At 49.4% G+C, this 214,873-nt stretch overlaps 10 protein-coding genes across 33 annotated transcripts; 5 read left to right on the top strand and 5 right to left on the bottom strand.

Annotated features, from left to right (window-relative positions):
- The first annotated feature begins 4,172 nt into the window (after positions 1 to 4,172).
- On the top strand, positions 4,173 to 16,064 carry LMAN1L (lectin, mannose binding 1 like). Of its 4 annotated transcripts, none has more exons than XM_059879335.1 (14): positions 4,179 to 4,479; positions 7,028 to 7,182; positions 7,296 to 7,403; positions 7,495 to 7,553; positions 8,987 to 9,086; positions 9,457 to 9,577; positions 10,365 to 10,420; positions 11,020 to 11,152; positions 11,427 to 11,578; positions 11,810 to 11,918; positions 12,866 to 12,933; positions 13,799 to 13,922; positions 14,580 to 14,707; positions 15,763 to 16,064. In XM_059879335.1, the coding sequence occupies exons 1-14, from the start codon at positions 4,302 to 4,304 to the stop codon at positions 15,841 to 15,843; spliced, it is 1,572 nt and encodes a 523-aa protein (XP_059735318.1). In that variant the 5' UTR covers positions 4,179 to 4,301; the 3' UTR covers positions 15,844 to 16,064. The 4 variants fall into 4 exon arrangements, with proteins under 4 accessions (XP_059735319.1, XP_059735318.1, XP_059735317.1 ...); XM_059879334.1 differs by having other exon boundaries at positions 12,843 to 12,933; XM_005222016.5 differs by lacking the exon at positions 11,810 to 11,918 and having other exon boundaries at positions 4,185 to 4,479.
- An 811-nt stretch (positions 16,065 to 16,875) lies between these two features.
- CPLX3 (complexin 3) lies at positions 16,876 to 21,676 on the top strand. Its single transcript, NM_001077889.1, has 3 exons — positions 16,876 to 17,138; positions 18,277 to 18,364; positions 20,057 to 21,676. The coding sequence occupies exons 1-3, from the start codon at positions 16,975 to 16,977 to the stop codon at positions 20,279 to 20,281; spliced, it is 477 nt and encodes a 158-aa protein (NP_001071357.1). The 5' UTR covers positions 16,876 to 16,974; the 3' UTR covers positions 20,282 to 21,676.
- A 3,876-nt stretch (positions 21,677 to 25,552) lies between these two features.
- Positions 25,553 to 32,572, bottom strand: ULK3 (unc-51 like kinase 3). Of its 2 annotated transcripts, NM_001045934.3 has the most exons (16): positions 32,430 to 32,572; positions 31,641 to 31,781; positions 31,437 to 31,557; positions 30,640 to 30,744; positions 29,835 to 29,978; positions 29,557 to 29,639; positions 28,789 to 28,944; positions 28,509 to 28,614; positions 28,263 to 28,303; positions 27,928 to 28,030; positions 27,726 to 27,790; positions 27,562 to 27,640; positions 27,446 to 27,486; positions 27,020 to 27,067; positions 26,803 to 26,869; positions 25,553 to 26,683 (listed from the first exon to the last, which is right to left on the bottom strand). In NM_001045934.3, the coding sequence occupies exons 1-16, from the start codon at positions 32,529 to 32,531 to the stop codon at positions 26,667 to 26,669; spliced, it is 1,419 nt and encodes a 472-aa protein (NP_001039399.2). In that variant the 5' UTR covers positions 32,532 to 32,572; the 3' UTR covers positions 25,553 to 26,666. The 2 variants fall into 2 exon arrangements, with proteins under 2 accessions (NP_001039399.2, XP_059734957.1); XM_059878974.1 differs by lacking the exon at positions 29,835 to 29,978 and having other exon boundaries at positions 25,557 to 26,683; positions 32,430 to 32,565.
- Positions 32,573 to 33,203: 631 nt separating this feature from the next.
- SCAMP2 (secretory carrier membrane protein 2) lies at positions 33,204 to 58,680 on the bottom strand. Of its 2 annotated transcripts, XM_024981875.2 has the most exons (10): positions 58,512 to 58,680; positions 45,530 to 45,598; positions 45,000 to 45,098; positions 44,338 to 44,466; positions 42,788 to 42,905; positions 42,145 to 42,273; positions 41,338 to 41,497; positions 40,085 to 40,186; positions 35,001 to 35,118; positions 33,204 to 34,738 (listed from the first exon to the last, which is right to left on the bottom strand). In XM_024981875.2, exons 1-10 carry the CDS (start codon positions 58,566 to 58,568, stop codon positions 34,604 to 34,606), a joined length of 1,116 nt encoding a protein of 371 aa, XP_024837643.1. In that variant the 5' UTR covers positions 58,569 to 58,680; the 3' UTR covers positions 33,204 to 34,603.
- A 78-nt stretch (positions 58,681 to 58,758) lies between these two features.
- MPI (mannose phosphate isomerase) lies at positions 58,759 to 75,179 on the top strand. 4 transcript variants are annotated; one of them, XM_059879035.1, is made up of 9 exons: positions 58,759 to 59,006; positions 60,142 to 60,239; positions 68,424 to 68,551; positions 69,907 to 70,107; positions 70,839 to 70,980; positions 71,610 to 71,792; positions 73,128 to 73,301; positions 73,991 to 74,199; positions 74,499 to 75,179. In XM_059879035.1, exons 3-9 carry the CDS (start codon positions 68,468 to 68,470, stop codon positions 74,715 to 74,717), a joined length of 1,212 nt encoding a protein of 403 aa, XP_059735018.1. In that variant the 5' UTR covers positions 58,759 to 59,006; positions 60,142 to 60,239; positions 68,424 to 68,467; the 3' UTR covers positions 74,718 to 75,179. The 4 variants fall into 4 exon arrangements, with proteins under 4 accessions (XP_059735018.1, NP_001030361.1, XP_059735019.1 ...); NM_001035284.1 differs by lacking the exons at positions 58,759 to 59,006; positions 60,142 to 60,239 and adding an exon at positions 67,887 to 67,928 and having other exon boundaries at positions 74,499 to 75,175; XM_059879036.1 differs by lacking the exons at positions 58,759 to 59,006; positions 60,142 to 60,239; positions 68,424 to 68,551 and adding an exon at positions 67,887 to 67,928.
- Positions 75,180 to 76,940: 1,761 nt separating this feature from the next.
- FAM219B (family with sequence similarity 219 member B) lies at positions 76,941 to 82,868 on the bottom strand. 5 transcript variants are annotated; one of them, XR_239134.5, is made up of 6 exons: positions 82,654 to 82,868; positions 82,358 to 82,445; positions 81,599 to 81,676; positions 81,279 to 81,488; positions 81,114 to 81,162; positions 79,268 to 79,306 (listed from the first exon to the last, which is right to left on the bottom strand). XR_239134.5 is itself a non-coding variant. In XM_005221991.3 (5 exons), the coding sequence occupies exons 1-5, from the start codon at positions 82,847 to 82,849 to the stop codon at positions 79,142 to 79,144; spliced, it is 573 nt and encodes a 190-aa protein (XP_005222048.1). In that variant the 5' UTR covers positions 82,850 to 82,868; the 3' UTR covers positions 76,941 to 79,141. The 5 variants fall into 5 exon arrangements, 3 of the variants coding, with proteins under 3 accessions (XP_005222048.1, NP_001193196.1, XP_059735161.1); XR_009492059.1 differs by having other exon boundaries at positions 79,287 to 79,303; XM_005221991.3 differs by lacking the exon at positions 81,279 to 81,488 and having other exon boundaries at positions 76,941 to 79,303.
- Positions 82,869 to 96,818: 13,950 nt separating this feature from the next.
- COX5A (cytochrome c oxidase subunit 5A) lies at positions 96,819 to 107,798 on the bottom strand. 2 transcript variants are annotated; one of them, NR_198895.1, is made up of 5 exons: positions 107,607 to 107,798; positions 102,600 to 102,716; positions 100,312 to 100,433; positions 98,893 to 99,057; positions 96,819 to 96,982 (listed from the first exon to the last, which is right to left on the bottom strand). NR_198895.1 is itself a non-coding variant. In NM_001435109.1 (5 exons), the coding sequence occupies exons 1-4, from the start codon at positions 107,710 to 107,712 to the stop codon at positions 98,944 to 98,946; spliced, it is 459 nt and encodes a 152-aa protein (NP_001422038.1). In that variant the 5' UTR covers positions 107,713 to 107,798; the 3' UTR covers positions 96,819 to 96,982; positions 98,935 to 98,943. The 2 variants fall into 2 exon arrangements, 1 of the variants encoding a protein (NP_001422038.1); NM_001435109.1 differs by having other exon boundaries at positions 98,935 to 99,057.
- A 6,332-nt stretch (positions 107,799 to 114,130) lies between these two features.
- RPP25 (ribonuclease P and MRP subunit p25) lies at positions 114,131 to 121,822 on the bottom strand. Its single transcript, XM_005222015.5, has 2 exons — positions 117,168 to 121,822; positions 114,131 to 114,380 (listed from the first exon to the last, which is right to left on the bottom strand). The coding sequence occupies exon 1, from the start codon at positions 119,793 to 119,795 to the stop codon at positions 119,163 to 119,165; it is 633 nt and encodes a 210-aa protein (XP_005222072.1). The 5' UTR covers positions 119,796 to 121,822; the 3' UTR covers positions 114,131 to 114,380; positions 117,168 to 119,162.
- A 32,659-nt stretch (positions 121,823 to 154,481) lies between these two features.
- Positions 154,482 to 175,659, top strand: SCAMP5 (secretory carrier membrane protein 5). 2 transcript variants are annotated; one of them, NM_001166565.1, is made up of 7 exons: positions 154,482 to 154,609; positions 167,209 to 167,263; positions 168,016 to 168,144; positions 170,593 to 170,749; positions 171,810 to 171,911; positions 172,335 to 172,452; positions 172,710 to 175,659. In NM_001166565.1, exons 2-7 carry the CDS (start codon positions 167,257 to 167,259, stop codon positions 172,902 to 172,904), a joined length of 708 nt encoding a protein of 235 aa, NP_001160037.1. In that variant the 5' UTR covers positions 154,482 to 154,609; positions 167,209 to 167,256; the 3' UTR covers positions 172,905 to 175,659. The 2 variants fall into 2 exon arrangements, with proteins under 2 accessions (NP_001160037.1, XP_059734969.1); XM_059878986.1 differs by lacking the exon at positions 154,482 to 154,609 and adding an exon at positions 155,453 to 155,473 and having other exon boundaries at positions 172,710 to 175,658.
- Positions 175,660 to 176,274: 615 nt separating this feature from the next.
- PPCDC (phosphopantothenoylcysteine decarboxylase) lies at positions 176,275 to 200,625 on the top strand. Of its 10 annotated transcripts, none has more exons than XM_024981933.2 (7): positions 176,275 to 176,312; positions 178,208 to 178,364; positions 180,887 to 181,092; positions 194,760 to 194,855; positions 195,746 to 195,874; positions 199,462 to 199,630; positions 199,999 to 200,616. In XM_024981933.2, the coding sequence occupies exons 3-7, from the start codon at positions 180,910 to 180,912 to the stop codon at positions 200,112 to 200,114; spliced, it is 693 nt and encodes a 230-aa protein (XP_024837701.1). In that variant the 5' UTR covers positions 176,275 to 176,312; positions 178,208 to 178,364; positions 180,887 to 180,909; the 3' UTR covers positions 200,115 to 200,616.
- The last annotated feature ends 14,248 nt before the right edge of the window (positions 200,626 to 214,873 follow it).

The raw sequence follows: 214,873 nt of genomic DNA, 5'->3' as shown, positions 1-214,873 counted from the left end.
CAGATGGAGAAGGCAGACTGGCCCTGGGTTCCGCAGGGTCAGTGCAGAGCCTCTGAGGGTTCACGTCATTCACTGAGACAGGCAGCTCGTAGAGTGTCCCCTTGTCCTTGGGGCTCTGACCTGTCCTCTCCCAGCCTGCAGGACCTGAAATCCAGGCCGTTCTGACTGTACAGGACGCCTCGGGGCTGCTCCTCAGCCCACTGTGGTCGGGCCCCATCACCTCCCGCAGCTCAGTGCTGCTGCCTCACCTCCCCCAGTTTGTTTTCTCTGCACACAGCCAGATGCATTTTTTAAAAAGCCAGACCATTCACTCAACAACACACACTTGGATCCCTGCAGTGTGGTGGGACTAGGGTTCAGCAGTGAGCAAAACGGACCCTGTGGAGTTGACAGTTGGGAAGACGATCACATAGACAAACTGAGAGGTGCTGTGGAAGAAACGAGTAGCGTGGGAATCAGACCTTATGTGTAGGTCAGGGAGGGCTTCCCGGAAGAGGCAGCATGTAAGCTGAGATGGGAAGGATGAGTGAGAGGGTGGGTAGCAGCATTTCAAGAGGGAGGAGCCAGCAGGTTCCCTGCTTCTCAGAGGACACAGGAGAGGAAAACAGTCTGCTGTTGGGGTTAGCTGCAAGGAGGTCACTGGGGACTTTGGCAAGACTCAAGTTTGGTGGGGGTGGAGTCCGGATCACCATCACAGTGGCTAGAGGAGGTGCAAGGACTGCAGGAAGGTAGACAGTCTGTGAAGGAATCCAGCTGTAATGAAGAAAGGATTTTTAAGGCAGTAGAGGCTTAAGCAAATATGACTGCCAAAGGGAAGGACGTTTACCTCGGGATCGTGTCCACATACTGAGAGGGAGGTGGACAGTAGAGAGGGGAGGGCACAGTAGTGATTTCAAGTGGGAGCTTGCCAAGGGCGAGGTTGGCAGCTGGAATCCAGAGCATGAGGGGCAGTGGGTCTGCAATGGGAGAGGGACCGTCCTGGTGAGTTGCCGAGGAGAGGCTACCACACAGTGGCACACTGGTAGACGACTGTCACTCAGGCCTAGGGCCGGGGTCGGGGGTGGGGGCTCTGATCTAAAGTGTGCTGGCATCCACTGTGCCCAATACCAGAGTGGACTTCACGCTCCCAACCTGACTTTGCTGAAAGCGGGGATCTGGGTGCCTTTTGATGATCAGCTCTCACTGACTGGTCCAGAAACCAGCTCAGGTTCAGAAAGCTCCAAAGATGCCCGTGGCCATGGGGTCACAAGAGGGGCCAAGCAGATGACATAACGGAGAATTGTGCCAAGTGTGACAAGCAAGAGTGAAGGGACGAGGTCCGGCTGATGGGGCCCTGTGGGAGTGCGGGCGCAGGGGCCAGAGATTCCACCTGGTGGGTGAGCCCCCTCCTGCCCCCAGTCCTTCATTACTTCTCCACCCCTTCACAGTTCAATTCCCCCCCTTTCTTCTCTCTCACCCTTCGCTGTGCTCTCCTGGCCGCTGGCACATCATAGACGAGTGAGAGGGTTTCTCCCCCAAGGCGCTCATGGACCTGGGGGAACCTGCTCAGAACTCAGTTCAGTACCCAGAAATCTGGTGGGCGTCACACTGCCACCCAGGCCAGGGAGGCAGAGGACAGAGGGAGCTTCTCAGACAGTGGGGGACCGTCGGGGACAGAGAGGGAGGGTGATCCTGCCAAAGGAAGGGCACTGCCTGGACAAAGGGAGTGAGCTGAGAGGAAGTTGAGAGGCTTAAGTGTGGCCGGGGCTAAGGGGCCAAGGGATGCAGTTTGGGAGCAAGTGAGGCTAAAGAAAGCGGGGCCTAGACCCCAGCTGGCTTTGCAGGCCCCGTGAGAAGTTTAACTCTATGCAAAGATGACCAATAACAACAGGATTGGAGGCAGAGTTTGGCCAGCTCTGCATTTTAGAGAGATGATTCTGGCTGCAGTCTGGCTAGAGTGAATGGGGACAGGGAGATGGTGGGAAGGCTGACAGGCCAGGCGGGAGGTGACTGATGGAGGCCTGGGCTGGGGGACCTGGTAGGAGGTGGAGAGGAAGATGAACGCAGGTGGTGTTTACTGAGCTGAGTTCTGCCCCTCTTTGTTCTAATGGATGCATTATCTCATGTAACCCTCCAAACAACCCTTGGAGAGAGACACTATTATTATCTCCAGTTTACAGATAAGGTATGTGAGGCTTGGAGAGATTAAAGCGTCAGGTAACAGTTTGAGGCTGGTGGGAGCAATTGAAGAGCTTACCAACTGCTGAGGAGCAGAAGGGGCCGTGGAAGGGTTCTGGGGACACTCCAGTCTCTGGCTTGGTAAGGTGGGTGGTGCCACCCATGACACCCCAGCCCTGGAGGAGGATGTGCTGGGGGTTGCAGAAGAGTTTGGTTTGGATTTGTGGCCTGGGAGCCTTTGTGACATCCAAGCAGAAAGGTCCCCTCCAGAGTTAAATGTTTATTTGGGCCTGTGACTCCAGGAGAAGCTGGGCTGAAAGCAGAGATTTGGGGATCGTGGGCACAGAGAAGGTGTCATGGTGTGGACGAGCTTGGCCAGGTAGCATGTGGAGCCTCTGGAGAGATGGGAGGGACCAGGAAGGGACAAGAGTGACCAAGAAGCAATTCCTGGGCTGGCTGGGGGCAGCAGAGAGGCAGGTGAGCGCTGGGGTGGGGGTTCTCAGAGCAGGGGGAAGGGAGGGGTGTCCACAGCGTTTCACGTTGCGGAGGCTGTTTGAGAAGTGTCCACTGGGCGCAGAGAGTGGGCATCGTCAGGCCTTGCTGGAACAGTTTTCATGGGGCACCGGGGTGGGGCGTGCAGGAGCTGGGAGCACTTAGGGGGCGGCAAGGAAGCAGGGCTGGAGGGGAGCCCACATTTCCACAGCTCGGCTGCGAAAAGGAAGGGGGAGAAGCGAGTGGAGGTGGTTGAGGGCTCAGTGTAGAGAAATGAAGTTCTTGTTTTAGCATGTCCTAAAATTTTCCATTTGCAGCCGTGGTTTTAATTAACTTGTAGAGCTTCAGTATCTTAATTCTACTGGGGGTTTACAAAGTACAGTAAAACTTAAGCTGTCCAGAATTCTTGGAGCCACTCTGGAAAACCAAAATTTATTTGGATGAAAATATTTGAGATACAGGATTTTTTTTAGCTTAAAAAAAAAAAAAAATCATTTGGCTGCTTCAGGGCTTAGTTGCACCACGTGGAATCTCTTGTTGCAAGATGCAGGCTTCTCTAGTTGTGGCACGTGGGCTTAGCTGCTCTGCAGCCTGTGGGATCTTAGTTCTCCGACCAGAGATCGAACCCACGTCCCCCGCATTGCTAGGCAGATTCTTAACCACTGGACCACCAAGGGGAGTCCCAGGATTTCTAATTTTTTACAAACTTCTTTCATTATGGAAATTATCAAACATATAAAAGTAGAGATTAGAATACAAGGAACCCTCACGTCCCTACTACCCAACTTTAAGAGTTATCAACTCAAGGCCAATTCTTGGCCATGCACACCCTGTTCCCCTCCTCCCACCCAAGTTCTAGGAGATTTGGGAGCAAATCCTAATGTTATATCAATTCATCCATAAAGCTTTAGTATATTTCTCCAGAAGACATAAGACTTTAAAAAGACATTCTACCACAACCCCATTATTATTCCTAAAAATTCTAATAAGAATCCCTTAATCAAATATCCATTGATCAAATTTCCCCATCTCATTTTTCCCATTACAAGGTCCATGCATTGCATTTATTTGCTCTGTCTCTTAAGGCTCCCTTTCTATTTTCACATAATTCCTTTCTTTTTTTTTATTTATTTTCACATAATTTCTTTGTTGAGGAAACCTGGTTGCTCAGAGGCATGAGCGTTTGGAATATGGGAGAGAGCTGAGAATCACGACAGTGAGAGCAGGACAGGGAAGGATGGGGGACGGTGATGGCCAGACAGCAGGGACAGCCATCTGTGGGAAGGAGCCAGGACGCCGGGGCCCATCCCAGGCAGGGAGGAAAGTCAGAGCTGCTGGGGGTGGCTCGTCCCAGTGATCCCCCTGAGGCCCTGCAGCCACAGGGACAGAAGGAAGGAGGAAGGATGGCCAGAGCTCAGGTTGGCAGGAGGTCAGGCTGCCTCATCGGGCTGGAGGTAAAGGGTGGGGCGGGGCCTGAGATCAGGCCTGGAAGGAACAGGATGTCTGTGCTGGGGAGGGAGGGAGAGGACAGTGCCAAAACCCCAGGTTCTGGGTCATCCTGGCTCCTCCCCACCTGGCCCTAGCCCAGGAGCCCCTCCCTATCCTCCCAGCTGCAAATCTACCCTGGGGCTCCGATACTAGATCCCTTCGCCATGAGGGTGGTCCGTGGCCTGGATCCCTTGCTCTGCCTTCTCCTCCTTGTACTCCTGGACCCCCACAGCCCCGAGATGGGCCATCTGCCTCAGCGAAGATTTGAGTACAAGCTCAGCTTCAAAGGACCGAGGCTGGCATTGCCTGGGGTTGGAATACCCTTCTGGAGCCATCACGGAGGTAAAATGTCGGGTGAGGACCAGCCATTCCCAGTGTTCCTCAGAACACTGGAGAGGCTGACAGGCTCTGGGTGGCCGTGACTGGGTGGGGAGTGGGCCTGCCAGTACAGCCACTGCCCAAGACGGGGCCAGGCCTGGGGCAGACAGTGCCAGGGGCCCCAGGACCCCCCAACCCCGACCTGTCTCCTGCTCCACCTCCACAGCCCCACCCCTACCTGTCCGCCTCAGCTTCTCCTCTCTGCCTCTCCCCTTCTCTGCCCTGGGACTTCTCTCTCTCCTTCTCTTCTTACCTCTCCTTGGAGAAGCCTTCACCACCCTGCCTCATGGACCTGTGCACATACACACACATGCTAATAGGCTGAGTCTCGGACTCACAGACGCAATGCAGCTTGGATCTGCACAGCCGATCCTCTGGCACTACACTGTCAGGTTGGGGCTGTCCAGGAGACCTGGGGCAGCCTGGAGGGAGGCAGCCACGTGGCCAGCTGTTTCACCAGAGAGGGCCCCAGCCCTGCCCTGTGTGTGTGTTGGGCGGAAGCAAGCATGAGAGCATCTTAGCCCATACGTTGTATTCAAGGCCTTCCAAACCCAGACCTACAAAGAATCTGTCTTTTACTCCGTCTTGTTCTAAAAAGATTTTTGAGGACTTATATGGACCTATGCAACTGAGAGGAATTTAAATTAGGAGTGAGCCAGAAGAATGAGACATAGTGTTAGGACTGAGGCATGAAATGAGTCCAGGAACATGGCTTGCTGCCAAAAGATATGCTGTTAAGCCTGCCCACTCTTCAGAGTTGAGCCATGAAACTGGTTTAGAGCCTCCTAGCAGCCAAACCAAAGAGAGAAAGCAGATCCATTGTGTATTTTTGTGTCTATGAGATGTAATGTCTGAAAAACAGCATCATTCCTGAGACTAGAGCAAATATCCCTTTAAGAAGACAGGCCTTCTTAGCAGGTTTAGGCCTGGTTCTCCCTCACAAAGCCCCAGGAGGTAAACAAAGGAGGAGGCTGTTCCCCATAGCTCGGAGCAGGCCCTGCCTCAGGCCCAGGATGGCAGGACCACACTCATTGTTCTGGGCCATGCCAAGTCTGGGGTGTTCCAGGACATATGGGGGAGCAGAGGCACATTCTTCAAGGTCACTCAGAGATATGCTCACTGTCCATTCACTCATTCATCCTTTTATCTGACTCACCCCCATGTCCTCTGTGCCCCGCCCAGAGACACAGGGCTGAGTCAATTTCGAGGATCCTGCAGTCTGCAGTGAGGTCCCCTGAACAATCCACCGGAGGCCCAGTGCAGAAGTGGGGCAGACATGGGCAACCTCTGCCTCCTGCATGCTACTTCAGAGGCGGTGGTGGCTCCCAAGGGCTCCAGCCCTCCTGGCCTTGAAGCCTCTGAGCCTCCCTACCCCCAGCTCTGGCCGCTGCTGAGCAAACAGGCTGGATTAGCAGTCTCCAGGACATGCTGGCAGGGTCTGGGCCCTGGGCCAGGTTCCAGGCTGGCAGGCCGCAGGGGAGTGGAGGCAGCTGGGGCAGGGCCTCTGGTCTCCCTTCTCCATTTCCTGCCAAACCTGCCTCAGTTTCTCACTCCTTCCTTCCCTCTCCCCCCATCCCACTCACATCAGTGGTAATTCTCACACTCACTCCATCCCTCACGGCCAGTTCCCACCTCTGCTTTCGTGCTTTCCCCACCTTGGGATGCCCCCTAGGTGCCCCCACCAGGAAGGCCCACCTCTGTCTGGACATACCCGTGTATCCACAGCCTGGAGTCCTGGCCCTCCGCCTGGTTATTCTCTCAGGGTGCTGCTCCCCTGTGTTCGTGGTCTCCGGCCTGTCCTTCCCCTCATAGGCCTCTCTTTCCTCCTCTGAGAAACACAACGCTCCCATGCTCACTTGCTCAGTCATGTCTGACTCTGCAACCCCGTGGACTGTAGCCCGCCAGGCTCTTCTCTCCAGGGGACTCTCCAGGCAGGAATACTGGAGTGGGTTGACATTCCCTTTGGACACAAATCTCTCTCATGGTGGAAATGACTTGTACTTTGGAGTCAGAGGGAGCTGGGTTCCCATTCATTTAGTTCCTTAATTTTTCTGAGCCTCAGCTTCCTCATCTATAAAATGGGGCCTTGGGACTTCCCTGGTGGTCCCATGGTTAAGACTCTAAGCTTCCACTGCTGGGGTCATGGGTTCGATCCCTGGTTGGGGAACTAAGATCCCCCGTGCCATATGGCCAAAAATAGTATAATAAATAATTAAAAGATAAAATGGGGCCCTATAAAAGCAAGCTGCACAGACTTGCAATGAGGCTTATGTGAGAATGCAGGTAAAGAGCCCCATGTATGTCTGGAGACTTCATTCACCTTCCCTCCCCCTGGCAGAGACCCAATCCCCACTTCTTCGGTGGATTCCACTGTCTGACCAGCCAGCTTATGACCTATTGGCTGTGATGTTCCCTCCTTCCTCCTTCTGGAGCCCAGTCTAGACCAGTGAGAGAGAGTGATGGGGGAGCAGGGGCTGGTGGGGCCCAGGCCCTGAGCTGCCCTGGCCCGCAGATGCCATCCCGGGCCTGGAGGAAGTACGGCTGGCCCCATCCATGCGGAACCGGAGTGGCGCCGTGTGGAGTACAAACCCCGTCCTCTTCCCTGCCTGGGAGGTGGAGATACAGATGAGGGTGACCGGGCCGGGGCGCTGGGGAGCCCAGGGCATGGTAAGTGGTCCCCACGAAGGTCCGGCAGAAGGGTGGGTCAGAGGAGCTGGTGGTGAGCCCGGGGTTCCAGGGTCCTGCAGCGACCCCTGAGCTGAGCAGCTGCGGACCCACAGGCCGTGTGGTACACCCGGGGCAGGGGCCAGGTAGGCCCTGTACTGGGGGAGCCAGACTTGGGGGACGGCATTGGGATCCTCTTCGACTCCTCAGCCCAAGATCCCCAGGTGAGTGGTGGTCTCCTGCCCGTCGTCCCGCCCACACCCTCACCCTCCGCCCTGTGCCCGGGTCTCAGGCTGCTTGTCCCCTCCCACACAGAACAGCCCTGCCATCTATGTGCTGGCCAGAGACAGGCACACTCTCTACGAGCCGCTTGGGTAAGGGCCCGCCTGGCTTGACCCCTACCTCATTCCTGGGCTGCGAGGAGCTCGGTGGTCCACACACAGAGAGCCCCCCTCCTAGGGCAGTGCCTCCTTGCTGCCCTCACATCTGAGCTGATGACACTGCCCAGGGCCCCCCTCTCACTAGGTCCCAGCCAAGCCTCCTCCAGGGCCTGGGACCAGGGTTGGCTTGCTCTTCTTGGGAATTACTCCACGGAGTCCTCAATTCACTGAACCCAACAGCCCCAGGGCAGCGGGGGTAGTGAAATGACGCAGAGTGAGGCCCGTGGTCAGTGTTTTCACTCCCATCATCTCCTCTTGACACTCTTGAGAAGTGGGGATTGTTAGGCCCCAATTACAGGTGAAGACGTTGAGCCCAGAGAGGAGAAGTGATTTGCCCCAGGTCACACAGCTGTGCCCGGAGCTGAGGTTTGAGGCCAGACTTGCCGGTCGAGGGTCCACGCCCTTTCCCGCACCAGCTGCCTGCCTGCCTGCCAGCACTGTCCCTTTCTCTCCGATGACGTGGCTCCCCATCCCTCTGTAGCCAGCATGCCTCCTCAGTAGCTGGGCCAGTTCATCAGTGTCTCTTAGCAAACATCCCTCTTAGCTCATAACAATTAGAATAATTGCTAACATTTACGACCTGAGCTTACTGTACGCCAGGCACTGCGCCAAGCACTTCACGCTCATGGCTTGGTTAACCCTCATAACAAGGTTATGAGGTAGTTCCAATTATTATTCTCATTTTAAAGATGGAGGAACTCGGATTTGGAAAGGTGAGGCAACTTGCCCAAGGTACAGGGGCTCAGAGGGCAAACACACGCCCCCGGGGCCCCGTCCCCTGCTCGGTGCTGCCCCCTCTTGGCCGAAGGCTGTGGTGACGGGCTCGCTGCCATCAGAGCCTCTGTGTGTCCATGAGCCCAGACACACTCAGGATGTCTCAGCACTCCTAACTCTCTGGACCAGCTGCTTCACCCCCGCGGGGAGGCTGGCTGGTCATCTTGTCCTTGGCTGCTAGGGTGGGTCTCGTGCTGTCTGTCCTGCTATGGGCCAAGAGTGGCAGAAAGGAGAAGAAAGAGAAGCCGTACCCAGAGGGAAGCCAGTGGGAGACCGTGGAGGCGGTGGTGGGCCTGGGGAATTGTGGGTAGAAATCCCACTGTTGGCCCAGGCTGAGCCCTAGGGAAGCGTCTCAGGGCGGGCCTCGGCCTCTTCTGTGGATTCCAAGTCCCAGCGTTCTGCCAGGCAAGGCTCGCTTTCCCGCTCCTCTCTCTTCTGCTGCGAGAGCAGAATACAGCAATGGAGGCTGGAGCTAGACCAGTACCATTGGGGGCGGGTGGCACTGCAGGCCTGGGCAGCACGGCCTCTGGGACCACCCCTACTGGTTAGGCCTTGGGTCCTGTGTGGCCTGGCTGGATTCCAAGTGCCCACAGGGATGGAGGCAGCCTGCTGCTGGGCTCCTGCCGCCAGGACTTCCGGAACCGGCCGTACCCCTTCAGAGCACGGATCACCTACTGGGGGCAGAGGCTGCGTGTGAGTCGTCCCTCCTGCCTTTGTGGGTCTACTGGGCAGGAAGTGCGGGTTACAGGGCTCAGAGTTCTGTGGATTCCCACGATCCCACAGACACACCTGTAACAGCACACGTGGTCCCTGGCACATGCAGGCAACACCCATAGGGATCCCTGCTCTCTACACAGACTCCTAACTTGCCCCCAGCACATTCCTGGGAGAGCTGGCACAAGCCCAGGTGTGCGAGCCCCTCCACATCACTCTGATTCCAAGCTTCCCGCCCGCCTTCCGGGTCAGGGAGCCAGTGAGTCAGGTGGGGACACTGCCTCTGCTGGGGCTGGGAGAGAGACGTGGGCTCCCCCTGTGAGGGACTCATGCCCTTTGTGTCCCTCAGGTGTCCTTGAACAGCGGCCTCACTCCCAGTGGCCCAGATGAGGTCTGTGTCGATGTGGGGCCCTTGCTTTTGGCCCCTGGAGGTTTCTTTGGGGTCTCGGCGGCCACGAGTATCCTGGCAGGTGAGGGCCTTCTGGGCAGAGGAGTGGTGCCCACTGAACACCCCTTCTAAGAAGCACTAGGGTGGGGCCAGCCAGTTCCTCACTGTGGGACACAGGAAAGCCACAAACTCTCTCTGGACCTCTGTTACCATCTGGGGAAGGTCGTGTCTGCCTTGCAGAGTTGATGAAAGTCTCAAATGGAGTAAAACACAAGTCACTTCCATTTCACTGTTGGCTCCACAAGGGTCCCTAGCTGGGATCTGTGGGGCAAGAGGAAGAGGGACAGCCATGGGGGACATCTAGGAAATGGAGCAAAAGGATGTGATGTAACAGACAGCCTGTGGAGGAGGCTGCAATCAGAGAGCAGGGTGCAATCAGAGGTGGCGTCCTGGAACGCCAGGACTTCGGTGTTTAGACTCCAGGCGCTGGGGAGCCATGGCAGGTTTCTAAGGAGGAGAGTGACGTGGTCAGAGTCATGAGGAGGAGGAGGAGGCCCCTGTGTGGTTCTGCCAGTAGCAGCCAGGCTCTGGGCCTGAGTGTATTGCTTTGCCTGTGGCCATGGCTCTAGGTCAGGAACATCCAGTTTTCCCATTCACTGGGGGTCCCCCTCTACCTCTCTGTTGGAGTCAACCCTCACAGCCCACCCGTCTGCTCATCTGATCCTCACACCTTTCCTATGAAGAGACGCAAGATGAGGGTCAGAGCTGCTCAAAGTCACCCAGATCTCTTGCCTGCCTGGAACATAATGGAGGCCGGGGGTGAGGGCTGAGGGAGTGAGTTCCCTTCCCTTCGCTACCCTGCTTTCTAGATGACCATGATGTCCTGTCCTTCCTGACCTTCAGTCTGTGGGAACCGGGTCCAGAGGTAACGCCGAACCTGGGCCTTCCCTGGGGGGAGGGCTGGGGGAGAAGCAGCCCAGTGATCCCTCCCCTTCCCGGATGCTCTGCTCACGTCCAGCTGTCAGACCTGTCATTCCAACGCTTATCTCTACCTGCTTGCAGAGCTCTACTCAGGCCAAGCCTTGTGCAGGGAAGTGCTAGGGGCCAGAGGTGACCCAGAGCCAGGCCCTGTCCTCAAAGAGCTGTGGGAGCACTGAGGGGTCCTAACCAGCCAGGGGAGCATGGCAAAGATGAGCTTGAAGGAACAGAGGGAGTAGCATAGACACAGGCCTGAGGGAGCTGCTGGGGTCTGGGCCACAGTGGGAGAGAAGGGTGTAAAGACTGGCAGTGCAGCAGGGCTGGGAGGACTGGGCCAGGTGGCTGAGCTGAGGGAGAACTAGGTGTGTGTGTGAGTATGTGTGTGTGTGTGTGTGTGCGCGAGTGTGGCGGAGGTACGGCAGGGCTGGGAGGACTGGGTCTATGCCAGGGTGGCTGTTTGGTCAGGGAGGGGGACAGGGCTTGAGGGAGGCCCTGTGGGAAGACTCCTCTGGGTTTGGGGCCTGAGTTTGTGTCTTCTTTCTCCAGCCTCCCTCACAGCCCTTCCTGGAGACGGAGCAGCTCCGCCTGGCAAAGCAGCTGGAAGGGCTGCAGGCAAGGCTGGGCCTGGGCACCAAGGAAGACATGACTCCAGAGCTGAACTATGGAGTCTGGGAAGAGGGTAGGGACCCAGAGAACAGGCAGGTGGGCCAGGGACTCGACTGAGGGTCACAGTATCCTCTTCCGTTCAAACCAAGAGCCCTTTAACCAGCGGGAAGGGGGCGCCTGAGGAGGCTGTATCTAAGCAGGCTCTGCCCCATCACCCAGACACATCTTTCCAGGGGAGTCCTGGAGGCAGAAGCCACACGTTTCTGCCCCTCCAAGGTGGCTTCAAAAGACAGGCTCTGTTGCCCACCCCAGCGGCCTGCCTGCCCCCACTCTGCCTTGATCCCCAGGGGAACAAAGCTTCGGCCTGGAGGAGACACTGCACAGACACAGCCAGATCCTTCAGGCCCTCCAGGGCCTCTCCAAGCACTTGATGCAGGCTGAGCGGCAATGGAAGCAGCAGCTGGGGTCCCCAGGCCACATCAGGCCTGAAGGAGGCTGGGTGAGTGGTCCTTCGAGCACCCAAGGGTCTGCCTACAGGCCCTGAGAAGCCGAGCTCCATAGGCACCAGATCTGATGGCACCAGTGAGCTCTCTCTGTCCAGAAAGAGGGGCAAGCACTACCCGGGAACTCATCTCCCCCAAGGTCTGGAGAGATAGGAGTGCGTGCATGCGTGCCTAGTCACTTCAGTCGTGTCTGACTCTTTGTGGCCCCATGGACTGTATCCCACCAGGCTCCTCTGTCCATGGGGCAAGAATACTGGAGTGGGATGCCATGCCCTTCTCTAGATCTTCCCAACCCAGGGATCGAACTCGCGTCTCTTGTGTCTTTTGCATTGGCAGGTGTGTTCTTCACCACTAGTGCCACCTGGGAAGCCCTGGAGGGAAAGGAGGGCAGGGGTGAAATGCTGCAACTGGCAGGGTGGCATGGATCTGCGAGGCAGGGGAGTGAGGTGGGGGCTGGGGGGCTTGGCACAAGCAAAGGCCCACAGAGCCCATGGCTGGGGCTGGGGAAAGGAGTTGCCAGGTATTTAGACGCGGATCTCTAGACAAGTGACAAAAATAGACTGGGTGCTTATTTGCATGTAGCTCCACATGTGATCTGATTCACATACGCTTGCTTAATGCTCAGATGCACCAGAAGCCTCGTTTCCCCTCCACTGCCATCCTGGCTTCTCCCCCCCGGGAATCACGTCCCGTGGCAGACCCAGCCTGGGGCCTGAGAGCTGAGCTCAGTCAAGATGTTAGACGCCCGGCAGAAGAGGCCAGTGGCTCCTGTGAGCTGGGCTCTGGCAGCTCGAGGTTTGAATCGTGTCCTCAGGACACAGCAGCTGAGGACAGAGCAGCCCAGAGCAGCCGAGCCTGGGCTGCTGGAATAGGGCAGAAGGGAGGCACCAGGTCCTCCAAGGCCACGTCTCCCTGATCCTACTGCCAGGCCCAGGACTCCCCCTGCCAGGCTCCACCCACCCCTGAGAGAGGTGGCTCCCTCTCCAGGTCACTGGGCAAGATGCCAGCCCAAGCACTGGGAGTTGACTGGCTGGGACCCGGGTAGGGGGTGGGGATGGGGAGGGAGGGGGAAAGGGGACTTCTCAGGGAGAAGGGTTTGGGAGGAGGGGAAAATCAGAAGCCCAGATGCAAAGGGTCAGATAAACCTAGTGTATCCCAAATGAGGGCCCAGGTAATGGAGTGAGGCCTCTAGAAGGAAGAGGGCTGCAAATCCCCAGGGAAGGTGAACCCTTCTCAGAGGGGCTGTGCCCTGGGCCCTAGAGAAGAGGCTGGTACCCCTGCAGGACTCAGCCAAGGTCAGCGCCCTACTCCTTGGACAGCGGACTCTGCTGCAAGACCTGCAAGAGATGAGGTAAGGGCACCCAGAGAGGAGGGTCCTGGGGGAGAGGGAAGAGGAGTCCCCACCCACCAACTTGCTTCTCTGCCGGAAGACCCCCCCATCAGTCCTTTAATGCTTTCATCATCTCCTGAGCAGCAAGCACAAAGCCTGGAAAACAGGGAGGGGTGTGGGGCAGAGTTAGGTTTGTTGAACTGAGCTGAATTTAACTGAATCAAGTTTAAAGTTTTGAAACTCCTGGTTTAAACACAACTCCCTGAGACATTCCCACCCCAGGGAGGGTTAGTAAAATCGAGCCTTCCTTCAGTGATAGCTTCTGGAAGGAGGGGACATTTTGAGGAGGTTCTTGGAGGGAACACAACCAGAAGCAGGCCCAGTTGGGGGATGGGCAGTCCCTGACTTCATTTTACCCCCCTCTGGCCCCTTAGCATCTCACTCTAGGCCCAGGCCTCTGGAGTTACCCATGGAGCCATAGGGGCAGGGGGTCACCTTGATGCCATGGGAGGAGAGGGGCTTCAGGCCATATGCTGTGGCTGCACCCCAACCCCAGCCCTCCTCTCTACATCTAGATTCCCTGGGGCTGGGAACATGAGGAGGAAGAGAATCTAAATCCCTGGGGGCCAGGGACGGAAGGCATAGCCCAGGGAGCCTGGGGTTGGGATGGACAGCTTAAGGGAGATGCTTCTCTGAGCTAAAGTGTCTCAAGGAGAAGCTCTGGGTTGGGGGGAGGACCACCAGTCCCCAAAAGGGGCCTTATGGGTGGTGCCTGTTCCTCACCCAGGTGCTGCCTTTGAGGATTATGGGAAATCCATAATTAGGTACTTTGGGTGCAATCAGAAGGGATAATGGGTTCTCTCCCTCGGTTTCCACTCTGTATCAGGGATGCAGCTGCTCACATGGCCTCAAGAGCCCAGGTCTTCTACCTGCCTGTGGGCACCAAGCATCATTTCTCAGAGCTGGCCCAGATCCTGAGCCTCCTGCAGAAGGACCTGCGGGGCCCAGCGGTGAGAGGGACAGGAGCGAGGACCACGGGGCTCAGCCTCCTTCTAGCACTTCCACAGCCCCAGGCCCCTCCTGCCTTTGCCCTTCCCCCCTGGGACTCCTGTCAGGCACACCTGTGTCCGTGTCTGTGTGTGCATGCACACGGGCATGCAGGCACAAGGATTGCATCTTCTCTCTGCCTTCTCTGCTCTCTGGAGAGTCCCACAGACTGTCAGTACCAGCAGGGCCCTGGAGATCACTTGGTCCAACTCCCACAATGACCAGAAGATAAATGGGAATAGGCTGTGCCCAAGATCATTCAAAGCTTAGTGGTGAAATCCGCTCTTTCCTGTGCCCTACTCCATCTTGCTCTTTTCCTTGCCCTCTCCATCACCTTGTCTTTTGCTCTGTATTTCTCTCTCTCACTTATCTCTAGAGCCTTCGGTCCCCTGAAGATCCCAGGTCCCAGGCCCTCCTGGCTGTTCCCACAAATAGGGACATAAGACCTGGGGTGGGGAAGCAGCTTTGTACCCTGCCCCCTCTGCGAGTTCCCTGGATGAGAGCCAGGGTACCCCAACACTGAGAGAGGGAAACAAAACCCCACAGTGGTCCAGATTCCAGGTCCCCTCCCTCCTTCTGAGTAAGAAGCTGATCTAAGATCTTAGAACATCTCTTTTCAGAGAGCAGCAGCCAAGGACCCTCGCTCACCTGGCAGGTCCCCAAGGGTTTCCTCGTGCCTGCAGCCTGGCATCTTCCTGTTCTTCCTCTTCATCCAGACTGTAGGCTTCTTCTGCTATGTACACTTCAGGTGGGCATTCCCATGCGCAGGACTTCCCACACCTACCTGGCATCTCTTGGGTCTGGACCACAGAGATTCAGTTTGAGAGAGGGGATACTAAGATTCCAGTGGGGAGATCCACATGACTTACCAGCTGGCAAGGAGCACTGCCCAAGTTAGGGCCCATTTTTTCCATAGAGATGTGGACTACCTGCTCAGCTGCTGGTCCCATCTGAGTCCTCTCTTCACAGAATTCACTCTCTAATGTGAGAAACTGACAAGTAACTAACAGTCACATCCTTTGTGATCAGGGCCATGATAGCAGGAAGCTCAGGGGCTTAAAAAGTGCTTGAAAAAGCACTAGAGCCAGCTTGGGGAGATCAGGTAATCACATGGAAGGGATATTTCATATGGATCATCAAGGCAACTAGGAATGTTTCAAGCCCAACAAGATAAGTAAAAGCATTGATGTAGAGGAAACATCATGAGAAAAGACGTGGAAGCATGAAAAAAAATATATATTTTGGAGAAAAAGTGGCAAGTTCGGTACTGCTAGAGCTAAATGTTTGTGAAACTGGGCAAAGAGAATTTAAAAGTTTGGGGGCATGTCACAGTTTATGCTTGATGAATGTTTGTAAACGAGTAAGACATTTAGAGATGTAAGATGTGCTAAGGAGCTCAGAAATGGGGCAGTCCTTGTCGGTGGTTTTTCAAGACAAGGAATCAGTGCAGGCTGTGATGGTCCTGGAGGAGGAGTGGAGTATGCTGAATTTCAAAAGCAGAATGGGAGAGGAGATGGCCTGCAGCTGTGCAGAACAGCAAAGGTATGAGGGTGGAAATGATGACAGGCTTATGTTACACAGGAGTGTGATGGTAGTCATAAGGCTGGAGCCACTTGGACAGAATTTGAATACCAGGAAGAAAGTGTGGTACTGATGGAGCAGACCAAGGTGTCATAGAAGTTCTCAGAGCAGGGGGTGCTGTGGTCCAGGGAGTGTAGGGTGGTGAGTGCAGTAAATATAAAGATCCTGGTCTCAAGAACCCAGAAGGGAGAAGCCCAAGTGACTGTCTTCTCTCCCTGGCAGCAAGCAGAAGCTGGACAAGGGCCTTCAGGACTATTTGTCCACATGCAGCCTTCCTCTGAGTTCTACACCACAAATCCCTAGGGTCTTGGGGGCTCTTCGGAGGCAGCCCTTCTCCCCCAGCATACAGGCGTGACCTCCTTCAAAGCCCTGATGAAATGTCCACTTCTCATCACTAGGAAGTCAACATGTACCTGGGGGTAGAGGGTTTGGCTGGTGTCTTCTGCCTCTGGGTACCTAGCTCCTACCCACACCTTAGCTTTTGGGGACATCCACCCTTATTAAAGGCAATTTCTCGCTTCCCATGCTTTGATGTGCTCATTTACCTTCCAGTATCACCTTAATCTCTGAAGACTTCAACTTCTTCCAGATGGTCACTGGGAGTGGGCTCCAAGCAGGCAAGGAGGCCCAGGGCTGGCTTGACTGCCAAAAAACCAGATACCCCATAGGCCTGAACTCAGGACTATGGTGGGAGATGGCATCACTAATGTGTATAATTCTGTCCCCAAATTCACCCAAAACAAGGAAGGGTGCCTCCAAGTGCCCTTCCTGGTCCAGCCCAGCCAGCATCACCAATGAACAACTCTCTCCCTTCTCCCTGGAGCTCCAGGGGTCAGCAGGGCAGGCGCGTGACCGAGAACTCTGAGAGGCAACCAATGGAGCCATAATTGGGATTCCCCACTCTCTGGTCTCCCTCCCTTTCTCAGCATCAAGCTCTTTGGGCAGCTGCTAGGGCGGCAGGTTGGAAAGAAGGTTGGGGCAGAGCCCAGGGCTACTCACACCTCCCAGCTGAAATCCTGGTTATCAGCCATCCGGGGGAGAAGGAAGTAGGGATAGCAGGGTTCTGGGGCGCATAAAAGCACAAGTCATTCCCCTGGGGAGCGACCCCCCCCCCCCTTTAACGGCAGCCCCAATCCGTTGTCAGCAGTGCCCAGCGGAGCTTGGCATGGAAGGAGGCACGTTGGGGAGGCGGGAGTGAGGCGCGGACACGTGGTCCAGTCTGCTCAGCCCCGTGCATGCCCCCCGCCCCCTGTGAGGAGGGGTTTGGGGCTATGGAGGCGGGCCCGGGCAGGGGCGGGCGGTGGGCGGTGCAGAGCGTGGGGCGCCTGCCTGCGGCGGGAGCTGTCCCTGAGACCTAGTGCTGAAGTAGGAGCGGACGTGCCTGGGTGCCCGCCGCGTGGTAACCGGCGCCCGGTGCCCGGGTCAGCGAAGACCATGGCGTTCATGGTGAAGACCATGGTGGGCGGCCAGCTGAAGAACCTCACTGGGAGCCTGGGGGGCGGCGAGGACAAGGGGGACGGGGACAAGTCGGCCGCCGAAGCGCAGGGCATGAGCCGAGAGGAGTATGAGGAGTATCAGAAGCAACTGGTGGAAGAGAAGTGAGTGGCATCCCTTCCTGGCTCCAATGGCCCTCCCCATCCCCCAAGAGGCCCCCGGCCCACCCTTAGGGCAGTCTCAGACCCCGAGCCCCTCCCCTACTTTTCCAGACTAGGTAAGGGCCGGGCCCTCTAGCCTGTCCCCAGAGCCACCCCATGTCTAACCTAGAACCCCGCTCCACTTTTACATTTGGGCCCAGAGGGAGTGGGGGCAGGGGCGACAGGGGCCTGAGACGATGTGGGGGCACGTGCATTTCTGACGAAACAAGTAATCCCTTAATCCGATCTGGTCTCAGCCGTCTGTGTCTTCCAACTGGAGCTCCTCTCAGCCTGAGGCTCAGAGAAAAGCGCTGCAGCTGAGGGAGAATCAGTCATGGAGACAGATCCTGAGATGAGGGCACTCTTGTGTGCGGACAATGCTGGGACAGAGATGTACCTGGAGTGGAGTTAGGGGCTCAGCTCCACACTAGGCTGCTTGGGTCAGATCCTGGCTTCGCTTCTTTTTTGCTGGGTGACCCTAGGCAAGTTCCTTAACCTTTCTGTGCCTCAGTTTCTTCTTCTGTAAAATGTGGGTGGTGATAAAACATGCCGTATATGTTTATGAGGGTTAATACTTAATGCACATAAACCCCTTAGCAAGACACCTGGCACATGGCAAACCATTAAATGTTAGCTATTATTTCACTTAATCATGATAACAGTTTTGTGAGCTGCAAAATCTTATCCTCATTTTACAAAACGGGAAAATAAATGATTTACTCAAAGACAAAAAGTGGTAGCTGAGCCAGGATGCGAACCCGTGTCTGTCCCAAATACTTTTCCCCACACTGACACAACCTGTCAGAAAAAGAAAAGACAGACCGAGTCAGATGCCACCTATGTTAGGGTCCGGAAAGCCAGACAGACGTGCCCTGATAGCTGCATCGGGCGACGTGTGTGGAGGCAATAAAGGGCACTGTGATACCAGGGAGAGACAGTGAAGATTGATCTTGGCTGGTCAGAGCACCCAACATACCGGCCGGCGCGGGTGGGAGCCAAGTAAACTTCGGCTAGGACATAGAGACCCTTCCCGCCGCCTTCCTCGCAGGCCCCGCCCATTTTCTCAGCCCCGGCGGTGATTCCGCCCCCGGTGCCCCCACAGGATGGAGCGGGACGCGCAGTTCACGCAGAGGAAGGCAGAGCGGGCCACGCTGCGGAGCCACTTCCGAGACAAATATCGGCTGCCCAAGGTAAGCTTAGGACCCTGGGCTGCAAGACACATCCGGGACCCCGAGCTGTGGGCTCCGGACCCCTTTGCCGTACTCCTGGCACTGCAACGCTCAAGGAGTGTTTGATTAAATTAACGATTCTCTCACTCCTTCACTCATTCACGGTTAATTAGTGCCTGCCAAGGGCCAGGGCTTGATGCTGACAGGTAGCCCAGTCCAGATGGGTTTGTGTTTCTGGAGTCAATCCAGGCCCCTTCTCTCCTCCAACCCCCACTCACCCAACCCAGAGTCAGGCCTAGGCAGATGAAGAGTTGGAAGGCAGTAGATTCTACCTCAGGGGTAAAATCTCTTGGCACTTCTAAACACCCAGGGAGGGAGGTGGACAGAGAGAAGGCAGCACCTTCTGTGTGCTTGATCTTCATGCCCTTACCTAACCCTTCAGTAACTCTGCCAGGTAGCTACTACCCACATCTACAGATAAGGAAACTGAGGCTCAGAGAGATTAAGGGACTTGGCTATGGTCATACACAGCCAGAGAGTGATGGGAGTGGGAAAAGAGATCAAGCCCGTACATGCTGAGCCTGCACTTGCTCCCAGACCCCTGGTTCCTTCCAAAGTATGAAGTCTGTCTGCAGATAGTAAAGTACCCCCTTGATTGCCCAAGTAGCTAGGAGGATGTCTCCTCTAGGCTCTGCAGCATCAGATGATCATGTAAGAGTTCTGTTCCTGTTGCCTAAGGAGGGAACTGAGGCACAGGCCACTCCCCCTGCCCAGAAGCTAGACTCTGAGGAGAAAAGGAAGCACAGGCTACACCTGAACTTGATCTTCCACTTGAATTGGAGGATTAGATATGTGAACGTCATATTCACTCATTCAGTACATGTTTACTGAGCCCCTGGCTGCCTCTGATTTCCCACAGGGCACTAGTCTTTTGAAAATCTCTCAAAGGAAGACTCAAACTCAGCTAGGAATGGATCATTCCTCAAATGCTTGCACTAAGGGTATAAGAGAAACAACTCTGCCATCAGAGAACTCTGAGTCCCCTAGGAGAGAGAAGACTTGGCTGTAACTGAGTAGGACATAAAGTGGAAAGCCAAAGAGCCCCCAAAGGGACAGGGAAGTGCAATGAACATCAGTAGGTAGGTGCTGTGCAAAGAGGACACAGACGTTGGAATGAGGGATACAGGTTTACATTTAGCTCCCCCACTTCCTAGTGCTGTGACTTTGGGCAAATTACTAAAGTTATCTGAGCCTCAATTTCCTTATTTGTAAAATGGAGAAAATAACACCTACCTCACAGTGGTGTTGTGAGCATTAAAAGCACTCAGCTCAGTGTCAGCCATGTGATAGGTGTTGGATGAATGGAATCCATCACTGTGATGGGTAACATTCTTCAGTGTAGTTAATGACAGTCAACACACAACTTAGCTGACTCAGTCTGACTCCGAAGTATTTTTATGTTGTCATTACTCACTGCGCTAGTGTCTCACCTTCAGTATCTCAGGGTGAAGTCAGGCCGTGTGAAAGGGCAAGGTCTCCATATCCAAGCGTCAAAAGCTTGATTCTGGTATGGAGAAGGGGGGCTGAGTTCACTGGAACCTGGAGTTCCAGAATCCTGGGGCCTGGAACACAGTCCAGGCTCCTCCTTGCCCCTCAACTCTGAGTCCCCACAGACCTGCAACCCCATCGCACCCCTTTCCCTCTTCCCTTCAGAACGAGACAGACGAGAGCCAGATCCAGATGGCAGGTGGAGATGTGGAGCTGCCCCGGGAGCTGGCCAAGATGATTGAGGAGGACACAGAGGAGGAGGAGGAGAGGGCCTCGGTCCTTGGGCAGCTGGCCAGCCTCCCTGGCTTGGACCTCGGCTCACTCAAGGACAAGGCCCACAGCACATTGGGGGACCTCAAGCAATCAGCTGAGAAGTGCCACATCATGTGACTACTTCCCCTGGGGTTACCCACGGGGGTGACCAGAGGGCTGGGCCCACACAAGCGCTGAGAGCATGTCTCAGCTTCCAGGGACCCATATCCCATCTTGGCTTTGTCTCCCTGCCCCAGGCCAGCCCCAGGACCCTTCTCATCCAGGGCTCCAGTCTGCCTTCTGCTCTCACCCTCTCCACTGGGAGCAAAGTTCCCATTCCTCACCCTACCCCTCAGGACCCACCATCCCTACTCAGCCTGGGAAGGTCTCCCAGGATTGTAGGAATAGACCTGACCCTCTCTGACCATGGCCCCAGTTCCTGCACACAGGAGAACCCATAGAGGGACACACAGAGGGACACAGAGATCCTGGTGTGCTCAGAGGGGTATGTCACAGATGCATCCTGGCACACAGAGACACAAACACGGGCCAGCTCCCCTGGGTGCCTAGCTCCTCTAGACACCAACACTCAGATATGCTCAGGGGAGCTTTAAGCAGACACTCACAACAGACAGGAGGCCTGAGTTCAAGTCTCCACATTTACTCTCCTTAAAACCCACCACCCTTTCTGGGCCTCAAGTCATTGTCTATACAACTGGAATGGACTGGGTGATTTCTAAGACTTCCTAGCTTGGCCTCCCTGACCCTTGAGAGTCAGTCCCACACCCCTCCTTGGGTAGAGCAGCAGCTGCAGCCATAGTCTCAAGCGGCTGCCACTGTGGGCTCTGGCTCTTGGAAGCTGAGTGATGCTATGTGAGGGGCTTAGTGCCAAGGATGAAGCTGGCACTGAACAGTAGCCCAGGAGGCTCCAGGCCGTCTCTGGGCCCAGGGCCCAGCCAATTTCTTTTCTGTTCCTGTAGAACTCTCCCTGGATTCCATAGCTGGATTTCCTCTCTTAGTTCAGTGAAAAATAAAAATTCCAAATGACTTGCCTATTTCACTTCTTACTGACCTCCAGGAGTCTCAGGTTTCACAGGCCCCTAACCTTGGCCTTGGAGGGGTATTCTCTACCTCCTCATCCACAGCTTCATAGGAGTGCCAGCTCCTATAAGATACTCAAGCAGTCACCTAGATGGGCTGCACCAGGGAAGGCAGGGCCTCTGGGGCATTACCTGAGCCTGCAGGAGGGGCTGACTCAACCACAGCTGTCTCTGGCACCTGTGCCGATCCCCTTCCACATCTTGGCCATCGAAGGTGTAACAAAACGAAGGCAGGGCAACTGCCTTCCAGCCCAGGCACTACTGTGTGACTTTGAGCAGGTCCCTTTCCCTCTCTGAGCCTGTTTCCTCCCTCGCTGTGATATTAAGAGCCCCACTCAATAATAATAACACCTGTTTCACAGGGTGGCCATTTGTAAAGCCCTTGGCACATGGACCATATCAATAAATGGTAACTTGTTCTTAAAAAAAAAAAGTGTAGAGTCCAAATCTCATCCTGCTCACCTATGTGTGTGTCCCGAGGGTGGGGGTTATCCAGGAGACCAACCAGGAGGCTCTGCAAGCAGGCCATCTCAGAGGCCTGCGAGGAGCAAGGTGCTACAGGCAGATCCTGGTGCCCCTGTTTCACACAGGACTGTAGAGAAGCCAGCCAAGATTTATAGGCAGAAGAGCCATCTTGGGGTTTGGTTTCAAGGGCAAAGCTTCCATTAGGTTCCTTTGTAAAATAAGAACAAGAAACATAAAACCTGTGCAGTAGGTAATGTGGGGAGGGAGAGGTGGGAGAGAAAGAGAGGACGATGAGTTAGGATGGGAGAAGACCCTATAGAGCTTTAACTAACCAGCCCAAAGAGAACAAATCAAACCACCAAGGAATAACAACAATCTCCATGAGCTGGCAGTTTCGGTTGTGGGGGCAGGGAGGGACGCAGGCCCCGGATCTGGGCAGTGATGCTCAGCTGTCACGCTGGGTCTTCTCTCTTGAACACCCCAGGGAAAGGGGCCTGGGCTGCCCCCAAGGAGGGTCATGGGACAAAAACCCCTCCTGACCTTCCTGGAGCTAGAGGAGACCAAGTTCTGGCCCCAGGTTGTGGGGGGTGGGGCATGGGCCACCTCGGCAGCATCAGCAGCAAGGCCCACGTCAGCACTCCGCCCTCCAGGGGCCTTCTGCCTAATGGGACTGGACAGACCCTTTCCCCTCAGTGGTTTGCAGGACCAAAGCGAAAGAGCAGGGATGCGGGCCGTGGGGAGGCCGGGGAGTGAACACTCACTGAACCCTCACAAAATGGGCTGGCTGGGGCCTGGGGTTAGGGAGTGGGAGGGGGCCGAGCCCCCATTCTGGCTCCTTGCTCACAGCCTGAGAACCCTGAGGGGCCCTGACCTGTCTGCCTGTCCCTGGAATCGAGGTGGAGAGGGCAGTGAAGGCTCTGGGGCTCAGGCAGAGATGGGCAAGGAGGGTGGGCTGAGGGGTGCACAGGCTCTGCTCGCCTCCCCACCTCGCTCTTCCTTCCCCTGCTCTCTGAACTTCCCTGTCAGCCCACGGCCCTCTCATCTCCAACCCTCAGTCTCCTTCCTGGCTCTCACCCACCCAACACCTATGCCCTCAACGTGAGGCTGACCTGGCCAAGCTGGAGTGCCCCCTGCATCTGCCGCACGCTCAGCCCTCAGCCCCTCAGTCCTCCCATCCTGCTTCTACTCCCACTTAGACCATCACTTTCTTGATGACTAGTCCATCCTCCGGGTGTGATGTGACAGCCACAAAGCCACTCACCACCAAAACTTTCCAGACCAATGCAAGTCCCACCATTAGGGCACCATAGTTTAGGGAAGGTATCATTCTTCTCCCGGCCCCTCCCTCCTGTTCTCTCCTTTCTTCCTTCTCACCCCGCAGGCAGTCTGAGGATACAGGACATGCTGACAGGTGATAAGACAGCCCCTCCAACCCCCTCACTCTTTCAGGAGAAAGACAACAGAGCTGGCTGGCCTGCTCCCTCTCACCCCCACCCTCAGGCTCTCTGGCTCCAGAAACAGGGGACTTCAGGGAGATAAGTGGCGACCCCTGGCCCCTGCCAGGCTCAAGCCCCCTTCTGCCTTCACCCCTGCAGACAGCCCAGGCCTGGTTCCCAGAGGGAGGAGGGGTACAGAGAGAAATGACTTTCTGGAGGCCAGTCGATCTCCAGGGAGGAGCTGGAGAGGGTGGTGATGGGTTTGGAGTTGAGAGGCTCTTCCCTTCCCCCAGTGGCCATATGGTCCCTCCTCCAACACTGGAGGCCCCGGCAGGGGCAGGCAATGGGACATCTGGGGGATGTCCATTTGCTGAGCCCGAGCTGCTGGCAGTGCCTACTGACCCAGCTGACTCCTGAGGCTGGGCTGGGGGTGGGGAGCCGCACATGAGGGGAGTACGAGGGAACCATGGAGCCTGCTGCCCCGCCTCCCACCCGGTGCCTGCCAGAAATCGCTGTTCCCAGAATCCGTGTGAGGCTTGGAGCAAGGGAGCCAGGCTGGGCTAGGTCTGGGGAAGCAGCAACGCTGAGGCTGCCTTGTCTCTAACCAACAAGAACCGTGCCTGTGTCTGTTTGATCATGACTGCAAGTCTGTGTGGGGTCTGCATGGGTATGTGAGTGTTTTTGTAGATGTCTGTGGCCTGTGGCCTGTTAGTATCTGTGTATGTGTGGCGGGGGTGGGTGTGAGTTGCTCTGGGGAAAGTGCCCCCTTCTTTCACACCCCAGCCTCGGGGTCAGGCCACCTCCCTCTTAGGGAGGGCCTGGATGGTAGCTGGCCTCTGAGGACAGCAGACCTTCTAGACGGCGTCCCTCAGGAGCCGAGGTTCTGTGTCCTCCTCACCCTAGCTGGTCAGGCAGGCCAGACGCCTGGGTCCCTCAACCTGCTCCAGAGGCCCATCTGCTTCTCCCAGGGCTGGCCCCTTGGGTGACAGAGGGCCCAGTGCTGGCTGGGCTGGGGGACTTAGTGGAGGTGAGGGCACGGCAGGGTGAGCACCCAGAGGCTGGGAGGGAGAGGTGGCCTGCCCTGTCTTGGGCACTCTCAGAGTGTTAAAGGTGAGAGATGGAAACTCTTGCTCCTAGGGAAAAAAACTTATTAAAAAAGATTAGCATATTTCCCACAGGCCTGTCATTTAAAGAAAGTCCTGGGGAGCCCCACCTCCTCTGGCTGGGCCGCCTCCCCCCTTGGCAGGTGGCTTAGACACCTTACCCAGGGCCTCCTCCGCCAGCCTCTGGCTTCAGGTCTTTCTTATACCCAGTGCCCCCATGGGGGCCCACTCCCCTCCACAATCACATGTAGAATAGTATCAGACCCCTGTCCTCAGATCGCCAATGCAGACATCACAAATAGAAACTGGGGCCTCCAGGGCCAAGCTTTTACCCCATTATCCTTCTATTCGATTAGTCTTTCACAAACCCCATCCTTCCTCATTCCCACTCTCCCTCCCATCCATTTCTCTCAATTTATCCCCACAACTGGATCCATTCATTCTCCTCCCTCCTTCTCATTTTACTCAGAGGGTTTTCTGTCCAGCCCACTCCCAAAAATAATCTGAATGCATTCCTCTGAAAATAACATTTTTTGAATTCTGTGTGCCAGGCTCATTTAATCCTCGCAGGTTCCCACGGGGCATTTACCTTCATCCTCATTTTACTGAGAAACAGGCTACTCAATGGGTCCCAAGCTTCAGAGCCACAGATCAAGGCCAGGAGTTTAGCTCTGCTTCCTGCCTTCCAGGTCACTGCTCCACACTGCCACCCAACGGTCAGGCTTCTGGAGAAGTTAGCCCTTTAAGGGAACTCGGGCCTTGGTGGCTGCCCAAGGGGGCGAGCTCCATCTCCCTAAGTTCCCAAAGATGCTCCTCCCACCCGAGGGTCGGGGGAGGGCTGCTGGAAACTACCCCAACTTGGGGGGCCCTGGGAGCTGAGCATGAGCACAACACACCCTAGAGGATGCCCTTTCCCTAATCTGGCTCTCTGGCCCAGGGTGAGAAGGGGCGGAGACACCGGGTCCTGTCTGGGACGAGCAGTGTGCAGCACAGACATTCAGCAGAATCACTGTGGTCACTGGGCCCTTCTCCCTGTGCAGACAGGAAGGGCCTTCCCTGGGCTCTGAGGCCTGCGCTTGCGGCTCCCCACTGCTCTCCTGGACGGTGGGAGGCCTGGTAGTAGGTCAGCCTGGCTCTCCCGGAAACCCTGGGGCTGAGGGCAGGGGGCAGATGTGGCTTTCACTCCCCCCAGCCTATGACCTCCCCCAGCCTCCCGCTCCACCCAGCTTTTCCTGGAGCCCCTCTAGCCCCAGCCTGTGAGCTGGGGCTCTCTCTGCTGTTTTTCTCAAGGCAAGAAGAGAAGAAGAAATTCAGAAAATAATTTAATAGAAAAACAATGAATTATATTCTTTACACCCAGTCTCCTATAGGGAAGGCAGACAACTCTTGCCCCAAGGAGGCATTTAAGGACAGAAGGATTAGAAATCACTAACACCCTCTCTGATTGTTTAGAAAAGAAAAGGCTAAATAACTCCAGGTAGACATATTCTTTCCAGGTTAAAGACACTTTGTTCTCCTGGAAGCCCACGCAGGGGCTTGAGGAGAGAGCGACAGTGCCACTGGAGAGATGGGGAGAACCCAGGCCGGGAAAGGGGAGGAGCTTGCCTGGGGTCACACACTGGTGGAGCAGCCGTGTCAGACCCAGGGCCAGGTCCCTGGATCACTGGTTCCCCTGGGGCCCGCATGCCTCCCCGTCCCAGGCCTGGACCAGCTCTGCGGTCAGTACCAGCATTCCTCAGAGGGATGAAGGTGGGAGGGATGAGGACTGAGGACCCCTCCCCTTGTGCCCTCCAGACCAGGGCAAGAACAAGGCATGGGTTTCTCAAATTTGCCCCATCTCTACCAAAGATATTGTTTTCATGCATGAAGGATAATCTTAAAATATCGAGAGGGTAGGCCGGGGTCAGCTCCCGGAAGACTGGTTGAGCTCTGCAGGGCTGAGTGCATATGGTGGGATGGATGGTCCCTGAGGGGTCTTGGAAGCCCTGTTCCAGTGCACAGAGGGAGGTGAGGCTCCCAGGAAAGACAGGGGTGGGTACAGCTGCCTGCTGGCAGGGAGTGAAAAAAGCAGGAGTGCCCTGCAGAGGGCCCTGGCCCTCATCTCAGAGCAAAACCAGAAATCAACAGGCTCAGCGCCCAGCAACCACCAAACAAAAGTCACGTGACAGAAACACACTTCTCCCAGAGTTCTCCCCACCCCAGGCCAAGGCCCCATGCTCCCGGCACACACCATGGGCTCTTAGACTCTCTAGGGAGTTAGAAGTCGCCCAGGGGTGCTGGGGATCCTGTGGTATGCGGGGGTCCCAGAATTGCCCATCCAGGAAGCCTGCTCCTTAGTGTTGCTGAAGGCCACAGAATTCTGGGGGCCAGCTGGGGTGTGTCCCCAGTTCCCAGTGATCTGTCCGATCATCCTTCAGGGTCACTGCAGAGTACAAGCTGCGGAGGGGAAGTGGGGAGCGTCAGTCTCGGGTCTCCGGCAAGAGAGGCAGAATCTAGGGCTGCCCCAGTCTTCATCCCTCCTCAGGTGAAGGGTCAGACCCCAGGGCAGGACTCACAGCTACGAACAGACTCCGACAGCCCCTCTTTGTCCAGGGTCTCGGCTTCCCAGTGAGACTCTTTCATCTGCAGAACATAAAGGACAGACTGTGAGAAGAGGCCTTCAGACAGTAACGAGAGGGAGTCACAGCACAGGGAGCAGGGGACAGACAGCCATGGGCAGAGAGGAACAGAACGCACAAAGCTTCGCCCCAGTGTGGGTCCCCACATGCCCACCTTGACCTGCTCCTTCAGGTACTCAGCCCGAGCCATGAGATTCTGAACCTGCCAAGGGAAGACATGCCCAGGGACGCGGGGTGAGGAGAGGCCTTCAAGTCAAGCTCCTTCTCACTCCTAATGCTCCCTGGGATCCTCTGCCTCATCAGAACAACTTGCCTGAGTCCTTCTCTGCCCCTTCCTCCAGAAGCCTCCTGACTGCTGCTCAGTTCCCAGACCCTGCCTGTCCCTCTGCCCTGACCCAAGCACCTGAGCCCTGATGACGTGCACGGGAGTCACCAACTTAGCAAGTCTGTGAGGTTTGACTCCCAGACCTGGGGCACCTTGAGGGAACCCAAGGAGGTCCCCACACATGGAAGCAGGGCAAATGGGGAAGAGGAACCCCACCCCCCCATCCCCACCGACCCTCCCAACCCCAGTGGGCACCTCAGTGTGAAGCAGCTCCCGCCTCCGGCCTGAGGGCTCCGCTGCAGAGAGAGGGAGGGTGCGTGGTGAGGGCGGGGTGGCCAGGGGCCGTTGGGGAGGTGGGGCTGGGGCCTTACCTGCCAGCAGCAGCAGCAGCTCCCCCAGACTGTGCTGGTACAGGGCCAGTGCGTCCTGCTCCCCGCCAGCCTCTTCCTCCTGCAGCCACATGGACACTAGGTTGTCTAGGGGGACGACCTGGACTCCTCCTGCCCCGCCCAGACCCCTCCCAGCAGCTCCAAACCTTGGCCATGGCAGCCGAAGCCACTTCCAGGGCAGCCAGGAGGCGCGGCTTGTCCCGGGCCATCTCTGGGATGAGGGGCAAAGATGCACTGTGACAGGGGCCGTCTGCTTTCTCACCTCAGGACACCTACCTCCACCTCCCTCCCCCTTGGGCTGGAGGGAAGTGGCCGGGGAACTGGTGGTCAGTGGGGGTCAGGGCCTACCTCTGAGCAGGTCTCGGGCAGAGGTCCCTTGCCTCAGCAGGGCCCGATTGGAGGAGGAGACGATGGCCTTGAGCTCCTCAGCCCGGGACACATACTGCCCTACCTGCTGGAGGGCAAGGGGCTGAGGAAGGGCTGTCCCCCACTGCCTCCCTCGCCAGCACCCAGCTCCAGGTTCTCCCTTTGGGTCCTCAGTGATTGCCCCAAACTGCAACATCAGTTGCAGGGGCCAACTGAGGCCAGCCTGAACCCCTTCCTGGGGAGGGAGGTTCCTCTAGGAGAGCCAACCCCCAGAGGCCCTGGGACCCGTCCCCATGTCCTCAGGGGACTCTGATCACCTTTGCCTTAATTGCCTCCTTCCGCTGGGCGTCCACTTCATCTGCAGAAAATGGGGGTTTAAATGAGGCCTCTGAAGCGAGGAGACCCCTGCCTCACACCAACCCCTCTGGAATCCCCCAAAGAAATGAGTTCCAGATTTCTCCACTGTCTTGTCTCCCACAAAATTCTGGAAGAGGAGCTGCTTCTGGTACCCAGCCACTGTGGCTGTGGCTGACCCTGTCCTGCCACACCCGCCTGGCACTCACAGTGCAGGGCGGGGACGAAGAAGTCCAGGGCCTTGCAGTAGAGAGACAAGGCGGCCGCAGCGTCCCCCTCCTGGTCCTTCTTCACAGCCTGCACCACCAGGGCGGTCTGCGGGAGGGCAGATCGGGAGTCATGCCCACTCCCCACACTCACCGCAAGGGGTCATCCATACCCTGAGCCCACCCTCTGCCTCCTGCTGGGCAGGTCACCTGGTAACCACTGAAAGGGGTCGATGAAACCCCCCACCTGCCCTCAGCCCACCCGTCTCCACTGGCTGCTCACTGCTCGTCCCAGGCTCTCCCCACTGGGCATGTGCTCCAGGTCTACCCAAGGGTGGGCGAAGAAGTCCTGGAAGGAGATGCGGCGGCTGGGGTCCCGCTCCAGGAGCCGCTGCAGCAGATCTCGGCAGTCGTGGGAGAGTTGGGGCCGCAGGGGGAGCTGCGGGGGTAGGGGTGGAACAGATCACACTCAGCTCTGGCACCCTGGCCCCCAGCCCCCAAGGCCTGTCAGGACCACCCTGCCCTGGGGGGCCCCCAAGACACACACTGACAGATGGAGAATATGAGGCAAGGAGGAAGAGTGACAGGTCAGAATGTGACAGCCAGTGAGAGCCAAGCCTCCTCCCCAGGCTCCTGTCTTTGTGGTCCTATGGACTGTAGCCTGCTAGGCTCCTCTGTCCATGGGATTCTCCAGGCAGGAATACTGGAGTGGGTTGCCATTTCCTCTCCAGGGGATCTTCCCAACACAGGGATGAACACGCATCTCCTGTGTCTCCTGCATTGGCAGGCAGATTATCACTGAGCCACCTGGGAAGCCCTTCTCCCTGTGGGGAACCTGAAACAGGCTGTAGGGCAGGCCTTTTGCTCCCCACTATGGTTGATCTGGGTCACCGGGACTGCATGGAGCCAACTGTCAGGCTAGAGCGTGCCCAGCTCCACAGTGGTGGCCTGGAGCCCACACCCCAGTCTGTGCAGGTGGCAGTGAGCTCTGCCACCTCAGGGCCCTGACTCCCGCTGCGCCTCACAGTTTCGAAGGCCCTGCTAGACCTACCTCAATAACCCGGTTGCTCCGGATCTTCTCTTCCAGCTCTGAGAACGACCTGGAGGCAAAGGGGGGCTGCCCGAAGAGGGCTTCTGTGGAAGGGAGGCAGAGGGCAGGCTGGGAGGGGATAGGGTCAAGCTGGGCCTGGCCCACTCCTGGAGAAGGGCCCCAGACCAGGCAAGTCAGTGTTTTCATTAAAACCCTTCAGGAGTGGCCCAGTGATGCTCTGACTGAGGATGCTCTGACAGTGCAGGCCTCCACGTGGGGGCAGGGGACAGAGCTCTCACCATACAGGATGACCCCCACAGACCAGAGGTCTACACGGGCATCGTACTGCCGCTGACACACCATCTCGGGAGCCATATAGAGTGGGGAGCCACGAAGCACGTGCTTCTCATCCCGGGGGGACATGTGCTGTGCAAAGCCAAAGTCTGCAGGCAAGAGGCCAGGCAGCAGGCTCAGTTTCTGCTCCTGCTTTACAGACTACCCGTGGGTTCCTGGGCGGGATTCCTCCCACCCTCTAGACTCACCAGGATTAACCCCACTTCCCTAATTTGCTCATGTCGTTTCTCTCACTACAAACCCTTCTACCTCCTTGAGGGCATATACTCTACCCATCCTGCACAGCCCCCTGCACACCTTTTCCCAGGAAGCCCACACCAATGAGGATAAGGGCTCACTAGGGGTTGACCTCTCCCTCACTGTCCTACTCAGCTCAGTGGACCTCTCTGGCCTCCAGCTTCAAGTCAGTTCTCCAAATTTTATCAGGGGCCACAACTACCCCTTTTCCCACTCCACACTTTCCAACACTGCCCCAGACTGAGTCATAGTCGGTGATGGATAAAGGACTAAGTCTGGTCACACTTTGAACCCTGACCCCACCCAGGATATCACATTGCTGGAGTCAAGCATCGGTAGCCTGAGAAAGGCCCTACCTTTTGGTGACGGGGCCCGTCCCTGGACATCCCAGCCTGTCGCTGTCTGATGACTCGAGGGCTCCATGAGAACCAGGGCTGCTGAGCGAGCCCAGGCAGAAGGAGCCCTCTGCACACCACCCTCCAAACCTCCACACCTTCCGTTCCAGACTCATACCTGCCAGTTTAAGGTGGGGCTTCTCCAGGGAGCTCAGCAGAATGTTCTGTGGCTTCAGGTCCAGGTGAGAGATGTTCCGTTCATGTAAGAACTGCAGGGCGCTGGCTAGGCAGTAGGAACCGTGCAGAGTGACAGGTCAGAGAAGCCTCTCTCCCATCCCCTCTCTTACCTGCCTGCCCAACCCCAGTTCTGGCCTGGTCTACCAAATGCTTTTTTTTTTTTTTTTTGCCTGTGCTACATCTCAGCTGTAGCATGTGGGATCTAGTTCTCTGACCAGGGATTGAATCTGGGCCCCCTGCGTTGGGAACGCAGAGTCTGATCTAACCACTGAACCACCAGCAAAGTCCCTACACCAAATGCTTTACATACAAGCACCAGGCTCCCCCCCACTGCTAAGACTTTGCCTCACGCCCACCTCGAGTGACCTCCTTCCTCCCTTGTGCTCCTTCACAAGTCTCCCCTCCTCCTAGAAGCCTCCCTAGATGTCCCAGCCCTTTAGGCCCTTGCTCTTCTCCTTGGCAAAACACTTGGGTCTTCGGAATGCTCCATGAGGTCTTTATGTTACTGAAGATGTTTCACGTGTGGAAGCTGGTACTCCCCACGGATGGGACTCCTCTCCATCTCTCTCACAGCATCCTTAAGCCAGGGATGGGCAAAACGAAGGGTGGGCCCTACAAATCCAAGCTGGGATAGCAGGCAACTGCTAAGAGTGTCACAACTCTAAGCCTGGGGCAGGGGTGGGGTGGGAGAGCAGAGATCATGGGAAGGGGCATCAGGCTGGGGTCAGAGGCTTTTACCCAACTGCTGCATGAAGACCCTAGCCACCTTCTCAGGCAGAATCCTGCGGGTGTGGATGAAGCGAGACAGGTCACCTCCTGCGCAGAACTCCATGATGAGGTAGATGTTGTCACTGTCCCACTGGGGTTAGAGGCAGAGAGGAGGCTTGAAGAGAGTGGCCCTTCTCAGCCCCCTTCGGTGGTCACCCCATCCCAAGCCCACACCTGGAAGTCTTTCAGCTGTACAATGTGGGGGTGTCGAATGCCCTTGAGGATCTCAATTTCTGTCAGGAGGTTTTCCACGGATGCCTTGTTCAGACTCTTCTTGGCCACACACTTTATGGCTACCACCTCCCGAGTATCCTTCTGTGGGGACAGGAGATTCAAGGGCTCTGCCTTGAGAGGACCAAGAACCATGCATGGCCAGAAGGCTCTGGTCCCCTCTGCCCTGCTCCTCCTCTCTCGGCCTACCCACTCACACCAGCATCCAGGTTGCCCAGCTGCCCTCTCTCAGGCCAGTAAGGCACCCAGATTCTGGAATCCTGGCTTCCCCACTAGCCTCTCTGCTTCACAATCCCTTTCATTGTATTCTAGAGTGCCCCTGCTAAGGCATGTTATTCACTGTTCTAAACTGCCCACTCTGCTTCCTAAGTGGGTCCAGCCTTCTAGAACCCTGCCCCAGACTCCTAGCCCACAGGTATCCTCCCTGTTTGGAGCCTAGTCTTCAGCCACTAACGCCGAGGCTCCATCGAGGTCTTCACTCGTCTCTCCGCACAACAGCGGTGTTTATTTGCTTTGAAGACCTATCTGCGGCGGTCACCGCACACCTCCTCCACAGAAGGTCAACCTGGCACAGGCCAAGCCGTGCACCCTTAGCTCACGCCGTCTCAACCTCTCCCCGTTTCCCGGCCCGGGCTTGCTTAGCGTCTGGCGGGCACCAGGGCCAGAACCTCAGAAGTTCTCGAGCCCCCAATTGCTGCCTCGCACAGAAGCCCCAAGGCGCCCCGCACCCACCTTGGCGTAGGCCTTGTACACCGTGGCATACGTGCCACTGCCCAGGCGCTCAGTGAGAATGAAGCCGTCCAGTCGCGGGGGGCCCCAGCCGGACCCCGCCATCCCGACAGCCCGCGCCCGCGGCCGGGCGCTTCCTGGTTCCCGGAGCCGGGGTTCCGGCCAGGAGCCGAGAGGGGAGCGCGCGCGCCGCGGTAGGACCGGACTCCACACTGCCCCGAGCGGCGCCCGCCGGAAGTGCAGCGAGGCAGGCGGGGCGGGGCGCCGGCGCCCGACCGCCCCGGCGCCCCTCCCCTCCAGGTGCGGCTCCTGGGAGCCTCCGCCTTCACCTGCACAGGAAATCAGATGACTCGCCAGTACCCGCAAGATCCATTTGGAGATACGCAGGTCCTCGCGGGCCTAACGGGAGTTAGCAGAGGTCACCCGGGAAATCCCATGCAGGCTAGACAGCATCTTATTAGATCGCCCATGTGAATGGGATAGGAGAGAAGCTCCATCTAAGACGTGGATAGGGTGTGTTCAAAGAGGCCCCTCTCCTCCAAGACCAGCAACTGTGAATGTGGAAGTACTGGAACAAGAAAGTACCATGGAAGAGGACAAGCAATCTCAGTAAGGGGCTCACACCCAGGGGTGAGGGACTGAGCCTGCCCAGACTGGCCAGGGAGCAGAGTGACCAGACACAGCATCTTCATCTTCTCACCTACGGCTGGCCTGCCTCAGTCCCTACCCTACGGGGCACTCCCAACTTTCCAAATACAGCAGACATCAGGACCAGTATTGTCTGAAAATGTCTTTTGTTTTTATTTAAGGACAAAATTGAGACATAACATATACATTTGTACACGGAGAAAAAAAATACCAGAAAGGAGTTTACAAAACCTTGGTCACTGCCATCATCATTCAGTGGCTCTGGGGCTGTGTCAGCTGGCAGCTTCGGGGCTGCCTCTGGTTAGGCCCCAGATGCCCTGGGTTGGACAGCTTTTTGAGAAGTCCCCTCAGTCTACCCACCCACTCCTACCATCTCTGGAGCACAGGATACAGGTTTTAACCTTGAACTCCTAAGCACCCATTAGAGTGACACAACTCCTGGGGAATCCCCAGGACTAGTGGAAGGTGATCTAGACTCTACTTGGGGAATACGGGAGAACCCTGGGGGATTAGTCTGGAACCCTTAAAAAGGTGGCCTGAAGAATGAAGTTCTGAATTCATTCCCCTTGCCCTCCCTAAGAGTCATACAAGCTAGATACTACTGATGGTGGGGGGCAGGGATAGGCAAGAATATGAGGCCAAGCTAAAGGGCAGCTGTCCCTCAGAAAGAGGAAATCAAAACGAATAGGGCCAAACCACACCAGGACAATCAGACCCACCCTAATACAAGATTGCCAAAAGCTGGGCAAGACAACTTCGGGTCAGTGTCCTCTATCCCTCTCCATCCCCAAATCCTAACCAACCCCATTGCACATTCAGTAAGTCTAAAGAGGGAAGGGCTTAAGAAGGGCCCCAGAGGGCACCACGTACTGCCCACATCGGGAGGATGCAGGGGCCCTAGAGGGCTACGAAACAAACATGGCCTGTTTGTTAGAAACATAAGGCAGGACAGAGGCTGGAAGCCCAGAGTTCACCCTAGAGTGATCTGAGGAAGAGCCCAGACTGCAGTTCATCTAAAGGGGAGCCCTTAGGAGGCTCCCAGAGTCTGAGCAGGAGGGAAGGGCAGGACTGTGGAAGTGACAGGCTGGGTCCATGAAGCCAGATTCCCGTCAGGCCTGCTGGGGAGGAGTGGAATCTCAGGACTCAAGGTGGTTGGGCCCAGTACAGCCAGTGATCCCAAGTGCGTGTGTTTGTGTTTGTATGTGTGTGAGTATATGTGTGTATCTGTGAAGAAGAGAACTTCAGTCCCATTGCTTCCAAAGATACAAAAAAATCCTATCAAACCACCACCAGAGAAGAAAAGACAGCTTTTTTTTTTTTCCTCTTGTGTAGAAAAAAGTCCCTGTCCCTCCCTCCCCTTTCCTCAGGTGGAAGGGAGAGATGGTTGCTGAGGGAGGAAGAAGAGCCATGGGCAAGACCCTCCCCAGGTCTGTGCTGGGCATACCCAATGCTTAAGGCACCCGTGGAAAGTGCAGCTCAGAAGGCAGGTGAGAGAGAGAAGGCCAGGGCAGAGGGAGGAGTCAGGAGGACTAATTCCCCTGGAACGCTCCTTGGGCAGCAGATGAGGCGGCACTGCGGAAGGTCCTGCTACTGAAGATGCCCTGGGAAAACTCCTCCTGGGCCTGCTGGAAGCTGGCCCCTGTCCTGCGGTACAGGGAGTGCACCTGCAGAAAGAGGCTGTGGTGAGAAAAGTCCACCCGCCTGGGGGCCACCAGCTCATGGGCCCAAGGCAGCCACCACGGACCCCAGCCTGTCTGACCTCCCACCCAGAGCCTTGGAGGAAGCTGCTGGAGCTCTGAGGACCCAGGAGACACAACTGCTGTAGTGATGAACATCCCCCATGAAGAAAGCAGGAGAGAGGTGCCTACCCCAGGGGCTGGGGCTTCCTTGGGTTTGCAGTTGGCCCAGCACCCACCACTCACTCACCCGCTTCAGGAGGAAGAGTGAGAGCACGGCACAGAGGGTGAAGAAGCCAGCCACCACCATCATGATAACCGACACAGCCAAGTTGTGCTTCATCGTAGACAGGGCTGCAATCCAACCACTGCAAAGGCGGAGGAGGCCGGGGAGAGCACAGTGGGATTGGGCCCCAGAGCTCCCTGTGAGGGGCTCTTCTCCAAATGGCCACTGTGTGCTGAACACCACCCGGGCATCTCTGGGCAGCACAGAGCCCTATGGGCCAAAAGCCTGGCCTGTGAGGCCAGGCCTCTGTAAAGGCCACCAGGCCCCATAATGCCCATAGGGAATCTATGGGCCATGTGAGGCCTGGAAGGGAGGATGTGGCTGCTGCTTTCACTGTTAAGAGTGACGGTGGGTAGAGCCCTTTAGGGGACATGGAAAGCCTAGGGCTGCTCACTGCAGAGGGCCGTCCCTCTGGGAAGGAGGATCATTAGCCAACCCACTTCATTCATCCTCTCACCTCAGCTCCCCACCCTGCAGCCCAGGAACAGCCCTGCTGCCTCCAGCCAGTCACCTCTCCTTCCTGAGCCAGTGTTCTCATCTACCAAGGGGACAGCCTCACATTTTGATTTTAAAAATTAATACAAAGCTATAGCTATCGAAACAGTATGGTACTGGCATCAGGATAGACATATATTATAGATCAATGGAATAGAACTGAGAGTCCAGAAACAAATCTATATATTTATCATCAACTGATTTTAGACAAGTGTGCCAAAACCACTGAATGTTGAAGAATGGCCTCTTCAACAAATGGTGCAGGACGGCTAGATATCCACATACAAAATAATGAAGGTGACCAACACAATAGTGTAAAGCAATTATCCTCCAATTAAAATTACATTAAAAAAATTAAAAGGAAAAAAAAAAACACAATGAAGGTGCACCCTATTTCCACCATATAGAAAAGCTAACTCAAACCTAACAATAAGAACGAAAACTATTAGATCTCATTACAATTAAGAACCTTTGTTCATCAAATGATATTATCAGAAGTGAGAAACAACACACAGAAAGGAGAAACTTTATACATTATATACCTGACAAGTAGCTATGCAGCATCCTGAATATATGAAGAATTCAACAGACAATCCAAATACTAAATTAGAAAACAATTTGAATAGACATTTCTCCAAAGAAAATATGCAAGCACATAAAAGATGGCCAACATCATAATCGTTCAGGAAAGAGCAATCAAAATCACGAGTTACCACACTTCTAGATTGGCTATAAAAGAAAAAAGGAAAAAAACAAGAAAGGAAAATAGTAAGTGTTAGGGAGGATATGGAGGAACTGGAATCCTCATACACTGCTATTGAGAATGTAAAATAGTTTGGCCTGCACTTCCCTGGTGGTCCAGTGGTTAAGAATCCACCTGCCAACCCAGAGGACACAGGTTCAATCCCTGGTCCAGGAAGATTTCACATGCTGTGGGGTAACAAAGCCTATGCGCCACAACTACTGAAGCCCGAGCGCCCTAGAGCCCAGGCTGCACAACAAACAGCCACTGCAATGAGACGTCCACACACCATAACTAGAGAGCAGCCCCAACAGGCCCAACTAGAGAATGCCTGCAGCAACAAAGACCCAGCACAGCCAAAAAGAAAGAAATACAATGGTTCAGCCACTGCAGGACAGTGTGGCAGTTCCTTAATAAATTATACATAGAATCACCATACAACCCAGCAATTCCACCCTCGGATACATACCCTAAAGAACTGAAAGCAGGTACTCAAAAACCTATACACAAATGTTCACAGCAGCACTATCCACAACAGCAAAAAGGTGGAAACCCAAATGTCTATCAGCTGATGAGTGGATAAACAACATGCAGTATCTCCAAGAACTATGGAATATTATTTAGTCATAAAATGTAATGAAGTACTAACATGAACCTTGAAAATATGCTATGTGAAAGAATGTGAAGTCAAGTGGGCCTTAGAAAGCATCACTATGAACAAAGCTAGTGGAGGTGATGGAATTCCAGTTGAACTATTTCAAATCCTGAAAGATGATGCTGTGAAAGTGCTGCACTCAATATGCCAGCAAATTTGGAAAACTCAGCAGTGGCCACACAACTGGAAAAGGTCAGTTTTCATTCCAATCCCAAAGAAAGGCAATGCCAAAGAATGCTCAAACTACCGTCACAGTTGCACTCATCTCACACGCTAGTAAAGTAATGCTCAAAATTCTCCAAGCCAGGCTTCAGCAATACGTGAACCGTGAACTTCCTGATGTTCAAGCTGGTTTTAGAAAAGGCAGAGGAACCAGAGATCAAATTGCCAACATCTGCTGGATCATCGAAAAAGCAAGAGAGTTCCAGAAAAACATCTATTTCTGCTTTATTGACTATGCCAAAGCCTTTGACTGTGTGGATCACAAGAAACTGTGGAAAATTCTGAAAGAGATGGGAATACCAGACCACCTGATCTGCCTCTTGAGAAATGTGTATGCAGGTCAGGAAGCAACACTTAGAACTGGACATGGAACAACAGACTGGTTCCAAATAGGAAAAGGAGTTCGTCAAGGCTGTATATTGTCACCCTGTTTATTTAACTTCTATGCAGAGTACATCATGAGAAACGCTGGATTGGAAGAAACACAAGCTGGAATCAAGATTGCCGGGAGAAATATCAATAACCTCAGATATGCAGATGACACCACTCTTATGGCAGAAAGTAAAGAGGAACTCAAAAGCCTCTTGATGAAAGTTAAAGTGGAGAGTGAAAAAGTTGGCTTAAAGCTCAACATTCAGAAAACAAAGATCATAGCATCCGCTCCCACCACTTTATGGGAAACAGATGGGGAAACAGTGGAGACAGCGTCAGACTTTATTTTTCTGGGCTCCAAAATCACTACAGATGGGGACTGCAGCCATGAAATTAAAAGACGCTTACTCCTTGGAAGGAAAGTTATGACCAACCTAGATAGCATATTCAAAAGCAGAGACATTACTTTGCCAACAAAGGTCCGTCTAGTCAAGGCTATGGTTTTTCCTGTGGTCATGTATGGATGTGAGAGTTGGACTGTGAAGAAGGCTGAGTGCCAAAGAATTGATGCTTTTGAACTGTGGTGTTGGAGAAGACTCTTGAGAGTCCCTTGGACTGCAAGGAGATCCAACCAGTCCATTCTGAAGGAGATCAGCCCTGGGATTTCTTTGGAAGGACTGATGCTAAAGCTGAAACTTCAGTACTTTGGCCACCTCATGTGAAGAGTTGACTCATTGGAAAAGACTCTGATGCTGGGAGGGATTGGGGGCAGGAGGAGAAGGGGACGACAGAGGATGAGATGGCTGGATGGCATCGCTGACTCTATGGACGTGAGTCTGAGTGAACTCCGGGAGTTGGTGATGGACAGGGAGGCCTGGCGTGCTGTGATTCATGGGGTGGCAAAGAGTCGGACACGACTGAGAGACTGATCTGATCTGAAAGAAGCCAGGCACCAAAAGCCAAATGTTAGGCTCAGTGGTAAAGAATCTGCCTGCCAATGCAGGGGACGCAGGTTCAATCCCTGGTCCAAGAAGATTCCATACGCTAAGGAGCAACTAAGCCCGTGTGCGCCACAACTACTGAGCCTGTGTTCTAGAGTCCAGGTGCCACATCTACTGAAGCCTGTGTGTCTAGCCCATGCTCTGCAGCAAGAGAAGCCACTGCAACGAGAAGCCCACACACGCTGCAACTAGAGAAAAGCCCATGCAGCAATGAAGACCCAGCACAGTCAAAAATAAATAAATAAATAAATTTTTTTGTTTAAAGCCACATATGATTTCATTAAAATGAAATGTCCAGAATAGGCAAATCCAGAGATGCATAAACAGTTTAATGGTTGCTATGGGCTCAGTGAATGAGGGAATGAAGAGTGACTGCTTAATGGGCATGGAGTTTCCTTACAATGTGATACAAATGTCACAGTGTGATACAGAATTAGACAGTGCTGATGTCTGCAAGACACTGTGAATGAACTAAATGCCACTCAATTATACAAAGTGGTTTAAGTGGTAAACAAAATGACAGATTTTATGTTATGTGTATTTTATAATCAGTAACAAAAAAGGGAGGCGGGAGGACTTCCACCCAATCGTGGGTGTTCTGAGGTGAGATGAGAAAGTCACCGGGAGGCTGGAGGCCTCGGAGCTCAACCAGGCAGACCCAGGCAGGGCAGTGAGGGGCGGAGCAGGACCAGAACTCAAGCCTTCTGGCTCCCAGTCCAGGGTGTAAACAGCAATTGTTAATCACAGTCTTCTACCAGGATCTCACTGAGGGTAATGAGTAATGAAACTGGGTCACCAGTCAAACAGAAAAGGGGCCAGGTTAGAAATAGCAAGGCAAGAAGGCAGAGGAGAGGAGGAAGGCAGCATGCACTGAGTGTGAGGTGAGTCACCCCTCCTCGCCACTCTGGACTTGCCAGCTCCACTGGAGGGCGGGGACCAAAATAGTGCAGCCCTTCCAGGCTCAGGCTTTCAGCCAAGTGCCAGCCTGACCTTTCTGTAATGTTCCCTGTGCACTGGAGCAGAAAGGAAAACATCAGCCATCAGCTTTGCTCTTTGAGACTAATTCTGAGCTGAGAATTGCAGCAGCCGGGACTCTCAAGCCAACTGGATGCTCAAGGAGAGCAGCCTGAAGGAGCAGATCCTCCAGGGGTGAGGGCTCCACCTCCTGAGGTTACAGGGCCTCCAGAAAAAGTCACAGCTCACAGTTTGTAAAGGCCAAGACATCCATCGGCAGCCGCCCAAGCCTTGGGGCTCGTCCGGGGCCTGTGGGAGCAGCCGCAGGCTCTAGGAGGGCCCGGCAGGAGAAAAGGACAAGGGCGCCCTGCAGTGCAGGACACAGCCCTGAGAGCCTAAGGATTCAGGCCAACTCCACCCACAGCACTCTGGAAAGGGGTGAGCAAGGCGAAACAGTGAGTGGCTACCGGGGAAGAAGCGGAAGAAGGCAGACCCCCGCTGACCCATCACCCCTCTCCCAGCCATGGTGGAAGACGGGTCATCGGTGGGGTCTTTCTGGGAGCAGGGGAACAGGGCCTAGTCCCCTCTGTGCTGCCCCACGTCTCACCTGTCCCCAAGGCTAGGGATGCCGATCAACTGGATGATGTAGATCCCTATTTGACAGAAAAATACAAAGAAGAACACGAAGAAGCTGAAAGAGTTGTCAGACCTGTGGAGAGAGGGGGAAATGAGAAGTCACACAAGGGCTTTGGGCTCAGACCTCAGCCTTTTCACTTGCCAGGATACCTTCCTCGCTAAGAGACAGGAGGAAGGTGCCAGAGCAGACAGAGCTCCAGGGGTCAGCCACACTGTCCATGAGGACAGGGACACACAGACACCCCCGTAATCAAAAAGGTCTTGCCTTCCGCTGCCTTCCAATTTAAGGGGTCAATGCTTGAGTGCTTACAGAACTTGTAAATAAAGTTGCTCACCCCACGGACAATGTAACAAACTTAACAGTCCATTTCCTGAAGTTATCTCCATTTCATAACAGGTAAGAAAATCTAAGACTGTTATAAAGATAATAAAACTTTAAGAATCAATCTGTAGGCCTGGGCGGAAGAAAAGACACCTAGGGAGTAGGGAACACCAGATAAAACTGGTGTTTGAGAACTTCCATCACGCCCTGGAGGGCTAGAATACAGTGAGGGTACAGGTTTTGCCTGCTGAGTACATGGGAGGGTTTGGCCACTGCTCTGCCCCCTCTTTCCCAGGACCTGCTGGGCTCCCTGTCTCTCCTCCCTTCTCTCTTCACTCCCTGCTGGGCTCAACTAGGAGTTGAGCATCAACTCCTCGTCTCAATTCCAAAAGTCCTAGGGGTCTGTGAGGTGGATTCATTCATGTCCACAGTACTGACTCTAGGGCCACCGGTCAAATACTGGCACTCATCGAGGCTCAAGGGTTACTGGGGAGGTAGGGGGAGGGGCAGACATGAGCATGGAGGGGTAAAGCTATTGAGAGCTTATCTCACTCTTATCAGACTCTGTCTGGCTATCACAGACACACAGCCTCTCCCCGGAACTAAAATCCCAATGAACCAGACAGACTGGGAGCAGGGGGAAGGCAAGGAAGGCTCTTGATTTCCTCTCTGGGTCTCCCGAGCCTGGTCCAAGGACAGGGCCCAGAGCAGACCTCTGGTACAACAGAGGAGAAAACAGCTGCTGATCCCTGCCTGTTCTCACTAAGGGTGGGGATCGGAAAGTGAATTTCCCCACCATTCCATTCCGCTCTAAGACTGGGAGGGGGCCCCAGGGCTGATGGGCTTTGGCCTGCTACCTGATGCCAGCCATATACTACTCACCCCTGCCCAGCCCCACTCACCTGAAAGCCTTATAGATGGGTCGATACCAACAAAGGAAGGCACAGGGGGTGAAGATCACAAACCACAGGATGGAGAGGCCGAAGTCTACTCCCCTGGAGGTGTCGACTAAGAACCAGGCCAGGCAGGCAAGCAGGTTCAGAAACAGAGTCACTGAATGCACTGGGGAAGGGGAGGTGGGGAGAGAGAGGCTTGTGCCAAGGGGACCGAAGGCCTCCCCACTGAGGCAAACCATCCCCTGAAGAGGAAATGAGGTCCACGCTGTGAGAGCAGCTGCAGAAATACTAGAGGACCTTGGTGTATACACAGGCAGGGTGTTCTGAGACCTTAAAACCAGGGAATCTTAAAACTCAGGTATCTGAGGAGTGGCAGTGGAGGGGCGGATACAGATACAAGGGCTGAGCTTTGGGGAATGAAGTCTTTCAGCAGGCTTTCCCCTGGTTGTGGACAGCCCCCAGTGGAGCTACAAGAAGTCTTCTCTCCTTGCTCCTCATTCCTAGGAACCGAGAGGACCATGGGGAGGAGAGGCCTTCCCCTAAGGAGGGCTGTTCAGTGCAGAGAGCTCTGTAGGAACTCTGAAGCCTCCGGCTAGTCCCACCCTACCTGATATGGGGTCTGGACAGGCCCTTGTGGGGAGGTTCCCAGGACAGGCAGCAGACTGTGGGGAGCCAGTTATGTGGGCAGAGACACCCCTCAGCCCAGCCCAGAGAGAGGCTGCAGCCTGCCAAGAGGAGCAACCAGAGCATAGCCAGCACGCTCGAGTCACAGCCCACTTCACCCTGAGCTTGAAGGGGCAGAGCAAGACTCACACATCCAGAGATAGTAGAGCATCTTGCATATCCGCTGGTAGTCGGCAGGGATCTCTGTGGAGAAGTCCTGATAGAAGCAGGGCTTGACAGGGCACCACACGGGCAGGGGCGGCCAGTTGTTCTCTCTCACTGCATGGGAAGAGGTGAGGAGGTGAGCCCGGCCTTAGCAGCAGCGTGGCGGGGTGCACATGCGGGCCCAGTCCCTGGGCCAAAGCAGGGCTCCCGGGGGGTGCCAGCAGACGGGGCTCAGGGTGTATGGATATGGAGTGGGATGGGGAAAGAGGACCGGACACAAACACCCCTGAGCTCACTCCAATACAATGGACCCCAGATGCACTGGGAAACACAGAGCTCGACGGCCTAAGTGATTACTTTTATTAACCACCAGACCGTAAGCACAAGGGGGCATCATCATGGGTAAGGAATCCTGGGACCAAGGCTCCCACTCGAAGTAAATTCCAGAGTGGGGAAGGAGTGAAGAAATAACCTACATCCATTAGGACCAAATGGCAAGTCTCCTGACCTTCACCTTACTTGGCGTTCCCCAGGACAATGCCGTGACAGAGCTCAGCAAAGCTCTGAGGCTGCCCTGGAACAAGCGGGCTCAGGGAAGTCCTAAGCCAGGCAGCACGGCCTCCCCTACCATGTAAGTTGGCCACCGTGTTCTGAAGCTCCCGCTCCTTCCGTTCCAGCTCGGCCGCTTTCCTGTCCAGTTCTTCCTGCTGCCGGAGCAGGCTTGCCTGGGCTGCAGAGGCCACAGCCTGGAGGGTGCAGAGGAGGTGGAGGGCAGCCAGACACAGAAGACAGTGAGACAGTGTCGGTCTGAGCTGAAGCCAGAGAGGCCGTGCCCCACGCAGGGAGGGCTCAGGGGCAGTCCCAGGCCCAGGTGTCATGGGTACCCAAGACCACCATGGAGAGGCCGAGGTGACCTGCCCCCCACCACCTCCACACCACCTCTGGCCCCTTAGCCATCACCAGGGTTCTCCTCTCCCTTGTATCCCTCAGCTTGAAAGAGATGGGAACTATCCCCATATTGGAGTCAGGCAAAGTTCAAAGTGACTTTTGAGGTAAAAGCAAAGGGAAAAAGACTTCAGAAGAGACCAACCTATAGCTGGAAAGCCAGAGACTCAAGCCTCATTTGAAGAACATGGAATGTGCGTGCATAGGTGTGTGTGTCTGTGTGTGTGAAGGGGAAACAGTGCAGACCCGCCAGCAGTGAGAGAGGAAGGGAGATACTTGAGGGCAGCCTTGTGCGCCCAGAGCCTCGGGATCTATATATTTAAGGACTGTCCTCCCACCCAGGAGCTGCCCAGAGGCACAACTGAACTGTGTGCCCCAGTACAACCCAGCAGCCCTTTAGGCTTGGCTGTGCTTGGCCTTGCTTGCACAATGTGCAGAGTTCAAGCTTTATCCCTCTCCAGGCAGAGCAGGGAAGGCGCTAGGAGACTACACATAAGGCTGAACAGAGCTGGGCTTGGGCACGGTGTTCCAGCCTAGGGCCCTGCTCCCCTTGTTGGGACCTGGTTCCTCCTGAAGTCTACAGTCCTCCTTAGGGAACAGGTATCAAACTGGTCATCTCATGGAATAATAAGGCAGGCATTCCTGCGCATGCGTGTGTGAGCACATGCAACACACACACACACCTCTCCCTCTTTAAAAGGAATTCTCCAAAGGGCCACGGCTGCCTTCAAGAGGTAAATTTTTTGTTTGTTTGTTTTGGCGGCGGGGGGGGGGGGCGGGGGGCGGTGCGGGGGGAGTCTTGGCTCCCTGGCCAGGGACTGAACCCATGCCTCCTACAGTGGAAGTGTGGAGTCCTAACCACTGGACCGCCAGGCAAGTCCCAGGAGGTAAATTTCAGGCAGTGGGGGCAGAAGCAGGACCAGAAGTGGCCACACTAGACCACACTGGGGTCTCAGCCTCCTCTCCCCAAGTCTGCAACTTCAGCTGAGTAGGCCCAGGTCCCTATAGCCCACCACCCAGCTGGACAGAAGTCACTCTTGCCTCTGAGTCTCGCCTCACCTCCACAGAGCTCTAGGGCCAGGGGTGGGGCCCAGGGGCCTGGGCAGGGGCCGCACGTTCAGAGAAGTCCAGTCAGACGACAGGAGCAGCCTGGGGCCCACTGGCGCCCACAGCCCAGCTTGGCTGGGCTCTGGGCACCTTGCCCTCCCTCGTGCTCATCTACTCTTCGCATACCTTTGGCAGGTTTCGCAGGTAGCTGTCTCTGAGAATACTATCTCCTCCTAGCAGCATCTGCCTCTCTGAGAGCTCACTCACTGCCAGGAATCTGGTGGGCAGGAACCTGCTGGCCTGTCTAAGCAGGAGCTGCAACACACAGCTCCACTGTGGGCCACGCTCACCAGGGGCCACGAGGAGCGGGCGGTGGGGCTGGGAGGCACGGAGGGGAGAGTCGGGCCCAGAGCACACAAGGCTCAGAGTACTGGTGGAGGGACAGAGGAGCGCAGGAAGGCAGGCGGGAATAAATGAGGTTTAAAAAAAAAAAGGGAGAGCGAGGGGAAGAAAGATTCTGGGCCCTGGGGAAGAGAGAACGAACCAAAGGCCGGAGGAGGTTCTGGAAGGACACAATAGGGGTAAATGCTCTTCCTGCCACCAAGGAGCCTGGCCTGGTGAGTACAGCTTATTTTGGGTGGTGGTCATGGGGTTGGGGGAGAGGATATAGTTGGTAGAGCAGACCCTCCACCTGCAAGTGACCAGCTCCCAGGAGATGACCCAGAGGGCCCTGGAAGGGGAGCCCGGGAGGAAAGCCCTCTGCCCCTCCTCAATCTCGGGGCTCAGCCACCAGTCTGGGTGTGTCCCTTTCTGGAAAGGAGAGGCCAAAGGGATCTTGTCAACGGTACCTGGGGGGTTGGCTGGGTGGGCTCCACTGAGGGTTGGAGAACTGCCGGCTGCGAGGCCCCGGGCATCTGTGAGACAGGAACCGTCGTCGCTGCATTTGTCTGCGTGGGGCAGAGTGGAAGAAGGAGGTGAGTGGGCCTCCCCCAGTTGGCCACGTGGGGACAGACTCACAGCCGGGAGAGTGATGTGCCCTTGCCTGTGAGGGGCACTCCCTCTGGGCCTGCCCTGCGCCTGCCTTTGTAGCTTCGTGGCCAACAAGCCTCAGGTTCTGGGCAATGTGAGGCCTAACCCAGGACCCTGGATCCAGACCTTCCCAACACTGCCCGGCCCTCCTCTTCGGGGAGCGCCCCAGCTCATGGATCCTGAAGGGACAATGGATGGGTTCCTCTTCCGTACCCCACCCCCCTGAGTTCACATTAGGACTGTCTCTTTGAGGAACAGAACTTCTCTGTCTCTGCCAAGTCACCTTACCCAGAGATGCCAGCACCACCCAGAGAACCCAGAGACTCAAAAAGAGGGCATGCCCACCAACCTCTGAGAAAGGGTTGAATTCAGCCAGGCCTCCCTGTGGGGCATTGGTCAGCTGGGTCACAGAGGGATCCTGAGAAGGTGAGAAAAGAGTCATCAGATGCTGGGGAAAAAGGAGAGTCTTGGTGATGGGGAGGGAGACCACCGTCTCTAGGCCCCTCCCAGGGCTACCTGGCTGAAGTAAGGCTGTTGATGGCCCTTCCTAGAGTCCTGGAGAGCCTCTCCTGAAGGCTCCTGTACCCAGCCCCTGCCATACCACACCTGCAGTCATTTCTCCCTTGCTGGAAAAGGAGGGCTGCAGCCCAGGTGACTTGCCAGAAGAGACCCAGAGCAAGGTTTACATTCTGAGGCCCAGGAAAAGACAACACAGGTGTTCCCTTTGGAGCCCTTGAGAAATTCAAAATGTTTAGGGAATTCCCTGGTGGGCCAAAGGCTGGGACTAGGTTCAATCCCTGGTTGAGGAACTAAGATTCCCTAAGCCATGCAGTATGGCCCCCCCTCAAAAAAGAAAGGAGATTTAAGATGGTTTAGCCTGAAAACTAGTCCAAGCAGTATTCAGGCTGAAGTAAAGCAAAGTGAAACGATGTGTTAGCACGTGGGGAAGTCTACTAGCTTACAGTCCGCTTCTGAATGGACCTGACTGCTCTGCGGGACCCAAGGGAGCCAGCAGGGTCTTTTTGGTTTTTGGGGGAAAAAAAAAAAGAAAACTGTACCCACACAGCATGTAGAATCTTAGATCCCTGACCAGGGATTGAACTCTGGCCCCTTGGCAGTGAGAGCACTGCGTCCTAACTACTGAACCATCAGGGAATTCTGGCACCTGTAGGTTTGACTCCAGAGGGGGGTTGAATATAAATGTCCCCACCACTTTATGGCTGCTCTTTACTGGTACTGGCCACTTGCCAGATTCGGCTCCCTCAGATCACTGTTTCCTGGAAAGGGGAGTCATCTGGGACCCACCAGCCTGCAGGGAATGGATCTGGTGTGCCTTGCGCACGCAGGCACACACACACACACACACACACTGACTGCTTAGAATGAGTTCCTCTAGGATTGTCTTGATTGTCTTTTTTCCTCTAAATTATTTTTCTTTAAATTTAATTTTCAGTTTTGAGTCACTTGGTTGACTGATGAATCAAATGATACTATGGTTTTACAGGTGGTCTTCCAGAGATGCCAGATGGGATCAGCACAGCTTAGGTACCAGTTGCTAACACCTATAAAATAACCCCCACCTCCTAGAGGAGACTCACTTAAGAGTTCTTTGGATTTCACCCTCAAAATAGCCAAAGAATTCAAATGATAGGTTATCCCAGAAAACCTTGTGCAGTTAGTGAAACTGAGGGTGTAACTAAGAACACTCAGAATACCGCACGCAGTTTACGTGGGGTGGACCAGCGTGATTATAAAATGACAGTGATTAACGTGTACACGCTCTGTTAGGGAAGACTAAGGGGAAACAGGTATTCAGCCTAGAAACACATTTCTCAGTGGATTTCCTATGAAGTCAATGTGTCTTGAGTTTAACTTTGAAACAAAGTTAAAAATGTTTTTAAAAAATAAAGTAAAATAAACTGGTTTAAAGTATTTACCTTCCGGGAGGGTTTGTTTTTTTGGTGGGGGAAGTGGGTGGGGGAGGGTGGGTAAATAAGGTGGTATGAATGGATACTTTTCACTTTATAACCTTTCTATACTGTTTAGTTATTTTTATTATTTTACAGAAAGCATTTATTCCTCTCATTTTCTAAAGGACAATTTAAAGTTCTGGAACAAAAACATGCTGCTGGCTGCCAGTGCTGATTTTATTAAACCATGCACACTTGCAAGGAATACAGATATGAAGGACTCAGCTGAAACGCCAAGAAAATGATGTTTTGGGATTTCCCCCCCCCCCATTCTTTTAAAAAAATCCAAAAATGTCCTCAGAACACAGCCTTTCTCCAAGTTTTCATCCTTACGTTTCCCAGAGGCCAACCCTTCAGGCTGAGGGCCTCACACAGGGCTCCCTGCCATTCTCTCTGCCAGTGCTGGCCTGGGGCCGGGCTGGGCACCTAACGCAGCTCCTGCACACTCGCACTCCCTTCCCTTCCCCACACAGAACAGGTATGGGGCTCAGGTCCAGCCCAACAGCGATGCCTCTGGGAGAAACAGCTGCCCCCAGACTCTGCCAAGGCCCCGTTACAAGGCCTCAGCGAGGCTCCCCTGTCGGCACACCTCACCCGTAGTCTCTCACGGCTCATCCAGATGCTCCTGGCCTTCTTGCCCAGCTTCCCTTCCAGCAGCAAGCCTCCACAGATTGGATTCTTAAACATATATTCATGGTAGACAGACTCTCAGAGAGCCAGTCCTCAATTTTCAAACATAGAAATGGATATTCGCCACCCTGCAGGTCTGGCTCCCTTATCTGAACATTTATACAGCCAAGGGTCAGCGCTAAACATGCCTCTCTCTCTTTTTTTAATATCTATTTATTTGGCTGTGCCGGATCTCAGTTGTGGCACACAGGATCTTTGGTGTGGCAAGTGGGATCTAGTTCCCTGACCAGGGATGGAATCCAGGCTCTCTGCACTGGGAGTTCAGTCTCAGCCACTGGACCACCTGGGAAGTCCCAGAACGTGCCTCTTTCACACATTCTGCCATCTTCGCACTGAGGCCATCAGGCCCTAGAGGGCAAGCCTGTGTCTGCAGGGCCCCAGGGCCTGGCCCAGAGCTGGACACACAGCCTCAACCCACTTCCTGTCTCCCTCGCGTCCTTTCTGCTGGACACCATCCTTGCCAGGTGGCTCCTGCAATTTGGACAAAGTGACAAGGTGAGGCTCGAGAGGCCAGTTGGAGGAACTGGCCTTGAGGTTTTTTTGTTGGCTGAACGACTAGCAGATTTCTCCCAGAATTACTGGGCTGGCTTCCTGCAAGAAGGATCTAGGGCTCAGTATCTGTTCCCTTTTCAAACTCCGCAGACATCAAGTCACAGCCCAGTAAGTGAGCTGAAGTCACTGAAATCAGATCCACCATCCAAGGGATGAGTTACTCGAGTCTGTCACTACAGGACAAGGGCAGAGGGGCGGCCGTGGTAGCAGTGTCAGGAGCCAGCATACCCGCTTGGCTGAGGTGTACGCCTTAAATAGGCAGCCTCCATACCTGTGAAGAGATGTCATTTTCTTACCAAGGTTAGCCAGAAGAGGATTCCGGAGGGTGGGTGGACTGATCACCCTGTCCAAACTGACCCCTCTTCTTTCTCAACAATCTGAAGGACTTGGCCCTGGACCCCTGATCAGGCTCACCACAAACAAATCCTGTCTCCTCTAGCAGGCTGTAAACTGCAGTCAGGTGCCTCTGTGTCTAGTTCATACTTCTGGCTCCTAGTGCTTGGTGGAGGGCCTGACGCAAGAAGAAGCTCAGGTAATGTCTGGAATAAGGACTGCAGGCGGACAGCCCTTCTCTGCTTTCTCTACGAGGTGCTACCCAAGTGCCAAGGCACAGAGAAGGGGAGGGCCGCCTGCATCAGAGCGGCAGCCCCAGGGCCTAGGAGGACTCTGCTTGGGGAAAGGAGCCTGGAACACTGGGAGACATGGGTGCTTTCCATCTGAGGAGACTAGGCACTTTCTGACAGATGTGTGTGGTTTCAAGAGAAGCTGAGGCCCACTGAGAGAGCAAGGGAGGAGGAGGGACGGACACGGGAGCCGACACGCAGAGTGTCTACCACGCACAGGTTCATCACGCAATGATACTGCTGCTAGTCATCCCAGAACCAGCCACTGTGTCACACCACCAGAAAAGAAGGCTCTACCAGCCTTTCTCAACTTGGTTCCTCGAGAGAGTCAAGCCCCACTGCCCCAGGCCATCCACTGTCTGCAACGACCTGCCTTCTTTCCTGTGTATCAGAACAGTCCTGGTGATGTTCCATCCTTGGGAAAATGGAGAAAACAGTAGTTCCAATCAGCTTCTGTGTTCTGCGGCTCAGCTGAGAGGCCCTGGCTGAGAAAAGCTACAGCCTACCTCCTCATTCAACCTTACAACCATCCTGTGAAGGAGGAGTATGAGGATGAAGAAAGGCCCAGCTCAGAGAGAGGAAGTAATTCCTCCAAGACCTCAGGGACTGTAGTGGTTGAGCCCAATTTTGAATCCAAATCTGTCTTTCTCCAAAAACACAAGTGGTAAACCTGCGTGGGCAGAGTCTCCCCAAAGCCTAGCTCAGGGGCTGACCGATGGAAGATGCTCGGTCAACATGGGGTTGAGGGGTCAACCAGGACAACTGGGTCTGCTCGGCTATTTGTTCCTGAACTTCAAAGCAGTCCTTCTGGGTGAACACCCTTGGAAGGACACTGGCAGAGAATCTTGTGAGTAAGGACCACACTGACTGGCCTGAATGAGGACCCTCAGCTTTCCCCTCGAGTCACAAATAAGCCAACAGCAGGAATCTTCCTTCCCACTCACCAAGCCTCAGCCAGCTCGTAAGTGGGTCAAGCATTTAAAAGCATGTGAAAGCTAAGTCTCACCTACCAAGAAGTAAGCTGACACCCCCTCAGTGCCCAAAGGACTCAACCGGCTCATGCCCTTGCCTGAATTTATAACAAGAAGAACGCGCCTGGTCTCAGTTCCTTTCATGCAGTGAGCAGCCACACACAGGGTGAGGGACACACCAAGAGGAACAGAGTGCAGCTCCTACCCTTCAGGAGACCACAGTCTGGGAGCTGAGACAAGCACACAGCACGAGTGACCATGGGAGGGGAGAGGAGGCTGGGCGGGCTCGGAGGAAGGCGAGCACAGGCCTGGTCAGGCAAGCTCAGGCCATACAGCTCCAGGAAAGGGGGCACTGGGTGGAGCTGGGCTGTGAGGGGCTGAGAAAATGAGGCGGTACAGCTGGGCTGGAGTTCTGCTGCGGCGGCGGGGGGAGGGCCTTGAAAAACATACTTGTTTTCACTGGTTTGGCAACCCCTCTCCATGCATCTCCCAGGTCTCGGCTGTGCTTGAGTTTACTGCGACTTTTCCTTGCTTTCCCACCCTCCACTCCGCCCAGGCTCTCAATGTGAGGTTTATTTCAGGCTTCAAACAAACACATTAAATAAATACCTCATAGACTAAAAAACAAAAACAAAACTTGGCCACTCCCTCTGAGAGGCCAAGAGTCACCACTACTTTGGATCGTCTGTGAAGTCCTGTTTGCTTTAGTGACAAGGCTGCGTGTCACAGCACAAGAAGGAGCGGTCACCCCCACGTTGGCCGGCTCGGTCCCAGGCAAACGAGGCGCCACGGTTAACCTTGGTTTCTCTGAGACAGCCTGAGAAGCCATCCAAAGGAAACATGACAAAAACATGTGAAAATCTGCATCTGCGAAAGTATCCACTGCGCTGGTATTTACAACAGGGGGGAGAAAAGCAGGGGACAACTTAAATACCCAGCGACAGTGAGCTCCAGTGCATTTTGGTACACATCCCCTCAATGGCCGAAACAGTCACTAAAAATCACAGTTATGAACACAGGGCAGCAATACGGAAACAGCTCGGTTATACGAGTATCAAATGACGATTCTGTCAGAAGTACTCGTAACACAACACACATCAAAACAATGGCTGCAAAACACTAGTAGAAACAGGGATGGTTTATTTTGTCTTTCAAATTTTCTATAATGTGATTATGTTATGTTTATAATAAACAATGTCACGAACCTCATTCCATAGTTCATCAGGCACTCTATCTATCAGATCTAGGCCCTTAAATCTATTTCTCACTTCCACTGTATAGGGCAGAAAGTGAAGAGGAACTCAAAAGCCTCTTGATGAAAGTGAAAGTGGAGAGTGAAAAAGTTGGCTTAAAGCTCAACATTCAGAAAACAAAGATCATGGCATCCGGTCCCACCACTTCATGGGAAATAGATGGGGAAACAGTGGAGACAGTGTCAGACTTTATTTTTCTGGGCTCCAAAATCACTACAGATGGGGACTGCAGCCATGAAATTAAAAGACGCTTACTCCTTGGAAGGAAAGTTATGACCAACCTAGATAGCATATTCAAAAGCAGAGACATTACTTTGCCAACAAAGGTTCGTCTAGTCAAGGCTATGGTTTTTCCTGTGGTCATGTATGGATGTGAGAGTTGAACTGTGAAGAAGGCTGAGTGCCGAAGAATTGATGCTTTTGAGCTGTCGTGTTGGAGAAGACTCTTGAGAGTCCCTTGGACTGCAAGGAGATCCAACCAGTCCATTCTGAAGGAGATCAGCCCTGGGATTTCTTTGGAAGGAATGATGCTGAAGCCGAAACTCCAGTACTTTGGCCACCTCATGCGAAGAGTTGATTCATTAGAAAAGACTCTGATGCTAGGAGGGATTGGGGGCAGGAGGAGAAGGGGACAACAGAGGATGAGATGGCTGGATGGCATCACTGACTCGATGGACGTGAGTCTGAGTGAACTCCGGGAGTTGGTGATGGACAGGGAGGCCTGGCGTGCTGCGATTCATGGGGTCGAAAAGAGTCGGACACGACTGAGCGACTGAGCGACTGATCTGATCTGATGTTAAACAAATACATACACACTTCTTTTTTAAGAAGAGAGCCTGAGAAGCCATCAAATGAGCAAGGTGCACCCTGGGGCCTCCCTCCCTGCCACAGCAGTGATGTACAGAGGCTCCCAGGAAAGAGAGGCCAAGTCCCTGGCCTGGCGTTGAGGCGCTCCATGGCCTGGCACCAGCTTTCCTCCAGGTGCAGCCTGTTCCCCATCAAATGGAGCCCTCTGCCCTCTCCTTCCACCGCGGTCTATCTACTCCCTACACAAACCATTCCAACCAGTGCAGGGTGAGGGCACCAAGAAAAGGCCTTGGTTCCTGCCCTCAAGAAGCAAATAGGACAGAGAACACAACAGAAGCCAGGGCAAGAAGTGACAGCATGTGACCAGTGCTGAACAAGGGCATGGGCAAAGGGCTCACAGAGGAGGGAGCGAAGAGGCTGTCGGAGACTCAGGGAAGGCTTCTCTGAGGTGGCATCTGAGCTGGATCTCGAGAGAGGAAAGAAATTAAGCAAGCACTCAAGAGGGAGAGGAGAACAGCATTTGCAAAGACATGGGGTCTTTAAAAAGACCTTGCATACATTCAGTGAGAAGGATCAGGAGACTACAGAGCAAAGTGTTATATACAAAGAGAGAAGCACCAGGGACCCAGCCTGAAGATGGCTGGGCCAGACTGCAGGCTGTGGCAATGGGGGCAACAAGAGATTGTGCAAAGCCTGTGTGCTTAGTCATATCCAACTCTTTGTGACCCTGTGGACTGTAGCCCACCAGGCTTCTCTGTCCCTGTGCGTTGCTATTTCCTTCTCTGGGGGATCTACCCGACCCTGGGATTGAACCTGTATCTCTTGCGTTTCCTAAACTGGCAGGTGGATTTTTACCACCACTCCACCTGGGAAGCCCTCAGAGATTGTGAGCAGTGATCATCTCCGCCAGCAGTGAGGAGACTGCAGTGCTCATGGAAGGAGGATGGCAGGAAGACTGCCTGGGACACAGAGTCCACATGGGTGATAGTGAGGCTTGAGCTAAGGGATGACACAGAGGATGGAGAAGAGGGAACGGGCTCCGGAGACCCTCCTCAGGTAGACGCTACGGGCTTGACCACTCCACAGGATGGTCGGGGTATAGAGTTACTGCAAGACAAGGACACAGGGGAGGGGAAGGGAAGGGAAGGGAAGGGGTGGAGTGACTGAGGCTGCCAGCTCGGGGGACCAGCAAACAGTGCCACCACTGAGCAAGACAGGCAGTCATGGGAGAAGAGAAACAGGATTTTCAGGAGCAGGGGTGTGGGAGCAGGGAGAGGATCTGGGAAGGTATTGATTCGCATCAGAGAGATTGATAAAATGCATCTGGGTGGAATGGGTGGAAATGTCCAGGTAAGAGCTGGAAATACTGGTTTGGAGCTCAGAAGATGAGGGCTAGAGCTCTGGATCTGAGCCCACTGGAATGTGGATGCTACTCTGAGGCCATGGAAGTGGGAGGACTTACTCGGAGAGGTACACTGAGAACAAAGCCAAGGACAGAACTCTAGGACACCCTGAAATGCAGGAGACAAGAAGAGAAAACAGGCAGAAGGAGGTGAGAGTTATTAGTATAAAGAGGCCAAGGACAGAGAGAACTTCCAGGAGACTGGTCAGAAAAGCTGGTGCACCACAAGCAGCGGACCCACAGATCCCAGAGAGTCCACAGTGAGGTGGCGCCTGGGGGCGTGGAGCTGAGAGTGTGCGGAAGTGACTTAAGTTGGTGCTCCTTCACCTGGAATACCTTCTCGTGCCATAGGCTTTCTGCTCCCAGGACCTCCTACCATAGGACTCTGCCCCGTTCTCCCTCAGATCCCTCACAGGTCCTTTTGGCAAATTTTGACTGCCCTTATCATGCCAGGGCATGCTGTCATGATCAGTGAGCGTTTCTTAGCTCTCCTGTCAGATTAGAAGCTCTAGCAGGCCATGTGCCCATTTATCCTGGTCTCCTGCACAGGCCCTCAGAGCAGCAGTGGCTCAGTGATGTGCATGAACGTGTCAGCATCTCATAAGAGCACTGCTGGATGGGTCACACCTTTCGAATTAATGTGCACAGCACTCTTCTCTGGACCAGCAGCAAGTACCCCTTGTTTGTCCTGGTTAAATATTACCGTTTCTCTGAACCCAGGATTGTCCTACTCCAAGTGGCTCCAAAGAAAACTTAATAGACAAGTAGGGTCAAAGTTCAGCTGTATCACTGGCCAAGGGCTTTCTAACACCCAGACTACCTCCAGGTGCCAACCATTAAGGCAAAAATCCCTCCCCACCCCAACCTGGGCAGCTGCCTGGACTCAGTTAAACTGTATGAACCTTGCCATTTTCAAGTTTCTTGAGACAATGCTCCTGTTCCCCAGGAAAGTTCTACCAGGTCCAACTGGGGGTTCTGAGAATTCCCAAAGCTGCAGTCAAACTGAAGTCCACCCTATCAGGGGAAGTGACACAGCCCTCAGTGTCTCTGCAGGGAACTTCATGTGACTGTTCATGCCCAAATCACATTTCTGCCATCACTTTCTCCTCCCACAGGAGAGAAATGTCTTAAATCCTTGGGAAGCAGCCATACCACCAAGATTATCTTTTAAGTGCAAGGAGACAATGTGTGAAAGTGATATGGTGTGATTTGGCGACTCACGAATGCTGAAAGGTTTTCTCTGTTTGGAACCACCAGCTAGTCCACTCCCAGATCAATGTCGACTGCCTGGGGTAACCTAACAGAAACACCAAGCGGCAAAGCAGCCCAGGCACTTGCTGGGGTCCGCTGATTTTCAGTGGACTGCTGAAAGAGAAAATGGGGAGGACAACACCCATCTGGAGCCCTCAACCTCTTCATCATCCAACAAGACTTTCTGAGAAACTTTTGGGAACAGACATACTGGAATTAGTAGAAAGCAGAATACCCAGATGGTACACAGCAGATGCACCATAATGCACAGAGGGATTAGGGAGTGCCAGGGGAGGTTGGGAAACCAGCCACTCTCGGCTTGCACTTTCCTGCTTCCTCCTAGGAGTTTGGTAAAAAACCTCTGCTGCACTCTTGTGACAACTTTCCACTTACAGTCCGACTCTGCAGGAAGTTTTCTAATAATCCCACTATAACTGTACACAAGGAGGAAGTCATAAAAGCCCACAGCCACAGTTCAGGTGGGGATGGAACAGAGTGAAGATAAAAAATATGTATAAGGAAGTTAACCTAAAAGCACACCAGGAGCTTCAGGGGATATTGCAAGAATTAGAAGAAGGATTCCATGGTTGCAAAACTCTGAGAAAGGCTGGATCAAACAAAGTGGAGCAAATATCTTTACTGCAGGATTTCTCGGAGCCTTTAACAAATGAACAAGCCTGGTCAACCTTCAGGAAAATGATTCCTGACTTTATTTGACCACAGAACCCTGAGCACCTTTCAGGACTGGCATTACTCAGAAAACATGCTATGTTAAAATATCATCTAATGCAATACAGGAGATTTCCTGGTGGCTCAATGGAGGAGAGCCCACCTGCCCGTGCAGAGGACAAGGATTCAATCCCTGGATCTGGAAGATACCACATGCCATGAGGCAACCAGGCCCACGTGTCAAGCAACTATTGAGTCTGCGCTCTAGAATCCATGCTCCTCAACAAGAGAAGCCACCACAATGAAAAGCCCAAGCACCACCACAAAGAGTAGCCAACACACAGCAATAAAGACCAGAGCAACCAAAAATAAATACATCTTAACGAAAAAAAAGCAAAATACAATCCATATTATTCCACCCCCACACACTGAAAAATAACAAAAAAGCTCACCTAATTTGTTACTTTCACCCTTACCAGTACTCTCATTTTAAGAATGGTAACAGTGGTGATGATGTTACATTCTTTCCTTAGCTGGCCTAAGTAACTGCCAAGGCAGTTAAAAATCTTAAGAACAGCACTATCCAGAGAAGGCCCAGATCTGAGTCCCTTCCTGCTTCAATTAGCTAGTGACTCTGGCCATGTCCCATCCTCACTGCATTCTTGGTTTCTCATCTCTAAACCGAAAGGGTTAGAAGAGATTTCTGAGGATGTTCCCAGCTCTAAAAATCCACCATGGAACTCCAAACACTAAGTATATTTTCATAAACCACCATGGAGAGAAGGGGGAAAAAAAAGACTTCTGAAGGCCAGTTAGGTGTGACAGTTTCTGAGTCTATAGCCTCTCCACATTCTCTCTTCTGAGCTCTGTGCCAACACCCTAAGTAAATGAAGCTGGGCTCACACCCAGCCCCGCAAGGGCTGTGCCTTCCCAGTGTCCCAACCCTGGCAGTCAGAAAAGCAGAAACCACCATCACAAGGAGAGGGAGGGCAGCTCTCCAGGAAAAGAAGTTTGGGGGCCTCACACCCAAGGCTCCTTCTCCCTCCACAGCTGTGTGCCAAGAGGAAAAACCCAGCCCAGAATCAGGAGGAGCAGAATTGCAGCCAACCGGCTCTCGCCTTCCCCCACAGGCTTCCCCACCAGATGTTACTCTTTACAGGACCACAGCTGCTTCCTGTCCTGCCATATCCTGGGGCTGCCTGATGTACAGACTGTCTTGCTTCAATGTAGAAGTTACTTCTTCCACAGTTTGCACAATCATTTCTGGGGTTGGAGATGTGGTTTAAGACTTTCAAGCTGCTACTAATATAGGGCAAAATTTAGGCCAATTATCTAGCCCACTGCTAGCACTGAGGACAAGCTCTCGGCATCTCTGGATATCTGACTGCCTCTTTCAGATAGCAGCAGATATTTGATTTCTGATTCTGAGAGTACAAAAAACAGAAAGAAAAAGGCACATGATTACACAGCACACATACCAAAATGCTTCTGAAAGTGAAGTCGCTCAGTCGTGTCCTTGACTCTTTGCGACCCCAGGGACTGTAGCCTACCAGGCTTCTCCGTCCATGGGATTTTCCATGCAAGAATACTGGAGTGGGTTACCATTTCCTTCTCCAGGAGATCTTCCTGACTCAGGGATTGAACCCAGGTCTCCCACATTGTAGGCAGACGCTTTACCGTCCGAGCCACCCGAACTCCAGTATCATGCAGCATTTTTATAACTAAAGCAAAACAGTTATCTGAAGACAATGGCACAGGAAAAGAAAAAAAAAATGCAAATGTTCTTTCTTTACTCAAATAGAGATTACTGCCTTACATAAAAGATAAGGTCCTCCAAACAGTTCTGTCAAGAAGCATGAAGCTACTAGAGGAATGTTAGGAATTCCCTGATGTTACCAAGCTATCAAAATTTGCCTCAAGGGCTCCCACTGGCTAAGTCACCTTAAACCAAGAAAGAGAAGTAAACCGACATTCATTCTAGTCTCCTTTGTGTTTATTCTGACCCTTGAAAGAAAGGATTCAAGGTGGAAAAGCTCATGCTGTGTCTTGCAGGAAGGACCCCCTCCAAGGACTTCCCCTACACCTGCAGGAAACTTTAAAGTTGCCAATGACCAAAATAAAGAACAAGCAGGAAGAGTTCACATGCCTGGTGACATCCTGACAAAGCAGAAAGCTCGAGACTCATAAATCACTAGTCAGCACAAGCAAGCTTCCCTAGAACTGGTTTTGAGCATACACAAAACAAGAGGCACCGGAGCTTTGGAGTTAAAGGAGTCCCAACCCTCCATCATGGAAAAGAATACCCCTATGCTCTTTGCTCAAAGGCGGGAAGGTTTCGGCTTTTAAAAGGAAGTCTCTTTTTCCTTGGGCAATTGTTAAAAGGTCTGGCCAGCTCATAGATCAGTGCATCTCATCTACCCTGTCACCACACACAGGTCCATCAGACCAACATTCCTTGCACTTCAAGCCCCTCAGAGGCTCCTCATTTCTCCCCCGTCTCTACCCTGGGCTCTCTCATCTAGCCAGAGCCCAGTCCAAACTAGATCCATGGCCAAGGTGTGAAATTGTTATCAAGGCCATAATTCAACTTGGGTTACCAGCCTTCCCTTTCTGACAAATCTCAGGGGCTCTCCTATATCTTATAGACTAGTTGGCTGTGTGTGTGTTGCGGGGGATGGTCTTTGGATTTTCTGACATTTCTCCATCCCTCTAGAGGCTTCCACCTCATTACGTTGCTGTCACCCTCTCTCCTAAAGTGACTCAAGGCTAGCGTCTCCTCAAGACTGCGGGATGTGGTAGTCACACTTTCCCCTCAGGTGAAGCCGCTTATCTCCCTGAAGCTGGGGGCTTCCCTGATCCTGTCTGCGCCAGTCCCCTTCCCCAGCGGTATCCAGTTAGAAGGGCTACGTTCCCGGGAGCTAGACAGTCCCACCCTTTTCCCAGAGTACAGCGCCCCGCCCCCTCCGCTGTTCCACCTGCTGCTAGTCCCGCCCCCCAGGCGCTACGATAGGACACCCCTAGAAGCCCGCTCTCCCATTGGGCAGAGAGCCCGTCCCTCCTACGCCACGTCTCCCGGCTCTGGCGAAAGAGGCCCGGGCGGCGGCCTTTGGGCACTGGACAGAGCTGTAAGATGAGGGCTCTACCTGGAAGGGGTTTACGTCCACTGGGTCCGCGAAGGGGTTGGTGTCAAAGGACGACATGGCGGTCGGGGGCCGACGAGCGAGCTCCGAGAGCGCTTCTGCCTCCGGGCACCCAGACCCAGCGGCGCTCTCCGTGCAGGCCCTCCACTTCCGGGAGCTAGGCAGCCGTTCTGGCGCAGGCGCAACGTCCTCCCAGAGGGGCGTGGTCGTATGACATCACAGAAGTCCGCTCCGCCCTCCTGCCCAACCCACTGTGGAGCCTGGTGGGCATTCGCTTCCGTCCGCTTATTCCTTGTGTCTGTGCTCCAGTGGTCGGCGAGTCACCGAGGAAGTTGGGAGACGGAAGAGTGGCTGGAGCCGTTCCCAGCTGCCTCTCGTTCAGATAGGTTACAACATTGTGTTAGAAACTCCTCAAAGTAAACTCCCAAAAGTGGGGATGGAAACTTAACCCCTTCAGCTTTCTTGGAGGTCAAATTTGGGAAATACGCTCTGGTTCAGGTAGGGGACAGGAGTTCCAGCCAACGGGGGGAGTGGGGAGTGGAATTCCCGACCCAGAGGACTTCACCAAGCTAGGAAAGGGTTCTGTTGGTAGGGGCCGAGCAGAGAGGATCTTTTCGAAAGAATGGACTGTGCAGCTGTCCCCCATACTAGCTGAGCCCTGCCTCTCTTAGGCCTTGACCCCCGATGTCAAATTTTATCGCCTTAGGCTTGAGGATCCCTGAGCTCAGACAGGTTTAGGGCCTGAGCTGGGATTAACCTGGGCATCCAGCATTTATTAAATGAATGAGGGAGTTCAGCAATAGAGCCATCAGTATATGGGAAATGGCTGACTCATTCCCCACAAACTCAAGTTATTTATTCATGTCTTTGTACATTTCTGCTGTAACTGAGTCCAGCCACTCCTCCATACCTTCCCCTGGACGAGTACAGGGCTGCTAATTGGTCTTTTGTTGTTCATATTGTAATCAGAGATCCATTCAAATGGGGCAAAATCCCTACGGAACTTTGTTTAAAATCTTTCAGTTATTTTCCATAAAGATCCACATTCTTAGTTTGACCTCTAAGACTTGTAATATCTGCCCTTCACCTATCAATCCTTCCCATTCCTTCTTGTGCCTTCCCCTCCACTACACCCCACCCCTGAGCATCCCAGCCCTCCTAGTGGCTTTTCAGGTCCTCAAAATTATTTGTTCCTTTGCCTGTCTCAGGACCTTTGTACTGGACTCTCCCTCTGCTTGGTATGCTCGTAGCCCATGCCCTCATCATCCCCTAGTTAACTCCTACTTATTCTTCAAATCCAGGTTTATGGATCTCTTCCTCAGGAGTAGCCACTCTTCAGTATAGATTATACCAGCCCCTCCCCCACAACAGAAACCCTGTGCCTTTCCTTCATAATACCTATAGCAGATTGTAATTACATATGTGTAAAGATGGTTATTTATGTCTGTTTCTCCCACTAGACTGTAATCTCCACAAGGGCAGGAATAGCATCTGTTTTGCTCACTGTTGTATTTCTGGCACTAACATAGTACCAAGCAGATACCAAGCAGATATTTCATAATTATGAAATATTTACTATTTACCTCATCCACTTTTCTGAGGGTCCAGCTCAACTTTTTTTTTTTTTTTCCAGGAAACATCCTCAAGTGGAAGAACAGGAGGGATTTATGTTTGTGTACCCTTAGAAACTTCTTACCCCTAACCCCCCATGGCTACCTCTCCAATCACAGTGTAAGCACACTTGTGTTTCATCTTTACTAGTGACACAAAACAGTTCTGTGATCAGACATACAGGGGTTTTTTTTCCCCACACTAATCAATTTTCTGACACCAGTTGGATGTCATTCAATTCAGTTCTGACACTATCTACCTGGATTTTGCATCAGATCCCACAGCTTAAGTACACACTCAGTCCCACAAGACTGCCCCCACTCCAGAGACCAATTGCAAATCCCAGGCTGTCATCACTTGTACTTCTGTAAATCAAGGTCCCCATCACCCCCCTCCTTAGTTTTAATAATTTGCTAGAATGGCTTCTAGAACTCAGAGAAACACATTTACTGGCTTAGCATTAGGTTGGTGCAAAAGTAATTGCCGTTTTGCATTGTTGAACTTTGCCGTTTGATACTGGAATACATTCTTAAATAAATGTGCTTATGTTACATCATTTTAATGTGCTTTTCTCGCTTAATGTTTGTATGTGTGTGTGTTGGTATTTTTTTTTTTTTTTTGCTAATGACATTACTTGCTGCTGCTGCTAAATCACTTCGGTCGTGTCCGACTCTGTGCGACCCCATAGACGGCAGCCCACCAGGCTCCCCCGTCCCTGGGATTCTCCAGGCAAGAACACTGAGTGGGTTGCCATTTCCTTCTCCAGTGCATGAAAGTGAAAATTGGAAGTGAACTCGCTCAGTCGTGTCCAACTCTTAGTGACCCCATGGACTGCAGCCCACCAGGCTCCTCTGTCCATGGGAGTCTCCAGGCAAGAGTACTGGAGTGGGGTGCCATTGCCTTCTCCGCATTACTTGCTATGTATTATTATTTTAGACTAGGGAAATGCTGTTAGAGGAAAAGCAAATTTAAGTGATTTTCTGACTTGAGTTCAAAATGGGTTGTAAAGTAGCAGTTAAAACTCGCAACATCAACCGTGCATCTGGCCCAGAAACTGCTAAAGAATGTACAGTGCAGTGGTGTTTCAAGAAGTCTTGCATAGGAGACAAGAGCCTTGAAGATGAGGAAAATAATGGGAGGCCATTGGAAGTTGACAACAACCAATTGAAAGCAATTATCAAAGCTCATCCAACTACATGAGAAGTTGCTAAAGAACTCAGTGTTGACCATTCTCCAGTCATTTGGCATTTGAAGCAAATTGGAATGGTGAAAAACCTCAATAACTGGGTGCCTCATGAGCTGACCACAAATCAAAAAAATCATCATTTTGAAATGTTGTCTTCTCTTATTCAACAACAGCAAACCATTTCTTGACTGTATTCTGACATGACGAAAAGTGGATTTTATAGAACAATTGACAACGACCAACTCAGTGGTTGGGCCGAGAAGCTCCAAAGCATTTCCCAAAGCCAAATTTGCACCAAAAACAGGTTATGGTCACTGATTAGTGGTCTGCTGCCAATCTGATCCACTACAACTTTCTGAATCCTGGTAAAAACGTTACATCTGAGAAGCATGCTCAGCAAATCAATGAGATGCACCAAAAGCTGCAATGCCTGCAGCTGGCATTGGTCAACAGAAAAGGGCCAATTCTTCTACAGGACAAGACTCAACTGCATGTCCCACAACCAATGCTTCAAAAGTTGAACAAATTGGGCTAGAAGTTTTGCCTCATCTGGCATATTCACCTGACCTCTTGCCAATCGACTACCACTTCAAGCATCTCGACAAGTTTTTGTAGGGGAAAATGCTTCCACAAACAGCAGGAGGCAGAAAATGCTTTCCAAGAGTTCATCGAATCCCAAGGCATGGACTTTTACGCTGCAGTAAACTGGCTCCAAATTGGGAAAGGAGTACGTCAAGGCTGTATATTGTCACCTTGTTTATTTAACTTACATGCAGAGTACATCATGCAAAATGCCAGGCTGGATGAAGCACAAGCTGGAATCAAGATTACTGAGAGAAATATCAATAATCTCAGATATGAAGATGACACCACCCTTATGGCAGAAAGTGAAGAGGAACTAAAGAGTCTCTTGCTGAAAATTAAAGAGAAGAGTGAAAAAGCTGGCTTAAAACTCAACATTCAAAAAATGAAGATCATGGCATCCAGTCCCATCATCCCATGGCAAATAGATGGAGAAACAATGAAAACAGTAACAGACTTTATTTTCTTGGGCTCCAAAGTCACTGCAGATGATGACTGCAGCCATGAAATTAAGACACTTGCTCCTTGGAAGAAAGCTATTGCCAACCTAGACAGCATATTAAAAAGCAGAGACATTACTTTGCTGACAAAGGTCCGTCTAGTCAAAGCTATGGTTTTTCCAGTAGTCATGTATGGATGTGAGAGTTGAACTATAAAGAAAGCTGAGCACCAAAGAATTGACGCTTTTGAACTGTGGTGTTGGAGAAGATTCTTGAGAGTTGCTTGGACTGCAAGGAGATCCAACCAGTCCATCCTAAAGGAAATCAATCCTGAATATTCATTGGAAGGACTGATGCTGAAGCTGAAACTCTAATACTTTGGCCACCTGATGTGAAGAACTGACTCATTGGCAAAGATGCTGATGCTGGGAAAGATTGAAGGCAGGAGGAGAAGGGGACGACAGAGGATGAGATAGTTGGATGCCATCACCAACTTGATGGACATGAGTTTGAGCAAACTCCAGGAGTTGGTGATGGACAGGGAAGTCTGGCATGCTGCAGTCCATGGGATTGCAAAGAGTCAGACATGACTTAGTGACTGAACAACAATGTGACTTAGAGTTCACAATCTGAAACAAATTATATTTGCATCAGCCTAATATATAGTAAAGAAGGTGATACAGGATACAGATGAATGCCTAGTTGAAGAGATACATAAGACAAGGTCTGGGTTCTGAGTGCAGGAGCTTCTGTTCTTGTAAAGCTGGGGTTTGTCACCCTTCTGATAAGGCGATGTATTCACCAATACTGAAGCTCTCTAAACCAGCAGTTCAGGATTATTTTTTTAAATAATATGACTTAAATTATTTATTTATTTATTTTGGCCGCACTGATTCTTTGTTGCTGCAGTCGGGCTTTCTCTAGTGGCAAGTGGGGACTACTCTTCTTTGTGGTGTGCAGGCTTCTCTGGCTTCTCTTGTTGCAGAGCATGGGCTTAGCTGTGCCGCAGCATGTGGAATCCTTCCGGATGAGGGATCGAACCCTTGTCCCCTACAGTGGCAGGCAGATTCTTTACCCTGGATCACTAGGGAAGTTCAGTTCAGGGACTTTCAGTTCAGGGAGGTGTCATCATGCAGGCATGATCAACCCTTAATTCAATCTCTCCTCTCACTATAAGATAGGAGATGTGGCTGAAGATTCAAAGCTTCTAATTGTGGCTTCATCTTTCTGGTGACCAGCCCCCATCTCAGTGCTATCCAGAAGCCCCCCAACAGTTGCCTCATTAGGACAAAAGATGCTCCCATCACCCAGGAAATTCCAAGGGATTTAGGGGTTCTGTGTCAGGAACCAGGGTGAAAGACCAAATATTAGAACAAAAGATGTTCCGAGTAGTCTCACTGCTTAGGATATTACAAGATTTTAGGAGCTCTGGCCAGGAGGCAATGATTCTATGACAGTGTGACAGGCAGCATGCAGCGATCTTTGCCGTCTGCAGCCTGAGAGGAGAGCAGTCCATACAACACGGGGCTGTCCTGCCACCACCTTGTCTGCCCAGCCTAGGACATTGCTGGACCAGGAAGAACGAATGGAATTCTATTCAATGTATCCCCAATGTGAACCTTGTCCACCCATTTATCTCTGAAGACCGCTGGGTTCTGTATGCTTCCCTGTGGAAGAGACATCAAGCATTTATTCACCCGTTAACTTATTTGACAAGGGAGGAGGTATAGCAGATTGGAACTCTGTGCTCTTGAACCTGTTACCTTTTGGACATCCATTCTTCTTATCTCAAAAAATGGGGCTAATGACAGTACTTATCTCATAGCGTTGCTTCCCATGTGGCTCAGCTGGTGAAGAATCTGCCTGCAATGCGGGAGACCTGGGTTGGATCCCTGGGTTGGGAAGATCCCCTGGAGAAGGGAAAGGCTACCCACTTCAGTATTCTGGCCAGGAGAATTCCATAGACTGTATAGTCCATGGGGTCGCAAAGAGTCAGACACGACTGAGCGACTTTCACTATCTCATAGGGTTATCTTGAGAATTCTTGCAAAGGGTTAGCTTAGTATTTGTGCATGTGTGCTAAGTTGCTTCAGTTGTGTCTGACTCTTTGCGACCCTACAGACTGTAACCTGCCAGGCTCCTCTGTCCATGGGATTTTCCAGGCAAGAATACTGGAGTGGGTTGTCATGCCCTCCTCCAGGGGATCTTAACCCAAGGATAGTCTCAACCCACATCTCTTACATCTCCTGCATTGGCAGGCAGGTTCTTTACCAGTAGCACCACCTGGGAAGCCCTTTGTATTTAGTATATAACAAACAAATGTTATCTGCTATTACTGCTTGAATGTCAGCTGAGCACTGGCAGAAATGTGAAGCTGAATTAGACATATAGTCTAGAAGAAAGCAGATTATCACTAGATAATAATATGTGATCAGTTCTATTAGATCTAGACAAGCAAGAGTTAAGGGTGAAAGGTTCTAGGTTCTCCAGACACCCTAGTTTCCCTTCTAGATATATTTTTCTGTATGTGGGGAGGGTGGGGTGAGGTGGGTGCTCTGTCCCAACAATCTAAGTTCTCTCTTCCCTGTGAAAAATACTGTGAGGAAAGAACTCTAACGTTACTTCAGTGGTGGTGGTGGTAGGAGATGCCCCAAGAAGCCCCTGTGCCCAGACTAATCCCTCATTCTTCCCCGAGAAGGTCCATTTGGCTGGGCGAGTGGGAATGAGAGGAAGAGAGGTATTCAAAGTCAGGAGGTAGGTGAGATGTGCTGCTTGTATGGTTCGTTTTATTATTCCTTAGTGTGTGGTGACGCTTTCTTTGAAATGCAGGCAGATTTATCTGAGCCAGGGGACTCTTGCTGCTGCTGCTGCTAAGTCACTTCAGTTGTGTCCAACTCTATGCGACCCCATAGACGGCAGCCCACCAGGCTCCCCCATCCCTGGGATTCTTCAGGCAAGAACACTGGAGTGGGTTGCCATTTCTTTCTCCAATGCGTGAAAGTGAAGTCGCTCAGTCATGTCCGACTCTTAGCAACCCCATGGACCGCAGCCTACCAGGCTCCTCTGTCCATGGGATTTTCCAGGCAAGAGTACTGGAGTGGGGTGCCATTGCCTTCTCCAAGGGGACTCTTAGGGAGGTCGTTATCAATAGCTAGGCAGAACATTGCAGAGAAAACAGTGGCCTCTCTTTCCCCTGGACATGTATGGTAGAGGCATGGGAATCAGTCGGGTTGGGTGGCAGGTGGAAGAGAAAGCAGAGTCAGGATTACAGGCCCTCACTCCAGGTCCCCTGGTGCTTTAGCTGCTATGTTCCTGGGATGCCCTCTTCCTGGGCTGTTGACTGACGAGGCCTGCATGTTAGAGCCTTTGTCTACAGGATACAGCAAGATTATTCCATAGCCAAGATCCAGCCCAGCCTTTGCCATGTAGGGCTCCTGGTGACTTCCCTTGACTTCTGTGTATGTGGCTTGTGAGCAACTCAACCTGGAGGAGGAGCTAGGGTTCTAAGTCCTGCAGTGGAGTCCTTAGGGTGGAGAGAATCAGAACAGCACTAAGCACTGACTGCCTTCTGGAATCACATCATCCCATCCAACCCTCCAACAAGGCTTTCAGTCCAGCATTATTATTCCCACTTTACACACGAAGAAACTGAAGCTCAGACAGATTAAGGGCCTTGCATGTGACATTTACCATCATCACCAAGCATCAGTGAGTTCCTGCTTAGATCATAGCAGTGCTTTGCTCAAATCTGCTAATGAAAACCTGACATCCTCATAATAGTCTACAAAGAACTGCCCACTGTCTTTCCTCTCTCACCACCACACTTCCACCTTTCCTGCTCACTCTGCTCCAGCCAGTCTGGCCTCTTTGCTATTTACTCTGAAAATGGCAGGCACATTTCCACGTTCCCACCTTAGGGCCTTTGCTATAGCTGTATCTTCTGCTCAGAGCATTCTCTCCTCCTCACTTCCAAGTCCACAGTCAATTCTCACCTCAGTGAGGCTTATCTAGGCAAACTTTTAAATTCTACTGGCTGCCTTCCGCCTCCACCCACACCCCTTACTTTTTGTAGCACTGACTTTTCAACTTGCTATGTGATTTACTTGTTTATCATACTTGTTTGCTGTCTTCCCTTCACCAGAATGTAAGCTCTGCAAAGACAAAATAGTTCTTATCTTGCTCTTCCATGTGTCTCTAGCCCTCAGAACAGTCTGTGGCATTTATCAGGTTCTCAATAAATATGCTATTATCTAGGCCTGGCAAGCCCGAAAGCCCCGAGCAGGGCACCCAGTACTTCACAGCCTCCTGCCCCGCAGGCTAGGAACTGGTCACTACTTTGTTCCTGCCTTTGTCTCCACCATGATTTCTGCGAAGCCACTCCAAGTGTCCATCAGCTACTTCTGCTAAGTCGATTCAGTCATGTCCGACTCTGTGCGACCCCATAGACGGCAGCCCACCAGGCTCCCCCGTCCCTGGGATACTCCAGGCAAGAACACTGGAGTGGGTTGCCATTTCCTTCTCCAATGCATGAAAGTAAAAACTGAAGGTGAAGTCGCTCAGTCGAGTCTGACTCTTCGCGACCCCATGGACTGCAGCCCACCAGGCTCCTCCATCCATGGGATTTTCCAGGCAAGAGTACTGGAGTGGGGTGCCATTGTCTTCTCCGAAGTGTCCATCACTTCATGGCAAATTGATGGGGGAAAAATGGAAACAGTGGCAGATTTTATTTTCTTGGGCTCCAAAATCACTGCAGATGGTGACTGCAGCCATGAAGTTAAAAGACACTTGCTCCTTGGAAGAAAAGCAATGACAAACCTAGACAGCATTTTAAAAAGCAGAGCATCACTTTGCTGACAAAGGTCCCTATGGTCAAAGCTCTGCTTTTTCTGGTAGTCATGTATAACATGTGAGAGTTGGACCATAAAGAAGGCTGAGCACTGAAGAATTGATGCTTTTGAACTCTGGTTTTGGGGAAAACTCTTGAGAGTCCGTGGGACAGCAAGGAGATCAAATCAGTTAATCCTAAAGGAAATCAACCCCAAATATTCATTGAAAGGACTGATGCTGAAGGTGAAATTCCAATACTTTGGCCAACTGATGCCAAGAGCTGACTCACTTGAAAGACCGTGATGCTGGGAAAGATTGAGGGCAGAAGAGGAGGGCGACAGAAGATGAGATTGTTGGATGGCATCACTGACTCAATGGACTTGAGTTTGAGTAAGCTCAGGGAGTTGTGATGAACAAGGAGGCCTGGAGTCCTGCAGTTCACGCGGTCGCAAACAGTCTGACAGAACGTAAGAGACTGAAAAAGAACAACAATAAATATGTGTCCGGTGAAGGAACGAGCAAAAAAAATGCTGAGCCCTCAGAATGCCGGCTGGAAGGCTCTGTACTGGTGGGGGTTCCTTCCGAGAGCGGGAGTGTGGGAGAGGGATTCAGCCTGCCAGCAGTGGCCACACCTGGCATTCAGACGTCCGAGAAGGAGAGGGAAGAACTACATTTCCCATGAAGCTCTGGGCGCAGGGAGGCCGAGGGTGCTGCCGGGAAAGATATACGTGCGAGAAGACCTGTCGGAGGCCTTAAGGATGGCCGCTCAGCGAGGTGGGCAGTTGACTGGGGTGCCAGCGAGAGTGGGGATGGATTGCGCCCGACCCTTCCTGACCTAATACGGCAGGTCGAACTCCGCCCCAGCCCCTTGGGGCTCTGCGGAAAGATGAATGGGCGCTGGAAAGAGGAGGGGGCACCCGCGATGGGGATCGAGCCCTTATTCCAGCCCTCGAAAGGGGGTTTTGAGGGGAGACGATTCCGCATGGGTTACTTCTAGACTGGGTGCGGTGGAATAGGTTCCTCCCACGACCTCCGCGTCACCGTCACGCAGTTATCTGCCTCAGGTCAGCAGGAGATCCTTACTACCCGTCTTACAGACGGGAACATCGAGGCATGCAGAAGAGAAGGGTCTCAACTCACAACATACAAACCTCTTATTTTACTCTATCCCTCAGATAAAACCCTCAGCTAAGGTCTGGTTCCCCCGGGACAGGAGGGTCAGGCCTCAGGAGTGGAGTGGAAACTAACGCTCTGTCTGTACCCCCCCAGTATTCCCACTTTCCTGTGTAGTGCAGCAATATGCCTGGGGAAAGATGGGTTCCAACAGTGAAGTGGCCCGGCTGCTGGCCAGCAGTGACCCACTGGCCCAGATCTCAGAGGACAGACCATATGCAGAGGTGAGACCCCGGCTGTATTTCAGCCTACTCGACCAGCAGGTGGGAGGAAGGGACTCCTCTATCAAAGGGGCTGAGGCAAGTCTTGTGAATCTGAGGGGAAGGGGAGACAGCAAAGGGAGAGGAGGCCTTCTTAGGGCTTCAGATCTGTGCAGGTTGATGAACCCAGATGGCAGCACAAAAAGAAGTGAGGTTTTGTCATAATAGACAGGAATTTCCAGTACCCTCCTTCCTTCCCCAAGGAACTCTCAGCACTTACTGAATTTTATTTTCTTGAAGTATAGTTGATTTACAATGTTGTGTTCATTTCTTCTGTACAACAGAGTGACTCAGTTGTGTGTGAATGTGTGTGTGTGTGTGAAGTCACTTCAGTCGTGTCTGACTCTGCAACCCTATGAACTGTAGCCTGCTAGGCTCCTCTGTCTGTGGGATTCTCCAGGCAAGAATACTGGAGTGGGTTGCCATTTCCTTCTCTAGGGGATCTTCCTGACCCATATTCTTTTCCATTATGATTTGTCACAGAATATTAAATATAGTTTCCTGTGCTATACAGAGGGGCTTCCCAGATGGTGCCAGTGGTAAACAGCCTTCCTGCCAGTGCAGGAGACATAAGAGATGTGGGTTCAATCCCTGGGTTGGTAAGATCCCCTGGAGGAGGGCATGGCAACCCACTCCAGTGTTCTTGCCTGGAGAATCACATGGACAGAGGAGCCTGGTGGACTATAGTCCATAGGGTCACAAAGAGTCTGACAGGACTGAAGCGATTTAGCACACACACACGTGCTATACAGTATGACCTTGCTGCTTCTTATTTTATTTTCTATTTTTAGCACTTACTGAATTTTAATTCAGCCCTCCTTGACAATTATAATTTTTACTTTGACTAACTGACTTTTTTAATAACCTAAAATACATAGTTATCCTGCCCATTTAGTAAAGGAAAAGCCAAAACACAGGAAAGCATTAGCTTCTACTTCTGAGATTGGAATAAATGAATGTTAACCCCTCACAGAGCCATTTGAGAGAGCTTTTCAGTGATCTTGACAGTGTAGGTTTCGTTCTCCTCACTGGACAGATGAGAAAACTGAGACCCAGAGACAAGAAATTGAAACTAGCCCAAGCTTCCGCAGCTGGTTGGAGGCAGAGCCTCAACTAGAGCTTGAGTCTCCTGACTCCTGGTATTCTGTGGTCTGCTGCACTGGGTATGTCTGTGATGGTATGAACATTTATACCCAGTCCCAAGAGGCCTGTCTCAGGACTTGGCTGCCTTATGGGGAGCACAGGATAACGGAGCAGGGCAGGCCAATGGGTGGTGCCAGGTTCTGCCTTTGTCCCTCTTAAGTTTCCTGTTTTTACAGCTGTGGATGGGGACGCACCCCCGGGGAGATGCCAAGATCCTTGACAACCGCATCTCGCAGAAGACCCTAGGCCAGTGGATTGCTGATAATCAGGACAGCTTGGGTTCGAAGGTCAAGGACACCTTTAACGGCAAACTGCCCTTCCTCTTCAAAGTGCTTTCAGTTGAAACGGCCCTGTCCATCCAGGCACACCCGAACAAGGTACAGCATCAGAGTAGGGCACGGAGGTCAGGTTAGAGAAGAGCTTAAGAGTGCAGACTCTTGTACAGCTTTTACTTCTGCTTTTACCCTGCCCATGCCAGGCTCCAGCCCAGAATTAAATCCGAGCCTGACAACTCCCAGTTTAGCTCTGCAAGGCCTATTGCCAGTGACACATGTGGCAACGAAGTTCTAAGCGGACAGCTGACCAGCCTGTGCCACGGCAGCTTCTCCAGGCTTGTTCCTCGCTCCCCTCAGCAAACCCCAACCCAGCCAATTCATATCTGCCCTATTTCCACCTGACTGTCTCAGAGTTCACCTTCCAAGGCACAGCCTAGTCACGGCCTTAATTCCATCCCTGTGGTCTTTCTACACAAGCCTGTGTGTGAGTCTTAGCTTAAGCATTTGTCCAAACGTCATGAGCAAAGAAGACCTAGAGAAGAGAGAGACTTACCCAAAGTTACACAGCTTGTTAGTGTCAGAGCTTGGCTTGGTATTTGGGTCTTCTGGTTCATAGTCCTCTTAAAGTCTGCCCCAGCTCTACCCCAGAGTTGATCCATGTGCCTGCCTTGGGTTGGCTGAACCCTGAGTTTCTGAATTATGCCTTGACTGAGCTCAGTGCCAGAGGCAGGAAGCTGACTGGGGAGGGTCAAGAACAAGGGCTGGTAGGAACTGGTGTCTTGCTGGGTGACGGCTGCACCTAAACATCCTCCTCTCCCTTGCCCATCCCACAGGAGCTGGCAGAGAAGCTGCACCTCCAGGCTCCACAGCACTACCCCGATGCCAACCATAAGCCAGAGATGGCAATTGCCCTCACCCCCTTCCAGGGCTTATGTGGCTTCCGGCCAGTTGAAGAAATTGTGACCTTTCTAACAAGTAAGATTGGGCAAAATGCTAAGAGCCTGCATACTGGACCTAGGATGCAAGGGCAACCCAGGGCAGAGCTGGAGGCTGAGAACAGAGGCTGAGTGTCCCAGGAACTGAAGGGCTGGTTGGCCTCATGAATTTTTAAAAAATGATTTATATATGTATTTGGTTACATCAGGTCTTTATTGTGGCAGGCGGGATCGTCACTGCATCAAGCGGAACCTTTCATTATGTTGCACGGATGCTCTAGTTTGTGGCATACAGGCTCCAGGTTGCTCAGGCTCAGTAGTTGCAGTGCTCAGGCTTAGTTGCTCTGCCGTATGTGGGATCTTGGTTCCCCAACCAGGTATTGAACCTGCATCCCCTGCATTGCAAGGCAGATTCTTAACCACTGGACCACCAGGGAAGTCCCATGGCCTCATGAATTCCTGATGTTCATGGGGGAGGCTCATGAGACCAGGCTCAGGTGTGGTTGCTGAAGGCTGGTCATGAGCAGTAAATTTTCACTGCGAAACTTACATAGCTTTGCCTGGCTCCTTGGTTAGGAATGAGACGGGGAGGCCTCCTCCAGCTTTCCACCGTTTGCGGGTTCCATCTTAACCATTCCTGATGCGGGTCCTGGCCTGACCTTCCTGCAGAGGTGCCGGAATTCCAGTTTCTAATTGGAGACAACGCAGCAGCGCAGCTGAAGCAGAGCCTGAGCCAGGACTCCGAGGCTGTGACTTCTGCTCTGCGGAGCTGTTTCTCCCACCTGATGAAGAGCGAGAAGAAGGTGGTGGTGGAGCAGCTGAACCTGTTGGTGAAGCGGATCTCGCAGCAAGGTGGGTGTCTTAGGCCTGAACGCAGTGCCCCTTCCTGGGCCCCTGGTACAGTTACTAGGCTGTAGGAATAGGGTTCTCAAGCCCTTTGCTTAAGTAGAACACCAAAACGGTCTGACTTAGATGGCCTGTTAGCAACTTAGCATTTCTTTCCCAGCCTTTATGGAACAGGGCCCTGCTGCTTCCTACCTGGTAATCTCCTTTAGATGAGTGGAGACAGGCTGGTCTGGAAAAGTACTAGGCTGTCTCTCACCTGGGCATTCTGAGATTTCTCAGCCCTAGATCTGCTGTCCAAAGGGTTTTATACTTTGGAGCTGGAGAACAGGAAGGAGATAAAAGGATCCAAAAACCTGAATTCCTGAGTTCTCAATCAGTAGATCTTTTCTTAAATACTTGCTCTGGGCCCAACCTTGTGCTAATAAGGAGAGTTCAGGAAATGACTTTGATGGGTGTGGTTGTGTCAACTTTGGGTTTGAGAGTTAATACAAGCAGTAAAGAGCAAGGCAGAAGACTCTGCTAGGAGCTTATATGGCACACATGATGAGCTCCAGCTCATTCTCCACTCTGCTTTTAGAGACACCCCCACCACACACACAGTTAAGGAAACCCAGCTCACCGCCCTCCCCTCCTTCCCGCAGTTCCCAAGCATTCCCTCACCACTCTAGCCCAGGCTGAGCTCCTTCTCCCCTGGTCAGCCTGGGACACATTTCGACCCTTGCATCCTGCCTCATGCTCTCTGGGGTGATCAACCATCACTCTTTGCCTGGGACTGAGAGATTGTAGTGTTAAACGGAAAGGCCTGGGCTAAGTGGGACAGTTGGTCACCCCACGGAGAACCCTTGGGTTCTCTCCTAACTAGATTTTAAGCTCCTAGAGCAGTCTCAACCAGGGGACACTGGAAGTGTGGAGGTATCTTTGGTTGTCAAACCCGGGCTTGGGGTGCTAGTGGTGTTTTGTAGGTGGGGGCCAGGGATGCTACTAGACATCCTATAGTACATAGGACGGCCCCCACAACAGTTACCTGGCCTCAAATGTCAGTAATGCTGAGGCTGAGAAGCGCTGTATAAAGGACTACACTCTAGCCCTTTTAGTGCCCGGTAGAGTGGTGGGCATATCAATAGTCAAAATGGGGAAATGGCATCTGTGTAGGCTGGAGTAGCAAGGAAGGCTGGCCCCACAGGGTGGGGGATGTGACTAGAACATGCCCACCCGTTCCTGGATTCCTGGACCAGGGTCTTCTCTAGGACTCTCTCGGGGGGGGGGGTGGGGGGGCGGGGGGGGAGACGTGAATACCCTCAAGGGTTGCTGAGTAGCCTTGGGGTGCTCTGTGCCCCTCAGTGGCTGCTGGAAACAACATGGAGGACATCTGTGGGGAGCTCCTGCTGCAGCTGCACCAGCAGTACCCGGGTGATATCGGATGCTTTGCCATCTACTTCCTGAATCTGCTTACCCTGAAGCCGGGGGAGGCCATGTTTCTGGAGGCTAACGTGCCCCATGCCTACCTGAAAGGAGGTGAGCCGCATTTCAGCAGTGAGCCCCACGGCCCACCCCCTCAGGCCTTGTTTCTCCATCTGGACAGAACAGGAGGTGGTAGTTGAGGAGACTGCCTTTAAAGTCCCATCCAGCTCTGAGCTCCCAGGGCTCCTGGGATCAGCAGGGAAGTGACCAGTCGGGATGATGAATGCCAGCTCAGTGCTGGACACTGGTTGGATCCTCACACCATCCCTGTGAGCTCAGGACACCCTCATGTTAAGCCCTGTCAATATGTGTGCCAACCGCAACTTGAATCCAAGCCTATATTGGATCAAGGCCATTGTTCTCTCCCCCGCATCATAGTGCCTTCACACGTCTATCGCATCTATGCAGAGATTTTGTTAAAAAACACATTGCTGCAAAGGGGTGTCACACTTTTATAGTTGGCTGCTTATCCACTTGTAGACAAGGTTCTTTAGTAAAAGGGGAGAATACAATGTCTCCAGAGGGTTGGAGCTCCCCCAGGGGTTAACATGACTCCCCTTGAGAGTGGTGGGTGACATCACCTGTTTTGGGTATCTGTTATCTTAGCCCATTCTCATAGAAGATGCTGTTCATACAGTTTCATCTAATGCTGCTGGGAGCTCATGGCACTCAGGTTAGAAAGCCCAGCCCTGGAGAGCCAAACTCCAAGGCACCCTTAGCACATGCCCACTGTCTGTCCCCAGACTGCGTGGAGTGCATGGCATGTTCAGACAACACAGTGCGTGCTGGCCTGACACCCAAGTTCATCGATGTGCCAACTCTGTGTGAAATGCTCAGCTACACCCCCAGCCCCAGCCAGGACAGGCTCTTCCCTCCAGCACGGAGCCCGGAAGACCCCTACCTCTCTATCTATGATCCCCCTGTGCCAGACTTCACCGTTATGAAGGTGGAGGTGAGTGAGGGCTGTGGTGTTTCTTGTGTGGCATGTAGAACCCTGGCAAGGCCACCGTGTGGGGTATACCTGGGGCTGGGCTTCCTTTCTGCCAAGCTCAGGTGGTGGGCAACTGCCGCAGGGCCTGCCTGTGCCTCTCTGTACAGGGACCAGACTGGCCTTCGTGCTGGTGAAAGCCTGAGCAGCGGGGCAGGAGGCAGCAGAGCTCTCCCTCTCACTACCCTTGGGGTGGTCCTGGGGGCCCTGGCAGCTCACAGCAGCTCAGACCCTGCTCCGTCGTGTCGTTTCTTCCTGCCCAGGTACCTGGCTCTGTCACTGAATACAAGGTCTTGGCCCTGGACTCTGCCAGCATCCTCCTGGTGGTGCAGGGGACAGTGACAGCCAGCAGCCCCACAGCCCAGGCAGCAATCCCCCTGAAACGTGGTGGGGTGCTCTTCATTGGGGCCAACGAGAGTGTCTCACTGAAGCTCACTGTGCCTAAGGACCTGCTGATGTTCCGTGCCTGCTGCCTGCTGTAGAGGCCACAGCCTTCCTGGCTCTCCTCTGCTAGTAATCCTACATCCTGGCCAGCCTCACCGCTGCAGACCCAGCCCAGATCCCTTCCCTGCTCTGGGCTCTGTGGGTACACCCCGAAAGACTGGGGGAGAAGACCTTAAAGGTGGTGACTCCCGAGCAGGCCGAGGCTGAACTGTCTTCTTCCTGGTAGGAGGGGCCCATGTGAGGACTGAGAGCTGATACTCCCCTTGGATCTCGCCACACTGGAGCCAGGCTCTCCTCAGAGCTCAAGGAGAGCAGCAGCCCTGTCCCAGCCTATGGCATTAGGCAGACTGGTGAGATATAGGATTAGCTCAGCAGCAGTCACAGCAAGATAGGTAATTAATCTGTAAGAACATAGGGTTCCAGAGTGCAGAGGGAAAAGCGTAGCCCCTGTGGCCTGATGCCGCTCTGTTAAAGCAATTAAAGATCACTTGTTTGAGGTCTGTGGGCTAAAGAGCACTCAGCCTTTGCCATTCCAGTCCCTGAAGTGGGCTGAAGGAGCCCTCCCTGGATGTTGTCTAGTTTTTGCTGTATTCCAGTTTCAGCTTCCTGAGGTAGGCAGAGGCGTCTACGGGACAGGCAGCCCGCTGTAGCCTCAGCGGCAGCTTGCAGGCAGGCCTCAGGCCCTCTAGCCCTGCAGACAGTGGAAGGTGTGTCTAAAGAAAGGAACTGTCAGTGCAGGATTCTTCTCCAATGTTTTAGTTGGCTTTAGGGCGGGGATCAGGCTCTGGGAGTTGGTGATGGACAGGGAACCCTGGTGTGCTGCAGTCCATGGGGTCGCAGAGTCAGACACGACTGAGCGACTGAACTGAACTGAGGGCAGGGGCTGGGCTTCCCTGGTAGCTCAGCTGGTAAAGAATCTACCTATAATGCAGGGGACCTCAGTTCGATTCCTGGATTGGGAAGATCCCCTGAAGAAGGGATAGGCTACCCACTCCAGTATTCTTGGGCTTCCCTAGTGGCTCAGACAGTAAAAACTCCGCCTGCAATGTTCAATCCCTGGGTTGGGAATATCTCTTGGAGGAGGGCATGACAACCCACTCCAGTATTGCCTGGAGAATCCCCATGGATAGAGGAATCTGGCTGCAGTCCATGGGGTCCCAAAGTCAGACATGAGTGAGTGACTAAGCATAGCATAGAGCAGGGATCATCCACTAAGATCAGCAGGCTGGATCTGGCCACGCCCTTTCTTTGCATACCATTCAGCTGCTTTCAGGCTACAGTGGCAAAGCTGAGTCGGTGCACCAGACTGTATGGCCTGCAAAGCCAAAAGTACTCACTGGTCCTTCACAGAGAAAGGTTGTCAACCACTTCTTTAGAGCACAGTCAGTCACTGTAGAAGTGGGGACTGAAGGACAGGACAATCCAACTTGTGTTGTGAAGAGAAACCTAGTTCCTTTTTTCCTACGATGGCAGGAAGAACCTACACGGGCATCTACTCTCCCTGTGCTTACCCTCTAGAGGTGGGACACCCTCTGCAGGGGGTTGTATAGCTCTGTGTTTTGTCACTGCGGTTTCTGACTGGCAGTCTTAGCTCCTGTCATCCCAGACTAAGCAGACACCCAGGCTAGTGGCTCCTTCCTGTTGGTAAGGGATTAGTCTCACACAAAAGGATCTTTCTGGGCCATTGCCCACATTAGACCTGTACAATGGAATTCCAGGAAACTACCTACAAAAAATTTTAGCCAATCTGTTTTGGGGGTTTTTTGCCTCCAATAAGTTTTCTTCAGCTGAAAAAAATCAAGCAAACAATACTTCCCATAAACCGAAAACAAAAAAACCTGAGAAGGGTCTGCCAAAGGGAACTCATAAAGAGAAGTGATAAGGTAGCTCAGTGATAAAGAATGCACCTGCCACTGCAGGAGACATGGGTTCGATCCCTGGGTTGGGAAGATCCCCTGGAGAAGGAAATGGCAAATCACTCCAGTGTTCTTGCCTGGGAAATTCCATGGACAGAGCAGCCTGGTGGGCTACAGTCCATGGGGTCACAAAACAGACATGACTTAGCGACTAAACGATTCCATCCGTGGTCTCCAATGAGGACTGAAAATGGCACCCCCTGGGAACAGGAGAAAGGAGGGGTGGCCCTTGGCAGAATGGTCGCAGTTAGAACTGTTAGGCTACTTCTTCATTTCAGAATTCAGAAGGGGCAACGGCCATGGTCTAGGCTTTTCTTAAAAATCCTGTTGCAACACAGAGACAGCTCAACAGAATGACGGTATTTATTTCTACAAACTTACAAAGCTGTAGAAGCCTAAGCCAAGAGTTCTGTAAAGGCCACGCAGTACCGCTCCTCTGCATGAGGTAAGCCATCTCCCGAGTGCCATCACCTGCACGCCACCCCAGCACTCTTTTATTAAGGCAGTTTGGTTCTAGACACCTTGGTGCTTTTATTGGTGACTTTCTAGCCCATGGCTTCTTAGCCCCAAGCAATTGACCATTTCTACCCTGCCTTGCTCTATGACGTTTCTGCAACTTTTTCTACAAAGGTAATGCCTCCCCCTCAGGGTCAACCAGCCCTGAAACATTCCAGGGAGAGGTGTAGCCAATACACCAGTGTGGCTTTATAACAACAGCCATTGGAGGGTCTTGGTATTGGGGGCCCACTGCCATCCTCACCCCCAGCAGCTGTCAAATACTCTGTCCCAGTGAAATGAAGCAAGAGGCCGGGCAAGTTCCCAAGTCAGGACCACACCTCAATCCTCACTACCCTACCCCTGTCCACTCCCATTCAGCTCCATCTGGTTCTAGGTAAGGCAAAAAAAAAAAAAAGGAACCACTGAAAAATTTCAGAGGCCTGGTACAGCAAGAGATGCAATCTAGTAGGGGTCACGGGAGATTATGCCTGTCCTTGCTATGTTCAAACTGGGGGCTGACTGTAAAGCCCAATCTTGAGTATCCACTGTGGTCAGAGGAATCTGGATGCAACAGAATGGCTCTCACTAGGGTGGAGGGAGGCCCTCTGCAATGGCAAGATTATCTCCTTAGGTTGGGTTGGGAGGGATAGCTGGGGAGCTTCCACAGGTCCCTCCTCCTTATCCTGTCAGCCTATGTCAGGGCCCACACAGCTGTGCAGTATACATCTCACCATTGCTGCTTCTCAAGTGTAAAATGTTAAACAAATGAGGGAATTCCCTGGTAGTCCAGTGGTTAGGATTCTGAACTTCCACTTCAGGGGCCTGAGTTCCACCCCTCCCTGGTTGGGGCACTGCTGCTGCTGCTGCTAAGTCGCTTCAGTCGTGTCCGACTCTGTGCGACTCCATAGACGGCAGCCCACCAGGCTCCCCCGTCCCTGGGATTCTCCAGGCAAGAACACTGGAGTGGGTTGCCATTTCCTTCTCCAATGCATGAAAGGGAAAAGTGAAAGTGAAGTCGCTCAGTCCTGTCCGACTCTTCTCGACCCCATGGTCTGCAGCCTACCAGGCTCCTCTGTCCATAGGATTTTCCAGGCAAGAGTACTGGAGTGGGGTGCCATTGCCTTCTCCAAGATCTCACAAAACAACAAAAAATCCAAATGGGAAGGCACTTAACTGCTCCTGCAGCTCCCTCTGCTGGTAACCAAAAAGTGCAGGCTTCTGTGGCCAGCTCCAGAACCTTCATTCAACCTTAGATCAAAGACTGGTGAAGATATTAGCTAAGACCAAGGTGAAGAATGGCAACCAAGGAAAGAAATTTTGTCTACCCGGTGGAGTAGAGTTAGTTTTCTCTAACTAGGGTTGGACTAAACAAGTTACTAAGCTCACACAGACACATGGACCAGTTGGGAATGCTCAGCTTCCAAGGATTCTGGAAGCCTTGATCAGGCTGTGCCATCAAGCAACTTGTCGTACTCTCTGCCACAGTCATACAGGAACAACTGGCAAACATGTAACCCATCTTGGAGCTTGGAAGAGAAGAGAATATGGAATTTCCTGAACTGAACTGGCCCCAAATAGTTAAATTCTTTTTCCACAGACTCCCAGCTGCAAGCCATAAAGTGCTATTTTCTGCCTCCATGCAACACCAGCCAGCACAGCCTGGGCACAAAAGCTCCCTTTTTCCCTCCACAGGGCATCATGACAAATACCAATCAAGAAGTCTGCAAGTTTCTCTTCACCAATTTTGTCACTCAGCATAAGAAACAGAATTCCTGTGTTCCTGCCCTTATTAAAGCAGTTTCTCCAAATGCTACTCCAACAGCAGAGAACTGCAGAATTCCACCTGTCACCCTATGACCCAGATGGGGGCCTCTGGCCTGAGAAGCACCAGGTTTGGGGTAACTGCAGTCACTGCCTTTCCCAGAGGGTCAGTGTCTCCAGTGATCCTGGGGTTGACAGCAGTAGGTTCCCACTGCACTCTGTGACCAATGCAGGGTCAAGAGGACTCTGCAGGCATGGTGAGCAAGACCTGTCCTAGAGGGTTATGTCTACTGGAGAGTACAGGATGAAGAGGCCCCAAGACAGCACCAGCAGCAGGAGCATGTTGAGGTCATGGGCTTGGGAGGAATTAGGTCCAAGTCCTCATCATCTGGAATCTCATCCAAGTGATACCCGTCCTGGAGCAGCTGCCGGCTCACATCCTGGTTCACCTGCTAAGAACATGAGAAGAGAGAACTATAAGCCAGGCCACAAGGCAGAAATAACTGCTGCCCCCAAAGCAGACCCACATCTCACTGGAGCTTACTGTCCATTTCCTCCTGTCCGTGCTCCACCCTCAGGCCAGGCCTGCACATCCCTGGACTACAGGAAGAAGTGCTAACCTTTTCCTACCTGTCTCACCCAGCAGGGGCTGGGGGACATCCAGGGACCTGAGCCAGGACTGTCCAGGCTGCACTGTTACATGCCCCCAAGGAAGCTGCCCTCACTCAAGAATCCCAAAGCAGGTGATATGAGATTCGAGATTATGTCTGAAAGTCAAGCCCTGACCATTACCACTGTGAACCCAGATTGGTTCCTATGAAGGTGAAGATTATGGAACAATTGGTACCAGTACAATGGGGTAGACGGGTGGAGGAAAATGGGTTAGAGCAGAATAGGGTGGGGAACAGCTGCTTCTGCACTGCCAGTGTTTCTCTTTGATGCCAACAGAGCTCATTCCTTGCAAAGTAGAACCTGTCAGCCTGCCTTCACCAGTTCCACCAGTTCCAAGTGAGACTGGGGAGTGTAGGACTTCTCTGGCTCTTGGCTTATTTTTCTTTCCTTTGTTCTAACAATCTTAGGCACCTAGATATTCAAGGAGGATACAATTTGCAAACTGTATTCTCTGGCAGAAACTCGGGGTGGCCAAGGGTTTCCAGGAACATGAGGAAGAAATACCAGTGGTATATAGTCAGGTCCCCAGCACTTCACCTCTGTCAAAAGCAGTAAGCCACAGATGCCAGAACCTTCGGTCTCTGTTTTAGTCTGGGACAGTCACTTGTCCAAAAGGCCAGCCCAGGAGTATCTATCTCAGTCACAGTTCCCACAGATGGAACAAAGGAGGAACAGAATTTGTCTGGCCTGGAAGTAAGCAAGCTTGAGGATGGAAAGGGGAGGGACAGGAATGCTGATCTCAGGTAAAAGATGATCAAAAGAAGGCAGAGTAAAATTACTCTGTCACTGGAGACAGGACTAAGACCACTAAGTCCAAGCTGCAGGAGACTTTTCCAATTAACAAGGAAGACGTCTCTATGAGCTACCTGAATTGTGTGTGTTGCAGGGGAAGACAGGCAGCAAGGTTTCTTGGAGGTAGTACCCAATTACAAGAAGCATTCAAATAAGCATTTAGCTGGGATTTATCAAGAGGATTCCTTTTCTAAGTGGTGGCCTGGTTTAGACTTGTGAGGTCATTTCCAGCCCTAAGAGTCTCTGGGGATTTCCCTGGTGGTCAGTCCAATGGTTAAGACTCTACACTTCCAATGCAGGGGGTGTGAGTTTGATCCCTAGTTGGGGAATGAAAATCCTATATGCCAAAAAAAAAAGTTCTGTAGTCTCCTGCGGGCCTCCTCGGTGACACTAGTGGTAAAGAACCTGCCTGCCAATGCAGGAGACATAAGAGACTCTGGTTCACTCCCTGGGTCGGGAAGATCCACTGGAGGAGGGCATGGCAACCCACTGCAGTATTCTTGCCTGGAGAATCCCACGGACAGACGAGCCCGGTGGGCTATAATCCATAGGGTCGCAAAGAGTCAGACACAAAGAGACTTAGCATGCAGCACACACATAGTCTCCTGGACTTTCAACAGTCCTCTTCAGACACCTAAACTTCTGCTAGGGGAACAGGGTAGAGTAGAAGACTGGAGAACACATGGGAAGTCTGGTACAGTGCCATGCATATAGCAGGAACCAGACAAGCGTTTCGCAGTGGCTATGACACTGCCTGCAGCCTGGCCCCGCCACAGAAAGGTGCTCTGGACTTGCCTCTGCAGAGGAATACCCGGAGGAGTATCTGGATTCCAGCTCTCCATCACTAGGACAAGAGGAAGACAGTCAGTTCAGGGAGATGCCTGCGGAGCACAGCTGCAAGCGGCAAGGTGCACAACATGTAAGGGGGTCTGGAGGACTTGTGAAGCAAAGACCACACACCACAGAACTCAAACCCATAATCTGCCATGAGTATCAATGGCTCCTTCTTGGCTCCAGCAGGGAGAGTCACTGTCACTAATAATGCAGACATAATAGGACAGGATGACTCCCCCAGACAAGGTTGGTGCTTCACATCCAAGAGCAGCAAGGTCACCTATGAGTCCTCTAAGCAAGCCATCCCGGAAGAGACAGTGCTCTGAAGCAGCAGCCCTGGAACATGCACAAAAGGTCTTGGAAGAGACAGGGAAAAAGCAAAGCAAGTTGTCTGCAATTTTTATCCAAGGCACTCCCCAAGGGGTATTTCCAAGGACAGCACTTACCTGTCAGAGTCGAGGGACACCAGGTTTTCATCTGGACTCTGACTAAGAGCAGTGTAGCCCTTGTTAAACTTCACTGACCTGAGGGGAGATGGGGGAGAGACCAAGCATAGATGCAGTGCCAGCATTTCAGAAGGAAAGCCAGCGTCCTCACCCTTATGGGGAAAACAAAAAAACTGACTGCACTACTCCTGACTATCTTCTACCTGGACAGCCACCACTGCCTGCCATGTATCCATGCACTTCCCCACACCGCTCTCCCTGCTGCTTCTGAGGATAAGCACACCTCCTCTTCTAAGAATCAGGAAAAGCCCGATCTCCCCACCTTTTTAACCTGAGGACAGAAAAATCAAAGTCCTTAGGCAAATTCCTTCACCTGCTTTAGCTCAAGCCCTGGTGAAGGTCCGATCCAGCCCTCAGTGCTTACCGTTCTATTAAGGAAAAATCACAGTCCTAGCTGTTCCCACACTGCTCTCCATCCTCACTCCTGGGGACCCCAGCCACTACGCTCCTCCCTAATATAGACAGTGATTGACCCTACGAACTGACAAAACTCATAGCAAGGCTCTTTCCTCGACACCATCACATCCTGGAAAGCAAAGAAAAGGTCGTTCCTCTTTCCATTTTTAAACAGTGAATCCGACAGGCCGGCGTCAGGGGAATGACTGGCTCGGCTTTAAACGTGGGTACTCGGTCTCCCAGCCTGAGCACTAGGGCCTACTGTGAAAACGCTTGCACAGAGGAGGTGGCGCCTGCTGAGACCTTTTCCCTGAAGAGTCGGGGCGGTTCGGCGCGGCCCCCAGCATGCCTTTTCTCCGCAGAACCGCCTTGGCCAGGTCCCGGTGCTTCTCTGGAAGTCAAAGGGCCCAGATCAGCGGGCTCATCCCTATTCCGCCGTGTCTCCCAAACGCCAGGAGCCCGCTCTCCGAACAGATTTTCTGGTGCGGGAGCGGGCTGCAGTTGCCCCTCCGGGGTCGCCCCAGCGGCGCTCCGGAGCCAGCCCGGGAACGCGGCAGCCCGCCCAAGCAGAGACCCCTCCCTCATCGGGCCGCACTCACTCAGCTTGGCCTGAATGGAAGGCGCACGCGCCACCATGTACGGGCCCCGCTTCTCCACAGCCGCCGGGATCCGCTCTCCCAACCGGGGGGCTCCAATGCCGCTTCGCCCGGAGGGCAGCCCCGCAGCTCCCGTCCCGCTGGGCCGGGGTCCCGGGATAGAGGGCGCAGCATGCCCATCGGGATCCGCGGTCGCCATCGCCTGGCCACGCCCCGCCGAGTCGCGAAGCCCCGCCTTCTGGCTAACCAGCCGCCAGACGGGAGGGAGGCGGTCCCTCCTGGAGCAAGATGGCGGCGCGCAGGCGTGGGCCGTGCCCACCCGAGCTTTCTGGCCCCTCCTGCTGTGTGATTGGCTCAACTGTTCCGCCTTTCCGGGGGTTGGGTTGTTTCAGTTCCTCCGTTCTGGCACTGGCTCGCCTCTCGCAGTCGGCCTGAAACTGGTGATGTCAAGCCAAGTTCTGTCTCTGGTCGAAAGTAAATATCAGTATTTCCGGGGAGCTGCGGGTGTGCGCCCGCACACTCAAAGCCCTGATGCCTGCGCTCTCACCGCAGTGTCTCCGCAGTGGTCCTCTCGCCACAGCCGGAGCACCCCAAGGGCGGGCGAGAGAGAGGCTGGATTGAATCGGAAAGCGAGCGGTAGGAGAAAGGGAGTTAATAACGCCCTTCTCCAGAAGATGAAACAGGTCGGAAAGGTTCAAGGACCTTGTGGAGGTTACACAACTAGAGGCAGTTCCTTGGCTGATAGATATAACACCAAACCCTCGTTATTGCCAGCACTGCGCAATGCCCGAGACCTTGGATGAGGCCTGACCCTAAGCCTCAGTTTCCACGTTTCAAAATGCAACCAACATCAGTACCTGTCTTATAGCGATAAACAAGGACAAAACAGGACTTGGGAAGAAAACCGAAAGTGCGCTGAGTTTGTGTCGGGGCACAGGACTGTCATGGCTCTTGACGTCTCTGGTCCCCAAGGGCTTTTGGCTGGCTGGAAAGTAGCTCTAGATCCTTGTAGTAATTGCCAAATCTCATGAGGCTGTCCCAAGGCTAATTTACTAGCTTTCACAGGGTAAGTCAACAGTGTGCAACTTACGAATCCCCAGGGCCACCCAAAGAGTGGAGCGGGAGAGTGCCCTAGATGGGCTAGGAGAAGCACAAAGGAAAGTTAACTATTTTGGTAGATTCCACCGCTGTTTTTAACCTCCAGAAACAATCATTTCATATGGTTTGACTTAATATTTAATCCTCCTGACCTCCCAGTGAAGCACTGTTACTCCCATTAAGCAAATGAGAATTAGATTTGGTCAAGTTCACCAGTAAAGCGGTAAACCTAGAATTTGAACCCAGCTCTCTGTGGACTCTGAAGAGATGGTTTTTCTCATAGTTGTCTTGTTAAGTTGATGGAGACCTACCAAGGGGCCAAAGAAAATGTGATCAAAACCCTCTTGATGTCACAAAATCTCTAGGAACTTGTAGGGAAAGAGTCTGAGTGCTCTCATCCATGACACTCCTGGGTCTCCTATCCTGGCAATCCAGCTAATTGCCATGTGGTTGAATATGGGCCCTGAATACAGATAACTTGCTCTGCCATTTATTGGTAAGTTAGTTAACTCTTTACGTCTCAGTTTTTTTAACTGAGGAATGGGATAATAATAGTACCTATCTAATAGAATTATGAGGTTATATTGTAAAGTGCTTGGGACGGTATTAGCATATAGTAAGTGCTCAAGAAATGTTACCTCATGAAGCTTACACAGTGTTTTAAGGATTTAGGGTTTTATTTTCTCAGTTGGCTTTACATGCTTCCAGACAGACCACCTTAATGATATTTTTATCCCTTGTTTTCAGCACAAAGTCATAGTACTACATATTTGTTGAATGAATGTCCTATTTCCCTTCTTAACTTTTAGTCAATTTAATCATAGAACTTTGGGGCTGGCAGGAATCTTGGAGATTATATAGTCTAAATTCATTTTATTATGAAGAAATTGTGATTACCCAACTGCCTTGATCTGGGTGTGGCAGTTCACTTTTTCCGCTTAAGATATTGTATTCACTAGGAACCTAAGAAAAATGAATAACTTCCCATTGCCCAAAGCGAATAGCAAAGATTAAAACCTAGGTTGTAAGGGGGTAAGTCTCCAGGGCAAGAACGGCTGCAGCACACAGGGCACAAAGCCTGTCTTCCTCACCCCAGCTGCTCAGACTCTAACCTACAATGTCTATGCTGGCTTCCCTGCAGGACTGGAGATCTGTAATTCTTCCGTCAGCAAAGCTTTATTCATCTATATGTCAGGTGCTATGAAGATCTAATGATGAACAGGACAAAAAAAGTACCTCTTAGTCTCTGATTCTCAGTCTTCTTTCTTTTATTCTTTGTTGTGGGTTGGGGGAGATTCCTGGCTACTCAGAGTTAAGACTCCTACCCTCATTCATGCCCCCATGGAGCAGTCACATTTACGTTTGTTTGTTTTTTTTTTAATATTTATAGAAGTTTTAATTGTGAAGCAAAGAGATGGTCTTAGATGGAGTCCACAGGGGGCTCTGGAGTATGAACAGTACCACTAAGTTAAGCCCAAGTCACATTCTTTATTTTTGACTCCAAATCATGGGAATCCTACCCATCGCCCAAGTTTTCTGGTCCTGGAACAGATGAATCTTTATGATCAGTTGAGAATACTAGTTCTGCTGTCCAGTAAAATTTAATTCCCTCATCTAGACAAGAATCTGGGATTAGGTATAGAAAAGAATGGGAGACAGTGGTGAATTTATTTTTTATTGAGGTATAATTGACCTCTAACACTGTGTTGATTTCAGGTGTACAAAATAATGACTTTTAAATTGCCAATATCTGCTGGATCATTGAAAAAGCAAGAGAGTTCCAGAAAAGCAAAGCATCTATTTCTGCTTTATTGACTATGCCAAAGCCTTTGACTGTGTGCATCACAATAAACTGTGGAAAATTCTTCAAGAGATGGGAATACCAGACCACCTGATCTGCCTCTTGAGAAATTTGTATGCAGGTCAAGAAGCAAGAGTTAGAACTGGACATGGAACAACAGACTGGTTCCAAATAGGAAAAGGAGTTTGTCAAGGCTGTATATTGTCACTTGTTTATTTAACTTATATGTAGAGTACATCATGAGAAACGCTGGACTGGAAGAAACACAAGCTGGAATCAAGATTGCCGGGAGAAATATCAATAACCTCAGGTATGCAGATGACACCACCCTTATGGCAGAAAGTGTAGAGGAACTCAAAAGCCTCTTGATGAAAGTGGAGAGTGAAAAAGTTGGCTTAAAGCTCAACATTCAGAAAACGAAGATCATGGCATCTGGTCCCATCACTTCATGGGAAATAGATGGGGAAACAGTGGAAACAGGGTCAGACTTTATTTTTCTGGGCTCCAAAATCACCGCAGATGGGGACTGCAGCCATGAAATTAAAAGACGCTTACTCCTTGGAAGGAAAGTTATGACCAACCTAGACAGCATATTCAAAAGCAGAGACATTACTTTGTCAACAAAGGTCCGTCTAGTCAAGGCTATGGTTTTTCCAGTGGTCATGTATGGATGTGAGAGTTGGACTGTGAAGAAGGCTAAGCGCTGAAGAATTGATGCTTTTGAACTGTGGTGTTGGAGAAGATTCTTGAGAGTCCCTTGAACTGCAAGGAGATCCAACCAGTCCATTCTGAAGGAGATCAGCCCTGGGATTTCTTTGGAAGGAATGATGCTGAAGCTGAAACTCCAGTACTTTGGCCACTTCATGTGAAGAGTTGACTCACTGGAAAAGACTCTGATACTGGGAGGGATTGGGGGCAGGAGGAGAAGGGGACGACAGAGGATGAGACGGCTGGATGGCATCACTGACTCGATGGATGTGAGTCTGAGTGAACTCCGGGAGTTGGTGATGGACAGGGAGGCCTGGCGTGCTGCGATTCATGGGGTCGCAAGGAGTCCAACCGACTGAGCGACTGATCTGATCTGAATCTGTACACATTGTGAATGTATACAATGTGTATACATTGTATACATTGTGATAACCACAATTAGTCTAGCTATATTTTGTCTCTTTTTTCTTATGATTAAGACTTCTAAGATCTATTATTTTAGCATCTTCAGTTCAGTTCAGTTCAGTCGCTCAGTCGTGTCCGACTCTTTGTGACCCCGTGAATCGCAGCACGCCAGGCCTCCCTGTCCATCACCAACTCCCGGAGTTCACTCAGACTCACATCCATTGAGTCAGTGATGCCATCCAGCCATCTCATCCTCTGTCGTCCCCTTCTCCTCCTGCCCCCAATCCCTCCTAGCATCAGAGTCTTTTCTAATGAATCAACTCTTCGCATGAGGTGGCCAAAGTACTGGAGTTTCAGCTTCAGCATCATTCCCTCCAAAGAAATCCCAGGGCTGATCTCCTTCAGAATGGACTGGTTGGATCTCCTTGCAGTCCATGGGACTCTCAAGAGTATTCTCCAACACCACAGTTCAAAAGCATCAATTCTTCGGCACTCAGCCTTCTTCACAGTTCAACTCTCACATCCATACATGACCACTGGAAAAACCATAGCCTTGACTAGATGAACCTTTGTTGGCAAAGTAATGTCTCTGCTTTTGAATATGCTGTCTAGGTTGGTCATAACTTTCCTTCCAAGGAGTAAGCGTCTTTTAATTTCATGGCTGCAGTCCCCATCTGCGGTGATTTTGGAGCCCAGAAAAATAAAGTCTGACCCTGTTTCCACTGTTTCCCCATCTATTTCCCATGAAGTGATGGGACCAGATGCCATGATCTTCGTTTTCTGAATGTTGAGCTTTAAGCCAACTTTTTCACTCTCCACTTCCACTTTCATCAAGAGGCTTTTGAGTTCCTCTACACTTTCTGCCATAAGGGTGGTGTCATCTGCATATCTGAGGTTATTGATATTTCTCTCCCAGCAATCTTGATTCCAGCTTGTGTTTCTTCCAGTCCAGCATTTCTCATGATGTACTCTGCATAGAAGTTAAATAAGCAGGGTGATAATATATAGCCTTGACGTACTCCTTTTCCTATTTGGAACCAGTCTGTTGTTCCATGTCCAGTTCTAACTGTTGCTTCCTGACCTGCATACAGATTTCTCAAGAGGCAGATCAGGTGGTCTGGTATTCCCATCTCTTGAAGAATTTTCCACAGTTTATTGTGATGCACACAGTCAAAGGCTTTGGCATAGTCAATAAAGCAGAAATAGATGTTTTTCTGGAACTCTCTTGCTTTTTCGATGATGCAGCGGATGTTGGCAATTTGATCTCTGGTTCCTCTGCCTTTTCTAAAACCAGCTTGAACATCTAGAAGTTCACAGTTCACATATTTCTGAAGCCTGGCTTGGAGAATTTTGAGCATTACTTTACTAGTGTGTGAGATGAGTACAAATGTGCGGTAGTTTGAGCATTCTTTGGCATTGCCCTTCTTTGGGATTGGAATGAAAACTGACCTTTTCCAGTCCTGTGGCCACTGCTGAGTTTTCCAAATTTGCTGGCAAATTGAGTGTAGCACTTTCACAGCATCATCTTTCAGGATTTGAAATAGCTCAACTGGAATTCCATCACCTCCACTAGCTTTGTTTGTGTGATGCTTCCTAAGGCCCACTTGATTTCACATTCCAGGATATCTGGCTCTAGGTGAGTGATCACACCATCATGATTATCTGGGTCATGAAGATCTTTTCATTCAGTAGGTTGCCTTTTAATTTTGTTGGTTTCTGTTGCTATGTAGAAGCTTTTAGTTTGATGTAATCCCACTTGTTTATATTGGTTTTTGTTGCCTTTGTTTTTGGTATTAAATAAAAAAATCATCACCAAAGTGAATGTCAAGGCGCTTACCACCTATGATTTCTCCTAGGAGTTTTATGGTTTCAGGTCTTACATTTAACTCTTTGATCAAATTTTAGTTAATTTTTGTGTATAATGGAAGATAGTCACGTTTTATTTTTCTGGGTGTGGTTGTTCAGTTTTCTCAAAACCGTTTACTGAAGAGATTTTCCTTTCTCCATTGCATATTCTTGCCTTCTTTGTTGTAAATTAGTTGACCATACATGTGTGGGTTTGTTTCTGGGCTCTGTATTCTGTCCCATTGATCTGTGTCTGGTTGGTTTACCAATACCATTCTGTTTTGATTATTATAGCCTTGTAATATGGAAAAGGAAATGGCAACCCACTCCAGTGTTCTTGCCTGGAGAATCCCAGGGATGGTGGAGCCTGGTGGGCTGCCACCTATGGGGTCGCACAGAGTCAGACACAACTGAAGCGACTTAGCAGCGGTAGCAGCAGCAGCCTTGTAATATAGTTGAAATCAAGGCACATGACGTCTCCAGCTTTGTTCTTCTTTCTCAAGATTGCTTTTGCTGTTTGGCGTCTTTTGTGGTTCCACACAAATTTTAGAACTCTTTGTTCTTTTCTGTGAAAAATGCCATTGTAATTTTGATAGGGATAGAATTGAATCTGTAGATTGCTTTGGGTATTATGACATTTTACAATATTAATTCTTTCAATCCATGAACATGGAATATATTTCCATTTATTTTTGTCTTATTCAAATTCTTTAATCAACATCTTTGTTTTCAGTGTACAGGTCTTTTACCTCCTTGATTGAATTTATTTCTAGGATTTTATTCTCTTTGATGCAGTTGTACATGAGATTGTTTTCTTAATTTCTCTGATAGTTGGTTGTTGTTTTTTTTTGTATTTTGTATACAAAAGTTTTTTTCTCGTGCAGATGATATCACCCTTATGGCAGAAAGCGAAGAGGAACTAAGAGCCTCTTGATGAAAGTGAAAGAGGAAAGTGAAAAAGCTGGCTTAAAACTCAACATTCAGAAAATGAAAATCATGGCATTCGGTCCCATCACTACATGGCAAACAGATGGGGAAACAATGGAAACAGTGACAGACTTTATTTTCTTGGGTTCCAGAATCACTGCAGATGGTGACTGCAGCCATGAAATTAAAAGATACTTGCTCCTTGGAAGAAAAGCTATGACCAACCTAGATGGCACATTAAAAAGCAGAGACATTACTTTGGTTACAAAGGTCTGTCTACTCAAAGCTATGTTTTTTCCAGTAGTTATGTATGGATGTGAGAGTTAGACCATAAAGAAGGCTGAGTGCCGAAGTAATGCTTTTGAACTGTGATATTGGAGAAGACTCTTGAGAGTCCCTTGGACTTCAAGGAGATCAAACCAGTAAATCCTAAAGGAAATCAATCCTGAATATTCTTTGGAGGGACTGATTCGGGACCTGAAGCTCCAGTATTTTGGCCACCTGATGCGAAGAACTGACTCATTTGAAAAGACCCTGATGCTGGGAAAGATTGAAGGCAGGAGAAGGGGATGACAGAGGATGAGATGGTTGGATGGCATCACTGACTTGATGGACATGAGTTTGAATAAACTCGGGGAGATAGTGAAGGACAGGGAAGCACTGTGTGCTCCAGTCCATGGGGTCACAAAGAGTCAGACATGACTGAGCAACTGAACTGAACTGATACAAGATTTTGTATATTGATTTTGTATCCTGCTACTTTTTTACCTTTCTTCATTGTCTTGTTCCTGATATTAGAAGAAAGCTTTTAGCTTTCATTATTGGATATGATATTAACTGTGAACTTATCATACATGGCCTTTATTACATTTGAGGTACATTTCTTCTATACCCACTTAGTTATTTTTGTTTTTTAATCATAGGTGTATGTTGAAATTTTCGGGGGGGGGATGTTGAATTTTGTCCTATGATTTTTCTGCATCTATACATGATCATGCAGTTTTCATCCTTTATTATGTTAATGTGATGTACAATAAGTCCCCTATATGTGAACAAATTCTGTTCTGAGAATGCTTTTGTAAGTCCAATCTGTTCTTAAGTTCAACAAAGTTAGCCTAGGTCCCCACCTAGCACAATTAGCTATATAATACTGTACTGTAATACAGGGGTCTCCAATCTCCAGGATCTAATGCTTGATGATCTGAGGTGGAGCTGATGTAATAACGGAAATAAAGTACACAATAAATGTAATGCACCTGAATCATTCCCAAACCACCCCTCCACTCCCAGTTCATGAAAAAATTATCTTCCATAAAACTGGTCCCTGGTGTCCAAAAGGTTGTGGACTGCTACCTAGGTTTATAATACTTTTCACACAAATAATACATAAGAACACACACACAAAGCATTTTAAATCTTACAGTACAGTACCTTAAAAAGTATGCCAGACACATGAAGTAATTTACTGATTGGACATGCGACTGCATGTTCACATCTTTGAAAGTGTGCAACTTCAATGTTCATATGTGGGGAATTTACTGTATCATGTTCATTGATTTGTGGATATTGAACCATCTTTGTATTCCTGAAATAAATCCCACTTGATAATGTTGTATGATCTTTTCAATATATTGTTGAATTGTTTCCTACTATTTCGTTGAGGATTTTTGCATCTGTATTCATCAGGGGTGATCTTTTTATCCTGCTACTTCTTTCTGAGGCTTTTTTCTTATCTCAGCAGGTTTCAGACTTTAACCTTCGATAAAGGTTAAATAGTAGACCTTTGATAAAAGGCCTACTATTGGTGGAGCACAGGTAAGTGACGGATGGAGCCTATGAATCTGCAGGTCTTTCTGGGTTTTCAGGTCACCAGCCTCACCTTAATCCCCACATTAATGCATGTCATCTCCCTCTAGGGAAGGTATTTGCCAATCCTCATAGCATCCTCATATGGTACCGCCATACCTACTTCACATATGTATAAGGAGTGAGGCTGCAGGGACTGACTGACTTGAACAGGCCACAAAGTTTATAGGTAAGAATTGAATCCTTATCTGTCTCAAAAGCCTGACCTCTTTTTATATCGGTCAGATGTATGTCTTTAATGTTATGGACTGAATTGTGCCCCCACCCACCCAAATTTGTATGTTGAAGCCCTAAACCCTAGGGTGCCTTTATTTTGGAGCTACAGCTTAAAAGGGGGGTGATTAAGGTTAAGTGAGGTCCTATGGGTTGAGCTGTAGTCCTGATGTCATTATAAGAAATATAATGGGAATATAACAGGGAATTCGCTAGCAGTCTAGTGGTTAGGACTCTGTTTCCATTGAAGGGAGTATGGGTTCAATCCCTAGTCGGAGAACGAAGATCTTGCATGCTGCACAGCATGGTTAAAAAAGACAGACACCAATGTATACACACAAAGAAAAAGGGCTTTTGAGGACCCTGAGAGAAGGCAGCTATCTGCAAGCCAGGCAGATGGAACTCATCAGAAACCAATACTAATGGCACCTTGATCTTGGAATTCCAGCCTCCAGAACTGTGAGAAAATATATTTTGTTTTTGTTTTTCAGCCACGCAGCTTATGGGATCTGTTTCCCAACCAGGGACTGAACCTGGGTCACAGCAGTGAAAGTGCTGAATCTCAACCACTAGACCACCAGGAACTCCCAAACTTCTGTTGCTGCTAAGTCACTTCAGTTGTGTCCAACTCTGTGCAACCCCATAGATGGCAGCCCACCAGGCTCCCCCGTCCCTGGGATTCTCCAGGCAAGAACACTGGAGTGGGTTGCCATTTCCTTCTCCAATGCATGAAAGTGAAAGTGAAGTTGGTCAGTCGTGTCTGACCCTCAGTGACCCCCATGGATTGCAGCCTTCCAGGCTCCTCCATCCATGGGATTTTCCAGGCAAGAGTACTGGAGTGGTGTGCCATTGCCTTCTCCCAAACTTCTGTTAAGCCTGTGATATTGATTTGGCAGCCCTAGCACACTGATACAAATAACATTCTCCAAATTTTTAGAATCTACTTCCAGAGCTTAATACTTGCTCTAACATACTTTTTTTTTTTTTGGCTGCACTGGGTCTTCGTTGCTGTGTGCAGGTTTTCTCTATTTGCAGAGATCAGAGGCTACCCTCTAGCTGTAGCACATGGGCTTATTGTGGTGGCTTCTCTTGCAGTAGAGCACAGGCTCTAGGGCACATGGTCTTCAGTAGTTGCAGCACAAGGGCTCAGCAGCTGCAGCCTGTGGGCTCCAGAGCGTGGGGCTCAATAGCTGTGGCACACAGGCCCAGCTGCCCCACAGCACGTGGGGTCCTTCTGGACCTGAGATTGAACTTGTGTCCCCTGGGTTGCAAGACGGATTCTTAAAACTAGCGGATGACCAGGGACACTGCTTGTTTTCTTAAAAACATTTATTGATTTATTTGGCTGCACTGGTTCTTAGTTGCAGCACACAGGATCTTTAATATTCGTTGTGGCATGCTGGATCTTTAGTTGCAGTGTGCAAACTGTTAGTTGCATATGGGGTCTAGTTCCCTGACCAGGGATCAAACCCGGACCCCCTGAATTGGGAGCTCAGAAGCTTAGCTACCAGACTACCAGGGAAGTTCCACTAACATGATACTTTCAGAATTAAAATGCTGGGCAGAAAGCTAGTCATAAATAAAAGCATGAGCACCACTGTGGAGAGCCAAGGCTGGCACAGAATCGTCATCACTTCTGTTCTGAACAAACTTTCCAAACGTAGGAAAATGATGTGCAATTGGGCCAAATGAACTTGCCTTTTCAAAACACAAAGATGGACTCCACTTGCTGCTAAGGACAAGCGCTCTGGCATCTGAGAAACAGGAGAAACTGCAGTGGTAGCTAGCAAAACTAAGGGATGGCTAGGCTTAAACCATTTACCGAAGTACTATGATTATAAAAATGACTGTAATAAGACCTAATCTTACTAAACTTCCCTTATAAGCCTGCAAAGTTGCTCCCATTTTCAGATCATAAAACAGAAGCACAGGAAGGTGCTTATCCGTAACTTATCCATAGTCATATAACTGCTATACAGTAGAATCAGATTTGAACATTAAGTCTGAATACAAACCCACCCTATTGCTACATTGTGTTACCTTCCATCAGCTGATGGGTAAATGTAATTAAAAAAAAAAAACCGCTAGGACATACATAATATCCTTGAGGGGATACAATTGGAATTCCACATCATCTATATAGTACTCCCTTATCCATGGGTGGATTCATTCCAGGACCCCTAGTGGATGCCTGAAACTGCAGATAGTACCAAACCCTGTAAAAACTGTTTCTTCCTATACATACCTATGATAAACTTTAATTTATAAATTAGCCATAGTAACAATGACAATATACTATAAGTTATGTGAACATGGTCTCCATCTCCCTTAAAATATTTTATTGTACTAATTTAATGCCTTTTCCATTTTAACTAAGCACTAATTTCTCACTGTGGCTTAAACTTTCGCAGTTTGAGGTTCAACAGCAAAACTAGCACACAATTTTTTTCTTTCTTCACAGTATCACGGATTGAAGAGTTCTTTGTCTAGCTCTTAGCTACCTCAGCACAGGACGTTTTTTTCTTTCCTTAAAAGGAAGCACTTTATAGGTTCTCTTTGACATATGCAAATTGGCAGTATTACTACTCTTGCACTTTGGTGATATTATTATAAGTAAAATTTCTTGAACACAGGTACCATGATACCATGACCATCAATCTGACAACTAAGACAGCTTCTAAGTGACTAATGGGATGGAGAGGGAAGGTGAGAGATTTCATCACACTACTCAGAGCAGAGTTCAATTTAAAACTTATGTTATTTATGAAATGTTCCATTTAATATTTTCAGGCTGTGGTTGATGAGTAACAAACTGCAGAAAGCAAAACTGCATAGAAAGGGTGGGGTGGGGGATACTACTGTATTCTTGTCAAAAATGTTTAACTGGATTTAAAAAATAAAAATATTTAATTGGCTGCATCGGGTCTTAGTAGCAGCACGTGGGATCTTTTGCTGTCATGCGGGATCTTTCGCTGTGGCCCAGGAGTCCATGGGGCTCAGCTTAGTTTAGTTGCTCCATGTCGTGCTGGATCTTTACTCCCCAACCAGGTATTGAACCCACGTCCCTTGCACTGATTACAAGGTGGATTCTTAACCACTGGACCACTAGGGAAGTTTAACTAGATTTTAATGAACACCCAGTAAGATGCAGATGCAGGACATTATTCTACTCCAACTGGCCTGGACTCTTCAGAAAAATGAATTGTATGTATTTTATGCCAAAGTTCTTGAAGCATATTAATGGTACTGTGGTTACTTAGGAGAAATCTTTCAGTTCAGTTGCTCAGTCGTGTCCGACTCTTTGCAACCCCATGAATCGCAGCACGCCAGGCCTCCCTGTCCATCACCAACTCCCGGAGTTCATTCAGACTCAACGTCCATCGAGTCAGTGATGCCATCCAGCCATCTCATCCTCTGTCGTCCCCTTCTCCTTCTGCCCCCAATCCCTCCCAGCATCAGAGTCTTTTCAAATGAGTCAACTCTTCGCATGAGGTGGCCAAAGTACTGGAGTTTCAGCTTTAGCATCGTTCCTTCCAAAGAAATCCCAGGGCTGAGCTCCTTCAGAGAAATTTCTCTTAGATGTTGCTTAAGTATTCAGGGTTAAAGTGTCATGTCTGCAACTCACTTTTAAATGACTGAGGGAAAAGTGTACATAAACTAGAACAAAACAAATGTAGCAAACCATTAACTGCTTTGAAAATTCTCAAAACAGAAAGTAGGGAAAGAAAAAGCTAAAGATCCCATTCTGTTAGGATAGAAGCCCTACCTGTCATCAAGTTGTCTCTCTCCTATTCTAGCACCATCTAAAAGAAGACAACCATAAATAGTTAATTTATTTCACATCTCTACTTCTTAAAAAAAGGGGGAAAGAAGGATCTTTCTTGTAGGGAATCAGCCTTTCATAAAAGGTCATTTGTATTAAACCTTATCAAAACTGATTTTACTTTTTTCCTTCTTTTCGGCTGCACTGCACAGCATGCAGGATCTTAGTTCCTTGACTGAGGAGACCAGAGATTGAATCTGTGCCCCCTGCAGTGGAAGCACAGAGTCTTAACCGCTAGACCACGAGGGAAGTTCCCCAAAACTGATTTTACTAACACTTCCTTACATGGCTTTAGGAGAGAAGACATCAAAAAAAAAAAAAAAGAGAGAGAGAAGACATCAAAATTTCAACCTAATATTAATCCAGTTCACCTGATGAAGCAGTCAAACTGGCTGTACTAGAACTCACTCAAACCTAGAACCTCTTTACCCAGCAGCTGGCTTCCAGTATTATGGCATCTAAAGTAAGACAAAGCTTCCCTGGTGGCTCAGTGGTAAAGAATCTGCCTGCCAATGCAGGACACTCAGGTTTGACCCCTGGGTCAGGAAGATACCTGGAGAAGGAAATGGCAACCCACTCCAGTATTCTGGCCTAGGAAATCCCATGGACAGAGGAGCCTGGCGAACCACAGTCCATGGTGGCACAAGAAAGTCGGACACAACTGAGTGACTAAACAACAACAACAAAGTAAGACAGGATTGTGTATTTTATTCTCTCAAGAAGGAAAACCATTTACTCAGTTCTTTAAGCAGAAAGCCTCCAAATCTACCACAGCAAATTCTTTGATGTCCAAGGCTAATACTATACTGCTAGGGAAGAAAAGGTAGGGAAGATGAGAAGCACTAAGGGGCTGGCTTCTACAGAGCACATCCTAAAGATTATCTCAATGACTACTTTAAAAACTTTATTTCACCCATTTTTGGGAAGGTACACAATTTGACCTGTACCCACAGACAACTAACCCTCTAAGCCCAGAGTACTTGCTGGCCCTGTCAACTAGAAAATTCTACACTGGACTTCCCCAGTGGTTCAGTGGTTAAGAATCTCCCTGCCAGGGCAGGGGACACAGGTTCGATCCCTGGTCTGGGACCATCCTACATGCCGTGGAGCAACTAAGCCCATGCACCACAACTACTGAGCCAGCATGCTGCAACTGCTAAAGCCTGTGCTCCACAACAAGAGAAAAGCCTCTGCTTGCTGCAACTAGAGAAATCCTGCACGCAGCAATGAAGACCTTACACACCCAAATAAATAATTTTTTAAAAAGAAAATTCTATATGAAATTATTTTTTAAAAAAATTTTAGCTAATTTACCAGCAAGTGCATCCAAATATGTTAATGTAGCTGACTCATGTTGGATGGTTTCCAGAAAACTGAAGCAGTTCTCTCAGCATATAATGTGGCAACCAAACAGTGAAATCAATGACACTATAATAATTTTTTTTTCCCCTGCCTTTCAATGCAAACACATGAAATACCTAATTTCAGTTCAAACTCATTTCCCTTTTATTAAAGTCCAAGTTACATTACACGGTTTGGTACTCAACAAAGGAAAACTTGTTCGAATAAGGTAATATGTTATCATCAGTATTTCCAGGTGACTTTATAATCAAGTAGCATTATCAATAAGTCCTTGGGAAGTCCATCTGTAAGAGAAAACATGAAAAATTAGCTGGGAAATAAAGAAAAGATAGAAATCTTACTAAAAATAACCTCTAGAGCAACAGCCCAAGGAAATCGCTGCCTCTGTGTAGTCTCTTCTGCCCTTTCTTAATCCTGCCTAAAACCAACACACCAGCTACTAGCTCTTTGGCTTTTTTGTTGTTATCCACCTGGTAATTATTGAGGTAGTATTCTTTTCTAATCAGAAAAGTATTGGGGAGCTGCCCTCTTAAAAATTTTTAAGTGAAAGAAATACAATGTTACTGCAGCTAGAAAATATCCTATATAACAAAGATCTTCTGGACTCCTTCAAATAATACTCGATAAATGAAAGCCTTTTCACATTTCACAAAGATGTGCTATCTGGCTTCAGGGAGGAGGAAAAGACAGTGGTGATACAGAGATGGACAAAGATAAAATTAAGACTCTTCTTTCAAAGCAAGCTGTAAAAAGAGATCTCAAAATTGAATTCAAAACCTCAGGCATTTTCTGCTCAGTCTGTGGTAGGAAGATTGAATGTAGGTATTCTTTAAGATTTTTAGAGTGTAGAATTAGGTGTTCACTAATGGTACCCTAACCATGCTCACGGTTTCTTTATCTTGTGAGGATCTGATACTAGCTTTTAAAATAATTTTGGGTCCACTTTTACTGAAACTAAGATAGCTTAGTTCCACCTTTTAAAAATAAACTTCTTACTCTTAGGAAGCAAATCTTCTATTTAAGCCTCATTATTTACATCTGAGAAATAAGACAATGGCCTTAGTAAATGCTTTAGTATTGCAATGCCTACAAAGGATGTGTGGCATAGTAAAAACAATGGACTCTGGAGCCAGACTGCTGCTGCTGCTGCTAAGTCGCATCAGTCGTGTCCAACTCTGCGTGACCCCACGGACAGCAGCCCAACAGGCTCCCCCGTCCCTGGCATTCTCCAGGCAAGAACACTGGAGTGGGTTGCCATTTCCTTCTCCAATGCATGAAAGTGAAAAGTGAAAGTGAAGTCGCTCAGTTGTGTCCGACTCTTAGCGACCCCATGCTGCCTTGGTTTAAATGTGGGTTCCTCTACTACTTATACGACTTTGGACAAGGTGCCTCATTTTCCTCATTAGTAAAATAGTAAAATGGGAATAAGTGTAATAATAGTAAGTACTTCACAGGACTGTTCATGAGGATTAAATGAGTTTATAAAGCACATAAAACAGTACCTCATACATAATAAGAGTTATACAGACTATACGTGTTTGTTAAATAAAATCAATATAAGCGTTATTACTTATGTATTTTTTTCTGTTTTACAAAGGATTTTCTGCGTACTGCTCACTACCCGGCAATCTTGTGACTGGTTTTATTACCTAGTCTGTATTTTCCACAAGGTATCAAGTTTGTATTATCAATGAATATTACCTATTATATTTCAACTTGGGCACACAATAACAGAAGCATCAAATTAATAAAACCCTGATATTAAAAATAAAGATGTATAAAAGCATGCATGATGAATACCTGGTATGTAGTGGATTACCTTAATTGAGGAGAGGTTAAAGAGCTGGAATTAGGAAAAAGGTACAGAGAGGGCTTTAACTCTATGTGAAACCTCTCATTTCTTGGGGGAGAGGGAGAAACTAAAGCAAATATGGCAAAAATAGTATCTCAAAATTTGGGTATGGTTACATTTATTCCCTATGCTATTCTTTACCTTTGAAATATTTTATATTATATAGATTTTAAAGTAGGTTCTTTAACTTGCCTTTACACCAATAAAAGAACAATTATAACAACCAGAAACAACAATTCTAATTCTTTAAATTAATCATCACAGGTACTCTCTAAGCTCACAGCCTCTATCAAAGCCATGAAAACGTCTTTCTCTGAGAATACTGTAATGCCACTCACTCACCCCTCCCTGGATCCTTTCTTGCCTTATTCAGGTATACCTTACCCATGGGGTTTACACTTTGTCAAGGCCCAGTTCCTCTGGAGTGGAGATTCCCAGTTCATTCAAAGTTGGTCTAAGTTCCTGGATGACATAGGGGTAGATTTCCTTATGAGGTCCTGCTTTGTCCTGATGGCAAAGAAAATATTCACATTTAGCTCCGAAAAGCTGTCTCTATTAACAAAATGAAGCTGAAAATGCTTTCAGTCATATGCAGAGGCTAGCAGCAGAGAATATAAGTCACCTACTTTTAAGTTAACATATTCGTTCAAAAGAGAGAGCAACTTACATAGGCGCTATTCAAGGTAGACTGTTAAGACACCTGGAGACTAAGACTACTAAATCCAGGGGGAAAGAAACATTTTAAAGCCTTGAGTTACTGGAAAAGAAGGTGGTGATGACAGAATTTTGTGATGGCAATTAAATGTGCCCAGCAGGCAACAGGAATAATTAAGTTAACACGAAAAAAGTTTCTTAATTTGCCTCAATTTGAGACCCTAACTGAATTAACTACTGGTGCTGAATGGCTTGATAGCCTACAGAACCCTTAATTATCTTACCCATTTTAGATAAAGTATTGTCATACTTTCCCTCTTACAGACCTTGCATTTCTTTCCTATAGAATATACAAGTCTTTTCATGGAGAGCTACACGTACAGAATACTTATTTCTAAGGCAAGAGAGCTTTGAGGAATACTTACCATAATATACAATTAGACCTCTACTGTCACAACATTCTTCAGAGACAAATATTAGAAGGTCAAATAGACTAAGACAGTGTCAAGTTATTATATTATTCTTCTGTCTAACAAATTCTAGGTCTCCTTAAGTGTGTTTTTTAAATTATAAAATTCTTATTTAAAGTTGGTCTAAGTTTTAATAGAAAAATTAAAAACTATAATCAAATAAGAGAGAAGAAAGTATATATCCTTACATTTTGATCATTGTCTCTATACTTTTTAATAAAAAGGGGATACACCACAAAAAATTATTTCATAATTTCCTTCAATTAACATGAATATCTTAAATGTTAAATACACTTCTACAGCATTAATAATAACCTCCTCTGGGAAGTCCCATTTTAAGAAGCCACTGGCAACACTTAATTTCATATCACAAGCAGCACAAAGATAAACTGCAATTCTTAATTATTTCCTTAAGATAAATTCTCAAATGGGATTGCTGAAATTCTAAGAAAATAACTTCCTGAATAAATTCTCCCAAATACTCTCCAAAGAGAATATAACCACAATGTACATTCCCTCTAACTATGTAAAAACTAATTCCAGGTATTTTAACAAATTCAAAAATACAGAATACGCTAATACCTAATCAATAGTCCACCTACTTCCAGAACAACCTTAGCATTGTTATTTCACTGACCTTAACAACTTCTAGGATGCGAACTGCACTAGCAAAATCATTTAAACGTCTGCATGCCCGCAAAGCAGCATCAATGATTTTGGGCTCTGGAACCAGGTCATAGCCAACAAGTGTGTTCATCCCTGTCAAATTAAAAAGAGGGGTCATATCAATCTGGAATATCGTCACTTAAACTACAATTTAGTTACCCATACTCTTTTATTGAACCATAGACATGTGATCTTATCTGTTTGATCTGCTAGTTTTTTTTTGCTCTACCATATGGCATGCAGAACTTCCCTTCCATGGATCAAAACCTATGCTTCTTTCAATGGAAGCGTGGAGTCTTAACCATTGGACCACCAAGTAAGTCCCTGGGCCTCTATTATCTCTGCTGCTGCTGCTGCTGCTGCTAAGTCGCTTCAGTCTTGTCCGACTCTGTGCGATCCCAGAGACGGCAGCTCACCAGGCTCCCCCATCCCTGGGATTCTCCAGCCAAGAACACTGGAGTGGGTTGCCATTCGCTTTAGTCGTGTCCCACTCTGTGCCACCCCATAGACGACAGCCCACCAGACTCCTCTGTCCCTGGGATTCTCCAGGCAAGAATACTGGAGTGGGTTGCCATTTCCTTCCCCAATGCATGCAGGGATGCTAAGTTGCTTCAGTCGTGTCCGGCTCTGTGCAACCCCATGAATAGCAGCCCACAAGGCTCCTCTGTCCACGGGATTCTCTAGGCAAGAATACTGGAGTGGGTTGCCATTGCCTTCTATTATCTCTAAAATAAGATAACTGGGAATTCCCTGGTGGTCCAATGGTTAGAACTTGGCATTTCCACTGCCCGGGGCCTAGGTTTGATCCTTGATTGGAGAACAAAGATCCTACAAACCACGTAGTACAACCAAAAAATAAGCTTGAGAGTGATTTTAAATGCAAACACTATCTTCAAAATTAGCTGGTTTCTTTTCAAACAAGACGGTCATTTTCAACTCATATCTTTACCTCTTAGTACAGTGTATGTACTTTGACTGCTTTAAAATAGATCTGACTGAAAAATAATCTAAAAACAACCAGGGAAATACTTAAGGAGAAACTAATGAAGCCCAAATGAGGACTTTAAGGCGATATAGAGAACCATTAGTGCAGAGTCATAAACATTCAACCAGAAAATACTGGGCATGATTACTTTTGGCTCTGCACAAAATGACACATCATAAAATTTAAGATTCTCTTAATGGGAATGCAGAACAGTTCTTTTCATTACTTCTACTCAAGATTATCCAATAAGAATTTCCCTAGTTGCAGCAAAATGGAGTCATTACATGCCTGTGGAGAAGTATGAAACACTTAGGTTTCTGGCTTTTATTAATTTTAAAATATTAAAACAAAGGACACCAGTGACTGCGATGCTACAATATAGTCATAGAATGAATTCTTCATCTGATATAAACTGCCTACACTTAAAATTATCTATCAGTCTACTAGCTTGGTTATTATTAATGCTACTTACTCATGTTAAATGCACATTTACAAATTTAGGATAAACAAGTTCTAGCTTACTCTGATAGGACACTTACTCAGGGCAAGACAGATAAATCACAACCGAGAATAAAAATAACAAAAATCCCAAACTATTACCAAGAAGGGAAGAAAACCAAATGACTACTTAAATAAATTATCTATTTATTCAAAGTTACACAACTGCTAAATCTTGCTCACCTTGGCCTATCTCTATAGCAGTGATGATTTTGTCCCTTAGGAGACATTTTTGGTTGTCACAACTGGGGGTTTGTAGGGGTGTTAGCATCTAGTGGGTAGAAACCAAGGATGCTGCTAAACATCCTACAATGCAAAGGACAGCCCCTGCAACAAAGAACTGTCTGGCCCAAAACATCAACTGTGCCTCCTTCAAAACCCTGCTTTACAGGAAACACGTACTCTGGAAACTATAAACTTTCCTAATTGCAAGATGCATGACAATACCTAGTCTACATGATACATGTTTTTTTCAAAATACAGCTGACCCTTGAACATGGGTTTGAACTCTACGGGTCCACTTACACAGAGATTTTTTTCATAAATACTACATGATCTGAATCCATATACGGAGAACCTTGGACTCAGAACTGTGGGTCAGAAGGGCCAACTGTAAAGTTGTATATGGATTTTCTATGTGCAAGTGGGTGTCAATGTCCCTAACCCCCACGTTTTTCAAGGGTTAACTGCAGTTACTTTTAACAAAGTAGTGGAAGACTGCACAGCAGTTCATAATTCTGTATTAAAATAGACACATATGCCTGTGTTCCAATTACCTTTACGCAACTCCCAAGCATCAATATCTGGCTTATTGAAGTATGTCACCCAGCGAGCATCAAACTCCTCGTCTGTCTCATGTGACCCATGGGAGTAGCAGCGAAGTGACTGGACAGCTACAGGGGAGGAAGAACAGTAACTTCAATGTACAGAAGTAGGACTTGACTGGTTTTTTCCTTTTTTGGGTGTGTCTTAAAATACACACAAAGTCTACTATCTTAACCATTTCTAAATGTACAGTTCAGTGGTATTACATTCATTCAATGCCTTAGGTTTTGAATCAGCTATGCATGTCATGGTAAAAAAATTATTCACCAGGTCAAATGAAATAAATCTTACATACTGATTTGAAAAAAACATCTTAAAAAACTAAGCACAGAGGGACTTCCCTGGTGGTCCAGTGGTTAAGGCTCTGAGCTCCCAGTGCAGGGGGCCTGGGTTCGATCTGTGGTCAGGGAACTAGATCCCACATGCCACAACTAAGAACCCGAGTGCTGCAATGAAGATCCTGCATACTGCAACTAAGACCCATTACAGCAAAAAAAAAAAAAAAAATTAAGCACTGAAAAGTAAAACAAAAAGTACTACAGATGTATGTTTATGCTCTTCTCACTTATGTGTAATGCTGGTGTGTAACTGTTAACAGTGGTTATCTCTGGAAAGAAAAATTTTCTTTATACACTTATTTTTATGATAAACAGTATTAATTCCTAATTTAAAATAATGTTCATTCTTGGGAATGCCCTGGTGGTCCAATGCTTATGACTTTGTGCTTCAACTGCCCAGGGCCTGGGTTCAAGCCCTAACTGGGAAACTAAGATCCCTTAAGTTGCACAGCCAAGAAGTAAGTAAAATGATATCCATTCTATGTTTTTTTTGGCTGTGCCATGTGGCATGTGGGATCTTAGTTTCCAGATCAGGGAGGAACCTGTGCCCCCTTCAGTGGAATCACAGAGCCCTAACCACTGGACTGCCAGGGAATTACCTCCATTCTAGTTATGAAGCAAATTTCTAACATATATTTTCTTAATTTAAAAAGTCACAATGAGAAGCACATGGACCACAAGTGAAGAGTAGCTCCCACTCACACAACTAGAAAAAGACCGCTAGAAGCAATGAAGACCCAGCGCAGCTAACAATTAAAAAAAAAGTTCACTTACACTCAAAGAAAAAAGTTTTATTAGATTTCTAAGGAGTGAGATTTTTAAATATAACACTATCAAGAAAACAGGACACCCTTAGCACTCTGCTCCCAATCAATATACCCTTTTCCAGCACCATATGAAAAGCCTTTCATTTTCAGTTTCTGCTTGTAACTGGACAGTGAATTGGGAGTTAAGAAATCTAAATTCCTTCTGAATAGCCTCTGAATGGAAAATCCCATGGATGGAGGAGCCTGGTAGGCTGCAGTCCATGGGGTCGCTAGGAGTCGGACACGACTGAGTGACTTCACTTTCACTTTTCACTTTCATGCATTGGAGAAGGAAATGGCAACCCACTCCAGTGTTCTTGCCTGGAGAATCCCAGGGACAGGGGAGCCCAGTGGGCTGCCATCTCTGGGGTCGCATAGAGTCAGACACGACTGAAGCGACTTAGCAGCAGCAGCAGCAGCCTCTGAATGGGGCAGGAGGTGGGAGAAGGAATTTTTACCTTTGGGTTTTAGGAGGCAGCAGAGCCTAGTGGTCAGATACTTCTAGGCTCTTAACTCTCTTGTTAATTAACTCAGGTTTTATATTCCTTATCTGTAAAATGCAGATACCACTACCGTAGCAGCTGCTAAGTCGCTTCAGTCGTGTCCAACTCTGTGCGACCCCATAGACGGCAGCCCACCAGTCTCCCCCGTCCCTGGGATTCTCCAGGCAAGAACACTGGAATGGGTTGCCATTTCCTTCTCCAATGCATGAAAGTGAAAAGTGAAAGTGAAGTCGCTCAGTTGTGTCTGACCCTCAGCAACCCCATGGACTGCAGCCTACCAGGCTCCTCCGTCCATGGGATTTTCCAGGCAAGAGTACTGGAGTGGGGTGCCATCGCCTTCTCCCTATCTTAGCAGAGTATGATGATTAAACATGAAAGCCAGGTTAACGTTTTGCCTAGGGCTTAGTAACCTTGTAGGTATGTACTCAGTATAGCTTTAAATTAATCCTTATCTAGAAGTGTCTTAATTGATCTATTTATAGAAATCGTAATTCCTAAAAATAAAACATTCTTCAAGTTGCATCTCTTATTATATGAATTTTAAGAGCTTGGTATAATTTCTAGTTATTTTTAAAGGCTTAAAATATCAAAAACAACCTTTCAGCCCACCATCACCCAAAATTTGTAAACCATCTTTCAAAAACTAAAGTTATCCTTAACTGAAAAAAGTGCAAGTATATAATTGAAGTATAAACTGTTAAGCAGTTCCTTATCAAGTTAAATATACACCTACCAAACACAGTAATTCCACTTCTAAGTATTTACTCAAGAAAAATGAAGTATATAATTATCTCCCTAGAGGCAACTATTAAGTGTACCTTCCCAATCATCCAGTAAATTGTTTCATGATAACGAATTTCTTTTGCTCACTGCTGGGCACGGATTTCAACTAGATGACTGTGGTTTTGTTTTCTAAATGTGAAAAAGATGACCAACAAATGCAAATCCTAGTCAGGGAGATCAATGGATCACCTTCAGTGATTTGTTCACCTTCCTTCTGAGAGTCCCAAATTACAAACTGATTGTATTAAAAAACAAAGACAGTGCATGAGACAGCTATTTAGAAAACCAAGCAAGCACTGGGAACACACACAGATTCCAGGTTGAGGAAAACTCACTTTCCCAATGGTTTACATTATATTCCTTATTCCAGTCATAAGTAAAGCAGAATCTATTCTTCTAGTTATGGACATGCTTAACATTCTGATTTTTAGGTAAATTATATCCCTCACACCACCCCCTATGTACAGCATTTCCACCTAGTTTTGAGGCTTGTATGGTAAACTATTTTGAAAAACAGTTACTTGGTGTTTTTATATAAAGGTTCCAGAGTAGAAAAAGAGAAGCATCTGTTAAAAAACTGGGACATTTCTAGGGCTACAATCTAAAAATCTATTTCTAACACTGCTTTTTGGCATTCCGTTAAGCAAGTTTTTTTTTTTTTTTTTTTAAGCAAACATATTTAGAAAAATTAAGTGGCTCATAATTCCCTTCAGTAACTAAACAGCTCAGACAAAGCTCAAAGAACAGGCATTTTGGTGGTGGTGATTCTAAGGCATAATGGAAAGAACGGACTAATGTAAAGGGTACATAAACAAGCTCAAAGACAGCTATACAGAAGTACAAGGTTTAGGGGCCCAAAAGCTGGAAATCTATAAATGTGGGAGTGGTGCAGAAAAGGCTGGAAGGTAATTAAAAATGCTACTTAAATTTAGCCCTCCACCAAGAAAGAGAAAGCAGAAACTCCTCCCACCTTTTCAGAGCCTATCAGGGTAAGGAATAGGGGTGAGGACTGTGTAACTCTTAAGGGTTGGCTGGAGACTCTAGCAATTATTCAAAATATTTAATTATCTAATTCAGTAGTTATAGGAAAACAATTCTGTTACCAGGTGGAGGCTGAAGTGGGACAAAATATTAAGTTTGGGTTGCTACTTATTTACAGCAAACTTGAAGCTCCCCAGGTTAACCCCTCCAGAGGCTATCCAAGAATCTTAAGCCTTTCTGACTTTTAATTGCATGAAATTTCTTCAGTCTCATGATAATAAACCTCACCTATAATATGCAAAAATGAAAGGCACTATAAAAATAAAGCAAATATGTTTCAAGCATTTGTGCCAGGAAAGGTGTTGAAAGTTAACATTATCTCATTTAAACCTCACAACTATTAAATAGTATCCCAATTTTAGACTTAGGCAACTGAGTCTTAGGGTTTAACTAACATGTCCAAGGTCACACAGCTAGAAAGTAGTTGACATGAATGTAACCATGACTGCCTCCTTGTGGCAAATATTTAGGTTTATGGGACAATTATGCTTAAGAGGGCGGCTAGAGATAAATCAGTTTGTCTAACCTTAGCAAGAGTTTGAGTTCATACGTTTAAATATGCATGCTTAGGGGCCAAATTTCTTAATGTAGCATATACTACCATCATGGGCCGAAATCAAAGTGCAGTTAAAATAATTAAAAGTGCTAGACACAAAGTCTCCAGGAACAGACATAACAGGAAGGCAGAACAAGAAACAGGAATCAGCAGAACATCTTATACTCCGCAATCAGGCTTCTAACCGGAAGCAAAAACATAAAGCTTCCCCATATAGGCAGAACCCCCTATTTCTGGGTCTGTGATATCCAATTTCTGAAATAAGAGCCTTAAAAGATCTATCAAGTCAGTCCCTCTTCCAGGTCTCAGGAAATAACTACACACGTCGATATATCGTAAAAGTTTAAGAATTAGAAAGTGGCACGGCAGTCTCTAAAAATACCAGAATGGTCTGGTTAAGTGACGGACAAAACGCTAACCGAGACACGTCTGATAACTGTCGTACACGGAAGTATAACGTGTTCTCGGAAGACGCTGGGGGCAGCGGTGCCGGGGACCCCGGAGGGATCACCCCCGCCCCTACCCTGAGCTCAATGTCACCTTCGCCGAAGCGCTGCAGGCCGGCGGTGGCCACTCCTAGTCAGGTGGCCGCAGGGTCAGCGCCGGGGCACGGTCACGGCCTGGGGACCGAAGGGGTCCGGTGGGCACGGGAGGTGCGCTGCGCCCCCTCCTTGGCGCCCACAGCAGGTCCACATTTGATCGGTCCGCGGTGCCCGCACCAGGAAGTCGCGCCGAGGGGGGCCCCGGGGTCGCGACCTCGAGTCCTCCACAACTCGAGGCGGCGGCGAGAACGGCAAGCGGTCACCAGGTTCGGCCGCCGGCCCGCAAGGCAGGAGCTAGGCCTCTGGGAGAGCCTGCCATCGCATGGCGGCGGGGGCCCAGGTCACCGCAAGGACACGCGGGCGCGGACAGCGGCAGGCGGGAGCCTTACCGGCGGCTTGGCCGGGGGCCGGAGTGGGGTGCAGGAGGCCTCGAGGGCTGGCCCGGGCGACTGCGGCTGCAGCTACAGAGCAGCGGCGGACAGCGGCGCCTAGCATGACGGCGATGGCGGCGCACAGGTTAAGGCTGAAGAGAAGCCGGGTGTGAGCCCACGACCGCTCGGGAGCTCGTGGGGGCCGTACTCACGCACCGACGCACGGTGGGCGGAGCATAAGGGTCCGCCCACTGCGGCGCTCGCGCCTCGGCGGAAAGAAGGCGTCACGCGGCCACCGGCGGGCTACGGCGGCGCGCTGAGGACAAACTATTTCGGCGCCGCTTCCCCACGGCTCTCTGGTCCCTTGGAAGGCAGCGGCCGTTGTGGAGCGAGGAATAGAAGGCAGGGAAAGAGCCGTCAGTAGACAGTAGCGCGGTTCAGATCCGGCTCGGGAGATGACTCCTGCACCTCAACATGCGAAAATAACACTACAAATTATAATTTAAAAATACCTTCTTTGCTCTTTCTTTCCCAGGTTTGAGCCTAAAATAAGAGAGTGGGACAGAACGACTGCCTTCGTATAAAGGACTTTATTGGTAACTTTTCTTATATCAGAGACCCGCAAGCATTCAGAGTCCAATCACTTAACAAATGGGCTCTGAAATTAGATTGCTTGCCGGCAATCGAGGCTCTTTTCACCCAATTCCCAGTTCCAGCACTCACCTGGATATTTCTGGTGACATACCCTCCTCCAGTCTCTACAGGAGGGGGGTTGATTAAGTTGCAAGATTTTTTTTTTTGCGGGGGGGTGTGCTTCTCGTCTTAGTTGTGACACGTGGGGTCTTCCGTTTCCTCATGCAGGATCTTTTGTTGGCCGGGGAGAGGACGTTCTAGTGGCACTCCCGTCTCTAGGGTTCGTGGGCTCAGTAGTTGTGGCCGCTGGGGACTTACTTGCTCTGCAGCATGTGGTATCTTAGCTCCGCAACCAAGGATTGAACCCTCATCCTCTGCAAGGCGGATTCTTAACCACTGGGCCATCAGGGAATTCCCCAGTGCCGACTTTTAACATCTAATTTGGCCTCATTAACTGCATTCTGACCTTGAGTTCCTCAGCAGAGGGATCACTTTCCCCAGGCCTGAATTACCTAGCTGCCATGCAGTGTTAATGAGACAAGTCTGTTGTCTTGTTATCCCTCATTCTCTATCCCTGGAACTACTGAGGAAAGAAAAGATGGGGATTCAGGCTTTGCTTGCTGACTCGAGGCCCTGTCTCTAGGGTTTCAGCAGATAACCCTTTTCTGCTTCCTCCCTAGCAGTATGGCTTTAAGGGATATGAACCTGGCTGGGAAAATGATAAAAAAGCTTTTTAGAAAGCACTGTCCTCATTTTCTCCCACCAAAATATTGAAAAGACACCTGGGGAAATATGACCTCTTTGATTTCAAATAGTATTCATTCAATTGCCAAGCACTGGATGCCCAGGAGACGGCAGGGCTCTCATGATTGAGAAAGCACTAGAAGGGACTTCCCTCGTGGTCCAGTGGTTAAGAATCTGCCTGCCAATTCAGAGGACATGGGTTCGATCCCTCCTTTGGGAAGATCCCACATGCTGAGGAGCAGCTAAGCCTGTGGGCCACAACTACTGGGACCCCAGTGCCTAGAGCCAGTGCTCTGCAACAAGAGAAGCCACTGCAATGAGAAGCTCAAGCACCACGAGGAAGAGTAGCCCCCCCCCATTTGCCTCAACTAGAGAAAGCTGGTGGGTGACAGTGAAGACCCAGTGCAGGCAAAAATATAAATAATATGTTTTAAAAATAAAAAGGACTGGAAAAAGAATCTAGAAAGAGGTGGATATATGTATATGTGTAACTGAATCACTTTGCTGTGCAGCAGAAGTTAACATTGTAAATCAACTATACTCCAATTAAAAAAAAAAAAGATAAAAACTTGAGAAAGAAAGCAATGAGTTGGGAGTTCCCTGGCAGTCCAGTGGTTAAGATTCAGTGCTTTCACTGCTGTGGTCTTGGTTCAGCCCCTGGTGAGGGAATTAAGATCCCTCAAGCCTTGCTCGGCGAAAAAGAAAAAGAAAAAGCGCTGGCTACATGGCACTTGAATCCCAATCCCAAATTGTAAGGTGCTGTACTTGTGTTTGCCTGCAGTACCTTAGATTGGCTACTGTAATATTGTATGTTTTCGTTGTTTTCAAAAACAATTATGATCATAATTAATTTTGTGCCACTGCAAGCTACAAACTATTTATTATCCCATCTAAGCCTCATAACAGTGTTGTGAGGTGAGTATTTACCCCTATTTTATGGATGAAGGAATAGATTCAAAGGACACTTCCCCAAGAATCACATAACTGATAAATATGAAGAATAGTGCTTAGATTTGAGCCCAGGTTTGTCTGACTGCAGAAATTTTCTTTCCCCACTACCCACAAAGGTAGACTTTGCTGGCTTCACAGCAAATTCTGAACCCCCTGCTACCTTGAGGGCAGTTCTAAGTCCTTATGACCTGTATTAGTTGTTGTTTTGGTTATGCTGGATCTTCATTGCTGTGTGTGGGCTTTCTCTAGTTGTGGTGAGCAGGGCCTATTCTGCGTTGTGGTGCACAGGTTTCTCATTGTGGTGGGTTCTCTTGTGGGGCGCAGGCTCTAGGGCACATGGGCTTCAGAAGTTGTGGCACCAGGGCTCAATGGGCTTTAGTTACCCAAGGTATGTGGAATCTTCCCAGACCAGGGATCGAACCTTTGTCCCCTGCACTGGCAGGCCGATTCCCATCCACTGTGTCACCAGGAAGTCCCTGTATTAGCTTTATTATTGCTGAATGATAATTTACCACAAACTAACTTTAAAACAATACCCATTTATTATTTCTCATTTCTGTAGGTCAGTTATGCCTTCATAGCATAACTGATTTTTCTTCTCAGGGTCTTACAAGACTGAAATCAAGATGTCAGCCAGGTCTGCGGTCTCACTTGAAGCTCAGAGTCCTTTTCCAGGCTTGTTTAGGTTGTTGGCAGAATTCAGTTCCTTGCAGTTGTAGGACTAAGTCCCCATTTTTTTCTTGCTGTCAGCCAAGGATCACCCTCAGCTCCTAGAGGCCACCCTCAGGCCCTTACCACATGGATCCTCTGTAGGTCCCCTCACAGTACCACTGTTTATTTCTTCAAACCAACAGGAAAGTATCTCTGACACTTCACCTTCCTTTAAAGGAGGCCTCATCTGATTAGGCTTCAGGCACATCCAGCATAATCTCTCTTTTGATTAACTCAAAGTAAATGGATTAGTACTAATCTTGAGAATGATATATCCCATCACTTTCACAAATTCAGCCCTGTTTATACAAGGCATGTACACTAGGGGACATGAACCCTGGGGGCCATCTTTGAATTCAGCCTATTACCTCACTTAAGTCGGGAAGCCTCTGCTTATTCCCAAGTTCTTCTCCAGTTGTGCCCCTGCAGCCCATTCTGTCTACTTCCTCCAGGATAGGTTTAGACCAGATATCTTGGTTCCTGCCCAAGGCTGTCAGGGTCTTTTGACTCTATCATCTTCAGCCCGAAATCCTTTGCTATCCCAATGGAGAAGCAGCAGCTGGACTTTGATATCTCAGGGATGTCATCATCATCAGTTGATCAGCCTATCAGCTTCCTGCTGCAGCAGAGTCTTCCTCCTGAAAGAGTTGTGATGAGGCATTTCCTCTGATGTGTGCAGAGGGGAGGAATTATTGAGGAGCTTGTACAGATACAGACATTGTTCCATCATGTGACTTTCTAGTAAAGTGAAGTTCACATGCAAGAAAAGTTCTTATCTTCTCTGGTGGGAATTAAGCATGCTTTGGGGGAAAAAAATGAATCCTGTCATTTCAAGGCTGGAAGTAGCTTATGGCTCTTAGTCTGACTGATCCTATGTTGCTTCCATTTCCCAAGTCCCCACTTGGGCACTTCTAGTGATGGGAATCCCAACACTAGCCTGCTTCAGAAAAGGAGATGAATGTGAGAGGGCACCCGAGGGAATGACATTCTTGCTACTGTTAAATTACAGCTCTGCTGCAGGGCCTTAGGCAAGGTATTCCAATTTCCTGAACCACAGTTAATTCATCTATATAATGATAATAATGATGGAACCTACTAATTTGTTATTGAGAAAATTATATAACATAGTGCGTGTAAAATACTATGTCCTGCCTGGACATACCTCAATAAATAGAACTCAATAAATGGTGAGTGTTGCATTTTTCTGTTGTAAATTGTAGAAAGTTCTTTTCCCAGGGCATGGCAGGTTGTGAGACTAGGGACAAGGCATGGAGGTGGAGTGGATAAACACACCACATGGATCACCTGGGAATCAGGGAGAAAAGGTGGCAGGAGGAGGTAGCCTTCAAAGGTGATCCTGCTCGGAGATCCAGTACAGGTGCATGCATGCGTGCTCAGTCACTTCAGTAGTGTCCAACTCTTTGCAACCCCATGGACTGCAGCCCGTCAGGCTCCTCTGTCCAAGGGATTCTCTGGAAGAGAACACTGGAGTGGATTGCCATTCCCTCCTCCAGAGGTAGCCTCCCAATCCAGGGATCGAACCCATGTCTCTTATGTCTCCTGCATTGGCAGGTGGGTTCTTTACCACTAGTGCCACCTAGGAAGCCCATTGAATATAGATAGGAGAGCTCTAATAGTACTTTTTCATAATTAATTAATACTTATTATGTAATTTCCTAAGTTATTACTTTTATGATAACATCATTAAAGGATATAATTTTTGATTGATATATAATTCACAATCCAGAAAATTCATCCTTTTAAAGTCTATAATTCAGTGGCCTTTTATTTGCTATGTTGTATAAGCATTATCATTATCTAGTTCCAGAACATTTTTACCATCCCAAAGAGAAACTCCATACCCAATGGCAGTCACTCCTCATTCCCTGAACCCCACCAGCCCTAGGCAACTACAGAATCTACTTTCTGTATTTATGGATTTGCTTCACTAGAAATTTCACATAAATATGAATGTCCTTTGGGGTCTGGTTTCTTTCACAGGGCTTCCCTCGTAGCTCAGCTGGTGAAGAATCCAACTGCAATGCAGGAGACCCTGGTTCAATTCCTGGATTGGGAAGATGCACTGGAGAAGGGATAGGGTACCCACTCCAGTATTCTAGGGCTTTGCTGGTGGCTCAGATGGTAGAGAACCTGCCTGCAATGCAGGAGACCTGGATTTGATCTCTGGACTGAGAAGATCCCCTGAGATGGGAACGGCTACCCACTCCAGTATTCTTGCCTGGAGAATCACATGAACAGAGAAGCCTGGAGGGCTACAGTCCATGGGGTTGCAAAGAGTCAGGCACAACTGAGCAACTTTCTTGCACTTCATATAAAGTTTACAAGATTCATCCATGTTGTAATAAGTTCTTCATTTCTTTTTGTGGCAGAGTTATACTCCATTATATGGATATTCCACATTTTGTTTACTCATTCATCAGTTAATGGACATTTGAGTTTTTTCCACTTTTTGCCTATAATGAACAAGGCTTCTGTGAACATTTGTGGGCATATTTTCATGTGGACACATGTGTTCCATTATTTCCATTATTATATCTAGCAACAATATATGGGTCATAAGGTAAGTCTATGTTTAACTTTTTGAGGAACTGCCAAGCTGTTCCGAGGTAGCCTGCATCAACATTCCCATCAGCAATGTATGCAGGCTCCATGTTTTCTGCATCCTTATAATTTTTTTTAAACAAAGAAAGCTGAGTTTTTGTAGTTGTCTGAACTGGACCTCACACCCTCAGTTTTCTGTCAGGACAAAGGGCCCAGGGCTGGGATGCTTTGTGTTCTGAGTCCACTAGCTGCTCTCTTAAAGGTTTTTTCCTGTGATGGGGATTTAACTTTGGGTCTTGCTTAAGAATGAGTGTGCCACTCCTTCTAAAAATTATCTCACCGACTAGTCAACCTTGATTAACCATCAAAATCACTCAAGGATCTTATTGAAATACCCATTTCCAGGTCCTTTCTGGGAGATTCTGACGCTGTTGCTTTGAAGTTCAACCCCAGCAATCTGTATTTTTTAAAAATTGTGGGATAATTAACATATAACATGTAATCTACACATTTTTTTCAGTTGTAATGCAAGGTCTATTTTATTTAGAAATCAATCAGTTTATACCAATTAATTTATAACAGCAATCTATATTTTTGACAAGTGCCCTAGGTGATTCCAATGAGTAAAGATTGGGAAGGCTGGTATTATCCCCACAGCAATCTGGCCCATTTTGCAGATGAGAGAGCTGAGGCTCAGAGAAGAATAACTTGCTCTAAATCAGAATCAGCCTCATTTCCTGCAAAGCCTATCATCTATTCAATATGACACTGTTCAATATGATCTGTTCACATTTGCTAGCAGAACTCTGAAAAGAGCCTTTCACCATGCACGACTAGACCTTAGCAAACACCCCATATTCCTTTTCCCTATTCCCACTGAAGGTGGTGAGAATATTGTATTAGTTTCTTATGGCTGCTTTCATAAAGTACCCCAGGCTGGATGATTTAAAAGAGCAGAAATTTATTTTCTCACAGTTCTGGAAGCTAGATATCCAAAATCAGGATGTCTGCAGGACCATGCTGTCTCTGATGGCTCCAGGGAGGACTACATTCTATACCTTTCTCTTAGCTTCTGTTGTTCACTGGCAGTCTTTGGCATTACTTGGCTTGCAGCTGCATAACTCCAGTCTTTGCCTCCATCTTCACATGCTGTTCTTCTCTCTATGTGTCAGTCTGTATCTTCTCCTCTTCCTATAAGGACATATTGGATTAAGGACTCTTCCTATTTCAGTATGACCTCATCTTACATATTAATTACACCTGCAAAGATCCTGTTTCCAAATAAGGTTACGTTTACAGGTACCAGGGGTTAAGGCTTCAAAATACCTTTTGGAGGGACACAATTCAACTCACAACGTCTATGATAATCAACAGGAGTCAAAAACAACACCAGAATCCTCCAGTTAGGCCTAAACATGGTGACCCTTAGCTTTTTCAAAAAGAAGATAGAACCCAAAGGTCCATATGGTGGGGATGGGGGACTTTGGCCACTTTCTGGGGATGGACAGTTAAGGGCTTTGATGTGGTGTCAGAACAGTTCAGAAATCTCATTCACCCAGTCCTTATTCACTCAATCAACAGCTCTCTGTGGGATTCCTGCATTCCAAGAGCTAGGTAGGGAGCAAGGCAGGCAGGATCCATTTAATCACGGCTTCTGGTTTACTGGGGTAACTGACAACCAGAGGTTCACACTAATGAGGGCACAACTACAAACTAAGGTAAGCTCCGACAGGAAGAAACCCAATGTCACCAAGGAGACCTTCCTGTGACTGTATTTCGTCCTTCCCTTTCTTCAATTACCCTTTTCCCTGGGAAACCTGTAGGTATTTCATCTCAGTGAAAGAGGGGACTAGAGCGTCCCTAGTGGCCAATATGGGCATAGCAGTGACCCAAACTGTAGAACAAATCGAGTGGGGGCTGGGAGATGAAGGGAGCCAGTCGGGGAGATGCACTGGCCAGGCGGGAGTGTGTCTCACCCAGGACTTCCTTTAACTGTGCAGTGAACATGTTCTAGGAGATTCATGGCCAGTGGACAAGAGCTTTAAAGCTTTTACCAATTTGAAGCTGCGGACCCCTCTAACTCACCCCTCTTCCCTACCAAAATCCATCTATTGTTTGGTCCATCCTGTGATGCCAGGAAGGCAGGCTAAGTTCTGGCCAAGCTAGGGTTAAGCCACAAAGAGCAACCCTCCTCTATGCTGGCTGTAATGGCAATGAAATCCTACCTAGCCTGGGTAGCTCTCAAATCTGACTCCATCTCTGGTCCCACTACCAGAGCTCCGTCTCCTACCTCCCTGCAGTATAGCAAATGCAGTCAGGCCCCTTCCAATTCACCTTCCACCTACACTGGTGCCAGAAGCATCCTTCTCAAACATCAATCAGACTAAGGTGAGACTTCCTTGGTGGTCCAGTGGCTAAGACTTCCACTCCCAATCAGGGGCCCCAAGCTCCAGCCCTGGTCAGGGAACTAGATCCTAAACACCACAACTAAAGATCTCGCTCAAGTCCTGCAACTAAGACCCAGTGCAGCCTAAATAAGTAAATGCTTTGTGCTGTGCTAAGTCGATTCAGTCGTGTCTGACTCTGCAACCCCATGGACTGTACCCCATCAGGTTCCTCTGTCTATGGGATTCTCCAGGCAAGAATACTGGAGTGGGTTGATGTGCCCTCCTCCAGGGGATCGTCCCAACCCAGGGACCAAACCAGAGTCTCTTATGCCTCCTGCATTGGCAGGCATGTTCTTTACCACTAGTGCCACCTCAGAAGCCAAATATTTAATAAGTAAATATTAAGAATAATAAGAAGTAAATAAATATTTTTAAAAATAACAATGGAATATAACGAAAAGAAAAAAGACCAATACCAAAAAAAAACCAATGGAATATAATGAAAAGAAAAAAGACCATTGCCTCCCTCCCTTTCTTCAGGGAGGCTCCTTGTGACCTGGCTCCCAGCTCCCACCTGGTATTCCAGTCCCACCTGCTTTGGCCGAGCTTTGTTCAGACACTTGTAGCTGCCTCAACACCAGATGCAGCATCACCTCTCTGCCTGGAATTCCTTGTCTAGTCCTGTCCAGCTGTCTAACTCTGTCTGGTCACTGCTGAGCCAGCTCCATCAGTACCTCTGAGTGAATTAAGTGCCTCTTCTCAGAACTCCCTTCTCCTACTATTACTGCATTGTGCCATGACTTTCTTTTCCCTCTCCCCTAGACTGGGATATCCTGCAGCAGAAACTGTGTCTGATTACACTGTGATTCTCCCCCCGACTCCCCCCCCTACCCTGTGCTTAGATTGGGACCTGGCACAACAATGAAGTCCCTCACGGTCCAGCTGGTGGCCCACTGCCCATCTAACCACATGCTCTGGCCTTAGATTATATATATTTATGCTCCCAAGTGGATTCTGATTGTGTGACCAGATAGTTTGGGGGTGTGAGTCTTCACTGCCACCCCTAGCTGGAAGTGTCCCCAAAGGAGGGCCCAGAAAGCTCTTGGATAGAGGTCCTACTGGAAAGATGGTGTCTCACAGTGGGGCAGGGCACTCCCCACTCCCTCCCATTCTGCCACGAGTCAGTTCTTGAAGTGAGCTGTCTCTGAGGTGCTCCCGTGGCCACCCCCTGCTTTATTCCAGTACTTCTCAGGTTCCCACCTCAGCCTTGGAGTTGGGGGTGGATAGGGGTATCTGTCACCTCTTGGGTCAGCAGGGCCAGAGGATCTAGTAAAGCAGGGGTGGGGAGCTCATTCATAGATGCTGGGTTCCATTGCCACTCGTGAGCACATATCAAAATCCTGGGAACTGAAGCTGCTGGGATGGAGTAAAGGTGCAAAAAAGACAGCCAGTTTTATAACCCACTTTCTAGCATGGGAGGCAGAAACGCAGTCCACCATGTGAGCAGGGTAACACTCTGAAGGTGGGGAAACAACATGCCCCTCTCCTCTCCACACCACAGGGTGAGTTTCTAGGCTGGAAGGTGACTCACCTGACCCAAGACATCTTCAATGAGAAAGTCTCTGCTTGCATTGTCCTGGTGACCCAGCAATCAGGACTTTAGACGCTAGTGATCTTGGAAAGTTGACCCTCTTCCAGAACCAAGAGCAGTCTCTCCTAAGACTCTACCATGCAGGACCTCTTCTGCGTTGTATCATTTAAATTCAGATGCGGACGCCCAGTGCCAGCCCAGGGCAACCTTGTTGTTAGGACAGTTTACATTCTCTCCACACTTCCTGGGCTGCTCCTGAGAGAGTCAGACTCACACACCCCAATCCCTTGGCTCTCTCCAGGGACTCATCAAGAACAAGACATTAGGGAGAGCAGCCCGTGCCAGTCTCTTTGACAGGGCCCACCTATCCAAAGCACAAGCAGAGCTGGGGGGTGAGGGTGAACTCCCTGAAGAGCCCCTTCTATCAACTGCAGAAACCTACCTCTTGTTACCAGCAGAAGGATTTATTTCAGCTTTTTGCCTACAAAGTGACTTACATATTTCCCCATCTCTTCCTTTCCATGGATGCTGTTAAGTTGCAAGGGGACAGGGTCTGCTTCTATGATCTTGGAGCTATATGCCCCTCCCCCTCATATTTGCTAGAGTGCTTCCAGTACACAGCACTCCTTCCACCCTCCCACCTGACTTGGAGTTGGGCAGAAAGGCTTATAAGGCTGTTATCTCTCAACAGACAGCTGTGCAGGGCCAGAGGCAGCAGCTTATCAGGGAGCCTGCAGTGATTCACAGCCCAAGTCCCAGCTTCTCTGCTGAATAGTAATTTCCAGCAGTGGATTTGTGCTCAGTCTCTCCTCCCCCTCTCCCAAGGGTGTGCTGTCCTTTCTCAGAGAGAGAGAGAGAGAGAGAGAGAGAGAGAGAGAGAGCAGTGAAGGGTAGATTCTATCCATGGGTCTGGGGGGCTCTGTGCCAGCCGTCTGGTAGGGCTGTTTATTGGCAGGAGGCTGCAGGCTTAGGGAGCCCAGTTGGGTCTACCACCCTTGGCAGTGACCCCAGGATAGTTCACTGATGCTCACTTTCCTCCCCCTTCCAGAAAAGCAGTATGCTGCTCCCTTTCCCTTAGTGGTAACACATAAGGTGACAAAGGTCCCCTTCTGGCCACAAGCCCTGAAGCTACTGGAGCTAGCCAGGAAGGGCTGAGAAAGAGGGAGGAACCAGCCACTGGGTAAGGTGCTCCCGGCACCATTTCAAAGCTGTCCAGTTTCTGTGCCTGACCCTTAAGACTCCAAAAGCTAAGGATTCCAGGCTGGAGGGGACTGAGACACAAGGGGGCAGACCAGAGCAGTCTCTACACAGGCAAGTGGTTAGGAAAAAACCCAGGGACAGAACCATTTTTGTGTTTGTGTTATTGGAAGCAAGACTCCAGCTGTGGGGCTCAGGGGAGGTGGCATGGAGAGTTCTGTCCTGGGTCTCTCCCTCTGGGCCAGCATGGGGAAAGTGGGATGTTAAAAGAGCCTATGGAGACGTCCCTGCCACCATGATCTCAGGATGCTCCTTAAAAGCAGGGAAAGGAAAACTAGAAACTGTCCTGGGGTGAGGGGCAGAATAGCCCCTTACCCCTTGCCACTCAAAATCGCCCGCCCTCAAGCAGTGGCTTCCAACCCCCTTTGCCCTCTGCTGACAATGGTGGGGTGATTCCAAGAGCTTTCCTCAGCTTCCACCTTCCTACCCCACTTCAAGAATCCTACAGGAACCTTTAACCCTTGGGGTTAAAGGCTCAAGAGTCCCATTGCCCACCATTCCCTCCCTGAAGAAGGTCCCCGTATGGTTCAGAAAAGCTGAAGGTGTCGTCAGGCAACACAGGTGGAGGAGCAACCCCACGACGAAGCTTCCCTGGGGTTCCCCTCTTGTCGCCTTGGGGTCTATACTGCCATATTGTAGGTTCCAGAGTACCAAGGCATGAAAGGCTAGAGATGCGTCTCAAGGTCGAAGCTCGGGGGTAGGATCCAGCCCGTCCAGGTGGCCCAGAGGCCGGAGTTCTCAGGCGGTCTGTTCCTCTTCAGCAGCACCTGGCTCGGGTTGTGACCTCTTCGCGGAGCTCTCTCCAGCAGCAGGTTCCCCTAGACTCCTCTTGGACGTCGGAGCAGTTGGCTGGGACGAGGGGCCGGGATGGGGGTTCGGCGGCTGGTAGCCGGGTTGGCGCGGATCCAGGGCATCCTTGGAAAGTAGGATGGCGAGGCTGGGCACGTTCTTAAGTACACTGAGACTGGCGGCTGGCTCGCCAGGCTTCTGCCCCGGCGTGGGCTCCGGAGGGAGGCTCTGCCACAGCTCGCGCACGCTCTGGTAGCGCAGCCGCGTGACCTGATGCAGACCCGCCAGGCGGCGCTTAAGGATCTCGGCACACGTGACGGTTTTGGTGGTGGCTCGACCGCAGCCGCTGAAGACGATGGCGCGCGTGGCTGGCTGCGCCATGCTGGCAGTGGCGAAGGCCAGCAGGTTCCGGATCTTGCTGCCCTCCTTGACCCGCATATGCACGGCGCCCGGCGCCAGGTCGGCGAAGGGGCCTGAGCCCGGGCCGCCCTCCTCATCCCCGCTCCCCACCGGCGCCTCCTCGGAGCGCACCTTACGGAAGTTCTCCATGCGCCGTCGTTGCGGGGACGTGGGCTTCGCCATTGGCCGCCTCAGCCCCGGGGATGCATGTCGGTGGGTCGCGTCCGGCAAGGGCCGGCAGGGGTAAGGGTGCGGGAGCGGCGTGGACGCTGGCTGGCGGATTGGGACGGTGCGATCCTAGCCTTCCTCTTCTCTCCACTGGGCGCTGCTCTACTCGGCGATCTCGGCGCCCTGTGCTACGCGCCTTTAGCTGTGCCCCGCCTCAGAGCCTGGGAACCCCGCCCCTGCCGCCGGGCCCCGCCCCTTACCCAGCCCTGCCGGCTCGCGCCCCAGCCGCCCCAGCCTCCCCAGCCTTTCGCCTGCATCCACTGTGGTCCTCGGATACCCGGGTTTGGGAGGTGCGCGCACCGCGGGGTGCCATGGCAGTGCCAGGGGTGACCTGCCAGCTGAAGTTTCCCTGTAATCACCATCAGCCCTACCTGAGCCTACCTTCATAAACCTACAACCTAAATAAAAACTGCGTTTGCTGGGCAAACGCCGCTTCAAGCCGGGTCCCCGAGCCCTTTCGCGGTTTAGCTGAAGTCCACCCACCCCTTGCCCGCTCCCAATGAGAGATTTCAAAGCGGCCTTCTGGGGACTGGGACCTCTTTCTCCCACTCCTAGAGGAACGACACCCCCACCCCGACCCCGTCCCTTCGCTCCCGAGCCTCTCTTCTCGCCTGAATGACAGCCTGCGCGCTGTCAGCTGAGTGTAGTAGGCGCTGGCTCCGTCTCCGCTCCGCGCCTGCCCTCGACGACTATGTCTCGGCATGGTCCTCGCAGGGCAGCCTGAGAACTGAGGTCTCAGCCTCGCCGCGCCTGACCGGAGCTGAAGGTTCCCAGACACCCCCGCACACCCGCTGGGGTGTGCGAACTGAGGCTCTGGGCCAGGCTGTCCCCTGGAATGAATGGGACGAGAACGATGAGACCCGCCTCTCAAGAGGAGTTAAGCTCCCTCCGTCCATGCCTGAAAGTCAAGTATTAGAGCTGCATGCCCTACAGTAAGCCAGACATTGTCCTCAGCTCGCGTGGATCCCCCTTCTTCTCAGGTGGAATTTGCTGTTAGTCAATCGGGCCCCCTGGGACACAGTGGGGTCCTTTTTCAGAAAAGAGACTGGGTAAAAGCAGGTTTTGAGGGAGAAGGGAGGTAGCTGGGAAACGGATCTCTGGGACCTTATGGTGTTACTGGGTGCCCTTCCCCGGGAACTCCGCAAGACCGAGGGAGTGGCCCGGGATCTCTTTCCAGGAGAGATGAACAGTGAAGGGAGAGACGAGATTGGGCTTTAAAGGATTGCTGATGAGAGAGGGGTTTGTGAAGGAGCTGTATTCTTCCTAGAATTGCCCTAGGGCCTCGTCCTTCATCCTTCCACCCCTCGCGCTCACAAAGAACTGAAGGCGGGCCAGACCTGATCCGGGTAGGGCTGACTACGACGGGGCGTGGCGGGGTGGAGCCCTGATAGCTGCGGCGGACAGGAAGCCGTTGAAGTGCTGGGGTCACCCCAGTGCCCGGGCAAGCTGGTGCTCAGTCTCGAGACGGGGCTGCTGGGGTCCCTCTCCTCTCCTCCAGGCTACTTTCGCCTTCTCAGTATCTCGTATCTCCTAGCGCTCGGCCCTGCTATTTGGGACCCAGGACTGACTCCAATACGGCCCTTTGGGAGTGACTGGAGAGCAGGTGGACTTTTGAGCCCCAGTACATGAATGACCATCCTCTTCTCGGATCTCCTGCTCGCACGCTGGGGAGAGAGGCTCTAGAGGACGCTGTCGGCTCGGAACCTGTGTTTCTGGCCAGTCCCAGCTCCCGCGGCCCCACCCCCGCCCCGAGGAACAGCCGTAGGAGTCGAAGGGCAGCAGTCTGGTGAAGGCAAAAGAGTTTGCAGCCCTTGACGAGGCTCAGGGGTACTCAGGTTCTTTAAAACTGGGGCAGTTGTGGGCCTTAACGGGCATCAGTTTCGTTGCTGCTGCTGCTGCTAAGTCGCTTCAGTCGTGTCCGACTCTGTGCGACCCCGTAGACGGCAGCCCACCAGGCTCCCCCGTCCCTCCAGGCTTGCCGTTGCCTTCTCCAATGCATGAAAGGAAAAGTGAAAGGGAAGTCGCTCAGTCGTGTCCAACTCTTAGCGACCCCATGGACTGCAGCCCACCAGGCTCCTCCGTCCATGGGATTTTCCAGGCGAGAGTATTGGAGTGGGGTGCCATTGCCTTCTCCTAAGAAAAAGTCCCCAAACCGCTGAAATCTAAGTCCGAACCGGTTGGTTACGGAAGAAGAGAGCTCTCCATCCACGGGGGTATGTAAGCCTAGGCTGAACGTTCACTTGGAGGGGATTAATCAGGGGTCTGCAGTTTGGAGGAAGGGGCCTGGGAGCTCCGAGTTCACGTCTGTTGAGGATGAGGCAGTTCTGCATTCGCCCGGGTTGGCCCTGGAAAGCCTCGCACCGCCATCCCCCTCCGCTGCCGCCAGCTGGAGAAGACTCGGTTCACTTCGCTCCCCAGTCAGTGAAGGGAGGCTGCGGAAAAGGCCCGCGTCCCCTCCCGTCTCTCTCCTCCTCTTCTCCAGCTCCCTCTGCAGCACTTAAAATGTAAATGTACATCATGATTAGCCGCCGGGTCGCTAATTACCGCTGAAGCCATTCATTACCCTGTCAGCGCGCGTCGCAGCCCGCCGGCTGTGAGCTCCTGCCGGGCCGCGGAGTGGCAGGGCTTAGCGGGGAACGAGGACGGGGAGGGGAGCGGAAAGATTTAAAGCGGGGCGGGGCACTGTGAATGAGGGTAGCGAGGTTGGCAGAGGGCAACCGAGGGCGGGAGAGGGGCCTGTGCGCTGGATGGCCAAGCGCTGGGGTGGGGCAGGGAGAGGCAGAAATGCATTAGACAGTTAGCAAGAGAGACGAAGGAGAAGGAGCAAGGATAGCAGAGGAGAGACGCGCTGTGAGAGAGGAAACGGGGTGAGAAGCGAGGCCCAGGAAGGACACGCCGGGGGAGGCAGGGAGGAACGGGGGAGGGGGACAGGGGGACCCGGCAGACGCAGCTGGGAGGAGAGTAGAGGGCTCAACTCTTGGGAAGGTGCCTAAGTTGAGCATCTGTGGCGCACACTCCACGACAGAAACGTGGAAAGAGAGTCAAGACTTTCTGTCAAAAAAACCTCACAATAGGACCACAAGTTTTTTTTTTAAGTGTGTGCATGTTTATAGATATAAATGCATTTAAAAATTATTTTTATTTTTTTGTAGTGTGTGCTGTTTTCTAGTACACACTCTCTGAAGCCTCAATTTGTGCCTTCAGAATACAAAGTTTAAGCCTGGAGGTTTGGAACAGACTGTGTAATGAAGTCCTGACCTTGAAGTCTGAGCTTCATTAGCTTCTTTTTGCCTCTGTGTGACCTTGGGCCATTAGCCCCTGTGCCTTGGTTTTCTCAGCTGTAAAATGGGGTAAATACAGGAACCTGCCTCATAAAGCAGTTGTGAGACACCTAACAGTCTTAGAACCTTGGCTGGTAAGTTCTCAGGAAATGTTGGCTGATGTTATTTTTCACATATTATTTGTGATTAAAATAAAAATTAAAAATTTATAAAGGGAGAGGGGAGGAAGAAAGGGAAAGAAATGGGCAAAGCCTTGGAAATAGCGTTTTTCCTTATATGTAGAGGATTAGTGAGTGGCAAAGTAGATTCTTTTCACCTTCCAAGGAGTTGGAGGGGTGACCAGGCTGGAGCCTAAGCCTTGCCAGTGCAGCTCCAGTCCCTCATCTGCAAGGGGACCTTTGTAGCAGTACATCTGCCTCTCATGGACAAGTTACTTCTTACCCAATAGTGGGAGGAAGAAAACCCTTGTTCAGGGCAGATCTCTTCCTCCTCTGTCTCCAGTGGCAGAAAGAGGATGTGGGGCCCCTAAAATCCCTGGTCCTAGTCCCAGTGTGTTCAGGCAGGGGATTGGGAGACAGGAACTAGAAAGCCAGAGCCAGAGGGAGGTCACATTTATCAGGCACCCACCAAGTGCCCAGTACTGGGCCAGGCACTCTCACATCTATTCCCTGATTTAATCTTTAAAATCTTCCTTTTTATCATTGTTTGACAGATGTGGAAACTGAGGCACAGAGAGATTAAGTAACCAGCCCAATATATTTAATACCAGCTAGAAAGCAGCAACCACAGGTATTTCAACACAGGTGTTCTATCTCATCTGTGTGCTGTGAGCATTAGTCCCTCAGTCTTGTCTAACTCTTTGTGACCCCATGGACTGTAGTCTGCCACATTTCTGTGTCCATGGGATTCTCCAGGCAAGAATACTGGAGTGGGTAGCCATTGCCTTCTCCAGAGGATTTTCCCACCCAGGGATCAAACCCACGTCTCCTGCATTGCAGGCAGATTCTTTACAGTTTGAGCCAACTTCACCTGAGTATAAGAGAAAAGGAAACTTCCCAATGATTTGAGCTCTCCAGTAAAGGTGTGAGTTGGTGTGGGGAAGAAAGGCAATTCCTACAATGGGGAAGAGGTGCTGGTTATCTATTGCTGCATAAAAAATCACCCCAAAACTCAGTAACTTGAAAACATTCATTATCTTACCCAGTTTCTTAGGGTTAGAAATCCAAGAGCAGCTTATAGGGGTGGTTCAATTTCTTGAAGTGAGTAGTATCAAAGAATGCATAGGCATTTCAAAACCATAGCAGAAGGGGTGTGTTTGGGAGGCAAATGCAAGAGAACAGGACTCAATATATTGAAGACATAGGTTGAAAGACTTTGGATCAGAAGAGCTGGATTTATTTGTTTGTTGTTAAGTTGATGCATCATCCTAAAAGATGATACTGTGAAAGTGCTCCACTCAATATGCCAGCAAATTTGGAAAACTCAGCAGTGGCCACAGGACTGGAAAAGGTCAGTTTTCATTCCAATCCCAAAGAAAGGCAATGACAAAGAATGCTCAAACTACCGCACAGTTGCACTCATCTCACACGCTAGCAAAGTAGTGTCAAAATTCTCAAAGCCAGGTTTCAACAGTATGTGAACCGAGAACTTCCAGATGTTCAAGCTGGATTTAGAAAAGGCAGAGGAACCAAAGATCAAATTGCCAACATCTGACGGATCATAGAGAAAGCAAGAGAGTTCCAGAAAAACATCTACTTCTGCTTCATTGACTACACCAAAGCCTTTGACTGTGTGGATCACAACAAACTGTGGAAAATTCTTCAAGAGATGGGAATACCAGACCACCTTACCTGCCTCCGAGAAATCTGTATGCAGGTCAAGAAGCAACAGTTAGAACCACACATGTAACAACAGACTGGTTCCAAATTGGGAAAGGAGTATGTCAAGGCTGTATATTGTCACCCAGCTTATTTAACTTATATGCAGAGTACATCATGAGAAATGCCAGGCTGGATGAAGCACAAGCTGGAATCAAGAGTGCCAGGAGAAATATCAATAACCTCAGATGACACCACCCTTATGGCAGAAAGCTAAGAAGAACCTCTTGATGAAATTGAAAGAGGACTGACGGGGCGGGGCCCCGTGGGAGGAGGGTCTGGTGGGCGGGGCCTCGCCGGGAGGCGGGCCTGATGGGGCGAGGAAAAAAAAAAGAAATTGAAAGAGGAGAGTGAAAAAGTTGCCTTAAAACTCAACATTCAGAAAACTAAGATCATGGCATCTGGTCCCATCAGTTCAGTTCAGTTCAGTTTAGTCACTCAGTCATGTTCAACTCTCCGCAACCCCATGAACTTCAGCACGTCAGGCCTCCCTGTCCATTACCAGCTCCCAGAGTTCACCTAAACTCATGTCCATCGAGTCGATGATGCCATCCAGCCATCTCATCCTCTGTCATCCCCTTCTCCTCCTGCCCCCAATCCCTCCCAGCATCAGAGTCTTTTCCAATGAGTCAACTCTTCACATGAGGTGGCCAAAGTACTGGAGTTTCAGCTTTAGCATCATTCCTTCCAAAGAAATCCCAGGGCTGATCTCCTTCAGAATGGACTGGATGGATCTCCTTGCAGTCCAAGGGACTCTCAAGAGTCTTCTCCAACACCACAGTTCAAAACCATAAATTCTTTGGCGCTCAGCTTTCTTCACAGTCCAACTCTCACATCCATACATGACCACGGGAAAAACCATAGCCTTGACTAGACGGACCTTTGTTGGCAAAGTAATATCTCTGCTTTTTAATACGCTATCTAGGTTGGTCATAACTTTCCTTCCAAGGAGTAAGCGTCTTTTAATTTCATGGCTGCAATCACCATCTGCAGTGATTTTGGAGCCCCCCAAAATAAAGTCTGACACTGTTTCCCCATCTATTTTCCATGAAGTGATGGGACCAGATGTCCTGATCTTCTTTTTCTGAATGTTGAGCTTTAAGCCAACTTTTTCACTCTCCACTTTCACTTTCATCAAGAGGCTTTTCAGTTCCTCTTCACTTTCTGCCATAAGGGTGTGTCATCTGCATATCTGAGGTTATTGATATTTCTCCCGGCAATCTTGATTCCAGCTTGTGCCCAGCGTTTCTCATGATATACTCTGCATATAAGTTAAATAAGCAGGGTGACAATATACAGTCTTGACATACTCCTTTTCCTATTTGGAACCAGTCTGTTTTTCCATGTCCAGTTCTGTTGCTTCCTGGCCTGCATATAGGTTTCTCAAGAGGCAGGTCAGGTGGTCTGGTATTCCCATCTCTTGAAGAATTTTCCACAGTTTATTGTGATCCACACAGTCAAATGCTTTGGCATAGTCAATAAAGCAGAAATAGATGTTTTTCTGGAACTCTCTTGCTTTTTCCATGATCCAGCAGATGTTGGCAATTTGATCTCTGGTTCCTCTGCCTTTTCTAAAACCAGCTTGAACATCAGGAAGTTCACGGTTCACGTATTACTGAAGCCTGGCTTGGAGAATTTTGAGCACTACTTTACTAGCGTGTGAGATGAGTGCAACTGTGAGGTAGTTTGAGCATTCTTTGTCATTGCCTTTCTTTGGGATTGGAATGAAAACTGACCTTTTCCAGTCCTGTGGCCACTGCTGAGTTTTCCACATTTGCTGGCATATTGAGTGCAGCACTTTCACAGCATCATCTTCCAGGATTTGAAATAGCTCAACTGGTCCCATCACTTCATGGGAAATAGATGGGGAAACAGACTATCTGTAAATATTTTTTTTATTTTCTTGGGCTACAAAATCACTGCAGATGGTGACTGCAGCCATGAAATTAAAAGACACTTGCTCCTTGAAAGAAAAGGTGACCAACCTAGACAGTATATTAAAAAGCAGAGACATTACTTTGCCAACAAAGGTCCATCTAGTCAAGGCTATGGTTTTTCCAGTAGTCATGTGTGGATGTGAGAGTTGGACTATAAAGAAAGCTGAGCACCAAAGAATTGATGCTTTTGAACTGTGGTGTTGGAGAAGACTCTTGAGAGTCCCTTGGTCTGCAAGGAGATCCAACCAGACCTTCCTAAAGGAAATCAGTCCTGAATTATTCATTGGAGGGACTGATGCTGAAGCTGAAACTCTAATACTTTGGCCACCTGATGTGAAGAACTGACTCATTGGAAAAGACTCTGATGCTGGGAAAGATTGAAGGCAGAAGGAGATGGGGACAACAGAGGATGAGATGGTTAGATGGCATCATGACTTGATGGACATGAGTTTGAGCAAGCTCCAGGAGTTGGTGATGGACAGGGAGGTCTGCCGTGCTGCAGTCCATGGGGTTGCAAAGAGTCAGACATGACTGAGCAACTGAACTGAACTGAAATGGATGTAAGAGGGGCAACTTTTCTAAGGCTGTTTTCAAGTCTTTGGTCATGGGTATAAGAGCAGTCACCACTTTACAGGGCTCTCCTGGAGGCTCTGTAAGATTATGGCTGTCAGAGCTCTTTGTAAATTTAACACTGCTAGGCAATGATGCCTGGAGGTGAATGTAGTCTGGGAGAGAGCTCTGCTATATCAGAGTCCCTACCCAGGCCAGGTGCCCTTCCCTTAGACTGCGTCCTGGGGCCTGGGGCAGTGGTCTGATTCTAGCTCCCTGTCTCTCTTTCCACCCTAGTCCAGCCTCCTTACCATGTTTCACCTTCATCATTGCTTTTTCCCTTGGGCCAACCAGGATAGGACCCAGGAGTCCCAACACTGCAAAGTGTCCGCCTGCAGCCCACTCCTGCTGTGTTGGCTCTGATCCCATGGATAGGGAATAAAGAGTTTGCCTTGCCGATCCAGTGAGGGATTCCCTTGGAGACAAGAGCCATTAACCTTGCATGCAATTCAATTGCTTTTCTAGCCAACAGGCCAAGTCACCTAAGTCCTGGAAGGGAGAGGCGAAAGGGGATATGTGGGACTTAGAATTGTTAAAACCACTGGAGTTTCTTCTTTCTCTCTCCAGGAGTGGGTGCCACCACTAAGTCGGTCCTCCATCTTTGTTCCAGATTCTGTATAGTAAAAGGCACCTACCTGGGCAAAGTTAGGTTCCCAGGAGTTCTTGTCCCCAAACGTCTTCCCAAGACCCTGCTGGGATGCCTGAAACCGCTCCCCCCACCCCCATTATTGCTTCCACCTTTAGATCAGTTTTGCCTTCTGAAAATAAGGTTATACTCCTAATTTCAAAGTGGGGATTGATTAAAAAAAATAAGAGTCAGGATATTTGAGAACCTTGGCATAGGAGGAAGGTATAGAGCTGATAAGGCTTGGAAATAGTTATCAATTATAGCTAATGTTTACTTAGCCACTTACTAGGTGCCAGACACATGTATCAACAGTGAAGCCACTACCCATTTCATAAGTGAGGTAGAGCCAGATCGATAGTCAGTCTGGCTCCAGAGTCTGTTTTTTCTTTTTTTAATTATTTAATTGATTAATTTTGGTTGTGCTCGGTCTTCACTGCAGCATGGGCTTTTCTCTAGTTGTGGCGAGTGAGGACTCCTCTCTAGATGCAGTGTGAGGGCTTCTCATCACGGTGGCATCTCTTGTTTCAGAGCACAGGCTCTAGGGCATGTAGTCTTAAGTAGTTGCAGTTCCCAGGCTCCAGAGCACAGACTCAATAGTTGTGACACGTGGTCTTAGATGCTCCACAGCATGCGGGATCTTCCTGGATCAGGGATCAAACCTGTGTCTCCTGCATTGGCAGGTGGTTTCTTTCCTACTGAGCCACCAGGAAAGCCCCCAGAGTCTCTTCTTAATCATGGCACTAGACCATCTATAGGAGGAAGAGGAAGCAGGATGGAAAGCCATCAGCTCTAGGCCTCCTCAAGTACCACAGTGAAGGTTCTGAAACTCCAGGGTAGAATTCTGCTATGTCAGGTGCTTGCCTGGGATGGGGGTGAGGGTTCGGGCACCGGGGCCAGTCTTCCTCCTCCCACTCAGACCTGGGGCACAGCTAGGGTGCTTGGTTTATGCTTTCCCAGAATTTTAACTATACTTCAGGGATGCGCTGAGTTTCTCTATAGCTTACAAAATGCTTTTCTATCTAATAGCCAGGCGCAGCTAGTGGAGTGGTTAAGAGCATGGACTCTGGAGCCCAACTGCCTGGGTTTGAGTCTCAGCTCTGAGACTTGTGAGCTGTGCCCTTGGTCAAGCTATGGGAATCTCTTTGTGCCTCAGTTTCCTCTATTATAAAATGGAATCTATGAGGATGGTAATAGGACTTCTTGGAATTGTCTCATCTTATCTCCCCAAGTACTTCCATGGAATCATCATCTCTCACTTTGCAGATATAGGCTAACTCTCTTGCCTAGAAACTCAGCTACTGAGCATTGAGGCTTGTAGGCAAACCTGGAGGGTGGGGTTTATAAAAAAAAAAAAGAGAGAGAGAAAAAAAAAAGAGAGAGAGAGAGAGAGAGGAAGGGCAGGATCAGCCCTCATGGGGCAGCCAGAGCTGCTGGGCCCCAGCTGTTTGTTGACAAGCGGGAATGCAGAGCCAGTGGTTTTGTTTTGCTTGTGTGTGATTGAACATTTTCTGCTTCATTTCAATGAGGAGTGGCTGTATCAGCTTCTCTGAATGTTGCATACATAGATCCCTTCCTCCATCACATCCTGTCAGAGTCAGGCTTATAATAAACAGTGTAATTTTGTTGCTGTAGAGGCCCCTAGGATTGGAACACTGGGGAGAAGCCAGAAAATAGTTTCTTCTTCCCTGGACTCTCTTCCTGGCAATTGTTCCTTTCCCACCTCCCCTTGGTGGAGAGAGTAGAAATAGCTTTTTCATATAATGCCCCTGTCCCCCCCACCCCCAGCCTACTGGTCCAGAACAGAGCCGCAAATCAGGCTGGGTGAATTGGGGTTCATCCCAGTGCAAGAAACTGCTTGGTCAAATCCTGTTTATGTCCTGTTTATGACATAAGGGTCTCCTGTCACCACCAGGTAATTAATTGTCTTCCTTTCCCTTGAGCAAAAGATGCAATTAGCCAAGTGTGCTTGCCCTCTATTGTTCTGAAGTAAATCACAGGGCGCCCTGTGCATACTGTCCCAGAAGATAAATTTTATATAATTCAACAAGGGTTAAGAGTATATTTTGTTTGCTGAATTCCTGGGAGAACTGTCTCTCTGCTCAGAAATCACGCATGCTGCTGCTACTGCTGCTAAGTGGCTTCAGTCGTGTCCGACTGTGTGTGACCCCATAGATGGCAGCCCACCAGGCTCTCCCGTCCCTGGGATTCTCCAGGCAAGAACACTGGAGTGGGTTGCATACTTGCTTATTAATGACCTGACCAGTGTACCTGCCTGGGGAAAGATAATAGTTGTGATTGGGTGTCACTAGCTCCCATCATTTCTGCCTCCAGGGAAGCCATGGTAACAGGCAGAGCTCCTCTCCTCCCTGAAGCAGTTGTCCTGTTGTACACACAGATCTTCACTCTGAAATATGGGCAACCCTTTCAGATTCTGCCCTAAAGTTCAAGTGAGCAACACAGGTCCAGTGTTTTCCAAAAACAGGCCCCAAATTTCATATTTCTGTATGATAATATATATTTATTTATTTTCAATTTTTAAAAATTCTCTGGCTGTGCCATGTGGCATGTGGTCTCTTAGTTCCCTGACCAGGGATTGAATGTGTGTCTCCTGTTTTGGAGGTGCAGAGTCTTAACCACTAGACCACCAGGGAAGGCCAGTTTAGGTTTTTAAATGTTGCCAAATGTTTCAGTTAACAGCTCACTTCAGTTGCTCAGTCCTGTCAGACTCTTTGTGACCCCATGGACTGCAGGCAGCATGCCAGGCTTCCCTGTCTATCACCAACTCCTGGAGCTTGCTCAAACTCGTGTCCATCAAGTCAGTGATGCCATCCAACCATCTCATCCTCTGTTGTCCCTTCTCCTTCTGCCTTCAGTTTTTCCCAGCATCAGGCTGTTTTCCAATGAGTCAGTTCTTCACATCAGGTGGCCAAAGTATTGGAGTTTCAGCTTCAGCATCAGTCCTTCCAATGAATATTCAGGACTGATTTCCTTTAGGAAGGACTGGTTGGATCTCCTTGCAGACCAAGGGACTCTCAAGAGTCTTCTCCAACACCACAGTTCAAAAGCGTCAATTCTTTGGTGCTCAGCTTTCTTTATAGTCCAACTCTCACATCCATACATGACTGCTGGAAAAACCATAGCCTTGACTAGACGGACCTTTGTTGGCAAAGTGATGTCTCTGTCTAGGTTGGTCATAGCTTTTCTTTCAAGGAGCAAGTGTCTTTTAATTTCATGGCTGCAGTCACCATCTGCGGTGATTTTGAAGCCCAAGAAAATAATGTCTGTCACTGTTTCCATTGTTTCCCCATCTATTTGCCATGAAGTAATGGGACCGGATGCCATCTTTAATTTTCTGAATGTTGAGTTTTAAGGCAACTTTTTCACTCTCCTCTTTCAATTTCATCAAAAGGTTCTTCTTCACTTTCTGGCATAAGGGTGGTGTCATCTGCATTTCTGAGGTTATTGATATTTCTCCCCGCAATCTTGATTCCAGCTTGTGCTTCATCCAGCCTGGCATTTCTCATGATGTACTCTGCATATAAGTTAAATAAGCCAGGTGACAATACACAGCCTTGACATACTCCTTTCCCAATTTGGAACCAGTCCGTTGTTACATGCCTGGTTCTAACTGTTGCTTCTTGATCTGCGTACAGATTTCTCGGAGGCAGGTAAGGTGGTCTGGTATTCCCATCTCTTGAAGAATTTTCCACAGTTTGTTGTGATCCACACAGTCAAAGGCTTTGGTGTAGTCAATGAAGCAGAAGTAGATGTTTTTCTGGAACTCTCTTGCTTTCTCTATGATCCGTCAGATGTTGGCAATTTGATCTTTGGTTCCTCTGCCTTTTCTAAATCCAGCTTGAACATCTGGAAGTTCTCGGTTCACATACTGTTGAAACCTGGCTTTGAGAATTTTGAGCACTACTTTGCTAGCGTGTGAGATGAGTGCAACTGTGTGGTAGTTTGAGCATTCTTTGTCATTGCCTTTCTTTGGGATTGGAATGAAAACTGACCTTTTCCAGTCCTGTGGCCACTGCTGAGTTTTCCAAATTTGCTGGCATATTGAGTGGAGCACTTTCACAGTATCATCTTTTAGGATTTGAAATAGCTCAACTGGAATTAACAGTTAATAGTTGCTTGCTAACAAATCACCTTGAAGTTTAGTGGTTAAAAATAGCAGTTATTTATTGTTTCTCTTGCTTCTGTGTTTTGGCTGGGTGCAGCTGGGCAGTTCTGCTCCATATGGTGTCAGCTGGGGTCACTCACTCGAAGGCATTCAGCGGGGCTGGATGCTTTTGCTCGCATGTCTGGTGCCTCAGATGGAATGGCTGGAATGGGTGGTGATGCTGGCTGAGTCTCTCTCCACATTGTCTCTACCCTAAGCTTATTTTTAGAGTGGCTTGATCCTAAAAAGGTGAAAATGGGGTCTTCAAAGACTCTTAGGGTCTAGGCCCAGAAATTACACATTATTACTTCTTTTGAATTCTACTGGTCAAACCAAGATGCATATCTAGCCCAGATTCAAGGTGCAGGAAAGAAACTGGTGGAAGGTCTAACGTGTATACAGGCATGGGAGCTATCTCTCTGGACAGTCTACCACAGCAACTAACTCATGTCATTAAAACACACATACCTGTATGTGTCCATATAACTGATTCACTTTACAGCAGAAACCAACACAGCATTGTAAGTTAACTATACTCCAATAAAAATTAATTTCACACACACATATCTGCAGGCCATAGTGGCCCACAGATGTAACTTCTACTTGAAACTTTTAAGAAATTCACCTGGAAATCCTTCATGACCATGGGTCTTTTTATACTTGCTGCTCCCAGCAAGGAGTGTAGCAAGAGAAGGAGACTCTTGGGCTTTTTCTGGTGTTCCTGAGACCTTTTTTCATTGGAGGAAAAGAAGTCAGAAGCTTAGGCACTGCCCATGTCTATTATTACTTCTTTCTTATTAACCTCCTTTAGGACTACTTCCATCCATGAGCCTGAATCCCAAAGCTGCCCATTTATAACCTGGAGGGAAGAAGACCAAATGATTGATGAGATTTCTTTTAATACCCTAGTGGGTGCATCAGCTTTAGCCTAAGAAATCACTGTTGGGTTTTAATCAGGCCTGTTTTGATTAGGTTGGGGGTTCCCAGGTGGCGCTAGTGGTAAAGAACCTGTCTGCCAATGCAGGAGATGTAAGAGGCATGGGTTCGATCCCTGGGTGGGGAAGAGCGCCTGAAGGAGGGCATGGCGACCCACTTCAGTATTCTGGCCTGGAGAATCCAATGAACAGAGGAGCCTGGTGGACTACAGTCCATGGTGTCACAGAGTTGGACATGACTGAAGCGACTTAATCATGCTTAAGTCAGATAATCATGATGGTGTGATCACTGACCTAGAGCCAGACATCCTGGAATGTGAGGTCAAGTGGGCCTTAGAAAGCATCACTACGAACAAAGCTAGTGGAGGTGATGGAATTCCAGTTGAGCTGTTCCAGGTCTCCACGCAATATGCCAGCAAATTTGGAAAACTCAGCAGTGGCCACAGGACTGGAAAAGGTCTGTTTTCATTCCAATCCCAAAGAAAGGCAATGCCAAAGAATGCTCAAACTACTGCACGATTGCACTCATCTCACACGCTAGTAAGGTAATGCTTAAAATTCTCCAAGCCAGGCTTCAGCAATATGTGAACCGTGAACTTCCTGATGTTCAAGCTGGTTTTAGAAAAGGCAGAGGAACCAGAGATCAAATTGCCAACATCTGCTGGATCATGGAAAAAGCAAGAGAGTTCCAGAAAAACATCTATTTCTGCTTTATTGACTATGCCAAAGCCTTTGACTGTGTGGATCACAATAAACTGTGGAAAATTCTGAAAGAGATGGGAATATGAGACCACCTGATCTGTCGCTTGAGAAATTTGTTTTCAGGTCAGGAAGCAACAGTTAGAACTGGACATGGAACAACAGACTGGTTCCAAATTGGGAAAAGAGTATGTCAAGGCTGTATATTGTCACCCTGTTTATTTAACTTATATGCAGAGTACATCATGAGAAACGCTGGGCTGGAAGAAACACAAGCTGGAATCAAGATTGCCGGAAGAAATATCAATAACCTCATATATGCAGATGACACCACCCTTATGGCAGAAAGTGAAGAGGAACTCAAAAGCCTCTTGATGAAGGTGAAAGTGGAGAGTGAAAAAGTTGGGTTAAAGCTCAACATTCAGAAAACGAAGATCATGGCATCCGGTCCCACCACTTCATGGGAAATAGATGGGGAAATAGTGGAAACAGTGTCAGACTTTATTTTTTGGGGCTCCAAAATCACTGCAGATGGTGATTGCAGCCATGAAATTAAAAGACACTTACTCCTTGGAAGGCAAGTTATGACCAACCTACATAGCATATTCAAAAGCAGAGACATTACTTTGCCAACAAAGGTTCATCTAGTCAAGGCTATGGTTTTTCCAGTGGTCATGTATGGATGTGAGAGTTGGACTGTGAAGAAAGCTGAGCCCCGAAGAATTGATGCTTTTGAACTGTGGTGTTGGAGAAGACTCTTGAGAGTCCCTTGGACTGCAAGGAGATCCAACCAGTCCATTCTGAAGGAGATCAGCCCTGGGATTTCTTTGGAAGGAATGATGCTAAAGCTGAAACTCCAGTACTTTGGTCACCTCATGCAAAGAGTTGACTCATTGGAAAAGACTCTGATGCTGGAAGGGATTAGGAGCAGGAGGAGAAGGGGAGGACAGAGGATGAGATGGCTGGATGGCATCACTGACTCAATGGATGTGAGTCTGAGTGAACTCCGGGAGTTGGTGATGGACAGGGAGGCCTGGCGTGCTGCGATTCATGGGGTTGCAAAGAGTCGGACATGACTGAGCGACTGAACTGAACTGATTGCATAACATAATTATATTTTTATAATTGTCTATTACCTGTCTCCTCCCACTAGAATGCAGGCTCTGAGAGGACAGGGACATTGTTTTATTCTCGTCTGCATCTCTAGTACCCAGAACAGTGTTTGATATTCAGATGGTGGTCAGTATTTGTAGAGTGATAGGGTTCTTTGGACATGAAAAAAGCAGCAGCTCACTCCCAGGATGTGGTCTAAAACAGTGGTTCCTAAACTGTGAGCCAGGCATCTTTGGAGGTCCTTGGATCTTGGTGGGAGATTGCCGGCGGCAGGGAGGATCTGTGAAGTGAAACATGTTTTTAACACTCAGTTCAGTTCAGTTGCTCAGTCGTGTCCGATTCTCTTTATGACAACATGAATTGCAGCATGCCAGGCCTCCCTGTCCATCACCAACTCCCGGAGTTCACTCAGACTCAGGTCCATAGAGTCAGTGATGCCATCCAGCCATCTCACTACTGAGACATTATTTGCCTTTTTCATTCTTATTCTCTCATGAATATACAGTGGAATTTTCCAAAGATTGAATGGCGTGATATTGCTGCAATTAAATGCAGAAGCAGACATGGGACTCCAGCTGCCTTCTATTTAGCCAGACACGAAAGACGTCTGCAGAATTGCCAGACAATGCCCTCTGCTCTTCACTGAGTGGGGACACAGTGAGAAAGCAGCTGTCTACAATCTAGGAAGTGGGTCCTCACCAGAACGTGACTGTGCTGGCACCCTGATCTCAGACTTTCCAGTCTCCAGAACTGTGAGAAATAAATCTGTTGTTTAAGCCAAAACAAAACAAGTAATAACACAATGCCACCCTTCTCACTACTTTTTTAATGTGTCTTTGGAAAATATAATTAACTTAAATAAAATTGTGTTTTTTATGTTAACATGCAATTTATTTTCATTATGTTGAATGGATGAACACATAAGTATTTTTAAATGTTTAAGTTATAACAGTGCTGCTGCTGCTAAGTCACTTCAGTCGTGTCCGACTCTGTGCGACCCCACAGACGGCAGCCCACCAGGCTCCCCCATCCCTGGGATTCTCCAGGCAAGAACACTGGAGTGGGTTGCCATTTCCTTCTCCAATGCATGAAAGTGAAAAGTGAAAGTGAAGTCGCTCAGTCGTGTCCGACCCTCAGCAACCCCATGGACTGCAGCCTACCAGGCTCTTCCATCAATGGGATTTTCCAGGCAAGAGTACTGGAGTGGGGTGCCACTGCCTTCCCCAAAGTTATAACAGTAAATATTGGTAAATGATAGACATTTTCAAAGTTCTATGAGATTAATAATTTTTAAGAACGTAAAGTGGTTCTGAGACTAAAATATTCAAGAGGGTAGGAAGCAGAGAAGCTAAATTGTTTTCCGTATTGCAGAACTAGAGATTGTGGAGCCCATCAGCAGCAGTTCTACAGAGACAGGAGGGTTGGGAGGAGGCAAGGGGTTTGGATTCAGGCAAAAGTTAATGTATGCAAAAGAGTTGAACATCACAGTGACCCATGCACCCACGGAGTCTGAACAAGGCCAGGGCAACAGGGTCTGAGTTCAGGAATGACCAAAAGTATTCTGTGTGCTGTGTGCTTAGCAGTGTCCAACTCTTGCGACCCCATAGACTGTAGCCTGCCAGGCTCCTCTGTCCATGGGATTCTCCAGGCACGAATACTGGAGTGAGTTGCCATTTCCTTCTCCAAAAGTATTCTAGGGATAGTCATGTATGATATTGACTGTTTATTATTGGTCCAAAAGGTTTAATTTGTTTGGAGAAATACACATAAAATATTTTTGTTTTCATAGTCATTTACCTATATAACAAAAGAATAAAGCAGCCAGATCTTTGAAATCAAAGAGTAAAATACTGATTCAAATTAGCTTCCGTTTCTAAAATTAAAAACCAAGCAAGGAAAGTAATAATATATGTCTTATTATATAATGAGCAGCCATAAAATGATCAATTCATGAAAGGAAGGCTGACTTGATAACAGACTAGCTCACAAGAGACAGATGAATAAATCAGACACAAATTGTCAAGGATCTGGCAGTCACATCCTCTAATAATCACACTCATTGAAAATGCCCACGGGAGGCTGGGTAATGACCACTGTTATAGTTGATGGGTCTTGAGTCGGAGAAAGGAGCTTGTCTTATGACTTATCTGATACCTTTCCAATGAATACCTCTTCTGCTTACATTAGCCAGAGTTGGCTTCTTCGGTTGACAGCCAAGAGGCCTTGGTTGTCTTGTAATCTTCAAGATTGATCAAGGAATCAATGTCGACTGTTTGATCAAGGAATCTTCAACATGCAGGAGATTATTTACTGCCTTGGGAGTGGCTGAAATCACCCAGGGATATGAGTTAAACAATAGTTTAAGTGGACTATAGACAGAGGAATAACAGTTTTGCTTTTTCTTTAGGGAGATGTTTGAAGGATAAATACAAGAAAGGAGTTGAAAGCACTGAAGAAAGAGGACTATTGATGGATTAAAATCTCTGAGGAGGGACTTCCCTGGTGGTCCAGTGGTTTACGACTCCAAGCTTCTACTGCAGGGGGCACCAGTTCGATTCTTGGTTGGGGAAAAGATCCTGAAAGCTGTGTACAGTGGGAAAAAAAAAATCCCTGAGGCGATAAAAAGGGTGGAAATCAGAGTAAAGTTGGGGACGGGGAGTTGGCCTTAGCCTGGAGAGGATGGGGAGACAGTCCCTTAGTTTCGTATAACAAAATACCACAGACTCAGCAGCTTATAAACAACAAAAATTTATTTCTCATTTTTCTGGAAGCTGGAGGTCCAAGGTCACACACAGTTGGGTGTGTGGGGGGGTCTTCTTCTGGGATGCAGACGTTTATTGTACCCTTACAATGGTGGAAGGGGCTAGGGAGCTCTTTGGGGGTCTCTTTCATAAGATCTACAAGGGCTACGGTCCACGGGTTGCAGAGTCGGACACTACTGAGCGACTTCACTTTCACTTTCATAAGATCACTAATCCCTGGTTTCTTCCCCCAAACCTCACCTCCTAATTATATCACATCATGGGTTAGGATTCAACATATCAGTTTGAAGGGGCCCCAATATTCAGCCTATAGCAGCATCTCTTCCTCTGGGAACAAGCAGGAATGAGAAAAGGATAGAGGGGCATCTTAGTTAACTTTTCCCCCTGAAAGAGTAGAGGTTAACCGCTGGGACTAAATAGAGTGGGCACTATTGGGAGGAATTATCCCCAGTAGTGGAGGAGGGCATGGCAACCCACTCGAGTATTCTTGCCTGGAGAATCCCCATGGACTGAGATTGGCTACTGGCAGGCTACAGTCCATAGGGATGCAAAGAGTCGGATGCCACTTAGCACTTAGCGACTTAGCATACACATCCCCAATGGGCTTTTGCAGGTTCCACTTTCGAGGATATCAGCTGATAGGAGTTTATTGAGAAGAGACCTAGGAAAGAAAGCAACACTATTATTGATCATTCATTAATTCCAAATATGTTTGGAGTTTCTGCTATGTGACAGACACTGAAGTGGGTGCTGGGTATATGGCAATGAACAACACAAGAACTGTCCTGGCTCAGTGGAGCTGGCATTCTAGTGAAATAAAAATAGCCCAATAAATGTGCTCATCACCACCTCCATGGCAATGAGTCAGCGAATGAGCCAAACCCCATTGCCTCAGCACACAGAATGAAGCGCATGGCCCCCTGAAGGTGCCTAGTTGGTAGCAGGCCACTCTCTAGTGTGGCAGACAGTGCTGGAACCCTCCTTAGTATCCGTTCTCCCAGTCTTCCTTACTAATACAACCTTGGTTTTACTGGAAGATACAAGGTGACCAGTTAAAAAACTAAAATGTGTCACACGGTCACTTCTGTGCCACATAGGAGTAATTATGTGACAGTTTAGGACAAAGAGAGATAAATGGAAATTGTTGGGTAGGGCTTTCTGGAAAGCTCATTAAATGGGCGTGCAGACTCGGCTGGCGTGCCCTTTGCTCCGTGCCCTTCTACCTTTCAGATGTCTGCAATGCAACCATGATGGCTGAGGCTGGGGAGACATTGCAAAAGTCTGAGGAAATGGCCAAGAGATTTGCAGAGATTTCTACCCTGAATCTTTTTATTTTTTTTTTCCAAATTGAAGTATAGTTGATTTACAATATTGTGTTAATTTCTGCTGTACAATCAAGTGACTCAGTTATACATATATGGGGCTTCCCTGTTGGCTCAGGTGGTAAAGAATCCACCTGCAATGCAGAAAACCTGGGTTTGATCCCTGGGTTGGGAAGATCCCCTGAAGATGGGAATGGCTACCTAATCCAGTATACTTTGCTGGAGAATTCCATGGGCAGAGGATCCTGGTGGCTATAATCCACAGGGTTGCAAAAAATCAGACATGGCTGAACAACTAACACTTACTTATACACATATACTTTCTTTTTTTTTTTCTGGCCTTGCCACGAGGTTTGTCGGATCTCAGTTACCTGATCAAAGATTGAACCTGGACCATGGCAGTGAAAGCCTAGAATCCTAGCCACTAGGCAACAGGGGAACTCCCTACACATTCTTTTTCATATTCTTTTTCAAATGGCTTGTTGTAGGCTATTAAATATAGTTCCCTGTACTGTACAGTAGGACCTTGTTATTTATCCATTCTATATATACTGGTTTGCAGCTGCTCATTCGAATTCCTAATCCATCCCTCATTCACCCCCTTGGCAACCACATGTCTGTTTCTTTGTTCGTTGAATCTGTTTCCGTTTCACAGATAAGTTCATTAGCGTCATATTTTGGATTCCACATAGAAGTGATATCACATGACATTTGTCTTTCTTTTCCTTTTCTCTATTTGGCTGTGCCCTGCGGTATGTGGGATCTTTGTTCCCTGACCAGGGATGGAGCCCATTCCCCCTGCAGTGAAAGCATGGAGTTTTAACCACTGGACCACCAGGGAAGTCTCTGTCTTTCTCTTTCTGACTTACTTCACTTAGTATGATAATCTCTAGGTCTATCCATGTTGCTGCAAATAGTATTCTTTTGTTCCTTTTTATGGCTGAGTAGTATTGTGGCACCCCACTCCAATACTCTTGCCTAAAAAATCCCATGGACGGAGGAGCCTGGTAGGCTGCAGTCCATGGGGTCGCGAAAAGTCAGACACGACTGAGCAACTTCACTTTCACTTTTCACTTTCATGCATTGGAGAAGGAAATGGCAACCCACTCCGGTGTTCTTGCCTGGAGAATCCCAGGGACGGGAGAGCCTGGTGGGCTGCCGTTTCTCGGGTCGCACAGAGTCGGACACGACTGAGGCGACTTGGCAGCAGGAGCAGTACTCCATTATGTATATGCACCACATCTTCTTTATCCATTCATCTGTCAATGGACATTTTAGGTGGTTTTCATGTTTTGGCTATCGTGAATAGTGCTGCTATGAACACAGGAGAGCGTGCATCTCTTTGAATTACAGTTTATTCTGGATATGTCCCCAGGAGTGGGATTGCTGGATCATATGGCAACTCTATTTTTACTTTTTTGAGGAACCTCCATACTGTTTTCCATAATGGCTGCACCAACTTACATTCCTACCAAGAGTGTGGGAGGATTCTCTTTTCTCCACACCTTCTCTAGCATTTGTTATTTGTAGACTTCTTTTTTTAAATTTTTAATGCTTTTAATATAAATTTATTTATTTTAATTGGAGGCTAATTACTTTACAATATTGTATTGGTTTTGCCATACATCAACATGAATCCGCCACGGGTGTACACATGTTCCCCATCCTGAACCCCCCTCCCCGTACCATCCCTCTGGGTCATCCCAGTGCACCAGCCCCAAGCATCCTGTATCATGCATTGAACCTTGACTGGTGATTCGTTTCATATATGATATTATACATGTTTCAGTGCCATTGTAGACTTCTTAATGATGGTCATTCTGATCAGTGTGAAGTGGTATCTCATTGTAGTTTTTATTTGCATTTCTCTAATAATTAATGATGTTGAGCATCTTTTCATTTGCCTATTGACCATCTGTACATCTTTGAAGAAATGTCTGTGTAAGTCTTCTGCCCATTTTTTGATTGGGTTATTTGTTTTCATTGTTGTTGAGCCTTATGAGCTCTTTGCATGTTTTGGAAATTAGTCCCTTGTCAGCCACTTTGTTGCAAATATTTTCTCCTATTCTATAGGTTGTTTTTCCTTTTTGTTTATGGTTTCCTTTGCTGTACAAAAGCTAAGTTAGATTAGGTCCCATTTATTTATTTATTTTTGCTTTTATTTCTATTGCCTTGGAGGACTGTTCTAAGAAAACATTGGTATGATTTATGTCAGAGAATGCTTTGTCTGTGTTCTCTTCTAGGAATTTTATGGTGTCATGTCTTATATTTAAGTCTTTAAGCCATTTTCAGTTTATTTTTATGTATGGTATGAAGGTGTATTCTAACTTCATTGATTTACATGCAGCTGTCCAACTTTCCCAACACCACTTGCTAAAGAGACTGTCTTTCCCCCAATGTATGTTCTTGTCTCTTTTATCTAAGATTAATTGACCATGGGGATGTGGGTTTATTTCTGGGTTCTCTATTCTGTTCCATTGATCCATATGTCTGTTTTTGTGCCAGTACCATACAATTTCGATTATTTTAGCTTTGTAGTATTGTCTGAAGTCTGGGAGGGTTATGCCTCCTACTTCATTTTTTTCACCCTTAAGATTGCTTTGGCAATTTGGGGTCTTTTATGGTTGGCTATAAATTTCAGTATTTTTTGTCCTATTTCTGTGAAGAATATCATGGGTAATTTGATAGGGATCACATTAAATCTGTATATTGCTTTGAGTAGTATGGCCGTTTTTAACAATATTAACTGTTCCAATCCAAGAGCAATTAATTTCCTTTATTAATGTTTTGTAGTTCTCAGCCAAAAAGTTTTTTTTACTTCCTTGGTCAGGTCTATTCCTAAGCATTTTTTTTTTTTTTTCTGAGAGGGGTGGGTGGGATGTGATTTTAAAAGGGATTGTCTTTTTGTATTCCTTTTCTGATATTTCATTATTAGTATAAAGAAATGCAGCTGATTTCTATATGTTGAGCTTGAATCCTGCTACCTTGCTACATTCGTTTATCAGTTCTAGTAGTTTTCCTGTGGAGTCTTTAGGGTTTTCTATATATATCATCATGTCATCTGCATATAAGGACAATTTTGCCTCTTATCTTCCAATTTGGAATCACTTTATTTCTTTTTCTTGTCTGATAGCTATGACTAGACTCCCAATACTATGTTGAATAGAAGTGATGAGAGTAGGTATCCTTGTCTTATTCTGGATTTTAGTAGGAAGGCTTCTAGCTTTTCACCACTGAGTATTACATTGGTTACGGTTTTGTCATAAATAGCTTTTATTATGTTGAAATATGTTCCCTCTATACCCACTTTGTCTACCCTGAATCTTCAAGTCGCTGAGCCAACTCAATTATTCCTAGACTTCTCATTATGTAAGGAAAAGACCTGTCTTGTTGAACTCACTGTTATTTGAGTTTTCTGTTACATGTAGCCAAGCTAAATGTACACATGATACACCAAGAATCATGTGCTTGTGACCTGTGGTGGCCATGAGAATGACTTCTTACATCTTTGATGACAGGGAGCACAATTGACCAAGGGACCCAGCTGCTGCGTACTGAAACCCATCACTGCTTTCGTGCCAGGGCCAAATTTCCCATGGGCTGTTCCTGGCTAATGAATGAGCACAGATGGGATAATAAGGCAGGCCCATTCCTTGGAGATAGAAGGATAATGGGTGGCTTTGGCTGGAAAACTCCCCAATAGTGTTGCTGAACTTTCCTTAAAACTGTACTGAAGTCTAGGATGCTTCCACCAAATTTCCTTCTTCCCTCTTTCCTTCACTCAGGCTCAGACTTGTAGCGTGGTCTGATGTTTCTCCTAGGCTCACCTGGCTCCCTCTTCATTTTCTCTAACAAATCACTCTGAAAGGTTGTTATGTTGTAGCCACATGTTCCAGGAAACAAACTCACTCAGAAGGACAATGCAGATAGTGGAATGCAGTTTATTACATTGGCAGGCCCAAGGCAGAGTCTCCTCTTAGCCAAGGACCCCAACCAGTTTTTGTGAAAACCTTATATACCCTAAGTGTATGTGCCCAAACTCACCTCACCGAATTCCCTGAAGCTAGTCTGAACAAAGGAAAAGAAAGATACAATCGAAGTTAACCTGTGATTCATATGCCTTAAGCCTAGGTAGTTAACAGTGGACAATTATCAATGGTCTGTGGTCATACTCCAATAAGCATAATAGAATTTATGATTCTATTCAGTTACACAGATAATTAGGGTATTCTTTTGGGCGATGGAGAGTCTAGGTATGAGCCCTGGGGCTCTTCCATCTGGGGGTCTGGTTTTCCAGTTGGTATGTTGTTTCCATAGATACTGAGCATATAGCTCAAAGTCCACAGTCCGGCTCCAGATGGAGTCCTGCTTTCAAGATGGAGCCTGTTCTGTCTGTTTCCTCCTTCAGTTGCTGAACCATGAAAGACGCCAGGATTCTTGGCCTCCGGAGGAGAAGAATTCAATCCGGGGTCAGAGATGAGGTTCGATCGCTCAGAGCTTTTGTGTAATAAAGTTTTATTAAAGTATAAAAGAGATAGAGAAAGCCTCTGACAGAGACCTCAGAAGGGGGAAGAAAGAGTACTCCCCTGCTAGTCTTTAGCTGGATATTATAAAGCTACTAGCAGTCTGCTAACTGGAGAAAGGAAATGTCTCAAAACTCAGAGAATAGCACCAGGCCCCTCACCCAAAACATGCATTGAGATAACATTGGCACCAGGTGAGTCATCCCAGGCCATAAAACGATTGACATGAATCTTGATGAAAAGCATTTTATCTTACGTGTTTTTTTTTTAAACCACAATGAAAAATAAAATTTTAAAAAAGCTTTCTATTTTGGCTCGGGGAAACCACTGTGAAAGATTTGGGAAACTATAAAAACTTGAGTCTTCACTCACATTACTTTGCAAGTATCCTAAAGCTCTTATCTGTGTTATAGACGTGGAAGTCTAGACAATTTGTTATAGGTATGTTCTACAAGAAACGTGGAATTCCATTCAGCAGACCCATACTCAAAGAAAAAGCCTCAGCATTACATCAGAGGATTTTTTTAGTGAACAACTTGACAAAATGATTGAGTGGGGCCTCCCAAGTGGCGCTAGTGGTAAAGAACCTGCCTGCCAGTGAAGGAGACATAAGAGACACAGGTTCGATCCCTGGGTCAGGAAGATCTCCTGGAGAAGGGCACAGCAACCCATTCCAGTATTCTTGCCTGGAGAATCCCATGGACAGAGGAACCTGGCGGGCTACAGTCCATAGGGTCAGACACGACTGAAGCAACTTAGCTTGCATTATATCAAAAGATTGGCAAGTTTAAGTTTTAACTTAAAACACATTTATATGTTTTAAGTTAAAACATGCATAAATACAAACCATTTTTTATGATACTTCTTTTAAACTGACTTTCTTTGTTGTTCAACTGAGAAAGTCCTGGTTTCAGTTGCATCAGATAAGAGGGCTTCTACTGAAATAATGATAGTATATGTGAATTGCTTTATTGCACAATAATTATATGCCCAGTGTAAATGGCTTGAGTATAGCTTCAGCAGAATTATGAGCAGAGAGGAGGGATATTTCAGGCATTATGAAGAGGCTGGTAAACAGAGCTCTGGGAATAATGTCCTTCAAGATTGAAGGACCTGTTTGGCAGTGCTGAGAGGACTGGAAGAAGAGAAGGCTGTAGTCCAAGAGGCAAGAGGGGAGAATGGGATTCTTGAGCAAAACTGTTCTTGGTGATGGATGAAAAGTCCCATGGTGAGGCCATGGGAACAGGGTGGTGGCTGAAGGAGAGACAAAGGTCACTGGAGTGAGGAGGTCAGCTATAGAGGCAAGGCCAGGGTAGGTGGGTCATCCAACGAACTAGAAGGTCTTCTACACTGGCCGCAAGATTGGGCCTGGAGGAGAAATTAGGGGCCAGTGATGTGCTGGAAGCAGCTTGTACTGGCTCATGAGAGCCAAATGTTAAATTTTCAGTTTTATGATCTGGTTGTTAAACACAGCCATTATTAAAAATTTAATTATATTGCCTATAATGAAGTCAACTATATTAAAACAAAGATAGTAAATATTTAAAACTAATCACTTTTTAATACCTTTATGACATTTTACTGCTCATGTTCTTAAAATTACTTATGTTTCTTATCTCTGTGTGGTGGAAATACTATACAATGGTGTGCTATGGTACATCTTTGCTCAACTGTCTCCAGTGACATAATGTTGATAACTCAAAATCAGCCATGATGGAAATATTTACATCACAGGAATTTGAAATTCTACAATTGCAGAGCTTGATTTATTGTTTTGTTGTTTATCTGCACTCACTCATCAATTGCAGCTGTAGGTTGGCTGTAGATACAAGAGTTAAAAACCAATGAAAGCATTCTGTGGGAATCAATTGGCTATATGAATTTTACAATGAGTACTGTATGTTTTATTATGTGTTGTTTATGTCATATACATATCAGTAAAACAATAAATATATGTGTATATTCATGAATATATTTCTCATAAAGAGCCAGTTGTTAAACATTTAGGAAATGTACCTCTGAACTAAGGTCTCATCTCCCTGAGCCTGGCACTGAGGTGATGGTGAGCAATTCATATGGGGCTCTGCTCCTTCCCCACAGCCCCAGAACTCACAGGCTCATGAGGAGTCAAGACATCTAGGTAACAACACAGCACTGAGTGGCAGAGAGAGAAGCAGCAAGACGAGGTATCTAGTCTCGGCAGCCACCCTGAGGCGTGAGACTCATGTGGGCACTCAAAGGACGAGTAGGAATCAGCCAGTCAGACGGACCACACGAGCTAAACCCAGCTGTTGACAGAAACAATGAAGGACAGAAGGCAGGAAGTCTCGGGACACAGGGCATGGTGTGTCTGCCAGAGAGAAACCAGCAGGCTCTGGGGGGCTCCACCTGGCCTCGTGGTACTCAGAGGGTGGAGTCAGGGCAGCTTCTACTAGCAAGGGTCCTCTGGACCCCAGTTCTTAAGAGTAGAATTTCCGGGCAAAGCGGTGGGGTGGGAGTCAGATGAGGGGGAGAGAGGATGGAACAGCATGTGCAAAGGCAAAGAGGTAAAGGGAATCTGAATTCTTAGAGCTGCAGGCAGTGCTGGGTGACAGCCGCAATAGAGAGAGCCTCAGGAGGGTTCTCAGCAGGAGAGTGGTGAGGCTGAGATCCCTGCGACTGCTTGGAGGAGAATGGTTTGAGAGAGTGTCAGGTGGGGAAGCAGTAAAGAATGCAATGTCTTTGAGGAGACTATCGCAGAGGTGATGGAAGAGGGTAGTGGGTATGGGAAAGCAGAATTGATGGGACTTAATTTTCAGGGTCTGGCTTGGGTAACTGAGGTCTGACATAATCATTTTTTAAAGAGTACCCACCAATTATTGTGTAGAATATTCTTCAAATTGGGTTTGTCTGATGTTTTCCTTGTGATTAAATTGAGGCTATGCATTTTGGAGGTAAGAATATCGCAGTCAGTGAAGCATATCAGAAGGTGTACAATGTCAGTGTGTCTTATCACTGATGATAGAGCCAATTTTGGAGGCAGGATCACAGGAGGAGGCACAAATAGGGTGGAAAATATCTGGGGTTCCAGCTTGGGATAGGACTGGAATGCAGAAGAGAATTCAGGCCAGAGACAGAGCTCTGGGAGCCTAGGTTACTGAAGAGGTAGCAGAAGACTTTGCAGGGGGCAAGGTTGCCAGGGAATAAGGTATCAGGCTGAGGAGGGGGAAGGGAGACCATGGAGGTAAAAGCCAGACTGGCTTTGCAATATATTAATATATAACTTTTCAGGCAGATGAAGACTGGAACGTGACCTGTGGATTTGGGATCTAGGGACTTAGCCAGTGACCACAGCCGGCGCTTACCAGGCCAGGCCCAGGCTGGGGTTTGTGAAGAGTACTTTCTCTCTGGACAGTTGGCTGAAGCACGCTGGGAGGGGCACTCCTGTTCTAATTCGATGAGTGTGAGCAGTGGATGTTGCATATTCAGAGCTGCTGGCAAGGCTGCAAGGGGTGGTGGTGATGAAAATGAGCTGTGTATAGGCCAGCAGGCTGCCCAACACCCAGCACTTTTAGCTGCCAGCAAAGCAACCTAGCTGATGGAGCATTAGCCCTAGAAGTGTTAGTGGATGCCAAGCGCAAGTGCAGCCGTGGCCGCCCCCAAGTGGTCTATTGGAGGCACTGCCTGTAGAAGAGAAGCCATGAGGGGTGGTCCTTGACCTGGGTTTCACATGTAGGCAAGAGGTTGGAGGTGTGGAATCATCTTTGTTCGCCAGATTCAGGCTGCCTCAGGGATCCCTATTTTTTTTTTTTTAACACTAACAGGCCTTTCAGTTCAGTTCAGTTCAGTCGCTCAGTCGTGTCTGACTCTTTACTGAGTTATAATCAGTAAGTTTTCAGTTTGGTAAGTTTAGGTGCTTTTATATACCTTATAACTATCACCCCAAACAAAATCTAGAATATTTCCACCACCCAGAAATTTCTTTTACATCCCTTTCCTGTCAGTCTACCCCCATCCCCAACCAGGAACCACTTTTCTCCTGTCACATTAATTTTCCTGTTTTTGAACTTCCTATCAGTGGAATCACATAATATTTTTGTTTTTGCTTTTGGCTGCTTGCCCAGTATGCAGGATCTTAGTTTCTGTCTTGAACCTGGGATAACTGCAGTGGAAGCGCTGAGTCCTAACCACTGGGCCACCAGGGAATGCCCCCCTTAGTATGTATTTTTTTGATCTACCTTATTTTGCTCAACATAATGTTTTTGAGATTCACTCATGTTGTAGTTATCAATTGCTCATTCATTTGTACTTCTGATTCCATTGTTTGAATATACAATCATTTATTTATACATTTTCTTGTTGATGCCTGTCTCTGGGTTTTAATTACTACAGATAGAGTTGCAATGAATTTGCAAGTCTCTTGTGAATATATGTTTTTATTTTTCTTGGGTGTATACATAGGAGTAGAACTGATAGATTAGATGGTAACTCTCAGTTTAACTCCTTGAGGAACTGCCAAACTGTGTTGCAAAGCGGCTGCACCATTTACATTCCTTCCAGCCACGTATAAAGGTTCCAATTTCTCCCCATCCCTGTTGTACTTGTTATTATTTGCCTTTTTTATTATAGCCATTCTAGTGGGTGTGAAATGGTATCTCATGATGATTTTGACTTGCATTTCCCTGATGACTAATGATACTGAGCATGTTTTCAAGTGCTTATTGGCCATCTGTATATCTTCTCTGGAGAAATTTCTATTCCAATTCTTTTTCTATTTTATAGCGGATTGTTTGTCTTTTTTATTATTGAGTTGTAAGAATTCTTAATATATTCTAGATGCAAGTCTCTTATCAGATATATGGTTCAAAAGTATTTTTTCCCATTCTGTAGGTTGGGTTGGGGAGGTTCCAGTCTGGCTGGGGAAAGAAGACAAATGTGGGGAGTGAGAAGATGGGAAGGAGATGCTGAGGCGAGAGGCACTGTAGGGGAGATCTAGGGTGAATTCTCTGAGCTTCAAGCTGCCCACCTAGGTAGAGACTGGATTGGACGGACTGCTCTGACATTGCCCTGGCTCTGCAGCAAGAATATGTGTCACTGTATACTCAGCGCTGTGCCATCAGGCATATATACTTACATTAAGTGTCAGGGACTTGGCATTCTGTAAGACCAGGAGCATGAGTGGGATGGAGGCGGAAGAAGTCTCTTTCTTAAAAAAGGAGACTCCATTTTGCAAACTTCCACAGGACTAATGGGTGACCTTGGAGGCAGCCTGATGTGGCCTTAAGAGCCAGTCAGGCTTGGATTCAGATCTTGGGTACAGCTGACACGGCTACTAGTGCTCCTTTAGCTGTTCCTGACGGCTTCCTATATCCTTATTCTAATATCCTTACTATGTATATATTTAATTGTAAATATAGTTTAAATATGTATATAGTTTAAATGTAAATATAAATTTTTAGCAACACTGCATGGCATGTGAGATCTTAGTTCCCCAACCAGGGATCGAACACATCCTCTTGCAATAGAAGCATGGAGTCTCACCCACTGGATCACCAGGGAAGTCCTTGTAAATTCTTTTATTCTTACAGTATGTGAACCCCTGGGGTTTTCTGCTTAAGGGTTTTCTCTGCTCAGAAGGCACACAGGACGCAGAAAAGTCTGAGAATTCAGGAGCAGCCCTCAGCCCTAGTTTCCTCATTCTTTGATAGTACAACAATACAATACAATGGTATTCTTCACTGTGTCTTGGAGGTCCCCAGTAGAATCGGGACCCCCATTGCCCACTGTTCATTATAGCACCCTGAATTGAGTTCCTTTCATTTCTTTGTTTCTACTTTGTCCACTCCTCTACTAGTGCTTTATGAGATCATCTCTCAAGTAGACCAGTGTCTGTTTCTGGGGAAATCCAACCTAAAGATACTGGTTCTTCCACTTCTTAGATTCTATTTTCTTGGGCAGATCATCTTACCTCTCTGAAGCTTATTTTCCTTATCTACAAAATGAGGATAAAAGCATTTCCTTCATAGGGTAGTCATGAGGTTTAGCATCTCACTCAGGTATATTTAGAGCTCAGTAAATACTAGTCCTCTTTTCTTCCCGGTTGTTTATTGTCCTGTAAACAGATTTTCTCCCAGAGATTGTTGGGTGGACATGCCTCAGTAAGCCATAGCTGAGCGGGAATGATGAGCAGCCTGGAGCTGGTCCCATAGGTGACTGGATTACTATTCCCAGTCACTTGCTGCCTCTCTGCTGTTGGATTAAACATCCCTACTGTTTGTCATGTCTTGCATCCTCTAAACAGTGGTCCCCAACCTTTTTGGCACCAGAGACTGGTTTTGTTGGAGACAATTTTTCCATGGACTGGGATGGGGGATGGTTTGGGGATGATTCAAGCACATTACAATTAGTGTGCGCTTTATTTCTATCTTTGTTACATTGTGAAGTAATTATACAGCTCACCATTATGAAGAATCTATGGGAGCCATGAGCTTATTTTCCTGAGCTCAGGTGGTAATTCGAGTGATGGGGAGTGACTGTAAATGCAGATGAAGCTTTGCTGGCTCACCCAAAGCTCACCTCCTGTTGTGTGGCCTGGGGATTGAGGACCCCTGCTCTAGAGGGAGCAAGTCTCCCTGTTGCCCATGCTTTAGACATAGGACGTGCTTTGGTGAGTGGCATGTGAGCTGATGTGACATTTACCACATCTGAGAAGAAGCTTTAACTGTTACTGCGTGGTTTGGCTCTGGCTCTTTTTTTAACTCCTGCCCTCACCATGAGAAAGAGGTGTCCCCAGAGCTTGGCACTCATTAGACACTTACTGTGTACCAGGCATTGTCTCAATTGTTACATATGTCTACACATGTTATTAATAATTCATTTCATTCTCACAGGAACTCTAAGACATAGGTACCATTATTATCATCCTTATTTTACGTTTTTGGAAAACTAAGATTCAGTAAGGGCGACTGCCTTGCACAAACGTACACAATTGGGAAAGGGGAGGCAGTCTGCCTTCTAGGTCCATGTTCCTAACCACTGCACTATGCTGTTTCTCACAGCTGATCAGCAAACGCTTGTCAAGTAAAAGTTTGTTCAGTTCAGTTCAGTCGCTCAGTCATGTCCGACTCTTTGCGACCCCATGGACTGCGGCATGCCAGGCCTCCCTGTCCATCACCAACTCCCGGAGTTCACTCAAACTCATGTCCATTGAGTCCGTGATGCCATCCAACCATCTCATCCTCTGTTGTCCCCTTCTCCTCCTGCCCTCAATCTTTCCCAGCATCAGGGTCTTTTCCAATGAGTCATTTCTTCACATCAGGTGGCCAAAGTATTGGAGTTTCAGCTTCAACATCAGTCTTTCTGATAAATATTCAGGACTGATTTCCTTTAGGATTGACTGGTTGGATCTCCTTGCAGTCCAAGGGACTCTCAAGAGTCTTCTGCAACACCACAGTTCAAAAGCATCAATTCTTTGGTGCTAAGCTTTCTTTATAATCCAACTCACATCCATACATGACTACTGGAAAAACCATAGCTTTGACTAGACTGACCTTTTTTGGCAAAGTAACGTCTCTGCTATTCAATATGTTATCTAGGTGGGTCATAACTTTTCTTCTAAGAAGCAAATGTCCTTTAATTTCATGGCTGCAGTCACCATCTGCAGTGATTTTGGAGCCCCCCAAAATTAAGTCTGTCACTGTTTCCCCATCTATTTGCCATGATGTGATGGGACCAGATGCCATGATCTTAGTTTTCTGAATGTTGAGTTTTAAGCCAACTTTCTCACTCTCCTCTTTCACTTTCATCAAGAGGCTCTCTAGTTCTTCTTTGCTTTCTGGCATAAGGGTGGTGTCATCTGCATATCTAAGGTTATTGATATTTCTCCCGCCAATCTTGATTCCAGCTTGTGTGTCATTCAGCCCAGCGTTTCTCATGATGTACTCTGCATATAAGTTAAATAAGCAGGGTGACAATATACAGCCTTGATGTACTCCTTTTCCTATTTGGAACCAGTCTGTTGTTCCATGTCCAGTTCTAAGTGTTGCTTCCTGACCTGCATACAGATTTCTCAAGAGGCAGGTCAGTTGATCTGCTATTCCCATCTCTTTCAGAATTTTCCAGTTTGTTGTGATCCACACAGTCAAATGCTTTAACATAGTCAATAAAGCAGAAATAGATGTTTTTCTGAAACTCTCTTGCTCTTTTGATGATCCAACAGATGTTGGCAATTTGATCTCTGGTTCCTCTGCCTTTTCTAAATCTAGCTTGAACATCTGGAAGTTCACTGTTCATGTGCTGTTGAAGCCTAGCTTGGAGAATTTTGAGCATTACTTTACTAGCATGTGAGATGAGTGCAATTGTGCAGTAGTTTGAGCATTCTTTGGCATTGCTTTTCTTTGGGATTAGAATTAAAACTGACCTTTTCCAGTCCTGTGGCCACTGCTGAGTTTTCCATATTTTCTGGCATATTGAGTGCAGCACTTTCACAGCATCATCTTTCAGGATTTGAAATAGCTCAACTGGAATTCCATCACCTCCACTAGCTTTGTTCGTAGTGATGCTTCCTAAGTTTGTTTAAATGATTGTAATTCATGAAACACTGTTTCCTTCTATTTATCCAGATTCTGAAGGTACAATCTACTGGGACAAAGATGGGCTTCTGATTTTGGACCTGGGGACTTTTCCTGCCTCAGTTTTTAGCCAAATAAGAGATCCTTCTAATTCTCTTGATTGGGGAAAGGTCATTTATGGCTATCAGATAGGAACCCAAATAATTCTCCTGTAGGATCCACATGTGGAGAAGGTGATGGCACCCCACTCCAGTACTCTTGCCTGGAAAATCCTATGGATGAAGGAGCCTGGTGGGCTGCAGTCCATGGGGTCTTGAAGAGTCGGACACGACTGAGCGAGTTCACTTTCACTTTTCACTTTCATGCATTGGAGAAGGAAATGGCAACCCACTCCAGTGTTCTTGCCTGGAGAATCCCAGGGACGGGGGAGCCTGGTGGGCTGCTGTCTGTGGGGTCGCACAGAGTTGGACACGACTGAAGCGACTTAGCAGCAGCAGCAGCAGCAGGATCCACATGGATCATGAGATATCTCCTGTAAATTCCACATGGATCCCAAACATCTCCACTGTAGATTTCAGCTCAACCTCAGACCCCTCTCCTGGAGGTTCATGTGAACCCATATATATTTCCTAAGGCCCACATGGACTCCCAACATCTCCTCTGTAGGAGCCACGCTTGATAACCTCCTCAGGGTCACATTCATCATTTCATTGGGTACTCTCATAACTCTGTAAATCAGTTAAAGCTTGTCTTATGGCAAGATAGAGGGCAGTGATTATGAGAGTGAACCAGGGACAGGATCAAAAGCAGAATCTTCTTGTCTTGCTCTGTAGCCCATGACTCCTCTGTCCTGCATAGATCATGCTTCCTGCTCAAGACTCCATAGCCTCTGAAGCTCCCTCCCTTTTCTTGCCTCTCCTGCACTAACTCCTGTCTGCCTTTCTTCACTCCCACTCCTTTTCTAACCCAGCTGTGGGAGTGAGGCTCCACTCCCAGCAGGCTGAGACCATACAATGGGCCCTTATTCTGGGCAAAGAATCCCCACAGTGTCTCCCACCCACTGAGGCCCCCTTCTAGGCCCAGGATGGTGTGGGTGGAGGGCACCATGAAGGGCAGGAGCTATTTATTGGCTGGTGGCATAGAGGGTGGTCCTGATTGTAGATATCCCACAAGAGGTTTACATATGAAAACATCACTCACAATGAAAGCCTGTCTGTCTTTTACTCCCAGCCTCATCTCTCCAAGTGGGTCTCTGGCAACTCTCATTGATTCTGGGCTTTAAAACATTTACCCTAGTCTCTACTCACTTTCAGTGTTCATCTCTGCATATCAGCCTCTTTTTTTTTAAATATGTATTTTAAATATTTATTTATTTGGCTGTACCAGGTCTTAGTCTCAGCATGGGGGATCTAGTTACCTAACCAGGGATCAAGCCCGGGCCCCCTGCATTGGGAGAACAGAGTCTTAACCACTGGACCACCAGGGAAACCCATAGTCTCTTTCTTATTTTCTCTCTCTCCCTTTCTCTTTTTCACTCTTTCTTTTTCTGTTTTTTCTTTATAAGCCTCTCCCTTTCTATTCTTCTATGTAGCTTGTCTGTTTCTTATTTCTTTCTCACTTCATCATGCTCTCTTCTTCATCTTTCCTTGTCTTTTTTTCTCTCCAAATCTTAATCTCTCCATGACTCTGTTCTTCGTGTTTCTATGACTTTATGTTCATGGCTCTGCTCTCTTGTCTTTCTATGTCTGGTTTTTTGGATTTGTGTTTCCTTGTCTATGTCTCATTTCTGACTCTTTATATTTCATCTCTAATTTTCCACCCTCTATCCCCTCTCTGTCACTTTGGCCCTGTAGATCCGAAGGACTTTCATCAGTCTCCTGCTTATGAAGCTCCCTCTCCCTCTTCCTTTCTGGTACACCCAGAGGCTCCTGGAACTGGCATGGGAGGTTATTCTCCCAGTTTACAGATTTGGAAGCCGAGGCTCTGATTGTTGGTACCAGACTCCCATTTCTGGATCTCTTCCTCGACGTTCTCGACTTGCTCCTGTCCGCGTAGTGCCTGCCCACAACCTGATCCGGCCCAGAGTCCGGAACTTAGCACCTCGGACAGCTCCCGCAAGGTGAAGGGGCGGCCAGGCCTTTCTTCTCGCGAGTGCAGAAGCCGCGGCCCAGTGAAAGCTCGGGAATCTCGCGAGAACAGCTGCTGCAGGCCGAGGTGGCGCGGGCGCGCGAGGAACTGGCCCGAGGCGCGCGCGTGCGCGAGCGCGCGCGCACCCCGCCTCCAGCCCCGGAGCGGCTCGCAGCCGGCTCCGAGCCGCATCGCTGGGTGCAGCGCAGCGCGGTGGCCTTTCTGCAGCCGAACGACAGCGGCGGGTGAGTCCCGGGTCCAAGGGCCCAGAGAAGGGCCTTGCAGGGAGGTTGGGCGCAGGTGGAGAGAGGGTCACCCGATCTCCAGCTTTGTACCTGCTACGCTTCACCTTTGGATGCAGGGGGTAGGTCGAGCTGGAGAGGTGGAGAGTCGAGGTGACCTTCCCTGTTAGGGCGGGGGAAGAATGCTTTAGGTGCCCCAAGCCTCCACCAGCCCTCACCATCCCCATTCCCGGCTCCCGCAAAGGGAACCCGGGTCTTGGATGACGTCAGACCCCTGGATTCTGGAACCTGGAACCCAAGGCCCACCTGGCGTTCCCAGCAAACAGTCCTCCTCCTGGGGCCCTCCTCCTGGCGCACGCGGCCGGGGAGGGGGGCGCCTGGAGGCGGGGTGACTGTGGCCTCTTTAGGGGTCCTTCTTGACAAGAGGCGCCTGCAGGAGGAGCAGTTGTGTTCCCCAGCCCCCACCTAACCGAGGCAGCGGGCCTTTGGACCACTGGTCTGAGCCACCTCCGGTTTTCGGGATGGGTGCACTGGTTTGAGCCTGGGGTCCAACGGGGCTTCAGGGTGGTATGTGGAGGGCCCAGATGGAGCTCATTGTAACGCTGACAGGATTCGGTCACGAGGATGGGGGGAGATACTTGGAAACCCATCTCGGTCCCTGCCTCTGGAGGCCCCCAATCTAGAGGTTAGGGGAAGCAAGTAGAGTCTTGGACAGAGAATTTGCCATTTCAGGCAATTCAAACCCATAATGCCCCAAGTCCAGGATGAGGGGTTTAGGGAGGGCCAGGCAGACTTTCCTGTGGACACCAGGAGCACAAGGAGAAAGGGAGACAAGAGCCAGTGAACAAGAGCCTGCTCTTGGAAGAGGTGAGATTTGGATGAGAAGAGAGGTAACGGAGGGCACTTCCAGAAATGGCCTGGACTAAGGCTCAGAGCGGGGAACCAAGCATAGCTGTTGGGAAGCCTGGCCTGTGAGCCCAGCCTTGTGACTGATCCCCATGGGGTGGGGAAGTCTGGAAAATTTTGTAGCCTATGCCCCACCTGTTCTGTCTTCAAGGGGCAGGACTCTGAAAGAGGGGAATGGTTCTTGCAGGGAGATTTTGTTTGGGGCTGCACAGATCTTGCTAGTTGAGATTTGATCTGGGTTTGGTGAGCCTGAGTTGCTGAGAGAGGACTAACTGGTCACTGGGCCACAGAAAGAGGGTCTTCTTAGGTCTAGCAAAGCCATGGAGAGTTAGCACGATCCTGGGAGAGGAGCTCTGGATAGGGGCCCTGGGCTCTGTTCCTTTTTTAACTTTTTCTCTGGCTGGCTGGCCACCTTTGAACAAATTGATTCCCCTCTCTGGGCATCTCTTTGCCAGCACGTTTCTCTTGGGATGAAATAATAGGACTAAGTACTGACCTCCCTTGAGGAAGCTGCGTGTTCTAGTTTAGAGCTTCCCTCTCAGTTTTTCTCCCTCTTCCTTTTCTCCCTTCTCCCTCTGCCTTCCTCTTCCTGTCCCTGCCCCCATCCCCCGAGCTGTTCCTCTGCAGGCTGCACTTCTGTTCTTGCTGACAGCCTGGAGTTTCTGAGGTTTGCTGGAGGAAGTGAGGTACAGCAGGGCTCATGAAACTGTGGGGTTAGCCTGATTGTGGGGAGGGTGTCTGTTGCTCCACTCCCACCCCTGGGCTTGGGAGGGCTACAGGAAGCTGAAGTCACAAGAATGGAAGGTTCCAAGCTCCTTTGCTCTGTGTCCACATCTTAAGCAAGAATGTGATTGACTTGTTCTCTGTGCTCTGTTCTGTGCTGAGTCCCTTCTGGAAGCCCCATCCATGATGGAACCAGAAAAAGACTGGATGAGAATGAGTGAGCATTTGTTGCCCAATAACTGGTTCAGAATATAAATAGTGGGATGCACAGCAGGGATGTCTAGAAGGGCTTCCAAAAGAGGTGGGATATGAGAAAAACGGTAGGACTGAGAGGAATTGGCAGGGCTCTGGTTTAGGGTCACTGGAAGCAGATGGATGGCTCGATATGATCGGCATGAAGCTGGAAAGCGGGTCAGTGTGTGGACGAGAAGCAGAAGGTGGTGGGTGGGAGCTTTGTAGCTGATTGACACAAGGCCTTGACTGCCAGGCACAAGATCAGTAGGGGCTACTGGAGAGTCATCACAGGACAGTGATAGCCATGCCAAAAGAGTAGTGTTTTCTGAGAAAGATTCAAACCCTGATGCTGGGAAAGATTAAGGGCAGGAGAAGGGGGCAACAGAGGATGAGATGGTTGGATGGCATCACCGACACAGTAGACATGAGTTTGAGTGAACTCCAGGAGATAGTGAAGGACAGGGAAGCCTGGAGTGCTGTAGTCCATGTGGTCACAAGGAGTCAGACACAACTTAGTGACTCAACAACTGGAGAGTCATCACAGGACAGTGTGAGCAATGCCAGGAGAGTAGTGTTTTCTGAGAAAGAGTCTTGGTTCTGGGACATCAGGGCTGGGGATATGGGATTGGGTGTGGGGTAAGGAGACCAGAGGTAGAGCCAGAGGGGGAAACTTCCATCTTAGCAGATAAGCTCTGGGTGGGCAGGAAGAAAATGACCATTTCTATGCCAAGCATGGGGCTCATGCTGGTGAGTAGGGAGCCCTGGAACAAACCACAGGTCTCTGTCCTGATCTGAGGCCAGACTTGACTCCCTTCTTTTTGGCATGGACCTCACTCTTTTTACTGTGGGACCTTCTGTCCCCTCAACTTCACAGTTAGAAATGGAATAAATTATAGTTTGTCTTTTGAACAAAATTCAGTTAGTATTTGCTATCTTACTGATAACTAAGGAAGTGTTCCCTTAGGCCTGCATCTTTAGGGGGATATGTAGCACTCCCAGTGTCTCCCAACATTATGAAAGACTCTCAGTTGAGGAATGACTTGCTATTTCTCTCCTTTTGCAGTTTAGGAGCTTTGGTTCGCAGAGGCCAGTCATTGCTGCTCCCCTCTCGCCCTGCCCAAGTATAAAGGCTAATCCCTGACAGAAGAGCAGAGGATCCTGGAACCTTCCATTCTTGTGACCTCAGCCTTCTGTAGCCCTCCCATGCCTAAATTCTTTCTGGGCTAACAGTCTACAAACAAGGCAGTCTTGCCCTGTGCTCTGGCCCTGAGCGCTGGCTTTCCCACCATCAGTACTTTGCTACACTGACTTCTCTGTAACACCTTTGGGAGGCAGCCTGGGACCAGATGGGGGTCAGGTTGGAGCCAGGGTTCCAGCCTCCTCCCTTGAGGCTTCTACAATCTAGCTGTTGCCCACTCTCCCTCCGCCTCTCTTCTTTGTTTTCCTGGAGGACGTTAGTGTTGGACTGCAGTCTCCCATTCCACAGCCCATTGTCTCATGCGAGGTGATGCCTCCTTCAGCTGCTCCTTCTGCCGGCTACACCTAGTCTGGTCATCGCTGGCATGTGGCCACCTCTGAAACCTTCAACCCCAGTATTGTTCTCTGACCACAGTCCAATTTCTGTTTTACCTGCCTTGGGACCTCTAGGAGACCTCAAGTTCTCTGACACTTCCATTTTCTCTATCTCACGAGCATGGCACCTACCATGTCCTTCCTGGACTTCATGGTCCTGGATTTTAACCAGCTCTTGCCCTCAGGGACCATGTCATTGGCCCGTGTGTCCCACCCCAGAGCAGACCACCCCCCCTCAATTCCTCCCAGTTCTGGACTCTACACTAAGAATGTGGAAAACTTCTGGTGGCCGTCACATACCAGGATAGTCTCGTTTTGCTTCCATGGAGGGTCTCCAGCCTCAGCTGTCCCTTCATCACTTCTCGGGACCATCATCACTTTCCTCTTCCCATCAGCTGTCCATCCTATTCCATGGGAAGAGAAGTCCAAACTTGGACCATTATCCCAAAGCCTCTTTACTCATGTAGAGGGTTAGTTGAGTGGTGTAAGTGGAAGTTGGAACCATACCTGTGTTTCTCTACTTCTTGAATCCTAGGGCTCCTAGTCTAATACACCCACTCTGTGCTATGGATGCCGGCCCTTCCTGTCTCCTGAGATATCGGTGTCTGTCAGCTGTTTCCCCCTCTACTGTATCTTTAGTATCTCCGCTCTTTTTCCTTAACAATACTGTCTGCCCTGCTTATTAATGTGCTCAAGTCTCCTATCTGGAAAAACCCATCTAACTATATGTCTTCCTCTAACTGCTGTTGCTTTAAACCTATGACTTTGTGCATAGTGATATAGATATAGAAAAGTGATGTAAGATGTTGTAGACGTTTTAGAAAATAAAGATAAAAGAAAGACAATAATATAATCTCACTGTCAAGAGATGGCTATTAATCCTTTAATGCATGGTATTTCATTCTTGACACTAATATTCCCTGTGTTATATTAAAGTCTCAGCTGAGTTTTAAAAAAAATTAGTCTGCTAGACGTATCCCTCTTCCTCTCCTCATATTCCCTCATTTCTTGGCAACTGCCCTCTGCTCCACCACTCCCTGAAGCTGTGACCTTCTAATTTCCCGAATCAGCCCATGTCACAACTGACTGCTCCGTGGCCATGGACATTGTTGACATTAATGACTGGTTGACCAGTCATTAAAAAGGTTGAAATAACCTGTGTTCATTGATGTGAAACATTTTCATGGGATATTGTTGAGTGGTTATAAACTAGCATGTATAAAATGACCTCATTTTTGTCATATATGCTTGTGTGTGTGTGTGTGTTCAATTGTGTCCAACTCTTTGCGACCTCGTGAGCTGTAGCCCACCAGGCTCCTCTGTCCATGGGATTTGACAGGCAAGAATACTAGAGTGGGTTGCCATTTCCTTCTCCACATATATGCTTATGTATACATAAAAACCAGAAACCTAAAGGTCAGACTGTTAAAGGGGTGACCTCTGAGAAGGTGGATTTTGGAAGAACCTGTGTTTTCTCCTTTATGGACTTTGATTTGTTTTAACTTGCAGATATTTTTATGTATGTTGCTAAAAAGCAACATAATTTCACTTTATTAAAAAAAACTTTGAGGTTATATTTTTTTAAAAGAAGAATAGAGTCCTTCAGTCTCTCCCAAGACTCAGGATAAAGCTCAAATTCTGCTCATGGCCTTTAAGGCCAGGATGACTGGCCCCTCCCATCTCTTGGCCCTATTTTTGCCTTTTTTTCACTCCTTCCACTTTAGGCTTTATCTGTGCTCTGCTTTCTGTTTCTTGAACTTGCCATGCCATAGTTCTGACCTTCCCTTTGCACATGTTTTTCTGGTTCTTTCTTTTCCTGGCCAACTCTTATTTATCCTTCAGGATTCAGCTCTGCTATCACCTCCTCTGTGAAGCCCTCCCTGGCTCCTCCAGGATGGACCAGGGAGGTGCTCCTCTGGGTTCTCACAGCTTTGTGTACTTGCTCTTGTGGAGCACTTCTCGGACTGTGTTATAATTGCCCACTGACTTAGTTACATCCTCTACTCTTACCTCCTCCCTTTCGACTCAAACTTCCCTCCCATATTGCAGAGAAGATTGAAGCAGATATATGGGACTCCCACTGTCCTTTCCAAGACCTCAGACCTCCCCCATCTGCTTGCATCATGTTTTTCTCCCCATCTCCTTGCACTGGACCCCATGCTTCTCCCTGTTTCAAGGGCTTGCTCTGTTAATTAAGTTCTGTCTCTGTTGTAATTGCAACTCTTCCCTGGAACTTTCACATCTCGAGCTTATTAACATCCTAAACAGACAACCTTGAGCCATAGTCTCTCCTTGAACTACTTGTCTTACCCAGGTATTACCCTATTTCTGTTTTCTAACAAGGCAGGCTTCTTCAAATTGTTGTCTATACCTGCTCTCAGCTTACATGTTCAACTATTAATGTATAGTTTGGCTGCTACCACCCCCAACCCCTCAGCCCAGCTCCTACCACCTCCAGAGTAGTTCTTGCTGGGGTCACAGGTGACTTGCTGCTGCTGAGCGAACTGAACATTTTTCAGTCCAGGCCTTTTGATGCTGGACCTCTCAGTGGCATCTGTCACATTTGTCCACTCTCTACTCCTGGCTTTGGAGACTTCACACTCTCCTGGTTTTCCTCCTGCCTCATCAACTGCTCCTGCTCATTCTTTGCCAGCTTTTCTGCTTGACTTTTCTTTTCATTTATTTTTTTTTAAACAGGTAATACATTTACACGATTCATAATTCAAAAAGATGTCCTGAATTTCATCAGTTCTAAAATAAACACTTTGATATTTCTGAAAACATTTTAATGTCTGTATCTTTGAAATTTTGGCATCTTATCATTATAAATTGGTGGGTTTTATTTTCTTTCTTTTGGTAAATAATATAATGATCTAAAAGTTGATGGTGTCTTGGATTTGATGGTATAAAGATTCATAGTAAATGGGATTTCCCTGGCCATCCAGTGGTTAAGACACCGTGCTTCCACTGCAGGGGGCACAGGTTTGATCCCTGGTCTGGAAGATCCTGCATGCCTCATGGTGTGGCCAAAAATAGAAGAAAAAAAAAAAAAAACAGATACATAGTAAAAATTATTCCTCCTGTCTACTCCCATGTCTATGCAGTTCCTCTGTCCCCCAGGAACCACAATTATTTTTTATTGATGTCCTACTAGAGATTCTTGATTCTTTGTGTATATATAGCCAAATACAACTATATATTTTTTCCCTGACTTAAAATATTTATCTATTTTTATGAAGTGTAATTGACATATATTACTTTCAGGTGTACAGCATAATGATATTTGTATATATTGTGAAATGATTGCCATAAATTCTAACCAGTGGACCTCCAGGAAATTTCCTGACATTTTTTGCAGAACGATTTGAAAATAAGTAGCAGACAAGACATAATATTTCTAAATACTTCAGCATGTGTCTTCTAAGAACCAAAGTATTATTGTATGTAACCACAGCACCTAAGAAATTTAACACTTACTTGCCTGGAAAATCCCATGGATGGAGGAGCCTGGTGGGCTGCAGTCCATGGGGTCGCTAAGAGTCAGACACGACTGAGTGACTTCACTTTCATTTTTCACTTTCATCCATTGGAGAAGGAAATGGCAACCCACTCCAGTGTTCTTGCCTGGAGAATCCCAGAGACGGGGGAGCCTGGTGGGCTGCCGTCTGTGGGGTCGCACAGAGTCGGACACGACTGAAGCGACTTAGCAGTAGCAGCAGCAACAGTAATATCTTCTATTCAGTCTGTATTCAAATTTCTCTACTCATCCTAAAAATGTCCTTTATAGCTATGATTTAAAAATCCAGGACCACTCATTGCACTTGGTTGCAATCTCCTGCAAGTCTCCTCTCTGAGTCCCTCTACCAATTTCTATCTTTCATGACATTAACATTTATCTGGGAGAATTTCCCACAATCTGGACATGTCAGATTCTTTTTTATAATAATTATTTTCAGATTAAACATTTTGGCAGTAATACTACATAGGTGATGTTGTGTTCTTCTATGAGTCATGTCAGGAAGCACATAATGTCCTATTGTCCCATAATCAGGCAAGTTTGAGAAGTTTGGTCACTTGGCCTGCCAGATCCTTTCATTACAGAAGTAACTTTTCTCTCTTGTGATTAATAAATAACGTGGTGGTGGTGGTGGGGGGGGGTGACACTCAGACTGTGTGTTTCCCCTCTTCCCCAGCCATCTTTCACCCAGCGGTTTAAGCAGCTGTTGATGATCCCTGCCTGTGTCAGTTCTACGTAGGCGTTACAAAATGATGATTTAAAAAATTACATCATTCCTTCTGTCTTAGAACTTTTCCTGCCCATCTCCCTTTCTTTTGTGTGTTATAGTGAACTTTCACATTCTTTTCTTTCAGTGTGTTATCATCCCTAACTCATATTATTCATATTTTTCCTCCAGCTTTTTATCTTGAAAACTTTAAAGTTGAAAGAATAAAACAGGGACACTCATGTAACTTTGCTGAGATTCACCAGTTGTTAACATTTGCTACATTGCTTTGATTCTGTCTATATCTATTCATTATTCCTTATTTTTTGAACTATTTGAAGATTCAGATATCACAACACTTTACCCCTAAGCACTGGAGCACATATTTCCTAAGAAAAAGGACATTTTCCTGCATAACCTCAAGAACACTATCACACCCAAGAAATGTGATATAGACCCAAATATTACTATCTAGAGTCTCTATTCAAGTTTCTTGATATCCCATTGTTTCCCCCTTGAACCAGAATCCAATCAAGGTTTACACTTAGTTTTTGTTGCCATATAGCTTTAGATTCCATTAGGTTAGAGAATCCCTTATCTTTTTTTTTTTTTTTTTAATCTTTTAGGATGTTGGCATTAAAAATTTTTATTTATTTGTTTATGGTTGTGCTGGGTGTTCTTTGCTGCGTGCAGACCTTCTCTGGTTGAGCGGAGTGGAGGCTGCTCTTTGTTGTACTGCTCCTCTCTGTGTTCCTCTTTGTCTTCTCCTGTTGCCGTGCACAGGCTCTAGGCGCACGGGTTTCAGTGGTTGTGGTGCCTGGGCTTAGTTACCCCACAGCCTGTGGGATCTTCCCAGACCAGGGAACCATGTCCCATGCATTGGCAAAGGGATTCTTAACCACAGGATCACCAGGGATGTCCCAGATGTTGGCATTTTTTAATGTCCTGGCCAGTTTAGTTTATAGAATGCTCCACAACTTGGATTTGACTGCTTGTTTCTTTTGACTAGATTCAAGCTAAATATTTGGGGGCAGGAATACTACATAGGTGATGCTGTGCCCCTCCTGGTATATCACACTGGGAAGCCATAATGTCTGTCCCATTATTGGTGAGTTTGAGTTTGATCACCTGGTGAAGATGGCGTCTGCCAACTTTCTTCACAGTAAAAGTGCCTGTTCTCCTTTGTAATTAATAAGTCATCTTTGAGACTCTGCGACTGTCTTCTTCCCCAACAATCTTTCACCTAGTGAAAGACTTAGCAGCTATTGCGGATCCTTGTGTGAATCAGCTGTGACATTCATGATTGCAAAATGAGAAGATTTTCTAATTCTGTTACTCCTACATTTATAGCTAGCATTCTTCTGCAAAGAAGAGCTTGCTTTCTTCCTCCTTCATTTAAAAAATGAGTGTCACTTTGGATTATTTTTTAAACTCAACATGTTATATTACTGTCATTATTTTTGATGCTCTGAATTCTCCCAAATTTGGCTGATTGGTAGCCCCTTCAAATTGGTGTCCTTTTGACATGTACTAATTAGTTGAATTCCTGCTTATTTCTGGCACCACAAGATGTTCTAGGCTGATGTTGTATTTCTTTGTCCTGGCTTGGGACCAACCACATATTTTTAAAGACATGAGTTCATATCGATGCCTCCAATTCAAATCCAGCATCACAAGACTCTTTCTTATCTTCCCATATTCCATATTCTGTCTCCGTATCTAACAGTGAGAACCCAGGTTCCAACAACACAAACACATTCTCTCATGTGTTCTCTGCTACGGTCGGTACATACGAAAAGTTTCAGTCGCCACACTAACACCAACAGTAAACCTGCTAAGATTTTAGATTTCTTTCTAGTTGTTTTTGCTGTTGAGATAGATCCTTTTAAGTGAACACAGAGTACTGAGATCAAGCCACTTGGCCAGTTCCTTTTCCTGTGTGATTGTGTTATCAGTTTGCTGTACAGATAGCTTAATTTGTTTTTGTTTATTTCAATTTTAGTGGTTCTCTCCAATATATATATATTTTGGCTATATCGCCCAGAATGCAGGACCTTAGTTCCCTGTCCTGGGTTCCAGCTGAACCTGGGACCTCAGCAGTGGAAGCTCAGAGTCTTAACTACTGGGCCACCAGGAAAATCCCTGTGTTTATTTCAATATTAGACTTTCATTTCTTTCGGGTGTAAGTTTTTGAATACGTAAGACATTGTATGTAAAAAAATCTGTAAAAATCTTTACGCTGAGAAATCTCACTACTCATCCTAGCCCTTCCATCATCTGGATGACCATTTCATTCGTTTCTTATTTATTCTTTCTGTATTTCTCTTGCAGAAACAAACTTATAAATGCATGTTCTTGTTTCTCCTTCTTTTATATAAAAAGTAGCATTCTAATTACAATACTTTGTACTCTGCTTTTTATTTTTTTTTGGCCACTTCTTGTGGCTCCTGGCGTCTGTTTCTCAGCATCTTAGTTTCCTGACCAGGGGTTAAACCCATCCCCCCTGCAGCAGAAGCGCCAAGTCCTAACCCCTGGGCTGCCAGAGAATCCCCTGCTTTTTCTACTTAACTGTATATACTGGAAATGATTCCATAGAAGTTCAGAGATACCATCTTCTTCTTTTTTACAGCTACATGTTACTCTATTGAATGATATACAAAGTTTATTCGAACAGTTGCTTCCAACATTTTGCTACTGTAAAATAGCATCATCCTGAAAACATGTATTTGTTGTTTCTTATTTGTGGGTAAATAACTAGAGTAGGATTCTGGGGACAAAAGCAAAAAATACTTTTATTCTCCTCTCCCCTGCTTTATTTTTTTTCAACATGAAAGGTAGCCTAAACTATTCTATGCATTGCATTTTTTCAACTGCTTGTAATTGTGGAGCTCTCCATATCAGTATTTTTAGAAATAACGGTGGCTGCATGCTCAGCCACTCAGTCATGTCCAACTCTTTGCGACCCCATGGACTGCAGCATGCTAAGCTCTGCTGTCCATGGAATTTTCCTTGTAAGAATACTGGAATGGGCTGCCATTTCCTCCTCAGTGTAGAAACAGCCAGTACCATTTATTTAACCAGTCTGCTGTTGATAGACATGTCAATTGTTTCCAATCTTTTGGTATTACAATGTTACAGTTAATGCAGCAGCGTAAAAGAACCGCCTCAGGCTTGTCTTTGTCACGCCTGTCTTCTCCATTTGTGGTAGATGTTGTTAGGTTTTTACATCTGTGTTTGATTTCATATCGCAAAGGGACCACAAAAGATCGTGATGGCCTAATCTTCAATAGAGCCAGAGGGATTTGACTGGAACTCTAGGAAGGTTTGTTTTTCTTTTAAAGCAAACTCGTAATTGAAGTATAACAGGTAGAAAAGTGCACACATTGTAATCGTATGTTTGAGGGATTTTCACAAAATCAACACCTCTGTGTCAGCAACACCCAGGTCCAGGAACCGACCACGACCAGCACTCCTGATGCTTGTGTTCCCTTTACCCTCCTGACTTCTAACACCATAGATTCGCTTCGCCTGATTTAAACGTTATAGAAATCTCTGCCCACTTTGTTTTTTCTTTTTACTATTTCTATTTATCTATTTATTTGGCTGCGCTGAGTCTTAGTTGCAGCATGAGGATCTACAGTCTTCCTTGCAGTCTGTGGCATCTTTTAGAGAGAACTCTTAGTTGCGGCATGTGAGATCTAGTTCCTTGACCAGGGATCGAACCCAGACACCCTGCATTGAGAGCGTGGAGTCTGAGCCACTGGGACCACCAGGGAAGTCCCTCTGCCCAAATTTTGATGCTGCATTGCCTTAGTGCTTGGCCATAGACCATTTTCTGTTTTTCAGTATATCTGTATTTATCTATCAAAGTTCTGGTAAAATGCTCTCATTTGCTTCCTTAACCTTCACTCACCAACCATTACCTGATGTCTATCTCAGCACAGGCCTCCTGCTAAGCTTGTGACCCAGATATTCCCAAAGCCTACAAGGCTTTGTCTTGTCTGGAGGTTCTCACAGCACCTCAGACTCTGTATGTTCACGATGAAGCTTCTCTTCTTCCCTGGAGCCCTGCACCTCTTCTCATGACGGGGCTCTCAGTAAACAGCCCACCGTTTGCTCAGTGGTTTAAGCTGGCAGAGAGTCTTCATGAGGGCCTCCCTCCCCCCACACCCAGAGCCACCTTGGAGCCCCTTCTAATTGGCCTCCTAAGTGCCTCAAGAATCCCACCCTGCCCACCTCCATTCCTGCTCCCTCTCCACGTACTCTCTGCTCTGGCCACAGTGGCTTTCTTTCCCTTATTCAGAAGCATGAAGCTCTTTCCCACATCAGGATCTGTGCAAGCTTTCCCCCCTGCGCAAGAGGCTGCCCTGCCTCAGGCAACTCCTGTGTATTCTTCAGGTCTCCGCTTACGGCTTTCCTGACTCCCCAGACCAGATCACCTAATATATGCTGTGTGTGTTTTCATAGCCATCCTTCTCTTTTATACTGTTCACGGCCGAGGTTATTGACTGTTTCATGCCAACAGCAGGGACCACTTCTTCATGCTGTCTCCCCAGTGCCTGGCAGGTTATAAATGCTCAAGAAGTGAATGAATGACTCGAGACAAAGGCAGGGGGAGGGGAGCCCAGCCTGTGACTGGGGCCAGGGCTCTGCCGTGTTCAAGGTCAAGAATAGAATTTCCTCAAGCTTTCTCTGTCACTTGACTTGCACCTGCTTGAGGTGGCCTCCCAGGTTCCTTTGCCACCCTCTCCTTGGATTTTCCGAAAATAGATTTTATGCCTGGAGGTCAAGGGCAGGAGTCCTTGGAAGGGTAGAGCTGGTGGAACGGTGGTTCTGTAAGACGGGTCCTGCTCCGGGGAGTTTCCAGCCCAGCTGGGGCTGAAAGAAGTACTTGGCTGGGTGAGCCATGATCCTCAACCTTCGCTGACTCTTCTTTCCTTCCAGTTCGAGACAAAGAAGCGTGGACAGGCCGCTGGGCCAGCGGGTGCCATCATGTCAGGTAAGGGGAGGGTGGATCCACATGGGTAGGACGGGACAGTGACATAGGGTGGGTGGCCCTTTTCCTGGGCCGTTTATACCCCGTAGTTTTTGAAGATCAGATTCTTTCGGTCCTCTTGCCCCTGGGTTTCCCCTGGTCCCCCACCGAGACTTATCTATCAAAGACCCTCACTGTCTAGCTGTCTGTCAGACCTCTGAACCTGGCGACCAGAGATAGCCCATCCTGACTCCCTGGCCCTCCTGTCCATCTGACCGATGAGTGACATGGAGAGCTCAGTCCCCATCCTTTCTGTCACCATTACTCTCTAATACTCTGAGACCTTTTCCTTCTGGTTTCTGGGTTGTCTGGTTTCTAAAGGCTCAGAACTGGAGAGACCTGTAGGGTCTATCTAGTTTGACCCCCATCCCACTGGGTAAACGGAGGTCTGGAGAGAGGGGTAATGACTGATTCTTGGAGTGGAGGCTGGAACCCACATCTCCAGACTTACCATCCTGCTGCTTCTGCCCAGAACTACCCTTGACCCGGTGTCCACGCCTGATGGACGGTGTTTACTGTTTTTATTCTTCTGACAGTGGTGCTGCCTCAGGGCCACTCTGGAGACCTGAGGCAGCAGGAGAGCTGGTAGGGATGGTGAAGTGGCCTGTGGCCACAGGGGCCAAGAGGGCCGCCCAGGCCAGGGGGAGAGCGATCATATCAGGTCACTGGGGAGGGGAGTATTCAGGGCGAAACTGTGGAATGTGCCTCACCCGCAGAGAAAGTGAACAACTTCCCACCACTGCCCAAATTCATCCCGCTAAAGCCATGTTTCTACCAAGACTTTGAGGCTGACATCCCTCCTCAGCATCTCAGCATGACCAAGCGCCTCTACTACCTCTGGATGCGTGAGTGCTGTGGGGTGGGGGTGTTCCAGAGCTGGGGAGCGGGGGAGCGGGTGCTGGCGGGTGCTGGGCACGGGGATGGGGTGCCCCCAGGCCTGGGTCCTTCAGCCTCACCTGCAGCATCTGTCCCTGCCTGACTCCTGCAGGCTCCTCTCCTGGGCCAACTCCCCAGCTAGGCCTCAGTTTCCCTCACTTCCCATCTAGCCTCTCCTCATGCCCCCGTCACAGAGCAGCCAGGTGCGTGTGAGGAGTCTCTGCCTGCATTGCAGTTCATTTATCTTCTCATGGGAGTGGTTTTCCAGGGAACCTCTGGTGATTACCTCAGGTGTCTGGATTTGGAGAGGACTCCTCCCCTCAAAGCCTCGTTTTTCTTGCTTTCGCTGGAAGATTGCTCCAAAAGAATGTTCAGTTGGGATATAGTGACCAGGCTGGGCTGGTCACTCGACTTCCCAAGAGGCAGCTTCCTCATTTGTAGGAAAACGGTACTGGCTCAGTGATCGCCGTGCCTCCATGTGGGTCTGTGTTAAGAGCTCGAGTTCTCATGTTCTAAGGTTTTGAGGTTGAGTTAAAGGCTCCAGTTTCTGATGGCCTGTGATGTTAGAATAATTACGACAAGGGTACTAGATCAAATGAGCTGGAGAGAGATGGGACTGTGAAGAGAGATGTAAACCAACAGAAAAACAGGGTGAAAAAAAAAACTAAAACTGAAAACAAAACAAAATAAAAACAGGTTAATGACTGTTCTATGTAAAGAGCAAATAAAATCAGTGAGAACACCATGATTCCAGGAAATCTGGTGGTAATAAATAGGGATGAGGAAACACAGCTGAAACTCACAGAAAGAAATGCTTACCCTCATTGTGAGGGGCCCTGAGAGGGGTGTACCTCTCATGTGACAGTATTGTCAGGCCAGACTTGGGGAGCGGTGGCCCTAGGCTCTGGGAACTCTGCCCCTGAGAAGATCTCATCCAGAAGCTGGATTTAAGGGCTATAAATATCTTCCTAAGTCCTTACTAGGTGCTGGCCAGATGCTTTGTTCCCAAGGAAATGTATATAACCCTTGAGATGCTTAAAGAGTTCTATTCAAAAGCCAAGCCCATAGATGCCTGGCTGTTTGAGGCCAAGATTAAGCCTGCCTTCCTTTGTTTATTCAGCAAGTGTTTTTTTTTTTTTTTTTTAATTTATTTTATTTTTGGCTGTGCTGGATCTTCGCTGTGGCGTGAGGGGTCTGCGGCATGTGGGGGCTTTTTTTCCCCAGTTTGGGTGTAAGGGCTTCTCGTTGTGGAGCATGGGCTCTAGAGAGCATGGGCTCAGTAGTTGCCCTGTGGCACGTGGGATCTTAGTTTCCTGGCCAGGAATTGAACCTCTGTCCCTTGCGTTGGAAGGTGGAGTCTTAACCACTGGACCACCAGGGGAGTCCTTGTTCAGCAAGTCTTTGTGGAGCCTTAAAGGGACTTGGGCTAACAACATTGGAGGAAGGGAGCAAGTACCCTTATGTCCAATGAGCTGGGTGTGTGTTAGTGCAAGCATCAGATGAGGAGACTTGAGGTCCCTACTGGCTGTAACTCAGGGATACAGTGATTCAGAGGTTCAGTTATAGAGTATGTAAGCATGGAAGAGAAGGAACCTGGGTCTCACTCTTGGGGAACCTCTAGTTTGGTTGATGGGCTGGGATTTGTCCTTTGGGAAACATGAGAGCACCCAAGTTGTTAGGAGGTCAGAGGGATGGGAGGTGAATAAGACTGCAGCAGTGAAAGAAGACTTCTTGGAGGAGGTGGTGTAATAGGGTTAAAGAAAGACTGAGATCCCAGCCATTGCTGCCTGCCCTATATAAGTGTGGGGTGGATGGTATGACGACGTAAAGAGACGTTTCCTTTTCCTTTCCCCTTTTCATGCCCTACCTTGCAAGACAAGATGGAAGATGGGTTTCCTGTGCCATGGGCTTGGTGATTGCTGTGGGTCTGGGAAGGCCAGGGGCTGCGGCTATACTTATAAGAAGAGCATTTCTCTCAGGTTGAGGCTTTGGGGCTCTTCAACAGGACTTGCTAGGCTGAGACTCTGAGTTCCTGATCGGGGGAGACTCTTTGTTCTCTGGAGTTCTCAGATCCCCAGGAACGGGGGTGTGTGTGGGGGGCTGGGCTGAGCTCCCAGTTATCTTTCTTACAGTCTATACCCTCTGTGTGTGTGTGTTATGTGTGCATCTTATGTATCTCTGTGTGTGTATTGGCTGCTGTGACTTGTGGGTGCGCACCTGTGTAAATGTGGTTTGCATGTGTGTTTGTGTATGTCTCTATCTTTCTGGGCTTGGGCTGTCTGCCTGTGTCCGATTGTGGGTCTGTGCTGAGTTATGGGTATGTCTGTGTGTGGTGCTTGTGTGTTCTGCGTGGGCCTTGGTGTCTGTGCGTGTCTGCTGTCCGTCTGGTGTCTGTGTACATGCTCCTGGGTCTGCAGTGAATAGCGTCACGCTGGCCGTGAACCTGGTGGGCTGTCTCGCGTGGCTGATCGGAGGCGGGGGAGCCACCAACTTTGGCCTCGCCTTTCTCTGGCTCATCCTCTTCACACCCTGCTCCTACGTCTGCTGGTTTCGGCCCATTTACAAGGCCTTCAAGTAAGTGACGGGTGCTGAACCCAGCTCCTAACCCTGTATCTTTGTCCATCTCCCCTGTCTCTTCTCTACATATTTTTCTCTTTTTTTTTTTTTTGCTGTCCCCCAAGCTCACTTTCCCTTTATCCTCAGCTCAGACTGCCAGGTAGGATTTAGGCTTCCTGGGAACTCTAGGCTGGAGTGAGAGGGCTGGGAGTCAGAGCCTTCCTCTTAGGTCCTTCCTTCTTCACTCTACCCTTGGGTGGGACAACATAGAGACCAGACTTATTCTTGTTTTCCCTTCCCCAGGCAACTAGCTGCATGACAAATTTTGCCAGTGGGGCTATCTGTCTTGGTTTAGCTGCCCATGCCGGTACCCATGGGGCTGGCTAATTTGGTGCCAACTAGACCATCTACCCACATGCCAGTGGGACAAGCCATCCATGTGCCACTGACACTGTTTTTGTGCTAACGAGGGCATCCAACTCTGTGCCAAAGGGACTACCCATCCATGTATCAGTAGGGCTAACTCTCTTAGTGCCAGTGGGTGTCTGCCTTGTGTCAAGTGGGATTTTCAATCTTTGTGCCAATGGATTATCCCTCTCAGTGCCAATTGGGCCTCTAATATTAATGTTTGCCAATTGGATCCATCCGTTTATGTGCCAGTTAGGTTATAATCTTGGTGCCAGTCATGTGTCCATTATTGTGCCAACAGCACTTTCTATCTTGTGGGGCCCTCCCCTCATGTACCCCTGGAGCTTGATGTCTTGGAGCCAGTAGGGTTGTCCAACCCTTTGACATGGGCTGTTTATTCCTGCCACAACAGACCCATCTATTTCTGTGCCAGCCATCCATGTACCAGTGAGTGGTCCATTCATGAGGCGATCTCTCCCTGTGCAGTGTGGTACACACAGGTCCAACACATGGAAACTTACAAAGATCCATGGGTGAATGGCGTCCCATTTTGACCCCTTAACTAAGATCCACTGAGTACTCACCTACACTTGGAAGGACTTGGAAGTCTCGAAGGCAGGGAAGCCGTGTCCCTCCACCCAGGTGACAGGAGATGTCTCCTCTGTTGCAGGACCGACAGCTCCTTTAGCTTCATGGCATTCTTCTTCACCTTCATGGCCCAGCTGGTCATTAGCATCATCCAGGCCGTGGGCATCCCAGGCTGGGGTGTCTGGTAAGAGACCAGGGTGTCTGGGACTGACCCAGGGCTAGCTGGGCGGCAACTGGGGTGGGTCCTTTGCTTACTTCTGTGGGCTAAGCTGCCTGGCCTGTGGGAACACCATGAGTTATTGGAAGTGTGAAGGGATTCAGGATAACTTAGTAGATACAGCATAGCATCAGAGGAGAATAAGGCAGTGGTTTTTAGGGGTGATGAGGGATATCAAGCATCATGAGATAACCCAAGAGAAGGAAGCCTTATGCTCTGAGAAGCTTGTTTCCTGAGCCAAGGGTTCTTCCTAAAGCACTGACACAGGCCCTGTCCATCCATTGATATGGTCTCTCTCTGTGGCAATGAGAAGGTCCCTTACTCTAGTGGGGCGGCTCCTGGGTGCCCGTCACTGTGCCAGGCAGCCCCACAGCTGGCCTGTCTCTGCAGCGGCTGGATCGCCACCATCTCCTTCTTCGGGACGAACATTGGCTCAGCAGTGGTGATGCTCATCCCCACCGTCCTGTTCACGGTCATGGCCGTCTTTTCCTTCATTGCCCTCAGCATGGTATGTGGCCGCCTCTGGAGCTACAGGGTGGTGTTGGGAGGGACCGTGATCTGTAACGACCCTTCTTCCAAGTTACAGAAAGACCCAGTGGTCTTCCCAGGGACTCACTCTGGGATGGCTCGATGGACTTTGCTCCCAGGGCACGGGTCGGAGCGGGGACTGGCTTTTATGGTGGCTTACCTCTGGCTCCCACGTCTTTTCTGGACGGGCTGCCTCTTCCCCTTGATTAACCCTTCCTTGTGCTCCTCCCCCTACAGGTCCATAAATTCTACCGGGGCAGCGGGGGGAGTTTCAGCAAAGCTCAGGAGGAGTGGACCACGGGAGCATGGAAGAACCCGCACGTGCAGCAGGCGGCCCAGAATGCAGCCATGGGGGCCGCACAGGGCGCCATGAATCAGCCGCAGACTCAGTATTCTGCCACCCCCAACTACACATACTCCAATGAGATGTGAACCAGCCAACCGACCGGGAGCTGGCTGGGGGCCGGTGGGGTGGGGGCTCAAACCACAGGGTCTGTTGTGGTGACCAAGCAGGGTTCCCCCTTCCCTTTTTCTCCTCCCCCACTTTGTACAAAGAATCAGAGTTATATATATATATATACGTATATGTGCCCCCCTCCCCCACACCCTCTGGACTCTGCTCCCAGCACCCTGAGCGCTGTGGGCTGCACTTGGAGCTGTCCCGTGCGGCGGTAGTAGTGTCTGTGTCCCCTTGTGAATAGTGTGCAGTGGAGGTCTCTGTTGTTGTGGTGCTAGATGTACGTTTAGAACTAAACCAGCCCTCCACCCTCCCATCAGGCTGCTCCGTCTGACCTCGGCCCTGGGACCCCTCATGGGGCAGGGGAGGCATAGCAGAGAGCCTGGCCCCCTCCCAAGGTTATGAGCTGAAACTGTTTCCAGTTTTGGTCTTCCTGGGAAGCAGCAGTATTTAGCACTCCTGGGGATGTTGGTGGGGAGGGTGGAGACCTGCAGGGAATCTTCCCTTGCTCCTTTGGATCTGGGTCTTTGCCCTCCCCTCCCACCTCCCACAATCTCCTCCTCCATTTCTCTCTTCCTGCTGTCTCTCTTCCCGCTTCCTGTGGTCTCTTGGCCTCCCCAGGGCTCCTTTCCTCCCCATGTGGCGTTTCTTTGTCTTCCTCCAGGCTGAGGGTCCCACTTGTATCTGCTCCTGAGACTGAAGCCCATTCTCAGATCCAGGAAGCAGACAGAGGACAGGGGAGCTGAGCCTGAGCCCTGATGTGGGAGGGCACACAGCCAGAGATGTGGAGACCTCCTGGGTACCTGACCCACAGGGGATGGAAATGTAAGGCAGGGTCCTTTCTTCCCTGCCTTGCCTTCTCCTCCTTTACTTCCCAGAGCCCCCTCGAGCCCCTCTGCCTGTGTCCCTCCCTACACTCGCAGCTGCTGTGGCCTGATTCTCCTGCCCTACCCCTACTGTGTGCTAGGTGATGTCTGCCATCTACAGGGGCAGATTGCACTGCCTTTCCTGAAGGGCTGGGTGGTGTCTGGGCAGTTTTCAGGTGTAAAGGTGCAGCTGTGTGCTTGCTAAGTCGCTTCAGTCATGTCCGACTCTTTGTGACCTTATGGACTGTAGCCCACCAGGCTCCTCTGTCCATGGGATTCTCCAGGCAAGAATACTGGAGCGGGTAGCCATTTCCTCCTCCAGGGGATCTTCCTGACTCAGGTCTCCTGCGTTGGCAGGGGGTTCTTTACCACTAGCACCACCTGGCAAGCCCAAGGTGCAGCTGGAACAAAGGATCTATAAATAATTACTGGTCTCCGAGCGATGTCTGACTGACTCAAGCCCACTGGGCAGGTGCTGGGTGTCTCTGAATGACCACTGGATTCCTGGGAGCAATAGCTGTTCTGTTTGGGTCTGATGGAAGGGATAGGCTCAGAGGACTGGTCCTGGAGGGATGAGTCTTCTCAGAAGAGAAGGTAGGCAGAACCAACTGAGAGGGGATCATGCATCCCCCCTGACCCACCCCCCCAGCTTGCTCTTGGGCATAGGGCGGTTCTGGGCACTTGAACTCAAGGTCTAGGAAGAAGCACAGGCCCAACCCTGTGTGCAAGCACAATAGCTGGAATGTGGTTTCAGGTTAGGTGGGGTGGGAGGGGAGGTTCTCTGGCTCCTGTTTTTTATCATATTGAGATTACTTGCTCCCCTCTGTCTACTGGACTTGATTCTTGGCCCTTCCTCACCCCCATTAGAACCCCCTTTCCTTCCCAGGACAGTGATAGAGGCCTGTGGGCCTGTTGTGTCCCAGGCATTGTGAGAATGTTGTTGGTAGAGGTCCTGGCTCTCTTGGAGGCCTGAAGAGGAGTGGGTTCTTAGCCATGGAGCAGCTGCCCATTTCTCACTCATCGCCCCCACCTCCCACCTGGGCAGTTTGGCTTGAAAAACCAAACTCCACCTGGCCACTCTGAGTGGCTCCAGCTTAGAACCCAGCACCTGGATTTCCAAGTGCCATCTGAGCTTTGAGCTCCAGGTACTTTATTTTCCTATAAGGGGAACCAGGGCCTCTGGGAGTTATCTTCCTGATGGCCCCTTAGGCTTGGGCCAGAGTGTGATTGACTCTCTTCTCTACCACTTTCTCTCTGGAAAGCAGTTGTCACAGCCCCTAGTACTCGAAAAGAGACCCTAGGTCTAGGTTCTTCCCTTCCCTCTCTCCCCGCCCAGACCTCTGGCCCCCTTCCTCTTCCTCTTTGGTAGCTCCGGGAGGCCTGCGGTCTCGCTGCCAGCACAGCGTCCTTGACCTGCTGGATGCTCCCTCCCGTCAGCTTCCTGTCCTACCCGCCTTTGCTCTTTTCTGGCTCAGACCTGGATGGCCATGCCCTGGCTCTGCCCTTGGAAGACCTGCTATACCCGCACGTGGCCCAGGTTGTCCAGGCCCTGGGATGCTGCATCTCCAGGCATCTATGCACTTTCCTGGGGAGGGAACTGAACTAGAAGTGGGGGCTGGGCACAGGTTCATCTCTGCTGGATGGTCTGGCTTGAGGGTGGGGTGCAGGAAGGCTGAGGTCAGTTCTGCGAATCCTCAGGTCTTTGGCCAGTAACCTGCTTTTGTACTCTGCTGGTGCCCACTGCCCCTCCTTGTTTCTGGGAAACACAGACCATTCTCCAACTGGCAGCTGACCTGCCTGAGCCGACCTGTCTGTCTGTGGTAACTGAGTGAACCATAATAAAGAGGAACGTTTGGCCCTCTGTGCCCTGCTGTGTCACGTGTCTTCATGAGGGCCTGTGTACAGGAGCCGCACCGTGGGCTGTGGGGCATGGAAGTAGGGTGGGCCCAGCGGGCCTGTCGCCTGTCGTTCCCAGAGGTCAAAAGTCACCCACTTCTGTGTAGTTCTTTCTCTGAGGCAGCCTTGGAATTGCTAGAGTCCTTCTGCCTGTTAGGAGTTCTGAGTTTCCTGAGGAAGAGCTGAGTTCACATGCTGCAGTTAAAGATCCCCCACGCTGCAACTAAAAGATTCCGCACGCAGCATCTAAGACCTGGCACAGCCAAAAAAAATATTTAATTAAAAAAATTAAAAAACATAGAAGATAGGCTCAGTAAAAGTATTAAGTACTGCAGTGATAAGCAGTGTGGGTGGGGCTGGGGGGATGAAGAGGTCAGACAACTGGCAGGCCCAGATGAAAACAGGAAATACCAACAACTTGGGAACCGGTGTTCTCCGCGGGATTCCCCGAGTGCACTACAGTTCCTGGAAGGCTGAGAAGTTGACTACAACTCCCAGAAGGCTACGCGGTCGCGGAGGCGGCCTCCGACAGCCGTAAAGTTGCGTACCAGTCAGAATCAGCGGGAGGGGCGACCGGGATACCGCGATATTTGGGGCTGCTCCGAGACGCGCCTGGCGCGGGTGAGGAGGCTGGGGGAACCAGGGCTGCCTTCCAGTGGTGGGGCAAGCAGGAGGCTGGGGAAGCTTCGTTGGCGACTTTGACCTCTTTGTGTGACCTCAGTTTCCGTGTATGTGGGTGCGTGTGTCCATGCGTGTCCTCCCTTTCCTATTGGTGCCCAAGAATCTTTGTTCGCCGCTGCGGGTCTGTAGCAGTGTGTGTGTATGTGTGTGTCCGCTGCTGAGCTCCAGTTCTGTGTGTGTGTGTGTGTGTGTGTAAGGGCTGTGGAGTCTATGGGTCCGGAGCGCTATGGACCTGTTCCCAGCTCCATCCTGAAGTGGGGCATTTATTTTTTTTAATTAATTTATTTTTAATTGAAGGATAATTTCTTTACGATATTGTGTTGGTTTCTGCCAAACAGCAGCATGAATCAGCCGTAGGTATACTATGAAGTGGTGCATTTCTGTGTGTGCTCTCCCATCCCTGCTTTATGCTCTTCTGCAGTTGCCTAGGGCCCTTTAATCTAGTTTAAAAGGTGGCCCTTTAATCTAGTTTAAAAGGTAGCCCTATCGGTTACCCACATTTACCTCTTGCCTTAAAGAAAGAAACAAACAAAAACCTCGAGCCTATTTTCCAAAAGGAAAGGGGATGGCCCCAAGTACAAACCATTTTACAAGTTGATACAATAGAAAAAGGAAAGCCCTGGGATATTGCAGTTATCCCCTGGCTCCACCTAAAAGTGCTGAATGACATTAAAAAGTGAGAGTGAGGCCAAATTTTGTCAGAGAAAAACTTAAGTGCTGCAGTTTGAAGTATTGGAGGCCAGTGCCAGGTAATAGGCAGGAGAGATTCCCAAGTTGGGGAAGTGATGGGTACCTTGGAGCAGAAGTTGTCCTCATCTCTCCTGGTGGCTGAGAGGTAGCAGTTCCCAGTCACTCCCTTGTTAGTAGCCCCACGTGTGAATGTAATATTAATGTGTGAGTGCTAAGCCGCTTCAGTCCTGTTGGACTCTGTGCAGCCCTATGGACCAGGCTTCTCTGTCCATGGGATTCTCCAGGCAAGAGTACTGGAGTGGGTTGCCATGCCCTCCTCTAGGGGATCTTCCCCATCCAGGGATTGGACTTGCATCTGTCACATCTCCTGCATTGGCAGGTGGGTTCTTTACCACTAGGACCACCTGGGAAGCCTGAATGTAATGTGTCCCCAACTTGTGGCCTTGAGGAAGGATGCCAGGAGCTGCAGATTCAAGCCTGCCTGCTTGTGGTTTGAGAGAAGAGCAGTCTTAGCAGAATGTCAAGACCTTGAGTTCTCCCTGAAGAGCTCCTTGCCTTTCCTTGAAGGAAGGATTTAAAGTGCTCCAGCGGCTGTGCCACGGCTTTTAATGCCTGGGGTTGGGGGAGGAGTGCCACTAGTGGGAGCTGCAGGTGTTACTTGGGCAGAGTTGTACTGACTGGTGGGAGATAAGGGAAGAGCGTAATCTTGGGGCCAGGGGTGAGGAACTTTGACGTCAGGCCAGAGAGTCCTGAGTTCCCTGCCCACTCACCCAAATTCGGTTCTTTTTTCTGGACCCCAGCTCCTGTTTGTGTCTGGGCTGGCCTGAAACCACAGTCTGGATTTTTTAAAGCCCTGGTTCTGCCCTGGCTCCACACTTGCCCATATTGTGATTGGCAGGCATTCTGGAAACTTTTACTTAACTCTGCCCTAATTAAACTCATCAGAAAAGGAGACTTACACATCACAAGGCGGCCACAAGTTGAGGCTCTTTACTCTGTCTGGCCTTGTCTTTCTCAAAGGACAGAGAAGCTTGTCATTTTTCTGGCTGTGGCTGCATGCATGTTGCTACCTGCATGGCTGGCACCCTGGGAGCTCGAGGCTCAGTAATCACAGCTTTCAGCCCTTTGGCCTTTCTGCTTACCAGCTCTTTCTGCTGCTCAAGAGTTCCTGTGAGTCCAGCAGAGCTCAGGAAGATGAGGTGCTGTCTACAGCAACCTTTGAGAGTAAACATAAAGAACTCCTGCCAACTGTTGCCCTCCACAGGACTGGCAGTTTGACCTGATTTGACCTTGCTTTCAGAGGTTGGTTAAATTATCTACTCTCTAATCCTCAAGTACATATTGCCCCTCCCCCTTCTTTTCTAGAAAGATATTTAGGGTTTGGTCCTTAACAAAGATTGCTTAGCAGGCTAAGTATTAATAGGAAATCTTGGGCTGTACCACCTGCTGTGGGGAAGCAGTTGAAGTCACCAACATGAATTCCTGCCCCAGATTTAACTGATTGCTTTCAGTAACCTGTTCCTTAGGAATGATATCAGTTTGATGTGGTGGTGGTTTAGTCGCTAAGTCATGTCCGACTCTTGCAGTCCCATGGACTGTAGCCTGCCAAGCTCCTCTGTCCATGAAATTTTGTCCATTTTCCTTCTCCAGGTGGCCTTCCTGACCCAGGGATCGATCCTGCATCCCTTGCTTTGCAGGCAGTCTTCTGCATTGCAGGCAGATTCTTTACTGTTGAGCCACCAGGAGATTTTAAATTCAGTTTCTGATTTGGCAGGAATCTCTCTTTTCCTAGCCCTAGTTGTGTGATAGGGTCAAGGGTCAAGGTTTGGGATTTGGCAGGTGGGTGTTTCTGAAGAGTTGAGAATGTGCCTCCTCCTGGATGCTGATCAGCACACAGATTAGTTCTGGGAAGAAGTTGGCTGATAGGCCCTCTAGTCTTGGCAGCTGCCAACACGGTTCTCCGGGCCTTAGAGTAGACTCAGTTCTGCTGTGGGCAAGCATGGCCCTGGCTGAGGCCCTGATGTAGAGCAGAGATTGAGATTGCTGGCAAATGGAACTTTGGGGGGATGTCTTGTTCTAGGAAACTAGCCTGTGCTTAACCTCTGTTGAGAAGGGTCTGGGCCCCTGGGAGACCCTTCCAGATAAGAGTGGTATAATCAACCCAAACATGGTCCTCAACTCATATGGGTATGTGTCTGAGTCTTAAAGGTAAAAAATGGGCAAGGGGGCCCTAAGGAGCCAAGGGACCTGTAGAGTAAAGAGGGAGCCCTTATGGGTTGCAGTCAGATAAGTAGCCATTGAGTGACTCATTGGACTTCTTCCTCAGGGTCTGCCTTGGGGTCCCTTCCCCTTGTTGATTCTACCCTTTTTGAGTACATGTCCCAGGATACCCTTGTACAGAGAGTTGCTTACCTCTTGTCTTTCATGCATTGACTCAGAAGGTTGCTGATGGGAGGAGCTTCAGAGATCGCCTGGTCCTGTCTTTGCATTATTCAACGAAGAGATGTGCAGGGAGGGAATGACCCTGAGCCAAGGTTACACAGCAGGTCAAGAGCACAAGGACAGGGCCCAGGGCTCCTGATTCACAGGCCAGGCTTCTGTTCTCTGCCCAGCTCTGCTTCAGAGGGTACAGGTGATGATCCATTCAGCAGATGTTCAGGACCTACCACAGGCCTGATACCTGCCTAGTGGTTGGTGTTTAAACCAGGTCAGACATTCAGGGAGCTTGCTGGTGGTGGTAGCCGTGGGAAAGTGGGGACGGAAAGGCAAGGAAACTGATGTCCAAATGGAATCAGTGATCACTGAAAAGGTCCATCCCAGAGAAGGACCCATCTCAAATGATTTCAGGTGTGACTTCTGTCTTCTGTCCATGCACAGATTCCCTGAAGGCAGCAACTGTGTCTTCCACAATTCTTTTGCCTGGTGTGATCACCCTTGATGACTGTTGCTGATGGAATGAGTATGTTTTGCTGGTGCAGCCTGCCAGAGTGTAGGATTCGATGCATCCATCAGCCATATTATCATAAACAATCACTTCTAACAACATCTGGGGACCAGAGGAAGAGACCAAGCAGCTAGTCTCATGGGGTGGCCTTTATCCTTTTTATGCTTGTCTCTTCTTGGCCATGGAATTGTAGGGTGGTGCCTAATCCACAGGGAAAGGGACAGAGAGGCAAATCCCTCCCTGGAGCACCCAAACCCCTTTGTTGCCTAAGGGTCCACCCCATAGGCACCCCTGGAACCTGCCCTGCCAGTCTTCAGTTAGCCCAGCCCACGGCAGTGGCTCCTTCTTCGTCTACCCCCTCTAGTCTCTTCACCACCAAGGTGCCCTCCAGACTCCTTACCAGCACTGGCACCGTCTTTCTAAAATGAAACCCCACCCCGGCCCTCACTGCCCTTGACACTTAGTCCTTGACCTGATTTTGCAGCCTGACCTCCTGCCCACCCCAGTGCCCCCTCATCACACTTTGTCCTCACTGCTAAGCTACTCTCTGTTCCCCAGACCTGCCACCCTCCTTCAGGCCTCTTTACTTTTGCAAGATTGCTCTTCTTGTGAAGTTATTTTCTTCTCTGAAAAACTTCCTCGTACTGCAGGACTCAACCTGAATGTTACTTTTTTTTTTAGGTTTCTGACTACTTGGCACTGACCATATTACAGTGTGACTGATGTGGGGTAGGGGTGTCTGACCTCATCAAACTGCTCCAAGAATCTGGGATTATTGACCCCTGGGGAACCCCAGCATCTGGCCTGGCATCTAACACAGGGTGCTCAATACATTTTGGTTGAATGTATGAATGAAGCAGGTGCCCTGTTCTGCTTTTAGATCCTAAATCCTGACAGAGCTTTATGGAGCCCAATTCTGGCAGGCTCCCAGGACTCGAAGCCACTGGACCCCAGATGGAACCAAGGGCCACAAGTTCAGCTGCTGCACCCTTGAGAAGACAGTTCCGTGTTCTTGTGGGAGTCACTGGGAGTGTTGCAGCCCTGAAGTTGCCTCTTCTGGTGTCTAAGCTTTTGGACATTCCTGATGTGAGTATCCTTACTAGACAGCCTCTGACATTAGAGAGCTGGTGTGCTGGGGCCAGCCCATTTTTGTGCAGTACACAGGGTTTTCCTTAATCATGGTGTTTGTGGAAGTCCTCTGTGTGCATTGATATGCAGGGGACGCAGCAGACAGGGATGAGTGGAACAGTATAACCAGAAACTAGATTAGATAGACACAGAGTGAGTGGAGACTGGGAAAGGAGCACTGGTGAATGGAGGATTTGGCTTCCCAAACACTGACCTTCGGTTCCCTGAGGTCCTGGTGTGGAAAAGGGCTGGCTGGAGAAGTGTGGCAAGTTCTCAGCGCCCCCTGGTGGCCATGGGCTCCCTGCCTCTGCTTTCACTCCATCCTGGACGTTTCTGCTCTGTCCTCCTTCCTTGTTGGACACCGTGGCTGTCCTGTCAGTCCAAATGCATGGGAACCTTAGCGACTCCCTGTTGCCTGCAGCTCTGGTTTCAAACTTTGCTCCTTCAGGTGCCCAGAGATGCCCAGAGACCACCACAGCGTGCCAGAGGTAGTGGGCTTAGCCCCTTGCCTTTGGTCAGGTCACCTCATCATTAATCAGTTTTACGTATGGGGTTCCAGGGCAGATTCTTTTGTGGGAAAAGTTGAAGGCTTTAAAAAATGTGAAAGCCAACAGGTGATAACCCCACATCTTAATATATCCTAGGCCCTTTGTTGGTCTGTCTCCTTCTAGTAGCCCCTGGTGGCCTTTCCTTTGGGCCAGCCCCTTCCAGGCTGTGCTGCCCTCCCTACTCTCCCTTGCCCTTTCAGTTTCTTCACAAGCACTTCACATAAAAGCCTTCCTAGCCTGCCTCAGCCCATGTGGTTTTGTTCACTTGATGTATTAAAGAAAGACCAGAAGTGGGATTTTATTCAGGAAAACTATTGTGATAAGGGAAACTAGACCTCAGTATAGAATTGGGTTTAATTATGAATACAGCAAGGAAAAGTGAAGCTTAGTAGCCAAGAGTGGTGTGTGTGTATGTCTGTAAAATTAAGAAGAAACATCAGGCTAAGGGAGATTTTAGCATACTGTCCTGGCTGATTCTCTCTGAAGGCAGCCCAGGTGATCAGACATCATCTAGGGAGTGTTGGGGAACGAGAAGCCTGCTGAGATATCCAGACTGATCACATAGCGAGGGTGTGAGATTCTGGCTAGTAAACCAGTGTAGCAGCAGGAATCGTGCTCAGGAGGATGAAGCCTGGGGACAGGCCTAGTTGCAAAGTGGCTCAAAAGAGGCTGACTAATGTTTGGTTAAGAAGAGAATCTTGACCAAGCTGGGGAACCACACATGACCTTTGACACCATTTGTGATGCTAGTTTTGTGGGGTATTGAACAAAGCTAGTGGAGGTGATGGAATTTCAGTTGAACTATTTCAAATCCTGGAAGATGATGCTGTGAAAGTGCTGCACTCAATATGCCAGCAAATTTGGAAAACTCAGCAGTGGCCACAGGACTGGAAAAGGTCAGTTTTCATTTCAATCCCAAAGAAAGGCAATGCCAAAGAATACTCAAACTACCACACAATTGCACTCATCTCACACGCTAGTAAGGTAATGCTCAAAATTCTCCAAGCCAGGCTTCAGCAATACATGAACCATGAACTTCCAGATGTTCAAGCTGGTTTTCGAAAAGGCAGAGGAACCAGAGATCAAATTGCCAACATCCGCTGGATCATCGAAAAAGCAAGAGAGTTCCAGAAAAACATCTATTTCTGCTTTATTGACTATGCCAAAGCCTTTGACTATGTGGATCACAATAAACTGGAAAATTCTGAAAGAGATGGGAATACCAGACCACCTGACCTGCCTCTTGAGAAATCTGTATGCAGGTCAGGAAGCAACAGTTAGAACTGGACATGGAACAACAGACTGGTTCCAAATAGGAAAAGGAGTACGTCAAGGCTGTGTATTGTCACCCTGCTTGTAACTTCTATGCAGAGTGCATCATGAGAAACGCTGGGCTGGAGGAAGCACAAGCTGGAATCAAGATTGCTGGGAGAAATATCAATAACCTCAGATATGCAGATGACACCACCCTTATGACAGAAAGTGAAGAGGAACTAAAAAGCCTCTTGATGAAAGTGAAAGAGGAGAATGAAAAAGTTGGCTTAAAGCTCAACATTCAGAAAACGAAGATCATGGCATCTGGTCCCATCACTTCATGGGAAATATATGGGGAAACAGTGTCAGACTTTATTTTTGGGGGCTCCAAAATCACTGCAGATGGTGATTGCAGCCATGAAATTAAAAGACACTTACTCCTTGGAAGGAAAGTTATGACCAACCTAGATAGCATATTGAAAAGCAGAAACATTACTTTGCCAACAAAGGTCCATCTAGTCAAGGCTATAGTTTTTCCAGTGGTCATGTATGGATATGAGAGTTGGACTGTGAAGGAAGCTGAACGCTAAAGAATTGATGCTTTTGAACTGTGGTGGTGGAGAAGACTCTTGAGAGTCCCTTGGACTGCAAGGAGATCAGCCCTGGGGTTTCTTTGGAAGGAATGATGCTAAAGCTGAAACTCCAGTACTTTGGCCACCTCATGCGAAGAGTTGACTCTTTGGAAAAGACTCTGATGCTGGGAGGGATTGGGGGCAGGAGGAAAAGGGGACGACAGAGGATGAGAGGGCTGGATGGCATCACTGACTCGATGAATGTGAGTCTGAGTGAACTCCGGGAGATGGTGATGGACAGGGAGGCCTGGCATGCTGCAATTCATGGGGTAGCAAAGAGTCGGACACAACTGAACGACTGAACTGAACTGAACTGAAACTGCTAGGGCGCAGGGTGTGCTTTTTCCTTGCTTATGTCTGCTCAGCACCTAAGTCAGGGTGACACAGGTGGCTGTACCCGAAGCGTCCAGCAGGGGGCAGTGCTCACTTGCAGATGACCATGTCGTGACTCACAGGCAGGGGCGGGAAACTTTTTTTTTTTTTTTTAAACTTTCCACAAGCTTATACCCAGAAAGTCACCCCCTTACCTCACCCTCCAGGCAGCCAGAGATGCCAGTCAGGCCAGAAGAGGGGAGGGTGTTGTGGCTGCTCTGAGGCTGGGCAGTGGTGCTGGTGGGGCAGGAACCACTTTGGCCTGCCCCCTCCTTGTGTGCCCAGAACCCTCAGTAGGAGCTGGCCAGCAAGAACCTTGAGGGTGGGAGGCAGCCTCTGCCGCTGCCCTCTGGGGAGGGAGGGAGCCATGCAGTTCCCTTTTCCCATAGCCCCAGAGCAAGTGAATTTCCGGCCTGGGGCTGGGTGGGGGCAGGGAGTCCTATCCCAGGAAACAGATGGGCAGCCTCAGAGCAGAGGGAAATGGCAGCTCTATGGCTTCCTGCCATCCCACTCGGCCAGCATTTATCCGGGTGTGAGGAGAGGGTTGCCTGGAGCAGGGAGGCTTTCCAGCCACCCCTGGCCTTTTAGTCTAGCCTCTGTTGCCCGCAGGCCACGTCTGGAACAGGACTTGGCGCCCCCTCTCCAGCTGGAGTTGAAGCTGAACAACTCCAGAAGGGCAGTGATCTAGCAGGGAGGACTCCCGGAGTTAGCCTCTGGGGGCCTGCCTTTGTCATTTTAAAATAAAGATGAGGACTGTCACCCATCCCCTCGGGCTGCCGTCAAGGCTGGGGGAGGGGGGTAGAGCTGAAGGAACTTGGCGTCTTGCGCCAACGCCTAGGCACAGCTCCTGGCACACGGAAGCACTTAACGGTGTTTGTTTCCTGTCCTTCACCCTGTCCTCTTCCCTCGTCGTCGTGTCCTTTAGGGCAGCCACTTGTGTGGGGTGTTGGGGTTGCTGAGACAGCCCACGTGGGAGGCGCCGTGGAGCCATCGTCTATCTGCTGATGTGGGGGGGGCCCATGGCCCTCCCTTCCTGTGGGTAGACATCTAGAGTGGCCCAGTGGGTAACCCACGGGGGATCCCTGCTTGCCTTGTGTTGGCCCTCCCTCCCCCCTACCCTGCCCCCTACTCCCTGATGGTACTGATCTCCCCAGTGCCCCTTTTCTGAGTCACCCCCAGGAGTAGTCTTTGTGCCTTGGGCCAGTCCTCCTCAACTCTTTGCCTAAGTCATGCGTTCACATGCTTTCCTGAGCTCCCTGGGGATCCCTAGATTTTGACCAGCAAACAGCTCGCAAAAGCAGCTGGGCTGTGGGCGGCAAGGAGCTGGGTGATTCTACAGACCTGGCTCACAACTGCTGATTCAGCAGTATGTTCAGACTTCCCAGGAGGACCGCTGACCTGGAGCCAGACCGGGGAGGCTGAGGGAGTGAGGGGTAGGAAGGAATTTGGACTGATGCCTCACACACCAGCCGGCATCCAGAGTGGCCACCTGCAGAGAAGCCTTGGAGCCTGTCTGAGAGGTGGGAGGAGCTAGATGTGGGGGGTGGCCAGCCCTCCCTCGAGAGAGGCTGCTGTGCACAGAGGATTTCTCACGCTGACTGGGCAGGTCAGATCTTTTTTATGACCTCAGTTTTCTTATCCTTGCAGTAAAGTGGGGGCTGGATAATCAACTGATTCATTTTTAACGTCTCTTCTGGCGTCAGGGCTAGGAGATTCTAGACGTGAGGGCAGAAAGGCCTAGGACCCAAAGGCAGCCTAAGAGAAGGTCCTGGGATGTAGGGGCTGTGGCTGTTTAGCATTCTGTAATTGTCCTGTAATTGAGCAGTCAGCTCAGTCAGTTTGTGCCCTTTGGTTGGCACCCTCCTCACTATGGAGAAGACAGACACCTCTGTCTGCTTTTGCTGAGCAGGTGTCAGCAGGGCTGAAAGCCAGAAGAGCATTTTTGAAAGTGGAGGAAATCTCCCACCCAGGAAGTTGGCAGAGCTTCGGCTTAGAGAACCTTAAGTTTCTAGAATGCCTGTCAGGAAGTTCAGGTCTGTTAAGAATTGAGGGAAGAGGGCCTGCATATGTGCAGAATGAAATCTTTTCTGGTTTTCTGGAGGACTGTTTGGGCAATATCTGGAGAAACCAGAAATGGTCACAGGCCTTGATTCACCCATAGGATTGAACCCTGTAGGGTTACGGAAGCTCACTAAATGTACAAGCATGTTCATTTTAGCACCGTTTATAATTATAAAACAAAACGGAAAAAAACCAAATATCCAGCAGTAGAACTGTGAGCCAGTTATGGTTCAACCTCTTGATGGAATCCAGGGCAGCCGTTCAGGAGCCTGGGTGGATCTCATGTGCTGCTGTGGGGCAGTCCTCAGGATACAGGTGAAACGAGCAAGGTGCTGAGGTTAGCAAAGTGTGGCCCGCTGGCCGCAGTCTTGTGGTCTGTTTTTGTATGGCCTGTAAACCATACAAATATAAACTATTTACCTTTTTAAATGGTTGAAAAAAATCAAAAGAAAAATATTTTGTGACACGTAAAATTATATAAAATTTGATTTCAGTGTCTGTAACATTTTATTGGGACACATCCATACCCATTCATTTAAGTATTGCCTATGGCCATCACTTCATGGCAAATAGAAGGGGGAAAAAATGGAAGCAGTGACAGATTTTATTTTCTTGGGCTCCAGTATCACTGCAGATGGTGACTGCAGCCATGAAATTAAGACGCTTGTTCACTCTGACAAACCTAGACAGCATATTAAAAAGCAGAGACATCATTTTTGCCGACAAACGTCCATATAATCAGAGCTATGGATTTTCCAGTAGTCGTGTATGGATTTGAGAGTTGGACCATGAAGGCTTGATGCTTTCAAATTGTGATGCTGGAGGAGACTCTTGAGAGTCCCTTGGACTGCAAGGAGATCAAACCAGTCAATCCTAAAGGAAATCAGTCCTGAATATTCATTAGGAGGACTGATGCTAAAGCCGAAGAAGCTTTGATACTTTGGCCACCTGATGCAAAGAGTCTACTCATTTGCAAAAGACCCTGATGCTGGGAAAGACTGAAGGCCCACGGAGAAGGGGGCAGCAGAGGATGAGATGGTTAGATAGCATCACCAATTGAATGAGCATGAATTTGAGCAAACCCTGGGAGATAGTGGAGTACAGAGGAGCCTGGTGTGCTACAGTCTATGGGGTCACAAAGAGTCAGACACAACTTAGACCAACACCGACAACTAAACGCTACAGTCTTGCTACTACAGAGTACAGTGGCGGTGACAAAGCCTGAAATAGTGTCTGGCCCTTTATAGAAAAGTGTTGCCCACTGCTGGCATATAATATTCCTTTTGTGTGTTCACACGTCTAGGTTAACTGCTTGCGATTTTCCCTCTGGAGGTGGTTACCCTTGTGGCGAGATGGGGGCAGGACGGGAGACTTGGATTTTACGTCCTTCTGTTCTATTTTGATTTTCTAACCTCTGTGTGTACTTATTTTATTTTTTAAAGTCAGTGGAGCTTTTGCTGGGGATATCACGGAATGTTTTTTGTGATTTTATGCCTTTTTTTTTTTAAATACTTCTCATCATGGAAAGGAGAGCAGAAGAAACATGGCCTGGTTTGAGGTTTTCCTTTCTTTCCAGGTAGGGACCACCTGCCTGCTTTGTGGTCCTGCTGTGGAAACTGGTTCAGCTGTAGCACTCTGAGGCATTTATTTGGGCTTCCGCTGGCTTGGCTGGCCCCGTCCTTCCCTGGCCTGCTCCCCCGGGGAGTCAGTTCTACAGGCCACAGAGGCAGCCAGCCCCGGGCTCCTGCACCAGGGTCCTTCTCTGATACTCCAGAACAGCGTCCCGAGGGAGAGCCTCTGCAGTTGGCTGCTCTAGCTTCATTCTTGAGCAATTTCTTTAGTCAGGAAAGTGCACAGAGGGATTGAGTGGTTTCCAGGTGGCATTAGTGGTAACCTGCCTGCCTGTGCAGGAGACCTAAGAGACATGGGTTCGATTCCTGGGTCGGGAAGATCTCCTGGAGGAAGGCATGGCAACCCACTCCAGTATTCTTGCCTGGAGAATCCCACGGACAGAGGAACCTGGCGGGCTGCAGTCCACAGCGTTGCGAAGAGTCCGACATGAGTGAAGTGACTTAGCACGCGTGCACAGAGAGACTGGCAGCCTGGTCTTACTTGAATGGCAGGAAGGGCCGTGTGCCGAGAATAGCAGCTCCCCCAGAGGCCAGTTTAGAGGCAGAGGAGAGAATGGCAGAGCTTGGTGGGAAAGGGCATGGGTCACAAGAGGTTAGGATGGTATAGTGAGCTGGAGGGGCTCTTGGAGGCCCTATAGTCCAGATGGCTCATGGCTCAGGAGGGAAACAAGGCCAGAGAGAAAGCATTCGCCTGAGATCCCCCAGCCAGTAGGCTGGCAGAACTGGGGCTCAAGACCAGGTTTCTTGGCGACCATCAGCAAGCGGCCTTGAGGAGCTCAGCTTATGGGCATTCTCTACTGCACCTAACCACAGCCGTGAGGGCGAGAACCCTCAGGCAGGTGTGAACTACTGCCTGCTCCGGCTTGCTTTGTAGTCAGGGGTCATGTATCACCACCCACTCATTAGACAGACACCTAAGCCCCTATCAGCTCTGGCTGCCATGTGTGTAGTGGGCTCAGTAAATGTCTGTCAAGTGGAGAGATACCATTGTGAGCCACTGGAACACCCTCTCAGCCAACTGGAACTCCCTCGGGGATTTGTTAATGTGGCTTCCTCCTCCATAGCTTCCCCCCAGCCCCATGTGCTGACTGCACCCAGAGCCTTTTGTCTACAGTATACCCGCCACCCCCATGCTCAGGGTCATGCCAGCTGCTTGGCTGGCCCCTAGGCCCCAGGCACTGCCAGCGTCAACACTGGGAGGCCCAGTGTCATGGTCTTCTGCTGTGTGACAGCCAGAGGACCAAGCCACCAGAGCTCTGGACTCCTCACCTTGTGCCAGGTCAGATCATGGCTGGTGCTTCCTCTGTAGAGTCCTTGTCAGTCTCCTGTGGAGCCACAGTCACATGCCCTGTAGGAACCCCTGCTCTTTTCTAACCACTCAGCTAGGGGTTCCAGTTGGGGCTCTTCTCTACTTGTATATACCAGAGCTGTGCTATATAATACAGTAGCCACTAGCTGTATTCAAATTTAAATTATTAAAATGAAATAAAACCAGAAGTTCAGTTCCCTTGTCACATCAGCCACACCTCACGTGTTCAGTAGCCATGTGTGGCTAGAGGCCGCCGTACTGGACAGCACAGATGTGACATGTTTTCTTCACTGCAGAGAGTTTTGTTAGCTGATTTCTGTAGAGTGGTGGTTCTCCATCGGGGCAGTTTTGCCTCCCAGGGAACCCTGGACAATGTCATTTTTGATTGTTATACTTGAGGAAGGGTGCTTCTAGCTCATGCTTGTAGTGAGAAGAGGCCAGAGATGAGAGCGGAGGTGGACATTCAAGCCATGGGATTGATCTCATCTTGTGGCTGTGAAAATGCTTTTCCACAGGTTCCTTTGATACCTGCTCCAGAAGGAGCCTGGGCCAGGCCAGGGGCCTAACAGGAGAAGTGGAGGAATCGCCCCAAATTCTGTTTCCCATTTCCCCTCCCTGACTCCCCAGGAGCCCCAGATGGGACTGCTGATGTGTTTTCAACAGAGAAAGAACGCCAGACTTTCCAACTAGTTTCCGGAAGGAATCTCCATAAATGCTAAGCAAAATGTAGGCAGCTTATACTACAGGGCCTGGCCGCGCCTTGGTCACATCACACAGAGGCTCAGGTTAAAAATATTAAGACAGAAACTCTTGGCAGGTTTGTCACCAGGGGGCCAAGTACAGAGCTGCCTTTCAGGAACTCTGAAGTGTGTGAGAGACCGTTTTAATGTCCAGCCCTGCTCCTCCCAGGACCCAGAAGGGTGTAAGAGGAGGCCACGGAGGGTTTCTGTCCTCAGGAGTTTCTGCTCTGCCAAGGCTCCTTAGCATTTGCTGAGGGAAAGGTCAGGGTGAATGAATGAATAGTCCAAGTTATTTAGAATCTCGGAAGATAACATGACATGCCTTTTTTGTGAAGAAAAAAAAAAAAGTGTATGGAAACCTAGGGCCTAGCTCTTGGCTCCCAGAACCTTTTTACAGAGTGAATGAAAAGGAAAGAACAAGCCCATGGGACCGAAGAATCATATCAAGTGACATCCCTCTAAAACCAGAAAAACTAGCCTGGGCCTGCCAGACAACACTGGGTCCAGGGTCACTGCCAAGGAGAGGTGGCTGCTTTATAGGGGTCAAGGGAGGGCCATTGGGAATGATGGCTCATCACATACTCTTCACATAACTCTATATAAAGACACTGACCCCAAGAAGCTCCCTAACAATGACTGTGTAACCTGGGAAGGTAGCCAGAGAGACTAGGGATGAGCTTAAAGGAAAAATCTCAAGGCGCAGCAGTGGACCAGGGTGGGAGGCCTACCTGGACCCCTGGGTGGAACTCCCCCAGGAGCCCGGGGGGACGGTGAGGGGCATGTAGAGGGAAGTGGAGGGTAGAGCTGACAGGGAGGAGGGAGCCCCTGACAGGGCCATCACCAAACGGGATGTTTCTAAGGCTGGCCATAGGCACAGTCCTCACTTTGAGAACTGGCAGACTGTTTGGGGAGCCTGGGGAGAGCAGGGCAGAGTTAGGAGAGAGGGGAGAGCAGGGCAACTAGCTCTTCAGGAAGCAGCTTTTCAAATTTCAGAATAGAGAGAAAGAATCGGGGTGATCTTAAGGGGCAGACCGTCCAGGATAGTCAGGAAGTTCTTAGAAATGAAAATAGTCCCTTAAGGAAAAGAAGACAGTGACCAGAAGCTGACATAGCTACCAGGGAAGCCCTCTGTTGAAGGAGATAGGGAAGCAGTTAAATGGAAAGGAGGACATAGTAATCAAAGATGAAGCAAGAATACGGTCCAGAAGTCACCAGAGTGACCTGAAGCTTGAAGTGAAAACTCAGGATGACGGAAATGACTGATGCACATATTTGGAAAAAACAATGAAAGAGCACCGGTCCCAGAGGCCAGTGGTGTAACCTGGGGTTGGGGGGGGGACGATTCTTGAGTCCTACCTTGTTTCCAGTGTTTTCTTTTGAACTTGAAAAAGAAAAAATGGTGGTAGAAGAGACCTGACCCAGTTTGGATGATTCATCTCCTGAACTTGGCAAGTTTTGTCCTGGTGTGCTGAGGTTGTGGTTGGTGACCTACAGGTCCTACTTGGAAAAGTTCGTTCTCTTTTTGTTTTTTAAATTTAATTTATTTCATTCTTATTTTTGGCTGTTTCGGGTCTTGGTTGCTGCACGTGAGCTTTCTCCAGTTGAGGTAAGCAGGGGCTCGTTGTAGGGTGCAGTCCTCATTGCCTTGGCTTCTCTGGGGGAGCACAGCTTTAGGTCAACCGGCTTAGGTGGTTGCCCCACGTGAGCTCAGTAGTTGTGGTGCAGGGGCTTTGTTGCTCCAAGGCACGCGGAATCTTCCTGGACCGGGGATCAAACGCGTGTCCTCTGCGCTGGCAGGCCGATTCTTGGCCACTGCACCTCCAGGGGAGCCCAGGGTTCATTCTTGATTCTTTCCCACGCCAAACCCCGTATGGACCTTGGGGAAGGCCTCTGCTCTCTGTTCTTCTCGTGATTTGGATTTGTGTCTTGGGACTATTGATGGTGGTACTGGCAGAGAACAGGCCAGGGGGACAGGGTTGAGCTTTTAGGAGCTTCTCACTGACTGAGCGAAAACAGTGGGCCAGCTCTGGGAAGGGAGCAGTCACTGGGGAAACGTGAGGGACTTCTTTTGGGAAAGGAGCAGTGCAGGTAGAGTCTGGGGCTTGTGGTTTAGCAGCAGCATGGGGGAGAAGAACTCCTGAGGCTTTGCTGATTGCAAACCCTGTGTACGTCAGTACAGGAGGATGTGGCTTCCAGAGAAGCTGGTGTGGGCTCAGGCTCCTCTGACCGACCCTCAGTGGGGGCTGGGAAGTGAGACTCCAGGTTCCTTGAGCCTAACCGCGTGCCACCTTCTCAGAGCCCTGTGGGCAGAACAGATGTTCCAGCCTCAGAGTCCTTCAGTTTGGGGAAATTTAATTTTATTTCGTTTGGAATTTTCATCCCTCTTATTTTATTGATCTCCCCTTCAGTAACTCATTATTAGTTAATGAGTTAGTTAATCTTAATTACTTATTTGGACCTCTTAAGTTGGTCTTCTGATTTTCTCTCTCTCTTTCTTAATACTATTATCCATCTCCTTATGTTCTACTTTTTGAAAAATTTCTTCTAAACTTACATTGAATTTTTTCTTTGACTATTTGTAATTTTAATTTCCAAGAGTTCTTTTTTGTTCACTGAATGTTCATTTAAAAAAGAAAAGAGCATCTGGTCCTATCTGATCTGATCTGTTAATGCCTCCTTCCATTTCCATATATTATGTGTTAACATATCTTAACTGCTGGGTTTTTCTTTTTGTCCTCTTCTCTTTGTTCTGGGTGTTCATACCTTAAAAAAAGAATCTCTTTACTTTTATTTCAGTTGGCTTTTTGAGAGGAAACAGTTTAATCCACTTTATCTAATTGCAAGTTTATTTTATTTAAGCTTTATATATCTTTTTAAGTGTGTCTTTTAAGACATTTTAATGTGATTGATGGATTTTAAAACATCCAATATAAGAGTCTGAATCTTGATCAGGGAGTTTAGCCAATTATATAATCACTATAATTGCTATTCTATTAGGACTTCTTCCCTCTTATTTAATGCTTTCTACTTATGTATTCTCACTGCTTTTTTGTGTTTTTTTTTTTCCTTTCCCTTTCCTTTTTTGTGTATTGAATTTTCTTCTGCTGGTTTGGAAGTTATATATTCTTCTTGTGGTTCCTTCTCACTTATTTGGCCCCATGCCTTACCTCATTGCTGTCTTGGGTCTTAAGAGTCTCAGCACCATCCTGCCTTTTTCCGTTCTCTTCACCTGTGCTGGTCCTGTGACATCTTCAGGGCTGGATTCTGTGCGGGGACAGCAGCCCTTTTCCTTTGCCACCTTGCTCAGAACTGGACCAGGCTCCTTCAGGGCTCTCCTGGAAGGTACTCCCCTGCTCAGCAGGAGCAGGAGGTTCTATGCACGTTTGGGGGCTGGTAGGTTCCAAGGAGGGAGCAGGATGATGGACGAGTCTGCGAGCTCTGCCGCACGGCTGGGAGCCCCAGGCCTTCTGAAGCTCTTCCACAGTCTACCTCTGAGACGTCTACTCCCTGCTTCCAGCTTCACTCTCAGATGCTGTGCAGAGCGGTGTCCCACAACCCACAAAAGGTGGGAAACAAATGAGGAGAGGGAGCCTTGGCAAGATGATAGGGAGTGGCAGGGACTAGGTGGAGGTGGCACGGGCACACCCCATCCAAGAAGGCAGCCGTCACTCAGCACCACCAACTCCAATCAAGCAACAGTGTGGCCCCCGCAGTGCCAGAGCTTTTGGGTTTTTGAGAGAAACCAGAAAATTGGATTTTCTATGTGAAATCTCCCATAACATTTTACAGAACTCGAATGAACTTTTGGGCAAACCTAATATTTTTTGGCTTACAAATGTTTATAACCCCCATGTAGCCCACATGGAGAAGACTCTTGAGAGTCCCTTTGATTGCAAGGGAATCAAATCAGTCAATCCTAAAGGAAATCAACCATGAATATTCATTGGAAGGACTGATGCTAAAGCTTTGGCCACCTGATGTGAACAGCTGACTCATTGGAAAAGACCTGATGCTGGGAAAGATTGAGGGCAGGAGGAGAAGGGGACGACAGAGGATGAGATGGTTGGGTAGCATCACTGACTCAGTAGACATGAACTCGAGCAAACTCTAGGAGATGGTGGAGGACAGGGAAGCCTGGAGTGCTGCAATTCATGGGATTGCAGAGTCAGAGATGAGTTAGCGACTGAATAGCAACATCAAGGCAGTATACCACCTCTGGCCCAGACACTGTCCCCAGTGATCCCCCTGGTTAGTCAATTCTGTCCTTGTTCCCCTTGACTTTTTTCCTTCCTGGATAAATGTCCCCCAGAGACGTAATTTCCTACACCCCTCCCGTCTTAGCCGCCTCTTCTGGGCCCCTTTCCTCTGTCTGCCTGTTAGTCTAGCATCTCAGTTTACCAGTCGTGGAAGTGGGTCTGGTGTCATTCACACCATCATGCGCTATTTCTGTTCTGTTAGCCGTCCCCCTTGTTTGCATCATTAATCATCTACTAAATGAATAACTCGGGGGTAACCATCACTCTTGCCCCATGAGTGTTGGGCACTCGGGTTTGGTTTTCCTGGAGCCTGTCTGCAGCAAGAGCCCATGAAGCCTGTTCCTAGAAGTCCTGGGAGGGACTCTGCTTGCCTGCTCGCTGGGCTGTGGCTGCAGACAGCACGTGCAGGGCCCGTCTCCCTCGTGCCTTGGCCTGCAGAGGGCAGACCTGTGGTGTAGCCCAGAGCTCAGGACCTGGGAGCCTCCTGGGGGCCCCCTCCTGCCTGCCCTGGTCTGTCCCTGCCCGAGTGGCTGGAGCCTGCAGCATTATATACTCTGGGCAGTGGTGTGACTCATTCCTCGGCAGCCCCTCCGATGGGGAAGTGAAACCACTGCACCTGGTGAGGCTTGACCTTTGGGTGACAGCAGAAGTAACTGCAAACACAGGGCTCACTGCCTCTGGGGGAGAAGCCCTCTCCGCAGCCAGGCTATGAACAAAGCTCTCACCTGGTCTGGCCTGGCCCTGTGTGGCCTCCAGGCTGGGGGCTCTGGTAACGGTTTCTGTTTCCTTCTCCCCCCGCCCCAACACTTTTCTTGGTGACAGCTGGAAGTAGCCGTGGTCACAACTGAGAGAGCCAAACATTTTTACAGCCCCCGGGATGTTCCTGTCACCCTGTACAGCGACGCTGATGAATGGGAGGTCAGTGCTGGGTCCCTGGGCTGAGTTCCCTCGTGTCCATATCAATGGGACAGGACAGTCCTCCCTGCAGCCATGGTCCTGGCGGCCCGAGCAGACAGGCTAGGCTCAAGCCCGCGGTCAGGGCCTCTGGGCAGAGGCGATGAGGAAAACATCTGTCTAGCTTCTGGCCTGCAGGAGGCCCACAGTCTCCTCCCACCCCAGGCAGAGCTCAGCGTTGGCCCCGTGCCCGGGGTTGAGTGTCCTTGTACTTATCTGGGCTGATGAAACCACAGAGGAGCCCTGTTCCCACCACCCTCATCCACGTGGCTCCCAGCGTCGGGGCCGCCGGGAACGCCTCACTTCCCACGGCTGCCGGGCTGCCCTGCTGCTCTCCCGCGCCGGGGCAGGCACTGGTCGATTCACCAGACGTCAAGTGTGGGCCCCACAGGGGTGCCCTGCCAGGCATTTTTAAACATTCTCAGCCTAGAACATTTCTGGCTGGCCCGTCTCCCCCACCCCGCCCCCTCCATTTCTCACCGCCCAGAGCCTTTCCACTGGCTTGGACAACCCAAGCATCCGCCTCAAGCAGACAGGCCAGGACTTCCCTGCCAGATGTCAGTTCTCTTGAAAACCAAACCATAAAGGGAATAGCTCAGAGAGACAAGGGGCGTTTGTTTCCTCAGGCCTGGTTTCTCTCAGGCCGTTGGTGCCACAGCCAGGGTTCACCAGCGTAGCTGCAAAAGGGGTGGCAGTGAGCTGGGGTGGGGGGCGTTCAGGTGGTCTCCTTTGGGTTCCTGACTCAGTGCCCCAGGCCTGTGTCAGCCCTCAAAACGCTCCGGCCCCTCCTCCCTCCACTCTGAGAGTGGCCGGCCCAGTGACCCCACTTCCCTCGCTCTTCCTTCCTTTGCCAGATGTGGAAGCGCCGATCCGACCCAGTTCTCCACATTGACCTGCGGAGGTGGGCGGACCTCATGCTGGTGGCGCCCCTCGATGCCAACACTCTGGGGAAGGTGGCCAGTGGCATCTGTGACAACTTGCTTGTGAGTGGCTCGCCGGGCCTGCCTCCCTCCCAGGGCCACGCTCACCGTGGGCTAGCTGCAGGCTTCTTCTGGACAGTCTTCTGACCTGGGAATCCCTGTATGGTGGGCTGGTTTGCTCAGAACACAGTCCTCTGGACCACCTTCCACCTGGCCGCCCCTATGCTCTGGCAGGTGGCCAGATGGCCCGGGTCCCGATGGGTGGACTTGACTTGCAAGTGCCCTCGGAGGTGTCCACCCCTCAGGCCCCTGGGTGCTCATGCCCATGGGCTGCCCTCCACATGCTTTCCCGCTTGCCTCCCTGCCCAGCTCTGTTGCCGGTTCCCCTTAGCTCTGCCTTCCCACTAGGACCTGGCTATCTATGGGGGCAAACAGATAAGAGTGTTTACCTCCTCATGGATCTCCCAGGCACACTTATCTCTCCTGTACTTTTAACCACAAGGCTGAGAGGTAGTTTCCCTGAAATTGTGGAAAATTAAAGGGGAAGAAAGGAGACAAGGCAAGAGGCTCGAGGTGGAGGAGAGGAAGAGAAGTCCAGCTGTAGAGTGGGGGTCATCTTCGGCCTGAAGGACCTCCAGGGAGCTGCTGTCCTTAAGGAGCCTTTGTTTACATGAGCATCTGGGTGTATGCCCTATCCTTCCCACCTCTTTCGTATTACCCCCCTTCCCTCATTCATCCAGCTCTTTTACCTGCCAGGGACCAGGCCCTATGTGGACAGACACACAGGACACAGGGAGCTGACAGTCTGGAAGGAGAGGGTTTTTGGCCTGTGCTCTGGTATGTGCTATGTCAGTCCTTTGACAATGGAACCACCATGTTGCACAGTATCGGGCATACAGTAGGCATTCAGTAAAGGCTTATTGCATGTATGAGGTAATCAGTAATTTTGCTTCAGCTAACAGCAGAAGGTTTTTTCAGAGTTTAATATGACGAAATCACTAATGAAGCTGGGTCGAGGTTTTGGGGGTTAGATAGGGGGTTCGTCTCTCTGTTTGCTAGTTGATGGGTGCTTAAGGTATTTCTCGAAGAAGCTGCTAGTGATTTAAGTATTATTTGAATTAGATCACAGGTGATCAGAGGAAGAGCAACACACAGATCGTGTGGCAGGAGCAAGGGTGGGGAGTGCAGAGGAGGGCGGGCTTTGGGCTGCGTTGTCAAGAATGCCTCCCGGTGGGGCTGGCGCCTGGTTGACAGGACATCAGAACGAGTCAGGCTCCGGGTCACTTTCATCTAAGTGCGTCAGCACTGCGTGTAACCAGCACCATCTCACCAAATGTCCAGGCTTTCCTCTGGCTGGTCAGCAGCCAGCTGATGTGACAAGGCATGCTGATCTCTAGGAGCTAAGCCCCGGCCTGGGCTGACTCTCTGAGAGCTCCTTGCTCACTCCCGAAAGCTCTGCTTTCCTCTTTTCGTTAGAGCTACCAGCGCTCCCTGGAATCTTTGGAGTTCCCTCCTACTGAGTTGGCTGAGCAGTAGAATGTGTTCCCAAGACCAGACCTGAGGCCCTTTGCCTCAAAGGTTTCACTTGAAGGTGCAAGTATTTCAAAGAACCGCAAATCCTACCAAGTTTAAACTGTTGTCGTCATGGTCTGTGGCTCTGTACTCTCTCGAAAGATGTTGTTTCCTTATATTCTCCCAAAGGAGCTTGCCCTGCTTCCCCCCTCCTTCAAACCTTCTCCCTGATATTGGGGTGCACACTGTCTAGATCTTGGGGTGCATGGCGCTGTGTGCTAAGTATGAACCTACGTTCCCAGTCTCTGGGCCCTGGGCCTGGGTGACGTGCATCTCTGTCTGTCCTGTGGCCCACTCAGGCTCTGGCCCTTCTTTGTACTAAATAACCAAGCAGATCCAGAAAGAGGAGATAATTTCCCTGGGTCACCGGTCTAGCTGGCAGCTGGTCTCCTATCCCAGATCCAGGCCTTCTGTCCGCCCAAGCAGATTCCCAGGGGCAGAGCCTGAGGTGCTACATACAGCGTTGGCCAAACAGAAATGACCGTGGGAACTGATGCCTCCTTTCAGTCCTCCTGCTGCCAGAAGGTTTGGTGGAGCTGTGGTTTGTCCGGGAAGCGCTGAGCTTTGTAATGAGATGGGAAAAGCTGGAGACGTGTGGGGCACAGAGGGGCTGAGTTTCTGCTCTGGTGGGCATGCTTTGCTTTGAGGGCATTTAGAAACTCCAGCCCTGCCACCACCCACCTTGCACGGAGTCAGGGGACTCCTCTAGGTATGCTCATGGCTTCTGCAGAAGCAGCAGGTGGCATGGGGCCAAGAGGAAGTGTGGACTGAAACTGTCCACTCACAGCCGGGTTGCCCCACCGCGAGGACTCGGTGGGGAGACAAGCGCTGTGTCTGAGATGACGCGAGCAGCCAGGGCCTGAGGCTGTGCTGACCCACTTCCTTCCTGTCACAGGAGAGGCCAGGGGCCCTGAGGAGGGCAGGCATTTTCCCTGGCCCATCCGTGGCATTGTTCTCTGGACTCCCCCTCTTTTCCCAGACAGCGTCCCCTTCAGGGAAGGGGTGTGCCCACCACTGGCTCCCCGAGGGGCCCACAGCCCAGGCAGAGGTGCCTGGAGCAGTCAGAGCCCAGGGGAGTGCACTGCTGTGGGCCCCTGAGTTTATTTCCCTCCGAGGCAGCCCCTGGCCCAGGGAGCCTGTCTGTAATAATAACAGGACCTACTATTTCTGGAGCCTGTATTTGTGCCAGGCCTGTGCAAAGAGCTTTATAAGCATTTTCACCCTCCATCCGCACGACCACCCAGGGAGAGGGCTTTTGCAGAGAGGAACCTCAGACTCCTGTCATGAAAGGACTTGTTCAAGTTCTCATGGCTAGTCACAGCAGAGAGCACAGCAAGATTTGAACCCAGGTCCACGTGATTGCAAAGCTCACAGCACTGAAGACTCTGAGCTGGTCTGTCCTTTTCATGGCTGCTCTGGTATTGACTTGGAGGGGCCTGACACCGGGAGGTGGTGAAACCGCACAGGGCAGTGGAGGACGGCATGGGCGCGGTGCAAAGCTTCACCCCAGATCACTGTCTGGGTGTCACCCTGGGTAGTGGCTCACCTCCTGGAAGTGCAGCTTCCCCTTGGTGAAATGGGACAGCAGCTTCTTTACAGGGTCACAGGGCGGGCTCATGTGGTAGCACGTGGGAGAGGGTCTGGTCCCGTGGAACCTGTTCTCATGGCCACGCTTTCATTGGCCTCAAGTAGAGCTAGTGTGGGGCAGACGGGCCCACCTACCGGGCATCCTGGTCCTCAGCTTTGCAAGAGCTGCTGCGAGGTATGGCTGGCTGTAGGGAAGACAGATACTTGGGCACCAGGAGCCCTTTCTGTACAGAACTGGAGTTATGCTTGGAGGTGGCTGGGCCATGGCCAGCGTTAGTGGAGCAGCTCCTGTATGTCGGGCCCTGTGTCAGAGCCTAGGGGGAGGTGAGAGGGACCCAGAGACACATCCTCGAAGTAACGAAACAGCAGACAGTGGCCCCCAGTCACCCCAGGCCTGCAGCTGGCTGTGGCCTGGAAGCAGTGGGTGACAGTTGGGAAGTCTGGGGAGGGGTGGCAGGCAGAGCAGCAGGCACGCCCCTCCTTCTTCACAGACCTGTGTCATCCGGGCCTGGGACCGCAGCAAACCCCTGCTGTTCTGCCCGGCGATGAACACCGCCATGTGGGAGCACCCCATCACCGAGCAGCAGGTGGGCCAGCTCAAGGACTTCGGCTACATCGAGATCCCCTGTGTGGCCAAGAAGCTGGTCTGTGGAGACCAAGGTGGGTGTCTGGCCAGGCTCACAGCTCATTCCTGCAGCCTCATATCCCAGCCCGTTGTGACCTCCAGCTCAGCTCTCTCACCTGGGAAATGGAAGTGGTAATTCCTCCCTCTTGGAGTTGTTAGGTAATGTGCCCAGTATCCTCCCTGGCATGCAGCCCAAACAGCTCAAGGTGGTTGCTGTAACCATTCCTGGGGCCTGTCCTGGGGGTGGGGGGGTCTCTGATGGGACTCAATGGATCTGGCTCAGGCCTGGTCCTGGCCTCAGGCACTGGGCTCTGGGTGGCACACTCGGGGAGCCCTGGGAAGGGGTGAGTGGGGGATGGTCCCCTGCCCGTCTGCAGGGCCACAGAAGAACTCTGCTCCTTAGGTCTGGGGGCCATGGCTGAGGTGGGCACCATTGTGGGCAAAGTGAAAGAAGTCCTGTCCCAGCGGCAGCTCCCAGCAGAGCTGAACCCAGGATTTCTGTCACCCGCGTCCCTCTGAACTCAGGAGGTGTTTTCAGGCCAAGTCGGTGAAGAAAGTGGACTTTGCCAAAATGTGGTGAAGACTTCTGCTTCCGCCGAGTAGTGGTCTGGCCTGGGCCTGCTCTGGAGCCTCCCGAGGGCCATGACCTGCCCCAGGTCAAAGTAGACCAAAGGCCCAGGTCCCAACTTCTTCCAACCGGGAGACACCTGCTTTCCCGAGTTCCTCCCCACCTTTTCCTAGGATGGGCACAGTAAGCCAGAGGACAAGCTGCGGAAGTGTGCCTGTGCTCTGGGAAGGGGACATAGGAGTGACCGAGAAACCTTGATCCAACATCATGCCCAGGACTTGCCTTTAGAAGGAGCGACTTGACACCACAGCATCGACTGGAGACCCCGGGCCTGTGGAACTTCAGCTCCTCAGTGGGCACAGGAAAGCCTGTGAGTTGGCCAGACTTTGAGATTTCCTGCAGACCATGCTGTGAGATTGGGGTGACTGAGAATAAAGAAAAGTGACCTTCTGAGAGACTGTCCTTCCTTTGCAGCCTGTCTGTGGTTTTAGAGGTCAGAGGCTGGGGGAGGGTCTAGGCTGGTAATTGACCATCATATGGTGGTTTGGGGCAAAGGACTCTGAAGCCAGACAGCCTCTCGTTCTGATCCCAGCTCTGCTGCGTGCCAGCAGCGGGACCTTGGCTCGGGACTCAGCCTTTCTGACCCTCACTTTCCTCATCTGTATTATCCTACCCTCATGGAATTGTTGAGAGGACTTAATTAGATAATGTGTATAAAATGCCCACCCTACTGCCTCTCACCCTGGAGGGGGGCATGGCAACCCACTCTAGTATTCTTGCCTGGAGAGTCCTCTGGACAGAGGAGCCTAGCGGGCTACAGTCCATGGGGTTGCAAAGAGTTGGACGTGACTAAAGCGACTAATACTTTGACTGCCTGTCACATAGTAAATGTCAAATAAAATGGGAAGTTAAAACTAGATATGTATTCATACCAGTGAGCTTTTCTAACGTTTACTGAAACAGACTGTCATTTTGGGAAAAACAAAATCGTGGACCGTAAGCAGATGTGCACTTTATATAAGTGACAGGGACACAGCCAGCAGGGTTGGACCCTGCCCTGGAACCCAGGCCCCCTGCTTCCTGGTGTCATCCTCATGAGCTTTGCTGTGCCTGAGATGGGGCCTCGGTGTCTGTGCCCGCCTCCGCAGCAGCATACTCCAGAGATAACAAGCTCTGCCCCAGGAGTCCTCCGCTACCCTGCCTTTGACCGACTGCTATCTGGTGGCTGCGTGTGGAGGAGCTTGTTTGACTGGAGCTGAAGTTGGGGCTGGCTTCTGGCCCTCTTGCCTTCCAGGCTGGTGTGAGTGGGTACCCCGCTGCATGCCCTCAGACCGCTGAAGGTTAGAAATGCCTTGGAAGGGCCTCGGGGTGGACCATTAAGAAGGCTGAGCACCAAAAAATTGATGCTTTCAAAATGTGGTGTTGGAGAAGACTCTTGAGAGTCCCTTGGACTGCGAGGAGATCAAACCAGTCAATCCTAAAGGAAATCAACCGTGAATATTCATTGAAAGGGCTGATACTGAAGCTGAAGCTCCAATACTTTGACCACATGATTCAAAGAGCCGATTCATTGGAAAAGACCCTGATGCTGGGAAAGATTTCGGGCAGGAGGAGAAGGGGATGACAGAGGATGAGATGGTTGGGTGGCACCACCGACTCAATGGACATGAGTTTGAGCAAGCTCCGACAGACTCTGGGAGATGGCGGACAGGGAAACCTGATGTGCTGCAGTCCATGGGGTCGCAAAGAGTCATACACAGCTGAGCGACTGAACAACAGGAGGCCTGCTGGTGGTAACCAAGGCTGCCTCCAGCAGCTTCCTAGAGCCTTCGTCTCTGTAGCACCTGACCAAGTGATCCTTTGGGATAAAATTGCCTTAGGGCACTGAAGAAAAGAACCAACTTCTTTTGCTGGGTTGGGGGTCGGGCATGGAGAGGCCCTGGATGACTGAAATCCAGAGGCAGCCCCAAAGTTCTGTTTAAGTGGATTCTGACTTGTTCTATTCACATCACCCTTCCTTTCCCTCAGCAACCTCCTAACGAATGGCGAGGCTTCCAGTTTTTAAAAAGATCTTTTTGTCTATGCTGCATACAGCATGTGGAATCTTAGTTCGCCAACCAGGGATGGAACCCACGCACCCTGCATTGGAAGCTCGGAGTCTTAAGCCCTGGACCACGAAGGACGTCCCCTGAGACTTCCAGTTTTAGCAGAAAGTGCTGCAGAATGCTTGCTGTGTGCAAGGCTCTGTGCTGAGCACTTTAAGGAGGACAGTTGCTCAGGAAACCTGCTATAAGATGCCTGTTTAAAAATGTCACAGTAGAGAAGTTCATAGGCCTGTCGAACTGCTCAGAGCAGGACTGAGTCATATTGACTGGAAGGAAAGAGATGACCCAAGGACGTGGGCCAGCTGGGAGTCCACCACTCCATCATGGCAGTCCTGCATTCTGAAGGAATGAGGATCTGGATAAATGGGCAGGGCCCGGAGAGCCCACGTGTTCCCTGAGCCACGCTGGAGCAGAGGAGAGGACAGTTAGGGCCCTGGCTGCATTTATCCCATCTGCCAGCGGGGTGCTGAGGTGGGACTGACAACCACCGCCTTCCCCAGGAAAAAGCTCTTGAAGTTGTCATCATCTTGGGTAGGCATGTTTCTCAGAGAAGGTGCTAGGTTCGCTGATGATTTTTATAGAATTCTGGAAGCTTGGCAGAATCGAACATTTGGTCTGAAATTCTCGCTGTTTGGAGTCTCTCTAGGCTGCCATGGCTGCTGCTGGGCAAGAGGCGGAAGTCTCCGAGGCCCTGCCTCCGCTCTGGACCAACTCCAGCTCATCCTCCACACAGCTGATGTGTCTCCCTGCCACCTCCCCCTGACCTCCAGGCAGTATCTTCTTGGCCTTCTGTGATCTGGCCCCTGTCTACTTCCTAGCTCCGCCCCTACCACACACCAGCTCTGCGGGTCTCCCTGTCTTCTTGCCAGACTGGACAGCCTTGGCTGAGCTTGTTGCTTCTTGCCTTTGCATATGCTTTTCCACTTTTACTGGAAGATCATTCTTCTCCTGGCTGCTTCCCGCACACCTCCAGATTTACCTGGATGCCACTGCCTTTGGAAAGCCTTGCCTGGCCAACTCAGGCAGGAGAGGGCGGTCCTAGCCCAGGTTCCCATTGTGCCCCATCTTATTTATTATACCATGGAATTGCAGCAGTCAGTCTGTGTCTCCCTGAAACTGGGATCTCCTGGAAGGCAGGAGTTGTCCTGTTCCTTACAAAACCTGGGAAGTCATTCTAAGCTTTTTGTACAGGCGGGATTTTTAAAAGCTGTGTATTGGGGGCTGGAGGGGGATGAAGGAGGGGCTGTCTTGCTCCTTTGTCACCCAACCTAGGAGCCATAAAAGCAAAGACAGATAAATTTGACTACAGAAAAACAATTCCACCTAGCAGTAGCCCAAAGGCAAGGTTCCCAGATGGCACAGTGGTAAGGAATCTGCCTGCCAATGCAGGAGACACAAGAGACTGGGTTCAATCCCTGGGTTGGGAAGATCTCCAAAGAGGTTATATCAATTTACACTCCTACCAGCAAAGTATGAGGGTGCCATTTTCTCACCTTCACCAACCTAGTAAGTTGAAAACCCTCATTTCAGCTAGAAATCCCCTCCCTTTCCAGAACCACGGGTGTGGCCGAGGCCTTCAGCACAGCCTGGCTTCCCTGACTTAGCCTCTGGCTTCCTCCCCGACTCCAGCTTCTCAAGTCTCCAGTCTGTCCTGCATGTTCCATGCAGCAGGTCTTTACTGCACTCCACGCTCACCATGAGGCTGCCCTGCTGTCCAGCTCCTGACCCCCCAGCATGCAGAGTCCAGGACCCCACCCAAATACCCACATAAACAGCGTGTCTCCACCCTCTGCCTCTGTTCTCACTACGCTGGCCCTCCAGCCTGAGTGCCACTCCCTCCAAAAGGCATCGCCTGGGTGCTTCTCAATTCTGAAAACTCATCTCAGTGTGACATTTTATCTGAACAAGTCTATTACGGAAGCATTGCATACAATAGTAAAGGACTGAAAACACTCGCCATGTAACAACTAAAGGCTGGTTAATGTGGTCCAGTGGTTAAGAACCTGCCTTGCAATGCAGGGGACGTGGTTATTGATCCCTGGTCAGGGAACTGAGATCCCACATGGCGTGGAGCAGCTGAAGCCAGAGTGCTGCAAGTACTGAGCCCACATGCCACAACCAGAGAGTCCAGGTCCCGCAGCAAAGATCCTGCGTTCTGCAACTAAGACCCGACCCAGCCAAATAAGAGAATATATTTTTTAAAAGGTTGGTTAAATAAATCAGGGTCATCCTTGCACTGGAACATCACACAGCCACAGTGAGGAAGCTCTCTAGGTTTGACCAGGGAAGATGTCCGAGATACATTATTAAACAAAACGCAAGATGGAGAATAATATATATTGCATATTAGCTTGTGTATTAAAAAAGCGAGAGAAAATGAGTATCTATTTGCTAGAATACCTATTGAAAAACAAGAATTCAGTCCATTGTTTGCCTCTCAGCAGGGGAGCTGAGTGGTTGAGAAACAAAGGTAGGCAGCTGACTTCATTTTAAGTTTTGAGCCAGATGAGTATATTATCCACCACGAAAGCCGTAAATACATGTTTTTTAAAGGGTTCCCTCTGCCCTTTATCCAGAAGTTGTTAAAAATGACTTGGCAGGGAGTTGATGCAAAGGACTTGGCAGGGGTATCTGGAGATTTCCATTAAGGCCTTTGGAATAGAAATGGTCTGTTTTTCTTGTCATGAGCTAATAATAGAGGAAGATGACATCTGAGTATCCCTGGGTGCTCCTTATAAGTTTTTGAGGTCCCTGATCTCAAGGAGCTAACGGTCTTATGGGAAGAAGACTCAAGGCCTTAAAACTTAAAACAATCAAGTGATGGAGAAGTGAAACTGTGTGACTTAGACTCTTAAGTGCTGTGATTCAGAACTGAGAAGCAGCCAGGCGATGCCTTTTGGAGGGAGTGGCACTCAGGCTGGTGCTCCCTGGAGGGCCAGTGTAGTGAGAACAGAGGCAGAGGGTGGAGACACGCTGCCACGTGTTGAAGGTACCTGGGTGGGGTCCTGGACTCTGCGTGCTGGAGGTCAGGAGCTGGACAGCAGGGCAGCCTCATGGTGAGCATGGAGTGGGATAAAGATCTGCTATTGGAGCATGCAGGACAGACTGGAGACTTGAGAAGCTGGAGTCGGGGAGGAAGCCAGAGGCTAAGTCAGGGAAGCCAGGCTGTGCTGAAGGCCTCGGCCACACCCGTGGTTCTGGAAAGGGAGGGGATGCAAAAGAGTTTTTTCCTTCATGATGTGAAGGAAAATCAGCAAGACTAAGGTGTTAGGCTTCCCTTGTAGCTCAGTTGGTAAAGAATCTGCCTGCAATACAGGAGACCTGGGTTCAGTTCCTGGGTTGAGAAGATCCCCCGGGGAAGGAAATGGCAACCCACTCCAGTATTCTTGCCTGGAGAATCCCATGGACTGGGAAGCCTGGTAGGCTATAGGCCATGGGGTCGAAAGAGTCGGGCACAACGGAGCAACTACACCACCACCACAGAAAGTGTTAAAACCACAGTCCTTGTGGCAAGTAGGGGGAAGGAGAACTTAATGACAATTGTGCCATGGTGGTGCAAGACTTATTAACGGTTCCCAGTCCCACCCACTAAAAAGAATTTTGCTTTGGGACTTCCCTGGTGACGCAGTGGTTAAGAGTCCTCCTTCCGACACAAGGGATGCTGGTTCGATCCCTGATGGAGGAACCAAGGTCTCACACGCCGCAGGGCAACTAAGCCTGAGCACCTCAATGAGAGAACCCACACACCGCAACCTGAGCCCTGAGCCCGCACACTCTAGAGCCCCTGCTCTGCAACGGGAGAAGCCAGCACGTCACAACTAGAGAAAGCCTGCTCGCCACAACGAAGACCCAGCCCCAGACCAGCTTATCACAGTGTTTGCTCAGGATTGTTCAGCCTGCCCTCATGGTTCCTGAGCATTTTGTGTAGAATTTGGGGAAAAATGGATTGAGATATAGAACTGAGGAGATGGGAAGAAAGGGGAAGGAATCTTACTTTTTGGGTTGGTCCCAGAGTCTCCTTTACTGTGACAGATTCTGGTAATGGGTAAAGGGAGAAAAAAGGAAAGCGTGGAGCAGAGACTTGGGGAACTTCATCCTGAAGACCTGAGAGGAGCCAAGTGGAGGGAGGCCCGCAGAGCCATGCAGGTGGCCAGAAGTTGGGCTACAGTTTGGGAATTGACTTAATAGAGTTTCCGAACTGCTAAGAGGTGCAAGGAGGTGGGGATGGGGAGTAAAAGGATTTTTGAGGAAGGTTGCTGAGGATTGTGAGTTTGACAGACTTTAATGTTCTTCAAGAAACTCAAGTAAAGATTGGGTATTTATTTATATTGAAGTATAGTTGATTTACAATATTGGTTTCAGGGATACAACACAGTATTTTTATAAATTATACTCCATTTAAAGTTATTATTTAAAATGGCTATATTCTCTGTGCTGTGCAATATATCCTTGTGGCTTATTTATTTTATACATTGTAGTTCCCTGATAGCTCAGTTGGTAAAGGATCCACCTGCAGTGCAGGAGACCCCGGTTCGATTCCTGGGTCGGGAAGATCCACTGGAGAAGGGATAGGCTACCCACTCCAGGATTCTTGGGCTTTCCTTGTGGCTCAGCTGGTAAAGAATCTGCCTGCAATGAGGGAGGCCTGGGTTTGATCCCTGGGTTGGGAAGATCCCCTGGAGAAGGGAAAGGCTACTCACTCCCGTATTCTGGCCTGGAGAATTCCACGGACTGTATAGTTCATGGGTCTCAAAGAGTTGGACACGACTGAGCAACTTTCACTGTAGTTTTGAAACAGGAGGGAAGGGGGCCGGGCACAACCTTTAAAGAATAACATAGCTCAAGGATATGACATAAACTGATTAGAACCAAATAGGTCCAAGGTGGTGGAAGCTCACCTTCCACCAGACCTTGAGCCTCAGTATAAGCTCATTGTAACACATTAGCACGCTACATGACACAGCTACAGGGGCCGTGACAGTTGTAAGGCCAACCACAAAGGTCAAAAGTAGGCAGTGGCCCAATTCCTGGAAACTCCTACCCCTTCCCCAAAATAGCTCGAATATTCCTCCCACTCATTAGCCTATAAAATTACCCACCCTATAAAAACTGACAACCCTATATCCTGGTGCTGCTCTCGCCTTCTGAGATGGCCCACACTCTGTAGAGTGTGTTTCTCTCTAAATACTTCTTACCTATCACTTTGTCTCTCACTGCATCCTTTCTGTGATGAGACATCATGAACTTGAACTTCATTAAGTCCTGAGACCAGGAGTGATCTCAGTTAAAAGCCCATGAGTCCAAGTCCCAGTCTGAGTTACAGTTTCAGTTTGCACCTCCTCATCCCCTCTCCCTATCTTTTCCCTCCCCACTTTCCTCTCCCCACTGGAAATCACTCGAATACTAGGTCTTTTAAATGTCTTTGCCAGTGTGTGCTTCTCTGGTGTGTTGACATGGCAGGATTGAGCCATATGAAGCCCTGGATTATATCTGGGTTATGTGTATGCGTTGTGTGGTCCTTATACTGCTGAGAGTTTCACTGAACTCTAAACACAAAGCCTCATAATAGAATCAACCAGTATATTTAATTCCATTTTATAGATGGGAAAGTGGAGGTCACCCAGCCAGTTTCTCTTTCTGCCCTGAAGCCACCTGCAAATAGACTGCTGCTGCTGCAGAACAGAACTTCCATCCTTGTTAGCGTTTACCTCCCTGGGACCTGTGGAAACACCCCCTCCGCCACACACCATCACCACCACCAGATACCTTTTTTCAGTCCCAATTTAGCAGCTGCTTCTGTACATTTCCCATCCTGTAGCTTCCCTCATACATACACTGTGGTTTCTTGGGCAGCACGAAAATCCGAAATGTCACGCAACTGCCTCTGAACAAAGAGCCCTAGAGTCAGCTCCCAGTGACTGACAGCTTGTTTACACCAAGAGCTTCCTGGTGGAACCAAATACTCCATAATATTCGAAGCAGGCTTGGTGCTGCCTGGGGCAAGGCAAGGGCGAGGAGCAGGCCAGGAGAGCTGCTAGCTGTCTAATAGCAAAGGAATGCCAGCAGTATCACAGTAGGCGGCTGAGAGGGCAAGGGCCAGATGGGAGATGAGAACTTCCGGGCCTTTGGAGGACAGCTGCTAATCCAGGTGTGATCTAGGAGTATGTCAGTTACTTACTGTAACAGGCTGGCCTCATGGCAGCTTTATCTGCTACAGTGACATGGTAACTGTTTGCCTGCTGGCCTAGATAGCAAGTCACTGGGACTGGAGGACCTGCAGACTCCTTTTGGGGCCTCTGGATTCCTGGAAAAGGGTTGGGGGGAGAGTTCAAAGGTGCCTTCTGTTTGTGTGGGCAAGGTAGATGAGGGCTGAAGGGTTTCCGGCTATAGCGATTGGCTTGGAAGCCTCCCACAGAGACACGTGGATGCACGCAGGAAGGAGAGGCTGGAATGCTCCTCAGCCTGCAGGGAGCTTGGGGGTAGAGGTGAAGATCAGCTTATTTTGGGGAGAGATCAGGGCTTGGGGGCTCATATGTCACTGGGAGCTTCTGAAATCCACTCTCTTTGGTAGTGGAGAAGTTGAGCTCTGGAGCCCCACAGTAGGGGGAGGAGAGGAAGCTGGCATGATGGGAACCAGGGAGGGAAGGCCATGGAAGGGTGCTCATGTTTATCTAGCACCTGACCTGTGCCAGATATGTGCTTTGCTTACCTTATCTCATTTCATCCTCTAAGCAGCCTTCAAAATAGGCATTGGTATCCCCATTAAAAATAATAATAACCTGAAGTTCAAAGAGAAGGAAATAAAAGTCCTCCCAACTGCATACAAAGCCATGGCCTCTTAGAAGGGAAAGGAGAAAGTGTTATGAAGCTGCTCACATAGCCTAGACCTGAGCTGGGAACAGAGAGAGGCGCGAGTAGGCTGACCATGCATCTTGTTGTCGAAGGCGGGCTCTTCTGAGAGTGAAAAGGGGCAGTAAATGTGCCAGGACAATAGGCATCAAGTGGGACTGTCCTGGGAAAACCAGGATGCGTGGCCCCCCTGCCACAGAGCACCTGAAGGAAGTAGTGTTCAGAAGCCACGTCCTGTGAAGTCACAGCTACCATTTATGATGTAATCCTCACAGCAATCCCTAAGGGAGAGTGTATCATCCCATTTGACAGATGAACAGACTGAGGCTCGAAAGCATCGCTTCACTTTCTCAAAGTCCCACAGCTTTTAAGTGGGGAAGATCTGGCTGGCTGCAACTCCTGGTTCTGGCTATGAGTCACGCTGCCTCCCAGGCTCAGGGCTTTGGAGGAAGACCAGAGAAAGAGACCAACTGGAGAAGCAGAGGTAAAGGGTTTGGGTCTCGGAGTGTGAGAGACCACGTGGCAGCCTCTGTGTGGCCTCTTCCAGGACGTCACATGAGCAGTGGCTGGGGACAGTAGGGTGCTGGGGCAGGGTGGAGGCCCCAAAGGCTTCTGCAGCCTGCCCTGATCTTCCTGGACCTCCAGGGGACAGTGGCCAAGGCCGGAATTTCTAGGGGAAACAAAATCATCATTATGTTGCCGCATGTGTATGACTGGTGAACAGGAACACTGAGAAATTGAATGGTAGGTATCCCGGAGTCAGGACTGTCCCTTCTGGTCTATCGACCCCTTTTCCTTCCAGCTCAGTCCCTCTGGGGCTCCTGGAGAGACTGTGGGGTTTGGGATGCAGGAATACTCTAGGTCAGGGGCAGAAAGCCTGCAAGGTCACGCACATGTGGAGGGTTTGTGAGCCTTGGGGTTAGTTCCTGCTCCGTTCTCCAGCCAGCCTGACATTCCAGGAATGGATCAGCAGCCATAACACAGACAATGGAGGGCCCGGTCCAAACCTCAGATGACTTTGCAGGCTCCTTAACTCATTGCATCACAGGTGGATGGGCAGGGAATTGGACACTGGTCATCCCACCAGTCAGAACACACCACCTGTGTGCTCTCAGACCTGGGCTGGCAGGGCTGATAAGGGAAGAGAAGTCCCTGCCCTAAGGGATGACCAGTCGCCCTGGGGTACTTTTCTCAAGTACAGTAGCCTGTGGCCTCTGCAAGTTAATGTTGCATAATCAAGGGTTGATAATGTTTCTTCATTCATAAATCTCTTTAAAAAATTAACAGACTTCATTTTTTAGAGCGGTTTTAAGTTTACAGGGAAAGTGAGTGGAAAGTGCAGAGAGTTTCCATACGCCTTCCTCTCCTACATGCACAACCTCCCCATATTCATTGATTTCTCAAGTTCTGTGTTCCACACACTGTCGTGGACCAAAGGCCCAGCCCTATCATCAAGGAACAGGGAGGGAGGAAGGGATGGAGGTAAGTAGGCTTAGGGTGCCAAGGGAGCCCAGCAGAACAGTCCACCCAGCCTGCAGGGGTGGGCTGAGGAGTGAGGAAGGGCCTCAGAGGAAGTTCCCAAAGCGTTAGTCTCTCCGCTGTGTCCGACTCTGCAACACCACAGACTGTGTAGCCTACCAGGCTTCTCTGTCCATGGGACTGTCCAGGCAAGAATGCTGGAGTGGGTTGCCATGCCGTCCAGGGGATCTTCTCAAACCCAGGAATTGAACTTGCATTGCAGGCAGATTCTTTACCATCTGAGCCACCTGGGAAACCCTGAGGAGATTCCACTTGGGCTGAATTCTAAGGGTGTGGGCATTAGCAAAGAGTAGGGATGGCAGGATTGGGGTGCAGTGTGTACAAAGTCCTGGGGCCAGAAGGCGCACTTGACCCAGATTCCGTAAAGCCCAAAGCTAACCCTTTTAGTCTGAGGAGGAAGGGTCCAGGTAGGCCAGAGTCGGTGGGAGAGGCTTACCAGTGTGGATGGGGCCAGCACTGGCCTTGAAATAGTTAGAAAGCTCAGGCACTGAATTGTGCAATTTGTGACTTTAAATGTGTCCTGAAGATGCTTCAGGGGCTTTCACTGTTGCCTCAAGTGCCAGCCCCTTGAGGACAGGATGGGTTTTTCTGGTGGCCCGGGGCTAACCCCTGCTTCGCCTCTGCCCAGATACAGCCTTGACCAACAGTCTCGCATCTCACCAGGAAGCAGACAAAGCCCACCTGGCAAAAGTAAGGGGCCTGGAAGGGCTTCTCAGATCATGTCAGGCTTTCTCCATTTATTCATCCCTGGTGGTAGTTCCAAGGGAAGAGGTGTATGAGGGAAAGGAAGCCTTTTCTAACAGAGCAGGCTGACCAAGGCACAGGGAGAGCGAGGATTTGAACCCCTGTCTGCAGCATTCAAGAGGCAGCGCCTGAGCCCCCTGGGAGGGACAGCCACCAGGACCGGATTAGGGGAGGATGCCCATGCAGCCGAGCCTCAGAGCCTTGCTCACTTGGTTAGAAAGTGCAGACAGTAAAGTATGCCCTTTTCCTGTGGCTCTGAAAGAGGAATGAGGATGAAGGGGCTCTGAGGTCATCAGGGAGCAAAGACAGTCCTGGACTAGACTAGACTGGAGAATTCCCAAAGGAATCCTGCAGTAAGAGCCAAACTTCTTCCCCACCCCCACAGCTCTGCCTGCAGCCAAGGAGCCCCACCTCGTGATGAGAACCTGCCTGTTAGAGGTATTGGGCCATGAACACGCCCCTCTCACAAGCTTCCGGGTGAGGAGACTCACCTGTGCTGAGCCCTGTGTGCTAGGCACACATGACTTGTACTTCATCCATCATCCTGTGAGGCGCGCACTGCCACCATCCCCATCTTAGTGGTGAGTAAACTGAAGCTGGGGGAGGTGAAGTGACTCACCAAAGGCACAAACTTACGGTAGTGGGTAGAAGGGAATAATGTGAGCAGAGGCCCAACGGGACAGGGCCTGAGGCCAACAGCAGTTGGCTGTGGGAAACCAAGGCACATGCCTATGAAATGAGAGCTTTGTCCCTTATGAGCTGAAGTGAACATACAACAAGGCACTTCGCTTCCCCCAAAGTTTGGGCTGAATTAATAGTGGCAAAGCATGCAGGTCAAAGGAGGAGATTGTTCCTCCTTCTTGCTGAGACTACCTGAAGGGCCAAGATCCTTTCAGGGCCCCCACTGCCTAATAGCCAGAGAAGAGCCAGCACGCTGTACCAGACTGGATGGACAGGGAGGAGCAGCCTGGGGAGACCGGTATATCCCAGACTTCTGAGGAATCTCCTGGTGGCAGAGTTCAACCCCATAGAGGGGAAAACATCCTGGAACTTAGGAATTATGAAAATGGAGTGAAAAATGTGAGGTAGTGAGCCTCTTATGCTGGGAGCAGATGCCAGAAGACCAGAGATGCGGAGAGGGCTCCTGCCTAGCCTAATGGGTGGTCTAGATTCAGCCCTCTCATTGATGGAGCACTTCATGTCCACCTTTCCACCACACATGTCCAGCAAACACAGGGGTTTAGGCCACACAGATGATGCGGCTGACCCTGCCTAGCCTGGGCTGGGCTCTAGGTTTGTTCTGCGATTCTGCTTAGACTGCTTTGGGGAAACCAGGCATTAGCAATGTTGGAGGCCTTGGACCTGTGAACTGGCCACTGCTGGACTATCTGAGGTCACCTTTTTCTGAAAGCTGAATATTTTCTAGAGCCCTGGACCTTCCAGCTTCCCATCATGGAGTCCCCACTCAATCAGAACCTAGGAGAAGCCAACAAACCGCTGCCCCCCGTCCCCATCACCTGTGTGGACACCAGGACTCCCCAGAGCACCCTGATCTCCCGAAAGAGAGGGCTTCCCTGGCCCTCACACCTCACAACTCTCACTCTTGATCCCCTCTGTCTCTGACATTCTGTAGTCCCCAGCCTTGGCCCTTTTTCTTGACAAGGGCTCCAGCCCACGTCCACTGCAACTTCCCACTGCCATCCACCAGCCTCCAGACCTGGCCCCCTTAATGGTTCTCTCACCTGTCTCCTGCTCTCCGCTTGGCCTGTCTAGTCTCTGCCGAGTTTGAGGGGCTAGGGCCAGTGACGATTTTTTAATTGAATTAGAGCCTATAATATGCAACCCAGATCAAGCTAGAGAACACTTTCATGTCCATCCTTTTAAAATGGCTCCATCCCCTAGACTCCCACAGCTTTATTATTGGACACTTGGCAGCTGTTGCCTTTTATTCCAGCTAGCTGCAGGAGGGGAAGCATTCTGGGAGCTGTTTGATTGGAGGTGCCCCTTGAGGCCCATTAGATGGAGGGGTGTCGAGTTTCCCAGGTGTGTCTTAGCGTATGTGCTCATTCGCCCCCTCAGAAATGCGGGAGAGGTGACAGATGAGGATGGGGTCATGGGAGTGCAAGAAAAGCCCTGAGCACCGCATATGCTGGTTCTGCTCAGGTGACCGGCCACCCCAGTGTGCTGTGTGTAGGCCTGGAGGCACACATTCCCAGCAGAAGGTTCACGTGTGTAGAACTCTGTGTATAGAATGCCCTTTCTAGAGGGCACTGGCTACAGCATGGGGCTGGCCAAGCTCTTATCCTGGGCCCTGGGACTTCAGGCTTGAGCACCCACCATGGCAGGATCAGATAGATAGCTGAAGGAAGAGGGCCAGGCCCAGCTCCGGGAGCCTTTGAAGTCAGATGCCTGGTGCAGAATGTTCTGAGGGAGGCAAGAACACACAGATTCTCGGGTGGAGGCCAAGACTCCCGCTCCTGGCCTAAGGGAGTCTATCCCTGTCTCCTCCTGCTTCAAGGCCTTGGGAGACGGTGCCCTCCAGGAAATAGAGCCATGGCCTGGGCTTGAGCAGCAAAATGGGCACAGCAGGAAGGAGCTGGAGGGAAGTGGGAGGCACGGTAATGTGGGGATGGGGTGTGGTACATGAAGTTCAACAGCTGTTCTGAAAAACCGTGTCTCCAGTCTATTGGAAGACTTGAAGACTCACTCCCTCTTTGCTCTAGGCAGAAAGGAACCTCTTCTCTGAAGTCCAGATGCCGGTTGTCACTGAGGGTCTTCCTCTTGGGTGGGTTCTGAGTTCCTCAGATTATCCTGTTCCTGTCTTATCTTTTTGATTGTAGTAAATATTTAGGGGTCTCACCCAAGGCTTGGGGACACTGGGTGAATCTAATTTTACATCATATCCATTAACTCAAGGCTCAGAATCTGATTTTACATCATATCTGTTAACTCCCAGGTCCATCTGACACCAAAATTTGCTTTAAGGCAGCATGGTGGCAATGTCATTATGAGGATGGGCTGTCCCTCCATGGTTAGTAGAGGCATGATCACAAGCATATGCTGTTAATAGGGAAGGAGAGAGAGAAGGAAGAGAAGTGCATACCAATGTCAGTGTAGATTATAAGGATTGAGGTGTCTTAGATCAGCCTCTGAATCGGGGAGGCTGGGATATGAACATTTCCTGAGGACCTGTGGTGTGCCAAGCACTTATGTATAATCAGCAGGTATATTATTATTTTTATTTTACTAAGAGGAAAGATGATGCATGGAGGATTTACCCATTCGGAGTGAAAAATGTGGAGATGGGTTTTTAGCCAGGTGTGGCCACCTCCAAGGTTGGCCCTCTTTCTTCTCCATGGAAAGTGATCTCCAGTTGCTATGAGTATGCCTTCAGGATGGGATGTCAGCCGCCAAATAGAGAGCTAGTTTTCAGACATTTGAGGGAAGTCTTTAACATGTAAGAGAGGCCAAAG

This window comes from Bos taurus, chromosome 21 (assembly GCF_002263795.3).
Source record: "Bos taurus isolate L1 Dominette 01449 registration number 42190680 breed Hereford chromosome 21, ARS-UCD2.0, whole genome shotgun sequence".
In the NCBI taxonomy this organism is placed as follows: domain Eukaryota; kingdom Metazoa; phylum Chordata; class Mammalia; order Artiodactyla; family Bovidae; genus Bos; species Bos taurus.
The sequence above is the reverse complement of the archived record's forward strand: the minus strand, read 5'-3'. Positions and strand labels throughout refer to the sequence as shown.

Excerpts from the sequence above, each read along its gene's own strand:
- LMAN1L (XM_059879334.1), top strand. The coding sequence starts at position 4,302 with ATGAGGGTGGTCCGTGGCCTGGATCCCTTGCTCTGCCTTCTCCTCCTT. Across the intron at positions 7,554-8,986 it reads ACTCTCTACGAGCCGCTTGG|GGATGGAGGCAGCCTGCTGC; the intron begins GTAAGGGCCCGC and ends AAGTGCCCACAG. Across the intron at positions 11,153-11,426 it reads CTATGGAGTCTGGGAAGAGG|GGGAACAAAGCTTCGGCCTG; the intron begins GTAGGGACCCAG and ends CTTGATCCCCAG.
- CPLX3 (NM_001077889.1), top strand. The coding sequence starts at position 16,975 with ATGGCGTTCATGGTGAAGACCATGGTGGGCGGCCAGCTGAAGAACCTC. Across the intron at positions 17,139-18,276 it reads AAGCAACTGGTGGAAGAGAA|GATGGAGCGGGACGCGCAGT; the intron begins GTGAGTGGCATC and ends GTGCCCCCACAG. Across the intron at positions 18,365-20,056 it reads ACAAATATCGGCTGCCCAAG|AACGAGACAGACGAGAGCCA; the intron begins GTAAGCTTAGGA and ends TCTTCCCTTCAG.
- ULK3 (NM_001045934.3), bottom strand. The coding sequence starts at position 32,531 with ATGGCGGGGTCCGGCTGGGGCCCCCCGCGACTGGACGGCTTCATTCTC. Across the intron at positions 29,640-29,834 it reads TGTGGGGGTCATCCTGTATG|AAGCCCTCTTCGGGCAGCCC; the intron begins GTGAGAGCTCTG and ends TCCCTTCCACAG. Across the intron at positions 27,791-27,927 it reads TGCCCGAGACCTGCTCAGAG|AGATGGCCCGGGACAAGCCG; the intron begins GTAGGCCCTGAC and ends CCCTCATCCCAG.
- SCAMP2 (XM_024981875.2), bottom strand. The coding sequence starts at position 58,568 with ATGTCGTCCTTTGACACCAACCCCTTCGCGGACCCAGTGGACGTAAAC. Across the intron at positions 42,274-42,787 it reads CACGGTGGCCAACTTACATG|TGAGAGAGAACAACTGGCCG; the intron begins GTAGGGGAGGCC and ends CTTCCCATGCAG. Across the intron at positions 34,739-35,000 it reads CACTCTTCCTCCTGAAGCGG|GTGCACTCCCTGTACCGCAG; the intron begins GTGAGTGAGTGG and ends CTCTTTCTGCAG.
- MPI (NM_001035284.1), top strand. Across the intron at positions 68,552-69,906 it reads AGGACAGACCATATGCAGAG|CTGTGGATGGGGACGCACCC; the intron begins GTGAGACCCCGG and ends CTGTTTTTACAG. Across the intron at positions 74,200-74,498 it reads TCACCGTTATGAAGGTGGAG|GTACCTGGCTCTGTCACTGA; the intron begins GTGAGTGAGGGC and ends CTTCCTGCCCAG.
- FAM219B (NM_001206267.1), bottom strand. The coding sequence starts at position 82,849 with ATGGCGACCGCGGATCCCGATGGGCATGCTGCGCCCTCTATCCCGGGA. Across the intron at positions 81,677-82,357 it reads CCCGACTCTTCAGGGAAAAG|GTCAGTGAAGTTTAACAAGG; the intron begins GTCTCAGCAGGC and ends ATCTCCCCTCAG. Across the intron at positions 79,307-81,113 it reads CCGGGTATTCCTCTGCAGAG|CAGGTGAACCAGGATGTGAG; the intron begins GCAAGTCCAGAG and ends TCATGTTCTTAG.
- COX5A (NM_001435109.1), bottom strand. The coding sequence starts at position 107,712 with ATGCTAGGCGCCGCTGTCCGCCGCTGCTCTGTAGCTGCAGCCGCAGTC. Across the intron at positions 102,717-107,606 it reads GGCCCCCGGCCAAGCCGCCG|CTGTCCAGTCACTTCGCTGC; the intron begins GTAAGGCTCCCG and ends CCTCCCCTGTAG. Across the intron at positions 100,434-102,599 it reads TGCTTGGGAGTTGCGTAAAG|GGATGAACACACTTGTTGGC; the intron begins GTAATTGGAACA and ends TTAATTTGACAG.
- RPP25 (XM_005222015.5), bottom strand. The coding sequence starts at position 119,795 with ATGGCGAAGCCCACGTCCCCGCAACGACGGCGCATGGAGAACTTCCGT.
- SCAMP5 (NM_001166565.1), top strand. Across the intron at positions 168,145-170,592 it reads CCTCTACTACCTCTGGATGC|TGAATAGCGTCACGCTGGCC; the intron begins GTGAGTGCTGTG and ends CTGGGTCTGCAG. Across the intron at positions 172,453-172,709 it reads CCTTCATTGCCCTCAGCATG|GTCCATAAATTCTACCGGGG; the intron begins GTATGTGGCCGC and ends CTCCCCCTACAG.
- PPCDC (XM_005221990.5), top strand. The coding sequence starts at position 180,910 with ATGGAGCCCAATTCTGGCAGGCTCCCAGGACTCGAAGCCACTGGACCC. Across the intron at positions 194,856-195,745 it reads GCGACGCTGATGAATGGGAG|ATGTGGAAGCGCCGATCCGA; the intron begins GTCAGTGCTGGG and ends TTCCTTTGCCAG. Across the intron at positions 195,875-199,461 it reads GCATCTGTGACAACTTGCTT|ACCTGTGTCATCCGGGCCTG; the intron begins GTGAGTGGCTCG and ends CCTTCTTCACAG.